At 37.1% G+C, this 259,982-nt stretch overlaps 32 protein-coding genes, 3 long non-coding RNA genes, 1 other non-coding gene and 4 pseudogenes across 59 annotated transcripts; 23 read left to right on the top strand and 17 right to left on the bottom strand.

Annotated features, from left to right (window-relative positions):
* The first annotated feature begins 6,767 nt into the window (after positions 1-6,767).
* On the top strand, positions 6,768-8,244 carry LOC103322123 (putative F-box protein At4g17565). The gene has a single exon (XM_089046755.1). It carries the CDS (start codon positions 6,807-6,809, stop codon positions 8,034-8,036), a length of 1,230 nt encoding a protein of 409 aa, XP_088902881.1. The 5' UTR covers positions 6,768-6,806; the 3' UTR covers positions 8,037-8,244.
* Positions 8,245-9,905: 1,661 nt separating this feature from the next.
* On the bottom strand, positions 9,906-11,261 carry LOC148919877 (protein FAR1-RELATED SEQUENCE 5-like; annotated as a pseudogene).
* A 12,603-nt stretch (positions 11,262-23,864) lies between these two features.
* Positions 23,865-31,918, bottom strand: LOC103322061 (Zn-dependent exopeptidases superfamily protein). Its single transcript, XM_008223926.2, has 21 exons — positions 31,542-31,918; positions 31,257-31,342; positions 31,048-31,149; positions 30,652-30,758; positions 30,454-30,554; positions 30,218-30,305; positions 30,008-30,096; positions 29,525-29,664; positions 29,258-29,423; positions 29,002-29,137; positions 28,710-28,806; positions 28,103-28,232; positions 27,567-27,626; positions 27,311-27,429; positions 27,037-27,161; positions 26,544-26,768; positions 25,608-25,768; positions 24,673-24,836; positions 24,459-24,541; positions 24,270-24,355; positions 23,865-24,149 (listed from the first exon to the last, which is right to left on the bottom strand). Exons 1-21 carry the CDS (start codon positions 31,752-31,754, stop codon positions 24,006-24,008), a joined length of 2,622 nt encoding a protein of 873 aa, XP_008222148.2. The 5' UTR covers positions 31,755-31,918; the 3' UTR covers positions 23,865-24,005.
* Positions 31,919-32,923: 1,005 nt separating this feature from the next.
* Positions 32,924-36,040, top strand: LOC103322060 (Exostosin family protein). The gene is made up of 4 exons (XM_089045742.1): positions 32,924-33,513; positions 34,215-34,511; positions 34,612-34,707; positions 35,280-36,040. Exons 1-4 carry the CDS (start codon positions 33,010-33,012, stop codon positions 35,703-35,705), a joined length of 1,323 nt encoding a protein of 440 aa, XP_088901868.1. The 5' UTR covers positions 32,924-33,009; the 3' UTR covers positions 35,706-36,040.
* A 144-nt stretch (positions 36,041-36,184) lies between these two features.
* LOC103322059 (sulfite oxidase-like) lies at positions 36,185-38,461 on the bottom strand (annotated as a pseudogene). Its single transcript, XR_016124047.1, has 10 exons — positions 38,372-38,461; positions 38,082-38,190; positions 37,698-37,760; positions 37,583-37,619; positions 37,372-37,453; positions 37,153-37,271; positions 36,981-37,076; positions 36,757-36,867; positions 36,555-36,656; positions 36,185-36,428 (listed from the first exon to the last, which is right to left on the bottom strand). The product of XR_016124047.1 is annotated as a sulfite oxidase-like (transcript).
* Positions 38,462-40,866: 2,405 nt separating this feature from the next.
* On the top strand, positions 40,867-44,026 carry LOC103322058 (flavonoid 3',5'-methyltransferase-like). 2 transcript variants are annotated; one of them, XM_089045745.1, is made up of 6 exons: positions 40,867-40,960; positions 41,105-41,156; positions 42,813-42,898; positions 43,053-43,197; positions 43,295-43,426; positions 43,641-44,026. In XM_089045745.1, exons 2-6 carry the CDS (start codon positions 41,106-41,108, stop codon positions 43,932-43,934), a joined length of 708 nt encoding a protein of 235 aa, XP_088901871.1. In that variant the 5' UTR covers positions 40,867-40,960; position 41,105; the 3' UTR covers positions 43,935-44,026. The 2 variants fall into 2 exon arrangements, with proteins under 2 accessions (XP_088901871.1, XP_008222145.2); XM_008223923.2 differs by lacking the exon at positions 40,867-40,960 and having other exon boundaries at positions 40,979-41,156; positions 43,644-44,026.
* Positions 44,027-44,772: 746 nt separating this feature from the next.
* On the bottom strand, positions 44,773-46,368 carry LOC148919878 (uncharacterized). Its single transcript, XR_016124048.1, has 2 exons — positions 46,244-46,368; positions 44,773-46,036 (listed from the first exon to the last, which is right to left on the bottom strand). It is a non-coding gene; the product is annotated as an uncharacterized LOC148919878 (long non-coding RNA).
* Positions 46,369-48,465: 2,097 nt separating this feature from the next.
* On the top strand, positions 48,466-51,358 carry LOC103322063 (ELMO/CED-12 family protein). Of its 2 annotated transcripts, none has more exons than XM_089045743.1 (9): positions 48,466-49,248; positions 49,434-49,511; positions 49,723-49,787; positions 49,927-50,042; positions 50,149-50,203; positions 50,317-50,437; positions 50,591-50,638; positions 50,751-50,845; positions 51,020-51,358. In XM_089045743.1, the coding sequence occupies exons 1-9, from the start codon at positions 49,212-49,214 to the stop codon at positions 51,116-51,118; spliced, it is 714 nt and encodes a 237-aa protein (XP_088901869.1). In that variant the 5' UTR covers positions 48,466-49,211; the 3' UTR covers positions 51,119-51,358. The 2 variants fall into 2 exon arrangements, with proteins under 2 accessions (XP_088901869.1, XP_088901870.1); XM_089045744.1 differs by having other exon boundaries at positions 48,495-49,248; positions 49,327-49,511.
* A 954-nt stretch (positions 51,359-52,312) lies between these two features.
* Positions 52,313-56,219, top strand: MAP65-8 (microtubule-associated protein 65-8). Its single transcript, XM_008223928.3, has 11 exons — positions 52,313-52,705; positions 52,816-53,019; positions 53,259-53,522; positions 53,632-53,844; positions 54,007-54,162; positions 54,236-54,395; positions 54,492-54,643; positions 54,745-54,832; positions 55,102-55,175; positions 55,285-55,359; positions 55,557-56,219. The coding sequence occupies exons 1-11, from the start codon at positions 52,622-52,624 to the stop codon at positions 55,878-55,880; spliced, it is 1,794 nt and encodes a 597-aa protein (XP_008222150.2). The 5' UTR covers positions 52,313-52,621; the 3' UTR covers positions 55,881-56,219.
* On the bottom strand, positions 53,186-54,874 carry LOC148919879 (uncharacterized). Its single transcript, XR_016124216.1, has 2 exons — positions 54,736-54,874; positions 53,186-53,918 (listed from the first exon to the last, which is right to left on the bottom strand). It is a non-coding gene; the product is annotated as an uncharacterized LOC148919879 (long non-coding RNA).
* A 1,145-nt stretch (positions 56,220-57,364) lies between the features above and the next one.
* NF-YC13 (nuclear factor Y, subunit C13) lies at positions 57,365-58,518 on the bottom strand. The gene is given in 3 exon segments (XM_008224006.3): positions 57,365-57,721; positions 57,724-58,262; positions 58,264-58,518. Coding segments are annotated over 3 exon segments (885 nt in total). The 5' UTR covers positions 58,383-58,518; the 3' UTR covers positions 57,365-57,494.
* Positions 58,519-66,893: 8,375 nt separating this feature from the next.
* On the top strand, positions 66,894-70,781 carry LOC103322065 (mitochondrial import receptor subunit TOM20). Its single transcript, XM_008223929.2, has 6 exons — positions 66,894-67,129; positions 67,249-67,327; positions 67,458-67,627; positions 67,719-67,766; positions 69,431-69,520; positions 70,463-70,781. Exons 1-6 carry the CDS (start codon positions 67,031-67,033, stop codon positions 70,583-70,585), a joined length of 609 nt encoding a protein of 202 aa, XP_008222151.1. The 5' UTR covers positions 66,894-67,030; the 3' UTR covers positions 70,586-70,781.
* A 7,121-nt stretch (positions 70,782-77,902) lies between these two features.
* LOC103322126 (cytochrome P450 78A5-like) lies at positions 77,903-80,783 on the top strand (annotated as a pseudogene). The gene is made up of 2 exons (XR_016124787.1): positions 77,903-78,939; positions 79,850-80,783. The product of XR_016124787.1 is annotated as a cytochrome P450 78A5-like (transcript).
* Positions 80,784-86,677: 5,894 nt separating this feature from the next.
* On the top strand, positions 86,678-91,138 carry LOC103322066 (uncharacterized). 4 transcript variants are annotated; one of them, XM_016792131.2, is made up of 8 exons: positions 86,678-86,935; positions 87,572-87,734; positions 88,093-88,226; positions 88,421-88,517; positions 88,681-88,860; positions 88,962-89,237; positions 89,902-90,239; positions 90,690-91,138. In XM_016792131.2, exons 1-8 carry the CDS (start codon positions 86,816-86,818, stop codon positions 90,903-90,905), a joined length of 1,524 nt encoding a protein of 507 aa, XP_016647617.2. In that variant the 5' UTR covers positions 86,678-86,815; the 3' UTR covers positions 90,906-91,138. The 4 variants fall into 4 exon arrangements, with proteins under 4 accessions (XP_016647617.2, XP_016647618.2, XP_008222154.2 ...); XM_008223932.3 differs by having other exon boundaries at positions 86,695-86,935; positions 87,542-87,734; XM_008223931.3 differs by having other exon boundaries at positions 86,793-86,935; positions 87,524-87,734.
* A 346-nt stretch (positions 91,139-91,484) lies between these two features.
* Positions 91,485-92,203, top strand: LOC107880291 (ferredoxin, root R-B2 pseudogene; annotated as a pseudogene).
* A 1,197-nt stretch (positions 92,204-93,400) lies between these two features.
* ASY1 (DNA-binding HORMA family protein) lies at positions 93,401-98,701 on the top strand. The gene is given in 23 exon segments (XM_089045550.1): positions 93,401-93,618; positions 93,732-93,788; positions 94,281-94,377; positions 94,467-94,535; positions 94,664-94,756; positions 94,955-95,081; positions 95,175-95,244; positions 95,343-95,384; positions 95,486-95,614; positions 95,707-95,820; positions 95,957-96,002; positions 96,105-96,167; positions 96,336-96,364; positions 96,366-96,461; positions 96,635-96,647; positions 96,753-96,829; positions 96,927-97,028; positions 97,205-97,355; positions 97,461-97,537; positions 97,650-97,704; positions 97,810-97,976; positions 98,084-98,224; positions 98,355-98,701. Coding segments are annotated over 23 exon segments (1,929 nt in total). The 5' UTR covers positions 93,401-93,615; the 3' UTR covers positions 98,466-98,701.
* Positions 98,702-99,804: 1,103 nt separating this feature from the next.
* Positions 99,805-101,748, top strand: LOC103322067 (Rubber elongation factor protein (REF)). Its single transcript, XM_008223935.2, has 3 exons — positions 99,805-99,963; positions 100,080-100,313; positions 101,098-101,748. Exons 1-3 carry the CDS (start codon positions 99,943-99,945, stop codon positions 101,542-101,544), a joined length of 702 nt encoding a protein of 233 aa, XP_008222157.1. The 5' UTR covers positions 99,805-99,942; the 3' UTR covers positions 101,545-101,748.
* A 711-nt stretch (positions 101,749-102,459) lies between these two features.
* LOC103322068 (NADH-ubiquinone oxidoreductase) lies at positions 102,460-104,087 on the bottom strand. 2 transcript variants are annotated; one of them, XM_008223936.2, is made up of 3 exons: positions 103,949-104,087; positions 103,325-103,636; positions 102,460-102,722 (listed from the first exon to the last, which is right to left on the bottom strand). In XM_008223936.2, the coding sequence occupies exon 2, from the start codon at positions 103,621-103,623 to the stop codon at positions 103,336-103,338; it is 288 nt and encodes a 95-aa protein (XP_008222158.1). In that variant the 5' UTR covers positions 103,624-103,636; positions 103,949-104,087; the 3' UTR covers positions 102,460-102,722; positions 103,325-103,335. The 2 variants fall into 2 exon arrangements, with proteins under 2 accessions (XP_008222158.1, XP_088901678.1); XM_089045552.1 differs by having other exon boundaries at positions 103,325-103,651; positions 103,949-104,032.
* A 2,283-nt stretch (positions 104,088-106,370) lies between these two features.
* On the bottom strand, positions 106,371-108,398 carry LOC103322069 (HCP-like superfamily protein with MYND-type zinc finger). The gene is made up of 3 exons (XM_008223937.3): positions 107,935-108,398; positions 107,571-107,733; positions 106,371-107,445 (listed from the first exon to the last, which is right to left on the bottom strand). Exons 1-3 carry the CDS (start codon positions 108,222-108,224, stop codon positions 106,681-106,683), a joined length of 1,218 nt encoding a protein of 405 aa, XP_008222159.2. The 5' UTR covers positions 108,225-108,398; the 3' UTR covers positions 106,371-106,680.
* Positions 108,399-109,046: 648 nt separating this feature from the next.
* On the top strand, positions 109,047-109,596 carry LOC148919880 (uncharacterized). Its single transcript, XR_016123920.1, has 2 exons — positions 109,047-109,188; positions 109,388-109,596. It is a non-coding gene; the product is annotated as an uncharacterized LOC148919880 (long non-coding RNA).
* A 14,487-nt stretch (positions 109,597-124,083) lies between these two features.
* On the top strand, positions 124,084-125,813 carry LHCA2 (photosystem I light harvesting complex protein). The gene is made up of 5 exons (XM_008223938.3): positions 124,084-124,247; positions 124,374-124,562; positions 124,810-124,847; positions 124,928-125,442; positions 125,540-125,813. The coding sequence occupies exons 1-5, from the start codon at positions 124,189-124,191 to the stop codon at positions 125,555-125,557; spliced, it is 819 nt and encodes a 272-aa protein (XP_008222160.1). The 5' UTR covers positions 124,084-124,188; the 3' UTR covers positions 125,558-125,813.
* Positions 125,814-126,898: 1,085 nt separating this feature from the next.
* On the bottom strand, positions 126,899-127,570 carry LOC103322072 (chaperone protein dnaJ-like protein). The gene has a single exon (XM_008223939.3). It carries the CDS (start codon positions 127,427-127,429, stop codon positions 127,133-127,135), a length of 297 nt encoding a protein of 98 aa, XP_008222161.1. The 5' UTR covers positions 127,430-127,570; the 3' UTR covers positions 126,899-127,132.
* Positions 127,571-128,453: 883 nt separating this feature from the next.
* TRNAL-AAG (transfer RNA leucine (anticodon AAG)) lies at positions 128,454-128,534 on the top strand. Its single transcript has one exon. It is a non-coding gene; the product is annotated as a tRNA-Leu (tRNA).
* A 2,329-nt stretch (positions 128,535-130,863) lies between these two features.
* LOC103322073 (oxidoreductase, 2OG-Fe(II) oxygenase family protein) lies at positions 130,864-133,770 on the bottom strand. The gene is given in 8 exon segments (XM_008223940.3): positions 130,864-131,519; positions 131,944-132,065; positions 132,185-132,251; positions 132,382-132,520; positions 132,772-133,118; positions 133,274-133,367; positions 133,369-133,426; positions 133,518-133,770. Coding segments are annotated over 8 exon segments (1,080 nt in total). The 5' UTR covers positions 133,631-133,770; the 3' UTR covers positions 130,864-131,379.
* Positions 133,771-134,782: 1,012 nt separating this feature from the next.
* LOC103322074 (phosphoribosylformylglycinamidine synthase) lies at positions 134,783-137,878 on the top strand. 3 transcript variants are annotated; one of them, XM_089045555.1, is made up of 5 exons: positions 134,783-135,125; positions 135,210-135,313; positions 135,456-135,569; positions 137,292-137,357; positions 137,534-137,708. In XM_089045555.1, the coding sequence occupies exons 1-5, from the start codon at positions 134,870-134,872 to the stop codon at positions 137,606-137,608; spliced, it is 615 nt and encodes a 204-aa protein (XP_088901681.1). In that variant the 5' UTR covers positions 134,783-134,869; the 3' UTR covers positions 137,609-137,708. The 3 variants fall into 3 exon arrangements, 2 of the variants coding, with proteins under 2 accessions (XP_088901681.1, XP_008222163.2); XR_016123921.1 differs by having other exon boundaries at positions 134,784-135,125; positions 137,292-137,470; positions 137,552-137,708; XM_008223941.3 differs by having other exon boundaries at positions 134,785-135,125; positions 137,292-137,376; positions 137,552-137,878.
* A 1,208-nt stretch (positions 137,879-139,086) lies between these two features.
* Positions 139,087-141,137, top strand: LOC103322075 (uncharacterized). Of its 2 annotated transcripts, none has more exons than XM_008223944.2 (4): positions 139,087-139,227; positions 139,658-139,759; positions 139,870-139,980; positions 140,078-141,137. In XM_008223944.2, exons 2-4 carry the CDS (start codon positions 139,712-139,714, stop codon positions 140,987-140,989), a joined length of 1,071 nt encoding a protein of 356 aa, XP_008222166.2. In that variant the 5' UTR covers positions 139,087-139,227; positions 139,658-139,711; the 3' UTR covers positions 140,990-141,137. The 2 variants fall into 2 exon arrangements, with proteins under 2 accessions (XP_008222166.2, XP_088901679.1); XM_089045553.1 differs by lacking the exon at positions 139,087-139,227 and adding an exon at positions 139,373-139,513.
* Positions 141,138-143,839: 2,702 nt separating this feature from the next.
* Positions 143,840-145,319, bottom strand: LOC103322076 (glucuronoxylan 4-O-methyltransferase-like protein (DUF579)). The gene has a single exon (XM_008223945.3). It carries the CDS (start codon positions 145,066-145,068, stop codon positions 144,214-144,216), a length of 855 nt encoding a protein of 284 aa, XP_008222167.1. The 5' UTR covers positions 145,069-145,319; the 3' UTR covers positions 143,840-144,213.
* An 8,751-nt stretch (positions 145,320-154,070) lies between these two features.
* On the top strand, positions 154,071-156,057 carry LTPG1 (glycosylphosphatidylinositol-anchored lipid protein transfer 1). Its single transcript, XM_008223946.2, has 2 exons — positions 154,071-154,545; positions 155,594-156,057. The coding sequence occupies exons 1-2, from the start codon at positions 154,209-154,211 to the stop codon at positions 155,821-155,823; spliced, it is 567 nt and encodes a 188-aa protein (XP_008222168.2). The 5' UTR covers positions 154,071-154,208; the 3' UTR covers positions 155,824-156,057.
* A 2,528-nt stretch (positions 156,058-158,585) lies between these two features.
* Positions 158,586-162,804, top strand: LOC103322078 (Ran BP2/NZF zinc finger-like superfamily protein). 5 transcript variants are annotated; one of them, XM_089045559.1, is made up of 10 exons: positions 158,586-158,717; positions 158,886-158,931; positions 159,178-159,293; positions 159,515-159,788; positions 160,002-160,072; positions 160,373-160,424; positions 160,525-160,634; positions 160,852-160,879; positions 160,996-161,147; positions 162,610-162,804. In XM_089045559.1, exons 1-10 carry the CDS (start codon positions 158,709-158,711, stop codon positions 162,652-162,654), a joined length of 903 nt encoding a protein of 300 aa, XP_088901685.1. In that variant the 5' UTR covers positions 158,586-158,708; the 3' UTR covers positions 162,655-162,804. The 5 variants fall into 5 exon arrangements, with proteins under 5 accessions (XP_088901685.1, XP_088901686.1, XP_008222175.1 ...); XM_089045560.1 differs by having other exon boundaries at positions 160,855-160,879; positions 162,610-162,802; XM_008223953.3 differs by lacking the exon at positions 162,610-162,804 and adding an exon at positions 161,396-161,730.
* A 489-nt stretch (positions 162,805-163,293) lies between these two features.
* Positions 163,294-168,034, bottom strand: LOC103322080 (squamosa promoter-binding-like protein 2). Of its 6 annotated transcripts, none has more exons than XR_016123922.1 (7): positions 167,834-168,027; positions 166,486-167,386; positions 165,638-166,386; positions 165,263-165,402; positions 164,461-164,724; positions 163,739-164,137; positions 163,294-163,457 (listed from the first exon to the last, which is right to left on the bottom strand). XR_016123922.1 is itself a non-coding variant. In XM_089045557.1 (6 exons), the coding sequence occupies exons 3-6, from the start codon at positions 166,327-166,329 to the stop codon at positions 163,791-163,793; spliced, it is 1,443 nt and encodes a 480-aa protein (XP_088901683.1). In that variant the 5' UTR covers positions 166,330-166,386; positions 166,486-167,386; positions 167,834-168,027; the 3' UTR covers positions 163,294-163,790. The 6 variants fall into 6 exon arrangements, 3 of the variants coding, with proteins under 3 accessions (XP_088901683.1, XP_088901682.1, XP_016647615.1); XR_513433.2 differs by having other exon boundaries at positions 166,603-167,386; positions 167,834-167,974; XR_513432.2 differs by lacking the exon at positions 166,486-167,386 and having other exon boundaries at positions 167,834-168,032.
* A 2,522-nt stretch (positions 168,035-170,556) lies between these two features.
* ACOS5 (acyl-CoA synthetase 5) lies at positions 170,557-173,047 on the bottom strand. 2 transcript variants are annotated; one of them, XM_089044323.1, is made up of 6 exons: positions 172,560-173,047; positions 171,849-172,430; positions 171,561-171,750; positions 171,224-171,369; positions 171,012-171,079; positions 170,557-170,915 (listed from the first exon to the last, which is right to left on the bottom strand). In XM_089044323.1, exons 1-6 carry the CDS (start codon positions 172,980-172,982, stop codon positions 170,678-170,680), a joined length of 1,647 nt encoding a protein of 548 aa, XP_088900449.1. In that variant the 5' UTR covers positions 172,983-173,047; the 3' UTR covers positions 170,557-170,677. The 2 variants fall into 2 exon arrangements, with proteins under 2 accessions (XP_088900449.1, XP_088900450.1); XM_089044324.1 differs by lacking the exon at positions 170,557-170,915 and having other exon boundaries at positions 171,008-171,079.
* A 971-nt stretch (positions 173,048-174,018) lies between these two features.
* Positions 174,019-176,030, top strand: LOC103322129 (EPD1-interacting receptor-like cytoplasmic serine/threonine-protein kinase 5A). Its single transcript, XM_008224011.3, has 5 exons — positions 174,019-174,468; positions 174,696-174,840; positions 174,953-175,080; positions 175,222-175,345; positions 175,435-176,030. The coding sequence occupies exons 1-5, from the start codon at positions 174,235-174,237 to the stop codon at positions 175,830-175,832; spliced, it is 1,029 nt and encodes a 342-aa protein (XP_008222233.2). The 5' UTR covers positions 174,019-174,234; the 3' UTR covers positions 175,833-176,030.
* A 4,139-nt stretch (positions 176,031-180,169) lies between these two features.
* On the top strand, positions 180,170-184,099 carry LCR (Galactose oxidase/kelch repeat superfamily protein). The gene is given in 3 exon segments (XM_008223957.2): positions 180,170-180,547; positions 182,445-182,926; positions 182,929-184,099. Coding segments are annotated over 3 exon segments (1,431 nt in total). The 5' UTR covers positions 180,170-180,359; the 3' UTR covers positions 183,690-184,099.
* Positions 184,100-184,562: 463 nt separating this feature from the next.
* LOC103322082 (Ribosome associated membrane protein RAMP4) lies at positions 184,563-185,773 on the bottom strand. Its single transcript, XM_008223958.2, has 3 exons — positions 185,612-185,773; positions 185,252-185,408; positions 184,563-184,818 (listed from the first exon to the last, which is right to left on the bottom strand). Exons 1-3 carry the CDS (start codon positions 185,612-185,614, stop codon positions 184,772-184,774), a joined length of 207 nt encoding a protein of 68 aa, XP_008222180.1. The 5' UTR covers positions 185,615-185,773; the 3' UTR covers positions 184,563-184,771.
* Positions 185,774-205,456: 19,683 nt separating this feature from the next.
* On the bottom strand, positions 205,457-209,216 carry LOC103322083 (DNAJ heat shock N-terminal domain-containing protein). The gene is made up of 2 exons (XM_008223959.2): positions 209,017-209,216; positions 205,457-208,477 (listed from the first exon to the last, which is right to left on the bottom strand). The coding sequence occupies exon 2, from the start codon at positions 208,398-208,400 to the stop codon at positions 206,211-206,213; it is 2,190 nt and encodes a 729-aa protein (XP_008222181.2). The 5' UTR covers positions 208,401-208,477; positions 209,017-209,216; the 3' UTR covers positions 205,457-206,210.
* A 9,162-nt stretch (positions 209,217-218,378) lies between these two features.
* Positions 218,379-225,363, top strand: HK3 (histidine kinase 3). 2 transcript variants are annotated; one of them, XR_016124074.1, is made up of 11 exons: positions 218,379-219,725; positions 220,159-220,440; positions 220,811-220,980; positions 221,168-221,380; positions 221,521-221,707; positions 221,794-221,845; positions 221,974-222,203; positions 222,344-222,442; positions 222,760-223,892; positions 224,286-224,640; positions 224,769-225,363. XR_016124074.1 is itself a non-coding variant. In XM_089045812.1 (10 exons), exons 1-10 carry the CDS (start codon positions 219,240-219,242, stop codon positions 224,560-224,562), a joined length of 3,129 nt encoding a protein of 1,042 aa, XP_088901938.1. In that variant the 5' UTR covers positions 218,386-219,239; the 3' UTR covers positions 224,563-224,641. The 2 variants fall into 2 exon arrangements, 1 of the variants encoding a protein (XP_088901938.1); XM_089045812.1 differs by lacking the exon at positions 224,769-225,363 and having other exon boundaries at positions 218,386-219,725; positions 224,286-224,641.
* Positions 225,364-228,994: 3,631 nt separating this feature from the next.
* NTF2A (nuclear transport factor 2A) lies at positions 228,995-231,635 on the top strand. The gene is made up of 2 exons (XM_008223961.2): positions 228,995-229,413; positions 231,304-231,635. Exons 1-2 carry the CDS (start codon positions 229,117-229,119, stop codon positions 231,376-231,378), a joined length of 372 nt encoding a protein of 123 aa, XP_008222183.1. The 5' UTR covers positions 228,995-229,116; the 3' UTR covers positions 231,379-231,635.
* A 281-nt stretch (positions 231,636-231,916) lies between these two features.
* LOC103322086 (uncharacterized) lies at positions 231,917-233,139 on the bottom strand. The gene is given in 3 exon segments (XM_008223962.3): positions 231,917-232,218; positions 232,221-232,584; positions 232,897-233,139. Coding segments are annotated over 3 exon segments (591 nt in total). The 5' UTR covers positions 233,029-233,139; the 3' UTR covers positions 231,917-232,123.
* Positions 233,140-233,543: 404 nt separating this feature from the next.
* LOC103322088 (Calmodulin-binding transcription activator protein with CG-1 and Ankyrin domain) lies at positions 233,544-240,440 on the bottom strand. 2 transcript variants are annotated; one of them, XM_008223964.2, is made up of 13 exons: positions 240,045-240,440; positions 239,859-239,971; positions 239,209-239,334; positions 238,981-239,096; positions 238,605-238,693; positions 238,292-238,337; positions 237,487-238,143; positions 237,213-237,303; positions 236,904-237,115; positions 235,347-236,017; positions 234,497-235,070; positions 233,919-234,212; positions 233,544-233,827 (listed from the first exon to the last, which is right to left on the bottom strand). In XM_008223964.2, the coding sequence occupies exons 2-13, from the start codon at positions 239,869-239,871 to the stop codon at positions 233,732-233,734; spliced, it is 2,985 nt and encodes a 994-aa protein (XP_008222186.2). In that variant the 5' UTR covers positions 239,872-239,971; positions 240,045-240,440; the 3' UTR covers positions 233,544-233,731. The 2 variants fall into 2 exon arrangements, with proteins under 2 accessions (XP_008222186.2, XP_088900771.1); XM_089044645.1 differs by lacking the exons at positions 239,859-239,971; positions 240,045-240,440 and having other exon boundaries at positions 239,209-239,365.
* Positions 240,441-242,951: 2,511 nt separating this feature from the next.
* Positions 242,952-243,780, top strand: LOC103322089 (uncharacterized). Its single transcript, XM_008223965.3, has one exon. The coding sequence runs from the start codon at positions 243,339-243,341 to the stop codon at positions 243,546-243,548; it is 210 nt and encodes a 69-aa protein (XP_008222187.1). The 5' UTR covers positions 242,952-243,338; the 3' UTR covers positions 243,549-243,780.
* Positions 243,781-259,982: the final 16,202 nt, after the last annotated feature.

Genomic DNA, 259,982 nt, shown 5'->3' on the forward strand with positions numbered 1-259,982 from the left:
TGTACTGAATCAATATTTTACTCGAGGAAAAACATAATGAATAATAAGAAGCTGGAAATGGCAAGCTTAGGGCCCGTCTGGTAATGTTTTCAGAGAGCATTTTCAGAGAATATTTTCATAGAATGAAAACGAGAAAATGAAAACGCATTTTCAGAGAACAAAAACGCGTCTGGTAGCTTAGTTGAAAACTGTTTTTAGATAACAAAAATAGTGAAAACACGTCCCAGTAATATGTGAAAATAACAAAAACAGTGAAGATGTATGTAACTTTAATTAAAATGCATTATTTTTTTTTAATACAACATTAGGTAATCAATATGTGAGTTTCAAAAAAAAAAAAGTACGTATATTATTTCTAAACAATATTTTTTAAGCATATTAAAGAATATCATTTAAAAAATATAATAAAATTCTATAGTATAAAACTAGAATTATCTTTATAAAAAAATAAATTGAAACCTCAACCTGACCTTCGCTTTCACTCTCTGCAAACCCACCTCAATTCTATCATTCCCCTCTCTCTTTCTTTCTCTCTCTCTCTCTCTCTCTCCCTCCCTCCAGATTCCTCTCTCTCTCACCAAAATTGAAGAATCAGACCAACCCCTATCTTTTTCACTTTCTCTTGATGCTGCTGCACCCTCTCTCTGTCTCTCTCTCATTGCAACCTCACCTTCCAATAGCTTCCTAGCTCCCTTTCCTTTTCTTGGACTTAAAATTGATTCGGCAATTAGTTGTTCAACGATGGTGGTTCAATTCAATTGTGTAGAGATTTTGTTGGGTTTGATTGAGTGGAGGTGACAATTTGGTTCGATGGGGCAGTGGTGATTTTGATTGGGTGATGTTGGTGGTTCAAGCTCTGCGTGTGATTCTCTGTTGGCAGCGTTTGACGATGGTTTTGGTCTGATGGGGAGAGAAGCAACATGTTTTCAGTGTTGTTTCCTGTGAGAATGAAAACAGTTTTTTTCTATTTTCTACAAGTAGACGTGAAATTGTTTTTGTTTTCATAAAATGTTTTCTGTGTTTTCTGTTTTTGCCCACTGAACAGGTTTTCTGTCTGTTTTTGTTCTCTCAAAATGAAAATGGGCTCTGAAAACATAAACGAATGGGCCTTAGTTTTGCAACCACCATATAAGATTTTGCATTTTTGCTTCTTTTAAAATTTTTTTCTCTCCTTTTGCTTTTTCCAAAATGTCCCTATTCCATCCCAGCAGGATCTATTATAAATATTGCATTTAATGCTTATGGCCGTCAAGTCAAGGAAAGGGTTAAAACGGTAAACTGAGACTGGTGTATTTCAATTTTCTTTTGATCCCACAAAAGACACGTGGAGTAATTCAAAGTGAGAGACTCTAGCTAGCTACAGTCACCTGTGGTTAATTAGCATTCCTCATTAGGAGGGGAAAAGATCTCTTTATACTCTATATCCTAATTCAAATAGGATTTATATCATAAGCGCCACATATAAATACGTGTAAATACTTGGGAATCATATCTCAATATCATCATCAGCAGCAGCAACCGCTATGGCTTATACTTATTCCACCAAAATGAGGCTAAAATATTCAAGCACAACACCAAATAAGTGGGCTGATGAGCTCCCAACTGAGCTGTTATGGTTGATCGTGAAAAAGCTCGCTTCTAATTTCATGGACATCAGTCGCTTCAAAGCGGTCTGTTCTTCTTGGAACGGCGCTGCAAGATCGTATACCTCCGCCCCGTTGCCTCAATATCCAGGGCTCATGTACCCTTCCACGCGATGGGGTTGGAATAGGAATGGCATATGCTTCTTCAGCCTTGCAGAGAAGAAGGTTTACAAGACGGAAGCATCTCAAGGCTTTCTTAGAGTCGATTCCTTTTTGGGTTCATCACATGGGTGGCTGGTGATGGGGAAGGGGGCTTGGACATTGGGCGAAATTCGTCTTTTCAATCCAATTTCTAGAAAAAGCAGGACGCTTCCTCCCTTGCCGCGTGGGTCTCCAATCCGTAAAGTTGTGCTTTCCTCGACCCCTCTTGCAACAACAACTTTGTCGTTGTGGTAATTCATGAGACCTTGAACATACCGAAAAGGCTAGCATTCTATCAACACGGCAGAGGAGGAGAATACGCTATTGCATGGACTGAATTAGAGGGTTCACATGATCATTATTTTGATATCCTACTCCGCAACAATGGTCATTTATTTGCACTGTCCAGAGACCACTCAATTCAAGTTTGGGACTTCGGGGACACCTATAATAATAATAATCCCACGAAGATCATGCATTTTCGACCTTCCATGGCTCGGAATGGTATTCATGGAACCATGATGGGGGATAAAAAATGGTTGGTGGAGTCAATGGGTGAGCTTTTGCTTGTAGAGCGGGAATGGTTGGGGGACAATATCAGAGGAACAGAGAAATTTGAGGTCTACAAGTTAAACATTGCTGCTAAAAGGTGGGAGAAGGTGGAATGCTTGCGTGATTGTGCTTTATTTTTGGCCAAAAATCAACCGGCAATGTCATTATCCACGCAGAAATTGCCAAGATTGAAAGAAAACTCAATTTATTTCGCAGAAGAGTATCACGAGTATTCACATGGTGGTGATATTATTGATATTCATGTTCGAGGAGTGTTCAACTTTGAAACTAAAGTTGTTAAGCAATACTGTATAACTGGAGCGCATAACTTTAGTTATTCACCAGCCGTTTGGATTGTGCCTAGTCCTTGGTGATGTTGGCATCAATCATATTTTTGTTTCTGTTGAACATGTAAGCCAAAAAGCATTGAATGAATGTTATGAGAACTTCCGTCAATAATCTTCAGTTTTATCCATTGCTCTTATGTTCCAAGAGCATATAATATATATTGAAATGGAAATTAAATACAAGTCTCAACAATCTTAGTGTGTGGTTGGAGTTTTTATGCATATATATAAAAACTGAAGCTCAACGCAAGCAAAAAGGGAAACGAAATAAATCCAAATTTGGGTTCAACACAAGCAAAAATTGGTAATGAAAAAATAAGTTCAAAAACCTAACAGTAACACCTTTTTTTTTTTTTTTGGCCAAGACAAAAACCTAACACCTTTATTATTCCCGAATATTGAAATTGTTTCTTGACCTAAGACTCATTTTCTAAAATTATTAAGTGCCCATTTGGTTATTTGAGCAAAAATCACTTATTTTGAAAGTTTTCTTCCATCTGCATGTTTGGTAAATAAAAAATAAATCGGCTTTCAAGCATAATTGATGTCGCTGACAGCTATTTGGATAAGCAAGTAAAGGGTTGATTATATTTCCGCTTATCCGTAAAGTGGGTGAGGAATCGGTGGTATTTCAATAAATTTTCCTGAAATCCCAAAATTATCCTCTTCAATTTTTAGATATTACTTCTATTTTGCTCTTCACTTTTTCCCATGCGTTTTTTGAATCTCTCCTCCTTCCTCATTTTCTTCTTCTTCTTCTTCTTCTTATCTTCTTTAACAGAACCCATATTTACTTTTCTATAATTTTCAAAAAAACACAAATTTACTTTTCTTCTATAATTTTAGCGAGACCTAGATTTAAGGACGAACAACATAATTTTTCTCTAGGATTCACACTTTATTTTTTGGGTTGTTTCTAGGTGATATTTATGTCATTCTATTTTGGTTTTTATAACTTTTTTTTAGTTTGTATCAGGGTGATATCTTTGTCATATGTTTTGGTTATGATGTTTCTATTTTATTTATTTATTTATTGGTATACAAAATGAAACCTTCATTATAACTCCCACAAGGTTCGAGAAAATTGCTATCCGATTCTAGTAAACCACTCGGATAACTGGGTAGCGAATACCGTAACGTGAAACTACCCAACTGCAAACCCCTAAACCTTAGACACAAAGTCTTCGAAACATCAACCATGGATGACTTTGATGAACTGAAAAGATAATGGTTTTCGACTTATATGTGCACTTGGCTATGATACAAAAAACAGAAAACAATTCAAATCAGTAAATAATGTAGATGAGCAGTTTCTAGTCAAAAACTGAAATAAACGAAAACAACAATGTACAATGACAAAACATATCCTCAAATTTGAATAGAAACCGAAAGAAAGCCATGTTCAAAGTACTAAAACCAATATCAAAACACATTTGACTCCATGAGCAGTTGTAACATTGCCATACACTTCCAATGAAGTTTATGAAACCATAAACTGCAATGCAACTTATGCTAAAAACTGAAACAAACAGATTATGACAGAAAATCTAAACAAATTCAAGTCCATCAGCACTTGTAACATTGCCAAACACTTCCAATGAAGTTTATGAAACCAAAAATTGCAATGTAGTTTTTGCTAAAAAACTGAAACAAACATATGCCATTTATGACAGAAAATTAAAAAACTAATAGAAACCAAAAGGAAACTAGATAAAAGTACTAAAACTAAATTCTAAAAACATATAAGTCGATATAAACGAAAACAAGTTTTAAAGTACTCATACCTTAACACCTAGGACTGCCAAAAATCTCCACAACCAAACAGCAGCTCAAAATCAAATCTGATCACAAAACAAAGAAGATAGGGTTTAGTATTGAACGCCACAAGATCGCGCCACAAAATCGTGCAACAAAACTGAGCTTGAAATACTCGAACTAAGGAGAACAGAAATCACCCAAAACTGACCCTCATTCCGCATGCAAATTGAACGAAAGCGTAGAAAAAAAGAAAAAAGAAGAAAAATGAACGCAAACCTACCAGCAAATTGAAGCTCTAATGGCAGAACGAGAACAAGAGCTCCAAAACCTCAATGCCGAAGGAAAACGAAAGAGAAACCAAGACCAAATCGCGCATAGTTTAAACAGCCAGGGGTAAAAGAGTCATTTAGTTTGTTAGGTTTAAGCCGAAGGGTAGAATTGTCTTTTCAGTTTTTATTTTTAAGCTGGCCCAACGAATTTGGGCCTCCTCTTTGACCTAATTTAAAATAGCAATTCTTTCCTAGGTATTAAAACCCAAACCAAAATACTCAATGTTTCACATACTAATTAGTAAAGTTAATGATGTCTAATACCTAATTTTTCTAATTTTTTATTTGTTTTATTTTATATTTCTTCTGAAAACTGACCTTATCTCCTTTTTAATTTCTAGAAGAAACAATCAGCAGCCTTAAAGATCAACCTTAACGTCTTGGGCTTTTATCCTGAGCCCCTTTCCTTGTCATGTAATTTTTTGTGTTCAACAATTGTATACTCATATACCTATGGCTACGTACTCTTATGTTAATATGCTTATGTTCTAAAAACTTTTACCGTATGTTCTATGTCTTGGGAAATGATACCAAATGGTCATATAGTTCCCATACTTAAAATAGTGATTTTTTTTTAAGGAAGTTTGGGAAGTTAAGCTGTGGGCTCAAGCCCTTCAGCTTCAGATAGTGAACTACTATACTTAGAGCATCTACAATGATGCTCTCTATTTCTTAGCTAAAATTTGACTAAGAATATAAGAAAACTATTTTAGGAGCTCTCTAAAAAATTTCAACTCCTACCATACTCCCTAATTTGGAGAGTCTTAAATGTTTTAACTCTTTTTTAATTGGTCAATCTCTATTATAAAATAAAATAAAAAATAGTTAGCATTAAATAAAGGTTTGAAATACTCATTAAATAAAGCAGCATTAAATTATAGGGAGCCACTAGAAGTCATTTAGGTTTTTTAGGTTTTAGACATAAAAATTTCACTTTGGAAAAAGCCAAAGCTTTTTCAAAAAGACAAAAACCACTCAACTTTCAAATCAAAGACATGCAAATGTATTGGATTCCTTAGGAAATCTAAAAATAAATAAGGGCATTTTTGTCCATTTTTGATTCTTTTAAAATTTTTCTCTCTCTTTTGCTTTTTCCAAAATGTCCCAAGTCATTTCTCTTTCCTCAGATTTAGGAGCTCCTAGAGGACTCTTTATTTTAGGAGGTGGATATGGAGTGTGGTTAAAGAATTAGATAACAAAATGTATGAATTAATATTTGAGGATTTAAAATTGATTAATACAAAGAATCCAACTCCCGTTAATCCACAATGGGCACTGTACTGATTAACACTGGGACTGTCTGGAATTCTTGTATTATTATACCATGAATTTTCAATCTTTTATAACGATTGTTTTGTCTTGTTTGGTGGAGTCAATGGGTGAGCTTTGTTTGTGGAAGAAATTATGACCTATGCCCAGCCAGATAAAAATTATAATTGACTTGAGTTGAGATTAATTTTCTAAAATTATTAAGCCTTTTAGTAAATTGGTCAATACAGAAATCCATTTTGGAGTGGGAAGTTATTAAAACAACTCTCAACAGGAAAACTAGACTACCGCTCTATCCTAATCCAAATAGGAGTTTATACCCAAATATATACATGTAAAGCACTAAACTTTTTGCAACTCTCAACCTCTAATTGCAGTTGGGGGATTTGAATTTCTGCAGCATATTGTCCGAACAACAATAAATTATAATGGCTGAGAAAGCATATCCACTGTTTCATGTTCTACCATTTTTTCCATCTCAGCAGAAAACTATCTGTGAAAAATACTTTGGTCCTCGAATTACCTGCAAGCCCAAACCAAATTATTAACAGGCAACAAGGCCGCATGCCCAATCTCGCGAAAAGCCCAATTAATAAGTAAGTCCGGCTTTTTTATGGGACTCGTCGTGGGAAGGAAGGAAATAATTCATTAGGGTTCTGGGAAACCAAAAAAGGAAATAATTCATTAGGGTTTACATCACATCACCGCATATAAATACATGTAAAAACAATACTTGGGAACTCTGTAATCAAATCCGAATATCATCAATGGCAATGGCTTGCACCACCCAAAGAAAAACAACACCACCAAATAGAAATAGGTGGGCTGATGAGCTCCTTCCTGAACTGTTTGAGTTGATCTTGAAAAAGCTCGCTTCAAATGTCCTCGACATCATTCGGTTTAAAGCCGTCTGTTCTTCCTGGAACTGCGCTGCTGCAAGATCGTATACCTCTGCCCCCTTGCCTCAATATCCATGGCTCATGGCCCCCATGCCCAAGTTCCCTCCTATTGAGAGCAGGTGCTTCTTCAGCCTTGCAGAGAATAAGGTTTACAAGATGGACTGGAATCGGGAGAAAACGTTTCATGGCGATGGTGTTTCCTGTTTGGGTTCATCATATGGGTGGCTGGCGATTAAGGAGGTGTACACAGAAAAGAAAACCTACAACGAATATGAAGAAATCGTTCATCTTTTCAATCCAATTTCCAGAGAACGCTTGACGCTTCTCTTGGCCCCAAAACTGACTAGAACTGATAAAGTTGTGCTTTCCTCGGACCCCTCCCGCAACAACAACTTTGTAGTTGTGGTAATTCATAGTCGCTTCTTTGAAAGGACAGGGTTAGCATTCTATCAGCATGGCAGAGGAGGAGACAACGCTTCTGCTTGGAATAACTTATCACATGGGAGTACCTGTGCCGATATGGTATTCCACAATGGTCATTTATTTACACTGTCCATCGTCCACACAATTCAAGTTTGGGACTTCAGGGGCACCCATGATAATAATAATTATCCCACGAAGATCATGAATTTTCGACCTTCCATCGATGGGAATGTCAATAGCATGGCGGTTGATGAATGGTTGGTGGAGTCAATGGGTGAGCTTTTGCTTGTGGGGAAGGAACGGTTAGGGAATGATACCAGAGGAGCAGTGAAATTTTTTGTCTACAAGTTAAATATTGCTGCCAAAACGTTGGAGAAGGTGGAATCTTTGCGTGATTGTGCTTTATTTTTGGCCAGAAATCAATCTGCAATGTCATTCTCATTATCCACCAAAGAATTGCCAAGATTGAAAGAAAACTCTATTTACTTCACAGATTTGGATCATGTGCTTAAGCTGAATGAGAGTTGTGGTGATAATTTTCATGAAATTCATGTGGGAGGAGTATACAACTTAGAAACTAAAGTTGTTGAGACATATTATCCAACTCGAGCGCCTGTGAGCAATAAATATTGGAGTTCACCACCCGTTTGGATTGTGCCTAGTCCCTGGTACTAATGTTAGTCTCTCAGTCTCAACTGTTTTTGTTTGTGCTTATAAATATGTTGAGCACTTTGTCTCAACTGTTCATCAAATGCAGATTGAACTATTGAGAGTTAAAGGCTATGAAATTGAATACAAGCGCCAGTCTATGTCATCTTGTTCGCTTATATGTGATTGTCTTCTTTGACCAAATAAAAGATTTTCTTCTACTACTGTTTTTTTTTTGGGGCCATTGTGTAGGCATTCCTCAGGAATGCCCGATAAAGGCTTCGAATGGGTGCACTTGGGGGAGGGGGAGAGGTTTTGGCCCACTTTTCCACTGGCATGTGGTGCCACCCCATGTGCTTCTTCTACTACTGATTTTAGAGAGCACTTCGTAATGGAAGGGAATAATCCAATTAAAGCTTTTGTTTCGCCAAAAAAATCATTAAGCCTTTTAGTTAATGCAAGAATCCGATTTTAAGTGGGAAATTACTAAAACGACTATCAGTTGAATCCTAGGGAAGCTCTGTCATAATCCAAATAGGAGTTCATCTAAACAAAACAAATAAATACATGCAGAGCGCAACACTTTTTGAAACTCTCAATCTCCTAAATTATATAGGGTTTTAATTTTGTGCAGCATATATATAGTCCCAACAACAGTAATGGCTGAGAAAGGAGCTCCACTGCTCCACCATTGCACCAAAAGGAGGAGGAGGAGCATTGCTAGTACTTCAAGAGCATCAAATAAGTGGTCTGACCTCCAACCTGAGCTCTTAGATTTGATCTTTGAAAAGCTTGTTTATAATTTTGTCGACGTTCTTCGCTTTAACGCCTCTTCTGTCTTGTTTGGTGGAGTAGGTGAGCTTTGTTTGTGGAGCAGGTTATAATTAGGCCCAAATTCAGCTAAGCTCCCAGTTCATTGACATATCAACAGCTGAAATCAAATAAACACAGGACATTGCTTGGCTCCTGATACATCAGGAGCCATGGCTGGTTTTAGCTTAACTCAAGCCTCCTCAACAGCAAACTCCAACTACTTTAAACTCCCAGACCCTTGCTTATAATAATCTTATGTTGATAAATAAATAAAAGGTATTTAAGTTTTTATATAATTTTCTCCTCTCCTTGCAAGCTAACTGGTTTTCATATCTTTTGTTAAAGTAAATTGGTTGCATAGGTTGCATCCAACCTGTTCCGAGAGAAGAAAAAAAAAAAGCTTTTCATTAAGCCATTTCGTTGTCACCCATTAAGCAACAATAGTACATATACAACTTCTATCCTTCAAAGTCAATGATGTTGCACAATCAAAAAACAAAATGTGCAATCCCTATTAACCCAATTCTCATGTGCTGCACAAAATGTACAAGTATTATCTCCTTTGATATGTTGCACAACCCGACAAAAAACTTGTGCAATCTTCATCTGTTAAATATTTCATAGCTGCACTACCCAAAAAATATCCAGCAAAAAGATCTTGCTCAACTTCCCAATTCTTGGTCTTGTGAAAAAGCATCAATATGTACTTGTTCCTACAAAGTATCCAAGCTTCAAGTTAATAAGGTAAATTTAGCATAGAAATAGTAACATCATGAATATACCTACATGAAGTACTTGGGTGAAAGAAATTTTGTCTTGCCAACTTGTCATCATATTAGAGTTTTCCTGTGTTGAAAATGGCATGTAGGTTCCATTTTCCATACAAGGTTCCTATTAGAGGCATAAAGAAAAATAGAAGTTTAAATTAATTATTTATATGCAAACTGAAACTGAAAAGATAATTTCCTTGAAGAGGAAATGCTTGAACCTCATGTCCAACAATCTGTTGCACTTGTGAACCTCCACTTGTGAAATCAGTTTCCTACAAACAGGTTTTTGACAGTAAACTACGCACATATAGATTCACAGTGTCAGTATGTATGGAGTTACCTGCATTGTTATTTGTCGTCTTGCAGAAGCTTTTGTTGATGTTTTCTGTCTTTTTCGTTCAAGGGGGTCCTTCAATCGATTGCATGGGCGTCCAACTGTAGCCTTTCTTTTAACTCCAGTTACAATTGGTGTAGCAGAATTAGTTCTCTCAACCACTCTGTCAACATGTTGATTTCCACCAAAAAGATTTGTCTTTATTTCCTCTAAACCTTTGAGCATCTCAATGGAGCCTTGATCAACATATTCTGTTAGTTTCTCATGCTCTGCTGCAAAGGATGCAATCTCACGAAAATTGCGACATAAATGGTTGTAACACTTTCCCATAGACTCTTTGGGGTTGTCATGAATCCCAAATCCACCCTCCACCGATTCAATATGTATTGGGATGGAATCCTTTTCACATTGTTCTTATCAAGCACTTTGATTGCATGAACACATAAAATCCCAACAAACGTGAACTTCACGCAACTACAATTGACTTTTTCTGTTGAAGCTTCAAAACTTAACCAAGTGCTTTTGAGATTTACCAATATAAGACACTTTATACTCGGTTGTCATCTCCGATTTACCAACGTTATATATGTTATAATCAAGAATTCTCTTATATTCTGCCTGAAAGAGTTTAAATACTTCCAGAGTATAAACCTCAACTCCGTGCCGCAACATCTCTATACTTAGTAATAGTACAAGTGTTGTTTGCACTTTGCAGCATCTTGAAATCAGCAACTAGTTCTTCATATCTACAGTCTACCAAAATCCTCTCATAATGTTAAAAAAAGGCAAAAGATTATGCTTTGGCTTCAAATATTTTTTTAAGACATTGTTCATACATTCACTACGCTATGTGCTTTTCATATCAGCCGTGAAAGTATTTCTGCCATACACAAGGGCTCATTTTTCACGCAATTCAAATGTTTCTTTCAACCACTTGTTCCCCTTGAGGCTATACTTGTCAAGCATATGATTCCATGCCAATAACCACTCATTTACATCCTAATGATCATATACACATATGCTAAAATCATGAGCAAATTCTTTTGATCCATGGAAAACATGACTTAAATTCTTGGCAGCATTCTGATAAATATGCCAAACACAAAGTCGGTGAGAAGATTCTGGAAATACATCTAAGATTGCACTAGCCATTGCAGCAGATTGATCTGTTAGAATCGTCTTTGGTTGCTTTCCAAACATCGCTGAAAGGAAAATCTCAAATAACCACTTAAAAGATGTTGCAGTTTCATCGTACAACAAAGCTGCACCAAAAATAATTGTATGCTTATGATGGTTAACCCCAACAATGGTGCAAATTGTAACAACCCGATCCCAAATTATTATTTAATTATTAAATTATTCAAATAAAAGACAATTTTACTCTAGAATTTTTTAATGGGTTAAAAGTTGACTTTTTGTTCGGGAAAGAATTTGGGAATTTTAGTTATACCGTTGCGTAAAGCACGTTGAGATAAGTCCGTAAACACGTAGTGGGCTCAAATTGAAGTTATAATGAAGAAGTTATGATCTACGGAAGCCTAGTAGCATAACTGTAAATATTTCAAGTCAGTTTTTTAAAACCTAGAATTTCTTCTCTCTCTCTCTCTCTCTCTCTCTCTCTCTCTCTCTCTCCCAAAACAGCACCAATTGGATTTTTCATCACTACTGCCACCTCCGCCACCAAACTTGACGGGCTGGTACCAAAAGAACCAGCTCAACCTCCTCTTCCTACCCCACCCCACCCCACCTCCGACGGAAACGTTGCTTGTGATCGTCGGAAAAAGCAAAAATTAGGCAGTTTTGATCCAAACTTCCCAGAGCTCGTTTTGGCGTTTCCGGCCACCAATTTCTTCGATCTATGTATGCTTTTTCATCATTTCAATGTGTTCTAGTTGATGGTTGAGTTGTTTAGGATCAATTTATGCATTTTGAAACTGAAATTATCGCTTAAAGTTTGGCCGGTTTTCAACTCGTGACTTCGGCAAGTTCCGGTCACTCTTTGGCCATGGTCTAAGAACAAAAATTGCTTCGCTCATTATTTTGATCATGTAGCTATAGGTCTTGACCAGCTGTTTGTAGATTTTCCAATCGCCGGAATTACTATAGGTACCCACGCACTGTCGGCGCGTGCGGTGGAGGGTGGGCCACTTTGTGGTGGGCCTTTGGGTCCTAAAATGTTCCTCATGTTGTCCCGAGCACAAGATTATGCTCATATGTGAATTTGATTATTGTTTGGTTATTTATCGGATATTGCATATTAGGCGTTATTCGGGTTCGATACGTTCGGACCGTTGGATCGACTCCATTTTTATATATGTTGATCTGGGCATCCCTAGGATCGTGTAGGAATTCGCGGATCATGAATCGGAGTCTCGAATACTTCGATTCAATGATTCAAAGATTATATTAAATGACGACCGTCCGATCGTGAGCGATCCGACCCCTCGATCGAGACCAAACTTGCAGAACGTGTTTAGTAGACTTGGCTAAATCTATAGGAACTTTCGGATCCGAAATCGAAGTTCGTGGGCCCTGTGGGCCCCGTTGACCAATATGGGAAATTTGATCCCTCGGTCCGAGATAGTTTCATCCTTTGAGAAGTATTAGAACGATCTTGTAAACAAGGGTTGACTGTTAGGTGAAGTATTTTGATTATGTTTGGATTATGAGATTATATTTTAGTATTTTATGGTATTCTTGGGTTATTATTTGAAGGATATGCAATATTGGAAGTTATGGGATCTCTCAGGGTTATTATTTAACATTATTTATTATTATTATTTTGATTATTAATAAAGTATATGATTGAGTGATATTGGGTTTTTTTTTATGCAAGTCTATTGCTTCAATTGTGGACTATAGTATTTTATGGAAATTATATGTAAAAAAGTGTTGATTATTATTTGAATTACTTTGGGGTCTTGACGGGTTTACAAGATTATGCTATGAGATTATCGGACTTTAATTTAATATTGAGGTTTGTGAATATTTTTGGATCTTTATGAACTTTATGCTTAAGAAGGGATTTTGGCTACCCATGTAAGAACTGATTTTTTTGAGAAATTGAGAAAAGATTTGGAAAATGGATTTGTGGATTAAGGGAAAGTTTATGATAAGTTTCGGAATATGGTTTTCAAACCCACCACAGGAGTAACCACTGGATCATATTTAGAAATTAAAATCATATAAGAAAATAGAAACCACAAAAACAAAACAAACAAACAAAATCACAACTTGGTTTAGACATTTCTTCAAACAAGTTAGCTGCAACTTATAACCATTTATTTCACCCAAATTAAAATCTGGTTAGCTTACAAGGAGAAAAGAGAAGATTGTATTACAAATCAAATAGATGTTTTTATATATTTATCAACATAATTTCATTACAAGTATACTACTTTGATAAACCATATAAACATAAGAAACCTACTCATCGGAAGCAGTCAAGAAAAACAACCCCTAAATATGAAGAATCTGCCATGTATAGGAATTATGAAAACTAAAATTCCAAAATTAAGAAACGGAAACAATGTTGTTGAACTAACCATCCTAGAAGAATTAATCAAACAATGAGAGAAGTTCGCCTAAAATTTACATTGTCGATGATCGGAGATTTACGTGGTCGATGGTCGGAGGTTTATGTCACTGGTTATTAGAGTTAAGTTGTCAAAAGAAGAGGTCTCTCTAAGAGAAGAGCAGTTAAAAGGGCTTGGGTTAAAAGTGAAAGGACCCGACCCAAATTTCACTTTGGAATTCAGCCGAACCATGTGTGTGTCCGACACCTGGCGGATGCTGGGCACAAAAGACCTATTTGCCCTTCTAAACAAATACAGTTTATCTCAAATTTGACTCCAATTCGTGGCTACACCTTGTAACCTTAGGCTGTCTACGTACCCTTCTGAAGGATCAAGCTAGACGTAGTTCTTTCTTATAAGTACGTCATACACTGAACTTCCTTATTTCAATTTAAGAATATCTAGGCACTGAAATTCTCTCCACCTAAGTGTATCTCTAATCCTGATTCATCAACTTCATTAATACTGTCAATTCCTTCCTTGCAGGCCGGGCCGCAATCCTCGCAAGCCTCAGAGATACCGCTTCTATCCGGGCCGCAACCTATAACTATCTATCCTCGCAGGCCGAGCTGCAATCCTCGCAAACCTAGGAGATACCGCTTCTATCTGGGCTGCATCCTATAACTAACTATCTATCCTCACAGGCTGAGCCGCTATCCTCGCAGACCTCAGAGATATCGCTTCTATTCGGGCCGCAACCTATAAATAACTATTTATTCAACCCGTAACCTGATTTAGATAATTCATTCTGGTCAGGACTCGTTTATTATAAACCTAGCCATCGGGTTGGCGTTTCTGGAGTGTCCGGGACTCCATTTTACAATCCATCGAATCTTATACGATCTTGGCACTATCTAGATCAATATATCTGAAAATGACTACGATCCAACGGCTCAAACATGCTAAACCCAAAAATTACACACTAGGAGAGATCCGTTCAGGGTTCAAACGTTATCCGAATTAAGATCCGCAAAATCTTACGCTCTCGTGAGGACCAAGGGATCATTCTAGAACTGAATGTGGTCCCCATTCTACTGCCCACGCTCCGCCACATGCGTTGGTAGCACGTGGGTGGCTTGATCAATTTCGATGACCGAAAAACTCTGCAATCGTAAGCCCAACTTCCTCCCCTAGGTTCATAACATGATTTGGAGCCACTTTTGTTCTTGGACCTACCCCAAAAACTGGCCGGAAGTGACCGGAATTGCGATCCCAAAACCAACCAAGCCCTAACTCGAAAATCAATCTGTCAAACTAGAAATTACTCAATCCGTACCCAACCATTAGCTAGAGCACGAAAAATAGCTAGAAATCCATACTTGGATCGACGGATTCCGTCCGAGCTGCCGGAAATAGCGTGAATGTTTGCGAAGAACCGGTCTTCTCCGACTCATGACGGGCGTGGCAAAGGGCTCCGCCAGACGAGTTCGTCCGGTGGCGCTGGTCATTTTCCCGACGACCCGGCATGGCGGGCCCTAGACATCGGCCAAACGTGGCCGGTGGGTGAGAGGAGAGAGAGAGAGAGAGAGAGAGAGAGAGAGATTTTAAAATCGACCAAATCACCATTTTGCCCCTCAACGTATTTTGATTGTAGTTTCTTCGTTATAACACCGATTTGAGCCTACTATGTATCTACAGACTCATTTTGTCGCTCTACGCAATCAATCGAAATTTCCAAATTCCTCCATGGTCAAAAAGTCAACTTAAAACCGAATAAAATATTCTGGCGGTATTCTAGTCCTTTCCTTGAATAAAATAATAATTAAGAAATAATTCAAGATCGAGTTGTTACAAAAGAGTTTAAAAGAGTTGGGAAAAAACAGTGTCTTTTTGTAAAGGGGCCACGTCGCATGTGTAGGAGGAAAAACTCGATATATCAGAGCCAAGCAATGTAGATAAACACACGCTAAAAGCTTGCTTGTATACCTCCAACTAGAAGGTCCAATTCTCAGATGTTATGACCTTAAAACTTACAAAAGCCAAATCACCAGATACAAATTATACAAAAATAAAAACAAAGGCCAACATTAATTTTCTAAAATGATTAAGCCTTTCAGTTAATTGGTAGTTAATGCAAAAAATCCGTTTTGGAGTGAGAAGTATTAAAACGACTCTCAACTGGAATCTAAATTTGGAACTCTCGATCTCTAATTGCATTTGGGGGTTTGAATTTGTGCAGCATATAGTACAAACAACAATAACGGTGAGAAAGCATCCAAAAAATTTCAACCATTTTTTCCATCTCACTAAAAAGATTTTGGTCCTGTTGTTAGGCTTTAAGGTGAGATTAGTACCTAAAGGCTACAAGCAAAAACTAGGTATTGATTATTTTGAGGTTTTTGCTCCGGTTGCTAGGCTTGATACTTTTAAAATGATTATTTCTCTTAATACCCATAATTCTTGGAAGATATTCCGAATGAATGTTAAATATGTGTCTTTAAATGGAATATTGGATGAGGAAGTTTACCTTGAGCAGCCAGCAGGTTATGTGAAAAAAAAAAAAAAAAAGGGCAAACTGACAAAGTATATAAGCTGAAAAAGGCTTTTGTATGGCCTTTAACAAGCTTCAAGAGCATGGTACACCAAAATTGATTCCTACTTCATGGAGCATAAGTTTGAAAGATGCCCCTATGAACATACTTTGTATGCCAAACATAATCATCATGGTGATGTTGTTATTATTTGTCTGCATGTTGATGACTTGATAATTACATGCAACAACATGAGATTGATTGCAGAATTCAGGGAGGCTTTAACATTTCAATTTGAGATGACTGACATGGGGTTGATGTATTCTTAGTATTGAGGTGAAACAAACTTAGCAGGGGACTTTTATTTCACAAAGTATGTCGGTGACATCCTCAAGCATTTTAAAATGGAGTCATGCAAGCCAATCTTGACTCCAGTTCAAGAAAGACTGAAGCTGCAGAAAGATGGAGCTAGAAAGTTGGTTAATCCAACACTTTTCAAGTAGTTGGTTGGTAGCTTACATTATTTGACTGCTACTAGGCCTAATATCACATTTGGTGTTAGGCTTTTAGTAGATTTATGGAAGCTCCGAGACAATCACATATGCTGGCAACAAAAAGAATTTTGAGGTATGTCAAAGGTACTCAAGGTGATGGTATCTTTTATCCAATTAATTGTCAGGTTGAACTTGTTGGTTATGCAGATAGTGATTGGGGTGATGATGTTGAAATGGCAAAAAGTATTTCAGGCTATGCATTTCATATTGGTTCTGGAGTGATTTCTTGGTCATCAAAGAAACAACAAGCGATGGCCCTTCTATCTACTGAAGCAAAGTATAATGCAGCCACAAATTGTGCTACTCAGGCAATATGGTTGCGCCAATTACTTGGTGTTCTCCATCATGAACAGAAAAGCCCCACAACAATTTATTATGACAATAATTCAGCAATTGCACTGGCAAAGAATCCTATTTTTCATGGGATGACTAAACATATACATGTGAAATTCGACTACATCTGTGATCTGGTGAATGACAAGGTGGTTGAAGTTCAATATTGTCCAATTGGAGAACAAATTGCACAAATATTTACAAAGGGTCTCAAGGCAGATTTGTTTGTGAAGTTGAAGAAGATGATGGGGATCGAGAGCCATGATGAGTTTGGTTTAAGGGAGGCTATTGGAAGTTAAACCAAGCCCACTTGAAGCCCAATCCCACTTTAATAATTTTTATTATTATTGTAAAACATATAGGCTTAATCAGCTATTTTTGGGTTTTCAAGGAGATAAACTGTCGATTGAAATTATGAAGCTTCTAGGCTTCTTTCTCGTCTTTTGCTGCATAGCCTGTAACACCCCGACCCAATTAAGTAGTTTATTTAATTATTTAAATTGTGAAATTACATTTTTGCCCTTAGGGGTAGAGACCCTTTAGTTACTTTTCGTTTTGGAATGAATTTGGAGAATTGAGTAACACTGTTACGTGGAGCTCGTCGATATGAGTTCGTAGACTAGCAGCAGGCCCAATTCTGATTTGAAACGAAGAAGTTATAATCTATGAAAGTGTAGAAGCACAATCGTAATTTTGGAGAAGTCAAAATTTAAATACACAGGGTTAGTTTTTGCACATCAATTTCTCTCTCTTCCTCGTGACTTGTCTCTCTTCTCTCTCTCCGCTATGTGAACTTTGACCTGTGATTTTGTCATTGTCTGATGGCCATTTTAAGCGAGATTGGTCCCAAAAGTTTCGTATCGACGTCCTCTACCTAACCCAGGCGATTTCCCAGCTTGAAAACCCAAGGATTGGCAGCTAGACCCACTATAAGTGTTGGCGGCTTAGAACCTTTTTTTGGCGACTCCGACCACCATTTTAGTCGATCGAGGTATGAAACTTCATCTACTCTTCATATTTTATCTGTTTATGTTTATGGTTAGGATCACTTTTTGGCTGAGGTCTGTGAAAAAAACATTCCCCTTGTTAGTCTGATCGTGTTGGTATAAGGCTTGACTAGAGTTTTGAGAATTTTCATTGCCAGGAATTTTCTCAAGACACCTACCTCTACCGATGGTAGGTGACGGAACGTGGGACCCATTGTGGCAGCCCATTATGTTCTAAAATACTACTCACGTTGTCCCGAGCACGACGGTATGCTCGGATTTGAAGTTGGTTACCATTTGTATATTGTATTTTTGCAAGGGTATAGTTGCGAGAAAAATGATTTTAGGTTTTGATGATTATATTTTATATTAACGGGTTTACTTTGGTGGTGTTGAATTTACGGTTTTACAATGAGGATTAAATTAACAAGTTTACATTGTTTTCCAAGAATTTGATAAGTATTAATTAAATGGTTTTCCTTATTGTATGTTATGATATGAAATTTTACTGAACTGAAATATTTTATAGTATTGGATGATATTTCCGCACGTTTATCAAAGAAATCTATTGCATGGTGTTTTGGGCATTATTTTCTAAAACAGAGGAGGTTATTTATGTTGAATATAAATTAGGTTTAACGCTTTGTTTTCATCCACTCACGTTTTTTGTTTTGCACCCCCTAGGTTCTAGGCATCCGAGGTCGAGACGACCACATCAAGGCATCATCGTCTGCTCCGTAGGAGTGTGCTACTATCACTCTCTACCTTTTATTTTTCTCGGGTTGAAAACTAAATCTTTTGTTACTCTTAGCTGCTCGTTTTTAGGTTTGGGTAGAGAGCCTAAGGCCCATTTAAATAGTTTTAATTGTTGTGTGTGCCTTTACCTTGTGCATACTAGAAGTTGGGTTTGTTCTAGCTCTTGTTTGCAGGTGCTGTAAATTGGGAAATGTTCCAATTACAAGAGACTTTGCCAAAATTTCGGTAGAAATCGAATTGTTTATCAGTTCAAATTAGGGCTAAAGGGCTTTTTAGTAAAGTGGGCCCGACATCAGCCAGATGTTGAACTGGCAACATGGTTCTTCATGAATTTCAAGGAGAAATTCAGTGCGGGTCCTATCACAACCATCCTCATATAGGTGCTGCTGCCTCTTTGTATTTTGACCCCCCAAAAAAACAATTAATGATGTCGGTGATGTTGGTATATCAACTATAATTTTGTTTCTGTTTAACATGTAACAAGTAGGCTAATGATAAATTAAAAATTAAAAAAATTCTTTTTTGGAGTAAGTGTATTCATAACTTAGGCACCAAGATTATCAGCCACAAGAGCATAAACTATCCAAAAAGGGTTGATACAAATGCGGAACCACATTAACCACGCATGGTTATTCCAGACACAGAAATACACCACAAGGTGTATCTCCACTAAACATTTCCACCTGGAGCCTTGCAGCAGTGAGCCTAGAGGCAGTATATTCGGAATAGTGGCTTGCTCCTAGCTCCAACAAATGTAAGGGCATCACGGTTCGATAACCGGTGTCTTGGAGGAGTTGCCGCCAGAGCCGGAGGTCATCAGCGCACCTATATTTGGAGCACGCCGCCGTGCCGGGATGCAAGGCCGAGCTACACAATGTCACGCTGAGAAAGTCGGTCTCGGTTTAGTTTGGTTCGAGCATCCATATCGATGGCAAGGGGTTGGCTGTGAGGATTAAGGACCACTTCTGTAGTTGAGGGTATGGGGAGGAAGAAGAAGAAAAGAAGAAGAAGATGGAGAGAAGAGGGAAAGAAGAAGAAGAAAATGCAGCTATTTATCCAAAAAAAAATCAAGAAGAAAATCAGCTTATTTATCCAAAAAAAAAAATCAAGAAGAATCAGTGTCGGAGGAAGAGAAAGAAGAAAAAGATGGAAGAGCAGAAGAAAGAAGGGATGTCATTTGGGGTGGGAAAGAAAAAGAAAAGGAGAGATGGCGGTGAACCTAACTTTAAAAAAATGTTTAGGTTGTACATAATACAATTATACACACATTACACAAGAAGGCACATCGCCCAGTTGGTATTTGGGCTTTATATATTAGCTTGAAGTATCGTTCCCATCATGGCATTTGTCTAAATTTTAGGCAATTTAATGAAATCGGTCGGTTCGGGTTGCCGGTTTAAAAAAATTAATACTGTTCAAAGCAGTTCACCTTGTCGGGTCGTGAGGTTTTCCTACGATTTCAATAATTTGAATAAAAGCGGACCAACGCCAAGCCGGTCCGGTTCTCGATTGCCGGTCGGGTTTTCGGTAATAATGTGCACCTAAGCAAATGTGTGTTTCAGTGATTATTACCCCTTGCCATGGCAAATCATTCATTTTTTGTTTTTTTCACAACTTTGTTTATTTAAACAATTAATTTGGATAATATTTTGGATCAAGATTTTGGGTTCCTCACGTGTCAATCTATTCATATAGATAAGATTTTGGTTTAATTTGAGATAAATTTGAGATAAATTTCAATTTGAGATACATTTCAAAATTCAAATTTGAGATAAATTCAAAATTTGAATTTGAATACATTCGAAATCAAATTCGGATAAATTACCAATTCCAATTTCATTTGAGATTTCAAATTTCAGAATAAGATTTTCATCCTACTAAAATTTGTGCCAAGTGTATCTCTATCTGTCTAAATTTTTCTATAAAACCAGGCTCAGACTCATACCTCCACCATATCCTTGCGCATCTGTCATTTCTCATATTTTAGATTTCATTCTCAGTTTTAGATTTCATTCTCCATTCTCAATGTCAGGACATGGAAGATGTTTTGGATGAATGCGTAAAGCAGCAAGAATGCGTGAAAAAAAGCAAAGCAAAAGAAGCGCGCAGAGAGAACTAGATGAGCAACTTGGTGTGCTGCTTTGATGGAGGAAGAAAACCAGAGCCGTCGTTGGTTCACGAAGGCCGGGCATCGAATGTGGACAGACATAGACATTCTGGGGTAAGAAATCTTCTCGGAAGATTATTTTATCCCACAATCTACGTAGACTCTGATGTTCATTTTCGAGCAAGATATAGAATGCAACCCCATTTGTTCAATAAACTAATTTAATGGTACAATGAAATGAAAGGCAAGCAAACTAACTTAATTGTTTTGATCATTTAACCAATCCGTGTTGCTAGGTCCATAAATCACGAAAAGTCTTAAATCTCTCATAACATCCCTTCCCGTTCTAGCTTCATATTGTTTTGTGTCAGAGGAGACATATGGGTATCCATGGCCATTGTTTCCCGATCCTTATTTTCAATCTTTCTGCTTGCCGTGCATATGCTCCCTTTCTGGAGGCATACTCCTTTTGTTGGCGTACATACTCCTTTCTTTTGCATATTCTACATCAATTGCCCTATCGCGCTCTTGTTGTTTCATATCCATTTCAATTTCATGGCTTGCATCCTTGAAAGTTCCTCCAAAAATTTAGATGATGACTTGGTAGCAATTACTCCCTCTCTTCGCCTTTCGACACGCCCTTCTTCCCAATAGGCCCGGCTCCTTTTCGATAGGTGAGTCTTGACTCATCAGTGAATCCATAGGTGAATCCGCATGCCGGTGTCTCAGAGTAGGCGGCTCTCGTGCTCCAAGACTACCGTCGGACCCGTTGGAATAATTTGGAATTTCTTACAATTCTTCACCACCTCCCAACAATGGGTATGGTTGAAGCTTTTTTTTCCTTGCCCAGTAGCACCAAAAAACATTTGTGTTTGTATAGTCTATAAAAAAAAATAGGAATGCAAGAAACTTTAAAATTATTGTGCAATTCAACATGTATAAAAAAATAATAATGGAAATACAAGAAACCTTAACAATTTATTAGAAATGAAAACAAAATTTAAATATTGCAACAAACATTCATATTAATATTGGAAATACAAGAAATATTAACAAAATATATAAATTGCAAGAAATATTTAAATTAACTTTAATATGACATAGAAATTAATAAAACAAAAATTACAAATAATTTACCTCACTGTAAGGTTTAAGTCCCCGCTGCTTATGGTTGTCCATCGCCTTTGCCAAGGCATCCCTCCATTCGTAACTCTTTGTTAAGAATTTCCACCTACTAGAGATAGTTGCTTGATTCATGCAGGTCGTTACCACTAATTCACGCCTTTCAAAAAATCCTGATGAATTTTTTTCATATGATATTTCATCCATCATTGCCCGAGTCTGGGACAACTAATGTGGAGCCAAGACTACACAGCTAACATCTTCCATGACACTCCATGCCCCTCGGTTTAGCACTAGAAGAACCCATAAATTTTCTAGAAAAATTCAACTAAAGTGAAACAAATTTAGACTAGAAGAATAATGGTAGAATGAGAAGAAAATGTATGAAGAGGTGGTGTTAAAAGTGAAGAGTATTTGTTAGTATTTATAGGAAAAAACATGATATTTTTGGGTATTTTACAAATTTTTTCCGATTTCATTTTTTCATTGTTTTTGTAGATTGAGCACAATTGCGTTGGATTATCTTTGGAAGGACTTCATCGGGCGCGAGAGATCGCCAACGTGGAAGAAACCGTATGCAACTAACCGGTTTTTTCATTTTATTAGAAAAATGAGAAGCGCTTGGATTTGTTCAACCCGTCGACGCTTCGGTCCTGGCCACGTAATAGTCAGTTAGGCAGAGCGGCGCGCCACGTTTGTAACAGTAATAGCAACGTCAAATTTTTTGATATATGTTACGCACGCGCCAATGCGCAAAAAATTTAAACACTTGGCGCACGACCGTTGCCGCCGTCGTATCATTGGATCGAAGCCCCAGCGCGCTTTTTTTGCCTCATCAGCATTGGGCCTGCTCGCCCGAGAATGTGGGCAGCCCAGCCCAGACAACATTTTTTTCTGGGGCCTACACCTTGCCTGGCAGCTTTGGGTTGCTGGAAACAGGCTTTCCCCCAGCCCAGCCCCCGCAGCCTGCTTGCTGGAAATGCTCTAATAGTGGCATAAAGCTAAAGAAATTTTGGCATGAATCCCGTACGCCTAAACAAACCAGACATGGACCGCAGCATCCAAAACTATCAATACAACTACAATTTTTAAACTTTCACAAGTAAAAATACAAGTAGAGACTTGACTACAAACAAAACACCCAACTCACAAAAGAGTTTATGTAATTATTACAACCCAAAAAAATTGCAAAATCAACCAAGATGATAGAAAGTAAAGTCACCGCTGTCACAACCACGAAAACAATATCACCATCGTCAAGCCCAGGTTGAAGATCGGCAAGACAACTCAACAACAACTTTGTCGTCGTGGTGATTTATCATAGCCTCAAAGGAACAAGGGTAGCATTCTATCAGCGAGGCAGGGCAATGGCAGTATCCACTTTAGATTTTCAAGAATTCAAAGAAAACTCAATTTACTTCACAAGAGAATGTAGCGCGAGACGAAAAAACCAAATCGTTTGGGTAGAGTTGTCTACAACTTAGAAGACAAAGATGTTAGACCATGTCTGAAATCCGGAAAGAATTGGGGCAAAGCTTGTTCACCATTCTTTTGGGTTGTTCTTAATCCATGGCGATGCGCGATATCGGAATGCCTGCTATCCATCTAATGTGTGCTTGTCATATGTTATCTTTTACTAACTTGTAGCACTAATTTGTGGTTTAAATTTATCTTCTTGTACATGCGAAACTTCCTTCTCGTTTCTTTTTGCTTTTTCTCTGTGGTTTTGAGCACATCGTAAAAAGAATTATATTTCAAAATGTATGAAAGAATGTTTGAGGGATTGGAATTTATTACTACAAACAAAGAAAGAATCCAACTCCCATTGATTTGGACTGCTTTATATATACATTCAATTTCACTACCACAAAGTACATGAGAAGGAGAACGAGGAGGAAGAGGGAGAGAGTGGGGTGGTGGGTTGGTTGAAATTAGTAAGACCTTGAATTCTGGTCCGGAGAGTATAAAATTCTTTGAACCCCAAAAAAAAAAACAAAACAAAAGCAAAAGCAAAAGCAAAATGAAAGATGAATATAAAAACTAAAACTATTACTTTTATTAAATAAGTTCAAATAGAATTCTTCCTAAATCGATGCATGCTGGTTCCCACAATTTTGTTATAATTCTTTGCTGTCACAGATGCAAAACCACCTCTGCCGGCGGGTCAAAGAAAACCTAGAAGATATAACTAGACAAAAAGCCAGAATAAGCAACGACATCCACCCACTCCGGGAAAAGGCCTTTCAGCTGTTTCGCTTCATCAACCATATATTGGTCTATGACAGCAACTTCCACCTTCAAATCTTCAGAACTGCTAGCCTGCAATATTCACAGAAACAGAATTAAGCCATGAAGAGAGAGAGAGAGAGAGAGAGAGAGAGCTTTGACACATGAACAGCTGAAACCAAATAAACACAGGCTAAGTCAAGAGCTCTATACCTCTAACCAGAAGGTCCAATTCTCAGGGCTGGCTCCGCTAAGTCGGCATATGTACGATGGTGGACCTCCATCAGCTGTCTCAGTAGCTGTACCAATTTCTCAAGCATAAGAGTACCATGTGACAAAGTAAAACCAAAATGTATTTAGAGCATCTATCAAAAAACACGAACCAATCATTTCTCATAATACCTGGAAGTGTATTGTCTGCAAATGACCAACTAGATAAAGGACCGGTTATGTTGAGGACCGAAACCCAAACCTCCTCTAAGGAACTGACAGGAAGGCAGCACAAAAAGCTTCAGAACTTACAACTGAATTTAAACAATTAATCTAGAAAACCATATAGATAGCCTTTTTCTGTATCCAATTTGCAGGTCATGTGCCGGCGTTTTGTTCTACTCACCCTAAAGACAGTTCCAAGTATATTCTCCTCGATCCCCCACTAAAAACTGTATGTGGCTCATAAGTGGACAGATGGGGAAACTGCCTGTACTGCTTCAATATACCATCACTTCTGGCAGGGAACTTCAAACTTCTTGAGAACAAAAAAGACACAGGAAAAAGTCCCTGCATATACACACAAAAGGCCCTCACATAATTTTTCATCCATGGTTCCCATGTTTCAATTTAATGTTGAACAATTAATGCAAACAACTTATCCGTGTTGAACATATAAACAGCATCTTCCACTCAAACTAACAAGCTCGAGTATTACTTAGCCAACATAACTCAAGTGATAAGGACTAAAGAGAAGGGTTGTTCTTCAATCTTGATTATATCCAGGGTCTGTTTTGAATTTTTGGTGTAAATTGCTTAATTGAACTTTAGAAGTACTAATTTCTTATCTTATTAAAATATGATGAAAAAGGGTAGATTTGAAATGACAATTTTTTCTTGAGTATTTGAAATCCTTCATTTTTCCTAAATAATCAAATGCATATGAACATAAGAAATTAATATACGACCAAAAAAGAAAGAAATCAATATTTCAAAGTAGGACTAAGCAATTTACATTAAAAAGCCAAAGCCAAATCCCTCTTTAAACTCTCCTTCCAAATGAACCCTTAGATTTAGAACACAAGTGTTAGTTTTTGGAGAGAAGCCCACCAATGCAGGAGAAACAATATAGACACAGCTTTGGTGAGATTTACATAAGTGAAGAAGATCATTCATGTAATTATAGACAGAGTGAAAATGATTAACTAGGACACAAGGATCATGTCTAATATCCTAGGATGAGTGATCCAATCTCAAGGACAAGCACGTTAGAGTTTGAAAGAGTCGCAGAAGGGCATGTTTAATCATAAATTGGCATAAAATGATTACAAACTAACATACCATCCAATTCTCTCGGTGAGATGTCTTTGCAGTTTCAAAAGATGACTCCGAATTAATGTGCAATTCCTTTGCCACGTCAGGTGCATGTTTGAAAAGAAAAAGTAAAGAATTGGAATCCAACACCGAAAAATCATAGCTGGAGTCCACAACCTGATTTGCATCTGTCATACAGAAGAAAAACTATTGACAAACTAGGAAAACCCCAATAAAAAGAAATGCATAAAGAAATATAAAGAAACAGTATTGGAAGACAGAATTTCTGGATGTCTATTCTTCTCACCTAGAGGAAATTATGTACAGCCCAAGGAAACAATAGGAAAGCACAAAAGGATTCCTAGTCTTAAAGTAAATAAAGTACATGCAAGAGACCTTTTCTATGGTTATCTCAACACACCCTTCAAACGTGTTCTGAAATTCTACTCATATGCATTGTTTGGCAATATCTATTTACAATAGAATATGTATCTCAATATACTACTGTATTTGTAATTTAAAGATTAGGTAAGACTGTAAATATTGAAATACAAAATGAAGATTAATTTAGAGTTGGAACCAAAGGCCACACATGCTCCCACGTCGCCCCATATATGCTGTCCACGTGTTTGGCTTGAGTAACGCCACACGTGAGGGGATGTGGTGAGAGTGTGAATCCCACATCAGGGAGTTAAAGCCTTGCAAAATAGTTTAAATGATTACAGGTCTCTTCATCCATTGCCAATTGGTTTTGGGTTGGATGCTCAAATTCTAACAAATACGATGGCAAAATATTAGTTGAACGGATTTGCAATCATTTTAAAAACAATAGCCTGCTTGATCTATTTTAACCATCAGATTTTAGAAGGATTTTGGAATTATACTTGAACAAAAGACCAAAAAAAAGAAGATTTGGAAAGCATGCCTGTCATTTCAAAGATTTACTTTTGCTAGCTTGAATACCTGCAGTAAGAAATGAATGCTGGAAAACAACCCTCTTAGGTGCGTCCGCACTATATGGAAAGAACTGAGATGACAGAGCCAAGCCTAGCACACTAAGATGCAGCAAAACTTGCAAAATGGACGACCTAGCTAACCAATGACCACAAATAGGTATCAGAGGGCCTACACACCAACCAGTCACAACTCCAATTATTGCTGCCATTACAACGTCAGGAATAAAAAAACCTGCAAGAAAATTTCTGATGATTAAACAATGCTTTTCTGAATTTATGAATAATGGGAATTCAAAATATTTTACAGCATATTAAGCTTTAGAAAATCTTGTTCTATTGCAAGCACATAACATTCATAGAAAACTGAATTTCCCAATTATGAGAAAAAATGAAGACCTTATATTAATTCCAGCACAGAAAACAGACTTGAATGATATAATTACTTTAGATGCAAAGGTAACACATACCAGCTGTAAAGATAGAAAGTTCAAAGCACTAACCATATGGAGGTGGCAAAGCACCCATCATACCCATCTTTTCAACCATAAATTGTATAAGAAATCCACCAAAATATACAGAGTATGCAAGGCATGGAAGTATAGGTAACATGTAAAACAATGGTGACCTGAGAGAAATTTTAAAAATTATGTTAAAGAACTGTAATTCCTTCTCAGAAACTGTGAGAACAGGACTAAAAGTGACAACTATAAGAAAGGAAACACAAACATACCAATTACATTATAACTTTATAAGCAAAACAGTTTAAACCAGTACCTGAGTGACTGGCGACCAAATGATTTGATGGATAAGCAGTACGAAACCCATCCAGGAAGCATAGAAGCGGACAGCAAAAAAGTCAAGAAGCCTCCACTGAGCCCAGCAAAAAGGTAAGCCTGCGTTCACTAAAGTAGTTTTAGAGATCTCAAATTTAATTAAACAAATATAAGTTACGCAACTTAAGTTCATGATTCATATCATGACAATTGTTAAGTGAAAACTATCTGATGAAAAAAGTAACCATGCCGCTTACCAAAGTTAACATAGCGTATAATCCAAATGCTCCCCAAAACCTCGCTTCATCAGATAAAGCCTGCAAGATTCACGCATACGATAATCTATTTGCTAACTAAACAACTGGGATTATTGAAATATCTATAGACATTAGACAATATAGGTCTGCAAACTAAAACAGAAACATGATGCCACCAAAAGGAATTTTTAAGGCGGAATAAGTGCATGCAAAATACTTATAGGTCATAGTTGCAAAATCTTTTTTGGCATACATGAATACTATACAACCAATGAGATTTTTTACATAACAGAGAATGCAACCAATGCGATTGAAAGACATCTGTAATTTTTCAACCAATACATGAAAAAATGTATATTTCTCCATACTTGTCTCTCTTGAGTCTTCTATTGGCAAATGGTGCTTTCATGTTCATCTATAAAAGTAACTTGTAAACATATATTGAAGCCACTTCTATGTTAAAACTTCAAACTAAGGCCATGTATATTTTGGGGAAAAAAAAAGATAACGTGTTCTCGTCTGGTGCGTAACTGTACCTCCTTTAAAGACTTGAGACCTGCTGCATCTTGAGAGAGGGGAAAGCTACTCCAAATAATTCTGGGAATCAACATACCAACAAGAGAGCAGGGAATGAACATCAAGTAAGCCAAATATGGATGAGCAAACCTGCATTTTAATCCAAAATTTCAGTGACAGTTGTCAAGGTATAAAGCTCCAACTTAAAATGATACTTTTCAAGAGCTTGCATACATTTTTGTTTTGTAAGAGCTAGAATTATATCTTGTTGACTAGAAATTTTACATTTCAACTTCATTTATGAATAAATATGATCTAGAACTTCAATAAAGCATGACATACTAATTCAATAGAGATGGGCATGACTTTATCCATAGCATTATTAGCCACTATAAACCATAGAAACTAAAAGCGGCAGCTCTTTCATCAACTATAAGAGGCTTAACTGCTGAAATAAAGTGTCTGGTCAATGAACGTAATGAAATACTACTGAAAATATTTTTGAAAAAAATCTCTAATTCATATCAGCTAGACTCATAAGAATATCCTTATTAAAAAGCACAACGCTATTTCTACAGATAATAGGATTATAATTTATAAGAATACAACTCAACAAAATGAACCCACCAGTGCATTGCATGACTAGTGAACAGCAATCTCAGGATAGAAAAGATTATTGGAAAAACAATTGCCAGAAAAATCCCAGTAGCATGGAATATCAGTCCTGAAAAATTGACAAATCGGACAACAATGTTGAAAATTCTTGACAAATACCAAATTTTTTTATAAGAAGTGTCAAAGTAAAATAATTAACTCTACCCGTGAGTAGAGAACCAGAACTTTCGGGTGCAGAAAATGGGACCCCGATCACAGCAACAAGGTTGCATGAATGCATTTACATAAGAAGCAGCTGATTTACCTTTCGCAAAATCACAGAAAGTAGAAAACCAAGAAAGGAGACCAGGAGTCTGCTTTTTTGAGAAAACTGGCGCAGCTAGGAAGATGGCAATAGGAATACTGTGAAGTAGCATAGCTACCTTCCGTGTATAGTATATCTGCAATATTCATCAAGAGAGAGAAAGAGAGGACAAGCAATATCATACATCAGCCAAGAGTATATATATGTCAAATCAACAGTGTCATGAAAGACACAAATCATGAGCTTTGTAGCATACCATAAACAATGTTAAATAATCAAAGAAAACAGCATGTCCTTCCTCATACTGATTGGCAGTAGATATATTGGACTCTCTTTCATGTGTTATTTGTAGCTTAGAAGACTTGGTGAAGGCCTTAATTATGCTAAACAAATTCTCTCCGCGTGCTTGCATACTTCCAGGTCTGGAGGCATTGGAATGTATCAGAGGAAGTGCTTAGGGACGAAGTGATTTGAAAATTCAAATTAAGTAAATCTGTACCAAAATAGCAGATGTAATGCATACAATAGTCTCTCCATTGTATCATAGGATGTATGGTAAAAATAACCACCAAGGAGAAAGATAATATCCAAGCCAGGAATGTCACCGTAATCTTGAGAAAATATCCGAAAATCTGTATCTCCAGGAATAATAGGAAAAACATCCTGCAGATGGCACATAAGTCATTCAGAAGTAAGTCAGCTTATGAAATGCGAAGGCAAGCAAAATAAAAAAGACTACATACTATCTTGAATTAGTGTTATCATTTAAAAATTCTAAAGCTAATAGAAAATCATAACATAATTACAAGTAGAATCAAGAGTGTAAAAGCATATATGAAATTTCAGTTAAAAAGAAATTTAACTGATGTATTTACCAGCTGCAAAATAGTAAATGTATATGAAACATAAGATCGTAAGATATCAAATGAAAGAGCAAGCCCAAATGAGCTACCCTCATCGAAATGAAATTAATATTTAGTACTCTAAGAAAAGGAAAACCATTAACCTGAGCTGCACTATGTGCCATGGGATATATTGCTGATTGAGCATAGACCTGAGAGGGCCAAGAACCGGGTCCTGATTGACAAACTAAATCTGAAAAATAAATAAATACAAATTATCAAGAGTACATAAATCAACAAAGGATACTACAAACTAAAGATGAAAATTTCAAATGTATTCCCGAAAATAATATTAATGGGCGATGATATCCTACCAGGACCGCCTGTCCCTGATGCTTCCACGTTTATAAAAGCCCCAATAGTGTCACGCCATTTATGTGTCTTCATGAAGCCGTGAGAACCCTAAGTAGCATACAAAAACACCTCTAATGAGCTTAAATGCATCAGAAGGTCCATACTATATGAATTATCAAACAACTAAATTTTGAATAGTAACAGATGATGCAATATTTTGCTCCCAGACAAAAAAACCATTGTTAAGACAAATTACCAACATAAAAAGCTCTTCTGCCCCATTAAAAAGAAAAAGCACAGGCCGAGGAGGTATCCATCCAGAATCCACAATAAGTCTTGCTATTTCCAGCATTGAAGCTGCAAAGGAATAGGAAAAAAAATAAAAAAATTATATGAACATGCAAGACATGGTGATTATAGTATCTCCAATCAGGTAAGATTTCTATCTACCCACCTACACATGAACCACAATCACCAGCACCTGGGGAACCAAGTGGACTGTCAAAATGACCATTTACCAAAACTGACGGGTCAGAGTCTTGTGAATCTTCAGATGATATCCTGCCATTAAATAAAACTTAATGTGGCGTGACATTCTCTAAACTGCAGCATGATGAAAACATCAATGCTACATTCTTTTCTTTTTTGTAACAAAACATCACTTCTACATTACTCATAAGATACATATAAACTATAACTATGGCAATGAGTAATACCAAAAATAGGACCAGCAGTGTACTCAAATATAACTAGATAGTAAGTACAGAAAATAAAGGCAACAAAAGAAAAGTTTAATTGATTGGTACAACCAAAATTTCAATAAATAAGCTATCAGAAATGTGTATAGTACCTCATCACAATATTTGTGTGGTTTCGGTACCCAAGAGATATGCTATGGCCCAAAAACATCATATTAAAGGTGCCATTAACAACGGTCTCTTCTATCTCAATTCTGCAAATATCAAAATTTAGGCATCATTGTCAGTTTTAAAAAACAGATAAATAATAAATTCCTAGAAATTAATCATTACGTCAGACAAGAAAAATTCACATAAAGACCTAAAATTGGACCCAGCTCGCTCCTTTATCATTTCCAATTGAGCTGTAATATACTGAGCAGCTTCTCTTAAACCAGGGCGCCCTTCCTATCAAAAACCGTACGAAATTGCTAATAAGTAACTCGACCCAGAAACAAAAATAGTAATCAATCTCCCAGTATAAATTACACTAGCGAATTCAAATCAAACACAGAAAAATCCTAAATAAAGGTTTTTTATTTGGACTCCAAAAACAAAAAAAAGAAAGAAAAAAATAGTGAGGCTATTGAACAGCGAGCGAGCTCACTTGGCGACCATCGATTTCTTGGGCCAAGACTCGAACATGCTCGACGGCTCTAGCTTCCGAGAAGCGATCGAGAGGAGCGTCGATCTCGAGCGGCTTAATGAAGCGCATGTGGATAATAGAGTCGACCAGCATCGCAATGAGACCGTACGTCACCGCCAGGATGAGCAATAACTTGAACCCGGAAACGTCGCCGGAGCTGAACCTCAACGCCATTTTCTCGATCCCTCTCAAAACCTAAAGACAAGGAACGAGGCCAATAAAGGTGGGTTCGCGAATATGGTGAAGAAGAGGCTGTGGGTTTTGTTTTGTGAGAGAGAGTGAGGTCGGTAAGTGGAGAAATGCGTAAGAAATTTCCAAACCACCTCCCGCTACGGGACGTTTGTGATCGTTGTGATTCGTTTTGTCTTTGGCTCCTTAGCGTGCGAAGCATGTGATGTAAATTTGGTAAATTGGGCTGGTCGGTCGGTCAAAGTGGTTGGCCTTTTAATATGAGCTCGGTTAGACTAGGGTTTATTTATCATGCGTTTTGGGCTTATTTCGATTGTATCATATTATTTGGCTAATTTGAGAATGGTTTAATAGGAAAATTTTCCAGTTATAAGCGTTTTTATTAGAAACAATTTTATTCTCAATATGTCGTAGTCTGAATTTATAAAGGGTTGGGTATTGTTGATTGGTTTTGAAATGGAATTTCAACTTTCTTCATGATATTAGAGCAAAACTTCACGTGTTGAACTCAACGGCCATACATGCTTTCATATCACCCAATATGTGTTATTCACATGTTAGGCTTGAAAGTTGAGGAGACCGATACCACTATCTCTATTTCTACTTTTCTACTTTTCTACTTTTCTTCTTTTCTTCTTTTCTTTTTGTGTGTGTAACTACTAACTATCAATTGTTCATTCACATGATAAATGATTTCATATCTTGTTTGGAACATATGCATTATCTGCTTTCCTTTTCCAAACTATGTCAAATCTACAAAACAAAGTTAGAGGTGATGGTTACCAGTGGATGCACCATGCGTGTTTGAAGCATGTTGATTTACACATTCATTTTCTCACTTCTTTTATCATTAAAAGCATGTCAACTTGACTCATTTTGCTGCTCATTACTTTTATTTATGGAACTTGTCACAACACTACAATTGATGTGTGATGCGCATTATTATTTTTAAGCTAAAGTTGATTGGTCGAGTGTTGATCACAAATAAGTATACTTTACCTTTTTCTGTTTTTTTTTTTTTTGGTTCCACCAAAGATGAAGATAAAAATTATTTATAAATTAACAAATAAAAATAAAGAACTAAAGACGATAAGGCTTTTGTGGATGACGAATCCTTGAAGCAAGGCCCAAAGCCTTTTTTATTCTCCCATTTGTTTTTTTGCCTCCTTAACCAAATCTAACGGATAGTTAAGTTTTAGTCTCTCTCTCTCTACACTCGGCACCAAATGGCCGGTCAGTAATGTCAAACAGATCTCAGAAAATGTACGGAAAAGCCGCATTCGCTCTCGTCTTCGCTATCCTCATACTCCTCATCACCTACTCAATCTTCATCGGCACTGTCGATATACGATCCTACTTCCTCCCGCTTCTGCCGTCGCCACCGCCAGGTGCACAGCCCCTCTGTGCAACCGGCCCGCCTCTCAAAGTCTACATGTACGATCTCCCGCGCCGGTTCAACGTCGGCATGCTGAACCGGAAGAGCACGGAGCAGGCTCCGGTCACGGCCCGGACCTGGCCCACGTGGCCCAGGAACTCTGGGCTCAAAAGGCAGCACAGTGTTGAGTACTGGATGATGGGCTCGCTTCTGTTCGACGGCGATGGCGGTGATGGGAGAGCGGCCGTTAGGGTTTCTGATCCGGAATTGGCCGATGCGTTCTTCGTGCCGTTTTTCTCTTCCTTGAGTTTCAATACTCACGGGCACCACATGACCGACCCGGCTACTGAGATTGATCACCAATTGCAGGTAATTAATTAGGTTTCGATTGCTGGCGTTCTTTATCTGTGAATATTGGTCGCTTGTTATGGAGAACTTTGATAATTTTGTGTCGAATTGGGTCGTCGAAAGCAGTGAATTGGATGCCTTCGATTGAGTTTGCCTGTCTCATTTTCCCTTCTGTATACATATTTGGAAATGACAGTTTCGATTCTGTGTTTTATCTTTATAGGAAATTAAACAGAGTCTTCTGCTGAAATATGAGAATTATGTGGTTTTCTGAATACAGATGAGATATGAAAAACTGGGATTTTCTTCTGTGGCTGGCATATTGAATTCGAGGCTTGGGACTTGTATGTTAATTGAAACTTAAACACCTTTCGCTGTCATTCAGTTTGATTCGTGACACACTTTTCAAGAAAATGTAGAACGGTTTTTGCAAAGTTAGGTGGTATTTAGAGAGGAATTGGATGATGGTTTCACTAATTGCAGTGCTGCTTTGTTCATTCTTGAGCCTTTCCGTAGATTGATACTTTGTTTTACCATCAACTGTTTTTATCTTTACTTGGTTTTTGTCAACCAGCTGTCCAAGTTATAATTCATACCTCCAATGTTTTCCAATTTTCAAAATCACTGTCGTGCAGGTCATAGTATTGTTTCCAAATGTCCTTTTTTCTTTTGGACTTTCATATTTTTGTTATGACTAAACTTTGAGTTTCTTCTGATTTCAGATAGATGTATTGAAAATCTTGGGGGAATCCAAGTATTGGCAAAGATCCGGAGGCAGAGACCATGTTATCCCTTTGACACATCCCAATGCTTTCAGATTTCTTAGACCACAGATCAATGCATCAATTCAGATTGTTGTAGATTTTGGCCGGTACCCTCATGTCATGTCAAATCTGAGCAAAGATGTGGTCTCCCCATATGTACATGTTGTGGATTCATTTACAGATGATAATCATTCAAATCCATATGAGTCCCGCACTACACTTCTTTTCTTCCAGGGCAGGACATTCAGGAAAGATGTATGTTAGTTTAAGAGTTGTTTGAAATAAAAGATGCATCCTGTCTTAAAACCTTCTACTCTGAGCTATAATTGATTACCTTTGGTCTTGTTATATGCAGGAAGGCATTGTCCGTGTTAAACTGGCAAAAATTTTAGCTGGTTATGATGATGTTCACTATGAGCGAAGTGTTGCTACAGGAGATAACATAAAAGCGGTATGTATGGAGTCTTTAGTGGTCCATAAATTTTATTGTTGTGTGCATATCTTGGTCCTGGAAAGTATGGATTTTACACATTAGTCACTGGAAATGATTATAGTCATCCTCAGTGTCATTTTAATTTCTTAATGATCTTTAGCATCTTCTCAAAACTTTTATGGTGTCTCAGAATCATCCATGAGTGCCACTTCTAATTTTCTCTACTTGTAATTTCTATCTAAATATATGCATGCATCTTTTTCGTGAGTGAACTCAAATTACATACAATGCGGCAACCCACAGCATCTTAGTTTCATTCTATTAAAGAAAAAATGTCGGGGAGACTAATCATTTGAGGGACACCAAGCAGATAGATTTCTAATATATGCTCTTAGTTGGTATGTTTACTCTCAATTGAAGAAGACAGGCAAGTTTCTGTCATCTGGATTTTCCTTCAGAAGGATAATTTTCCCCTTGCATAGGACGTTTTTGTAGTCAGCTGTCTCAAGTTTGAGTAATAAATCAGATATTATTAAGTACAACTTTTTGTGTATCTCTCTTTTTTTTTTTTTTTCCTTCTGTTATACCAGTCTTCGCAACGGATGCGTTCATCAAAGTTCTGTCTGCATCCTGCTGGAGACACTCCTTCGTCTTGTCGCCTATTTGATGCTATTGTGAGCCACTGCGTTCCTGTCATTGTGAGTGATGAAATTGAGCTCCCGTTTGAGGATGAAATTGACTACACCAAATTCTCACTATTCTTCTCATTCAAAGAGGCTTTGGAACCTGGTTACATGGTTGATCAGCTCCGGAAATTTCCAAAGGACAGATGGATTGAAATGTGGAGGCAACTTAATGCTATTTCCCACCATTTTGAATTTCATTACCCCCCAGAGAAAGAGGATGCCGTCAATATGCTATGGAGACAGGTGAAGCACAAGCTTCCTGCAGTCAAACTTGCTGTACATAGAAACCGGAGGTTGAAAATCCCAGACTGGTGGCGGAGAAGAAAGTGATTTCAGGAGCATACGTCTGTTGTATATTCATGATCTTTTTTTTTTCCCATCATAGTGACAACCCTTAAGGGGTAAAGAAATACCATAGGTATCACAACACCCAGATTTTGCAGGGTAATGTTTTAGAGGTTCAATAGCGCTTTTTGCAGCTTACAGCTTGTCTATTCTTTGACTCTCTCACTTTTTTAGTGTCAATTGAGTATAGTTTCCCCCTTGTTCAGTGTCGTATCAAATGACATACTGTAAGGGGTAATTTCTTGTGTTGATGATCCGATTACCCATTTGTCCTACAATTCCTGAGTTCGTAATAATGCAATACCATACGGCTTTTCACATTGGAATTTGGTGGTTTCTCGTTTTCATTGTAATTACGTTGTGGGATATTTTGAGGTTGCCCATGTAAAAGAATATAAGCTTGTATAGTCACTAAGGCTAATCCAATTGATGGCCCCTTCCCAAGAATGTGCCTGCTAATTAGGTTATTCAAATTGATGTTTATGTATAGTTGTAGCCAGCAGCATATGGTGGCAGATAGAAAATTTTCTATACAAACTCGAATTGCTTATTCTAGACAACACTCTGACTGATACATCAGTCTAAATCTTACATATCCTTACAAAGTTGGCCCTATTCCCATTGTGCTTAATGAAAACTGTGCTTAAACAGATGACATACCTTTCCAGGCTTCACTGTATTTTCTTCCTCCAAAGAACAAATAACAGACTGCAAAATCCATCAAAGACAATGTTCATGAGTTCATTGAAAATCATGTCAGTGAAGGCACATATATCTACATAAACAAGAACTATGCGCAAGGAGCTTAAAGCTATTGATTATCGATAGAAATACCTGAACAGGAAAATCCATTTGAGGCCTCCGGGTTGACCAATCAATATTTTCCCAGTTCACAGTAGGAGGAAACATTTTGTAGTCCCTTTGCATAAAGAATCCCTGTTCCACTATAATAACTCAATTATTCTGTCCATTGTAAGAGTCATATAATACAAGAACAGATAATGCGACACGATTAGTAAGATCAGTAAAAACCAACCTGACACTCATTTTCAATTATATTGATAGAACTCAGCCATTTAACAGAACGAGCACCTATAACACCAGGAACAATTACGCGCAGCGGATACCCGTGATCCCTGTTTAGAGGCTTTGGCACAGTAAAATAGGTCAGCGAGAACGTGGACACATACTTAGACCTCACAACTATAAGAAGCAATTAGAAGAAATCTGATCTGAAAACTACACCAGCTGTTTATTTACCTCTCCATTCATCTCAGATGCAAGTAAAACCTCAGCATCTGAGTTTGTTGCCTGAATTAACGGAATTGATCCCTTGTACGGTCCTCCTTTTTCCTCCTAAAAGACAGTCATCATACAATATAAAGCATTCCCAAGTAAAGAGAAGAACGTGTGGTACAAAACTGAAGCTCACCTTGCACTTGTCAACACTTACGAACTCAACATGCTTTCCTCCTAATGGGGACACTGATGTTAACTTAGAGATCCCCACAAGTTCGAGAACATCAGCAAGTTTAGCCCCACCCCAAATGGCTGAAAGGAAACGTAAAACAAAAATGATAAAAGTTTAATTTTACTTTTCTACGTGCAATTTATCTGTGACGGAAATTAATAAGCGTAGTAGCAAATTAACCATTTCCAATAGCAGAAACATCCCAGCCAACTCCTTTCACTGCTTTTACTTTGCTCATTGCAGTCCTTCTATTACCTGCACACTGGTTAGCTTGAAACGAACCGAATCAAATTATGATGGAGCTGTAACTAAAATATACCGTCTTCCCCACAATAATGCATTAATCTGAGGAGGTGGGCAAAGCTGGAAATGCCTTGTCTAACCAACTTACTTGTAAAGTGGCTGTCACAATGTGCCTTCGTAGCTTCCTGTTTCAAGTTACCAAAAAGTTTTACTCTCTTAATTGATTAAGATGAACCAACTACAAAAGACATTATAGTAGTTACCTAATATCAGCCATTGATAGTTCCAGGGGCTTTTCCACCAAACCACATATAGACACTCGATATCTGCTCACACAAAGAAGTAAAGTGTTATAACCTTGGATTTGGACAAAGTAATTGCAAAATGAGGAAATTGGAAAAAGAATAAAACATTGCTTAGAATTCGTAAACTTTCCTGTGAATTTTTCATTTATGGATGCAATAATAGCAAGAGATTAAATTTCAACATAGTTCTCAAGTTTTCCCAACAGACACAACTCTTTCTAACTTTAAATTCATCTACTCCGTCGGCTAAAACCTTACCACCTACCTCAACATATGCTAACAATTTGGCATATATAGTATAGCTACAAAAAGAAGAAGAAAAAATGGCAAACTGCTGTTAACCTTTCAATGTCATCAATGACAGGGATTGGCCCATGGTTTCGCTTGTAGAACAAATCTACTGGCGTCACATAGGATGCGATGAACGTGGTGGTTCTGCGTTGAAAGGTTCCTGTTTCACACGAACACAGTGCAACCATACACATTCATTTCAAGCTACCAAGCATGAAAACGAAAACAGCTACAATTTTAAGAACCGCTTGTCCGTCTCTCTGAAAAGTAACAGAATTTACCTAAAAAGGGAAAATAAAATTGAATAATTATGATTTAAGAATATATGATGAAAACCCAACCTGGGAATTTACAATGAGACTTGGATGACGTTGTGGTTCTTCAGTATAATTAGATGGAGCTCTTAGGCCTGACATTTTACAAACGTTAACTGCATCAATGAGAAATAGAGACAACAGAGGAACCAGAGGCTGAGAATAAAAGCAACCAAATTCATGTGTGATATACATATATAGTGGTACATACTACATTATTTGTCACCAAATTGCTTTATCAGCTTTTCTATGTTCAAATTCTTTTATACCACGTATCATATGCTGGTGGGAATTTCTTTCATATTAGGGATTTTTTTTGTAACATTTTTTATTTTCATTATCCGACAATGATGTGCCTAGAAGTTTTCTGGGATAATCTTAGTGGGTGTTTAGGTGTACCACTAACACTAAAGTTCTAGAACTAAATTATACAAAATTTTTGTCTAAACTTAACATATAATAATGAACTAGTTTAATGCATTAAAAGGGAAAAAAAACATAGAAGTGAGTTAACGCCATTGATAATGACAATAAGTTCGTTATTCTGCACTCAAATTTGAGGTTCTAGCATAAATTAGATTGGATTGATTTAGATTGTATCAATTGACAGTGAATTCGTCATTTTGCACTCAAATTTGAGGCTCCCAACATAAATTAGATTAGATTAATTTAGATTGTCTTGTATTGTAAAGAAAAAAAACCAAAGTTAATGAACTAGTTTAACTCAATTCGACAAAAAAACATATAAGTGGTATACATATATAGTGGTACATACTACATTATTTGTCACCAAATTGCCTTATCAGCTTTTTTATGTTCATATATATCTATATATATAAAGCAAAAGGCAGAGAATGGTGAAACATTCAAAATACCAGAAAATGCCCTTAGTTAATGCAAACATTAAGAATTGGAATTATTAATTAAATGAGGATAGTACAGTAAATTCACACTTTTTCATATTAAAAAAATTAAAATTAAAAGAAAAAGAAGATAATGGATCCTATTTTTATAGAACACAACTACCTAATTATCTTTTTTAATTCTAAAATAAAAAAAATTTATAAAAAAAAATCTCTCGCGAAGCACGTGAAGAGAGGCTAGTATTCTTTTATGCCACGTATCATATGCTGGTGGGAACTTCTTTCATATTAGGGATTTTTTTTTGGTGACATTTTTTATCTATATATATATAAATAAAGCAAAAGGCAAAGAATGGTGAAACATTCAAAATACTAGAAAATGTCATTGGTTAATTCAAACATTAAGAATTGAAATTATTAATTAAATGAGGATAATATAGTAAATTCACATTTTTTCATATTAAAAAATTAAAACTAAAAACAAAATCAGATAATATGTCCTACTTTTATGGAACATAACTACCCATGTTATCTTTTCTCAATTCTAAAAATAAAAGAAAAAGGAAAAAAGAAAACCAATTGGCACATCTAGTATATATAAATTAAAAGGCAAAGAATGGTAAAACATTCAAAATACCAGAAAATGCTCTTGGTTAATGCAAACATTAAGAATTGAAATTATTAATTAAATGATGATAATATGGTAAATTCACACTTTTTCATATTTAAAAAATTAAAATTAAAAGAAAATTCAGATAATATATCCTATTTTTATGGATCCTATTTCATTATCGGACAAAGATGTACCTAGACGTTTTATGGGATAATCTTAGTGGGTGTTTAGGTGTACCACTAACACTTAAGTTCCAAACTGAATTATACAAAATTCTTGTCCAAACCAAACACATAATGAACTAGCATAATGCATGAACGGGAAAAAACATATAAGTGGGTTACGTCAATTGATAATGGCAGTGAATTCGTCATTTTGCACTCAAGTTTGAGGCTCCTAGCATAAATTAGATTGGATTGATTTAAACTGTCTCAATTGACAGTGAATTCATCATTTTGCACTCAAGTTTGAAACTCCCAACATAAATTTAATTGGATCTTGCCTCTTGTACTATAAAGAAAAAAAAAACAAAGTTTATGAACTAGTTTAACTCAGTTCGACAAATAAAGTAATTCCATAATAGAATTTTTTTATTTTTTTTTGGTAATTAATAGAAAAAAAAAAAGGTTGGATGGATGAAATAGGCAATGATGATGGTCCGGGATTCTCCTACCGCATGTAAATGTAAGCGGTGGATAAGCATGTGGTGGATGAGTGTGACCACTGAACCAGTATTTTCCTAGAATGTACATAGGATTAGCAGCCATCGGCTAAAGCTTTACATTTGCATGTCTTTGATTTGAAAGTTGAGAGATTTTTCTGTCTTTTTTGAAAAAGTTTTAGCTTTTTCAAAAGTGAAAATTTTTTTTTTTTATAACTAAAACCTAAATTTACTTATATTAATTTGTGCAATTGCCGTACATTTAACAGCCCACTAGCCACACCTATCAAAAACAAAGTCTGGCCCAGTCTACATAAAAGTTGGCCACAACGTTTATCCTTAGTCCTGCTTATGTATATATATTAAAAAAATTGTTAAAGAAGCCTCCCAAATTCACAATATAAAAAATCTATCAAAGTTCTGATATTTTGCCTGTAGAGAATTAAGAATTGGCTCTTCTGTTCAGCATGGGAGACAAGGTAGCCGACCTTTATCCTTTTAGTCCTGCTTATATATATATTAAAAAAATTGTTAAAGAAGCCTCCCAAATTCACAATATAAAAAATCTATCAAAGTTCTGATATTTTGCCAGTAGAGAATTAAGAATTGTCTCTTCTGTTCAGCATGGGAGACAAGGCAGAGAAGATCATCCTCAAAAGCCCGGCACTTTTAAAGGTACCCATTTTCCTTCATTTCTTCCTTCCCTCAATGCCATCAACTCATCTCTCTCTCTCTCTCTCTCTCTCTCTCAGCGTTTCTTGTAATGAAGCATCGATCCTGGAGATCCCTTTGAGCTTAGTGTCAACTTTAAAAAAAATTCTTGCTAGGAATGATCCTCAAATTTTTTTTTCTTGTTTCCCTGGTTTTTAAAAAAAATTATTTAATTTTATATAAATTCATCTTTGGGGGAATTTTCAATCTTTAACAAGAATGCAGATACTTGTTTTTATCAATATTATTTTTTTTCTTGTCTTTTTTTAGTATACATGAGGTGGATGCATGATGCACAAGTGCCATATATCAGTTTTTTTTATGGGATAATTGTCAAAATGTCAACTGAACTTATACATCAGTTTCAATTTGTCACCTTAAAGAAAAATTTAAGAGAAATGTTACCTTAATTTTTCAAAATCTATGATTTGTCATTTGACTTTAATACCATTCAATTTTCTATCCATTTTTAAGGGTATTTTAGTCTTTCCATTTTCGAAAGGAAAAAAAATAGAGAAAAAAGATACCTCTCTCCATTTCTCCCCTAAAATGCCCAACCCCACCACCCCCAAAACACATCACACAGGACCCCTCCCCCTATTCTCTCTCTCTCTCTCTCTCACCATGTATAATTTTTTTGTATAATGATTTTTTCATTTTAAAATACCCTTGAAAATTAAAAAATTAAAATACCCTTAAAATTGATGGAAAATTGAATGGTGTTAAAGTCATGGCAAATCATGGATTTTGAAAAATTAAGGTAATATTTTTCTTAATTTTTTCTTTAAGGTGACAAATTGAAATTGAGGTATCAATTCAGGTGATATGTCTACAAAAATACCTTTTTTTATTACTATCACTAGCCCCTTGGCACATGCTCACGCATGTGTCAATTGGTTTTCTTTTTTCTTTTTTCTTTTATTTTTAGAATTAAAAAAAAATAATATGGGTAGTTATGTTCCATAAAAGTATGACATATTATTTGATTTTGTTTTTATTTTTATTTTTTTAATATAAAAAATGTGAATTTACCATATTATCCTCATATAATTAATAATTTCAATTCTTAATATTTGAATTAACCAATGGTATTTTTTGGTATTTTGAATGTTTCACCATTCTCTGTCTTTTACTTTATATATATAGATATATCATGCATGATGCACAAGTGTCATATATTATGCATGGATGATGTACAAATGTCATATATCATGCATGGATGATGTACAAGTGTCATATATCGTGCATGATGCACCTGTATTAGAAGCTTTCAATCCAAAAAGACAGAAGCTTGTGGGATTTCCCGCTATATTATACTAATTAGGGCTTTGAAGATCTTATTAATTTCAGCAAGTTAGTATTTCCTTTCTTTAGTTGTTGATCACCAAGTTGAAAATAGGAGACAAATTTTGCAACCCCGGTTATATACACCCATTCTTCCTTGTCTCATCTCTCATTACTTGTCACGTATCACGTGATGAGACAAACCCGTATATGCAACCGATACAAGTGAGACGCTATTGGAGATGTTCTAATTATATTTTATGGATATACAATGTGTCCCTAACCCTAACAAAAATAGTAAATTAATGGTCTTAATTTTTCTTGTGCATATTACAGTACATCCTCGAAACAAGCTGCTTCCCAAGAGAACACGAGCAATTGAAGCAACTAAGGGAAGCCACTATCGAGAAATACCAATTTTGGTAGGTTTAATTAACATTTGTATTTAACTATTATTAGAAGCAAGTGGTACTATTGATTAAGGATGTAATAGTAATTAAAATAAAATTAATTTGAAATATATGAAGTTACTTGACTGACCCTGATGATGAATAATTAAATTTTGAACACGTATAGGAGTCTTATGAATGTGCCTGTAGATGAAGGCCTGCTTCTCTCGATGCTTCTAAAGCTCATAAATGCAAACAAGACACTGGAACTTGGTGTGTTCACTGGTTACTCTCTTCTTACCACTGCTCTTGCACTACCTCATGACGGCAAAGTATAATTTTTAAATTTCATTAAAATAATATTAATTAGTTAGATTATGTGGTAATTAACGATAGCACAACATTATGAGTTTCATTAATTCTTTTCAGATAACGGCAATCGATCCAGATAAAGAAGCATATGAGTTTGGATTGCCATACATTCAGAGGGCTGGGGTGGACCATAAGATTAATTTCTGTCACTCAGATGCCCTCACTGTCCTAAATGATCTCATTGCCAATGTAAGTTAAAAATCTGTGATTTCACAAAAATCAATTACCCAACATACCTAAGTTCGAAAAAGGAAATGTTATTCGTACTTCCAAATTGCCGTCCTATCTAGTGAGTAATGGATGACAAACTGGGAGCGTGAATAACAATTTTCTTTAGTTTAACTTGTTTATTTATTTGCACTGGAGATTTTAATTTTAAACATATGTAAATAATTAAATAAAGCAGGGGAAGGAAGAAGGGAGCTTTGATTTTGCATTTGTGGACGCGAACAAGGACGCATACATCAAATATCACGAGCTGCTGCTAAAGCTTGTGAAGGTTGGAGGAATAATAGCTTATGACAACACATTGTGGTTTGGGACAGTGGTAGAAGCTGAGGAGAATGTGGAGGAATTTGCAAAGAAAGGCAGAAAGCATCTGCTGCAACTCAACAGCTTTCTTGCTGCCGACGATCGCATCGAGTTAGCTCTTGTTTCCATCGGAGATGGACTCACCCTCTGCAGGCGTCTCTATTAGGATAGTAGTGTTAGCTACCATGAAACAAACTCCAATCATGTTGTTGTTGTTGTTTATCTAATAAATAAAATAAAATAAGACAGTTTGATTTACCCATCTATGGTAATTAAAATGGTGAACATCATCTTATCTTCAAAACTAGTTTTTCCTTATTTATGATGTGTTGGTGTGGAGGAGATCTATGTGGTATCCAAAATGAATTTCTCAGAAATGAAACTCCTATGTCTAATATTTGAAAGTTGTTTAAAGAGCTGAAGTATGATGAAACTCCTATGTCTAATATTCGAAAGTTATTTAAAGTATGATTAACCTCTACATAGAAAGTTCATGTCTAAGCGCCAGACTAATAATGCACTTGTCAACACATGAGAAAGCATAAGAATGTGCTTGTTGAACATGAGCCTGCGTTCTCGTATACATTTCTAAGTTTCTAAACTTCAAAACAATTAAGAAAAATAATAAGATGATGGGTGTCCAAAGAAACGAGTTGGGTGTTACTAGAATTACTAAATATCTCGTTTAGAAGAGATTAAGCCTTTTTGACATGAGCCCGATGAACCTATTTGAATCCAAAGTGGGTAATAGCTTAGTAATTTGGGCCAATGTCCTTTGGGTTGCATTTTTATACCCAAAAGAAAAACATTAAAGAAAAAGTGGGTTCAATGCTTGCTAACTTCCAAAGACATCAAATCAAAGTTCAGCTTAGCATTTGTCATGTCCGCCTTTTATAGCCAGCATATGGGCAGAGCTCTCATTAAGCCGCATATTCTCATTTAGTGCATGATATTGGATTGGATAAGTTACCAAATCTAAAATATGTTGGAGAAGAAAATGAAAGTAGAGGTGAATCTGGTGGTTCTGCATTGAAAGGTTTCTTTCTGTTTCACACAAACACAGTGCAACCATACACATTCATTTCAAGCTACCGAACATGAAAACGAAAATAGCTACAATTTTAAGAACAAAAACGGAAGTGAACCGCTTGTCTATCTCTCTGAAAGATAACAGAATTTACCTAAAAAAGGAAAATAAAATTGGGTAATTATGATTTAAGAATATAATGAAACAACCTGGGAATTTACAATGAAACTTGGATGACGTAGTGGTTCCTCAGTATACTTAGATGGAGCTCTTAGGCCTGACATTTTACAAACGTTAACTGCAGCAATGTGAAACAGAGACAACAGAGGAACCAGAGGCTGAGAATAAAAGCAACCAAATTCATGTGTGGTATACATATAGAGATATATAGTGGTACATACTACATTATTTGTCACCAATTTGCTTTATCAGCTTTTCTATGTTCAAATTCTTTTCATACCACGTATCATATGCTGGTGGGAACTTCTTTCATATTAGGGATTTTTTTTGTAACATTTTTTATTTTCATTATCCGACAATGATGTACCTAGAAGTTTTCTGGGATAATCTTAGTGGGTGTTTAGGTGTACCACTAACACTAAAGCTCCATACCTAAATTATACAAAATTCTTGTCTAAACCAAACATATAATAATGAACTAGTTTAATGCATTAAAAGGGAAAAAAAAAACATAGAAGTTGGTTAACGCCATTGATAATGACAATAAGTTCGTCATTCTGCACTCAAATTTGAGGTTCTGGCATAAAATAGATTGGATTGATTTAGATTGTCTCAATTGACAGTGAATTCGTCATTTTGCACTCAAATTTGAGGCTCCCAACATAAATTAGATTAGATTAATTTAGACTATGTCTTATATTGTAAAGAGAAAAAACAAAATTAATGAACTAGTTTAACTCAATTCGACAAATAAAGTAATTCCATAATAGAAATACCTTCTTCTTCTTTTTTGGTGGTAATTAATAGAAAGAAAAAAAGAAGTTGGATGGAAGAAATAGGCAATGATAATGGTCCGGGATTCTCCTACCACATGTAAATGTAAATGTAAGTGGTGGATGAGTATGACCACTGACCAATATTTTCGTAGAGGGTACCTAGGATTAGCAGCAGCGCTGACACGGCAGCCATCGGCCAGAGCCTAAGTATGTTTAATTTGTGTCAATTGCCATATATGTAACAGCCCACCAGCCACACCTATAAAAATTAAAGTCGGGCCCAGTCTGCATAAAAGTCGACCACACCCTTTATCTTTTTAGTCCTGATTATATATTGTTGTAAAATGAATTATATATGCAGGAATATTGAGCTGCATGTAAAGTAAATGAGACATAATATTTAACGATATTCGGCCATGCGTACATCCTCGGAGGCAGCAACAGTAACTTTTCCACTATATAGAATAATAGGGCTACAACTTTAGTACTTACAATATATGTGGCTCACTGATTTTTCTCTCTTTGGAGAATTTCTTTCTGCTCTCTTTTTCCTCTCCTCTCACTCTCCCTTTTCTATCCTTCTCTTATTTCCTTCCTCTCTGCTTGACTCTCTTTCTTCTCCCAGTTAGGGGTATAATGCAAGGGAAGGATGAAGCCTTTTTATAGGCAAAGTTGATTGCTTCCCGTGAATGAGCAGGGAAGGAGTTGGCAGACAATGCATCTCCAAAGTCTTCATTGGTGGGCTCCACTTCTTTTTTTTATAACACTCCCCCTTGGAGACCACCATGTAACATATTGTTACCTCAGTAAAATCTTGCTAGGAGAAAAACCCAGTGACGTAGAAAACCCATTTAGCTTTCCTATATAAGAATGTACTTGTTGAACGTGAGCCTGCATTCTCGTACACATTTCTAAGTTTCTAAACTTCAAACCAATTAAGAAAAATAATAAGATGATGGGTGTCCAAAGAGACGAGTTAGGTGTTAATGGAATTACTCAATATCTCATTTAGTAGAGATTAGGCCTATCTGACATGAGCCCAATGAACCTATTTGAATCCAAGGGGGGTAATAGCTTATTAATTTGGGCCAATGTCCTTTGGGTTGCATTTTTATACCCAAAAGAAAAACGTTAAAGAAAAAGTGGGTTCAATGCTTGCTACCTTCCAAAGACGTCAAATCAAAGTTCATATTAGCATTTGTCATGTCCGCCTTTTATAGCCAACATATTACATACGAGCAGAGTTCTTATTAAGCCGCATATTCTCGTTTGGTGTATAAAATTGAATTGGATAAGTCACCAAATTTAAAGTATGTTGAAAGAGAAAATGAAAGTATAGGTAAATGATTTCTGTTTTGGGGGATTATGATAAATAAGTTATAAGGTGTTGCTATCCTACTATTTTGTGAGGATTCGGTGAGTAAGTTTTCTTCATGAATAATTCATCTTCTACTTGCAACTTGGACAAAAAAATTTCAATTCTTCCTTTAACATGCTTTAAATATAAAAAATTATCCAATCTAACCTAATACTATACCAAAAGAAACTAATTCATTGTGAAAAAAATTCCCACAATGTTTCCCATTAGAGCATCTCCAGCGTAGGACCTTTAGCCTTGCAGGAGGCCCTTTTTGAAGGGTTTGGACCTCCAGCAAACCAACAGCCCGGTAAGGCCTGGTTCCACTAACTGGCAAGCCCAAGGGCAGATACCAAAAAATTATGGATGTTTTTCCTATAAATACATAACAATTTTATTCACTTTCCCTATAAAATACATAACAAGTTTATATTTTGTTGCATATTCTTTTTTTTCTTGCCCTTTCCCTAGTCTTTTGGGATGGAACCACAAATGGCAAGGCTGCTACTATTTACGTGAATAGTGGCACTTACTTGCCTTAGCCCTTAGAGCAACTCCAACGGCAAGCCCGACCAGAGGCTAGGGAGAAAAAACTCATTCTAGCGAGGAGCCCAAGTCCGGGTTGGAAGTGGGACCCACGAAGTCGGTGGCCCTCGAGCGATTCAACGAACTCAAGCCCGAGGGTGGTGATGTCATTCTTGACGCCAGGTTGGCGTCGGCCCACTCATTGATTTTTTTCATTGCCACGTGGCGTCTTCGGCTCTTCGATCGATTTTTTCCTCCAATCAATGGCGTAATTTTTTCCAATAAAATACTAGAAAAAATTTGGAATTTTTTTTTAAAAAACTCAAAAATTAATGAATTTTTTTCTATAAATACTAGCCAATTTTTTAAAAAAATTTATCTGAAATTTGAAATTGCAAATTTTATCCGATTATGAGATATGAATAGTATTGACACATAGGAACCCGAAAATATTATCCAAATTAATTATTGAGGTAAAAAAAATTGTGAAAAAAATAAAAAAATGAATAGTAATTGCCCTTTGCCATGGCAATAGGTGAAAACACAAAATACTATTTGTAAGGGCAACTACTATTCACGTAAATAGTGGCTGCTCTAACTCCCCCCTTGCCACGGTTAAGGACAAATGAATAGAGTTGCTCTTATGGGTAAAGATGTTCTTAGACAAGTAATTTCATTAGTCATGGAAGAAATCATTGGCCATCCAACTCAGGTGAGTCCACATTGTGTAGGGCCCATCTCTTGTGATCCACTGGCACGAAGTAAAATACGTGGAAGTAGTAGGTACACGGAACCAAAGCAAATAGTATAATATGCGTAATACTTTGATACTAGTAAGTATACTACAAATTGTGTTTCTTATTTGTGTTATATATGTTGGGCCTATGGCTCTCTATCCACCTCTATAGGTTTCCGACCACATTGATGTCGGATCACATGAACACCATATGTCGCCCACGTGGCCCGATGCGGGTTCATGTCCCATCTCAGCGCCTGTTAGTATATTTGTCGGCCGTCAAACGACACCGCACACACTCTTCTACACATGCGCACTCCCTGACTATCATAGATGTGTGCAGATGTGGGTTATGCTAGTTAGTATTTCAGTCTCTTTGTACGAATTCGATCTTTTAATTTTAAAGATTAGAATAATTTGAATTAGTTCAAACTATCTTTCTGAAGAAGATAAGGGCCCGTTTGATAAAGTTTTTGGAGAATGTTTTCAGAGAATGAAAACAAAAAAACGAATTTGTATTTTTAGAAAATAAAAATGCGTCTAGTAAATTAATTATAAAACATCTTCAGGGAAGGAAATGAAAATGAAGATGTGCATGCATGTACAGACAAATATTATAACTATATTATTATACTACTAAGTTGGACATTTATTCGGACTGTCAGTTTTTGGTAGATGGGGTCTGTCAGAGTTTGAAAAGAAACTAGTGTTTTTAATACCTGGTTATTATAATAATAATCAAGGAGTTATTTTCACGAAATCCCAGACATTAAACTGGTCTTAATCATTGAAACTGGAATTCACTGGAACAAGGAAAACTGGTGGAAGAGCACATTGCTGTTATGAAATGCTTTCTTGTGGATCGTGTGCTACTGCCAGGTAGGTTGCTAAGATTTTGTCCGCCCTGCTCTGCTCTGTTTGTGTCAATCTTTTGATTTGTGTAATTTCTGGTGTTAGAGAGATTAGAACGAGTACACATGGTGATCAATCAATTTACTGTGAAATCAATTGATTGAAAGTTAAAGTTTAAACAAGCTAGGAACTCTGCTGGTTGTTTTATGCAGCTGATGCAACTTGTGTTTGCTTCAAGCGAAAGGGAAATTATCAACGGATCTGCATGAACTTGACACCCCTTCAGGCAAGTATTACATGTTCTTTTTGCTGTCTCCGTTGTGCATAATCTGTATCACCTCAAATTGTAGCAATAGGCCAATTAGAATTATTTTCTTGGTGGTAATTCAGTAGAGTTTGTATTTTGCTGGTTTGAGATCCTTCTGTTTCTCTAGTTCTTTCCATGATGTTATTTCATTTCACCCTATAATATTACTGATGTATTTGGAAACTTGCAGGAAGAAAGAATGCGACGGTTGAAGCGCCGAATGAAGGTTTACTTTGATGCTGCTAGGGCAGATCACCAGGTGCAATGTTCATTTGAAATATTTGTATGCTTGAGCATTTACAAATAAAATGTTCTCAAATGACATGTTCAAATGGTTCTTTGGTAATTGTTTTCTTAAACTTAGTTGTTAAGGAAATTTTTTTTTTTGATGAGGACAGGAAGCATTGAGAGCTCTTTGGTATGCTACATATCCTGGTCAAGAGCTTCAAGGCTTGATATCGGATCAATGGAAAGAGATGGGATGGCAGGGAAGAGATCCATCTACTGATTTCAGGTTGTCTTCTTTAAAACTCATCTGTTGTCCCAGATTTTGTGGTCAAACTTGTTCTGTCAATTTGTGCTGGCTCTTACTTGGTTAGTTCGGATTCTCTACCTGACAGAGGTGCTGGTTTCATTTCTTTGGAGAACCTGTTGTTCTTTGCAAAGACGTTTTCGGTAAGACATTACTTAGATGTCTAAATAGAAAGTTATGAACATTAAGAAGTAGCTTTTCTCCTCTTCCCATATAATGAAAAAATGGAGAGATTGATACATATGTATTGTTGCAGACATCTTTCCAGTGCCTATTGAAAAAGCAGGGAGGAAAGCCGGCTGCTTGTGAATATCCGTTTGCTGTTGCTGGTGTAAATATCACATTCATGATCATGCAAATGCTTGACCTTGAAGCCAGTAAGTTACAACTTAGGATATTAGATCAAATCTTGTCCATTTTACAAATGACAACTTAAAGCTTTTCTGTTTCTCTAGAATCGGCCAATCTGCAAGCTCTAAAGTTGTTTTCTTCTTTGGAGAGATAGCTCATCATGCTTGTTTGTTTGGCAGCAAAACCCAGAACTTTCATCAGAGCAGTTTTCTTACAAATGTTGTTAGGTAAGAGCCCGAAATCGCATCCAATTAAGCTACTGATTTGAATTGAAGCATATAAATTAATTGTACCATAAGTTTTTTATGGCTTTCTTGTTATTTTTTGATGTCATTTCAGAAAATGAGTGGTCCTTTGACTTGCTTTACTGCGTGGCTTTCATGGTTATGGACAAGCAGTGGATTGAGAGAAATGCTACATACATGGAGTTCAATGTGAGAAGAATCCTTCATCTTTATAAATTATGTCTGTTGAGAATTTCTAGGATCTTCATGTAGTTTTGGTTAAAGCTTTATGATGCTTGAGGCCGAGGCCTCGTCTGCTGCTGAATGATCAATTCCAAAGGGTTTTGAGTCAATCTGATTGAACTGAGCATGTGTGTGTTACAGGATGTTTTGAAATCCACTCGAGCTCAGTTGGAGAGGGAACTGCTGATGGATGGTGTCTTCCGGATCGAAGACATGCCATCTTACAGCCTTCTTTGTTGACGACAGTAACCAAAGCTAGAAGCACACAGAAATGACTGACCTAAAAATTGTACCATCATTTTCACTTTGAGGAGCTTATGAGAATTGTGTTCAAGGGTTGAGGAAAGGAAATTAATTAATTGATTATTTCATTATATTATTCACGATTGAAAGCTTATATGAATTCATTCTAAGTTAATCCCATATAAATTTGATTTCTTCTTCCCATTGGGGCTTTGCATTTTGCCCTATTTTTTATGATCCTTTTCTCCTTGCATAGCCATCTTAGGATATCAAAATGAATATGACGTCTTCAAAAAATTGTCATTCATTGGTTAGATCTGTCTGGGACAGATACCTATTTGAGTTTTTCTTTAAGAGATCCATTTGACCCATGTCTGCAATTTGTAGGTTTTTTCCTGTAATTTTTCTACCATTGAAAAAAAAAACCATTTTCAAAATTTCATGTGGAGTAGAACAAAATACTCCTCAATTTGATTTCCCAAATTCTTGACTGACAGATGAATGAGAGAGAGAGAGAGAGAGAGAGAGATTGGGTTGCTCACTTTATGCCACCTTTGGCCTTTGGGTCACAGCCACTCTTGGTATCTTATCCTCTTTGCAAGACAAAGATTTGGCAGACTATGATAAGATAGGCTTTATAATGCCTGTTGCAAACGTGAACAAGGTAGAACCCTTTATTGTAGATGATTTTGCAATTAAGCTCTAAGTCAGATGGTAATGATCCTATTAAGAATTTAATCCCATACCTAATGCAGGTTAGTAAAGTTCAATTTTCTCATCCATACGGACAGAGAGAAAAATGTTACCTGCTAATTTGTCTCTAGTTATACCGACTCTCAACCATAAACTCAGAGTTAATCAAAATTAGTATAATTAAATAATTTACCAATCAAAAGGTTAATGGGCCACCCCAACAAGTGAAAGATTAGATTAACACATCAGATGATCCAAGTTTTAATAAAATATTATTAATTACTATCCAAGTTTGAAGCCAAAATCAAGCACGAAATCCGCATTCTAAAAATGAAGGCAGAACCGTATTCTTATTCGCCAAGGCACATATGATATATTGCTTAAGAATGAAGTCAAAGGGTGGTCAGTGTGGTGCAAAATAGGTGTACACAAATCTCTGAATACGAGACCCTAACTAAAAGAATTCCATGTTTAAATTCAAATAATGGGAGAGGGAGAGGGAAAGGGAAAGGGAAAGGGAAAGTCACAAAAAGCTCAAGGTTCTAAAAGAACTGCTGATCCTTGAACCGAAAGCTTGGGCATTACCTACCTTTGCCACCCTTGTCTTTTAAGCAAAACTCACACCCAGAGGTCCACCAGAACACTACACACACTCTGCCCCCCTCTCTCAGCCATTGGGTGCTTAACAAGGAACTTCCCACTCTCTCTCTTTCCACTCTTTCAACACTGCCCTCTTAACTTAGCTGCTGCATGTCAAGGAACTAACCTTATCTGCAGCCTGAGTTTCTCTGAAGGAACCATATTCAGATGGGTTCATTTCAAACACCGATGGGAATGCGAAGCTCCAATCTTCTCGAAACTTCATGTGGATACCTGCTTCAAGAACTGCAGGCATGATTTTCTTCTAGTTTTATCAGATAACTAATGGCTTTGAATTGTTCTCATTCTGGATTTTTGTTTTTTTTGTTTTTGCTTTTCTGTTCTTCAATGTGAATGGACAGATGATTTGGAATGAAGTTGGACAAGATCACTTTGAAAGGGAGAAAGTACTGCTGGACCTAGAACAGGAATGCCTAGAGGTTTATCGGAAGAAGGTTGACGCTGCAAATACATCCAGAGCTCGCCTGCACCAGGAGTTGGCAGAAGCTGAGGCTCAATTTACCCATCTTCTTTTGTCCCTTGGTGAACGATCTCTCCCAGGACGGGTAGGTTGCTTATTTATCAATCCCGGTAAACTCAGTAAATTAGAATGGCCATAAACATAGCATGCATGTTAAAGCAGAAGCCAAATTCATACGTTAATAGTGAGGATTTACTTGTAGAATCATTTGGCAGTCTTCTAGTTAGATTTGAAGCGCATATATATTCGAATTTTCATGCGAGGTCTTAACTATAAATATAAAAAATTCTTACTCGCATGAACTGATTCTTGTATTAACATCAGCCAGAAAAAATGGCGGGAACACTGAAAGAGCAGTTAGATTCAATCACGCCGGCTTTGAGGGAAATGAGATTGAGGAAAGAAGAAAGGGTGAATCAGTTCCGAACTGTACAAGGGCAAATTCAGAAAATTTCTGCAGAAATAGCAGGTCAATCAGAATCAGAATATGATGACTTATCATCAGATATCATGGTGAATGAGAATGATCTATCCTTGAAGAAACTAGAAGAGTATCAGACAGAGCTACAAAGACTCCGCAACGAGAAGGTACCATAACTGTACTTCAGAAATTGTCTTGTGGATAATCAATCAATAGTCTGTCCTTCTAAATGATGATCATCCAAATCCCTTTTTAAGTTATTTTTTGGTCTTGTAGAATGAAAGGCTCATGAGGGTGGAACAATATATAGATGCAGTCCACAAACTGTCTTCAATATTAGGAACAGACTCCTCCATGGTCATCACCAAGGTTCATCCAAGCTTAAATGACTTATGTGGGATAACCAAAAACATAAGCAACAGTATTTTGGCTAAGCTTAACAGCACGGTGGAATCTCTTGACGAAGAAAAGCAAAAACGACTTGATAAGGTGATAATTAGCTATGCAGTTGTATCAGTATTCATTTGAGCAAAATTAATTGTCAAGGCCTGCCACCTAGGTTTCTGCAAAACAGATATACTCACCATGTCATAGTTATACTTGGGTTAGATAAAGCATCAGTATGATATATTTCTGCATATACTTTTTCAGCTTCACCATCTTGGCAAAGCATTGACAAACTTATGGAATCTCATGGACACACCCTATAAAGATCGTCAATCGTTTTCCCATGTTACTGGCTTATTATCACTCTCATCAGCAGAAGTATCAGATCCAGGAAGCCTAACCCTAAACATAATCCAGCAGGTAAGTATAAAATTTTGATGGCACTTCATTTTATCAGAAGAGAGAAATAACAATTTTCAAAGTCTTTTTATAGGCTGAAGCTGAAGTCAGGAGATTGGATCACTTAAAAGCAAGCAAGATGAAAGAACTATTTTTCAAGAAACAGAATGAGCTCAAGGAGATATGCAATAAATCACACATGGAGATTCCTTTGCAGTCAGAGATTGATAATCTAATTAACCTCATTAACTCTGGTGTGGTTCAGTGATTTGCGTTTATTTGTAATAAGTGAGATGATTTTCCTTGTTTAAAGATAGAGTAGCCCGTAAATTGACCTAAATGTACAACAGGGGAGATTGACCATGCAGATCTTCTCATGAGCATGGATCAACAGATATCAAGAGCAAAAGAAGAAGCTTCTAGCAGAATGACTATCATGGAAAAGGTGGAAAAGTGGATGCTAGCACGTGATGAGGAGCGTTGGTTGGAAGAATACAGCAGAGTCAGTATTTCACACGCATGGATCTACATTTGTACTAGGCTCCTACATTTATAATTACACACATACACTTCACAGTTACTAATCAAAAATACCTTTTTTAGGATGAGAACCGGTACTCGGTCAGCAGAGGTGCACACAAGAACCTGAGACGTGCAGAACGCGCCCGAGTATTAGTCAACAAAATCCCAGGTAAAATTAAGAACTGTTTCTTAGCTATATGCATTCACACCCAACATGAAGCAGGATTGTCATACATAAGAGGTACACAACTCAAAGATTACAAACACTATGTAATGCTAATAAAGAATATCATTGGCTGGATGAGTAGCAGTATTCTCCTTAAACTCAAACAAAGAAAAAAGAAAAATGTAAATGCATGTGCAATGTTTTCACATCATATGGTTTAATAACAACCAACAAAGATAAGTAAGTTTGCTCACAATGCCACAAAAATGCAGCTTTGGTGGATTTGCTAATAGCAAATACTAAGAGTTGGGAAGACGAAAGAAAGAAAACTTTCTTGTATGATGAGGTACATAACTTATTGTTCTGTGATACTGTAAAACAATCTTCTCTCATTTGATTCCTAATTGCTGATTTGTGTAGAGCATCTGATGAAGGCATTAATATAATACATGCAGGTACCTCTCCTAGCAATGTTGGAAGAGTATAATGTGCTAAGGCAGGAAAAGGAGGAGGATAAGCAAAGACAAAGGGTTAGTTTTATTTGACAATGAAATGAAAGGTTCACAATTCATCAGAATATGAAAGTGTTGCTTTTTTTTTTTTTTGTCTGTTTCTGGTAAGACATCCCAGATATTTGCAACAAACTCAATTGAATCACACCTCATTCCACAATGGCCCATTGGCCTGTGTATTTTTACCAACATGATGAGGCAAGTTTTCCTTCCAGGAAATGAAGAAGGTCCAAAGCCAAGTAGCAGTTGAGCAAGAAAACTTGTTTATTACCAGGCCAAGCACCAGTGCAAGGCGAACTTCAACCAGAAGTGTGAATGGAGGTTTTAGCAATGCCATACCTCTAAACAGAAGGCTTTCCCTGGGCCTTCAGCAATTGGGACCAAACAGCATAAACTCAGGCACTCAAGGCATATCCTTTATAAAGGAAGGTAAGAAGGCACAGGGACAAAAGATGTTTGCTCGACCTGGCCTTGTTTCTCACCTTAGAGATGAAACAGCTTCAGTGGTATCAACATTTTCCGGCCCACAATCTCCCTGAATGTTCTCCGATTCGTCACCCTTCATGTGCTGTGGGGAAACATGGGGCAGAAAGTGTGTGCAGAAAGACATAATAGATCATGCAGAAGAATAAGTTCAGCTACCATATCAGCTAAAGGGCCTATGTATTTATGAATTACCCCTGTACCAGCAGAAGTGTCTAGAATTTTAGGCAATTGTAATTGCAAAGGCGAATAAATAAGTTCTAGGATTGTTGTTTGATATTAAGCATGTTAGCTTTTGTCCAAATCATGGATTGGACACTGTAATATTGCAAGGAATGTTATAAGTGATATACAGACTGATCAGACGTCCAAAACATAGGATGTGTTTATCTCAACGGGGTTTGAAAAACATTGCATCAGAAAACAAATCTAAAAGGAAAATGAGAAAGAAAAGGTAAAGAGATGGCCGAGAAAAGGCAAGGGGTGATTACAAATTTAGAGCACTATAAAACAACATTTGATTTGGGATATGAACACAAGCCAGAAAGAAAGTACACAAATTCTGCATTAAATTAAACAACACACAAACATACATGGGAGCAGAATGCATTAGGAGTTGATACTACAAATGACTCATCTAGTTTTCAGGTTTAGTGCATATAATATCAGTGAAATGTAAGCAATGCAAGACCATGCCCTTCTACTTTTCTCGTCTCTTCAATAGTCTTCCAAAAAGGTTCATTCCTGCTGCTCATGTAATCTCCTTGTGACCAATCGTCCGTTCCTAGGAGTAAAACAGTAATTAAGCCTATAATAAAAATAAATAAAATAAAACAAAAAACTGTAAAAAGTCTTTTTAATATAAATACAAAAGATAAGAAGAAGAAAAAAAAGGCCAATTGGCACACGCTCTGCGTGCCAAGAGGCAAGTTCATATAAACAGGACTCCCTCATTCATATTAATTAATATGGTATGCTATCACTTTTGGTTTTTGATTTCATAATCCTTTCAGCTAATAGATCAATGCAGAAGAATAAGTTCAGCTATCATTTCAGCTAAAGAGCCTATGTATTTATGAATTACCCCTGTGCCGGCAGAAGTGTCTAGAGCTTTTAGACAATTGTAATTGCAAACGCAAATAAATAAGTTCTAGGATTGTTGTTTCCTTATTACTACCAAACACTGCAGTTAGCAAAAGAAAAAATATATTAAGCATGTTAATCATGGATTGAACAATGTAATATTGCAAGGAATGTTATAAGTGATATATTTTTCATTTATGCTAAACGGAAAATACAGAGAAAAGGAAAAGAGAAATCAGGGCAGGGATTAAAAATTTAGAGCCCTAGAAAGAAAGCAACATTTGATATATTAACAGAAGCCAGAAAGAAAGTAAACAACTTTTGCATTAAATTAAACAACACATAAACATACATGGGCTGGGAGCAGAACGGTAGAGATTTTCCCCCATTGCCGTGGAGCTTCACTGCAGTGTTTAGGTCAATCATAAATATCAAATCCATAGGAAAAATAGAAAATGGATTATAAAGAAAATTTGGAATTAATCTCCTTGTGTCCATCAGATATTTTCCATTGGTTTCTCACAATTACAACCTGACCAAACAAAATGATTTTGCTTCTTTAAGACAGGCAAAGAACGAACGAAGATCTAGGACTCGTTGGTCTCAATTGGCCCTTCACCGGTCTCAATTGGACCTTCGTCGGTCACAATTGGGGCTTCGTCGATCTCAATTGAAGCTTCCTCGGTCTCTATTGAAGCTTCATCAGTCTCAATTGGACTTTCGTCGGTCTCAATGGGGGCTTCCTCGGTCTCAATTGGGGCTTCCTCGGTCTCAATTAGGGATTGTTCGGTCTGAATCGGATTTCTTTTGTCAGAAAGAAGTGATCGATCCGGCGAGTGCCAGCTGGAGCTGGTTTATCGGAAACGGCGCGAGAGCGGCTCCGATCTCGTCTAGCCGGAGCTGGAGCATGGGAAACGGTGCGCGAGCTGCTTCGATCAGTAGGCTGATGATCGGACGGCTGAGAGGGCACGGGAAGCTCATCCCAAAGGAAATCGCTGGTCGGGCGATGCCTCTTGACGGCGACTCGCATGTGTTCGAGCTTCACGATCTTGCGCTTCTTCTCCGTCGCAACCTCAGCCGATCTCTCAGCCAGGAACTCCAGGAAGAGCTGGGCGGAGCACGATACAAGGAGTAAGGCTTCTGAATTTACCTTGTTGATGTCCCTGTCCAGCTTCATTATCCTCTTCACCCGAGTATTCGGAAATTCGGGTCGGATCTGTGAATTTTCGGATCGGATCGGTTCTGCGTTCTCTTCTTCTTGTGCTACCTTCGCTTTTTCCTTTACTGTTGCGTTCTCGACTGCGTTTTCTGGGTTATCTTCTTCTTGTTCTGCGTTGTCTTCTTCTTGCTCTGCGTTCGTCTTCTGCTTGCTCTGCGTTCTCTTCTTCTTGCTCTGCGTTTTCTTCTTCTTGCTCTGCGTTCTCTTCTCCTGCTATGTTATCTGCTTCTCGTGCTGCGTTCTGCTCTTCTGCCATTGATGGTTGCGACGCTCTCTGGTCAGGAATGAGTAATCGAAAAACGAAAATGTTGTGTTAGGGTTTTGAAATGGCGGGAAATATTCCCTGCTTATCATGTTTTCGACGGACGACATTGCACTTGCTTTGGAGGTTTTATTACTTTGTTTGCCATATCAAGTTCAGAGGTGTTTGGAATTTTAATCGAGGGTGCTTTCGGCATAACGTTTGTACACCCGCCAGGTGAAATATCATTCCCGCCAAGAAGATAATTTTATTTTCTATTTTATTTTCTGAAATAGTAATGGCTAAAGAAAGTAAATGGCCCATCAAATCGAAGTAGTGCAAGCCCGAATCTAATTATTGGTTGGTTTAGTCTGATTCCACTCCAAATTTGCCAACCCAACAACAGTTGCCTCAATGAATATGATAGTGTTAATTGAACAAACTCACACTTATACATTGGACAAACGGTTCAAGTCGTTGGTTTCTTCTAATTTTGAAAATGGTGGCGGGGGCGAGTACTTTTTTTGGGTTTTGAGGTGGGGGGAGCAAGAGCCCAAATGCAAGTTCCAGCAACAAAGGCTGGTCCGAGCAGGGTGGGGTCCACGAGCTTGAGCTGGCCTGAAGGCGCTGACGTCAGCAAGCACAATTCAAATTTTTTCTCTCCGCTGCCACGTGGCCCAAATCTGGTCCTTCGATTTCGATTTTTCATCCAATCCAACGGCCTGGAATTTTTCAAGGCAAAAAATTATGAAAAAAAATCGTAAACATTTTTAAAAATCCCAAAAAATACTGAATTTTTTTCTATAAATACCAATCCATACTCTTCACTTTTAACAACAAATTCACTTTCTACTCAATAATTTTTTCACTTTCAACTCTAAATTTTTTTCACTTTCAAGTTTAATTTTTCTCTATCAAAGAAACTATTATCCGAATATTTTATCATAAAATCTCATCCGAAAATATTGTCCAAATTAATTGTTTAGGTAAACAAATTTGTGAAAAAAACAAAAAATTGAATAGTACCCCCTTGCCATGGCAAGCTGGAAGTACAACTTACTTTTTGAAAGGGCAAACACTATTCCTATAAATAGTGTCAACCCTAGCCCCCTTGCCATGGCAAGATTCCCACTGCTGGAAGTGCCCTTACAGTAATATTGCGTTGGGAAGAGACATGATATGACAAAAAAGAGTGTGTTGTGAATAGGTGTGAGCAAAAGGAAGAATGTGACAAAAATGAGAGGGTGAGAGGAAGGAGATGCAAGAAATGGCAAAAATTGAGTTTCTTAGGCTATCTACAACCATATTGGGGCTAAACTCAAATTTTCACTCTCTAAAATACAACTATTCATGTATTTTCAGGACTCAAAAAAAATTTCCTCTAACCTTGCAGACTCATAATTTGAGTCCGCAACTATTAAATTGTTTAAGAATGATTAACCCCTAAGTTTTTTTTTCTCGTTAATTTTTGTTTCAAATTGATTTAATTTTTAAAAAAATTTAACCTAAAAAAATTAAAATTTTAAAACATAATAGAATTTCACTTAAAAATAAAAACAAGTACAACAACATTTTATTTCATGGACTTTGAAAGTAAAAATAAGTAGCATACGATTTATATTAAAAACAATGGAACCACACAATTTTTTTTAAAAGCGGTAGCAATTCCTGGAGCTACTACTTTTGCGTATGCCCGGAATAATTCGAACTCTTCATTGAAGTCATTGCCATAATTGTCTCCATTTTTACTTTTACTTTTACTTCATTAGATTCCTTTATCCTCATTCAATAATGTTCTGAACTTTTGCCCACCTTCACTTGTGTTCTTCAATTATCCCTTATTGTCTTGTTTCAATCATGTTTAGAACCATTGCTCAGCTTTGTCCATCTCACTTTATTGGATTCCCTTATCTTTTCATATCTTTTCCTATCTTCATTCAATTATTTTCTGAACTATTTTCCATATCTTCTCGTCTTGTTTCAATCATGTTTTGAACCATTGCTCATCTTTGTTCATCTCACTTTATTGGATTCCCTTATCTTTCCCTATTTTTTCCTATCCTTCATTCAATTATTTTCAAACATGTAGGTCATCTCATTCTCTTGTCTATTTAAGAAGTGTTATTCTATCGAATTGACCACACAATCTCCTTCAATTTCATTCTCCTTCTTACAATGAATTCATGTGGGAAGGCTATACAAAATTTCTTCAATGATGATTCTGATGATGATGACCTTCATCAACAAAGGGTTGCAATGGCCATTCAACACCATATGTTTTTGTTGGAGCAATATGCTCAACAATCCAAACATGGTGGTTCTATTGTAGGTCGTGAATACAAGAATCGGAAGAGAGAAAAACATCATAAGAGTCTCATGGAGGACTACTTCTATGAAAGACCACTTTATCCCTCAGTGGACTTTCGCAAGTGGTTCCGCATGAGAAGAGAGTTTTTCTATCGCATTTTGAATGATGTTGTTGCACATGAGCCATACTTTACCCAGAAGATAGATGATTGTGGACGACAAAGTCTATCCCCAGAGCAGAAGCTAACGACCGTTTTTCGAATGCTCTTATATGGATGCTCGGCAAACTCCACCAACAAGTACTGTAGATTGGGTGAATCTACAGCCTTTGAATGTTTATGAAAGTTTTGTTCCGTTATTGAAGTTGTGTATGGCCAGTGGTACCTCCGTTCCCAAAATCCGGCCGACCTTTACATGCTCTTACACAAGGCTAGTCGCAAAGGATTCCTAGGCATGTTAGGCAGTCTTGACTGTATGCATTAGGAATGGAAGAACTACCTCACTGCTTGGGCAAATCAATTTAATGGCTATAAGCATAAGCTAACTGTCGTTCTAGAGGCAGTGGCCTCGTATAACACTTGGATATGGCATGCCTTTTTGGAACCGCCGGATTGAACAACAATATCAACATTAGCTCATTCCTTGTTGTTCAATGATGTAGTCAATGGAGTGTCTCCCCATATCCAATATGTTGTTAATGAAAATGAATACAATATGGGTTATTACTTGACTGATGGTATCTACACTCGTTATGCTACATTGGTTAAGACGATTTCCCAACTGGATACTCCAAAAAAAGAATATTTGCCCAAAAATAAGAGGCTTATAGGAAGGATGTCGAAAAAGCCTTCGGAAGGTACATGTAGTTCTTCTCAGGTTTGGTAGAGTGTGCGGCGGTTGGTTGTTGAAAACTTTTCATTTTCATTTTTTAATTTTTTCGGACTCAATTAATAGGGCTAAAAGTATTAAGTGAATAGGGAAGGTGTCAATAATTAAAGGGTATTTTAGAAATAATGGTGAGTTTGGGAAGATAAGATGGGTGAGAAAATAGAACAATGGTGAAAATAGCAACACTCTTTTGTAAATGAAACGAAGTCAAATTGACCAATTTGGTATGGTATGTTGATTTGCTGATTAATCCTACATTAATGACGATTATAATTGTCATATAAAATGTTAGTTTTTAAAAATTTGGAGAGTTTACTCTTTATCATATAAAATGTTAGTTTTCATGTTGATAATAGTTTCTAAAAAATTATTGCAAACTTTTTTTTAATTTTATATTCATGGCATGTTTACTAATCTGTAATTGAATTAGTGGCATGTTTACTAATCCATAATCAGATTATGAGGAATTGAATTGAGGAGGAGTTGGATTGAGAGAATTAGACTCCGAATTCCTATTGAAGTTGTTTGCTAAACCATATGGATTGAAGAGAGTTAGATTCTTATTCATATTGAAGTTGTTTACTCATATGGAATTGAGGTGTGAGTGGTGCTAATTACTAAAATGTCCTAGTTGTTAGGTTAAAGTAGATGACAAATTTGAAATTTTAAAAATTGTGTGAGGATATAATGGGTAAAAATATGATTTCCTAATGGGTTAGTTCTTCATGAATTAGAATACCACATCCCACCCAAGAATTCAATTCCTAATTTTGTGTGACTCCACTTACTTTTTTATTCCTTGATATGAAATAAAGGCAAGAATCCTCTATAGGTAAAATTCAATTCATGATTCGAATTTCAATTTCTGATTAGTAAACACACCATATGAAGAATTGAATTAAGGAGAAGTTGGATTGAGGAGAATGAGATTCCAAATTTATATTGAAGTTATTTACTAAACCATATGGAATGAGGAGAGTTAGATTTTGGATTCCTATTGAAGTTATTTAGAGCACCTCTACCGCTAGACCCAAACCCTGACAACAGCCCCACCAAGCCCCCAAGCCCAGGTTAGGCCCTTCAATGCACAACTTGAAGCTCGGGCAAGCCCAGGGCCCACCACTGGGCAAGCCCAAGGGTAATTCTCGATGGGCTCTAGCCCAAAGTGAAATCTTTTTTTTTTTTTTACCTTTGGCGCGGTCGTGAATTTCACGCGCCAAAGGTAAAAATTCAATTTCACTGATGTCAACCCCGACTCCCAACGAAGAAGCCACGTGGGGCTTCGGGGCCTTCCGATTGATTTTTGTCCAATCCGACGATTTTGAGTTTTTAGCTAAAAAATTGCAAAAAAATTCTGGATTTTTTTCCCTATAAATACCTAAATATTTTATTCACTTTCCACACCAAATCTTCATACAACTCTTCTCCTTCCAATATTTTTTACTTTCTACTCATATTTTTCTACTACTTTCCATTTGTATCAAAAACAAATGGTCACTTTTGTCGAAGCTAGAGGCGCGTGGACAACTCAGGAAGATATTGTGTTGTGTGAGTGTTAGGTGAAAATTAGTCGTTGCCCGGTCATTGGCAATAAGATGAAGTTCTGTCATATGTGAAGAAAAATTCATGGAGAATTTGCTGAAAGATTGGGTTCGCCTCAAACGGAAATGGCCTTCGCCAATAGGTGAATTTTTTAAATAAAGAGTTGGGAAAATGGAGAGATTCTTTGGCAAAAGTAAGGGACAACATTCGAAGCAATTAAAATCTTGCCGATGAGGTAAAATATTTATAATTGCCATTTTATTCAATTTAATGTATTTTTTTCTTGCATTTCCAATTTATTTATATTTTGTTGCATACTCTCTCTTTTTTCTTGCATTTCCAATTTTTTTTATATTTTCTTGTATAAGTTGTCACGCCCCGATTCGAAAATAAGGAATATTCCCGAATCATGGTGTGAGTCATACCATAGTCATAAGAATAAAACCCTACAACCATGATGTGATGAGAAAAAGAGTTAGAAATAAATACAATTTTACTTAACAACACAGAATCAGAGTCGTAGTAGCTCGTAGTTAATTACACACTAAGATCTTTGTCAACTCATTGACTACGTACAAAAGTTAATTACACAAATCGATAACAAAAACCTAGTAGCTTGGTTAAAACCCGCATTCTCAAACTTCGCCTTGAATCCTGCACAATCTATTAGGGTATGAGCATTCTAATGCCCAGTAGAGTACCGTCAAACCCCTCAAGGTCAATTATCACAGTTAATCAAAGTGTCATGCATCAAACAACACAAGATACATAAATTATGCAATCATACAAGATAAATAAATTTGCATATGTGGTGATGCCATGAACTCACTCCCTTCTAATCCCAATAATTCATACTTTAGGGCAACAAGCTTGCATGTCCCATACCATGCGTTTTACAACTGTGGCACCGAATACCCTAAAATATGAACTAGCGCACATCCGTCCCTTAACCCATTTTTCTTTTGCTTATGAATTTCTCAACTTCCACTTTTCATTAGAATGAGAAAATTAGTTTGAGCACTCTACTTTCTCTCTCGTTCTGTTTTGCTTATTCTCTCTCTCTCTCTCTCTCTCTCTCTCTCTCTCTCTCTGAGAAGCTTGATTAGGTTCATCCATGGCCTCCATGAAGAAAGCTTTCATGGTATCAGAGCATTACCTCTGCATATCTGATTGATTTCTCTATTCCGCTGCTCATTTCTTTGCTCGTATCTCTCTAGCTCGTCTTTGTGAGGTTCTGCTTTCTTCTCAATTTCTTCATATCTTTGTCAATTTTCTTCATCTCCATTCTCGATTCTTGTATGTTCGAATTGGTCTGACAATACACTATCTTGCTTCGTTTCTCTTTGAACACAGTCTGAATTTCAGAATTTCTGCACTAGTTGATTGTGTGCCTAAACCCTAGCTTTTGTTGAAAATGGGGAAAAGCTCTGTTACACTAATTGATTTGCTTCATAATGCCTCCAATTATATTACTTTGAAATTGGATGATACAAATTACATGCAATTGAGCTATCAGGTTGCGAAATTTCTCAAAGTTTATCGACTTTCTGATTTTCTTGATGGCACGATTACGGTGCCTACTGATCTTGATGGAGATGATTACCTAGACTGGGAAGCAATGGATACTGCTATTTTGAACTTAATTGCTGCGAGCCTCTCAGATGATGCTTTTTCTAAGATGATGAATTGTAAGTCTACTACAGAGGCCTGGAAAACACTGCGAGTTCGTTATTCTTTGATCTCTGAGCTTTAGATCATGCATCTTAAGAATAATTTGCATGGAATGCAGAAAGGAACTGATTTATAGATGTCTATTGGAAGAAGGTTCGTACAGCTCGACAACAATTGTCAACTACTGGTTATTCTATTTCTGATCAGGATATGATTTTTCTTATTCTCAAAGGCTTACCTGTGGAATACAATCCCTTCAAATCTCATATCCGTGCTCGACCAATTCGAGTTACTCTTCCAGAGCTGCGTGATTTACTGCTAGAAGAAGAATGTGATTTGGATGCTGCTGCTAAGTCCTTTAATTCTCCGATCATGACTGCTATGGTTGCGCAGAAAGGCACCGTATCCTCATCACCACATGTTGCTCATGGTGATAATTTTCACTCTGGTTTGGTTGATCGTGGAGGTGCTAATCCAAATTGGCAATCTAACTGGAATTGACGCTCGAATTATCGTGGTTGTGGCTCTTGGTCTCGAGGCAGATCATGGAATAATGGTGGCAGAGGCAATACTTGGAATAATAATGGTCCTAACTGGAATGGTGGTAATAATGGTCAGTGGAATCATGGTGGTCAGTTTGGAAATTCCTATGGTTACTGGAACCAAGGATCTGCAGTTTGTGGAATAACAATGCTAGTTTCAATGGTTTCAACAATACTGGTTCATGGCATTCTCCTGGTGGTCCATGGCATCCGGGGGGCAACTTAGGTTCTTCTACTCAGTATTTTGTCTCTCCTAACTCCAGCCATGGTGTTTTGTTACCCTCACCCACGGCTCTACCAATTTCACCTGCTGCATCTTCTCCAGCTACTGAAACATGTCAAATTTGTCTCCAGTTTGGTCACACAGCTCCTAATTACCCACATCACACCAATTTCTCATATCAAGGCACGCCTCCATCTCCAGCCCTTACAGCTCTTACTGCAATGCTAATGGCTCATTCTCAGATCCCAACATATGGCTGACAGATAGTGGTGCTACTAACCATATGACATCCGATCTTCAGCTGCACTCCAACGTCACTCCTTCCACTTCCACGGATAATGTTACTATAGGTAATGGTACTGGACTTAGGATTGCTAATGTTGGTAGTTCCTCTCTTGTCTCTGGTCATCAAGTCTTTCATCTCCCTGAGGTCTTGCATGTTCCTACTCTTGCCACTAATCTGTTGTCAGTTCATCGGTTTTGTCTTGATAACAACTGCCAGATTTTATATAATGCTTTGTGGTTCCAAATCTAGGATCTGCAGGGGCGAATTCTGTATCAAGGACAGTGCCATAATGGTCTTTATCCACTTCCAACAATGACACCTTCTCTTTTTCCTAGCCTAGCTGCTTTTCATGGTCACAAAGTGTGCCATACTCTGTGGCACTATAGATTAGGTCATCCTTCTCATGATATTACTAGTTCTATGTTAGTCAAAGCTCATATTCACATGAATAGTGTCAAACCTTGTCTTGCCTTTGCCTTTTGGGGTAGAGGTACTCTTACAAAACTATATGGACTTAGGATAGGAATTGTATTAATTACTAAAATATCCTCGTTGTTAAGTTAAAGTATATGACAAATTTGGAATTTTAAAAATTGTGTGAAGATAAAAAAAAAATGAATTCCTAATGAGTTAGTTATCAATGAATTAAAATATCAACTCCCACCCAAGAATTGAATTTCTCCAAAATAAAGAATTCAATTCCTAATTTTGTATGAATCCCATTTATTTTTTAATTCTTTGATGTAAAATAAAAGTAGGAATCCTCCATAGGTATAATCCAATTCTTGATGAGAATTTTAATTTCTAATTAGTAAACACGCCATAAGTTTAATGATATTTTTTTTAAAATCCTGAAAAACATCATGGGTTGGATGTAAATAAAAAAATAATCCTTACAAGAAAAAAAAAAAAAAAAAAAGCAAAAGATTTCATAAATCTCCGAAAGTTTCTAAACAAGGAAGAAAATCGGACTCGGGACCCGCGTGGGCGAGTGACAGATTGCACACGTGTGAACCACGAAATCCTAAGAAGGCGGTTCTAGGCATGGCCGTGGTGTGTCGCGCAAGGTGAAGTTTTCTACTTGTTTGTCTGCCCCTACCAAAAAAAAAACAAAAACAAAAACTGCAAACCCTAATAAGTTCCAGACAGTGAGCCACAAACCCTTTGGCCCCAAAATCGCCGTCACTCACCTGAATCCAAAACCATGCAATTCTCTCAGGACGACTTCGATCGCCTTTTGCTCTTCGAGCACACTCGCAAAACTGCCGAAGTTAACTACGCCAAGAACCCTCTCGATGCCGATGTTCGTGCCTCTCTCTCTCTCTCTCTCTCTCTCTCTGTTCTTATCTGCTTTCGTTTTTCAGTGATTTTCAATTTACATCTGCTTAATGGTAAACTCACCCGTTTGTTATTTTGGTGCAGAATTTAACCAAATGGGGAGGAGCGTTGCTTGAACTATCGCAGTTTCAAAGCCTTGCAGATTCGAAGGGCATGATTAATGGTAATTTTGATCAAATTTTTTTGTTGCTTCTTTAAACCCTAATTAGAAGCTGTGTTAGTGTTTTTTTTTTAATTTTAATTGGAATTTAATTTCTGTAATAAGAATGCAATTGAACACGATATTTGTTTAGATTCGATTTCGAAGTTGGAGGAGGCTTTGCAAATAAACCCGGCGAAGCATGATGCACTATGGTGCCTAGGAAATGCCCACACCTCTTTCGCATTTCTGACCCCTGACCTCGACGAGGCAAGGCCTTATTTTGATAAGGCGTCTGAATTTTTCCAAAAGGCTGCGGATGAGGTTATTTATTGCCTCTCTGAATTCTCAATATTTGTTGTATTTGAATATCCTAGAATTGAAGAGAGGATTTACATTGGGTTTGATTTTGCAGGATCCTGGTAACGAGCTTTATCAGAAGTCCTTAGAAGTCACATCTAAGGTATTTCTAATGTTATTTCCCTTGGAAAGCTATTCTGTTAGTGATATGGTATTGTATTATGAATTTTTTTGTAGATTCGACCCAGGAGTTCTCTTGGCAATCTTAGCTATTGACTAGAACTGAGTGTTTTTAATGTGGTTGATTGGAATGTTCGAATTAACTTAAGTTCAGAGGCCTAGGATGTAATACAGTGGGATGAGGAAGTTCATAAGTAATAAAGTTAAAAGGTGAAGCAAATTCAGAACTGGTATTGCCTGGGTTATGGCAACCTTCATATCGAAGGGTACAGATCCTAAATTGCTGCCATACATTATTATATAGTTGGGTATAGGTATTGGTGGGCTCAAGAGGTTTTCTTTTATATCATGATTTTTGGTACCATGGGGACAAAGGCTTAAAGAACCAAACAAAGCAGGGGTGGGCATCTCATCCGAATTATCCGCGTACTGACCATACCGTACCAACGGTTTGGTTTGATTTGTTTGGTTAAATAATTATTTTTTAATTTTAATTATTCTGATCCGATCCATACCGAAATGTTTGGTTTGGTTAACGGAAACAAAATTTCTAACCCAACGGAAACCCGTACCGATCTGATATTTATACTTATTTTATTATTTAAATACAAAACAAGAAACCAAAGGTAAATACAATCAACATTTTGTATCACTACTATATCACTTCTTTCTCACCATTGTATCACTGCTTTATCGCCACCACTGTATCACTTCTTTATCACTTATCCTACTGTAGCACTCTTTGGTCATAGAGGAATTTATGAACTTCCTATGTTTTTCAGTTTCGACCTTTGTCCCGTTTTTTACCTGTAACTTTCCAACTGTTGATCCAAATTTTATGTTCTTTATGTGGTTGGATTCAGCATGAAAAACTAAGGAACCCAACACGGAACAAATGTCAAAATCATTTACATAAATGTAGAGAATTCAATAAAAAGAACACTCAAAAGTTCAAACAACAAACACAAGTGGCTCCTAGTACATCTTGAGTACATATTGAATGATATAGTGACTAAGTTATTTGATTTCATATTTAGATGAATTGGACTATTGGATTTTTATATTTTACAAGGATAATTTGGTGTATTTGTTCAAGAACTTATGTTATGTGAAAGTATTATAAATTGTATTTTTATTAGTATGTTTTTATTACGGTACTACCGGTGTATCGGCCAATCCGAACCGAATATTAGGTTAACCGATCCGAAGTCTACCGAAGTCTTTGGTTTGGTTAACAGAAGAGAAAATGGTCTACCGAAGTCTTTGGTTTGGTTAACGGAAGAGCCTTCTACCATTCCAAACCGGTTCGTGCCCAGGCCTACAAAGCACAAAGAGCCTTGGGTCTGTGGACCCAAGTTACCTCATCCCATATGAGGTGGATAATAGGTTGGGAAGGATTGAAGTCCTAACTGTGGTGAAGGTAAGAGGGCGATTGTTGAGGGACATTATCATTTATAGGACCATGGCATGTGGCTGTTGTTTGTAATAAGAAGCAATCTTATACTGTAAAGGCTAGGCCTTCCTACTGTCCAGCTTAGGACCGAAAAATTTGCTAACTTTGGAGTTGGTTTAATACCTGTGTAATTATATTAGTTTGATTCTACGTTACAAGTGCAACATAGGTAATTGTTGTTCCTGTCTTCCTAGGCACCAGAATTACATATGGAGATCCATAAGCAAGGGATGGGTCAGCAAATTCTGGGTGGGGGACCTGCTGCTCCATCATCCAGTACAAAGGTTAGGCACTCAAATTATTACTTTATTCTAAGTGCATCCTGTTCCAGTGTGTTTCTTTGTTGTTTCCTTGGCCACAAATGTTCCTGTATTGGTTGTCAGCTGGCTGTTTGTAATTGTTATCGACATTAAATTACATTGTATTGGATTGAGATGTTTAACAACTCTCTCGTATATTATCCATTCAACTTATTATTTGGTTATATAATTAAGTAGGGACCCGCATGCTCAGTTACCTTTCCAATTCTATTTAAAGGTTAAAACATGTACCTGATTGTATATGATATGGAATTGTTGAAGTCTACATCCTTGGCACAAATTAATGATTGAAGTAATAGTTATCTGATAATTTTGTAAATCATAAGGACCTAACGATGCTGATGCAATAATGCTTATGGGCTAACACTGCTGGCCCATTTTATAAGTGTGATTTGATAAGTATATTGCTTTTTTGTAGTATCAAATTACAACTTGATTTGCCTTGTCACCATTGGTTGAAAAGTCATACATATCCAAAACTGTAGTCGGAAGTTTTATTTTTTGGTTAATTCAGTGGTGTTGTTTGGTTACAGCTAAAATAAAAGAAGGATAAGAATTGTGGATCATGGAATATTGCTTTCAAATTTGACTAAGATGTGGCGGTTAGGATCTAAAGTAACAGGTTGTCCAAAGTGTCCCCACCCCCACCTCCACAAAGGGAATATATAGATAAATGTACGAGTGCACTAGATTACAATAAATAATAGTTTCTTTACTCACCTTCGATTACTTGTATAATCTTTTCCATATTTTGAAACTAGCTTGAAGTCCTGTTTATGTGCAAATATGGGTACATAAGTATATGTTTCTTTAGGATATTTTAAGCTTTTCATTGTCTAGATGATAGAAAGCTTCATTTTGTATTCGTAGGAGGAACTTCTGATTAAATTGTTTGTTTGATTCCAGACCAAGACCAAGAAGAGCAGTGATCTGAAGTATGACATATTTGGATGGGTTATCCTTGCAGTTGGCATTGTTGCATGGGTTGGAATGGCGAAATCCAACATGCCACCACCACCCCCAAGATAAGCTTTATATATCTTATGACTGAAGTAACCCTTCCAGTGCATTTGGTTGAAGGTTAATATTTTCTTTTAAGATACTCATCTGGTTGAGTTGTAGTAATTCAAGTAAATCATGTGGTATGCTAACTACATGTTGATTTTGACCATAACTTTTTCTGTGTTGCTATTCTAATTAGGAATATCATTTTTATATGAGTTAATTGCTTGTTCTCTTACAAAATAATGGATAGTGATCTGTGTTGGTTGGTTTTTTTTGGTTCCCATCGAGCTACTTATTGCCTTGCTCTTCGGTACTCTTTAGAGGCTTTACACAGAATTTATCATTTTTTGGTGGTATAATATGTCTTGGGGTTCGGTCTAGAATGTTTTCTCTTATTATCATTTTTTAAACCACTTTCTAAGTGGCATAATGGAAACTAGCCAGCTTTCTAAAAAGATATAATTGTAGCCAACTTTCTGAAAGGATTTAATTGTGGCCAACTTCACTGAAAGATACCAAAATACAATCTCATAACCTACACGCGAAAGACAAAAGAAGAAAAGTATTCCTCAATCTTTGGAATGTGCGCCCAAAAACCTCAACTCACAATCTGTGTCTAAAAATTTGAGTCGAGGTTGTATGAAAAAAATGGGTCTTTCAAATATAATGAATTTTCCTCTATCAGCTGCCTTCTCTTCCCTCCATCTCTCTGTGTTTTGGTCATTATTGTAGTGGTGACAGTACTAGTGGAAACATCACCAGAGTGAACGGTGTTGTTGGAGTTTCCTCTGGTCTCTACTCTCTCTGGCAATCTGTCCAGCAAAAAGCTCTGAAGCAGTGTGGGAATGATGTCAATGTAATTTTTTTATTCCCCCTTCTGTTTTGAAGACCAGAGATGAACGTGGAGATAACTTGGGTTTTGGTTTGTTCCTTTAAGAGATGGTGGAATTCTTACTCTTTGGTAATCAGGGTTGTTTTAGTTTGAGACTGCTAAAAGTTGGTTGTTCAAACTTTAACAAACGTGGCTATTTTGTCTTTAGATTAGTTGGATTCAGGCCATTTTTCAGGAAGATCTCTTTGGTTTATCTTGTGTTAATGTTTCACTCCAGAGTTAATAAGGGAAGAAGAGATCTATATTAGTCAAGTTATTGTTTGGAGCTACAAATCCTGTTTTTAGGTTCACGCACACAGAAAAGTGGAGGGAAAATGGGAATGCTGAGTAGTCTCTCTCATAGAGAAATTCATTTCATAATGATCTGAGCATTTATAATATAAACAACTGCAATTGAATTTTCTGGAGCTAACAAAATGTTTTGATATTTTGGATTTCCATTAATTGATCAATTATTAGCCTGAAACTAATAATTATAATAACAGCTTTATTAAGTACCTATAGCATTCTTATGATGAGCTTATCATACTCGTGCTAGATCTAAGTGGATTCCAAGTATACGACTGTAGTTGAAATTTGAAAATAATGGAGTTCATTATTCTTCTTCTTCCCTTTTTTTTTTATTCCCCCGATTAATGGAGGTGGGAGGGTTTCAAACTTGCTACCTCTTCCAACATTTAGAACATACGTACTACTAGACTAAGAGAGCTGTATTCTTGTATTTATGTCAGATAAAACTATAATAGACTTTTCCATATTCATAGTAACCTTTCAAAATGAAATTTTCATTTGCGTGTATGATTTCTGAAGTGTTTATCAGAAAAAATTTCCTATAAGAAAATAAACATGTAGAAAAGATCTCTTATGATTCTTTTAGAAGGTACTTAGGACTGCACAGATGAACATGTTCTTATCCATGTTTGTGTTTGTGAGTAATTTTTCGGTGCGAGGATCACACAGCCGTGTGATGCTATACCCTATGTTCATAAAATATCAACATTGTCATCCACCATATTGTGGATTAGTAACACTACTATGTAGTGTGACCATCACACCAAGTCAAGTATTTCTCCATGATTGGGAGCACACACACAGAAGTTTCCACTCACAAGTGGTGAATTTTTAATGTGTATGTTAGTTGTTAAAAATCTTTAATGTGGTAACAGTAGAGTATTGGTCAAATATGTTATCTGAAGGCCATTATTTAGTCTGAAACTCCTTCAAGAGGGTATGTGTGTCATGTTTTACACCGGCACATGGAGATACTGGCATGTTCCCTTTGACCATTTTGCCTATAGATCTCATACTTCCATGGAAATATGTAGTATAAGGTCCTTGTTGTTTTCTTACCATTTATTTCTCAACCTCCTTCATTATTTAGAAGACCAACCCCTGTAAGCTAAATTGTAGGTAGAATATCAATTTCTGATTTGTGAAAATGTTAAGTTGACTACATTGGGACAGAGCTAATAATATCTCCTACTTAGCCTAAGATTTATCATAGTGTATTTAGTACAGGAGACCGTGTCTTGAGAAGTAGTGAGAAGTAGTGATGCACAATCCTTGGAAAGAAACAAAGCAGTGGATAAACTGTTGAGGCTTACTTTATTCTGGTGCTCCCTTTCTTTCTTTTGGCTCTTGGTCTGGTCAGTGCTAGAACGATTTTTTAGGCAATGCAGATTATTTCCTCTTTTAGTAATGATCAGATTTTCATGCATCAACATTGACCCTCAAATTAATGACAATCATCAATGTAATGATTTTTCTTAGTTGAAACTTTGATGGTGTTTGTCTTCATAAGTTTGCAGTTCTCCTGCAATGTTTTAGACTTGGAAAATTTTTACTTTTTGTTAGACTAATTATAAAACCCTTTGTCTTCCTAACACCACTCTTTAGACTTGGTGAGTGAGCTTTATTTTCCTTGTCAAAGCAAGTGATCCAAGCATTCATTTTTCATTTTTTCTGGTTTGTTTCCCTTCTTTGGAATGTATTTTGTTGCCTTGAAGTTGTTAGAATGGTTTAACTCAGCATAAGTCATTATTGATGGAGATGAACAAACATCTGAACCAAGCATATTAACCAAACTATAGTTTGCTGTCGCCAAGCCTGGTAGATTGATTGATTGGTAAAAAAAAATTTGTTGAAAGAGAGCTCTCTGTTCAGTAATTGATAGGGCGGTGCTAAGTTGCCCACAGGAATGATATGTAGAGAATCTTAGAATGCCTCATCATGTTTAATTATTGAACAACTTCCTCTTCTATTATTGGTATGAAGTAATGGGAAATGTGGCATATTCTTTTTGGAGACCTTGCCATTAGTGGAATGAAAAAAAAAGATGCTCTCTACACCATAATAACTAATTAAGGGTGTGTAGGTGGAGGCTAGGAAATAGTTAGGATATTGTTAAAGCATCAATAGTTAGAAAAGCATTCCACTTTGGTTGCTTTTTTGGGTTTTATTCTAAGTGTAAGAGATCCTCCTTCAAGGGTGAAGGGTGAAGGGTGGTCTGCAAGTTGTGCTAGAAGAGCCTTAGAAGAAACTGGAACATGGAATATATATTTAATATTTATTTTGCCGCAAAGACTGCCTACTTTCTGTGGTTTTTTTTTTCTCTTTTGAAAGAAGAGGTCCTCTTTGATGGATCCCTGTTGGCCAGACTACCAATTGGTGGTCTTTTTCCCAGATTAATTTTTTAACACTTCCTCATAGGCCATTATAATGGCTCTCCTTCACCAGTGGGGAGCTATTAGGTTGGCCAAGTAATGCAGAGCTTATTGTTTGTTTAGTGTCACTCTCCCTTTCATACTTTGAGCAAAGCAGAGAGCCCTCATGATCTTTAATAATTTCTTGTGTGCTGTGAGACTTTGCTGGGGGAGGAGGCATCCACGTGTCTTCCTTTGCTGTTGTGGGGTTTAATTTATTTCATCTTTGGTCACTCTCTTGCTTGCTCCTGCTTTAGTGTGTGTGTTGGTATGCAGCATTGGCTATAGGCCCCAATTATATTGGGTGCTTTTGGATGAGAGCAACTTGTATATTGCTTGATAGATGAACTATTGGATGCTAGCGTCGGCTCAATCTGCTCTTGAAAATAAGGTAAATGCATAAATATGTTTTATATGTTTTGTTAGCAAATGGTTTATGGGTTGTGTTTATTTGGTTGGCAAAGGAAGGAGACTTTCTGTCTTTGCAGATTAAAGACTTAGAAAGAGGTTTTAATTTGTTAAATTAGTTTTTTTTTAAGTATGTGGTGGTGGGGTCCGGTAAATATGACGAAATCAAAGTGTCAGAGTCTCACAGTTGTTATTAGTTGCCAGTGGATCTTTGCACAGTAGACATCTTGCTGGATAGGTTATGCTTTTGCAAGTTCTGATTTATTTATATATAAAAATAAAAAAACTTTGGAAGCCTTTATATCGCGCATCGATGAATTTTTGAATTAAATTAAGGGAAGGGTCCTTTTTTATGTACTCTCTGAATCTCTCGACAAAATGATCAATGAACACTGGTCCTTTCCCACGCGTAGTTTATAGGAATATCTTGCTTTTAGTAAATGTTTGAAGGACCAGAGGGCGATTGAATTGAATTGATGGCTTGCTCTGCACTTGAATTGAAACTTTATCGACATGTTTATCGTCTCATAGAGAACACAATGGAAATCATGTCACCGCCGACAGGTGTGTGATATCCCAGATCTAAAATATCGAGGGTTTTGGAAATATCATGGGTCCAAAAACACATAAATATTGGGAAATTATCGATACTGATCAAAATTGAATAAAAATTATGAAAATTGTAATAAAACCTTGGAAATTTTGATTGAAATTTTAGAGAATGTTTATCCTGATATTTTTCAGGATAATTATATGTTTGTGTTCCAAAATATCCCTTTCCTCAAAAAACGATAATATCTTTGATATTTCAGTCCTTAGTGATATGATATCTTGTTTTCCTTGCTAAATGCATGCATTAGCAATGAGTTTTAAGTTCCCACAATTATATACAAAGTTGTGAGATTTTAATGTACAGAGTACTATGTTCTTGTGTCAATTACACATATGTTGTATTGTCATTTGTCAATCTGAATCATTAAGTGGTGAATTCTTGTTTCGATATGTGAGTTAGATTTTTGTCCTTTGGGAATTAGAGAGGTATAAATGGATAAAGTGGAAGAGAGAAAACTTATGGAGTTAAGTGTGAAAACCGTCTACCTGTTGATTAGTCTAAACAAAATAACATACCAACAAGATACATATATGCTACGGTTGGATTACTTGCATTGCATCGATCGCCATACTATTTTAATCCCTCCTTATGGCATTTCCGCCAAATGTGACCTCAAGTCACCACTTGCATAAGGCGTACATATCAGGTGAGGTTAAATGGGGTTAAATGCTGGGCCAAGATGATGAAGGGTCAAAGCCATCTTCAATATCCAATCAGCCGCCCCCAACATGTTTCCTTGCCCAATTTAGATTCGGCCCAACTTGTAATTTTCAATTCAACCCTGCCTTTAAGAGTTGGGGACGGAGGATGTCACTTTCCAAGTAAAACATCAAAAGAGCTCATCTCTAAGGGAGGAGAAAAACTTAGTTGCAAAATATCACTTTTTTGTTATCTCTAGCCAATAATGTTATACCACGTGGAAGTGTTATCATGCTTATCATAGCATAATTGACTAGGAATATCGAAATAGTGTTATCTCCATTTCATAGAAGTCTTTCTCCCAAGGGAGATATTAAATCCAACGTAGCACTTTTAGTAGGTAGAAAAAATAGTTGAGACTCACTCCAACCGAAATGTTAAATCCTACTTGGAATAACATTTATCTCCTTTGCTTTTATTTTTGGTTGTTTGACTTTGTTATATTATTTCATTATTTTATTATTATTTTTCAATTAATGTGACTATATTGTAGTAAATTAATAAACAATATGTAATAAAATAATATTTTAATTTGACACATCATGTGGATTGTAAACTATATTATATGTCAAATTGCCACGTAATTCATTAATTTTAAATTTAATGTTTAATATTTGACATTTTCCTTTGGAGCAAAAAAATTTAAATGAAACAGAGATAACACTATTTTGCTATTCTCGCCAATCATAATTTGTCAAAAAATTATCACACGTATATGTGATTGATCGAGAATGACAAAATAGTGTTATTTCCGTTTCATATAAGTGTTTTTCCCTCTGGAGATGCTGAGGCTAAAAACAATAATAGAGGCATTAAAATGAGCTGCTGTTGGTGACACGTGGACTGCATAACCAAAGCACGCAGAGTCAGTGGGTGGGGCAATCTTGAGTCCAAGTGTAGGATTTGCAGATTTGGTCCCAGAGAAGAAGCATCCGTAAACAGAAAGGCTCTTCGAGATTTTCTAATATTTCTATGCTCAATGAATCGCAGTGCTGCAGTGCCCAATCCATCTAATTAACTTAATTACGAAAAAAGCTAGTCAGCAGCTCGACAACATTAAACAAACCCAAATTATCATAAAAGTTTGTACGGCCAACAAAAGAAGCAGAAGAAGATGAATCTGTGTGTAGTGGCCGATCTCCCACCACACAACAAACACATTTCTATCCAAGCTTTGAATTGACTATTTTGGCTCTGCTTAAACAAAGCAGAAAATTGTTACCCACCCACCAGAGTGTGTGTGTGTGTATAATGCGGGTTAATGAACATCTTGGAGTTATTGCCTTCCAGCTGTTTTTATTTTTATTTTTATCCTTTTTCTTTTGTGGTAAGTAAATGAATCTAATGAACCCAAAAACAGGACAAATATTATGATACATATCTTCAAAACACATGCTATGTTACATGTGCATACATGCTCGTAGGGGAAAATACATTGAACAGGCCACCGTCGTTGATGGTCTTCTTTGATTCATGATTCTGATCTTGATTTTGAGGTGGGGTGCTTCCAAAAATGTTGTTTCGACGTGAACCCCATGTGGAATTTATGCCCTCATGCAGACAACAAAATATACTAGATGTTCTCTCCTCCCCCATCATTTTCAAATATAAGTTCTTTGAACTCAATCTTTGGCGGGCGTGTAGCTCTAATTGTTAAGGATATTTATCTATGCATTCAAAGTTCTAAATTTGATTCTTACTTTCCTGATATCGCTTGTATAAACAAATAAAAAATATCGTGTTCAACAGCCATATGCCACACAAACAAGAACAACCAAGCCATGCAAATAATACAGTATTATACACAAAATTCTGCAAGAGCAACACCAAAATTCTGAAGAGTGACAATTTTGAAAATTGAATAATATAAATTTAACATTTTGCACAATAAAAATCTTCAAAAGGATCACAAGGGGTGCTGGGCTTGCGTAAGCCTTAACCATGGTTAACAAACCCTTAACCCACATAACTTTACACGGTAGTATATATACTAATGAACCCACATGCCATCCCCACGGCAAATTTCCATTTCTAGGCAATTCCACTAGCTATTGTTTCCTACCTTAGTCCCCCATCACTTCAAATAATGAAACTCTTCATGCTCGCCAACCTTTCCATCTTAGTCTTTTGGTTTGGAGCCAATACAATTTTACACCAAACCCTATTCTCAACTGCTCTCACTCTCCCTCTCTTCTTCTTCCTCAACTACTGGCTTGTCCCTGGAGGCTTTGCATGGTCAAATTACCAAAACTCCCCAAAAGGGCCAAAGCTCAGAGGCCCTGTTGGGTGGCCTGTGCTGGGGTTCTTGCCCCATCAAATGGGTTCTCTTGCCCATCAGAAACTGTCCACTATGGCAACTTCTCTCAAGGCAACCAGGCTCATGGCATTCAGCCTAGGCACAACACGTGTCATCATCAGCAGCCATCCGGACACTGCTAGGGAAATCCTAGGAGGGTCTTCTTTTTCTGACCGTCCGATTAAGCAGTCGGCTAAGTTGCTAATGTTTGAGCGTGCCATTGGGTTTGCTCCTTCTGGGACATATTGGCGCCATCTGCGCAGGATAGCAGCGGTCCATATGTTCTCACCAAGGAGAATCGGAGGCCTAGAAGCCCTGAGGCAGAAAGTGGCCAATGAAATGATAGTGGAAATTTGGGACGAGATGAAAGAAAATAGGGTTGTGGGATTGAAAGAAATATTGCAAAAGGGTTCTTTGAGTAACATAATTGAGAGTGTTTTTGGCACTAATTATTTTGGTTTAGAAGAAAAGGAGGGTAGTTCAACTTCTAATCTAACGTTAATGTTGCATGATATGGTGAAACAAGGTTATGAGTTGATTTCTAGGTCTAATTTGGAGGATTATTTTCCTCTGAGGTTTTTAGACTTTTATGGTGTGAGGAGAAAGTGTCACAAATTGGCAGCTGAGGTTAGCTGTGTCGTGGGCCAAATTGTGAGGGAGAGAAAAAGAGCAGGAGATTTCAGTGCTGGCAATGACTTTCTGAGTGCCATGCTTGCTTTGCCCCAAGAGGATAAATTAACTGATTCAGACATGGCTGCTGTTTTGTGGGTGAGCAATCTCTCTCTCTCTCTCTCTCTCTTAATTCTTTATTTCTTTCTCAGATTTTGAACCTTTTTATTCTTTATATATACTGTTACATGTATTCTAAAAGGGTTAGGGTTACAAATGATAATGTGATACAATACAAATAAGTTATTATATATAAGTTTTCTCTTTGGGAATCCACATACATATACATATAAATATTATTATTCTCTTCTTTTTTTATTCATTTATAGTTTTATAGTTTGACAGATGTTGTTTGACAGATGCCTCTGTAATCTTCTACCTTTAGGTGGGATATTTTTCCCAATAGTTCATATGATTTTTTGACAACCCAAAACATGTCGACTCATTCAGTCACTCTCAGCAACAGGGAAAAGGAGTTTAATAAAACTTTCCAAGATTTTGATGTATAGAATCCTCATGACATAACACCATAGCTATTATAGCTAAGCTTGTCTGTAAGACTGTAACTTGGTATTTGACCACAAGATTCTCAATTATTTTCTAGTAATTAACTTCAACTTAGACGTGACCACAGTAATATCATGGAGACCTGCTCAGGCTAGCTAATGTTATTCTTTTGGGATTATTTAATTAATATTGATTATCCACTTTCAGAAAATCATATCCCGTACGAGTTTCTGGGAATCCATGATCCAGACACTTTGGATCACTAACACCATATTATATTTTCTCCTTTGTGCTCTCCACGTTGATCTCCTTTCTATTTACCATTTTTTCATGGAACTTCAGATTCTTGGTGGACTGGACATGCACAGTATAATAATGTTTTAATTAAATTAACATTTATTATATATATATATATATATATATATACACTAAGATTTGTTTGCACTTAGGTTTTTGATATCTTCATTGTCTTTACCTTTGTTTTTTATTTGACATTATCCAGGAAATGATATTTCGAGGAACAGACACGGTTGCTCTACTTCTGGAGTGGATTATGGCGAGGATAGTCTTGCACCCAGACATACAAGCCAAAGCACAGCAGGAGCTGGACACGCACGTGGGGAATAACAGGCACGTGCAAGACTCCGACCTCCGAACCTGCCTTATCTACAGGCCATAGTCAAGGAAGTTCTCCGAATGCACCCTCCAGGCCCTTTGCTATCATGGGCCCGCCTCGCGGTCCATGATGTCCACGTAGACAAGGTCTTCATCCCAGCTGGCACAACCGCAATGGTTAACATGTGGGCCATAACCCACGATCCGTCCATCTGGAAGGATCCCTCGGAGTTCAGGCCCGAGAGGTTCATCGAGGAGGACGTGTCTATAATGGGCTCGGATCTTAGGCTTGCCCCATTCGGGTCTGGCCGGAGAGTGTGCCCGGGCAAAGCGTTGGGCTTAGCCACCGTCCACTTGTGGCTTGCTAGGCTTTTGCACCAATTCAAGTGGTTTCCAGCAGAGGCGGTGGACCTTTCGGAGTGTTTGAGGCTGTCTCTGGAGATGAAGAAGCCACTCGCATGTCGTGTCGTACCTCGTGGCATGATGAGCCAATGATGCGAAGCTAGCTAAGCTAGTCTAGATCTGCCTATGATCAATAAGGGTGATATAATATAATATAATATGCATGCAGTGATTAATTAAGATTTGCTAAAATTGTACATTAATATGGTGTGACTAGTAAGGAGGATGTAGGGCTTGGTTTGCATAATGTATTTGTGGGCAGTAAGTGGGGTTAGGAAAAGTACTCTCTCGAGTGATCTCAAACCTCATCAGAAACTACTCTCTCATCTCATGTACGTAATCTTTGGCTCATGAAAACTGCAAGATATATATAATGTTTTGACTATTTATAAAAGCTATAGCGGGTTGAATTTCTGTAATTCCATCCATCAAAGTTTCAACTTCACCCCTGTATATTCATAAAGCTTCATGTCATATTTTCTTTCTAGTTTGGAAAAAGATGAGATTGGAGCAAATTCAAATATCGATCTATTATGCCGAACCTAGCAGCAGCAAGGGTTTGTAACTAAGCAGGACATTAAAATAATTGATTGCTATGAAAACCTTCCTAAGGTGAGGCATACAGTGGTCTTTGGCTGTTCACTTTGACATTGGTGGGTGAAGTCGCATAAAGCACACCCCCTACCATCGGGGTTGGTAGGGTCTCCCAACCACAAAGGTTGGGTAGCAACCAAAAACCAGAAATATCCATATCCATTATTAGTTCCCAGACACATGAATATCAACGTTGGTGCTATGTTGTTAAAAATATTACTATGAAACTTTTAATTATTATTTAAGTCGATGATCAAGTAAATTGGTGCTTCAAACTTATTGTAATCGAAATTAACACAAGTGTCAGACAATATGCTATGCTATGCTATACTATTTGACAAAAGAAAGATGATATCCACCTTTTGGTTTTATAATATTAACACTACTTGTAGGGATGGATTTAGAATTTTAAAATAGACTGGGCTAGATTTACAATACAAATAAACTTGACAGTTCGAGTGAATTTCATTGAGAACGAAATATAATAGACCTAATCACAGAAAAATAATGAACGGTACCCCTCAAAATGCATCTAGTATATTATATTTTATAGGTATTCATAAACAAAAGAAAATACAAGGAGGAAGTTATATGGTTAAGACGATTATATTACATGAAAATCGTTTTCCAAAATATAGTTATAGTGGAGTGAAGAAAGAGTCTTTAAAATCCATCAAAAACTAAAGAAAGCACCTAGTCATTACATAGAAAAGCAGCACCTAGTATATATATTGAGTTGAGTTAACGTTGTGCTGCTATAAGAATTAATTTGCCCCACCACCACCATTAAGCCAAAGCCTAAGTTAGTGAACAATTATAATTAATGCACAACAATAACATCACCATAATACTGAACGTGCTCATTTTGATTGTCCTTGTCAATGAATTTGCAATTGGAAGCAAGCACAATACAAGCATGCCACCTTCTGATATCGACCCTTCTCATCATCATTAATTACATACTTTAACCTGCAATAATATTGTTAAAGTTAGTTTATTTATTTTATTAATATGACATTATATTTAATTATGACTAATGGTGCAGCTTGTTTGTGCAAGGAAATATAATGATGAATTATTATTAGTACAGTTTCCAAAAACAGAAAGAAAATTATGGGTTTGTGTCACTATCTCCAAGCTTAACCCCAAAGGCATTCTATTTTTGCTAATTCATCAAAGCGTTTTGAGGTTTTGCATCATTGGTACGGATCGATGACGAACCAAAAATGACTCTTCTTCTCGTTGATATGATGAAAGAAATATTGGAAACCCCACGATACATAATGGCAAAGATATTTTAAGGCATATCCTAAAGTTTTGGCTTTTTTAGATCCCAATCTTTAGCTTTTGTTCAAAGGCAAATCGCTTTAACCCACCTTTCATTCGCACACATATTTACATATTGTATGTATATACTTATAATTGGCATGTTGATGCTCCACAATTTGAACTGGCCCCCCATCCCCATGTATAGCATTTTTATTAATTAAGCTTGCTTTGTGTAGACGGTAAAGTTGGATGTTTTGAGTTGTCTCTATGATTTGATGTTAATTAAAAGGATTCACTATCGTGCAAGTCACGTAATTTAAGATGAAAACAAAAGGTGAGATTGTTGTAAAGTATTTGGTACGTACGGTGCTAATTGAAATTTCTGATCAAGTCGATTTATTGTCAATCCATCATCACGATCGACAAAAAAGAGAGTGTTTGCCAGATAAGAAATACAAAAAGAAAAAGAGAAATCGAACCACAACCGACATATATCTCCCCCTACTTACCACTATCCACCCTCTTAGTTCAATATCCTATCAGCATAGGACATGACCTAGCTCAAGACAAAGCCTATCCTAGACCGTCTTTATAATGAATCATGTCCAAGATAGCTCTAAGATTCTAAACAGTCATATGATTGAGAGATGAGTGTTTCTGCTCATGAATAGATATGCTTTTACTGATCCATCCATAAAATGTAGAAGAATGTTGAACTCGGATACACTTTTCTGTAGCATATGTTTTCTCAACAAATTATATTTGTCGAGTTGAGTTGATTTCCAATTCGTATGGGAATAAATTAATCAAGGGTGAAAACAAACCATGCATGCATGCGCGCATGGCACCAGCCGGAACATAAAGGCTAAGCAAGTGGCCAATATGCGCTTCAATAATGACTTCCTGTACAATATTATATTCATTCATCCTATAAACGGAGGAGAGAAAGAGAAACTTATCTGGTACATTTTATCGAACAGATTGCAGGCATGCTGATCCATCCATTAAACATGAAAATTTGTTTAACTTATTTTTTGACAAATCTTCTGAGAAATTACTAGCAGTATCTGAGTGCGTACGTGGGTGTTTTTTTTTTTTATCCATTGAGAGAAAGACAAAAATAATTGAAGAAAAAAGTTCATCACTATATGTCTGCATGCACGAGTTTGTTTGTGGTCCAACACTAAAATGGGAAAGAATACTATATATATATATATATCTTAGGGTAGTGCTATTTATACAGTCACTTACAGTAATTTACGTACTCTTTCAATATATATATATATATATCTTAGAATATACTATATTATATTTCTATGTTTGATCACTTCAAGGCCTGCCAAAGTACAATGTGCGGGGACAGTAGTAATGTCTATGCTTCAAGCGGTAACGGACCATGCACTGGTTTAAATATCGAAACTACCTACTAGTTTAACGTACAGCGTACTTGAACGATGTGAAAGTACAACATTGTGCTCAAGAAAAACCATTGATGAAGAAGTGAGGTGAGCTTCGGGTCCGAATTCGAAAATACTTGCCTTTAATGGCGGATCGGGATTTAAAAATTAATTATGTGAAACTTACTTTAAAAATTAGACAATACAAATGAATTTTATTTATAAAAATAAAAAGATACACCTATTTAGAGGAGACATAATGAGCCTTATTCTCAAATATGTATCTCTATACATAAATAAAAACTTAACAAACAAAAAAGAGAGGAGAGAAGTTACAGCCAAAGCTGCCAAGGAATGCCCGTGCTGCTATGCATAGCCAAAAGGGCTCAGTGCTTATATTTCTTCTATTATTTTCCTTTTTTTTAAAAAAGTTTGAGTAGTGCTGGGCTTTGATTTGTGGTTGCTTTTAATTGTTTTTTAGGGTTTGGGTAGGCACGAGCGTATGTTCACATTATCACATGGGTTGAGTAGGAATACGTATGATTACATATAAGTTTTTTTTTTTCTTTTTTTTTTGTAAAAAAAAAAAGGAGTAGGCGGCTGCCGACCTTGCCCTTGTTATAGGACCGCTCCTACTTGCCTTCTTCCCTAGAAGTAGGAACTCTTACTCTTTTGCCAATCACAGTTTGAGATATGTTTAGAGAATTTATCTTTGCGTGTTGTTTATGAATTATTTTTGTATATGTATCAGACTGTGATTTCCAGAAAGTAGGAATGCCGAAAGCAGTATCCGTGTGAATTTTATCTGAAAATCCTTGTAATTTTGTTATAACAAACATTCATTTTACTGATATGGAATGAGGTGGGCTGCAGCATAGGTCAGCGCCTCTTTGGTCCATCCTTGTTACCGAAGCCTTAATGGACTGGCCCATTACTTGAGCAGAACAATTAATCTGGTATTTGAATTCTTTTATATTACCGAACCCAGCCCAAATTAACTTTGGGCCTCAATTCGTTGGCCCAAAGATGAAAATAAGTCGCTGTTGCATGGGCCACTTTAATTGCATGCCGTGGCAGACACGTGGAATGCTTCATTGCAATTTGAGGGGTAGGTGGAGCATCCGTGCTCCTCGCGATATGAGGTCAAACTTTCAAAATTTCAAAAAGATTCTCTCCACGAGGAAACTTTATAATTTTTTTTTCCAACAGTCCTCTAACTTTTGAAATTTATACAAGCCACCTAAAAGTTACTGCTGAATTTTGTTATAGCTTTAGTTATTGTTCTTTCTTCTCCTTTTGGCCAACTGGCCTAATCAGACAGTCTTTCTCTTAATTTAGTTGTGATATTTTCTATAAATTTTTTTATAAAATGAAAAAAAATGTTTATAATAAATATAAAATACATCCGATATGTTTGATTAAGAAATAATACGTGATATTTGTTACATTTGCAATAATAATATTATTATATTGTAATTAAAATTAAGAAAATTTTGCATATATACCACTTGAACTTTTAGACATATGCATTATTATAACCTGAATTTTGTAAATTTTTATTTTTATTTTTATGTCTAACTCCTTTAAAGTTTCCGTTAAATTTAAAAATAATTACTTTTATTAAAAAAACATAATTTAAAAAAGAGAAAGAAAAAAAATGTTAACCTAATTATACCACACTTTCTCCTACCTTCATTTAATATCAACATATGTAGAACCTTAATCTCCCCTCTTTTTCTTATATCTCACCACTTAGAACCCTCTCTACAACCATTCTCTCACCCAATTTGCAAGTGTGTTGAAATTGTAGCTATTCATAGAGTGTCAAAATTGAAAGGCAAATTCACCGCATACATTATCACCAAATTCTGCAATTCATATTTATAGAATCATATCATGACTTAATATTGAGGATTTGAAGTAGGCTACTTCACAATATCAAGGGCCCCAAAGTAGCTAAATTGAGACATAATCAAATACCAATTTTTGGGGTTGTGCAATTTGATACGACCAAGAACATTCTTGGTTAGTGATGAGTTTCAAATTAAATTCTTGATAATTAGGTTAACTTTCTTTTTGTTTTTACTTTTTTAAATTATGTTTTTTTTTTAAATAATTATTTGTTAGTTATAGTGAATGAACGAAAATACCCTTATACTTAATAGAAATTTTAATAGAGTTAGACGTAGGTGGTGAATTGTAACATTCAAGAAAGTTCATGTAGTTAAAAATAAATTTTAAAAATTCAGATTTGGTAATGAAGTACATACTTAAAAGGTTCGGGTGATATTTCTACAAATTTCTCTAAAATTAATGAGAAAAAGTGTTCCTTGGTTGATAGCTATGACTAATCTGGTTGCCTCTCAATATGAGCCTCTAGCCACATACTCTTCACCAATGAAATTATACTACTATTAACTTATATGAAAAGTCATATTATTTCTTTTTTGGGAATGAGTTTGGTAAATAATAAAAAACAAAAATTCGTATATTCTAAAGGCAATTAAAGATTATCCAAATTGGCATATGTGTCAGGCTAATTGGTCATGTTAATAAATTCGTCCAATTTGCATTTAAGTTTTGATCCCCTATTTTGTAAATTATATGATTTTAGAATAATTTAGACTATTGTTTGTATTTAAAAATAAAATAAAAATTAAATTATTTGTGGGAATGATAGGGCCACAATTGAATATCCAAAGACTGTGGGTCAAGTTTAGAAATTCCGGAACAAGATGTGTCTCTGTAAATGAAATTAAGACAAATATATCTGGAAAGAAAATGGCTCCCTCTTCAAAATTTCAGCAAGAAAGCAAAAAATACACTTTCCCTACCTTCACATCCATCTTTACGAAACAAAGTGAACCAAGAAGCTCGATCTTCACCGTTCAGAACAAAAAATACCACGTGTCAATGATCTTGGAGCGAGTATGACCCAACACCCGCATCGACGAGTCCAGAAGTCTTTATTAGACACCCTCGTAAGAAAGTCATCGAAAGATCAAAAAAATTCAAAAATTCAGAGAAAATTTGGGGATAGTTATTTATCTTCTCATCCTTCTGTTCAGACAAAATAAAATTTTCGATCCCTCCGAATTTTCCCTCTCTTTTCAGTACGCCCTTGGAGGGAAAACCTTCCAAATCCAAAAGCTCCTGTTTCAGCCGGTAAAACAAACTTAGGGTTTTCATATATGCTCAAGCTTCAATCACCACGATCTTTTTCATTTTTGTCTTTCCCGACTCACTGTTTGGGTTCGGGAATAGTGATTTCCGCTGCTGGTTTCTCATCTTCCAGCTTGATTTTAACTCAGGTATGGATAGTTGAGTTCAACTATGCTTTTGTTTTAGCTTGAGTTGTAGCTTTTGGTTGTTAAGGTGTATTTTTGGAGCTAAATTTTAGGGTTTGGTTGGTTATTTTGGCGAGCGTGGGTGTAATTTATGGACTTGATGTTTTGCATGGTCGAATTGTGGCCAAAGTTGTGTTATGTGCTTGATAATTGAAGTGGGTTAATTGATTTGATGTAGTTATGGGTGGTTTTATGCTTCAGTTGGTGATTTTGATAATGCGTTTCTAGGGTTTAAGTTTTACTTGGAGTTGGAACTGATAATTAATAGCTTTTTTCCCCTATGTAATTGAGCTTAGTTTGGGGGCACTCTGGCTGCTGATTAATTATTCGGTTTCTCCGAGTGTTGTCCAACACCGTTGAAGTTTTCTTTTAATAATGTATGTATGTATGTTGCATTAGATGTAGAGACTTTGGAAGACTACTGTTTTCATTTGTCCCAAGTTTGCAAATGTGATCTATCAAAATTATAAATAGAAGTTGATTGGCCTATACACTATAGGAAGATTCATTCTTCAGCTGATTTCTGAATTTAAATTGTTTTTCTTTAAAAAGCCAAATCGGTACTTGCAGCCTTCTCAAAATTAAGTAGTTTAATCCAAGGTCAAAATGCAAACAAAGAAGAAAAGTTCTGGAAGAACTGCTGCTAGAGACCATGCTAGTCCCAGGGTTACAAGAGCTCAGAAGAAAGCCTATGAAAATGTGCAACTTGTGGAAAAGAAGGTTGCAGATCTAATTACATCTTCAACAAGAAAGCAGAGAGTTGGTATGGTACCTTCTTACTGGTTTAAACAAGAAAAGTTCCTCATGCTTGTATAGAGTACCTTACTGTAGTATTGACTTCTTGTGTTTTTCATGTCTGGTTCTATTAGTATCATAACGGCAAGTCTGAAATTCTTTCTTGTCTTTATATTTTTGTTTTTAAGATTCTACCTGTATGATTATTTTCTTTTATCATGTGTGATTTACTTAGTTATGCTTCTAATATTATTGAATTTTGCATCAACACTTACCAGGTGATATACTAAACATTAAGAAATTTTTGTTTAAAACTTCTAACCTTATATTTTTAGAACATGTCCAGTCACTGACTTTAACTGTCATCTTCCTATCACAACTTTCAGGTGGCAATCATAAAAAGAATGGGGAGCCTGTTACCGCAACCATTTCAACTATGAATTATGACTTGATGCGTGATGAGACTGCTGAGACTTGTTTGGAGCATGATGCTTTAAGTGATGATTGCATAGAGAATAAGGTAATTAACTAGCTATGCCATGCTCAGCTTAGTTATGTTGTCTATAAAACCAATAACGTGTTATATGCAATATGTTATACCTCGCCCTCCTCCTAGAATAAAAATTAAGAAGAAAAAAAAACAGAAAAGAAACAGAACGTTGCCTGAGCATTTAGTGTTGAAAGATTTCTCAAGTTGTACAAATCCTACTGCAGGGTTGTAAAGAGGAAACTGCTGATTGCATGCTGGGAACTATATTTTCTCCTTCCTTTCACATATCTAAGCACACCAATGGGGAACCTGCTAATGAAGGTAGATGAACAAAATAATATTTTTTATTTATTTATTTTGCATTGATGGTGATGTAATTGTGTTTCTTTCCTTCTCCTCTATTAATGGTTAGAAATATGTCATCTAGTAGTGTTTTGGATTTTTCAAGATTGTCTATGATCTTTACCGTTTTTCTTTTTCCTAGTTGATTTTGTTAAATTCTTTAGAAATGAAGACCACAATTTCCATCAAGAATGTGAAATAAAGTACTCGAGAGTTGATGTGCTGAATGGTCATGTTGTTCAAGAGACTTCCGAATCCTTGGTTAGAGATGAGAAGAGTTACTATGAGAACATATTATCTTCAGTAAATATAACATATCCTGGTAATACAAATGAAATCAAACACAAATCTATGTAGCAAAATAGAATGCACAAACCCTTGTGATATGTGGCATAAATAACGTGTACTCTTGTTGTAATGCAGTTGTGGAAGCAGGCAGTATTTCTTCTGAAGTCTCAGCCATATATCTTGCTATGAAAAATTCTAAGTTGGAATGTGTAGATGAGCATGGTCAAGAGCCCATGTCAACTGATTTATACACAGATGATGACGAGTTTGACGAGATTGATGACTTTGATCCGTACTTATTCATCAAGAACTTACCTGATTTGTCATCTGTTGTCCCAACTTTTCGGCCAATGCTTCTGCCTAAACAGACACGGAGTTGCCCTCCTACCAGTCTTGTTTTGGACTTGGATGGTGAGAGTAATGGAAACTTGTAGTATCAGGTTTTCTGTATAATTATTTGCATAACTCTCGACATAGGAAAGCTTTTGAACTACACCTCTCATTATTCATGGAACTAACTGTTGATATGTGATAGGATGTGCATTAAGCTAGTTCTTTGTTCCTTTTGTTTTGCCAAAATAGCCTAGGTGTGTCCGGAGACAGTAATTTCCTTGTAGCATGTTTTGCTTTGGTCATCATTATGATGAGAATCAAAATTGAACATATGTCAATAATATTTCAGTCATTTTCCATTTTTCACCTGTCGTTTTAATAAATTTACTAATGGAGTGAACTTGAGCCATTAGTCTTCTCCATTTGAACTGTCATTGCGTAATAATTGTAGCTATATTTGGTAGGAATTAGCATCAGTGCAGGAGCATCTTCTCCTAGCTTTTTGTATTCTGACAAAATATCTAATTAAACTGTCGTCAAATATTTTTCTTTTCAATTTTTTCCTTGTAAAGGGTGCCAAATGTGCATGTTTTTTTGGAGATTTGCATGCATTGGTTTTATCTCATTAAATTCTTTATATGATACAACATTCAGTCCTTTATTACTATCTGCTCTTGTTTTCTGAAGTATTAACTGAACTATTGGTTAGACTTGCATGCTGAGACTGGTTTTGATCTGGCAGAAACTTTGGTACACTCCACACTAGAACCTTGTGATGATGCAGACTTCACTTTTCCTGTAAATTTTAATCTCCAGCAGCACACAGTATATGTCCGATGCCGTCCTCATCTCAGAGATTTTCTGGACAGAGTTTCCACTCTTTTTGAGATCATAATATTTACAGCTAGTCAAAGTATTTATGCAGAGCAGCTTCTAAATGTGCTGGACCCAAAAAGGAAGATATTTCGCCATCGTGTTTTTCGTGATTCCTGTGTTTTTGTGGAGGGGAATTACCTCAAAGATTTGTCAGTTCTTGGTCGTGATTTGTCACGTGTTATCATAGTTGACAACTCTCCACAGGTATACTATTCCCAACTTTCCCGCACTCCCCAAATAGCTGTCATGACTTGTGTGCACTAACCCTTACCCTTGAAGGTGATCAATTTAATATAATGTGTCTAAATGGATATTTTTGGCATTTGGCATAGTTCTTAGAGTATATTTGGTTGTCCTTAGATCAGTGAGCTTCTGGATAAAAGTGAGTTGAAGGAAGCTCTTTATAGTGTTATGTTGAAATTCATAGGTCCAAGATTTTTCGAGTCAATGGCTTATCTTTCAACCATTCACGTGTATCATTAATATGTTCCTTTGCCTGCTTTGGAATTGAAGTACAGTCAGTCCTTTCCAAGATCTTGATTAAGGCATGCTTAGACCAGTGTTAATGAGATAGCTGAGAGTTTGTCCTTTCTACAGAAGTATTGACTCCGTTCTCTTTAGATATAACAATTTTGTACACTGGCTTTCTTTCAGGCATTTGGATTCCAAGTAGACAATGGAATACCAATTGAGAGCTGGTTTGATGATCGTTCTGATAAAGAATTACTTTTATTACTTCCTTTTTTGGAGAGCTTGGTTGGAGTAGAAGATGTTCGGCCACTAATTGCAAACAAATTCAACCTTAGGGAGAGAGTAGCTGCTGCTGTTTATCCTCTGAACTCATGTAGAGGTGATCCTTTTGAAAGGTGAGCCTTCAATGTGAATGACCGGTTTTACAGTGTGAAAGCTATTCTGAGTGTTTTCCTGTATTTTTAGATTTGCTACTGGAAACAATGTTCTGTTGCGAATTATGTGCTTTCATTGAGAAAGACGATCTGATATTGGTGTAACATGGGTCAAATACAAGGAAGACACATAAACTCTTGATAAAAAAAATTAGCCTACAAATAAAGATTCCGGATAATTTAAAAGTTATATACAAATTTGAAGTGTTAGGAGGTGGAATATTGTTCTTTGTTGAAGAAATCTCATTTTGTCGAAAGAATTGAAGGCTTTGTTGTTATCAGTATCTTTTGTTAGTATTCATTGTTGAATGTTAATAGATGAAGCCAAGCTTCCCTAGCAACATAAAAACGTGTGTTTTTGTTGTGTTGAGATATTTAATTAAACCCAAAAAAAGAGAGGATTTGCGAGAAGTGTTATTCAGTTGATGGTCCAGTCAGTTGATGGAAATTAATAGCCGTAGTGACATTAGATCATGAACGTTTCACGATGCTGCCATGTTCCCGATTTCGAGTGCCACAACACTGGCCTCCAACAACTTCAGTTTCCTTTACAGTTTATATACAACATTCGCGCGCGCATACACCCAAAGAGAAGAGCAACATTTCTCTTCTAACTTTGCTCGGAAAAGCCACCCTATACCGGAGTTAAAATGACGACGTTGAATGTCTTAACAGCAAGACTTTCAACCATATGTTCCATGAGAACTGCAAAACCGTGTAGATCCTCGTCCTTCGTTATGGGTCCTCATTCGCATGGCTCTCTATCGAGGAACAGTTATAAAGCATTAGGGCTGAAAGCTTCTTACTCCTTCTGTGTATCAGCAATGGCAGTTTACAAAGTGAAGCTGTTGGGGCCAAATGGTGAGGAGGCTGAATTTGATGCCCCTAAAGATGTTCACATTCTGGACTCAGCTGAAAGCGCAGGGCTGAAGTTGCCTCACTTGTGCAGGTCAGGGGCATGCTCTACTTGTACCGGGCTCATGGTTTCGGGGTCGGTGGATCAATCGGAGGGAGTGTTCCTAGATGAGATGCAGATGGAGAAAGGGTACGTGGCCACCTGCGTCTCATACCCAACATCAGACTGTGTTATTCACACCCACAAAGAAAGCGATCTCCACTGACTGAACTACAATGAGCAGAGGAAGAAGAGTAGTATATTTTTCTCTCTGCATATTTCAAAATGATTATAGCAACAACAAAAATGATTGTAATTACCATTAAAAAAAATGGTAAGTTTAATTTGACACAAAGTTGAAGCTCTCTCCTCTTTATGTGTTTTGATTTTAAGTCATTGAACGACAGGGGCGGTTCTGTGCACAGGGCAGGTTGGGTGTTCGCCTAGCCCAAATAAAATAAAAAATAATCCAACATATGTTTATAAGTCCAGTCCAAAATTAAAAAAATTAAAAGCAAATTCTACACACATGCTGGCCATCCAAGTGGTCCCGTATCTTCTTTCTCATCTTTTGGCTATGTGACATCAGCTTGTTTCTCTCTCTCTTAGTTACCCAACATCAGTAGCTTCTTTCTCCCTCTATTTTTTTTATATATCTTTAATATAGTTTTAATTTAAAATTGAGTATTATAGGGTTTATTTAGGGAAAAGAGAGTTTGCTAATGCATCTATAATTGAGGAATTTAAGAGTTTTAATCCTCGCATGGTTAAATTTTAGATTTCAAATAGTGTTGTTTTCTTTTGTATTGCATTTACTTTTGGTTTAGTTTGAGTTTTTGCATTTGTTAAATTTTTATTTATGGATAGAGATGCATTTGAGGGTAAGGCTTCATTATGTCTTCACTGACTATGTGTATCTTTTTATGTTTATTAATGAAATTCATTCGTACTGTCGAATTTAGTATGTAAGTTTTGTCTAACTAGTTTTCGAATCCTGAAACCAACATTGTTGAATGAAAACCTAGTTAGTAGGCTCGCTTATCATACACTAAGTACATATTTTTGAAAAATACTCCTCCATACCCTTCTGAATTTTCCATATATATATATATATATGTCACGAGTAATACACATTTTTTCCGAATATTTTGAAATCATACACATTATTCGTGTATTTTATTTGTATTTCCATGTATGATTTTTTTTTTTTTTTAAAAAAAAAAAAAGACTACAAATAAGGTAAAAGAGAGAGCTTTGTAATTAAAGTAAAAGAGACGATTTTTTATTATTTTTTTATTTTTATCAAACTAGAAAAAATTGCAACATGCAAATTATTTTCAATTAAAATGAACTTATTTATTTCATTAAAATTCGAATCCGACAAGGAAAAAATGCGAGGCCCAGTTAAGATGGAGTTAAATTAATTAACGTGTGATTACGGAGGCAACTAAACAGGTGTTACCGTTGGCATTGGCGCCCTAATTGTCAGATTGCAACTGATTAGTGACGAACGTGACAACTCCGATTTTCGTTTTGGGGCACATGTATGTACTGCTCCAACCGACTCTCTCAAGCTCAACGCATTTCGCATGCTCTCTGTAAACCCCTATCGCAAGTAACTTGTAAATTTTCACAGCCTCCCGCCTCTTTCCTCATTTGTTTCATTTCAAATTTTCGTCAAGCAAGCCCCTTATATAAGCAAACGCATAGCTCTCATTCTCTCATTCTCTCATTCTCTCATTCTCTCAGATTTTCAATTTTCTCTGAGAACGCTGAAACAATGGTGAGAGAAATATCTCTGAGCTATACATTTCTACTTGATGGTCTTCGTCAATATGCTCCTACCGACTGTTACAATCACTCTTAATCTCACTGCAACATCTTCGTTTTCCTCAGGTTGTCGCACAGAAAGTGAAGGAAGCGGAGATTACCGAGCAGGACTCGCTTCTTCTGGTAACCTTCGATCGCTCATCAATTAGGAAATAGATCGCAGTGATAGAAATCTGAATGGTTTGAAATTCTTCTGAAGTTTCGAGCTGATACTACATTTATGCAAATCTGATCTGTTTTCGTTCAATTTTCGTTTACCTTCGTTTAAATCTCTCTCTCTCCCTGTTGAAGTTTGATATGAATTTTTGCTAAATTTTGAAAAATTTCAGTTCGAATCGTTCAAATATAAATCGTATCTGAAACAGACTGTGATGATATAAGCTTTGACGAATACTTGATGATTCACAAATGGATCTGAAGCTAACTGTTATCGTTCCAGAAATTTTAAGCACATAGTCTTATGTCGTAGCATAAGCATATTTTTGGAAGCGCGTTAAAATTATATAATCTTAATCGTTTTACTATGAATTAAATTTTCTGCTACTGTGATGACGAAATTCTCAATAGTTATATGAATTGATTCTGATTATTCTATTTCATTTGATTTGAGCTCAGACGAGGAACCTGCTTCGGATTGCTATATTCAATATTAGTTACATCAGAGGCCTCTTCCCGGAGAAGTATTTCAATGATAAGTCTGTTCCAGCTTTAGGTAAATTTTGTTTGATAATCAGAATTTATTTTGCTATAATTTTAATTGTCGGTTGGTGATTTTCTTTGAAATCTTGACATCTTCATCAGAGATGAAGATCAAAAAGCTAATGCCAATGGATGCAGAGTCTCGCAGACTTATTGATTGGATGGAGAAAGGTACAGATTCTTGAACTCACTGATTATTAATTTCTTAATTTTTATCTTAGCTCACTGGTTTGAAATTTTGAATGAGGTTTCGGTTTTAATTTTCTTGTTTGGTTATGAATTTATGTTTCTTTTTGTAGGTGTATACGATGCATTGCAGAAGAAGTACCTGAAAACGCTTTTGTTCTGCGTGTGCGAAACAATTGAAGGGCCAATGATTGAGGAATATACGTGTAAGGCTATAGCAAATGTTAATCATCAAAGTCACTTGATAAAATCTGATGAATTAAACCTAAGCCAGAAACGTAGATTGGTAAAATTTGATAATGTTCAATGCTGTTTGAATTTAGAGTTGGAATTTTTGCGCCTATACATTTTTTTTGGCCTCATTTTCAAAGAATTGATTTATTCTATATGGCATTGACCTGCAGTTTCTTTCAGTTATTCAAATTCTGAAAGTCAGGAGGTTTCGATGAATATCAGTCGCTCTGGGAACAAGAAAGAGGGTGGAACATTCAAGTGTAACTCCACTGCAGAAATTACTCCCAACCAGATGAGGTGACTTTGATGAAAACTAGTTCCAGATTTTATTCTCATCCTGTTCTTGTTTGGCCAATTTCTGAATTTGTGGACTATGTTAATAATGTCCAGGAGTTCTGCTTGTAAAATGGTCCGCACACTGGTTCAACTGATGAGAACTCTGGATAGGATGCCCGAAGAGGTAAAGATAAAATTGGTTTTTTAGCCATTATGCAATGTTCTAGAGACTTCATCTGTATTGGTTTCACAACAAACTGTTTGATTTTGTTTCTGTTCCAGCGGACCATACTGATGAAACTCCTGTACTATGATGATGTGACGGTACACCCTTTCAAATTGCTTTCTCCTAATTCAGTTTCATCTGTTGTTTATTACTTTCTTTTTATTTGTGAAAAGATTACCACAATTATCTGGCATTGCAGCCAGCAGAGTATGAGCCTCCATTCTTCAGAACCTGCTCAGAGGAAGAAGCTCGTAATTCGTGGACTAAAAATCCTTTGAAAATGGAGGTTGGGAATGTAAACAGTAAGCATCTTGTATTAGCTTTGAAGGTAAGGAATTGTGATTTTCTTTGCAATTGCTGGATATTCAAATGTACGATTCATATGGCAGAGTAAGTTAGTGTTACTTGTTATTTATACAGGTAAAGAGCGTCCTTGATCCTTGTGAGGATGAAAATGATGATATTCAAGATGATGAAGTGAGTTTAGGAGCTGATTCCATGCAAAGGGATGATTACTCTGAATCTGACAGTGAGGTAACCTGATCTTATTAACACATTTTATATCTTCTTTGGATTTAGAGCTTCAAATGAGCTTAAAGATGGTATTTGATTTCAGTATTTTCTTCAGAAAATAATTTGCACAGGAAACATGATATATATTGTCTTTCAGGTTAACCAGTCACAAGAGGATCGATATATAGTTGCGCCTGTTGGTGGTGAGGGTTCTGCATCTTTTGTGTAGTATAGCTTTTTACTGTAATTCCACTTGCTTAGCTGTTGGTCTGAGTTAGTGGAAGTAACAATGGTTCTTTTGTCAGATAAGCAACAACCACAGGAAGATAGCAGTGCACCACAAGAAGATAACAGCATGGTTGATGAAGGTAATAAGACAATGACACATTTCCAAGTTAGCAGACCAATTTTCACATAACAATGAGAGTGAGAGTTGAATTTGAACTTGAAAACTGAGCTGACTGATTAGCTATTTCTGGCTGAGGCTATTTCCTGCACAGCTATATTAGGCTAATCATGTTTTTTATGCTTTGTAGATGACACTCAGGATTCAGTGGAAGATGAACCAACAATTGTCCCGGATAAAGGACTGGATCAGTAGCCGCCACACTGACACTGTTGAACTTACTGATGTTCTCTCGAATTTTCCGGACATTTCAGTGGTAAGTATTTCAACAGTTCAATTATCTGCTCGAAGAACAACTGTGCCAAAAATGATTGTTGGTAAAATTGGAAAGACAGCAGAAGAGTTACTTTCGCATGCTCTTTACCCTCTTAGTATTATTGTTAGCATATAATCCACTGACTCAATCTCTGCATTATTAATATGCTGCAGGTTCTGACTGAAGGTAAACTCAAGAATACACTTAGAGCTGCCGGTTTGCGTTCTCACTGATTTTAGGAGGTTTATAACAATATTAACTACTTTTCAATCCTTTTTGGCTGGATTACAGAAATTATGTACAATCTTGTTAAGGAAGGTGTTCTATCAAAAACTGGAGGGGACACTTACACTATTAACGGGCAGAAGGTTGCTTTAGTTTTTTCTCCTTTTATTTCAGTTTTGAGTCCATATTTTCTTGCTTTTAAGTCAAAGTCTTTTTCCTGGTGGCAATTTTACATTGCAGAAGTCTGATTATGAGTTCACTCTGGTGAAAGAAGAAATGGATGGTCAAATAGTCCCAGTTGCTGACAAGACACCAAAGGTTAATGATCTCATGTACATGAAGGTAATTCCAATTCCTGTCTTGACATGACGTATTAGGATTTTGAAAAACTGCTGCTAATTCATAAAATTATTTGTAACACTCAACAACTTTCCTGTGGTCCTAAGCTCATTAAACCAAGATTGTGCAGGGTTCTCAATTTTATCTTACCTGACTCTATTGTCATTTGTCTATCTCAGGCGCTGTATCATGCTCTTCCGATGCAGTACGTGACAGTTGCAAAGCTTCAGAACAAGCTTGGAGGGGAAGCAAATCAGACTACTGTCCGCAAGTTCATTGATAAAATGACACGGGAAGGTTTTGTTGAAGCCAAAGGCAACCGAAGGCTAGGTGTGTGTAGTAGTTGCTGCCAGCTTAAAAGCTTTGTACATAGCATATACTTATGCATGATAAAATTATGTCCAGCTTACTATTGTCATTTGTTTTCTAAACCAGGAAAGCGTGTGATCCATTCTGATACTACCCAGAAAAAGCTGACTGAAGTCAAGAAAGCTCTGAATATTGATGCAATGGTATATTTGAAAACATGTTTACGCTTCATTTTTCAGATAGTACATTTATTTCGGTGACAATTATTTTTTTGTTTTCTGTTTACATTATTTCTTTGATTCTTTACATTGACAGGATGTGGACAATTTTGAACCAAATAACAAGTCCAAACATCTAGACCATACTATGGGTAAAAGAACATTAGATTTTTTTCCATGCATAAAAATGAATTTAAGGCTCTAGTTTCTTTCTTGGGATTTAGCTCGTTGCACCTTGAAACTGCTTTTGTTATCAGGAAGCACTTACCGGGACACGTCCACATGCGGTGCCCTCCATTCCATTGGATCAGATCTCACACGCATGAGAATAAGATCTAACGGTCATCAAAATAGTCCCATGAGGAGTGAGCAGACTACTTCAAAGACAAAGGACCATGCAAACACTCCAACAAGCAGGGCTCAGGTTAGTCTAGTAGTGTAGCTTTCCACCCTTTCAAATTTCCAATTCATGTTATTTTTCTCTTGAAATTTTAACTGTTTAAAATTGAATTTTGTTTCTGAACTTTGCAGCCTGTGACATCAAGAGAGAGCTTTGTGCCAGGCAATGAGAACGTCAGAGCAAATGGCAACTCCGATCACTGTGATGAAGGGGAGAGAGTGATATGCAGTAGCAGGTCCACCCAAGACAAGCGTTCCAGGAAAACAAGCACGGTGCGTATGATTCGAACACCCCTAACCGTAGAATGCAGTTTGCTGTAAATTTCATCATCAGCACAATGGCTAGTAAAATCAATGCCATGTTTCTAGTATCTTGTACTTATCTTTGCCCTCTTCTGCGCAGGTCAAGGAGCCTATTCTCCAGTACACGAAGCGCCAGAAATCCAAGCCGTCTGAAAATTTGCAGCATTTGCTGTCTGCTGGACTGGATTTTCCCATACTTGTGGAATTTTAAGATGTAAATTTTAATGGGGACAACTGTTAGAAGTGTCTAATGTGGCATACTGGGGAATGCTTTTGCCCATATACTAAGCATTTTCTATCAACCAAGGCTTAAGGATGATGATGATGATTGAGTAGATGGGAGATGGCATCATAGTGGTGCTGTGCGTTTTGGCGTTGGTCTTTTTTATTATTATGTTATCGTCAACAGCAAAAAGTATAGGATATGATTTTAGGAAGGGCAGCATTGTATGGATGCACTTGCTTTATGCTTTAAAGTTTAAACAACGGCTACCGACGGTGCGTGGTTGAACAACACACTTCTTTTCTTTTATTCTATCTCCATCAGCTGAAAGAAAGTAACGAAGTTGATGGGGAATTTAAGATAAGTTGACGTTCAATATACTAATTTTTATAATGGGTTACTACTATCACAGCCGCCTCTGCCACTAAGGCGATGATAACACATAAGACAAACATATATAGATCCAAAACAAAAAAGTTAATATAATAAGCGATGATTTTCTTCATAGTACAAAAAATATTCATGCATGTCCACGTGTATGACAAATAGATCAATTGTGGCCTTGATGGTTATGTTGGGTTAGTGCGGTTTATTTGGATTTATATGAAGCAAAAAATAAAAAATTGTGAAATATTCAAAATATTAAAAAAATGTCATTTTTAAATTCAAATATTAAAAATTAAAATTATTATTAAATAAAAATAATATGATAAATTTACATTTTTTTCATATTAAAAAAAATTAATATTAAAAGAAAAATCAAATAATGAATCCTATTTTTATAGAACACAATTATCCATTATCTTTTTTAATTTTAAAATAAATTTAAATTTTTTTGAAAAAAGTCTCTTACATACACGGAAGCTCGTGTAGAGAGGCTTATAATTATATAGCATAACTTTTGTTTATTTTATTTTTATTTTTAAAATATTAATTTATTACCTTTTTGAAATTGATACTTTAGATATTGATGTTGTTAATCGTACTGCTGCTGAGGCTTATCTAATTTTCTTTCATTAAAAAATAGATCAATTGGCGCGGGCGAGGAGAACAGAGTTAAAGCAAAGCCCATTCGAGCCCGGAATCTATCCGAAACGGAGATCGGGGCCCACATGCGTTATCGTGGGCCCCACAGAAGCATTTCACGCCTCACACTGACTGAATGGCACGAAGCTACGGTGCTGGTGTCGACAAACCCGTATCGAGTCGTCAGGTCTTTTCCCGAAACTTCCACAAACCTCGCTGTTTTTGATTCTGAGCTGATCAAATATGAGGGCCCAGTTAAGCAAAGCAGATTCCATATCCACCGTCGATCGCACGAACGTATAAGATCATTTCGTAACTCTGCCGCTATAAATAATTCCTCGCACCGAAAACCACTTCTTATCTCGGATTGAACCAAACAAAAAGCTTCCCGATCTTGAAAGCCCTTGTTATTCGTGATCTCACTTGCAAAGAGAAAACAATGGCCACCGCCAGCAGCGAGGTAATTGAGTTTCGAGTCTCCTACTTCATTTTTGAATTTCTTGTTTGGCACAACTCTCTGTTTGTTTGCTTGGATCTTAAGCAACTTTTTGTTTTTCTGAATTTTTGTTGTTGCAGAAAGGGATAGAGAACAACAAGGAGAAAGAGTTGAAGCATCTAGGGATTTTTAGGGTTGCGGCGATTCACACTCTGGTGTGCGTGTCGAATCTGTACGATTACGCGAAGCAGAACTCCGGGCCTCTGAGATCGACGGTTGGGACTGTGGAGGGTGCTGTCACCGCCGTTGTTGGTCCTGTTTACCGGAAATTCAAGGGCGTCCCTGACGATGTCCTTGCTTTTCTCGACACCAAGGTACTCTGTCATTTTCCTTTCTAATTACAATGAAATGTAATAAAATTGTTGAGATTTGAATTAATTTGATGGAAACGAGCAATTGATTTGTTTTGTTTTAGTTTACCTGAATGACATATTCATGATGATGATAATCAGTAATTGTTTACAAAATTTTTGGGTTTTTTTCCTGATGCGGTGAATTGATAAGTTAAGTTGTCAAGGTTGCTTTCAAATTCTTCTACTTGTTGCCCTCGGATTAGATTAAAAAGATGATGTGTTTTTGGGAAATAGATGTTTGTGTCGGATCAAAGTAAAAGTTATGGTCCTGCTGATATCCTTTGTGAATCGATGTTAAGAGTGATATCTGGCTGGTTTAAACACATGTTTGTGCTTTTGCTTGTGCCCGCGGTTTTTACTTGTGGTGTAGTGTTTTGTGTCTGGATTTGTGCCCTGATTCTTACTGGCCCCGTGGTATCTATTGTAATGAGACTGATAGAGTAGATCATTCAAGGACCATTGCCGAACTTTCGTGGATAATTGATGCTTCTGACCCATTATCTTTTTGGTAACAAACACTTAATGATTCTAGTACCTTTGGTTAAGGAGTCATAGGTTACATGTTCTACAGTTTCTTTTATGGTAGCTCGTGTGTTCTGTGCCCTTGTGCTGTCTTACATTCATAAATAATCGATTTTGATGAAGGGTTCATAGATGTCCATAGGTATGGGTAAGTTTTTATTTTTTTTAAAAGCAATTGACATATTCTGAAAATATTAATCGTTTTGTTTATTTATTTTCACAGGTAGATCAAGCCGCAGGCAAGTTTGATAAGCATGCTCCTCCATTGGCTAAGCAGGTTGCGAGCCAAGCACATGTTTTGATCCAAAAAACAGTGGAAAAAGGCCAGAAGTTCGTAAAAGAGGCTCAAACTGGGGGTCCGCGCTCAGCAATTCATTATGCAGCTACAGAATATAAGCAGTTTGTCCTAAACCAATCTGTGAAGTTGTGGGTTGGACTGAACCAGTATCCTTCCATCCACAAAGTGGCAGAGAAGGCTGCACCAACTGCTGCCCACTGGTCTGACAAATACAACCACACGGTAAAGGACTTCACTCGGAAGGGTTATGCCATCTTCGGCTATTTACCCTTGGTTCCGATTGATGAGATATCCAAAGCAGTCGAGAAGGGTGAGGCAAAGAAGAAAGAAGATGCGGCTGTGCATGTTGAGCATTCCTCTGATTCAGATTGAATGAGTCTCTGCCTCAGGTTGTTACAATCTTTTGTTGGCTTCTACAAGTCGTTTGGTATTTAAGAAATTTAATATAGGGTTCGTGGGTGAAGAAATGTTGATCTACTTAGCTTAGCTAGCAACTATGTAAATGATTTCTAGACCCTCTAAACTTTTTTCGAGTTATGAAATGGTTTAGCCAACAGTGGCATGCACGTGTCTGGATATCGGCTCTCTAGTTCCGGTGCATATTAAGACCTTCTTGGATAGCTTCTTCAATGTCTGTTGGAAGTTTCTTTAACAAAGTAGATTGCCCTGTTGCATACTAGGTTTAATATGATGAAAAATGAGTGCGTTTGCATGTGCGGATGAGTGGCCTGTGGAACTAAAAATGAAAAGCAGTATTTTTTGACGTAATAGCTTTAAGTTCTTCAGTATTTTTATAGGACACTGATTTTTCTCGACTCTTCTTTTGTTTACTTACACTACTACGTATGTTATAGTAAAATGTATTGAAAAATAAATGGACGTGTAAGTGTAGGAAAATCAGCTTTCTTTTTAATTTTAAAGAAATTACTGATCTCGATCCTGAGCAAAATCATATTCTTCACTGTTGATAATCTGGTCTCAATAGTAATATTTTTGCACTACGAAGAAATCAAGAATGTCAAAATGTTCTTAATCAAAAATTTGGGTCTAGACGAAAAATCATGACAAATGTGATCAACCGAGTTATAATAATACCCCACAGGGAAATTACAATCTGCATTGATTTTGAATGCGTTACTAACAATTTTTCTTTTGAGCTCGATCCATGGATTGAAGTCCAAACTATACAATTACAAGAAGAACGTTGGTAGAAACTCAATTGTTAGGTTAGTCGGGAAGTTGGGAAAAAATCAGTTGTTAGGTAAGTTGGGAAGGCTGCACTTGACATTGCTCCTAATTAAACTTCTTTTATTTCGTATTGTCTGCATAAGCCCGAACCAAAGCCAATGGCATCCCTAGATTGGTACCAAATATATAAAAAAAATTGAGAGGATCCACATGAAGTGAAAAGGAGTTCATCCACAACACAACAGTTACACGGACTCTTATTCAAACAGAGACCTGTCTTGAGGAAAGCAATAAAACCAAACAACACTTTAGCAGCAACACTGAATTCCAACTGCAACAGAAACCTCCAAGTGATTATGCAACTGCAACAAGGAAAGAAAACCAATGAGCATCATTCATCCCATAACATATCAAACACAACTTGAGATCTCAAACACTAATATTTTCAAGGTTGGGAAAGCCTGAAGAAATCACATTACAGTGATTAGAACGCAAATGCAAGGAAATGTAATCTTCTACTCTCTTTTACATAATGTATATAGTGCATAAAAATGATTATAATGCAAACGAAACCGACAGTTTCTCGAATTATGCAAAAAAACAGATAGGGAAAATGGTGGTTCCTAACCTATGGTGGAAAGTTTCCATCCAAAAGAACCAGATCCTTAACTAGGAGAAGGGTCATATCAATAAAAAATAAGATTTTTGAAATGGGAAAATTTAGAACCAACAACAACAAAACAATCATATAGCGCATGCTTCAATGACAAGTGCAATGCCAAAATGCACTCTCCTAAGCACAAGCTTTTGAGCATTTAGCATTGCCTTTGGATGAAGAAACCTCCAAAGACAAAATTGGGCTAAATTCTCTCAGAGGCCACAACAACATTCCAAAGAGCTTCAACACAATCCCAATCATGAAATAGAAACCCACAATGTCCTTGAAACTGTCAAAGAAACAAACCTTATATGCACTCATTTAGTTCTGGAGGTGACAGGGTCAGTGCTGTGTTGAAGGAGATCATCGTAGGGGTCCCTCCGGCCGGCAACCTGGCTAATTTGGGCATCCCAACGAAGCTGCGAATTGTGGCGCTCGAAAGTCCAAAAGCCATAGGGACGGAGAGGTAGGGCCCACATCTCCTTGGTCTTGTTGCACTGGTCCTTCACCGCATACACGTGCTCTCTGAATTTCCTATCCCTCTCCTTAGGGTCCTCCATTAGCTTCAGTATCAGATTCTCAGCAAACTCCATTACAAAACCCATCTTCTCACTCTCCCTGAAAAACGTTAACCTAAAAAAACTTAGCTCTGCTCAGTGTTTCCACAAACCCTGATTTTATACAATTTAAACTATTCGCAGGAAAGCCGATTCAGCTATTAGATTCTATTAGGGTTCTGGTACTTTCTTTTCTTCTCTAACATTTTCTAGGCAACCAAACTGATCGAAAACTCGCGAAATGGAAATTTCCAGATGTGTACCGTAAGAAACTGATTCAGAAACCGATCTGAGCTGTGATTAAACTAAATAAAATGAAATTCAAGCAAAAATTATAACAGAATTGAAGATAAGAATCGATTGGGGAGCTTACCTGGTGCTTGATTTACAAATTTCCTACGCAGCTCACTCACCGTGTTTGGCAACGATTTTTTGGGGGTCAAATCAAAGCAGCAGAAATAAAACTTTTTCTTTTTTCCTTTTAGACTATTTTATTTACGGGTTGTATTTTCTTGGGCCAAGGCTTACCCGCTTCTTTTATTTTTTCTTTGGGCCGATGCAAAAACTTCAATTGGCCCAAGAACTTTGGGTGAATTTAGAATTTGAGCATAGTATCCATGTATTTTTGTGATTTATTTTCTTCTTTAATCAGCAAGAAGCCATCATCCGATCTTAAATTGAAAACTTGTTAATCTTCTTTAAGACTGATAACCTAATCAACTAATATCTCTTTCTTTTGCACTACAAGTGTTAGAGCTCAAATTATGAACCCTTTTCTTTCTTTCTTTTTTACCGGTACAAACAGAGAGTGAAAGTAAAATTCTTGGCATAAGTGAGTAAGTAAATTTACTATTGAAATCATCCGTCACATAGCGATTGTTATAATACTCACCAATGATTACATTGTCCACAGCTTAGTGATTAAGGTAAGATCGGTCCACAGCTTATGATTTTCTTTTATTTCTTTTGGTATTGTTGATACAGCTGGCCATTCCCATTTCTAACCAAACACATTCAAGAATTTGAGCAGAGCTTCCCAGACTATACCCACAAGTTTTTAGCTACCACCCCACCGCTACAATAAAAGAAGCACTGATTTAGCCAACAAGAAGCCCTCAAAAACAGTGTCTGTTTTTGCTTATTTAGGTAGTCGAAACTCAAAAAGAGGAGTTCAGTTCGAGTAGGCAGAAGGGCATTGAATGAGCATCATCTTTTGAAGAAACTGTTAGCCTTTGCATCAGAAAACTTCCATGTCAAATGGCTAAAAAAAGCATACAATTAACTCCAACCAACAAAAATAAATTTGAAGTCCTTAACAACAGATCAAAGAGAAGCAAACAGCAACAGCAAAAACAGAGTGACGTTCATGTATCATCCAGTTGAGACAAATATACTTTCAAGGCTGACATCCACTACATACATGGAAATAAAAGTTTCAGTTACATCACACTTTGTTTTCTTTTTCTTTTGTTTTTTTGTTTTTGGCTTTTAAATTTCCAATGCTCCTAAGAGTGGTAATAAGATTCTATATATTCAAATAAGATCTGTTTCGTCTTTGGAAACTCTCAGACAATCAGACAAAAGGGTTTTGAGAGCAGTGAACGTCAATTTGTACTCGCCTTTAGACCAAAATTCAGACTTTGCAAAGCAGCAAAGCTGGGTCACCTGCTCAGCTCTGTAGTCTACACCCTTTGGTTTTTCACCTGCTATTCTTAAAAACCTAGCAAACACTTAACTTTGCCATGTGACCATGACTTACAATTAAAGGTTTTATATCTGCAATCTAATTGCTTGATATAAATTTGAAACCCATCTGATTTCAATAAGGGCTTGGAGTTGGACCACCCACTCAATATCAAAGGTTTTATTTTAGCCTAAAGAAAAAGGAAAAAAGATGACCTTGATTAGGTCAGTTGACCAAAATAGTGTGTATACCGCACTCAAGTTTGATCATTTTTCCGTACATTAGAGTAGTTAAAAATATTGTATTGTAAAAAGAAAGAATGAAAAAGAAGCATACCAAGTGCGCTCCCACAAGGAGGAGTTGATGCTGTTTTAATTTTTCCCCCACTTGAATTGGTTTTGTGAACCCAAATGACTCACACCAAAAACAGCCATACACCCACCACTAGCAAATTGCATATCTTTTTCCCCACTGCCACTAACTTCAATTCCCCTTCCTTTTTCATTTGGATTTTTTAAATTTAAAATTCGTTTCTTTTTTAACTTTTTTCTTTATTGTTCTTGGTCAATCACTTAAATGTTTCTGACTCCTTTTGACCACCTAAAAGCAAGTGAAAAAGCCAAAGCAGGACAGCAGAAGAAGAAGGCGATAATTAAACTTTGCTCATTTGGTGTCTGCCTCACAAGCACAACAACAACTTGCTCATTGGCATTGCTGCTCTCTCTCTCTCTCTCTCTCTCTCTCTCTTCCTTTCATGCACTCATGCAAAGTAATTACTCCATGAGCTGTAAATCCGAATTTCGAATCTAATTTTCCTTTCTTTTGCATCCAATATAACACACCATAACTTTACCCCAAAGTTAACCTAATTTCTCAGATTTACATTTGCATCCAAATACAAATAACATTTTTGAAATGGGAAAGTTTAGCTATGGTAGCTTCGGTGTGTCATGCATCCAAATCAAATATTTTTGGAAAACTTTTTAAACCTTGGAAATTTCCCATTCCCAAGACCCAGCGACCAAACTCACAACTACCAAAATTACAGTTGAGCAATTTTTGTAAAAACAAATGTAACCCCAAAAGAACAAGAGAAGAAAGAACATTTGAATTTTCATGAATTTTGGATATTTGTTTAACCGAAATTAAGGCTAGAGTTGCTCTATAGTACCCCAAAAAAAACAGAGAAAAAGGAAAAAAAATCACAGGAAAAAGAAAAAAGCCCCTTGCTTCCCCTCAAAGATCCCCCTCTGTACAACAAAGGGTGAACAAAATTTCCAACGGCCATAATTAACTTGACATATATATTTCCACAAAAACGGCCTCGTTCCCTTTTTCCTTTTTTCCGCTTGGTCTTAATTCACATTTTCCTGCCGTTACCGTTACCGTTATCGTTACGGTCGTCGATTTTTTTTTTTTTTTTAACTCTCAGCCATTTCGTCATCACCCCCATTGACAGGTCCGTCGTCAGCACCATCACCCTCCTCATCCACCCACCTCTCCACGGCGGCGCACTCAGCCTTGTGGCGCAGCTTCCAATCCAGCGCCTGACAGGCACGTGAGCAGTAGTTCACGGCCCCACACACCGAACACCGACGAAACTCGTGCCTCCTAGTCTCCGGCCTCCCACACCCCACGTGCGAGCAAAGCCTCAAACCCGGTCCAGGCGAACCGTCCCGAGCAGCAAACCACTCTCCCAAAAACCGGTTCGCCGGGTGCACCTCCGGAGCGGGCACGTTGCACCCGAAGTCGCTAAGCAGCGGGCAGCCCGACCCGGTCAGGTGCCCCAGCTGAGGATGAGGGTGAGGATGTGGGTGCGGGAGTGGGGTCCACGTCAGCAGCTGCCGCATGGGCACTCCCGAGGCTGCCGCGGACGACAAAACCGCTGCCAGCTCACGCGCGTTGGCCTGGACCAGAAACCGTCTCCCTTCCGTTATGTTCTGACGGACTCCGTAACCGTCCTGCAGGCAGTGGCCGAGCTCGCGCAGCGCGTCGATGTGTCCAAGAAACGCTGCACGCGCGCACAACGCTACCCCAGCCCGGAGGTCCTTGTCGTTTTTGGAGCCGCCGCTGCCGTTGAACTGAATAACAGCGAGCGAGTAGAGTGCCGGCGCGTGAGAGCCAATCGCCGCCTTGGCCATGAGCGAGGCTCCGCTCCCTCGGTTTTGCAAACAATAGAAGCGAATCTGCAGAGATGAGGAATATTAATAAATTAATAACAAATAATAATGTGAAGGAATGTTCATAAAACTGGATTTAATTAAAATTAATGAGAATTTTTTTGGTGGGGTGTTTCTGAGAGTGAACTGACCATGCCGAGAGTGTAGCAGGCCTCGACGTTGCCGGCATCGGCGCAGAGCTTTAAGAATCGGTGAGCCGACTCGGACCAATTCTTGGCTTTGAGGACGAACGTCTTCGGTGAAGCTTTGGAGACCACCAGAGAATGGAGAGCTAAACCGTTTAATCTCTTGCATCTGTTGACAACAATTCACACCATCCAATCCAATTATCAGTTACTTCCGTTAGATTTTTTGAAAAAGAAAAAAAGAAAAAAAGAAATTAAAAGACACACTCCACACCACACACCACGTATCTCTAACCTCCCAACTGAAAAATAATTCCTCCAAATACAAAACAAAAAGGAAATTAGGAAAATTCAAGGATTGAAAACATACGTTATCGAGGCGCTGATGAAATCGGAAGGGGAATTGGCGGTGGAGCTGAGTTTGGAGAGAATTAGAATGAGGAGGTCGTCGGGTAAAGAGTCGAACAAATCGACCGACGCCGTCGACGAAGAGGAAGAGGAGGAGGCGCGTTCTCTGCCGGTAGTTGTCTCCGGCGAGATTTTATTCCGTTTCCGACAGACACAGCGTTCTCCGGCGAAGTCCTTCTTCCTCTTCTTCTGAAAGCACACATCTCCTGCTCCTCCGACTCTAGGATAGCAAACCCCACCCCTTGTTCTCATGTTTATGGCTTAGAGAGAGATTACAAAATGGAGAAAGCCAAGTGAGGGCCTTATATACGAAAAGCCAAGAACAAAACCAAAAGCAGCAACGACACACAGCCGAATGCGCTCTCTCTCTCTCTCTCTCTCTCTCTCTCCTCTTTCCTTTCTTAACAAATAAATATAAATATATTTGAAGCGACTACTAAAACACACATTTAATAAACATAACGTCCCTATTCACAACTTCGGCCCCTGGAGTTGTTCGTATTTACGGTCAAACGGAGTTGACCCAGATCCGTTCGTCTGTCTCTCGTCGGTTTGTTTTGGCTTTTCACTCTCCCCTGTACTTAAAGAAAATAAATAAATTTAAAGAGAGGGAGAGAGAAAGAAATAAAAATCCTTCTCCCTTGTCTGCACGCTTTTGAAGTTTGAACCCAAACCCAAACCCACCCCCACACACACACACACTCTTTTTCTTTTTTCTTTTTTCTTTTTTCAGAAATAAAAATTTATTTATGAAGAGAAGATGAAGATGAAGATGAAGATGAAGAGAGAGAGGGAGAGAGCGAGAGCCTTTTTCCCCTGTATCTGCTCTGATTCCTTTTTAAATGTTTGCTGTTGTTGGTACAGGTCAGGTGGCTGTCTTTTTTTTCACTCTTTTTCTCTTCTTTCTTCCCCTAAAAATATATCTCAATAATTTTATCTCTAATTCGTGTCCAAGGCAGTTACTTTTGTTACCGGTAAAAAACCTAAACTTGGGGGTTACTCCCCTGTTATTTACAAATTTCACACACGGTAAAAACACATGAACTCGCGTGTCAATCCACTGGCGCACTTCGTCTGATGGAGCGTGGGTAATACGCGTTCGGTGTGAGGACGGGGAAATCGCTGTCTTTTTAACAAACTTCAGGTAGCAAAATCTGCGCACTCGTAGAAGACCCAGCCAAATGGAGGTCAAACGTATGAATCAGCACTTACACAGGTTCAGTTACTCTTCTTTGTTTTACTTGTCTTTTGCCCTTTTTCTTTTTTTGCAGGATTTATCTCTTTGTCTTTGTTTTTCTTTTTTCTGTTGACGTGTGTGTTTTTTTTCTTTTTTTCCTCATTCTTGTTGGGATTATATCATATTTTAAATTTTTTTGCCAAGGCAGACTTGCTGACATGGTGCTAAATTTTACCAGCTTATTACGGTGAATTTTGGGCGTTGGAATTATCCATTTGAACAAGACCCAAGGATTGTCGTATGTGAGTTTTACCACTCTTCAAGTTGAAACCAATTGTTTCTTTAACGTCTTATTAACTTTACTTTTCTTTTTAATTTTTTTTATGAGTATAAAACTCAATTGTATACACATTTATATCATGCATATAAGGAATAAATATTACGAAATCTGAAATGGAATCGAATGCTTTAACAAAGCATGAAATCTTCATTATTTAGTAAAGTATCCCAACTTAATCGTTAAGATCAGATATTCAAATTAACCAACCTCTATCTCTTGGACTACAGGGGTTCAAGAGATTGTGGTCACCTACCGTTGGATGTTAATCTAACAGTTCAAAAAAGTTTCTTAAAATGAGTGCAAGAGTGAGTGAACCGTTGAATTTACATCCAACGGTGAGTGATCACAAATCTCTTGGATCTTTGTAGACTGTCAAATTAACCTACTTATAAAAGTTTCACCCCCCAAAAAAATAATAATAATACATAATTAGGCCATAATTTATTTTCGTAATGTCCTTTGTATACCATGAAGATAAATGACTAGTAAATATAATTGTAGATGAGAAATTACAGGTAATTGATCTACAAATTGGATCCATTATTTCTTTTTATTTTCAAGATGATTTTTTTAAACTATTTTGGGTCAGCCTGTAAAATTGTAGCCAGACCAGTAAAGGTGTGAATAGAAGGAAATCTTTGATCGCAAGCTACGTAACAGTAACGGCGCCGTAAAACTGTGAAAAAGCTAAACCCTTACGGCAACAATCAGAGACACGATCCCTGTTCCTCCGTGAACAGTAGCCATAGCCATAATGACAAGCAAAATTAACCCAACTCAATTGCTCTTTTCACGCTTTCACTTTTACCCTAGTTTTCACAACAATGTTACTTTGTCTTACCTTATTTTATTTATTTATTTGGGGTTTAAAATTGGAGTCGTAATTTTACTCAGTGGCTTATTATCATTAATTTTGTTTAATACATGCAATATTTCAAGGAGAGTTGACGAGAGGATATCATGTCCAAAATAATACTTTAAACCACTTACACGACAAATCCCTTACTTTGTTTAGTGATTTATAGTAGTAGAAAAAGCAATAATCACATAACACGTAACTTAATTAGATAAATAAAGCCAGCTTTGGCAACTTGTTAATTATCAGCAGGCAGGCAGGCGGGCTGCTAAGAGTGTGGTGTGGTGGAGTTCTCGTTTCCAAAGTCAAAAATTTGGCACTCTCTTTTGGACATTTAGGTTTTGACCAAATCATTAGACGCCCTCTCCTTAAAAACTGATTAAAACCCCCTGAACTTAATCATAACTCTTTAGAAAAAACCACTATGGAAAGAATCTTGAGAAGAAACGGAGATTTGTGGTCAGCACAAGGAACGTAGAAACGTCTAGATCAAAACAGAAAAAAATAAAACGTAAGAACCTCGGCAAGGTCCCCCATTGCTGTTTCATCGCACTATAATTAAGTATTAATTATTTCTCTTAATCTCGATTAGTGACGTTGATAAGTAGTTTTCTCAGCTTTGCCCCAGTTTTAATTCGTATCAATTAAGTTATTAAAATAATGGGAGAACATGAATCATGCCCTAATTGAATTTTATCAAATCTTTTTTTATTTTATAATTAACTAGGCTGATTTTTACTCTATCAAAAAGGACCGACTTTTTAATTTTAATTTTTTTTAAGAAATGAAAATGAAAATGCGAGAAAGTCTTGGCAGGCGTGACATTTTCCTGAAGTTGACTCTTCAAACAGGCAATAGTTTGTAGCAATTAATACAAAATAAATAGGATCTGTAGTTGTAGTTGTAAGACTTCGTATGTGGCGTGATGGTGTAAAAAAAATTTATTTGTAATGGAAATATCGTTGTTTTGCTATTTCCGTTGTAAGACTCACGTTGCATAAGAGTTTCTCTCATTGTGTGTTTGTGATGGCACCAATAAACCTTTCTTTCTAGATTTCTAAACGAGAGCGGGTGTCCGTCTAATCTTAATTAATAAACTTCTAATGACAGATTCACAGGAAGAAGAATGGCAGTTTAAGCAAAGAGGGGTTATCATGCAACTAATTAAAATTTTTAAAGGTGGATTAAGTTGGGAAATGACGTGGATCTCAAGAAGTGATGTCGACCACTCATGTCATGCTACGGGGCCCACGTGTCTCTCCCTTCCTGCCCTAGCTAGGTGGGACGTGGGGCCCTATCTATAAAGCATAGTGAGGGGGAGGGGGAGGGGGAGGGGAGTGGGGTCCGTACATCGTAGGGACAAAGAATGGGCCGTGTTGTTGTTGCCAACCTCCTCTGCTCCTGCTCTTCCTTCCTAAGCCATCATCCATCATCCATCATCCATCATGTCAAAATGGCACCCGCGATCAACGAAGCCGATTTGGTTCCAAAAAGACCAAAAATATATGCGTGTGGTTAGGTTAACTTGGAATATTGGTCAAGACTCAAAGACCAATTGAGTTCAATTTATCCATCTTTAGTCTTACACTCCATGCCCCACATTGTAAGTTCCCATCTATATCCAACTATAGAGCTACATATGTCGATCAAAAGTAGAAATAAAAAAACTACATGAAATGGAATGATTAAAGAAACCGAGTGACTTTTACTTATTATCCTCTCTCTCTCTCTCTCTGCTCTTTCACTTTCCCCAATTATTGCGTGAATTCGGATCCATAATTATCCCCTCTTATTTTCTCAAATATATATAAATTGATTCTCATTCCGGCAATCCCTTAGGAGTTTAATAACTTAAGAAAGTAACCCAATTTGGCTGAGAGTGTTTAGGGTTTTATAATTTGTGATTAATATTACACCTTAAAGTGCAGTTACCTCTCCTTAGTTATAATGAAAGTTGGCATTAATTTGGAGCACTCACTTGATTGTAAGGATTCAATTTCATTGGTGTTACGATTACGTAAGTACTTCAAATTGGTGAGAGCAGCCTCAGAAGTTGTTACCGAATAATTTGTCCTAAGTTTCAACTCAAGGTTGTGACCAATAAATTATAAAAGTGGATCAATCGGGCAGTGTTGTTAAAACGTAATAACAAAAAATCTAGAACTACGGGAGTAAATAACAATATTTTTCCTTGGAGGAGATTGGGTTGAGGCTCATGTATTATAAAAATCAGTAGGAGAGAGGAATAGACGACTTAAACAACAGAAAACATCCAAAACAAACAAACAATTAGCGACTATTCTCCCACTATATTATTTGAATTCAAAATTCCAAGACATCCAATCCGAGATAATTATACAATTCTATTTAGGCCAGCATGGTGTTTTTTAATATCTGTTGATTTGTATAAAATATTAATTCCAGGGAAATTAATGAGTTTGTAGTTGGCCGGCTTGATAGATAGGATTATTAGCAAAATGATTTGACGTTAATTATTGGAGTTTAGTTAATAGTTATGTGGGCGGGCAGGCAGTAATGTGTTTTAGTGGTTGACCAAGTTGTAGGCTTGTAGCCCTGTAGATGATAAGCATGACCTCCAAATTTATGTTGGGAATGGGATTAGTTGGTTCCTTAACTTACAAGAAGGGGAGTTGTGGTACGCTAAATTATTTAACTCCATAAAAATTCAATGTCTTCAACTTGAAGGAGTCAAAGACACGAGCCACTTGTGTTTCCAATTTTTCTCGTGGAGTCCTTTTCTGTGAGTCCTTAAACAAGATTTAGCTGCGGATTTTGTTCTTGTTTTTTGTCTCTTCGATGGGATAGCTCAGGACCTTGTTCGATGATTTCTCCAATTATTTTCCATCTCGTATCTTACTTTGCCACCTCTCTCCCCCTCTCTCTCTCATACATAATTGGCAAGTGTTAGATTGCTAATCAATCATTTTAAATGAAGAAGCGGCTTGACTAACAGAGTTTTCTAGACTTATTTATTTAGAGAAACAGTGAGTCGGATTTTACAAGGCATTTCAGCTTTACCTTTACAATTTGCTAACCCTTTTGTTAGGAGAGGTTTTAGTCATTGTTTAACTAAACAAAGTCACAAGGTACCCTTTAATTGAGAAGTAAGACAAATTAAATTTGAGAATATAAAAAGTTATCACGCCAAAAAACTAACGCAACTTATACGAGCTTATAACGAGTCGAGTTGCTCTCTTACCAGTCAAAATGTCTACAATACTAATTAAACAGGGCACCAATCAAACCGAATGAAAATGTTGGTATTGGAATTTGAAGGATTGATGTATATCCAAGAGGTACGCATACATGTTTAATTTAATAGTGTTAAATTTTAGAAACATTGGTATATGCGATAAGAATATGGCCGTATGCATGTAATTGTGTCATTGTTGTTCAATTTGAATACTAGGATCGTATTGCGACATTATCCTTTTACAAATTGCTCACTTGTCTTAATCCTTTACGCTGCCTGATTTAGTGATGTGTCATGATCGGCTGGGAGTACTTAGGATCTTAAAATATATTACCACAGGACACGTCAGGGTAATATTAATATTTATATATAGTTGCAAAATATTTGGTTGCATGCAAGTTGTTTGACGCTGACACCTCATGTGGCATAATTTGAGATATTTTCATTCCTACACTCTGGATTTGGATTTGGATTAGGGTTTTTGGGCAAGCGACACGTGGTGGGCTCGCTGTGAGAAATTCCTCTCGCTTTAGCTAAGATAACACGAAGTAATTTGGATTTGGAAGCAAAGGTGGAGAGCTGGCCTCCTTGCTCCTCCATGCTTTCTGATACCTTTTCCACTATAGGGATAAAGAGCGAATGAATATGAATATTTCTTCTTCTTTTTTTTAAATTTCGTGTCAGAAAATATATACAAAAGGCTAACCCACTTTTTTAAAATTTTAAAAAAATTATTATTATTATTATTATTTAAAATTATTATTAGTTAATTAAACCCGTTGTGGGTATGTATTGAGGTGATTTGAGAAGCAAGTAAATAAAAAGATTTGTAGCAGTAAAATAAAATTTACAACAAGACATGCAAAAGGCAAAAGCAAAGGGTCACGTGATAGCTTTGTCTCGCAGTATGATGAAGTAAGTAAACCAACGCAAAGCACACTTAGCTGCCGTGTAAATTAATTTAATCACACAACAAATTAGCACTCAATCCGGTGATTTAGTTTTCACTCCTAATTCACGTTCACGTGTTCATGTTACTTTATCTTGGAGTGCATTTCAAGTGTAACTCCACGTGGCGCCACAGTGATCCTAGATTTTACTGAATAAGCCGATCATCCATCACCTAGCTATAAATATCTTGGTCATGGTAATCCAAATCATATTATATTAAGAGTAAGTATACCTTCTTCACTCATGTAATGTCCCAATGCTTCCAACATTTAAGCTTTTTGCATAAAACCTCCCCACTTGTCGGACTAATGCATGTAGTTACGTTTAGGACAATATCGATATTAGTAATAAAGAGTCTTACATTCAGGTAGTTTCGCGATCTTCATGGGATCCTAGTTTGATTCATTTTCCAGTTGTATGTATACGATATTATATTAAATTGAAGGTAAGATGATGATGGTGTTGAGTGTGCATGCATGCCACATAAGCCAATATGATATGTAGCAAGACGAACGGTGAAGCTAGAGTTTCATAAGGTAGGGTCCAAGAAAGGCCAAGGAGAAGAGCATACCTTTCTGTTAAATTTGGACAGAATCTGTTAAAGGGAAGGGGAGCTGTTACGGCGGGACCCACTATGGTTGGGGGTTATGAGACAGGTGAGTAGTTCCCTCTAGCCGATGCACGCCTCTTTTCTCCAATCGACACGTGGCAGCGCTTTTGGGTATCGGTGGCAAAGTGGTGGCACATAGTTCACTTGCCACGGAAGACAAAATTTGAAGCTCAAACCGCATAAGTGTCGCAATTCGATCCCTACAGTAGTACACTAAAAAAAGAAAAACTCTCAAAATAAAAGTCTACAAGTCAACGCGTTTAACGGCACGTTATGTAACAGCCGTTTGTATTGGGCTGTGACGTTGAATCTTTGTCAAGGCACGGCGTGGAGGCCGCCCAGTCCCTTGGGGTATCTCGCCACCTCGGCTCCCGTGATACGTCTCCCACTTTCCACTTCTTCACTCAAAAACAGGTTGTGATGATTATTAATACTCAAAAACTCAAATATTTAAAAATAAATTTGGATTTTTCAAAACTATAAGCATCTAGCTTTTATATTTGTATTTTCAATTAGAGATGAAATGGTAGGGAGCTTAATTAATTCGACAATGATATTTAACAACTTTCTGATTCCCCACCGGCAAGGTTCAAGTACTGTAGACAAATACTGATTCATAATTCATTCATTCATTAAAATGAATGCATTGTTTTATGCCAATGTTTTTTCTTTTGTATGGACCACGTACAAAAAGGTCATGGTTAGTTAACAGGTCTAGTCCAATGAAAAACGACCTTAATTTACAAGTTAATTGTCTAAAATTCGAACTCCCATGACATCTTGGTATGTGTGTGTGTGAAACCCGGCCTCCTCCTTATCATTTAGACCAACTTCAAGAATATATGAGAGAAACCAATAAGTACACTTGGTGGCTCGTAATACACCACACTCTTATGGAAGAATATATGTGGTTTAAACAAACCCACTGTAGAGATAGAAGCATTAACTTTTAGGTGCAAAATAAAATTGGAGGATTTCCATGTTATCCATTTGTGTGTGATCCTCCTTTTCTAATTTCTCCTCCCCTTCAAGTATATATATTGTACTGCGCGCCATATGTTTTGCCAATTGTGCGCCACTTAGGTACCACCAAAAACGTGTTGTGGCAAAGTTTTGTACACGTAGAGGGAAAGTGGGTTGTGGATGTTGGTGTACAAAAGAGACAACAAATTCTAAATTGGCTGGACTAAGAAAAGAATATATGTATACATAGCTAGAGACAAACTAGAAAGAAATCTACAATGAACTATACATGCTATGATGATGATGAGAGAATATCTACATGAACTTGTTTACTTGGCGATATTTTGGACAAGGGTTTGACGTAGAGAAATGTCAATCTTATTCATCGTTCTGTACATTGGAAAATAAAAAGAAAGACATCTTATTTTATTTATTTATATAAACAGAGGAATTTGAAGGAGACAGAGCAGAGGATGTTGCTTAACGCATTTGCCAGTTCTTTAGGGACCCTCGTAATCGTAAATGGTGTAGAAAATCAAATGAATTGCAACGCATGCGCACGTGACTTGTTGTGCCATGGTTGAGTATGGATCAAGCCAACCCATATTTTTATTTTTACTTGCTTGCTTGCTTGCTTGTTTAACATGTGTACGTGGTGGTGGCCTTGAAAAACTTCCTAACAAAAAAAGTAAAATAAAATCTTTATAGCTAGGAGCGACGACTATGATTGAGGAGACTAATAAGATATATTAGTTTTGAACCAGAGTCACATTGTGGTGATCAAGTCCTTTATCGTGGGTCTTGAATATCCCAAGCTTATGATTACTTTACTCCTAATGGAAAAAGTCTCTCTCTTGCTAGTTAGAAAGACTAAAACACTTCTATAAGATGGATTGGCCGAATTCACTATCCTGATCAATTGACTTAACCCATGTCGACTAACTCAGCGTTTTTATGCGTCTTGAATTTGCATGTCGACAGAAACCTATCCTAATAATGGCTATTGGATTTGCCATGCACGTGTAATCTGAGCCGTAGATGCAGATGCTACAGTTGATCACACGTCAGTGGATATACCATATATTTTCCACAAAAGTCAAGGCTGACAGGCTTTGACTGGGACTTTTAGACCATGTGATGAGTAGAGGACGTAGATTTGCATAGTCTTTTGCCTTTTATTCTTCTTCCCCCACAAGTGGAGCTAGAAAATAAATAATTATATGAATTCACACGCCACCTCACTCACGCTTCTTCTGTCCCTCTGAGAGAGAGGTGAGGTGGAAGTCTTTTTACGTTGCTTCCTCCTCCTGCCACTTCGTGTGACAATTCATCACGACTAGGCTGAGTCTCCATTTTAGGAACTTTGTGTGACAGAAAATGGATGAGATTGAAATGACAGAAACATCCCTCGAATGGATATTTGATCTCTGCAGTTGAGGGACCAGGGGTATAACTGGAATTTTCATTCTTCCATATCCATCCATCCATCCGTTTCATACACTGCTTCGCCGTGCAAGCAAGGCGTACTGGGGTTGCTTTATGCTTCCTAGTCCCGGGACAAGTACAATTTCGCCTTTACGTGCATGGTAAGTGAACTTCAAAAACCCAACAAAAAAGAAAAAAAGAAAAAGATGGGAAACTATGCAGTCATAATGTTCCCCAACACATCCATTTTATGGCTATTCTTATTTCTTAAGTATAGTAATTATATTACTGTCTCCTGGCCTCACCCTAGCCATATCTATAAGCGACCTTTTGATTCTTAGATCAGCCAATCGGAGAACCCCGCGTGGTGCTCAGAAATTAGAATTAGCTACAAAGCTTTTCACCCTTACACTTCAAGAGTTTTCTATACTGTTTCTATCTGGTTTCATTGTAGATCAGATAAGGTTGAGGAGCATGTGTGGAGTGGGTGGAACAAAATATCTATCCATTTCTCATCGTTGGCACACAAGGGTTTCTTTACTTTTACATATTTTTATCTTGAGGCTTTTAACTTCAATGATCCTAGAATTTATACTTGAATTTCAATTGAGTCGTCGATTTTTAGTTGGAATCAATTTGATCACCCAACTCTCTCAATTGTGCTAATTGATAAGTCGTTCCATCACATTTCGTTAATTTGGCCTTCTATTTGAGGGTTAAAAGTTTTACTACTTTTTTACATTGCTTTTACAGCTTACATATGTGGAGGGTTGCTAACCCAAACAGAACCACCACAAGGGAAAGCATCAACGTTATGTCAATAAGACCAAGATGACATGCCACCCTCCTCACAAGTGTTATCTGATTGTTCACGTTTTTACTCTCTTGAGCTCTAAGTACATTTCCAACTAAGAAACTTGCCAAAATAACCAAACAAAAAAATTGAAATTCAAGTTTTCCATTATAACCCTTGACGAGAGGCTTTAACAACCCTTATAATCAAATTAAAAGAGACCCAAAAAAAAGAAAAAAGAGAAAAAAGAAAAGGATTAAAGTGGAGAGGGTTAGCTGCGTGCATGTGACCGCAACGATAAAAATCCCATGCATGCAATTATAATTTAGGATTATGAATATAAAAAAGGGATTTGATAAATTAAAAAAACAAGATGGCAGCTCAAGGTAGCGTAAAATTCCATCATTCTCATTCCTAAGTTAATTAAAACATAGGGATTTGTGAGAATTTAGCGTAACGAACTATAAATGGGATTAGTGAGAGGAAACTAAGGATGTTGCTTGACGCATTTGGCGTCTACCTCTCTTCTTCTCCTTCATATCTCTCTCTCTCTCTCTCTCTCTCTCTCTCTCTCTCTCTCTCTCTCTCTCTATTTGGGGTCCCTTAATTCCTTTCCTTCCATGATTCCATCCACCCTCCCTCCCTCGTGCCTCGTTTGCTGCGCGATATCTCACTGAGAGACCACACGTGCTGCATGCCCTAATTTATTTATTTTTTGAGTCTTTTTTAAGGCATGTAACATTCTCTGTTCCTTGGAGTTAAAAAAGATTAAATACTTTTTTAGTATCAATAACACTCTTGTTTGGTCAAACTGAAGCAGACAAAACTAGATTGTGGGGCTTTTTGGCCAACAACACCCACTAATTTAAGCCAACGCCATTAACTTTTCAAACCGGCCCCTTTCAAGTTTAAATTTTTAGGTCGCTAAAATTTCCTCAGTTTCTACATAACAACGACTCAATAATCTTAGTTCAAATCTTTCACATGGGGGGCTGCAACAATTATTGGTACATTAACCCTTTTTCTTTCTTTTTCTTTTCTTTTTTCTTATTTCTTGACCTTGTTTTGTGAAAAAATGTATCGGACTGCCACGTATTTATGATTCAATACGAGAAGGAAACAATGCCGTTTGGGATGTGACATTATATGGTACTAGTGAAGAATTTTTCTAAGGAACATGCCCCACTTTTCTCATTTTTTTTTTGGCATGATTGCTTCCCACGTAACATGAGGAACCAGAAATTAAAATTTCAAAGTTTGGAATGTGAAAAACATGGGGTTAAGGTGATGATGTGGTAACGTTGCTTGTTGTTGGCCATTCCTTGGACATCCTTTATGTGAATGAAAATTAAAGAAGTTGACCTCCACTCAAGTCATCGGATTCAAAGAGGTTAATCTTTCGTTGAATTAGAGTTTACGACAGCTAACTATTCTAGGATTGCTACAACCATTTATATGTCGATGATGAAAAATATTTAGGCCCTTACCAGCCACAATGCCCTCTAAATTATAGGTCGTGTTATATTTTAAACTCTAAAATAAAGGAAGTTGAGGTTTCACCCCAAAATTTTAGAAGTCCTTGTTAGCTTTCTTAACTTTTCAATGTGGGACATTTTCACATTTACATGATCATACGCCCCCATTCAATGATGGAAAATGGCGGACAATTGTGACATAATTGATTGTCTGGAGGTCTCAAAACTAAATTGAAGATTCATAATGCAAAGTGAAATATGGTCCAAAATTCAAGAGCGTTACTAAAATTTTCCCAACTTGATCATTTGTAGTTATGATATGGGTAATCCTAATTCATTTTTCAATTCCAACATTTTGTTGGAAATACATCAAGTACTCTTGTCTTCCCTCTTTTCATACGTACTAGTCATGTATCAATCATTATACTTACTATGTATTCCCTTAGCTTCTTCTACAAACCAGGAAATCTTTAATAACTTGAAGAAGAAGAAAAAAACATAATTAGAAAGAAGTTATCATATGCACAGCAATTTCTCAAAACCTTTTGTTGTTGTTGTTCAATCGATCGTACCGAAAAGTTGGTCATTATTAAATTACCATTCTATAGCAGCTGAGGAATGAATGGGATTGCACCAATATCTCTTCTCCAATCCAATGCATGCTTCAACCCTTTCTCTATTTTTCCCCTCAAACTAGAACGTTTGGGACAGATCAAATATATGTTAACTTGTTGGAGGATTTAGCTAAGGTTGTTGTGATTTTGATGTAACAGCTTCTAGAAGTGAATTAATTAGCATGTAACATTCCTTCCAAATTGTGACTCGATAAAAATATATATGCACGTCTCTTTCTGACTTTGTTTATGCAGTAGCATAAAACCCCACGTCATTTCAGAAAAAAAATCAATTAAAAACGCAGACTTTCATATCCAAACTCGAAAGCAAAGTTAAAGAATTAATAGAAAATAGTTAAACCTCCAACTTCCAAGCCCAAACATATGGCATGCACCTAAAATACACAAATCCCATATAAAAAATTCAGAAGAAAATTGTGTTAAGCCAACATGATAATGCTGCTATATAGCTTCCCTTTGGCTCTTAACATATGCATGCATCTTCACGGATTTCAGGTTGTTCGTCATGCTTGAGAGCTCCATTTTATCTAACCAATTTGTTGGCTTCAATTTTTCTATAATTGACTTACAAACTCATGCCGATTCGCTATCGGCAATAATTAATCCGTATTATTACTCGCTAATGGTTTTTAATTTGTTATAATATAAGGTTGACTCTTGACTAATGGGAACAACATACATGTAACATGATGAAAGTAACCAGCCGTCCAAAGAGCCGACAAGGGATCGTATGTTGTTCTCATCCAAATGGAGATAGAAAGAGGGGGAGATTAGGTGGTACAAGAAGCAATGGTTGCATCATTACAGATAAAGCATACAAAACCCTGATGTTTGGTCGGCATCTAATCTTAACTTAAGTAAACATCACCATGTTGCAATAACCAAAGATTATGACCTTACCAAATAGTCCTTTCGTTCATCCTCCACATATTTTCTTTTCAATTCATCGACCCGATTGACAAGTCACACTTCTCTCTCAGTCCTTGTAGTTTGTAAGCTTATGGGAGGGTACGTAGCTAGGGTTAAAATGAACTACCTACTTGACATGAACCCTAAATGGTAGTACTTGGAAAACAAACAATTGGGTAATAAATGTGATGGTGCCACATCATATCATTTCCCTTCTTTGTATCGTTTGCTTGCACTTAGGAGAAAGTGGTAAGCAAACTGTTGCACTTACAAACCAATTCTAAGTCAATTTCGATTGTATAGTATAATTTTCAATCAATTATATAATTAGAATGTCAAGGGTACTAAATAAATCTATGGCTTAAAAATAATTAATATATATATATGTATATAGATATGTGATGATGGGGTCAACCATACAATTTCAGGCTCTTACAAGTTTTTAAAGTAAACAAAGTATATGCATTTGGTTCACAAGAATAGACTTCTTGGTTATATACAATCGGTTACACGTAAGATTTTCTCATATAACTTTTCCATTTTGTGTTTCGGCTAGGGGAAAAGGTGACCCTAGAGTAGGTTTTTGATCTGCCAAAACACTGATTACCAGTTTAGCACCATGAATTATACTACCTTGCAATGTATAGTATCCAGCTACAAAACAGTGTCATTATTGGCATAGGATTTGCCCCCACCATTAATCACAATCCTTGAAACAAAATTCATCACCGATAGCAAATGCATGTGACTGCATGATGACTGGTGTGAACATAAATTGTGAAGCAGCATGATATTATTTGGGTCCAATTCAGAAATAAAATCCGACACAATAATATAATTAGCTTTTTACAGGTGCATCATTTTAGTACTTTCAGAACAATAACTCTCTCTGGGACTTGGTTTCTTTTTATTATTTACTTTCTAATTCACACTCGTCAACCAAATACAATGATTCATAGGACTGCGTCTTCGCTTGTTGACCCCGCAATTAACAAGCAATTTGAAAAAAAAAAAGGATGAGAGAGAGAGAGAGAGAGATATATATATATATATATATATATATGTAGAATTGTATGCCAATCAAAGTTTATAATTATTTGTGGTTTTGTAATGTTATATAATTATTCTACGGACATAATTACGACACCGTTTTTATATGCTATAATTTCTTGAGAGACATAATTGCATTGGTAATAGCCAGCACATGGTTGCATGAAGGAATCCAAAGTGAAGGAGAACATAAAGATTTGGCTTAAGCTCTTAAACTGGATTGGACGATAAATCCTTTTTTATATCACACAGGTTTTGATGTTGTTGGCAGACCTCAAAACAATCACTAATTACGTTAACCCAAATCTGCTAACCACCATTTGCTTCCTTAAAAGGTTTATTTTCCACCAAACTAGATTTCCTGGTCGGTTGCTTTATCTGATAGGGTGAATTTTTGGATAATTATGTCCCAGTAAACCTTGATTGCTACATGGTTTTTTTGATTTTTTTTTACTTTTTATCCTTGCATGATTGAAAAGTTTTCATCATTGTGGGTGGAGAAGCCATTTACAGATTTACTCTTCCATTGCATATCAGGGTCTGAGTTGCCATATGCTGTCAAAAGTCAAAACTTTTGTGCTTTAATCCACATAATTTGACTTCTCCACTGAAATTATTGAATGTTTTGGGTTTGATCTGGCTGCAGTTGGATCATTTGGGTTCTTTCCCTTTCTTCCCTAATGATTTTTTACAGTTGGTTTGTGTTGATTACTTGAGTAACCAACACTCTTTCCCCAAAGTGCCAAGAGGACAGGGAATAAAAGTGATTCATTTTAAAGCGGCTTTTAGCCTTTTTGCTTGGGCTCAGCTGTTTGCATTATTCTTGAATTCCATTTTAAAGCTACTTCAACTTCAGGTCCTACCATCCATTTGTTTGATTTTGTATGCTTGGTTGAACACTTGGTCCTCCTGACCCAATGAATCTCAACTGGGCTTCTTGTGATGGAAGGTCTGAAATCCATCTGAGAAGTTTTGTTTTCTTAAACAAGCCCACACAGCACCATCATGTTCTTTTTCTTCTTTTTGGTTAAGGCCTATATGAAAGTGAAACCTACATGTAACGTAACCATCACATGTCCTACGTGAAAAAAATGTTAAAATTCAAATCTAAAACTCCATACGTCAAATTCTGAACTCCAAAAATGTAAATCTACTAAAAAGCATTACAAACTATGTACATTACAATAAAAGTGAATTCGTTTTAAGACAACTAAAAGTCGGTCTAGTACGGTCCAATATGATTACCAAAGGAGTTCTAAAAGTTAATAATGTGACATCTATACGGAACTTTGATTAAAAGAAAGAATAGAAAAGTGTATGATTAAGAACATATTTAGGCTTTTAGGTTTGGGTGAGAATAATATGAAACTTGAAGAAGATGCTGTTCTCGTACATTTTGTGTTAATAATATTGTGTTACATTTATATGATATAATAGTATTCACACATATTACATTGGATAAAAAATCCTTACCTTGTATATCAGAAATCTATAGGGTCCCCTTATACCATGGCGTCATTGGTTGCAATCAGTTGTTAGATATATCGGTCATTCTGACTTGTAATGTGAGCCACCAGTCGGTGATTATTCCAGGTAAGCTCAACAACTGGAGGAGAAGGGTTCACCGGGGCCCCGTATCAGATTCCACATGCCACATGGCAGCCCAAAAGCCAATCGGATACCTCTCTCCTATCCTTTAAGATAAGCCCCTTCAATTCTTACATTAGCAACACATTCACATCTCTAGGCCATTGCCACATACAATTTCTCACTGATCAAACAAACAAAGCAAATTTGGTTACAAGCCTCAAGCTCCGAATGGCTTCCGCTTGGGCTTCTTCTTCTGCCATTGCAGCCGTTGCCATATCTTCTCCCAGGCAAGTTCTCAAAGCAGTGCTACGTGCAAACTTTAATAATATAATATTAGGGTTTAGTGGAATTTGGACTGTTTTAGTTGCATTGTTTAATTAATTAATACAAGAAAGACATAAATCATACCGCAGCTCCCAGAAGGCTGGGTCTACTTTGGCAGCAACAAGGGCTTCTTTCTTTGGTGGGAGGAAGCTCAGAGTGAGGAATTTGTCAGCATCCTCTGGATCATCAACATCTTTCACAGTACGTGCTGCTGCAGCTGACCCTGATAGACCCTTGTGGTTCCCAGGCAGCACCCCTCCTCCATGGCTCGATGGAAGGTCGGTTCGAAATATTTAGTAATATCCATGTTGTCTTATTAAATTGTCAGTCAACATAACATGTTTATGTTGCGAGTATGTGAATCTAGACCATCAATCAGGTTGACGTTTGTCTAAATATGTGGTCTAGATTCACAATCGCGCAACATAAGTATGTGTTTGTTACTCCATATATACTCTTCTCCATGTAGTTTATATCCCTTGCTTTGCTAGTTTCTGATCAAGTGTTTATACTATGATAATGCAGCCTCCCAGGAGACTTTGGCTTTGATCCCCTTGGTCTTTGTAAGTCAAACATCAAATATTAATAAACCTTATGAACACATAATCTTCAATTGTGACTAATCTTTGTTCTATTGTAACAGCATCTGACCCTGACAGCTTGAGATGGAACCAGCAAGCAGAACTTGTACACTGCAGATGGGCTATGTTAGGTGCAGCTGGCATCTTCATCCCAGAATTCTTGACCAAAATTGGCATTCTAAACACCCCTTCTTGGTACACAGCTGGAGAACTAGAGTACTTCACAGACAAAACCACTCTGTTTGTTGTTGAGCTGATTTTGATTGGGTGGGCCGAGGGCAGGAGATGGGCCGACATCCTCAAGCCCGGGTCCGTTAACACCGACCCGATCTTCCCCAACAACAAGCTCACCGGGACGGATGTTGGGTACCCAGGCGGGCTTTGGTTCGACCCACTTGGATGGGGAAGTGGTTCACCTGAAAAGATCAAGGAGCTGAGGACAAAGGAGATTAAGAATGGGAGGCTGGCTATGTTGGCTGTGATGGGAGCTTGGTTCCAACACATTTACACTGGCACTGGCCCAATTGACAACCTCTTTGCTCACCTTGCTGATCCTGGCCATGCCACCATCTTTGCTGTAAGTGCAATTAGTACAACTCAATTAGAGTTAAACCTAATTACGGCTGCTTAATTAGAGGCTAACATTTGAATTGTTTTGGTTGTGTTTGCAACAGGCTTTTACTCCCAAGTGAGAGGAAAGTGATGGATTTCTAATTGGGATTTGAGTGTGGGAGAAGGGGCAACATTGGTGATCTCATACTCTTTTATTAATCCGTCTTAGAGAGATGTGTGTTCTTCCAAGGAAAATATGTAGGACTAAAACTTGTAATGTCAGAGTCTCGATGTGTTTTACTTTTTCAAAGAATGATCATCTGTGTGTACAAAAATTTCTTCGGACTCTGATTCCATATGTATCAAATCAGCTGGTGACGCATCCATATTATATTATTGTGATAGAAAATCTCCAATGATTAACATGGAGCTGCAGAGCATGTCAATGTACAATTTCGTGATCACTGACACACGAGAAACGCTAACATGAAACGAAAATAGCATTATTTTATGGCAAAACAGCGATATTTTTGTTTCATACAAGTTTTTCTACATTGAAACACAAAAATCAAATTTTAAAACATGAAAAATAGAGAAAAATGCCAACATGAATAAACATCAAAAGGCCCAAATCCTCCCTTGCGTAAAAGCAGAGAGCAATCTTACTTTATAAACTGGTGTTCTTATCAAACTAGCTTTCATTTTATTTTAACTTTTCTAATGTTTTGACCAAATCTTTTGCTCTTTTATATGAGAGTTGTAAGGTCACTGGATCATCCACTTGGATTCCAGCTGACATGCACAAGATTAAGCTCCAAAAATAATTTAATCAGGAAGGTGAGATGAAGGCGTTCACATATTTTATCATATGATATTGCATATTATATTCCAACATCATTCAGAATATAATTTATCATTCTCCATGTTGAAAACTAAAGGACAAAACAGAGCAAGATAAAAAAAAAAACTACCTTATCATTTGCATGTCAAAGCAATAAGCTTTTATGAGGCTTATGTTAATGGAAGCCAAGTAGATATTAGTTGGATTGCAAGACAATGAAAAAGGGTAAACTACTTATCCGTTGCCATTTACAATTTTAAAGACTAAAATTTAACAAGTACCATGAATTCCAAATGAAAGAGATGAACTCTTTGAACATAAAATCCTAAAATTTCAACACCAGATTCATGGATTAATTAAACGTATGATTTAACGGTCTGCAAGTTAAGATACTTTTTCACCGGATGGTACCGATTGGCGATTTCAATTTCTAAGTATTTGCTTTGTACCAAGGTTTGCTGCTTGAGCCAAAAAAAATCATGTTAAGTTAAATTGAGAAACTAATTGGCAGCAACAAGCAAAGATTGAAGCAACTACTAATCATATCATACACTTAATAAACTAAGAAATATTATGAACCAAATACAATTTACAAACAAATTACAATTAAAAGTAAGAAATTTGTGAATAAGCAGACAAATTTAGTTATAAAAAATATATTCCATTTCATCAGGATCCTAGGAAAGTCACCTCATTACAGCCTAATGATGAACTCTCTCTCACCTCCTCTCTCTCCTTCTCTCAAAGTATCAGCAGCTTACTATATAATACAGGATGTAATTTTTTCAATTTTTAATATTTTTGGAAAAAAGAATTGAGAGGAAGGAGAGAAACGCTATAACTTTCTAATAACAAGCAAAACCGGAACCACCGACTACGAGGGAGGGGTGGGAGGCCGTACGGAGATTTGAACCGGAAGGGGTCGACCAGTACCAGAACCACCACAGCTTCTGCAGAACGTGCGACCCGACCCGGCACAGCTCCGGCACCCGACATCGCCATCGGACCAGCGCGAGCAGAAGCAGGAGACCCGACCCGTGCCATTGCAACTGGGGCACCTGGGAAACGGGCCGGCCATGGGCTTCTGGTCCATGACCGATTTGACGAGGACCGCCCCGGCCAAGACGCCGAGACCCGTAGCCAGCTGGGTCAACACAATCGGACCACCCATTGTTGATAAGGAACGAGGAGAGAGCAGAGAGAGGGAAGAAAAGAAGCGAAAGGCGCAGAGAGAAGGGAGATTTTGTAATTTTTTTGTTGGTGGGTTTTATTGTGAAGTTCTGAGAAATATAAAATGTTTATGGGCTTGAAGTTGAACACGTAGACGCGTGTGTGTGTTGGGGGCTTGGGTTGGGGATTTTGGAATTTTGCGGACGTGTTGGTTTTTTATTTTGATTTTTCTTGCTTCTACGCTACTTCTACACTTGCTTGTTTCTATTTCATTTTTTGTCACATGTAGCATGTTTGTGACTTGTGGGTGATGCTAAATGGTTTTTGAATTTCTTTGAAGTGGATAACCCACAAAGAATATTCTCTTTTATTATTATTATTTTAAAATTATTAACAAATGTTTGACACAAGTCTCATTTTTATAAATGTTAAGTTTACTGAATCGGACAGACAAATTTCATACGGTATTAAAGTTAGAAGATAATTCAATGCATTCACAAGACGTGGCTCGTGCTTCAAAGTTTCAAACTATTTTAACTAACTTGATTAATATTAATATAAATAAACTAAGTCTTTCAAGTTTTATACCTAGTTTTTGAAGTAGGTATTAGGTTGAGTTTGATGTTAGAAGAAAGATACAAGTTTAGTGGAGGGAAAATCATACAGCTATAAGTTAAGTCAAGATACAATTTTTCTAATTTGGAATAAACCTCGTTGGTATATAATTTTGAAGTTGTTGAAAACTCTCTCTGAAGCGGTCAAAGTCAACTATTTTTATATTATTAATCTTTCAATACCGAGTCTACCGAGTACCGACTGATCTCCTAGCAAAGACAAATTTGCGGCGCCGCCTAAGTGCTCTCTCTTGTCAGTATTCTTATTGGAAACCACCACCGCAATTCTCAACAATCTCTGGTCCAACTACTAATGGCCTGACAAAATGTTAAGGTTCGTGCATTTGCCCAGCGTGTATTTTCGCGACCGATTAGAATTATTTATAAAAAAATTGTGAAACTTAACAACACGTTGAGATGGCCGAGTTGGTCTAAGGCGCCAGATTAAGGTTCTGGTCCGAAAGGGCGTGGGTTCAAATCCCACTCTCAACACAAATCAAATTTTTTTTTCCTCTTTTTTATTTTTGGGAGAAGGGGTGGGGGTTGTGTGGAATTTTCCTCTGCCTAACATTGCTCTCTCTCCTCTCTACGATTGATACCTTTACAATATTTCTTAGCTAAAATTTGGCTAAAAATATAATAAAGTTATTTTAGAAGCTCTCTAAAAAATTTCAACTCCAACCATACTCCATAATTTGGAGAAGTCATATTAATGCTTATAACTCTTTTTTGATTGGTCCATCTCTATTAAAAAATAAAATAAAAAATAGTTAACATTAAATAAAAGTTTGAAATACTCATTAAATAAAGCAACATTAAATTATAGGGAGTCACTATGAGTCATTTCTCTCTCCTCAAATTTAGGGGGTTGTATTCAATTTAGATTTTAATTGATTGTTTTGAAGCTTAAAAATCATGTGGTATTCAATTAGGATTTGTAATTAATCAATAAAAATCTAGTGGTATTCAATTAGGATTTTTAAATCATAAATATAAGTCTGGTGGTATTCGATTATGACTTTTAAAAGATAAGACAAAATACCGTGGTATTCAAAAAACTTATTGATTTTGAAGTATTTTATTAAATGATGTATTGTGTGGGACTTTTGAGTGGGTGATATAAATACCAAACCCCATAAAAAATCTCACCCTCCTATGCTTGATTCTCATGTTCTTTGTTTTTCTTTTGGAATAAGATGAACAGACACATCTGAAAAGAGCTCCCATTTCATGGTTGTTCTCTATACTAGTGATGTTCGTATACATTTTGCATATGTTCATGGTTATTCTCTATCTATTAACTAGCGCTGGTTGTATGCATTTTGCGTCTTCATGGTTGTTCTCTATTAGCGCTGTTCTCCCAGCCACTCACTCCATTAACACTTCAGTTTTTAAATCCTATCAAAACAAGATTATTTTGCTGAAAGACATGTAAAGTATTGTATAATTTATTTGCTTACTTTAAACGAAAAGCATGTTATCCAACCAAGATTATATCAAAAGGCAGAGAGAATTATGGCAAAGATGAATGAGAGGCAAACAGAAAAAATTCAAAAACACACAACACCTCAAGCATCAACACCTGGACTAGACCAGGAGAGATAATTATGTATGATTTATGATATAGTAGTAAACTTCTTTGGTTGTGGTGTTTTGGTTGAACTTTGTCTATTAAATAACCTCAATTGAATTTTATTTTTGGTATTTTTGTTGAACTATGTATTTTGGTTGTGGCATTTGAGTTGAATTATGTATTTTGGTAGTGGCATTTTAATTGAATTATGTATTAGGTTTAGTTCACTGAGTGATAAATCCGTTGATGTATGGAATAGCATTGTTAGTGAAATAATGGGTGGGATGAATATGTGTTTTGAGTAATTTGTGCACAAGTGATTTTCTAATGAAGTTAGGTAATAATTGTATTATCAATTCATGAAGGTTTATAAGTCGCATGCATGAATTCGATAAGCTTGTATGGTTTAAGCCTCCTTAGTTAGATAATGCACACAAGATTATTATGTAATATTATTATGGCAGAGAGGAATTACTTTTGATTACAGAAAGGAAGAACTAATTTTATGTTGTATTATTTGCTTCAATTCATTTGAGTGTGTTACATACGATTCTCTCCTTATATTTTGCTTGTGAGAGTTAATGGTAGTTTTGCATTTGTAGTTGAGTGCTCAGGTGAGTGGTGTTCTTGCATGTTATGACTAGGCTCTCGGTATCTTTAACGTATTCATTCTGCCCATGTGTGGCTATGTTGAGGAGTTACATTGTTGATGTCGGTGTACTCTCCCTAGACTAACCTTTGATCGTTATTGTGCCTCCATCTTTGTATTAACCCTAAAAATTGGGTATATTCCTTCAAGTTATGTATTTAGGTGAATGATGATGGGTGATAGAGTTCAAGCTTGTATAGAAATATAAATAAAATCATAATTGCAATATATTAAAATCATAAGTAAAATCCTAAGCGAATTAAAATCAATAAGTGAAATCATGTAATTGCAATCTATTAAAATTATGAGTAAAATCATATAATTACAAATCCGGTTGAAATCCATTACATTAAAATCATGTAATTACAATATATTAAAATCTCAATTGAATACACCCCCCTTAGGAGCTACTAGAGGACTCCCTATTTTAGGAGGTGGATAGAGAGCGTGGTTGGAGTTGCATTTTTACGATTCCTCCCTAAAATTTGTCTAAAAATGTGGTTTAGGGAGCCCATTGTGGATACTCTAAAGCCTGGAACTCTGTTTAGGGGCTGTCTTAATTTAATGAGTTTCTCTTCTCACGCAAAGGGAGAATGATGTAAATTTAAATACAATTTGCTATTTAATAGATAATTAACCGCGGCCAAAGCATCCATTTAACTACTCATACCCTAAAACAAAAGTACAATTTTTTCCTTGGGCCTGGAAACAGACTACAAAATTGATTTGCGAGAAAACTACAAAGTTGCACCGCAGGGGCATCAGCTATGAATTTTACAAAAATATCATCCCCAGTTAAATCAGACTATCAAGAAAATCTATTGGCACTAGATAGATTCAATTCCTCAACAAAATCACAGGCTATCTAACCAATGCTACTTGCATAATTGCATTGCCCTGTTTTTTTTCTTGCATTCATATTTCTTTTCTTATGGTTTTTTGTTATTTGTTGCTGCATCCAACTTGTAACAAGCCGCACATTCATGGGTGCCGCACCATTGTAGTTACTACATAGCTCTCCCACATGTCCTTGTGTAGCAATTATCTAACAACTCTTTATTGCCAAAATATCCTTTCAAATGAATCCAAAATTTCGATGAAAAAGAATATCAATCTCAGTATACTTGTCTGATGTTGATGTTGATTCTTGAACTTCGGATGTATTCTAAAACACTAAAATCCTCCTCCTGTGAGAACTGCCTCTGAAGAGTCACAATTTCATCATTTTCTCCGTCTGTGAATATCCGAGGCACACCTGCAATTTAAGAAAGCAAAGCTGATCTATTTATGAAGATGTTAAAACAAGACTCTAGGAATTAATTATGATATAGCATGCAATTACAACATGTTTCTGGCAAATGGGAAAGTCAAACTGCTCTATTTATCACAAGAAAGCACATGGGATTAAGGCTGAGTAGAGTTACTTAAGTTGAGGTGTTGAGGCAAAGTAACACTGTTAGTTTGACATAAAGGCAGCCCAAGCAACAGATATGCCAAAGCAAAAATTAGAAACCAAACTAAAATTCCAGCATCACTTTTCTCACTTGTAGATTGGTCTTACCATTTCACTGACGATTTACACGATTGGAAAAACATAGAGATTATCCACTAAGTACCAATTTATTATCTTAGGCACTCAATACCAAATAAAAGAAAGATAGCTGAAGATTTGCAATTACCATGAAAGCATTCCCTTGCTTCCCCAGCCATAAGTACAACATCACCGCTTCGAAGGAACATTGCTATTGGAGGATCTTCCCTATGCTTTCCTCCCAAAAGGAATATTGCTTTGCAGCCTAAACTGAGGGAAGTGAAAGATATTTCAGCTCCTACGGAGATGTATACTCTCAAATTTCTATTTTTCTTTTTTGACAAACATCCAGAATCAAAAAACAAAAATGAAATGGCATGGCAAGATACCTCATGCTTACAATAGGCTTACTCCAATCAGCTTCCATGTCATCAAGGTGGCCCCCAAGCATATCACCTAAACAAAAGAACAGAACACAGAACAAATGTAAATTCTAACTTGTATACACTTTCAAACTGAAAAAGGGAAAACAAATAGACCGATGGTTAAAAACCTGCTAATATAAGCAATTTTTTCTTAGTAATACCTGGGCCAAAGTAGTTCACTATTGCACCTTCAGGCTGGAATTCTTCACCCAGAGGCATTGCAGGTGTTGCCAGTCTTTTAGCCAGTTGACAGAGTGTATCAGGGATCTTCTTATGCGGGAGAGAGACATCATAGTTTCGCTACATCATGAACATGACATTAGTTAGATACATGGTTGTAACGTAACTTTAATGCATGGACATGCTATTTTCTGTTTATTGAATAAAACACTCAAATGCACAAGAAAATACATTCAATGTAATGTCAGTGGAGCAACCTTAAATTGTTTCCCACCCAAATCAGTTAATATCCAAGTGACAATGCAATTTTTATTTAGTGAAACTGCTTAATATGCTTTCAAAATTGGAAAAATGAATCAGCTCAGCACAACCTTGGACCAGTCAAATTGCAGGCCAAGGGTGCTCCAACGCAATTTCCGCAATAGAACTGAAGCTGAAACTGATTTGCACGTGCTCCCTTTCAAAGACACTTCATGTTCCTCAAAGAACTTCCAACCGTGAACACCTCCATTGCTGACAGAAGGATCACATTCAGAATTTGAACCCCCATCTGCAACCAAAACTTTCCTCTCATTCGCTGCAATAAACAAGTCATTTATAGGCCCGTAAAATGCATTGTGATTTGTTCTGTTAGGAGGCTGCGGGAAGCTGGTTAAACTCTCCTTTATCCACTGGCATTGTTCCTTCACACTCAGTGCTCCAGGAATGAAATAAAACCCTGTGTTGTGTGAAAAAAGGAAATATTTGTATAAACTAACATATTCTGCAATCAACAAAGAAAACAAACAATAACAACAGTAACTAATATTCCAATTCAAAACCGTAGGATCTTCAAATTCATATATTTCAATTACAATGAGAATAGGTTGATACCTAGGCGATTTTCTAAGGAGAACACGGGCCTATCGAAACCACATCGAAGAGGAACGACACCGTGTGGAAGCTCAACGTTCTGATAGTACGATTCTTAGAATGGAATTGAAATCCAATACCTCTGATAAATCCACGGGTTTGGGTTTCCGTTTCCTGAGAGATGGTCAAATTACATGTTTGGTTAACAGAAGAGATTGGAAGCAAAATCGTGAAATAGTTGGGAAAACGAAGAACAAGTTTTTACTTTTTGGATGATTTGTAGGTGTCTTCGTAATACAGCTTGTACTTCTTCTCCGCTCTTCTGAACGCGGTTCGTTCCAAATCCTCCGGGACTGAACCGGATTCAGATCCGTACATTTCAGCGAGTCGCCTCGGTCGGTGAGTTAACTCCGAGTCACGAAAGACAGTGACGTAATTATCGGAGGCGTTTCACTAGGGTTTTATCGCGCGTTTTCAGTTCACAGCTGAGGTGGGGGCTGGGCTCGCTCTTCTGGGTTTCGCGTCGCCGCAGTGGTTTTCTTTTTCCTCTTTTGCCCCTTCGCGGCAATAATTTTCTCTGTAATTAATTTTTTTGTATCGAAATTTTTTCTGTAATTTAGTTTACAAATAATTTACATTTTTAATAAAACTATATCTTGCCGCCAAATTATACAAAATCCCAATACCAACATAAGTCTATTATTTTTGGTACACTACACAATTCTTTTGTAAAAACAAAAGAAAAAGTTCCCCTAAAAAAAAAAGTTTTATGCAATATCTTTTGGTGACTTATAAAAGTAAAAGTGGATGTCAGCCCGACTGAAATTAATGAAATTGCTTGATCCTAATAATGACTGGTTTGATTTGATTTTGACCATAAAAATGGTCAAATGATTTCAAATCGAATCGTATCGTAATAATTTTGGTTCGATCATGATTTTAAGCATTTGACCTAAACTGAATTAGACCAATTACTTACTTATATATTCATTTCGTTATATTTTGTTTTACATGTATAGTCTCTTATTATATATTTGGAGAGAGTTGTAATTAATAACCAGATGAAAATGTTTAAATTGAAGTTTGATAGAACTTTATAGTTATTTATTTAGGTTGTAACTATATTAGTTATTGGCAAATTGAGTTCTAGAATGGTTTGATGTGTTCGAAAATGGAAAATATGTAGGAATATTTGTGTTAAAACCGAACCGACGTTCTGTACCAAAAAGAATAGACTAATAAAATAAAAGGAATAATAAAACAAAATACTGCTTCCTCAAGTAAAATGAAATTATGTTTGAAGGAGTCAAATTGCCTAAAAACCCCATAGAAGGTTTTCTCCCTCGTAATAAACGGTAAACCGAACATGGTGGGAAGAGGAAATAAGCGCTCCACGGTCCAAATACCAATTTCCACCTAAAATACGATTAAGTCCTTACTGATGAGCCTGACTAATGGCACTGAAAAAGGGTACTTTTGTCCTTATAATTTAAAAAATCTCCTGTATCCTTTATCTTTTGGGAAGAAAAGAAACGAATTTAGAGAAAGGAGAGTAGACGACAGAAGAAAAAGAAACACAACAATCTTCTTCTCGGAATCAAAAAAGAGGGACCAGAAATGGCGTGCAGGACTGCGTTGCGTTCCGCTCTGTTAATAGAAGCGTGTCGACCCGTTCATCTCACTCGGAGCTCCGCCTCCGCTTCATTCAGGACCCGCGGGTTCTCCTCTCCCAGGCTGAGTGGGCAGTTCAGGACCCGGGGTTTCCACTTCGCCAAACGGACGCACCTCAACTGCTCCCACAACGAAAACGCGTCGTCTTTGTCTGAGGACGAACAAGGCCCGCCCCAAGAGGCCGTTTTGAAAGCAATTTCAGGTTTCGTCTCTGAAACTTTTTTGTTTAATTTTTACTTTTTAAAAAAAATAATATTTTTTCACTCGTTATTGGTATTGGATGTAGAGGTGTCTAAAACGGAAGGGAGAGTTGGGCAAACCACGAATGTGGTGATTGGAGGTACGGTGACAGATGATTCTACGAATGAATGGCTCGCCTTGGATCAGAAGGTATAATAATATCATTTATTTGTTTTGCTTTCCTTAGGTTTGATTTAATTGCCCATTTTATATTTTTAAGTTTAAGGATTAAGTTATTTAATATTTTTGAGGAGCTTGTGTTTATAAATGGTGTAAATTTTGTATTTTTAAGGTAAATTCGTACCCAACTGTTAGAGGGTTTACAGCGATTGGAACTGGAGGGGATGATTTTGTGCAAGCTATGGTTGTTGCTGTTGAATCCGTAATTCAACAACCTGTTCCTGAGGTATACATACTTACATACAATGTGTGTGTGTTTATCCCTTGTTGTGGCTGCCCATCATTTTCAATTTCTTCGATAAATAAATATATTTATGAATTGCTCTAGTGCATTTTTTTGCAAGCATTATGTTTTACATGATCTGTTTTGCTTCATATTGATCAGTGGCTGAGCCTTGCCGAAAGCATACCATCAAATCCCATACTCTTGTGTGGCCTTTGTTTTCATTCTAGGTCGGATTTTTGTAGATAGAATTTCATTGAATGTGTCGATGCTCACAAACGCAGCGTAGTTTAATAGGAGGTGAACAGAAATTGGCAACCGCCATTTAATTTCAGGGTTGAATTCTCAAGTATGTGAATTTACAGACTGATAGAAGCGAATTATGATAGCCATCCAGAGGTGTAGGGACAAATCATTACAATGTTAAATTCATACCTTATAAACAAAATTATGGTGCATTTGAGTTGTTTCTTAAACCTCTGTGTAAGTCCTTGAAACTACGTGGTAGGTTTAAGATAATTTGTTATTCATTGGGGGCAAGGGGAGATCTTCATAGTGATGTCTTCTACCATGGCCCTCCTGCCCTTTGTTCTTGTACAACACATTATATTTCCAACCAAAGTAGTTATCACTGTTGGCTGGGGACATAATATTTGAGATATAGATGGATAGGCTGAGGAATAGGGTATCCTGAACATGTGAAGCAGTTATGAAACTAGGAGTAGCTTTGACCAGTAATCATGAAGGAAAACTAATGGTTTATGGAGTTGCCACTCAGAAGTATCCTGCAAGTTCAAACCTCCTGAAGAGGAGTGAGAAGGTGCATAAGAGCATGAAACATGTAGGAAAAATCTTCAACTAATTCTAGGTTTGAATTTGAATTGGCACTGCAGGGAGTTGGGTAGGCTGCATATGTGATAAAAGGAACTAGTGAACTTCTATATTGAGTGTGGTAGATACTTGTCAATGCTCTATTAAGTATTAAGTGAGGTGGATAGAACTGTTGGCCAGAAAAATGGGGTTTAAGTCTCGTCCTTGGTGCTAATAACTGAAATTGGCTCTTGATGCGAACTTATTAGGGTTACATGGAACCAACCATATGGAAACGACTAATAGTTGAGTTTGACCATAGTTCAGTGTTCCCACTGGTTGAATATGATTCAGAAACAGGAATAGCTACTCTAGGCTACAGCAAAATGCTGACCTATGGGAATGCACTTTGAAGTTTAGACTGTTGAGCCTAATTTGAAAGCGGCAAATTGAGATCAATTAATGCCAAATTATTGTCTTTTCTGTAATGCCCCATCATACGGGTATTTTCACCGTTAACATAATTTTCGATCTAAGAAACATTTTTGACATTGAACACTAAGTACTGGGAATCTTTGCTTCTGGGCTTGGTCATGAATCATAATTCCAGTAGTAATCAAGAGTTGATATTTGTTTTAAATCTAGACCTACCATATGATGAAATTCATTTACTCCCAAAGGTTGCTGTAGAAAGTGGCAGGATGATGCAACATCTAACGGCAATCTTTGACGGCAATCTTTGTGCTTCCATCTTTTTTGTTGCCCCTTTTGAATTATAATCATTTTTGAAATTGTGATTGTTGATATATTTGCTGATGACGTCTAATCTTTCAAGTGGATGAGTTCAATCAACTCACGAATAATAAATGCAAAAGTTTGATGGAGTTTGCTATTTGTTATTGTGCTTTATGACAGGGTCACGTGAGGCAGAAGGTATCATCAAGGGGCAAATATGTATCTGTAAACATTGGACCTGTTCAAGTCAATTTCTAGTGAACAGGTCTTCCTCTTCCCTCCTCGCACTCTCCCGCAATGAATTTGCTAATATTATTTCTCTATAACTATGATGGAAAAAAATCTCCATGTAGTTGATGGTAAAATTTACAATTTGTTTTTCAATCCAGTGACACTGGAAGAAAATATTTGTTAACATGGAGTTTTGTTGTGACTTCCAGGTCCAAGCTGTGTACAATGCCATGAGAAGAGATGATCGGATGAAATACTTTTTGTAGCTTGATACTCCCATTTTGTTTGTACTTTTGTACAGAGTGCCAATTTTCTAGGGCCATCCCTAGTCCCACTGTTGCCATCCAATTTAGTCTGGTTTGTGCTCATTTGGATTTCGGCTAATTCATGATGTTAGTGGGCTGAGCAGTCTCTGGCAATGCTGGTTCAAAGTCTATCCATCTGCTTGCTCAGAATGTATGTAGGTATAATTCAGAAAGTAGGCAGACATTTATCAGTCCTTATTATTCCAATGTCAATTTTATGCTTTTACTATATGTTACTGATTTTTATGGAAGGCCGAGTTACAAATGCTTTTGGGTATTGTTAGCGTGGGCTTGTAACCAATCAGGGCATTAAAGTGATTGATAGTTTCATGGCCAAAAAAAATATTACAATAACCTTCTTTTGCTGGCTATTAGAGACCCTTGCAGGACATTTTAGGTGTTTTCTAATTATAGAATCTTTAAACTCTAGTCGTAATTTTCTTTTCTATGATATTTGTTTAGGAAATCTGGTTTGCCGCTTGTCTTTTCCCGAATGTTCACATAATTATGACTTTGCTCCAACTTAAATGGATTGAGGATCCTAATCTTAGGTTAACCTTACTTTGAAAGGGGTTTATCTTTTAAGAGAAGCAGCTAAGACAAGTCTTGGATACTAAGCATCTGATTTAGTTACTAATCTTTGTACTAATCAAGTGCTAATGTTTTACTTATAAATGCCTCTGAGATGCCATTTGAGAAAATCTCAATAATGCAAGGCCGACCATTATTTCGTCATGCTCATCACGTCTGTCCAAAAAAAGAAAATCATATTCATAGAGCAATAATGTTTTAGTTGGAGATGCTGCCGACATCCCATTTGAGCAAAATTCCAATTAGGTTAATGCAAACAAATGAAGCCTTTGCTTCAAAAGTAGGCTCAAAGGAGAAATGGCATGGATTATACATAATACATGAACTTTTACTTGAATAATTATGATTATCAAACTAATCGAACACGGTTACCGTTCTTAAAACGATCAACTAATTTACAGAATGAAGCATATGCTTGTAATGGTTCTTGGATGTGGACGTCAAGGACATTTTATTTTTAATTTTTCTTGACAGTGGTTTGGAATAAATTAAAGTATTATACTAATAATCATACTTAAACCCACATCATTAAGACATAAACTAATCCTGCTTAGGAAAACTGTTACATGATTTCCCGCCCCTCCTCCCCATAAAAGAAAACAAACCCTAAACTACTTGCCCTCTACGTGTGAAATTTCCAAAGGCCCTCACATAATTTTATTTCACAAATCCCACCTTACCATTTATTTATTTTTGGTTAAAAACCAGTCCCTATCAGTTTGAAAAGATTCCAACTCCCTCACCTTGTAATGCATTATGTATGTCTGAATGCATGCCAAGCCCTCCATAAGTCACCATCTTCTCCATATATAATAACCCTTGATGACCTAAGACATGGCATGGCAGCATCTTTTTCTTTTTGAAAATAATAATATATACGCTAGTTGTTGCCATTTCGCAGTCTCCAACTTTTTATTGTCTTTATTTGCTACAACTCAGATTGATAGATGCAGTCACGCAGGCATTTCGGTGAATGCAAATCTTTAAAGGTCAGTTTTTCACTGACAGACAAGTTTAAAATCCAAAACCCCAACCATCATTTGGATGCCTACTTTGTTAATTCTAGTTTGACTGAAAAAACTAGACTTTTTGTTACCCAGAAAGGAGTCAATTTTGAATCTTGATGGAGTTCTAGACGTGTGTATAATTTAACCATAATAATTACAGTTTGCTGAGCTAACCATGGTGATTATAATCCAATAAACTACACCATTGCTGTGTGTGGGTGTTGCTTTCATCACTTGGTGGCATTTCTCTGTGTCTTGAATATATATGGTATACTTTAATATTCAATTTGATCCCAACCCTGCAGCATATAGACTTGTCTTCACAACTACGCTTGTGGTTCTCAATTTCTATTTCCTCTGCCCTCTTGCTTTTTCTCTTGCTTCTGATTTCTTTGCTAGTTGTGGTTTGCAGTATATTTGGCCCTAGTTTAGTCCTTCTGGTTTCAAAGGAAGGACAAGCGGCAGCATGGGCAGAAACATACAAGAAAAGGACATCATGAATGGCAAACTTAAGGTACATGATCTTCTGTTTGTGATCCCAGAAAGCAAAAGTTTCCTCTGTAACTTACTTTAAATTTACTGCTGAAATTTTGATCTGTAAATTTCCACTTTGCTACTGTTTAGGACATAGTAAATGGTGAAATCCAAGAACTGGCTTCTGGTTCTTTACCAAAATCACCAACTCAAGATGGAAGTCCAAAGAAAGATGGAAGGCCAAGCAGCATGGTGATCAAGGTCAGTCAATCCAATTCTAAGACTAATTGGTATAATATCTTTGATGGGTTTCCACCATATTGATTTAGTTTTCTGTTAAAACTTGTTTGATTTACAGAAGGCACATACTATGTTTCCTGCTCACTTGATAGCAGAAGCCATATCCTCACTCAGAGGCCTTGATCTAAGATGGTCAGGTCCAATAACACCAAGTGAGATGCTTTATGTTCAGCAATACATCTTTGCAAAGTACCCACAATACTGCAATGGTCTAGTGGAAGAGGTGGAAAAACTAGAAATTGATAATCTTTCCATCAATGAAGAATCTTCGGCAACAACACCCCAAGATAAGCTCAAGTCACCCAAGAGTGTGACACCAAAAGAACTTTCCCCATTTAGCCCTACTCACTCTGATCTTGACAGGACCCAAATGGAGCCTTCAAGACTGCTTGATATCCTGACCAAGAAATCTTCATTCCAAGGCAATTTTGTCTCCATTCCTGAGGTCCAAGCTAGCAACAGAGCCTTGAAGCAATGTGGGTTGCAAGAGGAGGACTATTTAGTCCTGTTCATGGCCAATTACAAAGATGCTATGGTGATGATTGGTGAGAGTTACCCTTTCTTCAGAGGAAATTACTATATGACCATTGTCAGTGAAGAGACTGATGCCATAAGGGAATTTGCCTCCAACAAAGAATCAAGGATTATATCAGCACCAGAAACTTGGTTGGATTTGAGGATCAAAGGATCACAACTTAGCCAGTACTTCAGAAGAAAGTGCAAGCACAGTCCGAAGGGACTGTTTTCCTATCCAGCCACTGTGAATGGGACTACATACTCCATGCATTGGATCTCAGAAGCACACAGAAACTTATGGCATGTTTTGCTTGATGCAACTGGTTTGGTTTTGGGGGAGGATCGGTTGACGCTTGCTCTGTACCGCCCTGATTTTGTTCTATGCACCCTTAACAATACACACACCCAGCCATCCAGCATCACTTGCCTCTTGGTTAGGAGAAAAACATCTTGATACTATGGCACATGCAGCCTAGCTTGGCTTCCTCATATTGCTTCTACTTTACTGATAATAAATGTGTAACTTTTTTTTCTTCTTCTTATTATTTATGTCAACTCTATTTGCCTCCTGGTTATGGGATTGTATTTGTTCCTGTTCTAAATGGAGCATGTTTGTGCAAATATTCTCACGAGAGAATATCCACTTAAAGATCCTTCGTTCTTCACCCTTTGAACTACTTTTTCTCTCTTCCTCAATCCATGTAAAATCAAACTTGAGTAAAAGACCACACCTGAGGGGTGTTGGCCAAAGGCCCTCTGATGTATAAGTTAGTTTGATTGTATATAGGAGAAATAATAGCTAAAAAGGTATGGAGTTTTCTCTAGGGTGAGAACCGGGTGGCTAGAGTCGTATGTGATGGCCGGAGCCGTGACGGGAAAATATGGAGAGAGGTGCCGTGGCGAGAGAGAGAGAGAGAGTGTAGGGTTTTTCAGGTTGAAATTGGATTTCGAATTACCTTGTGTGTTGAATATAGTCATGTATTTATAAGGCTCTAGTCATCTAGAGTTTCCGATTTGTCTAATTTTTTGTAACGATGACCTATGAAACTTAAAAAATAGATTGTTTGAATCTTTTAAAAAAATTTAGTAAGGGACCCTAAATGGTATCCTTCAAATAAAATTATTAGATGAATTCTCAATAGAAAGGGACTATATATAAGGGGCGGATCCATGACACTATGTTTTTGACACAAGTTTTGACACAATTTTATAATCCTTTGGATGCAAGCACTTTCAACGGCTAAGATTACATGTGATTTCACTATTTAACTTACAATTAATGAATAATAAAATATTAAAGTCCCCACTTTTCTAATTTTTTGTTGTTGTCAAACTCCCCACTTTTCTAGGTAACTTTTATGTGCCAATAGAAATCACTCTCTCTCCTCAATAAAATTCGCAACAATCTACGCCATGGAAAGTCTTGGAGCACCGACAACTGGTTATAAGCCTTGTCATGTTTCTATTTTCAATTGCTTGAGAACAAGCAATATAAAGTCTAAAGACATATGCGTGGCCATGAATGGGTTTATGAGGTTCCCTTTTTCTTCAGCTTTTTCCTTAGATTTCTTTGGCTGGGGCTCTAATAGTTTGTTCAATTATCCTCGGTTTGGACTGGTAAAAATATAAAAATCATCATCTTTGTTTTGTTTTTGCAATGATTTCCTCTTTATGTTGTATCTACTCGCCAAAATCTCATCCCCAATCGCAGTGATCACTAATGGAAAACCTATAATCTAAGATGTACATATTAAAAAGATTCACATAGCATTTTAGTTTTGTAAAAATGGGCTTCTCTAAATCATTTCTCAAGATTCAACGTAATCATCATTTTAATTTGGAAGCATTTGAAGACAAATCGTATACATGCATTCATGATGCATGTGAAGATTCACGTAAAGTCTGATAAAATTTTACCTATAAAAACTTTGTCCTACTTTCCTTTTGTTTCAAGTTTGAGTATTTTTTGGTGGATAGTTTCAAGTTTAGGTTGCAGATGAAAGAGGAGGATAAGGAGAATGTGAAAAGGAAAAAATTACCCCATAAAGGCACAGTGGGAAATAAATGATTTTTCATCTCACAGTTGCAATTTTCTTATGGGAGAATGTGAAAATATAAATGAAGAGAGAGAAAATAGAGTGGTGAATTTAATTAAAATTAATTTTAGTTTATAATAATTTAAAAAAGAAAGAATTAGTTTAGATTTAATCTCATCCATTGATAGTGGGTTAATCTAAAGATGTGAAATTTGTGTTAAAAACATAGTGCCACGAATCCCCATATATATATATATATATATCTTCTTCTTGAAGAAATAAAATATCAATCACAATTATTCAATCATGTGTTTAAGTCATCTTATATGAAAACAAACACCAAATTCTTCTTCGTTTAGGCTTCTATGATGTTCCACAACACTGTGCACCCACGACTTTTTAGCTCTCATATTCAAAAAGACTTACATGAAGCCCAAAAAAACACTATCTTGTTGTACCCCGACCAATAATACTTATGACACACGTGATAACACTTCCATGTGACATATTATTATTAGTTGGGATACTACAACTAAGTTTTTTTTTATCCCCCTAAGTAGTAAAGATTTTTAATTTTGTATCAGTTAAAAAGCACTATGGCCCCGTTTGGTTCATGGGAAATGAGGCTTGGGGACGAGAAATCAATTATTTTCTCATGTTTGGTAAGTCTAGGCATGAGAAATGTTATGGAAAGTAAAGGGAAAGCCCTCCTCTCAACTTGGGTTTTGTTTTCCCTCATCATGAGAAAATTTGGGAAAATGAGCAAACATTCAATGCACATTTTTCATGACCATTTTGTCCCCATTAACTATTTAGAATTATAATGTATCATTAAATGCATTTTTTTAATATTTGATTTAATATGAGTATAACTAGAAAATTATACAAACTTTGTTATCCATTCATACTCAAAACAAATATGGGAGAGGAAATAAAGTGAAATCTCCTAGTTACTTTCTCAGCATTACCAAATGTAGGAAAAGATTCTTTCATTTCCCATCTCTTGATAAATGACATAAGAAGTAATTTCTCCTTAAATTTGTTTCGTGAACCAAACGGGACTACAATTCGTATTCCTATTCCTAGTGGTGTAATGAGAATAATTAGTTTTGATGAGATCATTAAAAGTAACAACGAATGTCAAATTACACCACCCCACTAGATCATTAAAAAAATAAATTCCTAGTGGGGTAATGAGAATAAATTTTGCACATGGCACATATATTTATCAACTCTTTTGTATCTCTTAAAAAAAATAAAAAATAAACTATTTTGTAATGTTTTATCAACTTTATTATAACGTAAAAATTAATAATACTGCGTGATTGGTGTAACAAGAGGATAATGCACGTTCCAATTCAACCCCTAAAGCCTTAAGAGCATCCTACAAAAGTCCAACTCACTAATGACTCTGTTCACAAGTCAATTATTCTCCAGTGTCATAATTAAAATTATCTTCCTTTTCGCCGAATCTTTACCCTTACACCCCGCTACGAATCATTTCATTCGGAGTAGTACGGTGTTGAATGAAATGTCCATTATCATACTGTAAACCGCTTTATAATTTTTATAATAAAAAAGGTCAAATAAAAAAAAAAATTTGAGCACCCAATGCTGTAAACAGTTTTGCCCGCGCCGCGTGTTAGCAAAAGCGTTCGCCGTCAATTTCCGTCGCGTTAGCGGCGGAGGGAATCTCAAAGTGCCAGAGCCTCCCCACGGCCTTAACCAAGTACTTCCTGCACAGGAACTCCTCCGCATACACCTTCTCCACCCTCCGATTCACATCGTGCAGGAACACGTGCGTCACACCAGATCCCTGCCTCCTCCTCGCCATCACAGCTGCCGAGAATATAGCAGCCATCCGCCCCGGCGCCTCCGGGAAATACCCGCGTGGCGCGTCGATCATGATCAGGTCCCACTCCCTCTCGTACACCTCGTCCGGCAGGTTGTTCAGCGCCAGCCTGCACTGCGCGTTGCCACGCAGGACCGCCTCGGACGGAGAACACGACGGTTCGGATCGGTACGAGGATAGGAGACCGTCCGCTTCCTTGAGGTGCGTGCGGTAGCGCACCGTCTGCGCCCGGAGATGCGGCGCGTCCTTGAGGACGGTCTGGACCCACTTGGGGTCCTCCTCCAGGAACAGCGTGGTGCCGCGTGGATTGAACGACGCCCACATTTGCGAGTCGAAGCCGAGACCGAACACGAGGAAGTTGCACGGCGCGCGAGCCTTGAGGACCTCGAAGGAGACGCCGATCTCGCCGCGCGATTGCTGCGGGGTCTGGCGCGACGTGGCGTAGTGGAGAATGGCTTGGAGCTGGATCCCCGTAGGCGAGTAGTTCTCGTCTACGGCTCGGAGAAATGTGGGGCCCGCCAGCGAGCAAAGCATCGAGGTCCCCATTCGGCTGAAACTGGAGATGACGAGCCCGACGCCGATGAGGATAAGCAAAACCACGGCGAGGAACCCGGGCCTGTCCAACAAAGAACTGCGAACCTTCATGTTATCAATAACTTTGATAATTTATTTATTTATTTTTTAAAAAAAAGGAAAGGAAAATGTGTCGAATAATGTAAATAAACTGGAATTTAGGATTTGGCGATTGAGGAGGGGGTTTGGGTTATGAACTCATGATATATAAAGTTGGAGAATGGGAATGAGAGACTCGTAGAGAGGAGGCAAAGGTTAATTTTGACAAAGATTTTGAAAGTAACGACACCTCTGCACTACATTAGTTAAATATTAGCGAGGGAGTGGGTAATACGATATGCACGTTTTCGCCGTAAATCATGTTTTGTCTGGTCTGGCATTGGATTGGGTGCGCAAAAGTTAACGAAGCTTTGATATTTTTCCATCATCAGTTTTGAAATGGCAACTCAGAAATGGGCACGTGGACTTGCCTTATCCCCACCCCATACTGTGCTGCTATTACTGCAAGTACAGTTCAAATTCAGGCGAAGGCGTACGGATTTTTCCTTAAATAGTGGAAGGGATTTAATTTTAGATACTGGGGCTTGGTATTGCCCATTCAATTCATGATGTTGCTTCAATTTCAAATTTTATTGTGTTGTTTGAGGCCAAATATCAATTTGCAGGTGAAAAGAGATGAGTGTGGCAGAGGATAAGGATTTCATACCCTTATGGAAAGGAATATATATATATATATGCATTTACCAAATAAAGTAGAAAAGGAAGCTGGTTTTCAGACCCAAAAGAATGGAAGGTGGTTTTCAGACAATTTGATAAGTAATTTTCATTAGGATTAAGGGTGTAAATGATGCTTTCAAATGTAACAAGACGCGACCCAAGTTCTATTCCGAAGTCAGAAGTCCAATTCAATATTTTCATGGCTGGCCCATAAAACGACCACAGTACTTATAAGCCCTCCAATTGCGTATTGTGAAATCAAATTGTCGCTATCCACTAAGGCCATGTTTGGTGGGCTAGACTGGATTGAATATATCCAATTAAAATGGATATGAGTCCAATCTATTGTTTGGTGAGTTTAAAATACATTATGGACTGGATATTGTTTGTTGATTTTTTTCTTTTGTTTCAATTTAATTTTTTTTGTTTTGGGTCATCCTAATCGCCAATTTTGATTTTCTTCATAGCTTCATATCCATCCTAATCACCAGTTTTTATTCTTTTCTTGTTTGGTCTTCAGATTGTATTGTTAGGTTTCGATTCATAGTTCTATTGGGAATAGATTTCAAGTGAAGATCAAATTTTGAAGATCTGGTTCGAATCACTTTTACTGATTTCATATTGGTTTTCTTTGACTTTTGCTATTTTTGGATTTGAATTTGAAGAGTGAGAGGAGATAGCAAAGGGACTACCTTTAAGAAAATTGCAGAATCATTTGAAACTTCAATGGCTTCAAGAGTGGAGATTGGTGAAGATGGTGATACCAACAAAGGCAGTATATTTGAATGTATTTTTGTGAATTTTAGGACTATTTTTATGATATCTTCATGTGATCTTATTGTTAAATTTGTGTACATTTTTTTACATATTAAATTTAATTATTTCTGATATTAAATAATTTTAATGTTATTAAAATAAATTTTAAAAATAAATTTTGTTTGAAGTCCAACGTAGTCCAATCCATATTTGTACCAAACAACGGACTGGACTTTAGTCCAGTGCAGTCTAGCCCAACTTAATGTACCAAACAAGTTATTAAAATCTAATCTAATCCAAGCCAAACCAATCCAACACTCCAAGCCCAATCCTAATCAGTCTAGTCCAGCCCACCAAACAAGGCTTAAGCGATGAAATGGTAGTGTCCTACAAAAATCTAACACCAACATTGTACCTCTAAAAACAACTGTCGGTGTTTGTTATTGTTAGGTTATTAGTGTTGGAAATTTAATATTAATATTAACTAATATTAATTTTCTGATTTGAATGGAAATTAATAAAATTCATTGGGTTAAAGACATGACTCTTGGGTTAAAGACATCTTCACATAGGGGGTGACAACTTTTCAAACCAAAGGATGCATTGTTTGGGGTGACAACTCTTCATACCAATGGATGCATTGTTTGCCTTTTCAAATTGGGATACCTTTTTGGAAATGATATTTCATCATCTATAAATAGAGCAATTCTCATGCAGTTTTATTAAAACTTCAGTTTAATTCTCTACATACAAACTTTCATATATAGAGAGCATTAGAGTTTTCTTAAAGAGAGATTCCTACATAATTTGGTTCAAAGTTCCTTGTGAATTGCAGTGCTTTTTTTACAAGGAGGGGAGTCGTTGTATCCTGGGAGACGAACGCTAGTGAACCATAAGCACCAGTGTGGGGCGTAATTCATCTTAAGGTCAAAATGTCCAACACTTGTCTCGACTCAATTAAAGTTCTTCTAATTCAATTCTCTTTTTGTAAAAATTTGTTTTATGTGTAGTATGTTTATTTTGTACAAAATTCGTAGCACTTGGCATTTCCTAGACCTTAGTATAGGGTGAAAATTAGTTTGTGAGGAATTGTTGATGAACGCTTTGTCACTACTCTTTCAACCCCACACTTCCGAGGCATGCCCTGACCATATGAGAATCTTGAGCTCAGGTAAATCATGACATAATCATGCATTCATTATAGGATTCCTAATTGGAGTTATTTTTCACTTAAAGTATTTTTATCTTGATCTTATTTTTAATAGGATTAGATTTTATCTCTTGAGATTATTTTCCTAGTTAGACTCTATTTCGGTTTAAGTTAAATTATTAAGTTTTCATCATCTTGGACTTGAAAAGGATGTTTGAATGAATATCCTATTTGGCTTCGTTGTTTACATATTGATATACACTGTTTTGTTGGATATCAATTGATGATTGAAAATCATCCTTTATAGTACAAAAGATGACGAAATAGAATAGGATTTTATTTCAATCAAATCTGATTTGCACGATTGTGATACCTTAGTTTTTGAATCATCTCTTGGAAGATAACAACACAGTTGTATAAAGCCAAGGCGTGCATCTCCTTCTTGAATTACAACTTTTGAGATATTTGTTTTGAGCATATAGAATTCTAAGAAAAGCTGCTATGCGTATATTTGAGATAAATCATCAAGTGTTCAATGTTTACTTGGTGATTTATCAAACACTTTAATCATTCATATTGCATTCATATGCATGTCGGTGACTCATACGGTTGAAGGCATCAAGACCGTGGTGGCGTTTTTCCTCCGGTGAGCTTGAAGCAATCGTGGCGATATTGCGTTCAACATAAGGAGTGTCAAAGATCATCCATGTGAAGAAGTTGAGTTACGAAGAAGTCGGTAAACATTATCTAGAATGTGTCTAGGATAAGTGTGCGAGTACTTCTTGTAATCATCGTTCTATAGTGGATTTGTGTTGGTGAAGAGTCAGTGGATTTTCCCAGAGGTGGGGTTTTACCACGTAAAATAATTCTCTGCGTATTCTTTTATTTTATGCCCAGCGCGTACAGGATTGATAAGCCATATCAATCCTGCTACAGTTTATTTTTATTTATTTGATTAGAATCTTAAATTGGCCTATTCACCCTCCTATAGGCATATTGAGTCATCCTGCAGGTATTTTCAATTGACATCAGAGCAGGTTGCTGGACATACTCGGCAAGATCTAACATACCTCGGGATGGATCGTGCCTCGGCTCAATTGCACATCCACCATATTTCGATGGCAACAACTATGGCGCTTGGAAGGCCAAAATGAAGTCGTTTCTTTGGTCCTTAGATGAACGTGTATGGAGCACAGTGGTTGATGGATTTCCTAAACCCACAAAGACGATCGGAAAAGGAGATGAAGAAACCACAGTCCTCAAAACTAGAGAGGTGGACCATGCAAGTCACACAGCACTAATAATCAAAGGGTTAAATGCTTTATTTACTGCTGTCTCTTCCGATCAATTTGAATATATATCTGCTTGTGATACTTCTAAGGAAGTTTGGGATATTTTGCAGGTTACTCATGAAGGAACAAATCTTGTCAAGGGAGCCAAGCTTCAAATGCACACTTTACTGTTTGAGACACTTATGATGGATGAGAATGAAACTTTTTCTGAATTTTATGCTAAACTTTGTGTAATTGTGAATGCTTGTTCAGGTTTAGGTGAAAAATTCAGAAGATAGAGTTGTGAAAAGATTTTGAGATCCTTGCCTCAACGGTTTCAACCAAAGATCACGGCTATTGAAGAGATCCGTGACTTGAACACCTTGAAAGTTCAAGAACTCATAGGGTCCATACAAACCTATGAGATGAAACATCTACCTCTTAAAAAGAGCAAAAATGTTATGCGTTCAAGGTTGTGAATGAAGAAGATGATGGGCATTCAAATGAAGATTGCAGTGATGAGGAATTAACGATTCTCACAAGACGATTCATGAACTTTCTCAAGAATCGAGGATCCAAGGAGTCGAGATTCAAAAGGTATAAATTCTAAAAATAGGTTTGTTAACTACTGATGGTGGATCTAAATTTATGAGTTAAATGAACGAAAGAATCCAAGAGAAAAGGTCAAATGTTTGAATGTGAAGGCTATGGACACATATCTTGAATGTGCCAACACCTTAAAGAAACAAAAGGATGGCAAGAATAAGGCAATGCATACTACTCGGAGTGATAGTGAATCGGAATGCGAGAATGATGAAAAGCGATTGCACTTATAACCACGAGTTAGCTTGGATGAATCACGTGAGGATGATGATTGTAAAGGTATAAATATTGAGTTTATCATGAACAAATATGATGATTTGTTGGCTGCATCTCAGAAGCTCGATAAACAAAATAGTGAGCTCGTCAAAGAAGTTCTTGTCTTGAAGCTGAAAAATTGCAGGATTGCAAACGAGTTTCAATCCTGATGCAGATTCCGAAAAGGTAAGTGCAGGTATGAACGAAAAATTGATGTTTTTGCAAAAAAATTGACTGATCAGAATAAATTAATTGCTTCTCTAACTTCCGACAACAAAGCCCTTGAACTTGAACTTAAAATTCAAAAGAAAGGATTGTTTCTTTAACCATTGGTGCAGAAAAAATTGACAAGATGATTAGCATGGGACGAAGAGATGGTGACAAACGAGGCTTGAGATTTGAACCAAGTAATAAGTCTTCATGTGTCTAAAACAAAGTTTGTCAAATCCACTTCACCTATTGAACCTTCGCCTCTCATGAAGTCAAGAAATTTATTCCAATTTGTCACTTTTGTGGAACTCGTGAGCACATAAGACCGAGATGCAATAAGCTTCGAAGCGAATTTGTTCGTTCAAATTCTCATGGCATGGGTGGAAAAGTAAGTATCCAACATAAGATTTCAAATCTTATGAAAGAGGTAAACCGCTTATCCAAACTATCTTCTTTTCATTGTTTGCCGTCAACTAAGACAAAGTTAGTTTGGAGGAAAAGGAAAATCATAATTGTATGTCTTCCTCCACTAATGTTGTGCATGAACCCGTTGCTTTAGAAAGTTTGGATCTTAAATGTATTGCTGCAAAACCCTTGGATAATCTTCGATTTGACACTCTTAGAAAGTCTTTAGGTATATGTGCTCTAGATTAATTTGAAGTCTATTGCATGCCAAAGCCTCTTTCATGTTTTATGACATTTCAATTAATTTCTGTGTTTATAAATCTGTCTCGTGCAAGGATTGTTAAGGTGTATCAATCCAGATGTCTGAACGTATTTGTTGATCTTAGATTGGGCTCGACATTGCACTATATTAAGAACTTACACTCTCAGCTTCACACAAAGGTTTCCATTGTCTTGGTGCATTATAAACTTCATTAAATGATCTATCCATCTATTTATTTTTATTTTGCACACCACACTCTTTTCCTTGAAGTCCTTTGAATATATTTTATCATGCGCTTGTCTCTCTTTGGATTGCCATAACACTACTGTGCGTAAGTACTTGATCTGTTTATAAAAATAAATTTAAAAATTTAAAAAGAAAAAAAGAAAAAAAAAAGGTGTTAACCACTCATTGCTCAGTAACCGGGCCTCTTGTCTAACCAGCGTCGAGGTTCGAGTCAGCAGGTTGTGATGGTTTGCTATCCTTGCTTATCTTTGGAGCCTTCATGATTCGGATCAGTATTTCCCAGGGTGCTTCATCACCCGATTGCCTCCAGATCATCTGACGTAAGCACACTGATTGACCATCCGTTACATGGATCATGTCGAAAGCTAGATAAAGTGAGCCACAAAATTCGTATTAAAATATATATATATATATATATATAAATTGATCTTCTTATACTTACTATGCACTTAGTGTTTGTGCAATCTTTGGTGGGATTCGTTTTGTGTGGACATATTTTTGTGCTTAATTGAAAAAGAGTTCATTTAACACATTTGCTCCTTGATGGTAGACTCATTTGATGCCTTTTTATCTTTCACCATGACTGTGGTATGCCTCTACTGTTCTCTATGAGTTTGTGAGTCTTGTGTGCGATCGTGTGTTTGTCCACTGACATGCTTTGCTTCACATGCGTTCAAGACAGCAAAGGGTTTGTTGCTTCTTTCATTCTTTACCCACAAACTTGGCATGTTTATGAATGGAAAATAATTATATCTTCAAGAGAACTTTGGGTCTGCATCTACAGTATGTTTTATGTCTTGATTGTTTTGAGCTTTCTGTCTTGAGTGTATTGCTTTTGTTTTTGTATGTTTTGGTTCTTCACAACTTCTCATTATTCTTTTTAGTTCTCTATTTTCTTGTCGCTTATCCAAAAAAAAAAAAAAAAGAATTTTCTGTTTGTTTTCAAGATAAAGCCTCTTACATGCTTTATTGGTTATTCTCTATGTCTTTATATGTTGGGAATGCAATCTGATTTTTTTATTATTATTATTTTTTTCTTTTTCTTTCCCTCTTATATATGCTCCCTTATGTTCATTCTTTGCCCTTTGGATTTCCTGACAAAAAGGGGGAGAGATTGTGTTGTGGAATTAAAGGGGAGAGATTGTGTTATGAAATTAAGGGGGAGTTGTGTTGTAATTCTGCTTTGAATTACATTTCTCCCACATGCTTCACTGGTTTTGTTGTTTCATAATGTGCGGGATTGAGGGCTTCAAGCTTAGAATAAAATTCATTTGTTAAATCCCATGTAATTTCTTTTGAGTTGTAATAGGTGTTTTGTCTAGGAAATGCCAAAGGGGGAGATTGTTAGTACAAAATTCGTATTGGCATTTCCTAGACCTTAGTATAGGGTGAAAATTAGTTTGTGAGGAATTGTTGATGAACGCTTTGTCACTACTCTTTCAACCCCACACTTAGGCATGCCCGACCATATGAGAATCTTGAGCTCAGGTAAATCATGACATAATCATGCATTCATTATAGGATTCCTAATTGGAGTTATTTTTCACTTAAAGTATTTTTATCTTGATCTTATTTTTAATAGGATTAGATTTTATCTCTTAAGATTATTTTCCTAGTTAGACTCTATTTCGGTTTAAGTTAAATTATTAAGTTTTCATCATCTTGGACTTGAAAAGGATGTTTGAATGAATATCCTATTTGGCTTCGTTGTTTACATATTGATATACACTGTTTTGTTGGATATCAATTGATGATTGGAAAATCATCCTTTATAGTACAAAAGATGACGAAATAGAATAGGACTTTATTTCAATCAAATCTGATTTGGCACGATTGTGATACCTTAGTTTTTTGAATCATCTCTTGGAAGATAACAACACAGTTGTATAAAGCCAAGGCGTGCATCTCCTTCTTGGTTACAGCTTTTGAGATATTTGTTTTGAGCATATAGAATTCTAAGAAAAGCTGCTATGCGTATATTTGAGATAAATCATCAAGTGTTCAATGTTTACTTGGTGATTTATCAAACACTTTAATCATTCATATTGCATTCATATGCATGTCGGTGACTCATACGGTTGAAGGCATCAAGACCGTGGTGACGGTTTTCCTCGGTGAGCTTGAAGCAATCGTGGCGATATTGCGTTCAACATAAGGAGTGTCAAAGATCATCCATGTGAAGTTGAGTTCTGAAGAGTCGATAAACATTATCTAGAATGTGTCTAGGATAAGTGTGCGGTACTTCTTGTAATCATCGTTCTATAGTGGATTTGTGTTGGGTGAAGAGTCCGTGGATTTTCCCAGGAGGTGGGGTTTTACCACGTAAAATAATTCTCTGCGTATTCTTTTATTTTATGCTCAAGACGTTACAGGATTGATAAGCCATATCAATCCTGCTACCGAAGTTTATTTTTATTTATTTGATTAGAATCTTAAATTGGTCTATTCACCCTCCTATAGGCATATTGAGTCATCCTGCAGGTATTTTCATAGTATTTATTTTGTTTATTTTGTAGCAATTTAGCACTTTTATTTCCAACCATTAGTATATGGTGACTCATTCATTATTGAAACTAGTTTTTAATTATTATTACTTTCCATTTGGGGACAAACAGTCAACAAATTAAATCAAGTATTTAGTTTACCATGGGTTATGATTTTTTCCCTTAAAGACGGTAAACGACTTTTCCATGATACAAATAAATATTCGACTTTCTAATGTGAAAATGCCCAAATTTAGGTTGAGTTTTGATGGGGGTCTGCGCCCATGAATTACAATCAATAGTTGTTGTCGTATGGCCTTATTCACATGACCAGGTCACAATCTGAGCCGTTGATTGCGAAAACTAACTCCTGATAAGGAGAAAACTCCAACCATCTTATCTTCCTAAATCTCGCACATCACGGAGCCGCCACGTGGCCAATGTGCACGACACCTGTGTGCGCTACAGCTCAACTTTGTTTTTGTTTTTGATGAAACAGCTCAACTTCCTTCATTAAAAGCAAAGCTCATCTCTTCCGTCTCTCTTTTTCCCTCATTTATACAAATACAATTACACAAATCCAACAACAACATCAGCTGCATGCATTGCAGAGGCTTTAATTGCTACCCCAACCACCCCGACGGGCCTCCATTTAAATCCCCATAAAAACAGCCTCCTTCCATGATGCTGACTTGTACGTCCCAAATTAAAAGCGCAGAACACCCATTTCTCCTCCTTCAATAAATTAAAGGCTAAATAGAGTCGAAGTCTGTCCAAACCCTCCATACATTTTCGTTTTCCCTTCTTTATATCATACCTTCTAAATTTCATATCAAGCTTGCTAGTTGAAGAAGATGATGAGGAAGATGTTGGTGGTGGCGTTGCTTTTGATCGTTGGTTCGGTGAGTGAGGCGAGTGCGGCCGCGACTGTGGCGCAGAAGTGCAGCAACCAGTTTCAGAAGGTGGCGGTGTGCCTGAACTACGCTACGGGGAAGGCGGAGACGCCGACGAAGGAGTGCTGCGAGTCGGTGAAGGGTATAAGGGACAGCGAGCCGGAGTGCTTGTGCTACGTCATGCAGCAGGCCAACAGCGGCAGCGACGAGATCAAGAAGATGGGGATCCAGGTGGCCAAGTTGCTTCAGCTCCCCACTGCATGCAGCTTGAAAAACGCCAGCGCCAGCGACTGTCCTAGTGAGTACACGTCCCCTCTCTCTCTCTCTCTCTCTCTCTCTCTCTCTCTCTCTCTCATTTGTGACTGAAGACGGTGTCGTTTTTCGTTTTAAGGTTAAAATAATTAATGTTCTAGTTCTAGTTTAGAGACCATAACTAAGGACAGAAGAAGTGCTTAATTATAGTTTTAAGATGCATGCAACCCTAACTAATTGGAAGTTAATTTATACTTAGTAATTAATGTGTTTATTTAGATTATTTGTGTTGAGTTTTAATATGCTGATGTGGATAGATTAGTTGGTGTGAAAGGGTTTCGGTTTCGGCCACCATTTTAAGTGTAGGTAGGAAAGTGCGAAAATGCACATAAATGTCTTACGAGAAGAGAGAGAAGAAAATTTTAGAAAAAAAGAAAAAAAGAAAAGGAAAAAGACAAAGACCTCATCAAGGTAACAAAACCAAGTGACATGATAATTAATAGTAAAATTGGGTAGTAATAAAATATTTTGTATATTATTATATGCTCAACAGTCCTTTCAAAATTTTGGACAAAATATATTTTTGCAGATCACCCGGGTTAAAAATATAGCCTTCACTTTTCCTTTGAGGTCATTGTCAAGTATTGAGTTTCTTTTTCCTTTTCTTTATATTTTTTTGGGTCAGACAAAAATTGCGACCAAAGTATAGAATCTTAAAACATGTTTCATTTCTGTCTAGCCGAGCTGCATGGGCAGGCAATTGACACCTGCGGCTCAGATTAACTCACATCACACCCCAACGTGTTCTAAATTGCCCCACCTAGCCACTGCTCCCAACCCCCAACCCCCCCAACCCCCAACCAAAAAGATGGATCACATTGACACCTAGCTAGCATGTGCCGTTATTAAAGAGAGATTTGAAAATGCCGACCTAAAGTTAAAAGAATCCTCGAAGGTCGCATGGTCTCTGGTGCATTAGTGTTCTACAATTCAATGTGCTATATATTTTGATAGATGCATCTTTAATTGAAGTTCCACATGCTAAGCACAGCTAATTGACTTTGCATTGTGCTTTTGTTTTTTTAAATCACCAGAGCTTCTAGGCATACCTGCTGGCTCACCAGAGGCTGCTATCTTCAATAATAATGCTTCATCAACGGCCACTCCTTCTGCACCCGCCGGAAAATCAGCACCAGTGAAGACCGGCGACTCTAATGGAATTACCAAGCCCGGACCCCACCATGCCGGTCTGATGGCCGCGGCTGTGGCCATCATTTTCTTTACATTCCCTGTTGTTGGATCAATCTCTAATCTCTTTGTTTAAGCATATGAGAGTGTGAAGGTCCTCTGCTGAGGGGTAGTGGAGTATTCCAAGTCCTTTAATTCTTGGTTGTTTTTGCGCAATCTTAGGACTCGTTTTAACATTTGATTGCCTTTGAGGCAATGTGTGTTGTTTCCTTGACTTGGTCTCTGTGTTTCATCTTGGTCAGCTTCATGCCAAGCGTTTCGTGTTCGAATTTTAGCTTCATAGTTCTTGAGAATGTTCAGTATTTCAGTATTCCCTGCTCATATTCTTCCTAAAGTTCGAACAAGTACAACAAAAACTTTGTAAGAACCCATATTGATTGAAGTTCTCATTTCTAATTCGACGTGAAAAGTCAATAATTGAAACCATTAACAACTCAAAACTTCATTCAAAACTATTACTCACGAGCCGGGCCCGGGGGTTAGATTTCATGGATATTAAATTAAAAGTCAGAAGAGTAAATGGTGAAAGGGTTTTTTGCAAATCCAAAAAATTGAATCGTTTCCTCGAGTTTCTCTCCCGGGCTCCTGTTACCATTGCACTAGTGCCATTAATCCGCACCCATGCAGTCAAAGTTAACAGTCAACAGGGCTGCTACCATATCAGCCAGTACACACAACCGAGCACTAGCATTTATTGGTTGGTTGCGCTGGGCGTTCGGGGCAAGGGTTGCGATCATGCCACCCTTAATTATACAACATGTGAATTATGTCACTTGGCTAAGAGCATCTTCAAATGAAATATCAAATACAAAGTGCATCTCCAAATGAAATATTAAATACAAAGTGTTAAATTTGAATTTGATGACTTATGTGGCAATTTGACACTTAGGCCTCGTTTGATTCGCATAAAAGTTTTGATGTGAAATAATTTCATATGTATTTTCTTAATACCATTTCACTGCACCCCCAGTTTGGGCAAGAGGGGGCCTAGGCCCGTGAAGCAGTTTTCAGCTATACAAAACAACCCAGGCAAGGCGTGGACTCCACTAAGCCTTGGTAGGCCCGAAGCCAAGAACAACCCAAGCTATTGCATGATGGCTATGACGTCAGCAACGAAAAAAATTCTGAAAAAAATACAAAAAATTTCAATTATTTATAAATACCTAGCCATATTCTTAACTTCTCACATCAAAACTCTATACAAATTCCTCTTCCTCATATCTCATGTGAATAGTAGTTGTCATTGGATTGTTATGGCAATGGGTGGAAAACTAACAAAAGAATTACTAGGGCAAACACTATTCATGTAAATAGTAAACAACCCTTGCTTTTTGCCACGACAAATGGATGGAAATAGGGCAAGTAAGGGCATACATTATTCATGTGAATAGTGAATGCCCTACTGTTTTTTATTTTGCTTTTTCACCCATTGCCATAACAAGTAAATGCAAATACTATTCACATGAGATATGAATTGAGAAATTTGTATGAAGTTTTGATGTGGGAAATGAAGAACATAGCTATGGTATTTATTTATAAAAAAAAATCTAAATTTTTGGTATTTTTTAAAAATTTTGTTGGTATTTAATTTAATTTTTTTTTGTGTATTTAAATTGATCGCTGATGTCATGCTAACATTAGCAACCCCAGGCTGATGGAGCCCACTCATTGCAGTGGCCTTCGGAGTTGGTTGTTGGGGGCCTTTCTTCTGTGTTGGATTACAAGAGTGGAAGTGCTCTAAGAGATGGAAAATGGAAGATTCATTTCATAGGTTTGGAAATACTGGGAAAGTAACCAGAAAATACCGCTTTATTTCATTTTTCATGTTTAGTTTGTATAAGAATGTAAAACAAAGTTTGTTTAATTTTTCAATTATACTCATATGAAATAAAAAAAAGAATACATTTAATGCTATATTGGAATTTTAAATTGTTAATGGCACAAATGGTCATGAAAAATATGCATTTAATGCTGGCTCATTTTCCCCAAGTTTCCCATGTGAAGGGAAAATGAAACCCAAAGGGGGAGGAAGGTTACGTTCTCCTCCTCACCCCTTATTATTCCCTTGTTATAGGTATAGGGTCTAGGCAATCATTTCCTATGCCTCGACTTACAATACATGAGAAAACAATTGATTTATCATCCCCAAGCCTTTTTTCTCATGAACTAAACCCAATTTTAGTAAAAAAAATTTAACTCAACCCGAAATGCCAAATATTATATTATTTTATTATATTTTTTAAAGCAAATGGAGCCCATAAAATGCATAATGTTTTTAAATATAGTAAATGATAGTAGGATCTGTCCATGACTAAAAAAATATTAAAAGAATATTTGACATCAAGTTTTTTGATATGTTATTTTTTACATATATTTTCCAACCTTCAAATCTTACATAAATTTGACTACTTGGTTAAATTAACTTTATATATATATATATTATTATTTCATGTCCACGTGGCAATTTAACATTTCCTTTAAAAATACTCTAAAGTGGTAAGTTTGCCTTTTTGTACAAAAGTTCGGTTGGCGCATATATATAATATAATGCTTCTAATAGAAAGTAGCTATTTATATTTACATGTGATTAGAGATAGATATCTTTTAATTTTTTTTTATAATGATTTTTTGTTTTCTTTTCATATATGTATTGTGATTTGGAGGAATGAAAAGTGGCTCCAAAAGATGCTACATGTTTATGACAAAAAAAAAAAATAAAAAAAAAAGCTACATGTTTAAATGGACGCGTTGCTCTTTTTCAATGGTCATCCTAGTCAGTTTCATCTGGACCGTCCATCATAGCGGGACCCACAATCCAACACGTAATAACGCGAAACGGTGCGCGTAGAGAAACCCTCACAATATCTCTGTCGAGAGTACCCAACGCCACCGTCGTTTCTGTTGTAGGGTAAACTGCATTCTCCTGGCACTCGAATCCGAATCAAATATCTCGCCGCCGATATGTCTCAGGTAATCATCTTCCATTTCGTTCAATTTATCGAGCTTCTCCTCTCCTCTCAACCCCTCTCTTTTTTACATTGGAGATTTCCCCAAATCACTGCGACGAAGCCATAGTTAGGGTTTTCAGTGCGCCGGACGAAGTTGGTTTCTTTAAGCTTCGTATTTCTTGGTGTTCAGGTTGACAACAGAAATTCTTCAGCAGCCAAGCGTGCTAGAACCGATGGTATGCATTTTTATAATTTTAATTTTAATTTTTCGTCCATTGAGGTCCCTTTGATTCGGCTTTGCTGTTGGTATTATAATTTTTGCCTGTGAGCCTCAAAGTTTATGTAAGTAGAAGATCTGGAATGTATATATGCGTGTATTGCTTCCTTATGCTTTGAATGTGTATTTTAGGGATTTAGTCCATGTGTATAATTTTCGATGTTATGATTTTGGAGTTCATTATTCTTATATGTGGTGTTTGTAGGTAGTAGAAGGGAAGATGATTGGACCTGCCCTAGCTGTGGAAATGTTAATTTTTCCTTTAGAACTACTTGCAATATGCGTAATTGCACTCAGCCAAGGCCAGCGGATCATAACTCAGTAAGAGTCCGACCACAACTGTCCTAAACACGGATGTTACTTTGCTGAGTGTGATGGTTACAATACATTTTTTTGTTAATTTTGGTTGACATGTTAGTATCCCCTTTTTATTTCGAGGGTTATGAATGTGATGGTTTCAAGATTTGTATATTATGTTTAGAGGAATTCTATTATATATAGATATCAAGATCAAGTTTTGATCAAGTTTTGTACTTCTTCAGAAATCTGCTGCTAAGCCTTTCCAAGCCCCACAAGGTTACTCATCTGCTGCTCCCTATGTGGGTTCTGCTGCACCCTCTTCAATGTATCTTGGTGTCCCACCATATGGTTCCTCTCTCTTCAATGGATCATCTATTCCACCCTATGATGTTCCATTTTCTGGGGGATCAGCATATCATTACAACTACGGCAGCCGCCTGTCTACGGGCAGCCCCTACAGACCTCTGCATTTGTCTGGACCAACACCTTATTCTAGCGGATCCATGATTGGAAATGGTATGCTTTGTTCATTTATCCCTGTGTGATGATTCTGATTTTTTTTTCCTTGCTGGGGTTATGGATATATTAGTACATTGAATATTTTCTTATTAATTTTTTCCCATTTACAGTGCTGTGATATTCCCATGTTGCTGTAACCTTGCTTGTGTTGGTTCCATTTAGGTTTTTAGTTTCTTATGGTTCTTCATTCGTTATTCTCTAATCTTGCAGGTGGAATGTATGGTATGCCCCCTATGATGGAACGGTATGGCCTAGGTCTGCCCATGGGCCCTGGTCCTATGGTATGTACAAAAGTCTACTGTTATTGTTAGAATTGGGTACTAGCTCGTATGCATTTGCTTTTGGATTTCCATGCTCCATATTTAGGCATCGTCAAGCCCTGGAACAATTTGTTGACGTATAGTTTCTATTGCTATTTTATAATGCCATCCATCCTTTTACTATATTTGGTATTCTCTGGGATCCGAAAATTTTCCTATATCATCCTTCCGGAGTCCACAGGATCCATAATTTTTAGTGAACTTGCTAAAGAATTCGTGCTCTTGGATGTTGTACAATTTATGTATAATTTTCTTGTGCAGGGGCCAAGGCCAGGATTCTATCCAGATGATAAATCTCAAAAGAAGGGCGCAGGTTAGTAATTTAGTCTTCCTGTGAACATCAAATCATTTTGGACATCATGGAAAACTTAAGTTAAATGATCATTGATTGTTCAATTTTATTGCACATTTAGATGCTACACGTGATAATGATTGGACATGCCCAAAATGTGGAAACATCAACTTCTCATTTAGAACTGTTTGCAACATGAGGAAGTGCAATACCCCAAAGCCTGGATCTCAGGTCTCACACTCTCTCTCTCTCTCTCTCTCTCTCTCTCTCTCTCTCTCTATACATATGCATATGTGTAAGTCTTCCTTTCTTTCTGTATGTTTTATTTATATGTCTTTCTTGCGAGTCTTCCTTTCTTTTCTGTATGTTTTATTTATATGTCTTTCTTGTGGATGAAATTTTCTATATTTTATGATTTTTCTGACATGCGATCTATTCTCTTGTAAAGCAGGCTGCAAAGAATGACAAAAATTCTAGTAAGTTGATCCCATGCCTCATTTTCACCTAATTGATGGCTTTTTCCTCGTTTGTTCTTCAATCTTTGAACTTTTTTTTCCTCGTGTTTAACTTCAATAACAATTTTGGTTTCCAGAGCAAAAAATGCCAGAAGGTAGCTGGAAGTGTGAGAAATGTAATAACATAAACTATCCATTCAGAACAAAGTGTAACAGACAGAACTGTGGAGCAGACAAACCAGCCGAGTCAAAGAAGTCCCCTTCACCTGCCCCGGATGAAAATGATCAGGTTTGTTGTATTAGACATTTGCTCTGGATCTCTATTGGTTGTTTGGAATCATCATTGTTTTTGGTGATTTGTGTACACGCTACAACCTTGATATGCATAATATTTTCTGAAATGTGTTAATGGATCAATTTCAAAGGTTTCCTTCTATGCTTGATTTGTTTTTTCACTGTAGATGGATTTTGATTCTAGCTCTTTAATTTTCTTTATTTCCAGTGCACCGGTTAATTTATAATTGTCTACTGTTCCAGTGAGTACTAGGACATATTTGAGGGTTGAGAAGGTCCAGAGTTGTCATCCAGCATTGCTCAATATGGGTGTCTGAAAGTCAGTCTTGTCGTCGTCATGTTGCAGCGGTTATCGAGTTACTCTACCTTTTCATGATCTGTGTCAAGTTGTATTAACTGGTATGGTATTTGTGGTCTTTGTGGATCATACAATGCATTTTGTGTCAGCCAGTACCTTCTGGCAAAGATTTTACAGGTTGGTTCTGGTTTCTATGAGTTAGACCCTTTACTTTTGGAATCAACTCATCTATTCTGGTGGGTATGTTACCGCGTAAGATATGTTACCAGTTGGCTAAAAAGGTTACTGTAGTCTGCTTTTTTTTTCTTTTTTTCTTTCTGGTTTTCATATGATGTCAAATTGTCTCTATGTCATTGAAGTATCTATGATTTAACAGATGCTTCTGTTAGAAGCATATGAAGCCCCCAGGTTTGGTTGATTAGGTCTCATGGTGTTAGAACTGGGGATAGAAGGTTTGTTGATTGTAAGGGGTGAGCAGGTAGTTCTTTTTTGAGTTGCCCATTCCTCGTCCTGGTAGTTTCACATCATTAGTCGTCATTAGTCTTGTGGCCTTCAAATTAACGTGACCCGAAAGAAGTCAACAGGAGGCATTTTGCTTGTCTTTCTGGAGAGGTAGCATTAGATTTCATGCCCTACTTGTCAGGCTGTTGATTGCCCTATTATACATCTTTCCCTGTGTTTGTTGCCTCGACAAAATATAGATTTCTCATATACAACAAAGAAATTGGTCCTTATTGCGTATGGGTTGGTCCTTATTGCGTATGGGTCTTCCTTTTGGTGCAAGTCTGAAGATTCTGAGTGAAATTTGATTAATTTGAGCATACCAGATCATTTTCAAAAAAGAAGAGATAAATTTCCTGGTTTTGGTTTATTTAAATATGTTGCATCTTTGTGCTATGGAGGCATTGGTTCTTGCTACATATACTTGAAGTTTCTGGCCACGCAATATTAGGGATTAGGTGATTCTATTCACAGTTAATAACACCTAGTTATTCCTCACATTCGGATTTCAGATCTAGTTCTTCCCCACTTAACATACTCTAATGACATTGTTATTATATCTTTTTGAACTTAAAATGAACCAAGCCGATTTCTTCGCAATTTTTTATAGTTACTTTTACAAAAGAATTTGAGGTATTTTTTCCTTTTAACAATATAGGATAGCGCTGGGCACAATATTCTCTCTTTCTTTTTGTGGGTTTAATAGCATAATGGCCGGTAGGAGAAATTACATGTAACGGAGATATAGAGACATACTGGGATATATTCCAGTGACAGGTAAGCGTTTTCTCATGGCGGTGAGCTCATTTTTACAATTTACATTTACTATTTTCCACACAAGGAGTTGTTGGAGTTGGTTCTTGGAAGACGAAGTTGCAGACTAGACAGAAGGTGTGGGCAGACGCTGGTGGCTGCCTTAGCATGAGTCGGCGCCACATAGAGAACAGCTCGGCTGTGCACTGCTAATAAGAACCTTGTGGCCAGAAATCAGTTTTGTTTTAGTATTGCATTAGCTTAGCTTCCTGGTTTTCTATGTTGGATACCCATTTTGTAAAGTATTTGTCAAAACCGCTGTTTCTCAGAAGAATAAATAATACATGCACATTCAAATGGTCTTCTTGGCAAGAGATTTATGTATATGCATGGTCCCCGCTCTATGATCGGAAAAATAAATGTCGGCACGGATTCTTTCCCTTTGATGTTAAACTCGCAAGCAATCTTAAGCTCAGGGAGGGCCATATGGGTCATCCATTGCCCATCAATTTGACGTACCAGTAGTCAGAAGAAATCAAAACGAGGAAGGTCTAATGTTCCTCCATATAACATTCTGGGTCAGGCGGAGTATAAAAAAAAAATTCCACATAATGTAAAGCAAAGCAGTGCTGAGTTCCAAATTATTTATGACATAACATGGTACATCTAAATTACACAGCTCCGTGAATTCGCAACCACACAACGCAGGATCTGAAACCTTGTCGGTTGTAAAACCAAAGCAGTGCTGAGTTCCTGGGAGACAATGACCGCACAATAACAACATTGTTATCAGTGGCTCCACTATCAGTGTACTTGTTTCTTTTTCTTAGACAAAATGTATATAGGCTATAGCTACGGGTCATAACTTGCAAAATCATCAATCAACGTATAGGTGTCGAAAAAACCCAATGGCCATGGAAACTATTAGATATTTTGGTTTGAATGTGGACGTGCAAATCTTAGTTATTAACATAATAGGTACAACCGGTGATCAGATGGGCAATGCAGAAACAAACTCTGGTGAAGGAACTAACCTTGATAAGGGTGACATTTATATGGAAAAAAGAAGAGTCTTTTGGGTCGAATTTAATTGAATTGGTTGGGTTGATAACCAAACTCATAGGGCCCTTTGAACTGATGAAGATCCTGATGGAAGTGGTTGCTGCCATTACTGTGTGAGTGGGAGACATGTGCTTCTTGGGTATTAAGGGATAGATGTTGAGTTTGCCAGTACTCTGATGAGACAGGCAAACCTTGGGTCATTGCTTGAGTCCCAGGTTGAGGCATGTTCTGATAATTTTGGTTGGTATTATTATCAAGTGCAACAGGTTTCGCCTCGCCTGAAACCCAAGAACTTGTTGACAGAAGAGAGAGAGCACGATGAAAATCCTGTGTCGCACCTAGGTTGAAAGAGATCATAGATTCTTCAGCACCTGCAAACATCACCAAATAAAAGTTACATGAACTGTTAATAGATACGAACGATCTACGAACTATGAATCTACAATTATCTGTGATCCACTTAAATTGGGATTAGCAAACAGGAGCACTGGTTTGCAATTCAAGCAATGTTTTCATTTGGCTTTTTGGTGACCGTGGAGAATCCAGACATTTCTTATGTTGAAAAACAAACAAACGTTAAGACAGGATTGAGGGTAAAAATTACTGGTTCATGTCAGGCAGTTGAACTAACAAATAGCAAATGATAAAAATTTGATTTATCATGATTAATAAGACACTCTGAAGTATAACAGACCTCGGTTGAGAACCTCAGCGGCAGTGCCCTTCGAAGGTGACAGCCTACTGGAATCATGATACAGCATTGTTATTGAACTTGGAATTCCATTGTTGGCCAAATTCAGCTGCCCGCCAGTGCCTCCTCCTTTTGCAGGCTTTGGAAAATATTCTTTCGTTTGTCCAAACTTGAAGCTGCATGCGCCATCCCATGTTAAATTTGAGGGATGCCTTGTGTAAACACTTGGGGCTTGGTCCAAAACAAGGCTCATCTGTTGCCTCTCATCTGCATAGTAAGCAAAATCAGCACAAATTTAACAGATAACTATGGTATAACAACAATATGATTAATGACCCTAACAGTATTTGGTCTCTTGAATGATGCTTCATATGGATCTGTACTAAATAACTCAATTACAAATTAAAGAATATACAATAGAAACACAACATGTGACCGGTCAAGAAGTTGAATCTCCATATGAGGCCTGTCACTTTCATTCATTTTCACAGGAAAAAGAATAAACCTTTGGCATTATTTCCACAAAGGTTTCACTTATTCATATTTTGATTTGGTCAAAGCTCAAGCTCAAGAAGTGCGAGATAAATTAGGTAAGCCTCATTTTCATTCCTAACTTGAACTAAACCCAAATTAATTATTAGCTGGGAGAATTAACCCTGGTATGCTTATTTGCATTCTTGAATACTCTAAAGCAATTATCAAAACATGCTGTTTAAATCAAAAGCAGTTAGCTCCATCCTATATCATGATTTGATTTATGTCAGTAAGAAGCATGAAGAACAAGAATTTCAGTATGAGTTAAAACCTTTACTGAACAGTGATGAGGACAGCCCTGTTGGATTTCTCAGTGCTTCTGTCTGTGGCTTGCGGCGCCTTGCATTGTGATCAGAAAGTCGCCTGCGACAGCTTCGCTTCTTTTCATCAAATTCAGAAAGGCCATGGAACCTTTAACATACAAAGATTCATGCATATTAAGATCTATGTTTGAAGCCAAGAAGGAACTGAAGCTCATTCTAATTGAACATTAAAGAACAGAACATTGTTGCAATTAAGACACATAGATAAGCAAGATAATCTAGACGATCTTTAGGCTAGAGTAGGAGGAACAAACCAGAAAATATCAGAAAACAAGTAATTGCTGGGTTTCATTATCGTAAAAGAAGTCTCTAACAAGGTTTACCTGCTACACTGCTGGCAAAACCGACGTTCCACCCCTTCTACAACGACCTTCGGAGATTTGGAATGATTAGAACAAATCCTATGTTTACGGTGGTAATCTTTGGCTGATGACAGATCAATATTGCAGCCTTCAACTTGGCAGTGTGGTGGAAATGCACTCTGACCAGTGGACTTACTCCTCTTTGTCTTTGCCATTGACGAGGAAATAACAGAAAGGGAAGAGGATTTAGGATTATTTCCTGCACAAACATCTTCAAAGTACATCCGCTTACCAAGCTTTAGACTGAGCAGTGGCTCACCCGACCCAGCTGAAACCTCATGAGTTGGAGAAGATCCAAGGGCCTCAGCTTTAGCTGATTCATTTTTATGAATGAAATCATTCGGGAAACCTTCAAAAGCGTCAAGGTTGAAATTGGGTTTCTTACTTTCCCCAACTGAAGAACTGACGGAAGCTGATTTTGAACTTTTTGATGAACCATCTCCTAAATCAGAGCCAGAAACACCACTGCCCCCATCACCCCCAGTTGAATAGAAAGATTCAGAGTTCATTCCTCGTTCCCCTTCAATACCCCAGTCTGCTGGTTGTAACTTCTTGGAATTGTCAGTTACTTTTGCACCAAACATGAAAAGGTTCTCCAAATCCCATAGTGAAGGAGGTTTTTCATTCCACTCCATCAGCAACACAGAATTCATAAAACTACTTCAAAACCGTTTTTGGATAATGCAAATTAAGTAACTGATCACCAGATGCTGCAAACATATAACCACAACATAAGAATGTATATACACAAGCATATATGAAGCAAGAAAATGGGAGGAAATACACTACAATATTAATTAACTAATAACCTTGCATTATACTTTGTCAATAAGAATACAAAGTTCCTTAAACTTTGTAAAAGAACAAGAACATGAATATTGCAGTGGTGGAGAATGAAGCTGTAAAAGAAGGCGAATCCTAAATACCCTTGCAAGAAACAGTGCTGAATTCTTTGAGTATGTATGAGTTGAAGAAGCAAGGCTGCTCAGATCTGCCCAACTATGCACACCAAGGAATTAAATATAAAACCGCCTGATGCATCTCACGGCAGAGAAACCACTTTCCAACCGTAAACCTTCTGCAGCTAAATCCCCATCTACTTCATTCGACCAAAACAAAGAAATTGATTACATAAATCCAAACCTTACCTACTGTATTCCACATTTCCAAGTCATTACTTCTCAATCTAGTACTTTTAGCAAGCCCCACCTATTCAGAAACTACAACTAACCAGAACCATAGTAAGGATGGGCAAGGGTTCCCCATTTTTCCGCAAACTTTGAGCTGAAATTTTCCACCTTTATACATGTATGTATATATTACCTCTGTCTCTCTCCCCCTCTCTCTTCAATTATTTCTAATAATGTTTTTTTCTTTTACTTATTACCGCCACCTTTTCTCATATACCTTGCTTGTACTTTACAAACCTTTTAGCTCCAATAATTCACATTCAATAACATCGCAATCTCTGAAAGTCGGTCATTGAATAAGCCCCACTCACTACACTACAGTCGGTCATTGTTAGTCTGCTAACGTTAACACTTTAACCTCAATTGCTCTCAAATTCATCCATTTCTCCAACAAACCCCTCCAAGCCTCTTCCTTCTTTAGTCACCAAGAAACCATATTGATTGACCCCATAAACTCGAATAACAGTTTTGGGGTTTTTCATATCTGGAACCAGACCCCTCAAAGAAATTGCATTTAGGCCTGTCCAGAAAAGTTCAATAATTTTCATGTACAAGATGAAAGAAAATAAAACAAAAATAAAAAAAATCCCCCAATAAAGTCGAAACCTCTAAATATGGAAATAAAGAGAGAGGCGTTCCAAAAAATTTAAAAATTGCTTCCCCAAATTAAGAAACTTCGGCAGCTTCGATAGTGATTCGTTATAATTACTCTCTTGTTTCCCTAAAAAACATGTAAATCTGAAATTAGCAGAACCAGAACCACAGCTACTCGTCGTTTTCCGAAAATTCCAAATCCCCTTATGCAGATAAGTAATATTCTTCGATTTCATTCAGCTTAAAGGGTGAAGAAAAAATCCAACTTTTGTAATGGAATATCAAGCAACAGAGAGATACAGATGAAAAAAGAGAAAGTCAAAAGGGAAAAATGATTGCGAGCTGAGCTGAGCTCAATATTAGTAACACTTACTTGGTGGATTGTGGAAGGTTGCAGAGAAGCTTTTGGGATATTAAAAAAAGAAGGGAAAAGCATTTCCTGGCATTCCCATTCGTTTTCCTTTTCCAAGTTTCAATCTTTCATCGTAGAAAAAGACCACAGAGACGTACCGCCATTTGCTCCCACACTCATATTGTGTTTGTTTCTGTAAAATTCAACTTTTGCTTTGCTTTTGGGGCTTTGGCAGCTTTGTTTTATAGCCCCCTTTACTTCTCGGTAAACGCAAAGCAGCCACCAAAACCGACAAAAGAGCGAACAGGGCCTAATTGGAAAATGACATTAATTTACACATCATTGGTGTTATGTTTGAACTCTCATAATATCATTGGTAGTATTTGCATTTAGACTATCGTTTGTATTAAGGGAATGTTAGCAACCTTCTCTCTAATCTTATCTTTTGGACATTCTCTCTCCTCTTCATGATATGTGTCATTTTCTTTACACTTAAAACAATGACATTATACAATATATCTTTTGTCTCCGAATTTAGCCTTATTAAATGTATTAACTTTATATTTCCTTCACTTTACAACTTAACTTAAACAATTAAATTTAAAAAATAAACATTAAAAGTTCAATTAAATAAATATTTGAAAATAAAAACGAAGTGTACTTCCCTAAAAAAACCTTTTTTTGGTTTCAAAAATAAGTATTGCAATAAAACCGTTCAAAATTATGGAATTTTAAAAAATACAAATAAATATTTTTTAAAATTAATGAACATTCTAATTGATTAAAAAAGTTAAAAGATAAAAAGAAACAGAAAAAAAAACCCTTCCCTCACCAAAAAAAATTAGTAAACATAATTTTTTTTATTAATTAAAAAAAAACTGACGTTAATTTTGTGGAAGATTTTAAAATTCTCTTTTAATTTTTTAACAAGGTGAAAATAAAAGTTAGTTTGTCCAATGCATTTAACAAGGGTAAATTAGGAAAACAAAACATACATTGTTTAATGTATTAATGACATTATTTTAAGTGTAGAGAAAGTGACACGTGTCATGAATAGAAGGGAGAAGGTCCAAAAGAAAAGATTAAAGAGAAGATTGCTAGCATTCCTCTTGTATTAAAAGAAAAAAACTAATTGAAAAATATAGAGAGAGTCCAGTTCATCAATTATAAAAAACACGTTGTATCACATTATCGTAATCATCTGATAAATTATTATACGAGTGAGTTACTATTGATCATAATATTGGTTGACATCTCTTTATACTACGTAAATATGATGATTATGTGGTATGATTGTCTTAGAGAAAATTTTCCTTTTTCATAAAGTTGACTGTAATCTATCTTGGTCAACCTAATTGCCAATTGCAAGTTTCATTCCATTTTATTATGGTTATTATTTAAATGGTAGAGAAAACAAAAAATTTACCTTACCAAACATATTTGCATGACTGCAGTCAGTGTAATATAAAAATTAGGTTAAAGTTTAAAAGGTAAAAGACGTTAACAATGTCATGTTGTGGGTTTTTTTAATTGGGAATTTTTGTTTGTTTAAGGAAAGTAAACTTAGGAATGTGTCTTGTATCAACAAGTTGGACTAGTTAAGACGATGATGCTAAACATAAAAGAAATGGGCGGATTGTCCTCATGTTATGACTAATTATAAAAAAAAAGTGTAAACGGATAAAATTCGAGTGAGGAAATCACCACTTATTATAATTATACAAATTTATAAATAATGATATATAACATCAACATGGGATGAGATTGAAAGAATAAAAATAAGTTATTCGTTGGACAAAGCGAGCCGAGTTGGGTTTTGTTTTTGTTTACACAAATATATTGAATTTAGCATCGGATATAATTAACTAATTTTGGCAAACCAACTTGTGTCTATTAAACTATTAGTTCGTGTGGATTGAGGTTGGCAAATGGAAACAATTACTTAACTAATCAGATCAATTAATTAAATCGAATTTCAAGATCTCATGCTGAGAAGGGTCCAAGTGGGCACGTTCACTGTTGTTCATTGCTACCATTGGTGTTCATTGTTTTTAGAATACAGATATAATTAACTAATCTTGGCATAATTAACAACTCTGTATGTAGAGGAGAAATTCCGCCACATAGTGTTATTAACTCACGGTACTTTGTGTTATATTATTACTCAAAAAATTATTTGAGATGACGAAGTGAGTTTATACTTTAGTTTAAAGTAAGGTATCAATAAATATAACGTATGTGAATTTTTCACACTGCAACTCTATTGATGGTGGAGGCTATTTCTAGGGAGGAAAGAATTTGATTTGATTTGATTTGATTTTGGTATATGAATATGTGTGATTCTGCATCAAGGTACGTGGGCAAGTGCGCACCAAGTGACCTTATTCGCTTTAGGATTCTACATAGATTGGAGTTGGACTCTATCATGAGGCCTCATGATATTTATATCCCTAGCATGGACAAGGTACCAGGCTGGTAGTATGGTCGCTGGTGCAAAGTCAATTCTCCAAGAATTACTGAGAACTTAATTCCATTCGAGATTAGCAGTCAATAATCATTGTTACACACTTGCTATCAGTCATAATCTTCACATTCAAAAATTTAAGATCCCATCAACCAACCAGCCCACCTACCCATCTCCCAACCTTTCTTTTGGTTTTTTTATGCATAGTTTGCTGGTAAGATGATGCTTTCATTAATTATTAATTATGGTAGAGCTTAATTTGATAATCACAGATGAAGAATCAAGTGAATTGGTGATGCTGGTTAGATTGGATAGTTGGATGGGATACATATATTGTTGTTCAAATTCAATGATATATGCTTAAAACCATGTTATTAATTTTAAACTGGATTTAATTAGGTTTAGGTGTGGAGCTTGCATGCCTTGATCTTCTCTATCATGGCCTCTTTGACCAACCTTCTCATAATTTTGCCTGAGGGTGATTTTGGGATGCTGTCCACAAAGTGCACCACTCTCACTTTCTTGTATTGAGCAACATTTGAGGCCACAAATTTAATAATGTCTTCTTCACTCTCTTTTGCACCAGCTGCTAAAACAACACTTGCTGCTGGAATCTCCCCTGCCTCCTCATCTGGCAATCTGCAAATTAACCCCAAAACACCTTAATCTAAACACAAACTGCAGTAATTTTCTTGCTGAACAACAAAGTATGATCGAACGAATTTCGATACTTACGGGACTACTGCAACGTCTTCAACCGAGGGATGGCTCAGAAGGATGGCCTCAAGTTCAGCAGGAGCCACCTTCAGATTTTGCATAACATAATTAATTTAGAAACTATCTTGGGAATGTGAATTAGTCTAGTTAATCAGTAGCGCAACTAAATCCATGACATTGAGTTAGTGAACTTTCATTAATCTAGGGTTATAATTAGTGGTCCATCTTACTTGGAAACCTTTGTACTTGATTAATTCCTTGATGCGATCCACAATAAAGACATTTTCATCATCATCTATGTAGCCAATGTCACCAGTGTGAAGCCATCCATTCTTGTCGATGATCCGGGCAGTCTCCTCTTCATTATTGTAGTAACCTGAAAAGTAAGTTATTATGACATGAGATATGCATGTTTTCAGTACACTATTTATTATCGATACATTATCGACAATATCAATACAAATTATGTTGCTTAACAAAGGACAGACATATTGGACTTCTGTATGACAAAGGTGAATCACATCAACATGTGATTAACATGTGATGCAATCAATCTCTCTCCTTTACCTTTCATTACACATTGACTCAAGACACAAAGTTCACCAGGGGTGTTTCTGGGGAGGGATCGGCCGGTGTCAGGGTCAATGAATTTGACTTGCAAATTTGGAAGAATGAACCCAACTGAGTTTTTCTTTGCCATAACACCCGGTGCGGCATGAGTGAGTGTGATGCAGCTATGTTCAGTCAATCCATATGCCTACAATTAAAAATAAGCACAATTGAATCAGCCAAAAAACACACAATTGTCTGTTAAAATCAGCACTTACAAATTGAAGGGCATTGTTTTTGTGTCACCTCTTGGACTTGGACACCAGGGAACTTGTTTTCGAAATTTTTGAGGACATCTGGTGCAAGTGGAGCTGCTGCAGTCATAATGGCCTGGAGTTTTAGCTTGCTCAGATCAAACTCATCAACTATTGGATTCTTAACCAAGTTCAAAATGATTGGTGGCACAATGGGCGCATATGTGACCTCTTGTGAGACCAATGCATTAAGAAAAGTCCGAAGTTCGAATCTTCCCATCACCACCACTTTCCCCTTGTTTCGAAGCGTCGCGCAACATATTCCAGTGATCCCATAGATGTGAAAGAATGGAATTAGGCCTAGGACAGTGACTTTGCCAATCATTTCCGGCGTTACTCCAAAGAGTGTGGAGCTGAGGTTGGCTACTAGGTTTCGATGAGTCAGCATTACACCCTTGGACAGTCCTGTTGTGCCTGATGAGAATGGAAGGGCACATAGATCAGACTGCTTCAATTCCTCCTTATTGATTTTGTTCCCGGCACGGTCTGCTGCTTCAAGCAGGTTGTTCCAGTTCATAGCACCTTCAATAACTTCTTCTCCAAGCACAATTACTGGTACCCCAAAGCCTTTTACCTACACATCTCAAATTCTCAACACAAAGGCTTAGAATTAAAATTGCACTATAAATTATCATTTCATATACTCACAGCTGCCTGCATTATTATTAACAGAATTACTGGGCCTATGATCTGATAACATTACCTTTTCATAGCTTGCACCATTTGTTACAATGATCTTGGCATCAGCTACCTCCACCTGCTTCTTAATTTCAGATGCATGCCCTGATGGATTTGCTCCCGAAAACACCCCACCAGCCGCCATTATTCCCAAAGCAACTATGGCATACTCTGCAACATTTGGGAGAACAACCACCACCACATGCCCCTTTCTAAGGCCAAGAGACCTTAAGGCCTTGGAAAATCTCCTAGTGTCTCTCACCACCTCCCCATAAGTAATTTCCTTTCCGGTCACCGCCTCCACGAATGCAACATTATCAGCATATAACTCTGCATTCTGAAGCACAAATTCTGGCAATGTGACATTATCAGGTACTTGGACAGCCGGTGCTCGGCTTCGGAAAATATGTTCCTCATCTTGGGGTGAGTTGTGCACAAAAGTTCCCATGGTGGATATGTAATGGAGAGTTGACCTGTGTTTTAAAGGAAGACAAAGTGAGGGTGAGAATTTCCATGGGATTAGTATCAGGTTTTAAAGGAAAATGAAGATGGGATTAGTACGTTAAAGAAGAAGATGTTGTTAAGAAACAAGTGAGGGTGAGATATTCCATGGGCTTTGGTTGGTGAGAATTTGTTAAATCATGTATCTGTCACAAGCTAACATCACTCATTCTAAAATGAGCTTCTCAAGCTATTCAACTTCAGGGCAATGCTGTTATGCTTATGTTCCATATTTTGGGATTTTTCTACTGCGACATATCACATTAAATTTTATGGAATATTATTTGGGCTTATAATTGACCAGTTACCCCTTTTTATTGTTATTGTACTTTTAGCTATACAGAATATACATTATATGATTAGCGGCTTTAGATTTTTAGTTTTTGTTTTGTTTATACAGCGATATTAGGGGAAAATGAATTAAACTTAGAACCTCGAGTGCAGCAGTAAATACTTTTAACAACTTGAGTTACAAGCCCCTTGCTAAAGACTTTAGATTTTATATGAGCCGAATTAGGTAAATTTGTTATGAGTTAGGATTTACATTAAATCAATTGGGATATGGTTGTTGTAGCCTTAGCTATACATAATTGTATAGGACATGGTGGTTGTTGTAGCCTCCACCATTAGGCTTGCTCTGTGACATAGAGCAACAGAGCATAAACCTTATCTAGCTTTGGTGTGATGTGATGGAATCAGGTACCATTCGAAGTTCGATGTCTATGCATTCTCTGTCTTATGATCATGATTATTTTATAGCTCTGTTTCCATTTTCCAACTTGTAAGTGGTGTCAAACCAAAAGAATTTTTATTTATTTTTTGTTTACAAAGTATGAGTTGCAATTCTTGAATATTATAATGAACCTAAAAATCCTGCAAATAGATTCAAGAACTGGATCGTAGAATTAGTATTAGTCAACCATAGGATACATCACAATGAAAGCGACACCGTTTAATGACAAACAAAATAGAAAATTCATACATAAATCACAAGTGACATCTTGTTGAATAAGTCTAATACTAATTTGGGATGATATGTTGTGAACTTGATCTTCAAATTTGAAGTTGGATGTACAGAGGAGAAGATAAGGAGCTAGTTCTATTATAATTAGCCCACCAGCTTCCTTGCCATATATTTTGGTGCTGAATTTATCATTTAAAATTTGGTTTATGGCTGAGCTGAGGAGCTACTTAGCAACATGATGGATTGTGCAGCAAAGCTTATAGAGTTTACAGCAGAAGACTTGAAAGCATGCACCAATGGTTTTCACCAGAACAACCTGATTGGAGCTACTCAGTATGGCAAATTATATAGAGGACAGATTAAGCTAGGGTTTATTGGAACAGATCAAGCTCGAGCCGTCACAGTCAAAATATGGGATGAGAAGTCAAGGTGCATAACATCCATACATGATGAGTTTCTGATGGTTAAGGTAAGTTTTAGGACTTAAAACTATCTTGTAGACATGGACTTAGCCAAGTTGGCTAGAATGGATCTGCTCCCCACTCTGCACCCGAGTTTGAATCTCTCCCCATAGTTTAGATTAGTTCAAAGTATAATATCGATTGGATCAAAACTTAAAACTCTCTCTCTCTCTTGCAAATCTTTTTTAGTTTCGGAAGGTTTAGGCTATTATTATTGGGTTGGTTTGTATTGCAGGAAGAAGTTCAATTTTTAACACATCCAAGTATAAATGGTCATCCAAACTTGGTGAAATTGATTGGTTATTGCTGTGAAAAGGAAGTCAAGGCTGTTGTCTATGACCTCAATCCATGGGATACTCTGCATAATTTGACAGTGAAAGGTGCCTTCAGTTTATGTTTTAAAGCTTCAATTTCTTATGGGTTTTATTTATTTTAAGCAACATGTTGAAATTCAAAAGAAACTTGTGCAAAGTTTTTTGTTACCCCATACAGATTATCTCAACTGGGTTCAGAGGCTCAATGTGCTTCTCCAATTTGCACGCCTCCTTGAATTTCTACACCTCCAGGACAAGCCATATTTGGTGTTGAACATCAATGCATCTCATATAATGCTGGATTGGGTTTGGACCTACTGCCTTTCATTTTCATTCAGACGTGAAAGCTCTTGAACCTTTCTATCCTTTTAGCTTTTGTCTTTTGTTTTAGTCTTCTAGCAATCTGCTGGCTTCATCTTAATCATCTTTTTCAACTTTGATTTTCAGGATTGCAGGCCAAAATTATTTGATTTTGGACACATTACTGGAGGAATCATTGGTGAAATGACCACACTAAAAAAGCAGATACCAATCTCCATTGGCTTTGTTGATCCATTTTTCATTGCAAAAGGTGCTTTTTTCAAAAGCCAAAACTATATGTCACTATTTTGCATGCATACTTTCGGTTTTGCAAAAAGTAAAATCCATTTTGTTCTTCAGGTGGTAGTTTTTGGCACACAAGCTGTGATGTGTTTTCATTTGGTGTGATTCTCTTAGGCCTAATAGCCAAGAGAGGCCTTGAGCCAGTCTGTGTGGAAAAGCCCCACTTGGGACTGGACTGTTTAGTACAGTACTGGGCCAAAAAGGAATATAAGCCCAATGGGTCACTTGTCCACAGGAGCTTGCAGGAAGACTGGGGTTACGTTGATGAAGATGGCCTTGCAATTACAGAGCTGGGAATGCGCTGTGTTGAATTCTTCCCAATAAACCGCCCTACAATTAAGAAAGCTGTTGAGCTTCTTGAGGGTTTACTGGTTTTTCAACGCTTTGGTGATGCCAGGCCTAACAAAAGAGAAAAGACATTTCACGGCATTGGCAACCATGCAGGAGGCACATGAAATGAAACTATGTGGCACTTAGCATTGTGTTTTCCATGGGGTGGACAAAACTTTGATTAGCTTGTAACCTAATTCTCTTTTGATTTTCTTCATTCAATTTCAACATATGATGTAGAACTCTTAGTCGTGTAGACTTTGTAGCTGTAAAATTTATCTCATATTCAATGTCAATGATTGCAAATTCTCCTCTTAACGTAAGCAGATGTCTCAAATTCAAATTCCTCTCTTCCTTCACTAAAAACACAAAATCGTTCGCTCCTAAACTTAGGTCTCATTTAGAACCCAATTCCAATTGTTGGATCGTCCACAGAGCGAAATTCTATAGTGAGGGTGCCATATATGGATTCCTCATGTGGACCTTAACATTAGCTATGAGATCATTTCATTAAACTTAAGTAAAGTTATTATTTAGATGAATCTTGTAGCTAATATGAAGGTCTATATCTATGATCCATATATAACACCCTCGCCATAGAACAAACCCCAACTTAAACTTTGCATTTATAAGCCCAAGTAGCCCAACGTGTAAGATGGAAATGAGCTTAGGACAAATTAGAAATATAATAGGTTAGGTCATCATCAAGCCACCAGGCCAACCCAAAAAACTCTAAATTTCAGCCAAATTTCTCTCTTAACCCAAGAAAAATAAGGAGCTAAAATTTAGAAAAACCCAAATCTGGAATGAAATACCAATCCAGCTATTGTTTGGGGTTTTTTTTGTTTTTGTGTGGAGCCCACTTAACCAGAAGCAATTCACGTGCAAGGAGGAAAAATTGGGGGTCGCGTCTACTGTGATGCATAGGGGTATCACGCTCTGGTGTCACATCTCTTTTTTATCTTTTTGTTTTTATTCCAACAGTAACCCAAATTAAAGATCCAGATTAAATCCAAGCTATTTTAAAGATAAATAAAAAGATCAGATTGCTGAAATTTAAATCCAATAGTCAAAATAATATTTTAAATTAATCTAAATCATATCCAACCCCAAACCTCACTCCAAACTCTATAAATATCCACTTATTTCTCAAATAAAATTATTTTTATGGAATTTCAATTTGTATAGGTCAAATTGTTTTAAAAAAATTAAATTACGAAGTTATTTTAAAAAATTAAATAAAAAAAAGTTATCTATGAAAAAAAAAATTAAACTTAAGTCATTCTTAAACAATTTAATAAAATTGCAGACTTAAAATTTAAGTCTAAAGAGTTGAGGAAAAAAACGATTTGAGTTCAAGCAAAATCCAAATAATTACTTTTTGGACAAGGGGGAATTTGGATTTAAGGCCTAATGGATTAGAGAAGATCTTAAAGTTGAATGAGTGAGTGAAGGTTCAAAAAAGCAACCACACTGGAAAAGGGGGGCAAAGGAATGGAATGGAATGCACTTATGCACACGTAAAAGAAGGGAATCGATGATGATGATTATGATGAGCAATTATACCATTAAACCCACCACCAAAAATGACTTAAAACTTCTCTTCCCTAGACCATGTGAAATCATTACCCACCGCATCCCCCCCCTTGGTTTTGACAAACCTAATCATTCATTTCAAAACCTTCCCTCTTACCTTAACTTTAGCCTAGAGAACTCATCATGACCTCCCACTCTTTACCAAATTCTCCACCTCCACATCTCAAATTACCTCCCATACCATTGCCCACTTTTTATTTATTCTTCTTCTTTTGTTACTTTATTTAGTTGAATTGCATTTTATTAGAGCATCTCTAACCGATATGTCAAACGTGCTACATAGATATTTAATAGCTATAAATAACATCTCACATCACTCCAATCGATGTGTCAAAGCTGATGTGAAATGAAAGCTGGAGGTTGAGATATTATTTTTGACATCCGAAAAGCAAGATGTCAAATGAATATATATATATTTTTAATTAAAAATAAATCAACACTAAAATGTAATAAAATAATAATTTCATTTGACATATTGGGTGGGGTGTAAAGCTATGTAATATATCAAATTGTCACATCCATCAAATTTAAATTTAATGTTTGATATTTAACATCTCTCTTGGAGATGCTTTAGAAATTGAGTCCAATTTAAATCATCAAAAATGCTAAATTCAATCATTAGCGTGCATAAAATAAATGTGAATCGTTAACTCTACAATATATCAACGACTCAGAATCAGTTATGACATAATTTTCTGTTGTTTATACTGGAGAGGGTTCAAATTGCGGCCTTGAAGCAACAATTTAGCTCAGATATGCTGTGGCTGTAAGCAATTGTTACTTACTGCATCATTTTGGGGAATGACTTTAGGGATGGGGGTTGTGGGAAGTAAGTAATGGTGTGGCAATCAAAATGGCGTACGACAGTCCATCTTGTAACAAATCTATTAGGTAAAGGAAAGTGCCACAAGTCCAGAAGAGAGAAACTTTCAAATAACTGCATCCATATATGGTCACCAAACTATCCCCATATGCTCAATTCTCAAGGAACATGTGGTTAATAACGCTAAACCAATTTTATCAATCTTTCTAAGCTAGATTAGATTCTCGTAATTTGCACTTTATTACACGATTTTAATATTTAATTTGGGAAAGTTTTGACAAAAGAAAAAAACCCACTCGCTTATTAGTCACTTCATGATCATCATTTCGTGTATGGTTGAATGAGTATATTGGCCATTTTGCTTACAAAATGAATTGTATGATTGCTTAAGACAAGGTTGCTGCTATCACTCATTTCAGTTAGTTGTAGGGGGGAATGTATGCGATTCTTTTCTTTCTTTATATTCTTTATCAAGTTTTTAGTGGTGGGTATCATCAATGTTATTTTTTGTTTTTATTTACACATGAAGGCAATGCATTTCAAGTTTGCTCATTGGCATTTTCTATTTTAAAATGCTTTTGCTTTCTAAATCAATGTCATCTTTTTTATTCAAGCTGTAATAAAGTATTCATAAAGCTTAATACTTTGTCATCAAATTTAGTAGGCCAAAAAACAAAACAATATTTAGCAATAATAGTGAATTGTAATGGCATGTTTACCTTATTTGGAATTGAGTAAGTCATAAATCGAAGAAGTGCGAAAGAATAAATGATAGAAGAAATGAGTACGAGATCAATTATTCCCTTACTCAATCTAGTTCTTGATTTTTCATGGTATTGTGGATTGTAATGAGAAAATCGCATATTTTTATTCCTTATGCGTTAATGATTTCAACACCCATTTTAGATAAGTAAACATGTCATAGTTTTGAAAACTTAAAATAAAAGAAAAGGGAAGGAATAAGAAAAAGAAGTAGGGGAACAACAAGATCAATAATAACAAGTACTCGGGGCACTTACGGGAAATGAATAGAAAGACCAGTAAAAAGGCATCAAGTAGGTACTTCCGTAATTCTAACAAAATTATATCATAAAATGGAAAAAGTGTTGGGACAATCATGCCGTGTGCGCGGAACAAGGACAAGAAAGAAAGAGCCTCGAGAGATCTAACCACAGCCGTTGATTTTCTAAAAGTTAATGCAATTGCTGCTTCAAAAGTTCTCTCTCCTCCGTGGTCTCCTTGACCATCATCAACTTATAACCTTCCGTTCACACACGTGGATTGCAAAAAACACTCAATATTCCGCCTTTTTTCTCCAATAATATTCCGGCTTTTAAATGCCAAGGAAAAACTTCATGACTTTTGAATTTACCTTTATACCCTACTACTTCAAAATATAGTATGCCGTTAGGAGGGGGCAAGTTTTATAATTACAGATTGAAATCATATTCTAATTGTAGGATTATGTTTTCTTGGTTTTATCATTACCAAGATGAAAGTGAATTTTATCTTATATGTAGTCACTCAGTCATAAGTTTTGTTTTAGAATGCCTCTGATATACTGGAATTGAAGTGATTATATAAATAGCGTCCCAATAACTATAATTTTCTTAAATTCTCAAAATCTTCATTATTTTATCTATAATAACAAAGACTTGGCTCCAAGTTTTTAGTTTATAATATATGCGAGTCATCCCGATGACTAAACGGGTCATATTCAAAGCAATTGGTATTAGAATACGAAGGGTGTAGACTTGAACACGACCTACTAACACCTATAAATTGTCACCCTAAAAATATGCCATGCCTAGTTGGAGAAAAAAAACATCGTGCAAGGGTAAAGTTGGAAAAGAAGAGGATTTTGATATGCTGTAATATCAAAATTTTACAAGAAAGGGGTTTTATAATAATGAGCGATAGTACAAGTTAATGGTATGGGCGTGCATACGTGGTAAAAGAAGAGTAGCTATTGCAATCACAGAGAGAGAGAGAAGAGAGAGAAGCAAAGAAAGAAAAGAAAGAAAGAAAGAGAGAGAGAGAGAGTGGAGGTTGGGTTGGGTTGGGGGGCTGGGGATGGGGATAGGAGCCTTTGGAGAGGAAGGGGCTCTCTGGTTACTGGAGGTCTTCTGGTCTTATTTAATTTTTTGAGTAAATAACAAAAGGAAAATAAAAAGACTGGTTTTTGTTTGGAAGTTTGGGTCGTTAATTGCGAGAGGTAGAGCCTCAGAGGGGCATGGAAGGGCTGGCCATGCTGAGGCAGCTCATCGGTCAGCTTCAGGAGCTCGTTGAAGTCTACGGCTCTCACCCTCATTACCATCTTCAACAACATCATCATCTTCATCTTCAACCTTCTCTTCAGTTTCAGCTTCCTCTGCTCAATCATCACTCTCAACAGCAGCACCAACAGCACCAACACCCAAGGTCTCTCACTCTTTTCTAGTTGTGGATCTCTCTCACCTTCTCAAATTCCCTTTCTTTCCCACCATCTCTTCAATTTCTCCTTCCTCTTTCATTTCCTGCTTGATAGGTATTCATAGTTTTATTCTGCTTGCTTGCTTTTATTTTAGTTTTCTTATCTGAAGTGTAAATTACATGGCTTTCTTTTCTTTTCTTGCTGAAGTTGGTTGCTTTTCTCTGTTTGCTTTCTTGACATTTAGGATTGAGAAATTGGTTCTGATTGTTCTTGATGAATAGCTTGCCATTGTTGGAGTTGGGTTTTTTTTTTTTTTTTTGTTTTTGAGACTTTTCTTTAAAGAATCTGCCTTTTTCATCAATTTACTCGCATATATGTCTTCCTTTCATGTTTAGCTCAATTCCCTGGCACAAAATTGATGGGCTTAACCGCACTATTTAGTATTTGATTTTAGTTTCTCGTTTTCCTCTTTGGTTTTGTTTTTATGACTGTCCAGCTGGGGTTGGGGTTCGATGTTGTTATTGGGAAGGTTCATGGTCAACTCGAAACTATTCTCGGTTGCCATTTCTATTTTAGAACCATTTGATAGCGTCTATCATAGAAAACCAGAAAAGGAAAGGAGCAAAAGAACAGCTAGGTCCCAGAACTTGAATAATCTGATAAACGCATGATTGAAAATATGGACCACCAACTGAACTATCTTCCTTGCATTGATCATGCCACGTTGGGTTAATTGATATGTGATATTCATTTTACATTGGGTAACGAATGAAAACAATTAGTTTTGGTTAAATATGACCCATAACTTCAGCTTTTGGTTTCCTGTGCTGTCCGTTTGCATATAATGCATTGACCTGTAACACCTCCTCATATTTAGTGTTCAATAAACTGCCAGCATATTATCTTTATAGAATTTGATGTAGAACCGTGGCTCACCTGTGTACTCCACAGGAAATGAGCTTCTTTTTCCCTTTCTATTTGGGATAGGTTGTTTTGCATTATACATATTCCTTGGTTATCTTCACTTCTTGACTGTTAAACTGGCTAACTTGGATTCCTGCATTTAACAATATGTTGCTTGACACTCATTCCCGTACACAAAGACAATTTCAGACTTTATAAATCTTAGCTTATAGTACAAGAGAATCTTGCAGGGACAGTTGGGAGGAGCATCATTTCTTAAAGTTGAATATTTCAACGCACAAAATGTTATCTTGATATGTTCATGTGGTCTCCCAGTTTGTTCACTTCATGTCTGTTGAACTTATGCTTGCTGTTTGATTTCAATTTTCTTGTGGTGGAACCTTCAAAATTTGATGTCATAGGTCTTGCCTACTACTGCATCCATGACCCTTCCTGTCTCTTTAAGTTAGGCTCTTAAATTCAATCTATTTCATTTCTCATCAACTTCTTGCTCTAGTGTTAGCTTCAATATTTTCAGAAGTTACTGAAATTTTCTTGAACTAATATTTAAGACCAAGTGAAGTTCTGTTCCCAGGGACCCTGTAGCCCTGATGAAAATTCGATAAATATGTTCCACATCATGGCTAACTGGGGACCTGCAGCAGGTAAATTAATTAGAATGTCAGTCAATTTTTTCGCCTGTTTGTCAGAAAGTAAACTGGAATCAATTCTCTGAGAAAAGAAATTAAACCAAAAATAAAACCTTGTAGTAATGATATCCCATTTTGGCGTATTTTATAGTTTTGATAGCAACCATTTGTTTGACATGTTTTTAACTCAATGGTTCAGAACTTGTTATAGTTTCTCGCGGGTTTATGTTTATGGACTTTGCTGGCCTTTATGTGTGTACGTTTCACCATTTTGCTTCTTCTTTCACTTCAAGTGCGGTAAAGTTCCTCAAGTAGGGAGTGTAGGATTAATTTATTGTTGCATTTTACACAGGTGGTGCCCAATTAACGTTGATGAAGGTTCTCCAGATGATTACTACAGTTTTATGATGGCAGCTGGAAAATCTGGAAGTTTGAAGATGTTGGAACCTTGCAAGCCTCCTCCTACTAAGAGATCTCGTAAGGAGAGAACCCGGGGTAAATCATCTGGAACTACCAATACCACTGAGCCTATGGAACAGCATATTTGGAAAGATTTCCCGGAAGACCTTTATGAAGCTGTCATTGCAAGGCTTCCCATTGCCACATTTTTCCGATTTCGTACTGTTTGCAGGAAATGGAATTCCTTGCTTGATTCTGAAAGTTTCTCTCAACATTGTGCGGAGGTCCCACAAGCTACTCCATGGTTTTACACCATCACTCATGAAAATGTGAATTCTGGGGCCATGTATGACCCATCCTTGAAGAAGTGGCACCATCCCACCATTTCTTCTCTGCCAACAAAGCTGATTGTTTTGCCAGTGGCTTCAGCAGGGGGCTGGTGTGTTTTCTTGATATTGGTAATAGGAACTTCTATGTGTGCAACCCTCTGAATCAATCTTTTAAAGAGTTGCCAGCCAGGTCAGTCAAGGTCTGGTCTCGTGTTGCTGTGGGGATGACTCTGAATGGGAGTTCAACTAGTGAGGGATACAAGATCCTTTGGGTGGGTTGTGATGGTGAGTATGAAGTCTATGATTCCGTGAGGAATTCTTGGATCCGTCCCGGAATCATGCCGTCGAGTGTTAAGCTGCCCCTGTCGCTGAATTTTCGGTCGCAGGCTGTTTCAATTGATGACACACTCTACTTCATGCGTTCAGACCCTGAAGGGATTGTGTCATATGATATGGTCACTGGGATTTGGAAGCAGTTTATAATTCCCACCCCGCTGCATCTGACTGACCACACACTTGCTGAATGTGGAGGCCGGATCATGCTAGTGGGGTTGTTGACAAAGAATGCGGCCACGTGCGTGTGCATTTGGGAGCTGCAGAAAATGACACTTCTATGGAAGGAGGTTGACAGAATGCCAAATATATGGTGCTTGGAGTTCTATGGAAAGCACGTAAGGATGACTTGCCTGGGTAACAAAGGCTTGCTCATGTTGTCCTTGAGGTCAAGACAGATGAACCGATTGGTTACATATAATGTGTCAAGCAGGGAATGGCTGAAGGTCCCTGGTTGCGTGGTGCCACATGGGAGGAAGCGGCAATGGATTGCATGTGGCACTGCATTTTATCCATGCCTGACTGCTGTGGCTTGAAACAGGTTTCTCTGTTTCTGGTGGGCTTCGGCATGGTCAAGAATGGAGTTTTCCTTAACTATCCGTTTCATCACAGTTGGTTGCAAGCTTTCACGGCCAACTTGTTTCTAGCCAATTTTCGTTATTTGTTTTAATGAACTAGACAATTCCATGGGTCTTATGACATCCAGAGATTTCCTCGTTTGTGTGCAAACTGACAAATTGCTTTGAATCCTGAAGACAGGTTAGAATGCCTATTTTTCAGTCACCTGGATGAGTGTACTATAATATGCGTTTGTTGTTGGTTGAACTGAAATAAACCATATCCTCTACTATATAATGTTTGCAGGTGTTTTCTTTTAGAATATATTATGTATATATTTGTAACTGCTGTATTAAACAATGCCAGTTGATGTTGTTGGGTAAACAAATGCAATACATGCTCGTCTGTGTGTTGAGTTTTGCATTTTATGAATTACCATCGAATTACATACGCAGACATGTTTGAAGTAAGATTCTTCAACTTGGTAAGCTTCATTTGTCTCGAAAAATAGCTAGACCTGTGATCCAATCTCGTCTGTATGGTAATTGTAAACCGAAATTCACTCGGAATGAATAATTTTACTACGAATAAAATCCAAAATTGGGCATTCAGAGCCTTAAGCTTAACTATCGAATTACCTTTTCCTATATTGTCAGGGAAAGAAAGACAATTTGATTGTGCAAGTTCTTGTGAAAAATGGACCAACCGATTTATACGAATACAAAACTTATTCTGGAAAAACCTCAAACCATCAGACATAAGAATGGCCTAAACTGCCCAATTGGGGTTAAATTGGGTATAGCCCGGATAAGTTATGTGTAATGCAAAAATCAAAAACCAAAAAACAAAAATTAAGTGAAGCAGAGGAAGGGGTTCCTTTATTCAAACTTCTTTTAACTTCACAGATAGAAACACCACTGTTTTTAGTACTACATCACATTGTATATCATCAGTTTCCTACTGGCTAACAAAACAACGGTAAATAACACGACTGGTTGGTTGATGCAGTCTGATGCCATCTCTCACAACTTAGAGGCATCAGCAGCAGGCTAATCTTCAATTAGGCCATGCCTCCGCTTGTAGCAGTCCTGATTATCTGAAACAGAGCTGTTTCACACAAACAAATAAAACTCAGATCACAAAACCATTCATGCGATGCAATGCACATAAACCATGCAAGGGAGAGAAAATGAACCAAAACAACAGAACCCCTCTTGATCCCATACAGATCAAGGCAATGGCACAAATTCAAACATTTCCTTCAGGCTTTAACCCACATGAGCATTTCTGAATGGGTGCTCAAAGGTTTCAGCTTTGGTATTATTTTATCCCCAATGTTTCACAAATGTCAGTGCATGCAGACACAAACATAATGTAGATCAACCAAAATAAACATTAAAATGGCAGCTAAAATCCAGATATAATTTACCAATTATGGGGATTGTTAGAATGATTTCAATTAGGAAATTCTAGCTATCATTGAATTGAATCATATCAGATTTAATTTGCCATTTGTAAAATTGAATAATGAGAGGCATACATGAGCCAATGACAACAAAGACGAAGAATCCAAGGAGAATAGGGCCAACAGGATAATCCTTGCCCTTCTTGGCGGTTGTCTCAGGAACCGCCCCTCTCTTCGTTATGTTCTTCTCAAACTTCTCCACCTTCCTATCAGCCAAACGCCTTGAAGTCGTCTGCAGCACCACAAACCCAATTAAAATTCATCATGATCATTATAATCCCAATTTCACATCCATCAAAACCCTAATTCCATTCAATTCAATTAAATAGCCGACCACATTAATCTTGTAATACAATTACAGATCTAGATCAAATCATAAGCGCGTAACATTACACAGATCGGATGAAAGGGACGAAGAGAGCACGGGAGAGTTACCATGGTTACGGGCAGATCCGATCCGGTAGTTAAGTGCGTCGCAGGTGATTAATTCTCCTTGCAGGCTTTTCCCCTTCCTTCTCACAATTCTCTCAGCCAAGGCGAGTTGCAAGTTCAAACTCTCGCCCTTAGTTCTCTTTCACAAAAAGAGCCATGTGTTTTTGACGTTTATATATTTGGCAAATTCATGATAAGGTCCCGGACCACGACGTCACGGACTCACAGCCTCCACGGCCATTGGCTAAACCACGTAGAATGGGACACGCGTCGCTTGGTGATTTGGGGTAATTACCAACGTAGCACCGTGTGCGTTAGAGTTTGAGTCCACATGGAACAGCTGGAACTGGGAAGAGAGGAAGCAGCGCGTAGAGGGACCAGGTCGGGTCTCCGTATCTGGAGAGAATTCAAAATTGTCCTTGTGAATGTGAATCCAGGACGTATCCAATATCCATGTGGCGTTATTATCTTTAAAATGAATAACTTATATATTTGTCTTAATTTAACAAAAGACAGAGAATAGTAAAACATTCAAAATGTCAGAAATTGTATTTGGTTAATGCAAATATTAAGAATATATGTATATATAAAGCAAAGGCAGAAAATGATGAAACATTCAAAATACCAGAAAATATCATTAATTAAGTCAAATATTAAAAATTGAAATTATTAATTAAATGAGGATAATATGGTAGATTCATATTTTTTTCATATTAAAAAAAATTAAAGTTAAAAACAAAATAAGATAATAAGTCCTACTTTTATGGAACACTAGCTTCTTTGTATACGCTTCCGCTGCAAGAGGTTTTTTTTTTTAAATTTTTTTAAATTTTAAATTTATAAAAAAAATTTAATTTATTTTAGAATTAAAAAAGATAATGGGTAGTTGTGTTCCATAAAAATAAGATTCATTATCTGATTTTTATAAATAAATAAAAATTAATATGAAAAAGTGTGAATTTACCATATTATCCTCATTTGATTAATAATTTTAATTTTTAATGTTTACATTAACCAAGGGCATTTTCTGGTATTTCAAATGTTTCACCATTCTCTGCATTTTACTTTATATATATAGGTAACTACCCATGTTATCTTTTTTTAATTATAAAAATAAAATAAAAAATAAAACCAATTGGCACATGCGTGAGCATGTGCCAATGGGCTAGTTAAAATTATTAATTAAATATGGATAATATGGTAAATTCACACTTTTTCATATTTAAAAAAATAAAATTAAAAGAAAAATCGGATAATTGATCTTATTTTTATGAAACACAACTACCAATTATCTTTTTTAATTCTTAAATAATTTAATTTTTTTTTATAAAAAAAGCCTCTCGCATGTGTTGAATCGCGTGCGTAGGCTAGTCCAAATAAAGAAAAAAAAAACTGGACAAAGAAAACGAGAAAATCAGGTCCAATGTATTTTTAAGGGGGATGGAATTCTTTTATGGTAGGGATTCAATTAAAAGTACAAGTAGAAAAAGAAATGAGATACATAATATTTTTTACTATATAGCACGATACATTACTTAATTTGCATAAAAAATTTTACTATATAGTGTCACGTCGCTTAATTTACATAACATTTTTATTATATAGTGTCACATCTGAATTACAAGATTTTATAAATAAAAATCAATTTAGATATATTTTTTTCTTTATGGGAAACTTGCCAAACTTGCAAATCATCTATTGTTCATGAACTAAAATCAGCATGCTTCAATCTTTATGTTTTTCATCTTGATTTGTTTTCTGGCTCTGCATTTTCATCATTTTGCACCTTCTGTTTATCTTGAACAACAGTTATGAGTCTATGACCTGAAGAAGTTGGAGCGGAGTAGCTGCTGGATCCAACTCCCCAAAACCATCTCGAGTATTTGGAGCCTCGCCTCATTTTTTAAGAACTCCATCTTCCTAGATATATAACAATCTTCTTGTTACGTAAATTGTATTGTTACAGCAATGCTGCCTGCCACTTGGTCTAACAATTTGAGGCCACCTTTAGTGTTCAACTTCAAACAAAACAATGAATAAAAATCGGTTGGAAAATTGCATGAAGGTTGCAAGGAAACATACATATTCAGCGCAAAATGTATAGCAAAATAAATCAAATGGAATTATCAACGGTATTATTAAATGTCGCAACCGGCTTTTGTGTCAGTACCATTATTTTTTCTAACCCAAATCCAAAAAGCTTTCAAATTGGGCCCTGGCTCATGTCAAAAAATGTCGCAAAAGGCCTGTTAGATGCCGATGGTAATGGAAATATCAACGGTATTATTAAATAAATAAATAAATAAATAAATAAATATATATATATATATATATATCAATGATCAGAAATGGTGATGAGAATCAATATTGAGAGAAATTAAAACTATATATAATGGTCACATTCAAGTGATTTTTTATAAAGATGATCTTTGAATACTCAAAATAGACCCAATCCAGAAAAGTTAAGTTTCATATGCAATACTCACCCAAAGAAAAGTTAAGTTTCTACTATCACACTTTTTTATTATTATAAATATATGTGATAGTTTAAATTATAAGAAGAGGGGATTTCTTAAACCAGGGTGCTATAAGAACAACTCCACCCATTTGCCTTAACCATGACAAGGGGGAGCTAGTGCAGCCATTATTCACGTGAATAGTAGTTGTCCTTGCAAATAATATTTTGTGTTTCCACCCATTGCCATAGCTAAGGGCAATTACTATTCATTTTTTTGTTTTATTCACAAATTTTTTTACCTCAATAATTAATTTGGATAATATTTTCGGATAAGATTTCCGGGTTCCTATGTGTCAAGACTATTCATAATTGGATAAAATTTCCGGATAAGAATTTTGGGTTCAAATTTCGGATGAATTTCAAAATTCAAAATTCAAAATTCAAATAAATTTGGGTTCAAATTTCTGATGAATTTCAAATTTCAGATAAGTTTTCATCCAATCAAATCAAGCAACGTGACATTTCTATCTTGCCAAAATTTTCTATAAAACCAGAGGCTCAGCTCATACCTCTCACACCACATCTTTCTATATTTTCATTTCTTAGAATTTAGAATTCATACTCCATTCATTCTCAATGGAAGAATAGGAGATGCTTGGAGAGGTAAGAGCGAGAAAGAAATAAGAGAAACCGTAGAGTCGATGAAATCAATGAGTTGCAAAGACAAGTCGATGAACAAGTTCTCATAGCAGTGGCTTTACAAGAGGAAGAGAACCAAGGTCGCCGCCTTGGTTCACAAGTCGGCCGTCGCCGGAATGTGGACAGACATAGGCATTCTTAGGGTAAAAATCTTTTGGAAGATTATTTTATCCCAACTGCTTTGTACTCTGATATTGATTTTCGAAGGCAATTTAGAATGCAACCCCATTTGTTCAATAAAGTCATGCATGATATATGTAATTATGATGCATACTTTGTTCAAAAGTGTGATGCTGCTGGGGTTTTAGGGCTTCTTACGGAGCAAAAACTTACAGCTGTTATACGAATGTTGGCGTATAAAGCATCTGCTGATCAGGTGGATGAGATTGACCGAATGAGGAAGTCTACTACGTTAGAGGCTTTGGTAAGACTTTGTGATGTAGTTGAAAATCTGTACACTAGGGAATACCTGCGTAGACCTACTCCTAGGGACCTCCAATGGCTTCTACAAAAAGTCGAAGTTCGAGGATTTTCAGAATGATTGGTAACATCGACTGCATGCACTGGCAATGGAAGAATTGCCCAATTACCTTGCAAGATGATTACGGAAATAAAAAAAGGCCAAAAAAGTATCATCCTGGAAGCCGTTGCTAGCTTCGACACATGGGTTTGACATGTCTTCTTCGAAGTTGCCGAATCCCAAAATGACCTCAATAGCTGGGTCAATCTCCGGTCTTCAACGATGTTTTGAAAGGCCAAGGCTCCAATATCATATATCAAGTCAACAATACAGTCTACCAGATGGGGTATTATCTAACTGACGGCATCTACCCAAGGTGGACCACATTTGTCAAATCCATTCTGAATCCCTGATCCTATAAGCAAAAATTATTTGCTACCTATCAAGAATGATACAGGAAAGATGTTGAAAGGTATTTTGGCATCCTTCAAGCTCGGTGGTTGATTATTCGAGGTGCGGCCGTATGTTTGATGAGGAGATCCTCAGAAGCATTATGATGACTTGCATCATCCTCCATAATATGGTTGTGGAGGATGAGTACGATTATGATGCTGTAGAGGTCTACGAACCGGATCCAATGAACACAGCCGTGACCCGGATTTATAAAAGGCCCATGAGGCCAAATGAAAAACCGTTTGAACCGGAACCGTTAGGTGAGGGACGGTCGTTTCATGACCCAGATGATAGATTGATATACAGAGATGCAATCTTCGTATATTCAAGAAAGACATCAACTTGACTTGATGGAGCATCTATGGGCGGTGAAAGGCAATAAAGATGAATGATGGAGTATAGATGCTTTGGTTATGTTTTATTTAGTTATGGTTTGGTTGTGTTGTTTTTTATTTATTATGGTTTGGTTGTGGTTTTTTTTTAATTTTAATTATATTTTGTTTGATGTATGGAATATGTTGAATAAAAAGGTCTTTTATTGAATGCTTTGTTTATTAAATAAAAAATCCAATACAAGTCATTAAGAATTACTACTACTAAAATAAAATACATGAAGTACAACAATTTCAATAGAAAACATGAAAAATAAAAATAAATAAAAGGTATGCCAACTAATTTAATGGTTTTGATCATTTAACCAATCCGTGTTGCTAGGCCCATCATTCTGGAAAAGTCTTTTTCTCATAACATCCCTTCGTTCTAGCTTCCAATATTATTTTGTTTCAGGGAACATATGACTTGTATCCATCGCCATGGTTTTCCGATCCGTCTTCTCCATATCTTTTTTGCTCAAATACTACTTTTCTCGTGCACACTCGGCTTGAATTGCCACCTCCATATCTTGGCGTTTCTGCTCCATTTCAATTCTTATGGCGTTCTGCCTTGAAATTTTCTCCAAAAACTTTGAATTATTATTGCTTGAATTACCCGCTTTCTTTGTCTTCGCAGCCTTTCGGCCAATGGGCCTGGGCTCATTTTCGATGGATGAGTCTTCACTCATAAGGGAATCGAGAGGTGAATCCAATGTCGTGAATCACGGAGTGTCGTCTCATTTAACACAACGGCGGGACCCGTGGGAATAATTATGAAGTGTTTAGAATATTTTACCACCTCCTAACATTCATGATGGTTGAAACTTTTTTTGCCACCTCCGGTTGCACCGAACCACATCTGTGCTTGAATCATCTATTTAACAAAAAAATGGAAATGCAATAAATATTTAAAATATATTGGATATGCAAGTAACAAAAAAAAAATGGAAATGCAATTAACCTTACAAATAAATTGGAAGTGCAAGAAATATGAAGAAACAATTGGAAATGCAAGAAATATTATGAAACAATTGAAAATGCAAGAAATATTAACAACATATTGAAAATGCAAGAAATATTAACAAAATATTTAAAATGTAAGAAATATTAACAAAATATTTAAAATGCAATAAATATTAACAATATATATATATATAGATTAGGACATTAAACTTAATAAAACGAAAATTACAAAATACTTACCTCGTTAGTACGATTTTCCCCGCTTCTATAGTTGTTCATCGCTTTTACCAAGGCATCTCTCCATTTTCCCAACTCTTTGTTGAGAATTTTCCACCTACTCGATAATGTCATTTCCGTACGAGCTGATGCCAGAATTTTTTCACAAAATTCGGCATGAATTTTTTTCCACATATGGAAAAATTTCATCTCATTGCCTGTCACGGGACAATGACAAACTTGGAGCCAAGCCTCACACAAAGAAACATCTTCTATGGTGCTCCACACCCTTCTGGTTTCGATAGAAGAAGTCATAAAAATAAGAAATAAAAATACAAGGTGAAAGAGAGGAAAATGTTGAGGGAATAGTGAATAAAATGTTGAGTAATAGTAGAAGTAGAATAAAATGTATGAGAATTTGTATTGAAAGTGAAGGGGTATTGATAGGTATTTATAGGAAAAAAAAATCAAAATTTTTTAGTATTTTTTTTATAAAAATTTTGATTTTTTTTTTCTTCATAATTTTATTGTTGGAAAATGTCAGCCGTTGGATGAGGATTGGAGAAGCAAATCGGAGCGTTGGGGCGTGACACGTGGCTTCCAACCGTTGGAGCTGCGTCACGCGTCGGCACATCTTTGGTTTAAATTTTTTACCGTTGGCGCGTGCGCGCACGCGCCAACGTAAAAATTCAACCCGCGTGCTCAACGTCGACTGACGTCACCCCGCGTTTTGGACCTCGGCTGAATCGGCCTTCGGCCCGGACAAAGTTCGTGAGGCCTCACCCCACCGGGCTGGGCTCACCACTGAAACACTTTTTCCCCCTCACCTTGGGCTCAGCTCCTTCTGGGGTTACTCTAAGAGTTCGAACCTAAGACCATTGGTCTACAAGTTAAGGTTATTTTCCACTGGATTAGACCACATTTATGGTGATACTATCAAACTTTAGACCATGCTCAATTTAAACATGAATCAATAAATGTCTATAGCCCAGTAAAAAATGACATTCACTTGTAGATCAATGATTTTAAGTTCGAATCCGCATGCAAAACAAACCTTTGTCTAAGGCCCAAAACTATGGGAAGGGCACAAAAATATGATTTTTTAGCCCCAACCTGTTAATGTCCTAATAGCAAGTAGTCGTAATCATTAAATCATGGCAGCACAAACCTCTTCGAGATTCTCTAAGAAACTAAATATTAATTATATAATATAATATTCTAAAAAATAAAAATTAATGAAACTAAATATAAGGAAACTAAGAGTCCTTAACCAAAAAAAAAAAACACAAACAAACGTTCTTATCTTAGCCAAAAAAAGACCTAGTAGTGGCAGCAACACACAAAGGAAGCATTAGCAATTTTAAGGTTTTTTTATATGTGTCATACTTTTTTATAAGGGTTTTTCGCAACAATGGTCCCTCAACTATACCCGTAGTGGCATTTGGGTCACTGAACTCAATTATTAGTTGCAGAAGTCACTCAACTGTGTGTTTCATTGCACCAGTAGTACTTCCGTCAAATCTGGCTAACGTGGTGTCAATTTCATGGGAAAATTTATCTTTTGAAGTCTGGCATGTCCAACCTCCCATCTACAGTAACTTCCCTCTGAAAAATGTCAAATCTAGCGCCAAATAAATCCCTAATTCCCATTTATATTCGAAGAAAGCCACATAAAAACAGTAGATGTGCTGAAATTTTAGAAATTCGAAGGAAATCTGTGAAGCCCACAGAGTGCATGCGCAAAAATGTCGCAGATTTCTTCTTCATTAACAAATCCGAGCCCTAGTGCGAGGAAGCTATGCAGGTGCGGTGGATATATCAAAACCTGGACTTCATGGATTGATTTAAATCATGGGAGAAGATTTGAGGCTTGTGAGATGAGTCGAGTAAGTTAATCTGTGAAATTTTATTTTGTTGCTTGATGGGTTTAGCTTTGATGTTATGAAACGTACTTTGCAGAGAAACAGAGGAAATGGGCATCATTGGGAGTGGCTGGATGCACCAACCTGTGCAAGAGGAAAAAAACTAATTCCTGGGTTGTTGAGAAGAATGAGAGCAATGGAAGCGGACCTAAAGTTAATAGAAGAACATAAGAAAGAAGTAGGAAGATAATTGACCCAAAAAAAAAAAAAGTGGAAGATAAGCTGAAAATGGTAGAGAGAGAAAATAAGGAATTGGAGTATGAAGTTGGAGAACTAGGCAAGCAGAAGACTGTTGGAAGAGAAAATAACATGGCCAACGACCAAGAGAGAATCAAATTTGGGGGGTTTCATTTTTGTCATTGGGTCTTGGTTTTTTGGTGAGTATGATGATGCTCTGTGTCTTGAGTAATTGGTTGACATTTCCGGGTGGAAACTATGAAAAGCTTATGATCAATTAGGTCGAAATGTAACCGATATGTAGTTCATTTTGCAATGAAATTTGAGTTCAAGTTTGGTGGACATATTGGTGTTAGTGTATTGAAATTTTGCAATGAAATTTGAGTTCATTTTGCAATGAAATTTGATGATGCTATGTACCAGTTCCAAAATGTACCAAATGAACATGTATAACACCCAATTCCAAAATGTACCAAATTAGTATATATAACATACAGTTACAGCTTCCAAAATGTACCAAATCAGGTTCCAAGTGGAACAGAAGCATAATGTACCAAATGTACCAAATCAGGTTCCAAGTTATAGTTTCCAAAATGTACCCAAATGTACCAATTCAAGTTCCAAAATGTACCAAATACAAAACAATGAAAATAAGTTCCAGTCCAGAGACTCAAAAAACACATCTAACAAACCATTCATAAAACATATCTAACTACTTCAAAAAAGACATCCAACAGACATCCTCCTAGTTAGCCTTCAAAACATCCATGGTTTAAGCTTCTTGGCAGGAGACTTGGGTGGTTATGATGATGATGATATAGCTCCAGTGTAAAAGACTGGCTGTGATGATGATGAGAGTGGTTGTGATGATGATGAGAAATTGTTTGGCATTTCTGTTGTCCTATTTCCAACCTAAAATAAAATGGAACCACATTAACTAACTAAAGTAAATTAACCAACCAAAGTAGCATGACAAAGTTTTCACTTACATTTCCTCTTCCCGTTGGCATTTCTCCTCTCCCTCTTCTTGTAGTCGTTCCTCTACCTCTCCCTCTGCCTCTAGTTGGGTTGGGCTGATTAGGGTAGGCCTAGAACACAAAAATAAACATGATATAAACTAAACATTAACAACAACAAAAATGTCATATGAACTGGTTGGGCCTAAAGACAAAAAAAAAAATTAAACTAAAGAGATTTTAACTAAAATACAGTTGCCCCTTCGATCGTAGAAGAGGCAACTGATTCTTGGTTGGGCTGGTTAGGAACGGCCTACAATAACAAAAACAAAAAACCAATTAAAGTTGTCAACAACAAAAGTAAATTAAACTACATAATGCATTACCCAAATACCTGAAGTTGCCCCTTGGACTGTAGAAGAGCCAACTGCTCCTTAGTTGGGCTGATTAGGAACGGCCTACAATAACAAAAACAAAAAACTAATTTAAGTAAATAATAACAAAAGTAAATTAAACTACAAAAAATATAACCCAAATACCTGTGCTGTCCCTTGGTTGGCATGCCGTGTCTTATTATGTCCCTCCTGGCCACAAATTGAGCATCTTATCTTGACATAAATCCTTCTCAACTTAGTAGGTGGTGGATTGTAAAATGGGGGCAAAGGATTTGGAGGAACTGGAGCAGGTACTTCAACATCAGTTGTTTCTTTGTTCCTTGATTTCTTAGGTCTTCCAGGCTGCTTCTTATATGGAGGAGGTTTAATTGGAGGCCAATTAGTTCTCTTCCACTGGTCCATGGATGGTATTGGGTGTACCATAAGTTCATATGAACTCAGGTAGGCTTCTTTCTTATAGCAGTCATGTGCATAGTCAAACACATTTGCATCATTTTGAAAGATATAAGAAATAACATGAGAACATGGGATCCCACACAAATCCCATCTTCTATAAGAGCAAGTGTTGGCTTTTAGATCCACTACATACTCTCCCTTATACATATGGCTCACTTGGTATTTGCCCTCACCTGCTAATCTAGGAATGCATTGACTAGCTCCCAACTTGTTCTTCTCAATGATCTTGACAATCCTAGGCCCAATTGGATGTCTCCAAACCGTACCAGCAATCCTTCTATTAGCCATCCTTAACATGATATAAACTCTAATCCTTTCTAGACATGTTAAGATAGACTTGTCTCTTAAATCTAAAATGCAAGAGTTAAAGGATTCACAGAGGTTGTTCAATAACATATCACACTTAAAATGTGGCTCAAAATGAGATCTACTCCAATTTTTGGCTGGTCTTTTCTTAACCCACTTCCATGCCTCTTCATCTTGCTTTTTCATCTTGTCCATTTCTGCTTCATACCAGAGAATGGTAGTTGCTCTTGCCGCAGCCCAGAGAATGTTTTTCAATGCAAGGCCAGCATGCTCTGTCCTGAAGTTACTGTAGAGATGCCTAACATACATTATGTGCTCAGCTGTTGGAAGCAATGTGTCAATTGCAAGTATTAGACATTTTTGTTTGTTACTCATAAACACCCAAGCTTCCCCATTCTTAACTTTTAAGTCTTCAATCAAAAGTTCAAGGAACCAAATCCAACTACATTTTGATTCCACATCTACAACAGCATAAGCAACTGGGTACATTCCATTATTCTCATCAACACCAACTGTTAAAACTTGCCTGTGTAAGGTTCCTTTAAATGGCAGCCATCTATACCAATCAAAGGTCTACATCCTGCCAAAAATCCCCTTTTAGGCCAAGTCCATCCATCAGCCCAGCCCAAGGGTGGGAGAAAAAAATTGAGTTCGGTAGGAGCCCGGGCCGGGGTGTGGGACCCACCAACTCGGTGGCGAGCGGCTCACCGAGGTCCAAAACTCGGCTGGCGTCGGCGATCTGATACACTTCTGATCCGCTACAGTACCCCACGATTTATTTTTTCCTGTTGCCACGTGGCGTCGTTTGGGCTCTCCGATCCGATTTTTCCTTCAATCCAACGACCAATTTTTTTGCAATAAAATACTTGGAAAAAATTCAAATTTTTTTAAAAATACCCAAAAATTAATGAATTTTTTTCTATAAATACCAGCCAATTTTTTTTTAATTTATTTGAAATTTGAAATTGAAAATTTTATCCGATTATGAGATATGAATAGTATTGACATGTAGGAACCCTAAAATCTAATCCTAAAATATTATCCAAATTAATTATTGAGGTAAAAAAAATTATGAATAAAACAAAAAAATGAATAGTAACTGCCCTTAGCAAGGGCAACGGGTGGAAACACAAAATTTTGATTTGCAAGGGCAACCACTATTCACGTGAATAATAGCTGCCCTAACTCCCCCCCTTGCCATGGCTAAGGGCAAATGGGTGGAGTTGCTCTTACAAGCTTCCAAACATACATAAATTCTTTCAAACACAGGTACATTACCTTTCATCTTATTCTTTATAATCACAGTGCTGCCCTTGTTAGCCTTTTTCAATTCTTCTGCATAGTCCCATAGCCTCGCATATTGCTCCACATAGTTGCCTTCAATGATCACATTGGACAAGTTCTTTGCTCTATAAATCTGATGCTTTGAAACATTCATATGGTACTTTTCTAAAACCTCAGCCTTGAATGCCCCTATATCCCACTAAGGATTTTTCCTAATCTTGTTAGCAAACCTTTTGGACAGCCACCTTGAATTAGTATATTTCAATTTGTCCACTCTAGTACACTCATGCTCTAAGGACAAAGTCTTTATGGCAAATGTCTGCTCATCTTTATCTATCTTGGAAGCAAACAGAATAAAAGGGCATTTCGTGTGACCTGCACACTTTGCTTGAATCCTTTTATTATCATTCTTCACCAATTTAACATTCCTCCCTTGCACAATTGCATACTCCCTAATAGCTTCCTTGAGTTCATCCTTATTGGCAAATTGCATTCCAATTCTAAACTCTAGATTTCTCAAATCAATTTCTTTCCTAAACTGTTTAAAATTTGTTTTCTTCCATTTCCTCTTGCTTGTCTTTTCTTGGCCATCTTCCTCATCACTAGAGCTATCACCATCATAAGGAAGTCAATCACTATCTTCATCATCATCTGATATCTCTCATGTAGCTTCATTAAGAGGCATTTCATTCATCTATTCAAAACATTGTGCATATTCAACATTTGGTGCATCGTTCCTTGGTTGTGCTCTTGATGCAACCTCTTTATTACCATTTTCTTCTTCTTCACTTAATTCATAATCAATGTCAACAATGACATCCTTTTTTTCCTCATCTTCCTCCTCTTCCTCTTCATATTCATCTTCATTGCCAACATCTTCATTGTGCTGTTGTTGCCCTTTTTCTTCACTCTCTAGCTCGTTGTTATGAGTAAGATCATGGTAATACAACACCAATACCTGATCTGATGAAATGCTCCCAACCAATCCTGGAATACAACTATCATTTACAACCTCATTCACAACATGCTGACCACTTTTTGCAGGCCCCTTATAGTAAACTTTTAAGCTTGTAACCCTTTGTGTTATATCAACTTTGTATCCAAGATCTATCCCAATTTTCTTTAAATCCAATAATGACAAATAGTCATGAATACAGTTGTCAACATAGCATACTTTGCCTCCCTTATACATATCATTCTCCAACATACCAAAGTTATGAAGTTCAAGAGTACACAACTTTTCTTTATCTACTACATTACACAAAGGTATGCTTACAAACAATTTCAATGACAATGAGGACAAAGTAAACAAGGAAGACAAAGTAAGTGCAGGCATGTGTAAGTGTGAAATCACTTCCATGACAAACCGATAGAAATGGGACCACAGACAATAGTAAAGACTCCAACTACATTTTTTTCCACCTTAAAGCCAAAACTTCATTGTCAACAACAAGACCACACATTTGCAAACATACTATATTGCAATATAAAATGAAAAATGAATATTTAGGTTATAGTAACTTACCATACTTGGTGGGTTCTCCAGACCACCGAAAAATTGTCTCCATTTGAAGAAGCCAAACACACTGTAGACCCAACACTTTTCTTTGTGATTTCCACGAAATTGAAATCATATATCTATACTTTATCACTTTTTTAACTCAAAATACTTCGCTACTTAGTCCATTAACGCATAATGCTGAGATAATGTTCCAAAATCCCCCAAAAATCGAAGTCCAATGCCTCTCGATTTGAAAACCCTAGACGCGATTTTTCCCTTTTGCTCAGACTGCCATTTACTGTGCAACTGTCGTTCTCTTCAAAACCAAAAGATTCATTTTAATTAACTGAAAAGTCAGATTTGCCCTTCACGAATCTATGAGATTCTCACAGATGCTTGCCACGTCATCATTTTAAACGAAAAAAACTAACGAACTTGACGAAAGGACTACTGGTGCAACGAAACACACAATTGAGTGACCTCTGCAACTAATAATTGAGTTCAATGACCTAAATGCAACTACGGGTATAATTGAGGGACCATTGCTGCAAAAAACCCTTTTTATAAATAGAATGACACAAAGACATCTTTGTTAACTTATTTTTCTTTTTTATTTGATTTGGCAAAAAAATAAGCAGAGATTCTTGTTATTTATAATTTGAAGTTTCGAGTTGAAGAATAGATGCTCAAAATTCATATTTTACTATTCTTTGTTCATTAGTTTTATTGTTATTGTTTGTGTGTTTTTATAACAAAATAAAAAATGTTACCTAATAAAATTAATTTGTTGATAATTTTTTTGTTGTTGTAATTTTAGTTTTTAATTTGTCTAAAGGGGCGCACTCTAGAAATTTGCCCTGGGACTTAGAAAATACAAGACCAGCCATGCCCCCTAACAACTTGGTTGTGTGTGTGTGTGTGTAAGAACTAAGAAACCCTTATCCCCTCTAATTCAGGACTATCGCTTTTATTATAAAAAAATAAAAAAATGAATCAACAAATAGCACAAGTACATGGATTTAGGCAATCAATTGCAATTTAACTTCATAAACGAAAACAAAATTTAATATGAAAATCATTGATCCGTGAGATTAATACTTATCCAATTCTAACTTTTAAATAATTTTTTTAAGTGAATGACTTTTCTAGAGTAGACAAATTCTTAATGACTTTTACATACTTTATAAAGTAGTGACAAACTTTCATATACTTTTTGTCATAGAGTTTTATAGACTTTTAAATACTTATTTTTATATTTATTTTACAAATAGCATTTATCTTTTATGTTGAATGAACTAGTCGGCATATATTGAACAAAAAATTAGGGAAAAAAACAATTGGATACAATTACATAAAAGCAAAGAATAGTTCTCCTTAACATTAGAAAATGATAAAAATGACAAAATACATTTGAAAATGTACCATAAGGAAATAATTGGCATTCAACTAGCCATGATTCAGTTTTTAAAAAAGCTTAGCCGTGCAAACATAGCATATGAGAGTCGAGACAATCAATATAATAAAATATTTATATGCAAACATAGTGAAGGAAGTGGATGAGAAGAGATATTCATCAACAGAAACGTGTGGATGAGAAGAGAAGAAAACATTCAATATTTTTTTACTAACCTGAAGGAAGTGGGTGACAATGGGATACCAAAGTGGAGCCCTAACCATGAAGAAAAAGATCCATCTGCATGATGCTTGATATAACAAAGGAAAAGGAATTGGAGCGAGACGTTTTGGTTCTATCTTCTCACTTCCCAATATTTTTATAAAGAAATTAGCAAGACTTTTGGTAGTAAGAATTACCTTTAAAAGTATTGAAAAGTCATTTATTTTACAAAGTTTTTAAAAGTCATTAGCATTTTGGATACCTCAAAACTTTTAAATACTCTTTAAAACTCACAATTGAATACAACTAAACTTTTAAAGACTATTTAAAAGTCACAATTGAATACCTTCAGACTTTTAAACTCATTAAAAGTCATTAAAAGTTAGAATTGAATACACAGAATTCGGAAATGAATTTCTAGAGTCAACTATCAATACAAGAATAGCACTAAATGTGGGTAAAATGGAGATTTAAAATGTATTTAATTACCGTATTATACGAGTTGTGTCAGCCAAGGAATTTGAATCACAAAGAGTTACCACGGGTAGACCTCCACCACTAGTTTTTTTCTCACCCTTTTTTCTTACCCTAAATCCCAAAACTTAAATGAGTGTATTCAATTTAGATTTTAAATGTAACATCCTACATCGACCGACAGATAGAGGGTGATGTGTCTTATATGTACATGCTCATCTTCATCTAGCACGATGCCTTTTAGGAGCTCACTGGTTTTGGAGTCATAGGAACTTCGAAGTTAAGCGAGTTGGGGCTAGAGTAATCCCAGGATGGGTGACCCACTGGGAAGTTGCTCGTGAGTTCCTAGAAACAAAATCTTGAGGGCAGATAGAGGGCTCAAAGCAGACAATATCATGCTACGGTGGAACGGATCCTGATGTGACAATTTGGTATCAGAGCCACTATGTCATGTGGTGCTAGTGTGCCTACGAGGACATCGGGCCCCTAAGGAGGGTGGATTGTAACATCCCACATCGACCAACAGAGAAGGGGTGATATGTTTTATATGTACATGCCCGCCTCCATCTAGCACGAGGCCTTTTGGGAGCTCACTAGCTTCGGAGTCATGAGAACTTTCGAAGTTAAGCGAGTTGGGCTAGAGAAATCATAGGATGGATGGCCCACTGGGAAGTTGCTTGTGAATTCCCAGAAACAAAACCGTGAGGGCAGAAAGGGGGCCCAAAGCGGACAATATCATGCTACGGCGGAGCAGATCCGGGATGTGACATTAAAAGATTTTAAAGAAGTTTAAAAGTTTTGATGTATTCAATCACGATTTTAAATAAGTCTATTCAATTCTGTGTTTATTCAATTCAGACTTTTTAAACTTCATTCAAATTTGGATATATTCAATCACGACTTTAAAATACTTCATAAAAGTTTGGGTGTATTTAAAAACTCATTGATTTTAAATGAAATACAAAAAGTTGTGGATTTCATTTGATAATAGACTAATTTTAGGCCATAACAAATCTTTGCTTTTCCCCCAGAGATTTTGATAATTATATTATTTTTATTCTCAAGATATGATTTCACCACTTCTACTACCACTATCTTATCATGACTATCACCATAGCCACCGCCACCTCCTCCACCACCACCCAACGCCGCCACTACCAACCCCACCGACACCACCACCACCACCACCATCACCTCACTCCCATCGCCACCACCCTTACTCCCATCTCTACCACCACTACCACTCCCACTATCAGCCCCATCGTCACCACTACCACAGCCACTGCCAACATCACCACCATCATTGCCACTGCCACCGCCACCACCTCCATCACCTCACTCCCACCGGCACCACCACTACCTCCCCCACAAACCACCATCATCATCACTACCACCGCCATCATTATAAACTCCATTAAAATCAATAATAAAATTCTAACGAACTTAGATTAAATCTATACACGAATTTAGTCAAAATCTATGTGGAGTTTGTAGAATTCAATCAAACTCAATTATATTCAATTAAACTCCTTCAACTTTATAACTCTTTTAAAATCATTTAAAATCTAAATTAAATACACCCTCCTTAGTCTCTTTCTCAGATAAGTTCTCACATACAATGTATTAAATATTGATGCTGGCGAAGATATCGAGGGTATACAAATAAGGAAATATCAACAAAAATATGGGTAAAATATATGTACCGAGATAAATTACTGAAAACGAAAATATTTATGAAATTTCTATGCTTTTTGCGCAATTTCCAAACATGTTCACAACTTAAACATGTATCCCAAATATGACATCCAAAGCAATATTCAAGTATTAGCCCTAACCCAACAATTATCTCTGATCTTAACCATGGTTAACTTATTAGTCTTCTAAATGTGTTTGAAATTTTGTATATTAATTTTTCTAATTGAGTTTGAAATTTGTGATTATAACAACTTTATAGTGGCACTATTCTCATCCAAAACTACTTGGTCCATCTACTTTTTAAATTATTTTATTACAAAGTCTTATATATTTATGGTCGGCCGAAGCTTAATGAAGCACTAACATCAGGCGCCTAAATACTCACAAAAAGAGTGTAAAATGACAAATCGGGAGTGCGAATAATATTCCCTTAAACTTTTATACACCCAAATCTTATTAATATTTTTCTCAAAACACTTCCCCAAATTCTTTCTCTTACTCTCTGAGTCTACCTCCATCCACCCCTTTACATTTGCTTCTTCATGGAAAATTCAAAATCACTACTTCTTTCTTCTTCAATTGAAAGACAAAAACCTTTTTTTCCTTATTCACCGGAAAAATTGCAAGTGAGAGAATAAATGGAAAGAAAATGGAAGTCGTGATCCTCCTTGCTCAACCCTAGACACTCTAGGATCCTTTTTTAAACATGCTCATATTTCGATTTAAGAGATAGATAAATATACACATCCCAATGCATTGATCGGGGACGTCGGTAGTGGTTGAGGACACTTCTCGGAAGATCTGAAGATTGAGGTATATTTAATTTGCTCTTATGATTTTCAATTTTTTTTCATATATTTAGAAGAGTAACTAATGTGTTTACAATTTTCTAACATTATTAAAACCAGTGTTGAGAGAATTGGAGAAACATTGTTTTAACACTTAACTTCAAAATTAATTGTTGAAGACAAGTGAGTTTTTATTTGTAGGAGAAAACTATTTAGTGTAAGTGCTCCATTTATTTTTTAAGTTGAGGGAGGGTTTAGATACTCAACTTCAAAATAATTAATCATTTTGACATCATGATTTAAGATAATTACGGGTCTGTTTGATAACCATTTCAATTTTAGGAGGGTGTATTCAATTGCGATTTTAATAGATTGTAATTTCAGGATTTTAATATAATGAATTTAAGCACGATTTGTGTAATTACAAGATTTTACTTATGATTTTAATAGATTGTAATTACATGATTTTACTTAACTTAGGACTTTTTGTATTCTCCAAAGAATCAAAATATTTGCTGTAGAATTTTACTTATGATCTTAATGGCTTCATAAAATTCTTCATCCAAATCTTCTTCCTCTCTGTCATGATCTTCATACATGCTCGGGTAAATATTAAAATATGTATTATGTGTTTGCTTGTTATGGCCTTTTGAATGAACATCCCATTTCAACCAAAAAAAAAAACTAAGGGAGGTTGGGTGGCTTTTAAAATGAAAAAATTTAGGATACAAAGGTTGCATTTAGATACTAACATCTCTCAGTGGCTAAAGGGATACAACATCTCACTTTAATCAATTTTAATCATGATTTTCCATTGAATATTATGCTTAATCAAGTTTCCTACAGGATGTGGAAAATCTTCTTGATTAACTTGGTTGGATTTTGACTGCCAGGTTCAACATAAAAAATAACATTGTTAAAGCTCATACCACACTTTAGATGCTTTTTTATAGTTATAAAAAATAAAAATAAAAATAAAAATAAAAAAGATTTACTGATATCAAAGAAGTCGGCAAATAATCTTTTTTTGGTAGGATTTAAAAACCAAAGTGTGGATGTGCTTGGTTGCTTTCGAGTGAGTGGCATATGCATGTGTTACTATCATGTGGCATATGTATGTGTGGTTGATAGTTCAGCAAATCAATCAAAACAACTATGCAAAGCCAAAAACATATATCAGAAAGCACGAAGAGATTCCACCTATAAGGCAACATATATAATAAATGAAAATAAAAGTGAGAATAGGAGGAAGGAGTAACAAAAATGAAAGTAAAAAGTGAAAATGATAATAATTTCAAATAGATTTCAGTTTTTAGTTTTTGTTTTCACTTTTGTTACTTCTCCCTCCCATTCTCTCATCTCGTCTTATCTCTTAATTCTATCTCCACTCTCATTCTCACTTCTATTATCCCTCTTTTTTCTCTATACATGGTTATTAAACAGGCTCTGCATCTCCAAGAGAGTCTCCAAATTTTAGTCAAATTATAGCTAAAATAGCTAGAAAGCTATTATAGCAAACCACAAAAAGTGTTTCCTCCAACAATATTCTCTATTTTGGCTAATCTGAAATATTTTATTATTATTTTCTCTTTCTCTTTCTCCCTCTTTCTCTTGCAAATCAAATATATTAAAAAGTAAAGTAAAACTCAACCCCACCAACCTCCCAAATGTCTCTATCTCTCTCCCATTTTTTCTCTCCCTCTTCAATTTGGCGAACCTCCATTTCTCTCTCCTCCTTACTAGATGTAGTAGAGAGCCAAAAGTTGGTTCTCCAAAATAGAAAGCCAAGTAGGGGGTCTGCAGGAAGAAGGAGTTTCCTTCTTTTTAGCCAAAGTAGCTAGGGATGAGAGGATAGGGAGTCTGCTGGAGATGCTTTAAGTAAACAAGTCTCATCTTCACTTTTCACTTTATGGACCGTATTTGCTTTGACGAATTAGATACTCTACTACCATTCCCAGATTCAATTTCTAACAAGGTTCACAATCATGCCCAAATGTGAAGATTATAAAGTTTTTGTTGATTTATATTTTGTTTGGTAATGTTTTTGTTCTCTTATTAAGAGAGTGTTTAGGGAGAGACATCATTTTTGCTACATGTAGAAGGGAGAGATCTTCTAGTTTGTCTTATGTCTTAATGTTCTTGGATAGGGCCATGACTCTATTCAAACACCCTCCGCTGACCCAGAGGTTAGTGTTAATTAGTAATTAGTAATTAGAACATAGCACAAATTAGCGCCCCCTTGCCTTGACCAAAATTTCTCCCCCAGCCAAACAAGTCATTTTGACAAAAACTTGGTCTGCTATTTAAACGTCCGAGTTGGATAGGATGCGATTGGGGAAATTGAACTTTCAATTTCAAGTCATCATTAATTAACATATAGCTGCTTGCTACCAACCAAAAAAAATACATACATGCGTGTGTGTATATATAACACTAAAACAAAAGAAAGTATAGACAAAAGAAAAAGAAGATTAGCAAACCATAACAGTAAAACAAGACTGAGATGCAGGTAGCTGGAAGAAGGCATAACCTTCATTAGTTTTCAACTGGAGTGTCATCTAACCTCCAAGATGTAAGATCAAAGTAAGACACAGCACAGCAGGAAGAGAAATGATAATAATGGAAACTTGAAGTAGTCTTAAGGTTAGGGAGGAGAAGATTTTCCACAAAAATAATGTCATGAACTAATATCAAATGGGTATCAGTAGCACTACTGTTTGATCATTAATCAGAAGAACTAACAAAAGTACCTGTTTTACAGAATATGTAAGATCATGCAATTTCATAAGACATGAAAATTGGGCAGGTAAGAACTACAACTACATCAAGGAAATGGAGCATCAGCTCATGGACAACCAATAAGGAGATATTTTTCAAAAAACAAAACATGGCTGTTTGAAGAGGGTATGTAAATCATTCTATTTCCTTCAACGAAACCTTCGATGGAGCTGCCGTAAAGGGACCTTCAATCTTTTAGCTGCTTCTTCAAGTTCCAGGAAACAAGGGATGTTTACCTATCAAACTAAATCTGTGCTGCAGATAACGGCAAGGTAAGGATTATCATTAGGAACTTCCCACAAAACTTCAGCTGATATTGCATAGCCCCAACATTACATGGTTGGTAAAAGATAATGAAACACTTTTGATCCAATCTTAAACCAAGTCAATAAATTCCAACTGCATCAAATCAAGTCATCCAATACTCAACCAATTTGGTTTCTGAAGCATGCTCCACTCTTTCATCTTGATGTGTTTTCTAGATATCCTGCACAGTTTCTATTATAAATCACTCCCTTTGTCTTCTTCCCTCTCTGACAGTACTGGAATACACTGCCATCTCTATGTCATTAGCATTTCATCGTCATCCACTACATCTACTTCAACTTTGCATCATTCTACTTTTGTCTTCAGCTTTAACCTTTAGTTACCTCAAGAAGTTCCGAAGGAGTAGCTGCTGGATCCAGCTCTCGACAACCCTTTGGAGCATTTGGAGCCTCGTGACCCGTAAGCAAGTATGAAGGGACATGATGAGAGAACCGAAACATCTCTTCTCTGGGGATTCTCCTGGCTTCTTCAGGATCTAAATGCCGGTGAAATACTGTCTTAAACCCAGCCACTTTCACAAGGGGAGCTACCAGTACACCTAGGTCTTCATTGTAGTCTTCAACAACTTCGACCATGTCATACTTGTGTATAACTTCATCTGCAGTGAGTTCATTCCAGTCAGGGGACCAATTCCTATATAGGGCCCAAACATCGCCCTTCCTGGGGTATATGCAGATGGCGCCCCGTGGACCTTTTGTCCACCGAACTTTGTGCGAAAAAGAATTGAGTGATTTATTCACTTCATATTTCCCTACTCGGAAATCCCCACATGTTTTTGAGAAGCCAGAAGACACCCAGCTTAGAGGCCCTAATTCACTATTTGTTTTTGAGTTCAGCCAGCTGATCCGCATTGTGAACGGATCCAAAGAAATCACATTATGAACTAAGGCATAATATCTGGGCATCCCATCATCGCCATCATAAGCAGCCCAGACCTGACTTTCTTCAAAACACTTCTCCGATCGATCCTTGTCAAAGTCATGAAAATCAGGATCAGGAACATTTATTGACATTGTTTCTAAGGTTTCTGCATCTGAGCGGACACCAGAAATTCCGGAAGGTTTCCTGTCACTAGCACCATTTTTTGTATCAACTGGCTCACGACACCTGTTTTGGTCGCGTCGCGCATCAATGTTTCCCAAAGGTTTTTCTCTCTCATTCCCATTCCCCACCTCTTTGACTGCATTTTTTGCTACAGTAGATGTATTCAGTCTCTTTAGAATTTCTTTCCTTGCCTTCTCCCTTTGTAGTTTCTGAATTTCAAGCAGGGATATATCCTTTGTGATACTGGTCCTGGAGTTTCCATTCACCCTACCTGATTCAAAATTAGCCTGTTTCAATCCAGAAAAATTAACCGATCCAGCTCCTCCAGCACCCACACCCATTTGATTTGTAACATCCTTTCCATAGCTGCTCTCACTAACCTCCTCCATGCCTCTTCTTCTCTTTGCAGCATTAGGGTGTCCTGTAGATGAAGCACCACTCACCTTCTTGGAGGCTTGATCCTTCCTCCGCAAGGCCTCCTCCCTTTTTGTTGCTGCTTGAGCCTCCTCACGCTCTCTCTTTGCTTTCTCATAGGCCTGCTGAACCACGCTTGCAGCTTGGGCAGCCGTAGAAGCAACGGATGCTTTTGAGAATGGACCCCACTGAAAGCTGTTTTGGTTATATGAATCAGGTGCGTTGAAACCTGCAGAGGTGGCATTACTCCTCCCTGTATTAAATGTGTTTTTATTAGCTGTTTCATGCTTCGGAGTTTGCCGCTGCTGTGAGGTATTCCATGCAGTGGCTGACTTGGAACCATTCATAGGTGGTGGAACTATTTCTACAGCAAGAAATGGTTCATGGCAATTGGGGCAAAGAAGATTATGATTAAGATAAATTCTGAGATACTCATATTGCATTTTGCATTTATGACACACAGTCCAAAAGGTACTAGGCCTTGCTTTATGAGAAGAAGCAGGAGCTGAAGAGCGGCTAGCCCGTGTGGTACCCTTCTGAGTCTTCGTGCCGGACGTTGTACTTTTTGTGAAATTGTAGAAACCATTGGCTCCTGAAGAAGCCTGTGAAGCCCCACTTGCAGTCGCAACTTTTTGGTGTACTTTTGCATTCCTTTTCTGGTCGTAGGCTACTCTCTTAGCTTTGTCAGACAACAAACTCCATGCTTCTGAAAGTAGCTTAAATGCTCCATCAGCTCCTATAGACTTGTTCTTGTCAGGGTGAAGCATAAGAGCTAGTTTCCTATACTGTCTCCTTACCGTCTCATCATCTGCTTTTGGATCCGCACCCAGTATTCCATACCAATCAGGTTCCCCATTCATTTTGTTCTCTGCAGCAACATAGACATCAAGGGTCGCCAACATTTGGGGAATACCCTCTAGCCCTGGAAACAAATTCTGAGCCTTCAACGCAAATTTCTTTGCCCCCATAATATCCTTTGCAGTGAACTTCTTCTCCGCAATCTCTTTTGCCCTGGTAGCCTCATCTCTGTTGCACTCCATATTCCTAGACTATCTTCCAGTGTGATGTTCGCTGACTGCTGAAATAATGCTCCCACTTGCTCTAACAATTCAGCCACCTTATGGTTCATTCAGAAAAATAAATTCAGTTAGAAAATTGTCATGAAAGTTCCATGGAAGCATAAGATTCCAACAACAAATGCATACCAACAAGATGTCTATCAAAACGAATTGATAAGACGAAATGGGTCAAATAAAATTTATAAAGCAATGCTTTTCTAGACCCTCATTTCCACCACGCAACCACAATATAACCAAAATATTCATTCAGATACATTTCTCAAAATCATATCTCTTCTAGCTGTCGAACTTAAAGTTGACCACTCAACTGGTTAGCTGAAGCAGAGATGCGGCACAAACTAACAGAGAAGCAAAATTAATGAGAGTAAAAAGCATATCCAAAATCAGAGAAATGAAATTCATCCATGGATCTAGGGCAATCAGTTACAATTCAGCTCCAAAAGACGAAATTTTTTTCTTAATGAAAGACCCGGATTTTGATAATTTTAAGTCGGAAATGAATCCCTAGATTCAGTGATCAATACATGAATAGCACCAAATTTAAGTAAAACCTAGATTCAGAGATAAGTTTCTTCACCTTATTATATGAGCTGTGTTGGCTGAGGAATTTGAATCGCAGAGAGCCACCATGGACAGACCTCCTTCACCAGTTTTTTTCTTTTTTTTGCCCCTCTTTCTAACCCAAATCTAAAAAATCCCCAAAACCGGTCCCTTTCTCAAAAAAACTTCTCACAACCTAGACAGGTATCCCAAATAGCAAATTATAAAATAGCACAAGGGCATGTGCCTTCCTCTCCAAAGTATTTATTCTTAATTCTTAACCTAACCCAACATTTATTCTCATCCTAACCATGGTTAAATTTTAACTCTTGAATTGCAGTGAGTAAAAAAAAAATTTGGTGTGTGTATTTGTGTGTTTATTCAGCAAATGATGTGGCAGTGTTTGATTGGTTCATGTTTGGGTCCCACTTACGAAGTAAGGTATTGATACGTGTACTGACACATCATTTGATGTACGGATTCGATGATTCTAGAATCTCTAATAAAATACAAAAAAAAGTATGTACAAAACCATCTTGAACCGATGTGTCAAATTACTATGTGAACAATTAGATGACAACAATTAAAGGAAAATTTTATTTTGATTGAGTAGTCAAATTGTATATGGATTTAAGGCTGTAAAATTAATGTCAAATTGACATCACTTCAAGCTTTAGCTTAATATTATTTAGATATTTACTTGTGGTGGACCTCACCATTATTTACTTTTTTTAAAGCTTTAATCATCATATTGGCCCGTCTATTTTTAAAAATATAATATAGCATGCGTGAGTTAAGCAAGTTAGTTAAGGGAGTGTGCCCGCCCCCCTTCACTCAAGTTTGAGTTCTTCTTCTTGTAGATTAATTAAGTTAGAATAATTTAGACTATCGCTCATAGTAAAAAAATAATTTATTTTTACATTCTAGGTTGAGTTAAAAATTTTACAAAGTGTCAAATTACCGAATATGTACAAAAAAAACTTTTGCTTGACTGTTTCCAAACAACATATGCTTAGAATATTCTATATTTCTTGATTTTTCACAATAATATTCCAACTTTCAGTTTTCTCTTTTAATTGTATAAAAACTAACACACAATCGCCCACTTGATTTCTTATTTTTCACTTGACATTGATCAATTTTCAACAGTGAACTTTGAGGTCAATGACTATTTGATTTAGTGTCACTAAGTCTTCGCTTTATTGAAAACGTTACGAGTTCAAATGACGATGATTATTGTTTAATCACATATAAAAGAAAATGAATTTTCTAGTTGACCCATTTCATATATCATCATCCTCAGCCTCTCCATATTTTATTAAAAGATATTTTTAATTGTTAAGTTTTCTTTAAGAGAATTACTGCTAGACTAAGAGTTAATTATTAATTCTTTAAATTTTCATAAGGAATTTTTTTAAAATTTTGACAAAATAAAATAATAACAATAATACCTAGTTGAAATGTAAAGAAAAAATAATGAAACATTTTTTTTTTACAAGCGATAATTAACAACTCTAAATTAATATAATATAATTTAACTTTAAAATTGTTCAGAGTTAAACAAAATGGGCAATATGGGAAATTATAGGCAAATAAATTTTTGACTTATTATTGTATTGAGAAACACTTACATGATATGGGAATAACACTATTTTGTTATCTCTAACTAATCACGATATGTAACGCGTGATAACTTTTTTAAGTGACAATTTGTAATTGATCGAAAATAACAAAATAGTATTATCTTGTTTCATATAAGTTTTTCTGCTATTATGGAGCGCAGATGGAGATGGAAATTTCGTACCCTTCAAAATAATAACTTTATAAGACGATAATTGAAGCAAGTCAAAATGAGTACTTTAGTTGGCGGTCGTAGCGTTGCTTTGGGTTTAGCCACTCCAAAACTTCTGTTCTTAATGCAACTCTAATCTAACGGGATACGGAGATATGGTCCAATGTCTTAAAAATGAAAAACCAAGACCCAAAATAATAAAAATACAAGAGGCATGGCAACCACGTGGCCCATGGTAGCAGCCCCTCCTTTTTGTGATAGTTGTAACGGACGTTAGGGGGCAACATGCCAAAATCCAAAAGCAACCAAACTTGTGAGACGACGTCCACGTTATAGTGAAACGGACGGTGCTAGGAGAGTGCTTATCTATATATATAAAGTAAAAGGTAAAGAATGGTGAAACATTCAAAATATCAGAAAATATCTTTAGTTAATTCAAATATTAATAATTAAAATTATTAATTAAATGAGGATAACATGGTAAATTCGCATTTTTTATATTAAAAAAATTAAAATTAAAAACAAAATTAGATAATATGTCATACTTTTATGGAACATAACTACTCATATTATCTTTTCTTCATTCTAAAGAGAAAATAAAAAAGAAATGCATGTGCCAATGGGCTAGTTAGTTTAATATGTAAAACCATGAGATGTTTGATTTTCTACGAAATGACATTATGTTTTATGAAATTGACATATAATTTTTGAGTTTAGCACAAACACCAAAAATTAAAGTGTGCTCAACTTAATATAAAACAACCCTATACTTGCATAACCTCTATTAGTATTAGTATTTAGGGATAAAATTTTTATTTTTTTATTTTTTTATACAAGTGATATTTTACTTTAATCTAATATAAATTACAGAAAGGGTTTATGACAAAAAACAAAAACGAAACTACATGTGCAGAATAATGAGCACATTTGCTCTAGCCAACTAGGCTAAAGCCCGTGTTTTTTTTTTTTTTCAATTAAACAATAAAAGTAGCTAAAAACAAGATTGCCTACTCCTTAACCCATAACCCAAAACTTTGATTATGATCCATAACTCAAAACTTTGATTATGATGTTTCGACGCCTCAACCCAGAAGTAGTTTATAATTTATTGGGTCGTGTAAAGCTATGAGATTAATAATAGGCCCAACTTGATGGCCAAATTTTTGTTTGGGGGAAAAGCGGACCCTTTAATGAGGACACAAATCATAAGTTATGGGCTTTAGGGTCTTGCACCCAAGAAATCCAAGTTTCAAGGGCAAAAAATTAAAAATTTATTAATGTTTTGTTTTCAAGGAAAGAAAGAAGAAGAAGAAAAGTTACAACAAAGTTGATGATTGTGAAGTTTATCTAACATAAAGTTATAAAAATCTGGAGGAAGCTTGTGCGATATTTGGACCCTCAAATAATGTTGAAAATGAGTCAAATTAACTTTATCCTATTTCCAAAATTGCGACAGGCAGTTGCATATTGGCCTTCCAAATTTGAGGATTTTTACTGCAGATGATTGCCACTGTGGTCAATGATGAGACTCGGCTATTTGGGCGATGAGATGGAAAGTTTTGCTCTCGCCGCTTTTGCTGATACAGAGAACTTACTAGGATAGGATCCATCAAGACCCATCAAGCTGCCGAACTGATACCTCAACAAACTTGAACTCTTGGTGAATCCTCTGCCGTTGGATTTTGACATTAATTCCACGTATCCACGGTTGGTAGGTTTTCATCATATTCCATATACTGCACCTGCATTTTGCAGAATTTTTTTACCTTAAGAATGCCTTATTATAAAGAATAATAATAGCCAATTCAATTGGTGAAAAATGGTCTTAATTTGCAAACTAAGGGTCTCGATAGTTGAACACCCATGACATTTTAGTTGTGTGCACGAGTGTGAGAAACTCCCTCCCATATGATTTAGACTATTACTTATACTCAAAAAATAAAATGCGCAAGCAAATCATTTCTATAGATAAAACTGAAATGAAAATATGATCGTTTAAACTGGTGGGTGATGATGCATATAAGTTATCTTTTGTGCTAAAACTACAATGATTGAAGCAACCATTTTGCAAGCCTGCTGGTGATTGTGACCAGCTTCTGCTGGTTGGACCCCCATACCCACTGCCACTACATGCATCTCCAAACACTCCATTCTAAAAGTTAAAGGATTTTGTTTTTTACTAAATTAATTCCCAATGCAAATTGAAGACACATATTGCTGGAGCCTGGAAAAAGTTCTCTTTTTTTTTTTTTTTGCTTCTTGTATTTTAGGGAAATATACAATTAAATTATTTGCAACTGAAGTACTTGCCTGGCCTGCCTGAGTTGAAATTGATGGCGGGGAGCTGCATAAATTTTCCTTTTTTGGTTCGAAATGTAGCAGCATAATTTGTGATGTACCAGTTAGGACAAAAACTTTTCTTTTCTTTCAAAAATGTTTCTGAATATTCCAGAGAATTATTGGAACATTAATAAGTGCCAAGCCATCGATTCCTCCAACAATGTTTCGGCACTACTCACCAAAGTAATAAATTTAATCAGCAATAATCCACATTGTCCCTAAATGTGCTTTTTATTGTTCTGAAATAGTTTTGTTTCTGAGATCATAATTAATGCTATAATCAATACTACTACTTGCTTTCTCCAGTTTAATTAAGGGTTACAATCATCTAGTGCTCCAATTCTCAAACTCAAATAATTTTGGAATCCAATTCCTTTTTATTCTTAGATTAACTCTAGCCTATAACTAGGTAGGAGGTTATTGCATTCGCTCGTCATCAAAGAATAAGGATGAACAACTATACCACATCATTGCTCATTGTTTTAATATGTTTGAGTTTGCAGATATGGATTAAGTAAGTTGATTATGGTAGTAAGTCTAGAATTGTCTTTATAAAGAAACTTGAAACAAATTAAAACCAAATTGTCCGTTACCTTGTACCTAAATTAAAACAATTGCATATTAAATTAATTTAAAATAATAATTTAGACTGTTACTTTTACAATATATTAAAAAACTGATCGAGTTTCAGTACCCCACAATAATAATCTCTTCATGTAATACGCACTTAATTTTTGCATGCATATCCTCATTTTGTCAATTCGAGGATGAACCGGAAGTATGGGTCAACAGACTCCCATCCTCTCTAATGCATATCCTAAACAAGGATGGTTTATCATACCCCCCAAGAAGTGCTTAATGGTGGCAGTTGTGTGGGCTTCTCGACGTATCCGTTTGTCTTATAACTACGTCTTTTATATTGGTCCTCCTTCCTTGTAGCAGTGCTGTGTTTATTTCTGTTTGCTCGATGTGCCTTGCTGTTGTATGAGCTGTGTACTTCCTTTGGCTGTTTGCCTGCTGTTATGAAATTCCTTATTTCAGACCAAAAATAAAAATAAAAATTAAACCTATAGCTTTTCAGTTCCAATTTATTCTTGGTGTGATGAGATGTTAGGTTGGGAAGCAATAAAATTTGGCAAATTCCCACCGTCGAGCGAGCATGTGGACACATCCCAATCACACACAGACACACTAAATGGACTGGTTGGTCCACCTCCAACAATAATCTCAATTAATTATTCTAATCAATTTGATTAGTGCAGTGTTTTAAAACACTTAAACCAAACACATGCCAAATTTCCTTGGATCAGTCTTCTAGGTCCACACAATGACAATCGAACCGTCCATAACATGCCGCGTGGGATAGTCCTCGGCGGTGGCCGCCAGCAGGCAGCATCCTAACATGGCTTGCAAGAACGAAACAGCTATATAATATTAATAATATTATAACGTAATTCACACAAATTACTTTCTCTTGATCATTAGATTAATAATTAAGTAGGGTTTAGAGATGCTTCATAGACAGCTTTAACCCTTTATTCTCTCTCTTTGTAACAAGCTGATTCTTTTCTGGGCGGGTGGGATGCCGTAATCTCTGACACCTAGTTTGTTTGTTAATGAATTGATGAAAGGGAGCTTTGTTGAGAGTGACCTAAGTATGTTTTATTATTACTTAATTAATTTTGTTTTTGTAAATTAGGTGGGTATCGATATTGAAACTTGTCCTGTCTTTCACCTTTCACCTTTCAATTTTATTATGTTATTCGGTTTGGACATACCCTTGTCCAAGCTCTATATTTTATTTTAAACTCCTCCTCAATTTGGTCGTTTGCTGATCGAATCGAAGCTTCCAAATATGTACTATCAAAGTAATTTTTGATGGATTACATTATATAAATAACACAATTCTTTTTGTATATTTGGATGCAGAGCGACAGCCAATGTGAATAATTGTCACGTGCACGTGACCGATTGATAGTTATATTAATCATATACAATGGACTTATTATGAAATTCATATTAATTAGCAATTATTATAACTCAGGCGTGCATGAGAGAATGAGTATCAAAATTCTTCAACCTTTGATGAGGTGGGTAATTATGTCCTTTGCTATGACGGTGATGTCGATCTTATGTTCTAAGCATTTGGACTTTATAAGTTGAACAATACCTAACCTAACCAGACCAAAAATGAAAAAGCAAAATAGGAAAGGGGTTAAGGGTCTTCGACAGCCACCATTTTTATCGGAAGCAGGTTTTTGCAGATGAAGAAATAAGCTGGCTACCTTGTTTCCTTGTCTCCATAATTTATATATGTATATTTGTTTTATTCTATTAATAAAAATAAAAAAAATAAAAATAAAAACCAGTCGAAAGGATTAAATTCAATTAGGCCCTGCATGTTACTTCAATGAGCTGGCATACAAATAAATTTTTCCTCTGAGAGGACAAAACTGTATCCAACCTTACAAACCAAGTACAATTTGTGGATCCAATGGAAAAAGAACTACGAAATCTACCTGTTGAGGCAATTTATTTACACCATTTAACACAAAGACAAAATAATATAATCTTATTAATTCACAGTTGGTACGGTACAATTAATAATGCCTGAAAAGCCTTATATTGCTCGCACGCATCATATTTACTACAATTAAACTCCCCAGTAATTAAGTATTCATTTAGTATGCGTGGTGCTGGTGTGGCTACTATTTCTACTTTTAGGTGTGGCTGCTATCTAACTCTGTCCATCTGATTCTGGTTTAGTGAATGCCTCAATTTGGGAAACAGTCATAGGTTTTCAGTGTTCTTTCTTGGCTAAGGTAAAGAACACCATACCTTCCTCATCTAACCACTACCCATTGTAGATCATCATACCCTGATTTCATTCCTTAGAATATATACATATAAAGTAACATTACATGTGATTGATACTCTAAGAATGACACTTAAATTAAATCAATGTTTTTTTTTGTTGGTTGTAATTTAAGGGTCCTCTCAATCTCATCCCTACTCTCATTCTCACTCTCATTTTCCTCTATACTCTAACACAATAAATGAAAACTAAAAACTAAAATAAAATTGAAATGGTTATCAAACAGACTCTAAACTTTTGGAACGTAATTAGTAATTATCTAGCATGGTATAAGAGCTATGATTCCAAAGAATTCTTGAATTCAAAACCTCCTCGTCTCACCTATCATACACAACCACTTGTTCTATGAGTGATGCTTTACAACTCTAAGTAGTAGATTATATCAATTTTCCACAATGAATCATGGGGAAAAAATGTTTCTAAATTATATCGTCATTTTTTTATATGATTACATGTTTCGACCAGAAAAAAAAGATTAAAGGTTGAACCACAATAAAATACTTTTTCTTAGTGGGTGTGATTCATTGGACATAAAATCCACATTTGAAAACTCTTTTTTTAACTATTTCCGATGATATCAAGATGATATTGTATCGAATATGTACGGATGAGATATCCAACAACAAGAAAAAGGAAAATGATGGAATAGACATTTGATGCAATGTGGTCGATACAGAAATAAGTAATGCAAATCATGCATAAGAAATAGCGCAAAATAAAATCAAGAAATGATCCAAATATTTTATATGAAGGAAGAAATTAAAAAACTATTATTGCTCACCAAAAGCTGTGGTGAAGTGAAGAAGCAATTTTTATAGTTACAAAAGTTGATCGAACCCGAACCTGAACACGATGCTGAACAGCAGGCCCCGACAAGGTTTGTCGAAGCGGAGCAGAGAGAGAGGCTTTTAGTACACGTGGGAGAGAGATGCTCTCATTTTCCATCCTCTCCCCCACAATTGACACGTAGGAAGAAAGGGTCATTATGGACATTAGACATTGGACATTCTGATTGGCCGGCGCTGGAGAACCGGTGGGCTGACGTGGGATGAGAGGGTCGCTTTCAGAAAGAGCTCACCCAGGGAGGAGGACCCAAAAAAAGGAAGTGGGTAGTAGTAGTGATGGCCTAATCACTTCGTGACAAGCCTTGATTAAAGTGCCCTTGCGTTCTTACCCCTGCTTTATCACAAATTTACTCTTCTGCCACTGTTGTCGTCTAACCACTTCTCTCTGTAGCTGCTTATCTTCTTGTTGACAAACTTTGCCCATGCATTTGGGTTCTATTTGCTTCCATGCCTTGTTCCTTGTCCAACTTTTGTTTCTTTGTTTGCTTCCTATATGGTAAACAAGTTTTGGAAAAATAAAAATAAAAGCTATAAAGATGCCTACCCTATTGCGCTTAGGTTGAAGGAAGATTGCTTACAACTACATATGTATTAACAAAACTCCTTTATCATTGGTGGGGTTGGTTTTAACTTTGTTTTTAACCATTATTTTATTACATAAAATTCTTATCTATGATGTTTCTTGTATAAAAAAATAATTTACAAAGAGGGATTTTCGAACTCAAATGTAAAATGACGTTCACACCATCCTTATCAACTGGCCTAATCCACAATTCCGAGCTCGAGTCTTTGAAATGAGGCATCATATTAACAGTGATGGAATCTTGCATCATATTTAACATATTTAGCACTTGACTTTTGTGTTAGAAAAATGAACCAGTTAACTAAAGATGACATTTTTCTCATGCCCAATGGTAAGTTGTGAACATCATTATAAAAATGTAAGATAGAACAAAAGTTACCCTATCAACCCAATCTAAAATCCAAAAAACAAGAGAATAAAAAAAACACTGAGCCTGCAACCAAACAGTGGGTTTAGATTCGAGAACAAAACAGGGGATGAGGAGGAGGATGATAGCAGCATAATGGCACCTCTTAGAAGTTCCTATCATTGGGGCCTTCTCTCTTTACCTACTCTTTTGACTATTGGTCCTCTCATGGCAATTTCGGAAAAGTACGGGGTATCTAATGCCATTTGGTAGAAAGGACCAAAGGCAAGAGATGGGCATCAGTGAAATTTGATTTCCATGCAGAGGGTACTTTTGTCAATCAAAGTACAGCCATACAAACACATAGAGTTAACGACTTGGCGCCTTCCTTTAGCGTGTAGAATTTGTCTACTGGGCATTGGATGGATAGGGATGTGAACGCAAGGGAAAGTTGGAAAAAAAAGCAGGGATTTCTGCTGAGTGGGAAGGGAAGTATACCTTACTGCCCTTAATTTCTAAATATTTTTATGACATTATTTGTAAGTAATTCTATAAACAAATTATTTAATCATTTTAATTTTTAATTTTTAATTGTTCGCCTTGGTGGATGTTTTTGGATAGAGATAATGGCCCTGTGAAGCTAGCAGACATTTCTACCATCATATTCTTCTAAATTATCTCTCACAGTCACAGATTCTTCTTCATTCTTAGTGTCCATGAATCCACACTTGTTAGCTTCTTCCTTCTCTCCAAAAACTGCTTCTTCCACCATTATCTGTATTCCTCATAGTGTTGGTGTTGCTCCACTGCATAATAATACATCTCTTCAGCTTGCCTTACTCAATAGTCAAACCTTAACAACACCCACATGCTTCAACTTGCTCTGCTTTGATTTCAGGAATTTAAGGAGTCTCCTAGACTAGATTTACTTCCAGATTCTTTGTTGGGTAGCTGTTTGTTTCTGATTTGATAACTTAATTTGGAATCTTTGTTGCCCAGTTTGGCCCCATTGCTTGTTTTGGGCTTTGGTTGGTAGCTCAAGAGGATAATCAAATTCTTCTTATAATAGAAACCAGAATCTTGGGATTCTTTGGTTCTTCTTGGGATTGGGAGTGCTGTAAATTTGTTGTCTTTCCTAATTTTGGGACCTGGTTTTGCTTGCACTCTCCAATTGGAAGTTATTTGGTGCGTGGATAAGGTAACATTTTCAACATCTTCCCACACCCACACATCCTTTGCAATCTATCTGCCTGGTTTAGTGAATTGGAGGTCGGTGGATTTGTTTTTCCAAGTTTGGATTTTTCTTTCTAATGTTGGGTTTAGCTTGACAGTTCCTGTAGATTTGATTGGCTCTCTCTCTCTCTCTCTCTCTCTCTCTCTCTCTCTCTCGCATTTCGTTTCCACCTGGAATCAACAAGAAGTCAGAGTCACTTCATCTTGGCACTATTGTTAGTTAACTTCCCTTGTTTACTGCTGTGGATGAGTTTTTTCCATGTCTTTGGGTTTGGTTTAAAGGTGGGGCATCTACTTTGGATGCTATGTTGCTGGATTATATCAGTGATTTCCATGAACTGGTACCTTACTGGTGGGATTATGGACACCAAGGCTGGTTTGCTTGGTGATGGTGGAAAGATGTGCCTCAAATGGTGGGAGAAGATCCCAATGAATATTAGTAAGATCCGTCATCATTACTACCAGTATATTGGGTCCAAGAGAGTCCGCAAAACTTGGTGGAAAAGGCTTTTGGTTTCATGGGTGGTTGGTTGGACGATTGGGAGCCTATGGATCTTCTGGTACATGAGCTCACAAGCTAATGAGAAGAGGAAAGAAACTCTTGCAAGTATGTGTGATGAGAGGGCAAGGATGCTGCAGGATCAATTTAATGTGAGCATGAACCATATTCAGGCCATGTCCATGCTGATCTCGACTTTCCACCATGCCAAGTACCCATCTGCTATTGACCAGGTAACTAGATCATCTTTCATCTCTGAGCAATTTCAGGATGCCAAATCTGTTGAAATTTATATTCATCCACCAACCAGTCAGTGCTTCACTGCTTCACTGCTTTCTGTGTCCTTGTTTTGTCATTGGTCCTCAGCCTAGAATGGTATATATGGCTTGATTCACTACCAGACTTGAGTGTATGTTTACTCAAATTGCAAGTAATTGATCAAGTACCCGTCTGTCAATTAACTATATTGTTTTATAGTTGGTCTTAGACTCTTAGTTGATGCATTTTTTGTCATGTGAGGATTTACTTGAGGACATGAAATTCGAAGAATTTAGTCGCGGTTTCTTGACCAAATGTTAATTTGATATGTTAGTCAGATATGAGTTTTCTTTAGCTATGGTAACTAGCATCTAGTCAGCAGAACATCCTAACCTTCTGAACCTATAGGAAACTTTTGCGAAGTACACTGAAAGAACTGCTTTTGAGAGGCCCCTCACGAGTGGTGTGGCATATGCTGTAAGGGTGCTCCACTCGGAAAAGGAACAATTTGAGAAGCAGCAGGGCTGGACCATCAAGAGAATGGATACCCTCGAACAAAACCCAGATCATAAGAATGACTATTCCCCAGAAGCCTTGGAACCATCTCCAGTTCAGGAAGAATATGCTCCTGTCATCTTTGCACAGGATACCGTCTCACACATCATCTCTTTTGATATGCTGTCGGGGAAGGTATTTCCTTATCTAGATTCTGTGTTTTGTTGTCAACTTGTGGTAATTCATTCTTCAACTTTATTGGTAGATCTGACTGAAAACTGTGTCATCTTGATTAAAATAGCATGTCATCTGGTAGTTATTCAAGAATTTTTATTTTTATTTTGTAGGGGTGATCTATCCCAAACATGGATGGTAGAACCTTTATCTTTCTTAATAGCCTGATAATTTTTTAGCTGAACTGGCCTTTCAACTCATAGATTACAGTATAGAAAGCTCTTCAACATTTCCAACATTTCAAACATTGTTTCATGCTATATAGGAAAAAAATCGATTTCCTGATTTGTGATCCTCAATCGTGAAGTTTAATTCCTTTGTGTTCCAACAGGAAGATCGAGAAAATGTGCTGCGCGCAAGAGAATCGGGAAAGGGGGTTCTAACTGCTCCTTTTCGGCTGCTCAAAACAAAGCGCCTTGGAGTAATATTGACGTTTGCTGTCTACAAAAGAGATCTGCCTTCAAATGCAACTCCAAATGAAAGAATTCAAGCTACTGATGGGTATGTTTTTTTTGAATGAGAACATGCTATTAAGAAAAGTATATTGTAATTTTCTGTAGATAAGTAGCATATTCACATTCCCTTGTTTTATCCACAAGGCTTGCTATTACATGCTAGAAAAGTAGAAGATTCACCCTGGTTATAATTCAGAAGAAGCTTTATTAAGGTGGTTGTTTCTGCCAACCAGGTATCTTGGTGGAGTCTTTCATATCGAGTCACTTGTGGAGAAGTTACTTCAACAACTCGCAAGCAAGCAAACCATCCTAGTGAATGTGTATGACATTACCAATCATTCGCATCCAATCAGCATGTACGGTTCAAATGTTTCAGATGATGGACTGCAGCATATTAGCACCTTAAGTTTTGGAGATCCCTTAAGGATCCATGAGATGCGCTGCAGGTAATACATAAGTCTTGTGCTTTATACTTTTAGTGAATTTCCATATTCTATGGTCCTCTCCCTGGTTGTTTCTGAGGCACCTAAGCATCTAGAAAGTCTTTTAAAACTGTATTCAGAAGCCAAATTTCGTCTTTACACAGGTTCAAGCACAGGCCACCATGGCCGTGGTTAGCCATTACAACTTCAATTGGGATCCTCATTATTGCGTTGCTTGTTGGGCATATATTTCATGCAACTGTAAATAGAATTGCCAAAGTGGAGGATGATTTCCATAAGATGATGGAGCTCAAGAAACAGGCTGAGGCAGCTGATGTTGCCAAATCTCAGGTACTTCATGATTTTGGTTAATGCAGTTAAAAGTTTATTTAGGATTCTACTATGCTTGTGCCTAATCAGATCTCAATCATCTGTAGTTCCTTGCAACTGTTTCCCATGAGATCAGAACGCCAATGAATGGTGTCCTAGGTGAGTTTGTGAGACTGCCCCCTTTATTTGTTCAAGTCGTGTCTCTGCATTGCTCAAATATTTAGAAAAAAAAAAGTACAGGCCAAAAAGAAGCTTGTTGAAGCTTGACAATTCTGTTCATTTTTCAGGAATGTTACACATGCTAATGGACACAGACCTGGATGTAACCCAACAAGATTATGTTAAAACTGCCCAGGCCAGCGGAAAAGCACTAGTCGCACTTATAAATGAGGTCTTGGACCAAGCAAAGATTGAGTCTGGTAAGCTGGAGCTCGAGGCAGTGCGTTTTGATCTGCGGGCAATTCTGGATGATGTTTTATCACTCTTTTCTGGGAAGTCTCAAGAAAAAGGAGTAGAGGTAAATGATGTTTCCACCATCCTCCCCCACAAGAAGAAAAAAAAATATTCCGCTTTTTTACCTCTGCTTTTCTACTCAAGGTTTTCAATGTCTAATAACTAAATTTCTGGAATTTGCATGATCAAATTTGTGGAGAGCAGTTGGCAGTATACATCTCAGATCAGGTTCCTGAAATGCTTATCGGCGATCCCGGAAGGTTTCGGCAGATTATCACCAACCTCATGGGGAACTCAATCAAAGTAAGTTTCTAGTGGGTTCTCAAGTCTAGTTAAACACAGTGGAAAAAAAAGGAGGACTCCAAAAGATCATCTTCCTTTTGCCTCAAAATATATTTAAATGACGTGCCTTCTGGATGAAATTTTCTTCCCTTAATAAGAGAAAAAGACTGACATGGTGAGAATGAACGTATTCATTGCCCTGGAAATCACCTTGTGATTTTTGTTCAAGTCATACTGTATTTTAGCAGCTAAAAAAACTTAAGGGAAGAAAAAAAACTTAGCTTTGTTGTCCGATTCCTGCATATAAATAGTAGCTGAATTGATTATTTAATTTACAGTTCACAGAGAAAGGACACATCTTTGTGACGGTTCATCTTGTCAACGAGCTGATCGGCTCAATAGATGTTGAGACTGAATCATCATCGAAGAACACTTTGAGTGGTTTCCCTGTTGCAGATAGACGCCGTAGCTGGGGAGGATTTAGGTGTTTCAGTCAAGAGGGATCTGCAAGCCATTTCGCATCGTCCTCTGATCTCATTAATGTTATTGTATCTGTTGAGGACACAGGAGTAGGAATCCCTCTAGAAGCCCAATCTCGCGTTTTCACTCCTTTTATGCAGGTTGGACCATCCATTTCACGTACACATGGAGGAACAGGAATTGGGCTAAGCATAAGCAAGTGTTTGGTTGGCCTCATGAAAGGGGAAATTGGATTTGTGAGCATTCCAAAGATTGGTTCCACATTTACATTTACTGCTGTTTTCACCAAGGCCTTCTGTAATTCAGATGATTTTAAGATCCAGCAAATCAACAGCCAATCAAATGCTCCATCCTCAGAATTTCATGGCATGACAGCATTAGTTGTGGACCAAAGACCTGTTAGGGCCAAGATGTCAAGATATCATATCCAACGGCTTGGAATTCGTGTTGAAGTAGTTTCTGATTTGGATCAGGGTTTATCCAGTTTGTACTGTGCGAATACAACTGTCAATATGGTCCTTGTTGAACAGGAAGTTTGGGATAAAGATTCGGGCACTTCAGCTCTCTTCATCTATAATTTAAAGAAAATTGATTGCCGGGTTCCACCGAAGCTGTTCATTCTTACTAATTCTAGTAGCTCTTGCAGAATAAACTCTGCAACTTCAGTTGTCTCTAGTCCAATTGTCATCATGAAGCCTCTCAGGGCAAGTATGCTTGCTGCCTCACTACAAAGAGCCATGGGAGTTGGCAACAAGGGTAATCCTCGAAATGGGGAGCTCCCAAGTTTGACTCTCCGCAAACTTCTACTTGGGAGAAAAATTCTTATTATAGATGATAATAATGTCAATCTAAGAGTAGCTGCTGGTGCTTTGAAAAAGTATGGGGCTGAAGTGGTCTGTGCAGACAGTGGTAGAAAGGCAATCTCGCTGCTTACACCGCCCCACCATTTTGATGCCTGCTTCATGGATATCCAAATGCCAGAGATGGATGGGTATGTGGTGCTTCTAACTTTAAAAGCTTTTGATGTGAGGAATCATTTTTATGAGATTAAATTTGAAAATCTTGCTGAAATGTCAGAAAACTTCTTTTTCCCCTCATTCCCCATTTTCTTATTAAGATCTGAATACCATTAAATGCATGAGGCTTACTGCTTTGCAAGATCCCTGCTTGTTTACTTCAACAAAAATAGAAAAGAACACTGTTGGGCTGTCCTACAAGTCACTTTATATGTAATGACAGCCGTTTTCATCTAATTAGCTGTCATAGATAATTCATAAATGTGGCATACTAGGCTATTTGTTGGTAATTTTGTTCCAGTTTAGTTATCATGGGTTAATATTTGGTCACTGGTACTACACCTATAACATCAATCTTCCCCCTGCAGGTTTGAAGCTACAAGACGAATACGCAATATGGAACGCAATATCAGCAACAGTATTCAAAATGGCAAAGTTTATGCGGAGGATTATGGAAATATTTTAACATGGCATGTCCCAATTCTGGCCATGACTGCGGATGTAATTCAGGCCACCCATGAAGAATGCACAAAGTGTGGAATGGATGGATATGTTTCCAAACCATTTGAAGCTGAACAGCTCTATCGTGAAGTTTCACGTTTTTTTCCAATCAATTTCAAAGGGGAATTTGTAGAGAGGACTTGAATTGAAGACTTGCAGCTGACATAAGCACAGGCGCTCTTTCTCCGGGACGCTTTAAATGGATTCAGAGTTTTCCCAGTAGTAAGTTCTTTATTGACGAAGATTTAGTTCGTGTTCTATACTTGTTCATTATGAAAAATTAGATGAAAAAACATCTTGTGTGCCATCAAGAACTGACAATACACTGCCCATTGGTTGACCTTTTTCAGGAGAACAATTCTTTTTGTTGCAGAGAGTGTATATAGGAGCCCTGCTTGATTACATGGGATATTCATATTTGAGTGTTAGTTTTTCCTTTTTTCTCCGAGCCAGACATCAAAGCTGGTTCATTCTTCCTTGTAAAGTTGATCCATCTGCAAGCCCTTTTCACTGAAGTTGGTAACCTGGAATGTTAAGTTCCAGCAAGAGCTACTTCAGAGTGAGAGAAATACAATGCCTTCATGGAAGCCCTGGGTTTGCATTGCCATCCCAAATGTACTAATAAAAGTTGCAATCATTGAAGAGATAGGTCAACCATTTCTCAGTATCAGTCAGTGGTAGTATCATAGAGACGGATTTGATTTGGCAGAAAGAAGGAATTCTAACTTACTTGGAAACTGGTGGAGAATGGCCCTTGTATATTACAACAAAGTTAATAAAGATTTGTAGCCAGCCTTTTCTTTTTCATTTTGGTTTGCTCCCTAACAGTTCAAGTTTGATTCAACTTAGGTTTGATGTAAAGTTTGATTCAGTGTAGCAGTGATGTAACTGTACAACAATGTTGATAATTTGAGAAAATCTCATGATTCTTGTCTGGTTTGTACATTTCGAAGAGTCATTATGACTTCTTATATGCAACTTACTAATCACCAAGGTGTTGGGAGTATTTCTTTTGGAAAATAATATGTATCGAGTCAAGTGACTTTATTTTTAAAAAGTGATTCCAGTCCTCCGAGAATCACTCCCAAATAAGCCCCAAGTGATTTGGTGAAGTTCAAGCTGGAAGAATTTTTACTAATCACCAAATGTTACCAAATTGTGTCTAATTTGATGACATTTCTCTTTCTTATATTGGAAAAGGTTTCCCTTCCGATTAATTAAAAAATAAAAACTTCAAAATGTTGAAATAATGACTCTACGTTATCCTAATTCACAAAAAAGTATTTTCCTAATAAACTATAGGAATCTATATTCTTCCTCTTGGGATGTTATTAGTGTCTTTGGATATAAATCCAAAAATATGAAATTATAATAAAGTATTTTCTTCATTTGTAAGTATGTAAGTGTCAAAACATAAATATTCTCTTATTAGACTGTGAAGTGATTATTGATGTTATATGAACTTGTATTTTTTTTAAATTATCTTTTTCTCCCTCTTCAATACTTCTTTTTTAAAAATCGCATCAAATGGTGGAATTCATAATTTCAAAAACTACCCCTAATTAACAAGGAGGAATGAAAACTATTTATTAAATTAGCATGGAATAGTAAATTAATATTTTTTCATATAAAAATAAAATGGATCTCCTATTGCACATGAAATATTTTACATACAATTTCTTAATATATATATATATATATATATATATATATATCACTCTGATCTCTTTGACCGCAGGGGTCCAAGAGATTGTGGTCACCCACCGTTGGATGTTAATCTAACGGTTCAAAAAAGTTTCTTAAAAGGAGTGCAAGAGTAAATGAACCGTCGAATTTACATCAAACAGTGAGTAACCACAAATTTCTTGGACCCTTGTAGTCCAAGAGATCAGGACTGATATATATATATAAAGCAAAATGCAGAGAATTGTGAAACATTTAAAATACCAGAAAATGCTCTTGATTAATCCAAACATTAAGAATTAAAATTATTAATTAAACGAGGATAATATGATAAATTCACACTTTTTCATATTAAAAAAAATTAAAATGAAAGAAAAATCAGATAATAAATCCTATTTTTATGGAACACAACTACCCATCATCTTTTTTAATTCTAAAATAAATTTCATTAAAAAAAAAAAAAGCATCTTGCAGGCTCGAAAGCGCATACGGAGAGGCTAGTATTTATAAATTTAAATTTAAATTGTTATATAAAAGGCAATTGACATGCTCAAAGGTGTGCTAAGAGGAGAAATTATAAAATACTATGGTAGTTAAAAGAAAAATAAAATTTCATGCGTTCGGGCATGCCAAGTGGCTAGTTAAGAGGAAAATAAAATCTCATGCATAAGATAAAGAAAACTTGCTTTAAAAGAAAATACTCAGGCTGGCCGTGAAATCCTTATAAAAGCTGTGGCACAAGCTATCCCCACCTATCCCATGTCTGTGTTCCTCTTTCCAGGGGGTCTTTGTAGAGAGCTGGATGGGATGCTAGCAAAATTCTGGTTGTGGGGGGACTGAAGAAAAAGATAAAATTCATTGGATTAGTTGGGCGGAGCTGGGCATGCCAAAAATGGAGGGAGGTATGGGATTTAGGAATATTCATGATTTCAACCAGGCTTTACTTGCTAAACAAGGCTGGAGACTACTGACAGATCAAAATTCTTGTTGGGCTTTGATGATGAAAAGCAGATACTTTCCTTCTTGTAACTTTCTTCAAGCTAGCAAAGGTGCTCGAGCATCGTGGGCGTGGGCTAGCTTGCTGGAGGGCAGGAAAGTGATCATAAGGGGGTCTCAATGGCAGATCTTAAATGGAACCAGGGTAAGGCTATGGGTTGATAAATGGATTCCTGTGTCGCCAGATGGCTTACTACATCCTATAAATGATGAGATAGTGGACGAATATGCTTTAGTGTCTGAAATCATTAACCCCGTCACCAAAAGTTGGGATTTATCTTCTCTCAATGGGAGAATCTCGGTTCAAGATGCTCGAAGGATAAAAGCCTTGCCTGTTGGAGGAGGTAGTGAATCTGATCGTTTGATTTGGCCTTTTAGTGTGTCTGGCTGCTACTCTGTTAAATCTGGATATAACTTGATTCATCCTTGCCACAGTCCTTCTCAAAAGCTTTTGAAAGCCTCGGGATCTCACTTTGTTTCTAAGAAGGTGTGGAAGCTCATTTGGTGTTCCCCTCTAACCCCAAAAATCAAAAACTTTTTGTGGCGTGCAGTCAAAGGGTGTCTTCCTACAAGGGCTCTCCTTTTTCGTAGGCATTTGGGCTTATCCCCATTGTGCCCGGTTTGTGAAAAAGAGCTGGAAACAATTGAGCATTTACTGTTTTTCTGTAATTGGACCGCAAGTGTCTGGTTTGGAAGTGTGCTATGCTATCGGGTTGATAGGCAAAGTATCACCACTATCGATGAGTGGCTGCTTGGAGTGATTACTAAGTTGGACAAGGAAAATTTTAATTGGGTGTGGTTTCACATCAGCTTTTTATGCTGGAGTCTATGGAGAAGCAGGTGTGCCTTTGTATTTGAAGGAAAAAATGTGTGCCCAAAACAAACAATTGCTTGGGGCAGAACTCTAGCAGTAGAACTACTGGAGCTTGTCAAGCTACATAGGCATGGTGCGGAGGAACCTAGCTCGCGGGGGTCCGAATCTATTCAGAGGTGGCTCCCTCCCCACCAAGCTACTTTTAAGCTAAATGTGGATGCGTCCTGGGACAAGAAGACTTTATTCACAGGTCTTGGAGCGGTCATTCGTGATGAGCATGGTGCTTTTATTAGGGGAGCGGGAAAGTTTAGACTAGCCTATTCTCCTATTGAAGCAGAAGCTTTTGCAGCTTTACATGGTTTGGAGGTCGCCTCAGATTTGGGTTGTATCCACCTTGAGTGTGAGTCTGATTCAAAGGAGCTGGTTCAAAGTGTTAGTGGTTGTTTTCAAAAAGGTAATTGGACAATCTACCCAATCCTTGTTGCTTTAAGGGAGAAGAGTAGACTGTTTGGCTCTTGCAGCTGGAAGTGGATTCCAAGGAAAGCAAACAGAGCAGCGGATGCTGCAGCTTTAGAAGCGAAGTGGAAGATGTGCGATGAGGTCTGGATCAGTCGACCCCCATCCTCCCTGGTTTTCGTGCTCCATAACGATGGTCTTCCTTGTCCTCCACAAGTGTAGTGTTTTTTTGTCTAGTTAGGATCTGACGCTTGCCTTCTGGGGTGGCGTCCTAGTGTGTTTTGTCCTAACTGGAACTTAGTGTCTCTTTTTCTGGTTTGGCTGGTTTGGCCTGGTACTTTGCTTTGCTGTTGTTCTTTGGGTCGTTTGTTTGGCTGCTGTGTATGGTTTGTCCTTTCCCTTTCAATGAAAGTGTGTTTCGACCCAAAAAAAAAAAATAAAAAAAAATAAATAATAATAATAACCAGCGTCGGACCCACGCAAATAGGAGCGATACGGTGGGCCGATCCGGTAAATCTCATGGCGATATCTTCCTCTAAATATCGGTTAAAACTTGGAAAATTACAATTAAAAAATAAAATAAAATAAAAAAACAGAACATATATAAAAACCTAGTCACTCGGTCGCAGACTCTCAGCTCTCCTCTTCTCTTCGTGCCTACCGTTTCTTCTTTGTTTGCAGTAAGTCCCTTCTCTGTTTCAGAGTCTTTTGAGTCTCTTTCGCGGGGGCAGTGATCAGGTGCGGCGGAGATGGATCCAGATTCGTTGGCGAAAGCATTCGTGGAGCATTACTATACGTTGTTCGACGCGAATCGCGGGGCCTTGGCGAACTTGTACCAGGAAGGTTCGATGTTGACCTTCGAAGGTCAGAAGATCCAAGGGTCACAAAACATCGTGGCCAAGCTCACAAGCCTCCCTTTCCAGCAGTGCCAGCACAGCATCACCACCGTCGATTGCCAGCCCTCTGGCCCTGCCGGCGGCATGCTCGTCTTCGTCAGCGGCAATCTCCAGCTCGCCGGTGAGCAGCATGCTCTCAAGTTCAGCCAGGTATATACTTGATTTTCCGATTTCATGTCTTCTATTTACCTGCGGCGGTTTTAGGGTTTAAGTTGTGGCTGTTTAGCTGATCTGCTGCTAATCTGTTGTGCGATCGTTGGTTCTGCTGGCTAGAATTAGAATTATGAATCTTTTAGGGTAAGATTGGAGGGGTTTTGGTGGAGGTTGGCCTCGATCTATTTAAAACTTTAGTGTGCATATACGATAGTGGAATTGCTATATTCGATTGACTGGTTTTGTTAGATTTATGAGGTATTTTTCTGTATCGGATTTGATTTTTGTCGTGATTGGATCTATTTTTATTATTTCGCGCTTCTGTAAATTTTAGTTTCAGTCCGATTTGGCCGCGTGTGCTTATATGCAGGCTGTACTTGCCGCGATACGGCATTTCTTATGCTGACAACTACCAAAGAAGGATACATGTGTGGATTTGAATATTTCTTACTTTGTTTCTTTTAAATTTTGTTCGATTTCTGCTGCTGACATGTCAATTGTCAATATTATGCTTATTTTCGATACTTCAATAGAAGATTGAATTGCTTTAATAATCCTGTTTGCTATTAAATCAACCAGCGGAACGATGCGGTCCACTTCTCTAGAAAGGAGAAACAAATTGAGGTTTTAGTGGATAATGTATGAATGTCTGCATAAAACTGCTGTTTTCTCTCTGTTGTGAAGGAATCCGCTATTGAAACCGTAGTTTTGACTAAATCATAGTTTCAATTTAATTGGGCCTAAATTATGGCAATTAAGTCCACGAAATCTGGATGTTCTAATTTCACGTTATAGAAACCTTCATTCTTGTTATATAACTTTGTTTCATTGATTGTTAATCATTGGTCGGATCGATTTATGCCTATCCGTTCTCTCTTGCCTTTAATTGCTTTGTAGGTTGTATAACGATCCTGTAGAAGATAACAATTCAAAACTGATTGATTTGCTATTCGTTTCAACAGTGTTTGTTGTAAATCAGCTCAAAACTTGGGATGGTTTTACTTTACCCAAGGATGCTACTCAGCTGGATTCCTTTTGTTTTCTGCTTCGGTCGTGATGTGTGATTAACTAGCTGTTCATGATTGTGTTGGTATATATGGTTGTTTAAAGTTGATTTGGCATGTTAATTTGGCTACTTTTACTTCCACTCATATCAGGACTGACACGCTGCAAGAGAATTCTAGCATTAAGCATCTCTCTCCGGAAAATTTCATTATTGTAAAAAAGAAAATAGCCTTCTTGCCCTGCGCTATTGGGGAAAAACCTTATTGCTGACCCGAAGTGAAGTGATGAGATTCTTCATCTTCTCTCTCTCTCTTTGCCTCTCTCCCTCCCTCCTCCTTTGGCAAATGTAGTGTGTGTGTGCTTGTGCCCCAAAAGGACAAGAGCTCCATTCTTATTCTTCTTCTTGGCTTGCATGCCAATTATAGCCATGGAGTTTCTATGAGTTCCATATTTTACTAATTTAAGCTATCTGTCTCTTGAATTAATAATATAAGCTGTGCCGAGGCGCATATCATTAGTCATTGCCTCATCAGGAGCTCAACAGTTTTTCACTTTTAGAAATCAGTACACGTGTACTGGTGCATTTTTTCAAAATTTTAGTAGGCTGTATATATCCCAGATAACTAATTAAACATCCAATTTCTCAAAATTGTTTTCAAATTTTTTTTATGTTTAGGTGTATATAATCAACTCCATCAACTCCTTCGTTAACTCATTCTAGATTCTGAGTGTTGACCGTCTTCCTTTGTTGAATCGAATTTATTCATGATTTACCAATTATGTAGGCATTTGAGCATCATGATCTTTATTATTGTAATTTTTTGTTTCGTTATGCAGTTGCTTTTACCTAATCATAGTTCTTTTTATGGTTTTCGTTTTCAGATGTTCCATTTGATGCCTACTCCACAGGGAAGCTTCTATGTGTTCAATGACATTTTCCGGTTGAACTATGCATGAAGACAAGATCATCACTCACATTCAACAATGGGTGGGAATATGTGTGCTCTCTTCCCTGCCTATTACTGTTTAGTTGTAGGGATCTCAAATGGAAAGTATGAACTTTCTTTTGGTTGGATGTTTAGTGTTCGTTGTGTTTTTTTGTGTCGCCAGAATTTAGAGATTCTTATGATTGTTATTGGTTGAATTGGAAATTTACATTGCTCTGGGTAATTATCTAAAATGAATACGGTATTGGAGGTTTGAAGATTGAAGAATGTTTCCTTGATCCAATTACTCTTTTGCCCCTTATGTTCTGTGTGTGACGTGGCATTTAAACTAATCAGATGATTTGTCTTGTGATCGGGCTGGTAATTACATCTGATGGAGATTTGGGATCATAAATACCTTCATAATGGATGAATCGATATGAATCGAATCGATTGGTCAGTGAGTGATGGTGAAGCTGTGGATGGAGTAAAACAATCTTTTGTGTTCGTTTCCATAACTTTCAATCTTGCATTGAATCAAAAATCACAAGTACGGTTCAAAGACAATATTCATCAGAAGAGGCTTGGGCAAATACGGCCACTCCTATTCTGCTTATTGACTATTTGCTGAATAAACTTTTCACAGCTCTCCTCTTCAGAATCCCATGATTAAATCCAAGGGTTTCAAAAATGTCAACCCATAAAATCGAAAGTCTCTTCTTTACTCTTTAATATTGAATCTTTGAGCCAGGGCAGATGAAAAGCAAGCAATTTGCTCAATGCTGTTCACCAGTTAGGCTCATATCTGGCAACTCCACGTGAGGGAGATCAGGAATTTGGAGACGAGGGAGAGGAGGAACCTCTTTTTGTGTTCTTCTGAGTCCTTGCCTGTCCCTTTCCCTGTGAACATGTCTCCAATGTATTTAAACGGGTGGCTCAACCCATCTTTAAATTTCCAGAGAAGGGTCACCTCAGAGGCTTGCCAAGCAACAGTGAGCACAATCATGACGGAAAGAAGCCAGTGGGTGATCGTGTTCTGTCTCTTCACCTTGTTAAGTTCTTCGATTATCTCTTCTCTATCAATTTCATCGGAGCCACCGTCGTCTCCGTCTGCTTTGTCACCACCACTCTCGCTTTTCGGCTTCGATTGATCCCCATCTGCAGAGGAAGTTAACTCTCCCGGTTTCGTTAAAGCTTCGGGTTTCTGAAGCCGCTCGTTGCCTTTTAATGACTCTACCTGTCAATAATAGTATCCAACCAGTGGGCAAAAATATTAACAGGATTCATGAATTTTATTGCCAACCCTGCAGTATATATATACTGCACAAGAAATGAAGAAATATATCGAAACAAGGCAAATAGAGTAGGTCAGAGCCGATTGTAAAAGGTCCGTGTTTGAATCCCTCCTGCCTCTCTCGTTCATAAAAAGGAAAAAGAAATCGGAAGTATGGTTCTTTTGTTTACATACATGCATAGCTTAATTAGAGAGAGAGAGAGAGAGAGAGAGAGAGAGAGAGAGAGAGAGAGTTGAGATGGGTGATTAACTAACCTGAGAGAGCAATCGGGAGAGGAGGAGGCGGTCGTCATCATCATCAACTGAGGCATCTCTGTTTTTCCTCTCCTCTAAGAGCCTCTTGATGGCCTCCTTAATCAGCTCCACGTTTTCATCTTTCGAATCCATCGCTGAGTTGTTGTTGTTGGGTCACTCTGAGATCTCATACAACACAGAGAGAAGTTCAACTCAAAACAAAACAAAGCCCCTCTTTCATTCCAGATTCTACTAACAAGCAATCAAACACCGAGTGCCAAGCTTGTCATGTCATCTTGGCATGACACGTAGCACTTGCGCCTGACGTGGCGTAAAAGTATTGGCCTTTTGGCTATATGAATGGCTAATAGTTAGTGATACGATCAGCTCTCTTTATTTTTTTATTTTATTTATCTACGATCAGAATCCGATCGGTCGACTGTCTGATAAGAATCGGGTCGGTCTACTGACTGACTGATCAGAATCTGCATGCTAAACGAGGCCAATTATAATTAAATATCAACGATTACGACAAAAAGATTATTGTCGTGAGTTCATGGGTCGGCACTCGGGATGAGCCACCGCCGTCTACAATAATATCAGTGATATCCATGTGACCAATGGGCGATTGTAGTAGAACAAACGAAAAACGACATTGACAACAACAATAACAGGAAGCAATAACAGCAACGATATAATATATATGAAAACTCATAAATCAACATCTCTTTACATCATTAACCAAGATCATTATGTACAAACCGAACCCATACTAACAACATACATCTACTATGTGATCAGTGAAATTTAGGTAAACCAATGAGCAACATAAGTTAGAAAAATTAGATGTTTGCTTCTAGGGAAACTGATACATATCAATGTCTTCTACATTGAATGTATCATCAAGGGAATTCGGTACATCTGCTTCACCACTAGTGCCACCTAGTTCAGCCTGCAAGATTAAATTGAATAGATGTTTTACATGAGTTAAATCTAAGTCCATGGAATGTTGTTTCATCAAAATCTGTGACTTGCTTGCTTACCTTAGCTTGATGGTACCTCTCCAGCATGCGATGATACTGCTGGCGTGCCTCTGGAGACTCAACCATGGACAGTACCCGCGAGACAGCCTCTTCAATGGCTCCATCCACTTTCTGTTTGCGGAACACCTTGAGAATATCTTCATCTTCACTTTCTTCACTGGACTGTGTTTCATGCCGAAAACCACGCAAACCAACTCCTTTCCTTCGCCATCTTAGTACAACTTTGTCCAGGATTCCAACAGCCCAGCAAATTACCTTGTAGTGCTTCCTGACCTGATACCCTCTCACATGCGCCTGTCAAGAAAGAAAAGTATATAATCCAATTTAGTATATAGTATTTTACTAAGTAGAATAATCTCAACATCCTGAATTTATATCCACGTGGTGCATTTGATTTAAAAAGAAAAAAAAGATGAGGGTTCCTTTTGACTCTCAATCAATCCATTATGCAACTTGATTCAACAATCGAGTAAGCTCTGCATATGGTAAATGCTAAAGCACACAGCAAATCCTAACTTCAAAATATGTGGTGCAGGATGAATTAATGGTAAATCGATTCTGCAAAAAAACTGAGGTACCTGTATCTTTACAACTTTCTGGCGAAAAGCCAGGAAATCCTTGCGACCTTTCCAGCCTCGATATTTCTTCTGAATAGATACTGCAGCTGAATTATAATCACGTGGGTTACGAAAGGCTAGCTTTGACATCGCTGAAAGCCCTTGAATGTCATCTGAACTGATACCATAATCATCTATACTAACACCAGCTTCTTTCTGTCTTCGTTTTCTGAAAGAATGTGCTCGGAAAGCAGATTGTATGCGTGCCGCAGCCTGAGCTGAATTCCGGACAGCGGCCAAGGTGTTTTTAAGTGAGGCCTGATCCTCATTGCCGTGAAGGCTTCTGTTTGAGATGCTGTTTACAGTTATTTCTGCTTCAACCTCAGCAGAGCCTTTAGAAAGCTCACTTTCTTCCAGTGTAAGGGATGACAGATGGCTAGTTAATGAGACCTCTGAAAGATAGCCTGCAAGTCCCTTATGCCCACTGATGGCTGCAATAGATGCCGGAGTTTTGCCAATTGGATCTTGGGAATTGGGATCCGTCACTGCTCCAGCTGATGCACCGGAAGCTATAAGTACAGCAACCATCTTTTCCCTGTTAAAATAAGGAAATTTGAATGATGCACCACAAGAGCTATAGCCTATATGAGATTTTTTTGTCTTCGCTATTTCCTTGCCTAATTTTGGATTGATGAAACAAGTATTTGAAATACGTAAGTGTAACCCTTTGTCCTAGTTTTGTTGAAATATTAACGTGTTATGCAAGTGAAATGAAACACATTCACTAAATATCCCAACAACCCATGTGTATCACTCCTTTGCTCTTTTGGACAAGGAATAACCCCAAAGAAAAAAAGGAAAGCTTTGTTACCTTCCAAAACGAGCGGCCCAATGCAGAGCAGTCCATCCATTTATGTCACGGAAATTAATATTGACTCCACAACTTAGTATTGAGTTTAAGGCCCACTCAAAGCCCAAACCAGCAACCATGTGTATTATCCCTTGCTCTTTCTTGGACAAGGAACAACCTGTCTGGTCAAGTCCATGGGATCTGGAAGAAAGCCATTGCTGCAACTTGTCTTTCAAAAGCTCTTCCAAAAGCCAATATATGTTACTAGATGCACTTCCATTGCCGAGTAATAAAGCCTCAATGATACTATCCCACGAATCATCGTCAGCTTTCAATCTCCTCAGGGTCTCAGGTTCAACACTATCTCTGTTCCGCATTGATGAATCAGACATGAGCATTTGAACAAACCTGACAAGTAATAACAGCTCTTCAGCACTCTTGGTAGTTTCTGTTGGAGGCAAGTTATTAGTACCACTACTGCTCTTAACTCGATACTCAAACTCTCTGACTTCACTGCAGGACACCCGGTTGCCTGAAGTAATGCAGATAGTCACCTTCCCAAAAAGGTGAGGAGGAGCTTCACAATGGAGTACACCGTCCTGAATGATCTGAGCAGGGACTTCAATGTCACCAAACATACAACTCCATGCAGATTCTGATGGATCACACAGAAAAGATCCAACAATTATGACCTGCATCAAGCAACGTGGGCTTTAAGTTTAATCTTAAACTACAAAAAACAAAAGCTCTACAAAGGAACCTTTTTTTTTTATAGGGAAAAACAAATCCAAGGGAGAATCTATCGAATTAGGACTTTGTTATAAGGTGGATACTCAACAGTTCTCTGCATTGTCACTTGGCCAATTTTTTAAATTTAAAAAAAGAAGTAAATATCACATTAAAAAAGAAAAAGGCTGCTTGGCCTAAAATGCACACAAGACAGTACCCATGAACATGACTGGTTTTAATTATAGTTTTTTATACTGATCAGATCATACGTTGATTGCAGCTTAAATCAAAATTACAGTATTAACTCATTATTTTCTTACAGACAATGTAAGATCAACATTCCAAGTTGATTTTTGTAGAGTTCATTTTGGTCCGAGGGACCAATAAAAAGTCAAGCATAGACAGGCTACCCTTACAAGACCAGGGTATTTGGTTTCTGAAACAGTTTAGATTAGACAGATTGTTGTACTGGATTATTGGTAATTCTGATATCCGGTCATCAAGATCTGGACTAATAACTCAAACTTTTAGTAGCATAAAAAGCACCTGGTGGAAAATATTCGCTAGGATCTGATAGTGACAGGCTTTATTCAGTGATTTAGTTCAGGTTAACATATCCAACTTTTCCTTACTGATTTGTAGTATAATGATCATATGAAAAAAGGTGAAGCAGAGAATGAACTGTTTAGATAAGGACTCCATTAAGGACCAGAGACATGAAGATTGATTCAGAAATGCTCCAGAAAATTATAAAACAAGCAAGGGGAACATTATGGGAGTACTACTTCCATTTTAGCCAAATGATTATTCTAAGGAGCATTACCAGACATAGTATGACGCGAAACATACCTTTGTAGCCTCAGTGGCATAACCCCATTCTGGAGAAATTTCCCGAATTGTAAACTTTTGCTTTTGTGCAACAGTCAAACTGATATCTGAATCAAGAGTTCCAGTCTGGCCTTGCTCAAACAACGATGTATAATAGTCTGAATGTGTTCCCATCGCAGAAGAACATGGAGAAAGCTTGAAACTGTCAACTTCTTCAGGCAGTGACAAAGAAACTGATAACACATGAAACTTGTCAGAGTCTGAAAAATATTTAGTAGGTGCTAAAAGACGTGTTAAACCAATTTTCCTAATGAGAAAAGGAAATCATACAGTTTTTAACATTAGTTCCGTCTGAATTTAACCACTGACAATGCTCCTGACCTTCAGTTGGTCCACTCCTGAAAGAAGATGGCAACTTTTCCTGTTGCAATTAACATAAAGAGGTTAATGCCATCTCAGACACATGGGACCAAGCCATTCATAAAAGACATACAAAATTTAAGCAGCCAAAATCCATTAACAATCTCTAGAAATATATCTGAGTAAAAGTGTAATAAATGGGGACAAAAACAAAGAACGGTATGTAATACTTGGTAATACTCACATTTGTGTCCAATTCATATAAGCATTTCTCCTTGGGCTCTACAACTGATGAAGGCTTACATGAATCCAGAACCTCTTTCCAAGGTGCAGATTCTTTGTTTCTATCTGCAAATTCCTGACCAATGAATTGACTATGTTCACCACTATTGTTTGCATTACCTTGCATCTGAGCACGTCCACCATAGAACTGATCATGTACAACATATTCTGGTCCATGGAAGGCAGTAAACTGATCCTGATTGGTCATATCACTATGGTCTTCCAGGATATCCGAACCATTTGTATCATCCAAAAATTCATTGAACCTGTCCATGATATCTGAATTTGGATTATCATCGACAAATTCATTGAAGCTGTCCTCATTCAAACTTAACTGCTCCTCGAGCCGTCGCAAAGCTTGACTAACATCAAACTTAGCTGAACTATCTGACTCCCCAGTTCCATATAACTTATCTGGGTTCTCCCTTCCATTTTTCTTGATGGCTACATCTGAATTAACTTCTACAGAACCTGGACTTGATAAATTCTGATAAGGTTCATGTAAATCACTAATCATGGAGATAGAGCCCCTATTTTGAGTAGTCTTATCACTCGGACTATTGCTGAAGGAAGAAGAGGATACTGGTGATTGTGCAAAAGTTCCAGTACTGGACTTTCCCTGAAATGCAGCATTGCAAGCAGGGATGTCAATTCAAAACTAAAGCGACAGACCAAAGACTGCTTGTGCATCTTTGCTTTAAAAAAATTCTACACACGGTGTGAAGTAGTGAGATATGCTTGTTTATAATCAGGTCCTAAAGACTCACCTCGCTAATTTCTCTATAATGCACAAGAACAATGTGCTCATATGCCCTGCCAAAAGGATGATAATAAATTGTCAAAAATCTTTTCCATATATGTTATTCCTAACATATGCTAAAGCCTAACCGATACGAATATAAATGGATGGAAACAGCATCGAGCCTGCGACATGTTATGACAAAACCATATTCCTACTTTTATCTCAATGGAAGTTAGATGTAAATTAAATACATGTGCATAATAATTATGTCAAAAGCAGACATTTTACAAAAAACTTAATTATATAAGGAAATCGATGATAATTATAAAGGTACTCACGGATCTAGCATCCAGTAGCTACGTCTCTGAAAATTTGGGTTGTCCTCTCCATGTGCGTAATAACAATTTAAAGTTTCAGCATTTCCGACCTAATCATGCATAAGAAATGTCATTACTCAAACTGATATATGGGAATAAATTGACCTCAGTACTAACCCCATTAGCTTAGTGCAAAAACATAAACAGAGCAAAATAAAGTAGGAACTTTTTCAGAATAGAAAAAAACTTCATCGAGCCACTGAACCATTCTAACAAATACCTTACTCATTTCATAACTACCCACACCAAAAAAAAAAATACTGTTCAGTGCAATAAGGAAGGACCTTTTTCACAAAAGAAAGCATTTAGGATAACAGAATAGACTGCTTCAACAAACCTTAAGTCGTTCATGTGCTTCACCAACGGTTCTTCCATCCTTCTTTTTACGCCAGTGGTGCCCGTCTCTACGGAAGAACCGAAGGACCCTCTTGTTAAATAGAAACAAAGATCCACCTGTTACAAAACCACAAAAAGGTAGGGCATATGAATTTATACGCAGTGGATGTAACAACAAGGATAGGGATACCAATATGCCACCCTAATACAATACCAAAAGGAGACTTACTACTAGGCTGTTGAGGGGGCTCTGGGGCGAGCTTGAACTTTTCATGGTTCTGTAATATGTAGAGCACTTCCGCAGGCTTCAGCCAACGGGTTTGAGCTTCTTGAAACAAATCATTAATATTATACCCTGAGAACATACGCATAATAGTACACATGTCAAACAGTTTCCAATTGACAACTTATAATGGCCGTTAACCATAGTTTACAAAGACACTGATTGCAACGTAGCACAGGCTTTATATAAGATCATAGAATCCCAGGAAAACAGAGCTATCAGACATTAAGACACAATTTAAAACAAAAATGAAATTATTTGCAGCAGGATAGACTTAAAACTGATGTTCCAAATTAGATTAACTACAAGATAAACCAAACACAGCCGAATCACATTTGAACCGTTACTTCATTTCATTCAGAAAGAAATGAACCAAGACAAAGTGCAAATTCTAATGGTTGTAAACAATCTTTAAATAAAAAAACCAGTCAACAGGCCCAAATGCCCTGATTATAAACATGAAAGGGGTCAGAAAATTTCCAAATCTATCTATATAAACAGTGCATTTTCAGACTCAAATTCAACCAAAAAACTAGTAATTTTGTAATTTTCTTTTCTTTCTGACTGTAAGTGAACAAGCTCGCGATCCTACGTACCTGATTGCATCATATTCAGTGATTGTCGAAAAATCAAAACTTGACCACGAACTGCAGAAAAAGCGTTTGACTTGTGCTCATTTGCGTCGACAAGGACGACACTTCACTCAAATCTACAAGAAGCAAATTAAAGAGTTGAGCTTCGGAAAGGGACGAAATCCGGGTCGGGCTGACGGTTAAATATACCTGAACCGGATCACAGGTGAGCCCGTTGTTCGCCGAGTGCAGTGCTGGAGCTTGGAGCTTCGGCTTCAAAAGCAAAATAATCGACAGAGACAGCGCGACCAAGACCAAGTGTATTGTAAACGAAACGACCACCAGGAAGTCGAGGACGAAGGAGGGGTAAGCAAAGAAGGAGCGAATTACTATCCTGTGCTACCTGCCTCTACGAAGCTTCGTGCTCCGATGACGTGGCAAAAACTAATTGGCCAGCTGAAAATCTTGCCATTGCTTCAAAGTTGGAAACTTCACGGTACGGGTCGTGAGTCGTGAGTGCCTATGTCTAGACCGCTGATGGTGTAATTACCTAGTATGATGGACAGATCAGAACAGCCGCGGCATATCCCACGAAGCAGAGGAATAGATGGGTAGGTGGGGACAACGTTCCTTCCAACTGCGGAAGGGAAGGTTGTTTTCGTCATTTAACATAGTAGTACTAAGATAGGTGACAGCAATTTCAGCTGCGTTAATAATTTTTTATTTTTTTGGTCACGAGATATTTTTAATTGATAAAATAGAAAACGTGGAAAAGGTGCCGTGCTCGCATATTCCTCTCCTGACTCCTGAGTTCCGTTCGTTGAGTGAGTGCATAAAATATCACCCACATTTTTCATTTGTTTTGTGTGTGCGGCGGCACATATTTTGACTGAGAATGAAAGAGCATAGGGAAGCAAGCAAGCAGCAGGTACATCCAAGAGACGGAGAAAGAGGTTATGGATATAAAGGAGCGGGGTTGTAACTTGTATGTGTGGTTGGGATTAAATTGTGAGGCGGCTGCTTTGGATGGTTTTGGATATTGGTTGAGATAGGAAAAGAGGATTGGGCCCTTGGCATACATGCATTTCATTCCATTTGTTTTGTATCGATGGAGACTTGTTTTAGTGGTAGAGTATTTACTTGACGTATTCGTCTTATTTATTGATGTACAAAATATTAGCCATGTAGGTTAGAGCTAGGGCTGGGCTCGCTTTGAGTTGGTTTGGTTTTGGGCTCAACCTGACACCGAATTGTAGGTTTCGGTTTGGCTATTTTGAAAACCGAAACCAAATCATAATTGATGAAAACCGACCACTTGCTAACCTGGACTTGTGGTTTGGTTTGGTTCGATTTCGGTTTTTTGGCTCTGTGAGAGAGAGAGAGAGAGAGAGAGAGAGAGAGAAGAAGAAGAAGAAGAAATAAAAGCGATAGAGAGGAGAAGAAGAAAAAAAAAGAGGGAGCGACGGAGAAGAAGAAGAAGAAGAAGAGGAGAAAAAGAAAAGAGAGAGAAGAAGAAGAAGAATGAAAAAAGAAGAGGGAGACGGGGAGAGAGAGTCAAGACAAATATAAGAAGAATGAGAAGAAAAAAAATAGAGAGAGATGAAGACAAGATAAACGGAGAGATTGAGAGAGAAGAAAAAGAAAAGATTGAAACTATGTATTATATATCTATATATACATATATTTTTTATAATAATATTATATATAATATTTTTTAATATCTTTGGTTTGGTTTGGTTAAACTGTGGTTTTGAATATTGCAAACCGTACATCGAACCATATATTTCGGTTTGGTTTAGGTTCAAACCGATGACCCAAAAAAAAAAAAAAATCGACCCAATCCAACCCATCGGTTTGGTTTGGGCGATTTGGCCAAGTTTCGAGTCCAAATGTCCAGCCCTAGTTAGAGCTCTTTCTAATGGGAGGAAAAGGAAAATACTTCCCTCCTTATCAGGTAAGTAAAAGGTCCCACATTTATGCTAACAGCGGTGAGATATGTTTGCAGAAGTTTTTCTTTTTGTGTTTTTGAAAAATTATTTTTGTATATATGTCAAATTGTAATTCACAGTAAAAATGAATATCTCCTTACAGGTAAAAAGACAAGTAATATCAAGAAGAAAACAGGGGTTAGTTTGCTGGGATTTTGACATTTGTAAAATGACGGACCAACAACCCAAGTGGTGGTCCAATTGAATCATGCTACAACACTTTTACCCAAAAGAAGAAAAAGAAAAGACATGATAACAAAATATTATTATAAGGTAGCATTATTTCGACCCAAAAAAAAAAAAAGAAGGTAGCATTATCATGGAGAGTTGAGAATCAGAAGAGGACAATTTGTTGCCGGTCACAAATTGACTTTCTGTGGTCGGGGCTATCCTGTGGAAATGAAAACCGTTGGCTTTGGTACTAGGTAGCATTTCCATGCTGACAATTGGTGAAATACAAGTGGTACTTATTAAAAGGAAGAAGAAAAAAAAAAAATCCCATAATTATGACCAGAAGCTGGTGTCCACTCCGTACAGAAACTATTGGGACACCATAGTCTATAATGTATTAGTTGGTGTTCAAAGTGGCTAGCTGCTAGCTCTAGGGTAGTTTCCATTATCAAATAATAAGCTCCTTTTTATTTATTTATCGCTTTTTGGTTAAGATAGAGTTAAGAGGGTTGTGTTGGCGTGACTTGTGGACAATTGACTTTCTTTCTTTACACACCAAGGATTCTCATTATAATTGTATTTAATTTACTTTAATTCTTGATTTTCTACTGTAAATAGAAATATGAATTTATTATTTATTTGGCTACTAAGACTTTGTTATAGTATAAATATGACCTCGTACAAGGAGGGGAATATACATAAAATTTCCAAACCACATTCAACACACACACTCCCTTATTATAGGAGCTCCCAATCCCCTATCAAAAGGCTAAACCAACAAAGGAAAAAAAGGGAAACCAAGCCCAATTAACCCATGATGAATATTATTGGACTGACATCTTCATTTCCTCAGTGTGAGCCCAACCCAATGGAAAAAGATAATAATAAACAAAAAATGGAAAGAAAAAAAACTGGAGGAGGAGGAGCTCTTGTATAATTGTGTTAGTGATGGCCCAGCAGCATTAAATGGGAAAGAAGCCTAACAAGCAACCAATACTTGACTCAGTGGCTCTTATTCCTTGTCACATGGCGAAAACAGAGAGACTAGAAAGAAACACACAAACACAAATGGGACGGCGGAGAGTGAATCCAAGTGACTTGTTTTCCCAAGCCTCCGCCCCACACACTCTCTTCTCTCTTTATCTCTTTTCCAATTCACTTCCAGTCAGCCAGTCAGTGTTTGTTTTCTTCCAATCAAAGTCTTCTTCTCTTCTGCATATATAAACTTACAACCCCCAAATCCAAACCTACCATTTCTCATTGCAGCAGTTTTGGTACCAACCTAACTTCCTCTGTTCCAGCAGAACATAGACTGAGAGAGAGAGAGAGAGAGAGAGTTTTAGGGATGTCTGATTGGGGCCCGGTGTTTGTGGCAGTGGTTCTGTTTGTGCTGTTGTCTCCAGGTCTGCTTTTCCAGTTGCCTGGGCGCCATGGCTGCGTGGAGTTTGGGAGCTTTCAAACTAGTGGTGCAGCCATCATGGTTCACTCCCTCCTCTACTTTGCTCTCATTTGCGTCTTCTTGTTGGCCATCAAGGTCCATTTTTACCTTGGTTAACTCTTTACCAGCTCCTCTGTTTTTGTGGTGAAAATGGGACACCAAGGAAACAAGAAGAAAATGTGGCCAACTTTGTTTTGAACAGAACAGAGTCCGAGGAATAATTATTCTGTTTGGCTTCCATTGTAACTTGTTAATTACAGTTAATGTTGTGTTTGTGAACTAAAGATTGTTTAGTACTAATATCTAAGTGAGGCTTTGATCAATTGAAAAATTTGTGTTCTTTGTGCCATGTTTTCACTGGCTTGTGGTTACTGCTTAAGGGCTATAGACTTCGTGATCACCAAGTTATGTTCTTGCTGAATGAAATTACATTTACTGGTTTTAGGTTGTGAAATTAAACTAGTGGTAACGTCTTGGATGATTGTAGTTTGGATTTTGGATCACTGGATATGCTTATTTCATTGCTGATTGGCTTAGCTCACTCATGGATAAAGCGCAGCCTCCAATGAGAGTGGAGGTGGTCCATGTATTATTGTAAACCTTAAGATTTCAACAACAACAACAACAACAAAACATATATATATATATATAAAGGATCTCTCAAATAAGATTATTTGAGAGATATCTTTGTAGGACCTACTCTATTGTATTTCACTAATCCAAAGTGTCTATTTTGTAGATATTTATTTAAAGATCATCTCTATAAAAAATCACATGAATCGATATTATTTGACCACTCAATTAAATTATTGAAATTTTAGATCTTTGTTGAAGAGTATTCATTTATATATATATATATATATATATATATATATATATAGGAGTTGAGATCACTTAAATAAAACATTTGAGGACACCCTGTTGAGCCTACTCGGATTGTATTTACTAATTCAAACCGTCTATTTTATAGATACTTTCGTTCAAAGATCATCTCTACAAAAATCACTTGAATCCGATATCGTTTATTTGATTAAATTGAGTTATTGAAATTTTAGTCTTTCTCTGTGTTCATTGATTTTGTAAGACACAATTGGATGTCGAAATGGTTTAGATTTGTCTAATTTTTGTAAGGATGATCTATGAATGAAGACCTAAAAATAGATGGTTTGGATCATTGAAAAAAATTGTAGTACCCTAAAGGCGTCCTCAAATAAAATTATTGAGGATCATAATAGAAGACTATATATATATATATATATAAGGAGGAACCAGAGATAGAAGAAGAACGAGGAAGAAATGCAAGCAAGTAAGTAATGCAATCAAAATAATGCTCAAAATAGAGATAACTGAAAATAATAATTTTTATTTATACTCACAAAGTACTCACAATAGCAACTGAGCAACTTCAGAGATACAAAAAACTCTCAGTGTTTACAAAGGGTGATTTCTCTAAAGTGTTTTTAGAGAGAATCTATAAAACTGAAATGTAAATTGTATTCTGCTTACAATCTGAGGCCGAGCCAGCTTATATAGAGGGAGGCAACTATGGTTACCTAGAAAGTAACTAGGGTAACCGAATACAACTCAGGTGGAGAGAGCAATGATGAAAGCATGGATGACTTGCTTTAACCTTTGCTTTGATAAATTTAACTTGGGTGAAGTGTCGGGCATCTTTTGCTTTTACTTTTACTTTCACTTGTTGGCAACTTTTGCTTTACTTGGGTGAACTGTCGGAGAATCTGGATCGAGGCGTCCACAGCAGGCGCCCTGCTTTGCAAGATGCTTCAATCAAATTCCAAAGAGGCAACTAAAGGTGTCGGCAATCGGCTTAGTCGGACCTAAGTCATAGGCATCATAGAGTGCTGACCGTCTTCGTATAAGGTGTCTTCATACCAAGATTTCTTCTTGGGCTTGGGCTTTTACAGTTCGGCTCTGCATGGTAAAAGGCAACTAGAAGACGAGGAGAATCATTGTCCTCATCATCATCCATTTGGGAGGCTGATGTAGCAACCAAGGGCCATTTCTACCGATATCGACCTTGGATTTTCCTTCGATCGAGAATCAGAGGTGATCGATGAGGAGAAGGATCGAGTCGTGGCAGGGTCAAGCTGGAAGGTCATTGTAGACATACTTGGCGGTCTGTCAACTTCAATTTGTCCCACCATTTGGTGAGAATTGGCGGGCAAGAACTCACAGTATCCATGGTGACTCTGTAAGACCACTTGAGGATCGGGAACCTTGTAGCGAGCAAGAAACATCTGCTTAGGAAAAAATAAGTCAACTTTGGAGAACTTGGCTTTACTAGTGTAATGGCGGATGAGCGCCAAAACTGCAACTGGGAGAATTTCTTCAAAGGGCGTGCTTTTCCCACCAATGGAGGAACCAAAAGGGAAAAGGACTTTTAAACTTATTGTCAAAATTGATGAACCAGGAATGGCTAAAATCCTCGGACTGGTGGAGGAAGATAGTGTACTTCAATATAATCAGAATAATTATATTGTAATTTTGAGTGTAGGGTTTTCAACTGGTAGGGATGACTACTAAAAGACTCTTGGCTTATAACTCTGTGTATGTAGAGGGAATGATAAAGGATGATCTCAGGGTGATCTCGATCCCTTATCGGTTTAATTTCAACTGATCGGGTCTCAAGCGATATCTCTATAATACTTGAGGACTTATATGGTGGGAGGCATATAGTGAAAACCAGGAGGAAAGTAATGTCTGGCAATGGCAACTGGGTCAGAATGGATATCATAATTTGGCTCAATGACAAATAGATGGGAATTACTTTTGGGCAGATAGGGGGACGACCTTTTGAAAGGAACTGAAGGGCCTGCAAAGGGTCATAATTGGAGACAAGTGTGGACTTATAACTGGGACCGACTTGGCCAACTGTTGAGCCCAAAGCGGAGAACTTATTGGCAACTGATATGGGCGAGGCAACTCGGAGTTGGGGTGCAACCAGAAAGGAACTAGTTCTTCAGGGGAGACTCGGCTTAAGTTGACTCATGGAGGCTGGGAGGATTCGAGCTGAGAGACGACTAGGATGGCTTTTATTTGGGCAACTAATGGCTTTTTGGAGGCTGACTCTTTTGCTTGTCTTTTTTGGGTGCCATTGTGTATCCTGCAAGAATTCTCTTGTAAGAAAATCAGGAATGAAGTTCTCACTCCCTCTTAAATACTCAATGTCAAAATCAAATATGCTCAAAATGCTTTGCCATCGTGCAAAAATCTGTTTAGATGCAATGTTTTGAACATCTTTTTCTAAAACATGTTTTGCAGACTTACAATCAACTCGGATTAAAAACTTTTGATTTAGTAAATCATCTTGAAATTTACTAATGCATAGTACTATAGCTAATATTTCTTTCTTAATAGTACTATAGTTATATTGCGACTGAGTCCAAACACCAGAATGGAAACGAACAATTTGTTCGGAGAATTTGGACTGGCTCTTTGCTTAAGAATGCCACCATAACCTATGTCAGAGGCATCAGTTTCAACTATTTTGAAGAAATCAACTGAGGGTATGCCAAGACAGGGAAGTGTCTTAACATGGGCTTTTATTTGCTTGACAATTTCTGTATGAGTGTTTGACCATGGCGGAAGACTACTCTGCAACCTATCAAACAAAGGCTTACATTGTTTTCTCAAATTCTGGTAGAAGTCAGAAACATAATTTAGAGATCCTAGAAACCTCTGAAGTTGACTCTTATCAAGAATTTGATCTGGGAACTTATCAGCAAATTGGATGACTCGATCAATTGGAGATATTTGAGACTGACAAATATTGAAACCAAGGAATCGAATGTTGGTTTGAAACAACTTGATTTTCTTGACAGAGACAACTAGGCCATTTTGTTTGACAATTTGGAGGAACCACTTGTATAAGTTCCTCCATATTGTGAGTACTTTGTGAGTATAAATAAAAATTGTTATTTTCAGTTATCTCTATTTTGAGCATTATTTTGATTGCATTACTTACTTGCTTGCATTTCTTCCTCGTTCTTCTTCTATCTCTGGTTCCTCTTTCATTTGGTTATATATATATATATATATATATATATATATATATATATATATACTGGAATTCACTAGGGGCATTTTTCAAACCAAATGACATTACATTCCATTCATAATAACCGAAAGGGGTGACAAATACAGTCTTATATCTATCTGACTCATCTATTTGGATTTGCCAGAAACCACCTTCATATCAAATTTGGAATAAACAACTGCTTTTTCTAATCTATTAATCAGGTCTCTTATTAGGTATGAGATACCTAATCCATTCTAAGACCGAATTAAGTGGCTTGTAATTGATAACTAATCTTGGGACTCTCTTTCTAACTCAAGCGTTTTTCTGGACATAGAAAGGTGACATGACCAAGAGGATTTACTTTAATTATTTTCTTCAAGTAACTCATTAATTTTTTTTTTTACAAAACTCCATTATTTCTCCACTCATCTGGATTGGCCTGGCTTTAGTAGGAATGTTTTTCTCACTAAAGGTTTTGATATAGGGAAGACAAACAATATGTTGTTTTCTATACAAAAAAGCATTAGGCAGGTCGGAGCAAATCTCATTTTTCAACTTATTTTCAAACTGCTGAATTTTGCAACTGTAAAGATTTATCACTAAGATGTTGTTCAACTCTTTTGAATTTAATTTCTCAACTGGTTATTTTTTCTAATAATCTGTACTGATTTGGACACGCTTTTGCAAAGCTTTCAGGTTATGCAACTCGGTTTAGACAGAAACTCAAATTTAACCTTTTCGCCTAAATACGTAGAAATGACACCATCATAGTCTAAGTGGAAGGGATACAATAAGGCAATAAAAGGTAACCCTAGAATGACTTCGTCAGTGGTATTCTTGACCAAAACAAATGAAGTTTTAAAGCAAATTTTATTTTGGCATACATGTGTTTTTGGTAACTCAAAATTTAACTGGAGTGATTTTCCTGAAGCAGTGCTTAAGGATTCTCTAGACTTGTAAAACTTAGTAGGGATTAGACCTTCCTGAATACAGTTAAGATCAGCTCCTGAGTCAAATAAGGCAACTGTGTTGAACTCAAAATTTTGGACAAATATTGTCACTTTCGAATACCATTTTCTAAAATTGACTTGTTTGATCAAATTCACAACTTGTTGACTACTAGAAGGTTCGTCATCAGAATTGTGAGGACTTTCTGACTGGCTTTTGGACTCAGAAGACTCTTTTTCCATAAGACGGACTAAATCTTGCTTGATTGCATAATTTTCATTTTGTAATTTATGACTTATCTGTTTTAATTCAACTATTTCTTTTTTAACCATTTTTACTTCTAATTGTAGATCTTGTAAGGTAATTTCTTTCTTTTTAGCAAATTTTTCTAAAGTGGTATTTAAACTAATCGGCTGAGGAACAGACTGACTTGGGCTTTCTTGGCTAATGACATTTCTTAACTTCTTTAAACACTCAGATTTCAATTCAGGATTCTCAACTTTGCTTATTAAATATATTAATAATTCTTCTTGTTCTTCTTGTTTAGTAAGAACATAAATGGATTTTAATATATTACAACATTTATCTTTACAACCAATTTGGATATTAGGTGAGCTGGACTGTGAGCTGGACTGTGAATATGAAGACTGGTCGATCTGACTGTGAGCCGCCACTATGGTTTTATCATTGCTTGTTTCAGAGTCTCGCAACTCTAAAACCTTTATCAACTTTTCTTTTTCTTCATCTGTAATTTTCAACTGTTTAATAGTATCCTTTACTTTGCATTCAGAGGCATAATGACCAAACTTTTGACATTTAAAACATTTGACTTTGGTTTTATCATTATTTCTCTTGGAATGATTATTCTTTTGACTTATTAGGGCTTTCGACCAATTTTTCTTGGGGGAAAATTTCTTTTTTCTATAGAACTCATGATTATCATCATTATGTCGGGAGAATTGTTTTCTACGTGAATAATGACGATGTTTTTGAATGTGACTGAGATAACTAGGCTTATTTTTCCTGGAAGGAGGGATCTTTAGCAAGACCATACATTCACGAAATTTCCTAATTCATATTTAGCTGATTTCTGTCGGACTGTATTTGTCTACCAATTTTAAAATCAATACATATTCTCATACCAACTTGGTTGATTGTACTTATGATATTTCCATATGTTAAGTTATCCCAATCTATATGGCCTTGTTCATTACTCAGGGTTGTGCGTATTTTGTGGGCAAACAAATTTGGAAGACCATTAACAAACTTTTCTTTCCAGAAAGGTTTATTACTTTCATCCCTAAGCATGACTCTAGAGATGAAGACATCTTTGTACCATCTGAAATCAAACAACTTAGGAAATTTAAGATTACTAAGCTGGTCATGGAACCTGGCAGTAGTATTACTAGGGGTTCCAATGAAATGCTCAATTGTTGTGTAAAACAAAGTGTTGACTCCGTCTTCTATACCTTGACCTATTAGTTCGTTAAATATAGGGAGACCATCTTCATTAAGTTTTACAGCATGAATAATCAGATTCTTGGACTCAGGGGTTAAGTGCTTATCCCACAAATACTTGAGAGTACCAATAAACCCAGTAACTAATAGGGGTACAATATCAGATTGTCAGAAATTATGATGGATGATGTAACTGTTGGCAACCATGGACATATGTTGTAACTTATTAAAGATTTCTTACTCGCATGCACCATCAATATTTCATTCGTACAATTTATCGAAGAAACCAAAACTGGTTTAAAGTTTCTTTCTTCAAACTGATATCTGGAGGAGTTGGTCTAGGGTACCAATTTTTGGTTAAGCTTAGTGGGGCTTATGTCTATTGTTTGGGCCAACAATTGACACATCCGTCCAAATAAAAGATGGAAGCCCAAAAAATCGAAGAGTCCACCAAGGCTCATCGAGCAAACAAGTGATTTGGGCCTCACAGGCCCAACATAATAGGAAGAGGAGTCCAGAAGAAGGAACAATCCCACGTGGCAACCTACGGGATAAAAAGTCAGCAATGGCAACCTCTGGGATGAAAAAGTCAGCAATGGCGGAAGTCAGCAATGGCAAGCGCCATAGAAGAAGTGATTGAAGGGTTCGTGACATCAAGTTGATTAAGAACGAAGATTAAATCCCCTTATATATGTATATTGAGATTTTTCTTCTGTCTTTACAGAGAGGTAATTCTCCCAAGAGATAAGCAAGTTACAATCTCGAGAGGGATAAGCAGAAAGCGGGAGCTGTCCAGAAAGGAATCAAACTAACCATCACGGGTAAAATATCACAGGGGGTGAAAACAGTGATTGCCTATCGAGCCTATCTGCCAAAAATGAAGAAGAAGAGAAAAGGGGGGAAAATATCTTTGCCGCCCAATAAAAAAACACAATCACCCTACTCCAGAGAAGAAACAGTTTACTATAAATACAAGAAGGAGTGAACAGGGAAAGGACACTCAAAAAACCAAAAAATCAATCAAAAACAAAAACTCAAAATGATCACTTGATCTAAAAAAACCTTCAAAACACTGAAGCAACCAAAGCTCATTGAGCCAAGACACCAACACAAACAACTCAAAATCAACCAGAAGCTCACTTGAATTCCAAGTGAAAACCAGCTTTAGATTAGAATTCCCAAGGTTCAGACTTAGAAAATAAGTCATTCAAAACGAAGTTTCTCTCGTTACAAATTTGGTTTAGCAAAAGACCAAGATAGGTAGAGCTTGAGCTTTTCCCAAGCGTGAAAACCTCAACAAATTTCACATGCGGTCTCTAGCCCATCAAGTCTCGAGAATGCCTACTGCCATACAGATCAAGAAGCCGCGCTTCGCCCGCCAGAAACTTCACAAAGCTTAAGTACATTGAAGCTCTGCGAATCAACCTTTGGTATCGATTTATAGTTGAAGCTTAGCAATCGTAGTCGCCAATATTCCATCCAGGCCGGACGTTCGATCCGCCGGGCGGTTCCCCAAACCCGAATTTAACAAAACCTTCCATCTCGATGCGTAAATGGAGTTCCAAGCTGTATCTTCATCTCTAGCATGAGTATTTCGTTATAGTTTTGTAAAAGGCGCTCGCTTAAAAACAGCGATTTAAATTCCATGTTACGCCTAAAAACAGTTTAAATTCCATCAACCATTACGCGAACAACCTCTTTATCTTGAGATAAATTGTTAAAGTCCTCACGATCGAGGCAAGAAAAGAATTTACTTGTGAGATATTCCTCACCCAAATTCACAATCGTTGTTTGCAGAAATCGATAACTTGGCGCAAGTTATCTATTCCAAACTAAGTCTGCTAGAATTTTATTACTAGCAGTGGCACGCAAGACACCAAAGAAAGCGACTTGTTGACTAGTCTATGGTTCTCAAAGCGTGGGAACTTTGCCCTTCCATAATAGAGTAAACGCAAACGGGCAAACAATTTGGCACGCCTAAATGGGACTTCTCGATACATTGTTCTTTACCACCCATGAATCACGGAGCTCTAGCGTAACCACACCACGACATGGAAATAAACCAAGTGGCCCTCGGAAAGGATGGAATCGGAAGAAAGTGATGCGGCATTTAGCACATGGCGACCGAGAAGCGGAGGTCCAGGCTCGAAGGATGAACGTCTGAGGACTACGTTACGACAAGAGGTCACAACACAAAGGAGCTAAGACCCTAAATAATATGATAGCCATGATGCAATGGCGGTCAACGAGCAATCGAAGGATCGGGAGGTCGCCATGGCCGAATTCCCAATCGATGAGGTGGTCCAAAGAACTAGACCTTCCCTATGGTCCCCACCGGATTGGCATGGCCATGTCAAGAGAATCCTCTCGGTGCAGTGTAGCCGGGATGCGAACGGGAGAAATCGAGTGGACGGAAGTGGTTGTTCCTGTCCAAGAGCGTGTGGCCCCAATACGAAGCTCCCGCGCCAGACAAGTCCCGCAGAATCAGCGAACCTCGGTTTGTTCGCGAAGGCGGCCCCACAAGATCTCCTATGGAAATTACCGAACAGCAGAATATTACCCTACAGGCCCGAAGGATGGACCCCAATCCATTCCTCCACCTGCAAGAGGAAAGAGAGGCAAAGGGGGAAACTATCCTTATGCCAATAACGATGTAAACAAAGTGTGGGGGCAAGCGGAGGAACCACCCAGACCGGAAGGCGGAGGAGCCGGGGAAGAGTTCTGCCTTATACCATATAGGCGGAACCACGATTTGCTCGGCGATTTGCTCAGGCAGGGACAAAACCTTCTCCCGTCAATGCTCTAAATGACGTGGGGCATTCTGAGGATGATCAGGAAATGATGGGCTGAAGCGGGGGGGAAAGGCCCACCTATAGGAAGCCATATCCACCTTACATCGATCGAGATACCCTTGTCCCCAGGTTTTAAAGTTCCAAACTTCACTTTATTCAACGGAGAGGATCCTCATGCTTCATCGATTGAGCACATATGCAGATTTTCCACAATGCATAGCCATATAGAGTAACCCACTGTTAAAACTAAGACTTTTGGGAATTCTCTCTCGGACAAGCTTTCACTTAGTACACTAACACGCCTGACAAATTCTATTGACTTGGGAGCAAATGGAGACGTCTTCCATGACTACTATTACGAGTTCGACCTAAGTCACCATCGGTGACCTTGCCGCCTCAAACAGTGAAGATGAACTGCCCAAGACTTTATAAACAGTTCAGAAGCTCAAAATGAAGTGCGAATCCCCATGAAGAAAGACACTTCATCCAAATGGCTTCAGCTGCCTCAAAATTTCTTTGAGAAAAGATTTGATGGGATGTTGTTTGGATCTGTGCGGCATAATGGCAGCAGGAATTGCTCGAGAGAAACAATGAAGAAATTCTTCCAAAGGCACGACATAATCCCCTTCTTCCTCAATACATATGATTGAAATGGAGTCGAAGAAGATGCGAGGAATCAGAGGAGAGAGAGGTTGCAGATTGGAAATGGCAAAATTAAAGCATCCCATCACCAGAAACCCTTACAAAGCCTCCAAGGGATCAAAAGCCGCCACCATTCACGGGAGGGTTCGCTCCAAACAAACCCATGCAGAACAAAGTATATTCTTTCGATCCACCAAAGTAGATGCTTTGTTTGATGAAATGTTGCTCTGAAAGCAATAGAGATGCCTCACTGAATGCCCAAACGAGAAGAACTCAAAGGCGACAGATTGCAGATGGCACAATTCTTGGAATCATTCTACCAATAGTTGTGTTGTTTCAGAGATGTTGTACAGAAGGATAACAGCAGAAAGCTAGCGTAAAGCCTCCATCCGTCACCACGATCCTTTTCCCGCCACAAGTTAATATGGTCAACCTAAATTGGCGAACGAAGAGGGACGTAATACCTGATGTCGACTCGGTAGAAGCGTAATAGTTTCAAAGGAGACTATGGAAAGACCAAAAGCAACCATTTCAATGAATAGTGCTCTACAAAGTGCAAGTGTGAGGTCGTGGAGGTAATCCCGAAAAACAAGATCTGCCCACTCCAAGTGTTTTGACCGGATTGGAACCACGCCTGAGATAAGGCCGACAGAGAAACTACCTAGACTGTCCAATCCAGGAAGAATGACTAAGCGACCAAGGAAGAAAAATCAATAAGAGTGCCTGTATGATAAACCTTTGGCAGCCATCATTGAAGGGTGGTATTCGGAAAAAGTGGCGGATCAACAATGGAGCCGATAAGAACCCAAAGGAGGAGGGTTCGAGACAAGATACATTCTCAATAACGAAAAAGCATGAGTGCTTCAGAGGCCAATTTGCCCAAAAAGGGAAAGAGCCGAAATATTTCCCAGACAGAACAAGCAATCTCTCAACCACGTTGAAAGAAGCAAAATCCTCAAAGAAACCTTCTATCCATTCGCCTCCGCCTCGGAAAATCTACTTAAAACTCCCCACTGCAGGAAAAAACCGATCCTATTCCAGAGAAGGGCAAGGAGACTGGGTTGAGGAATATGAAGAGGAGCAGCTGGATTATGAACCATCTACAGATGACCAGAATGCGCTCCTCGGAGCGTAAGAACTAGGAGAATGGATGAGGAGTATGATGGAGAACATATGGATTATGACGGAGAATTGGATGCGAAACCGAGGCCTTGATGCAGTAATTGAGGACTTGTTACGTCACCTAGGCATCAATATGGTGTTCATTGTGCGAAAAGTTTTAGGCGTAGAAGGACGAAGAGCACTGACTGAGACGATTTTCCCAAGAAAGTTTTGAATGCAAAGTTGGCGCGGAAGAAGGGCGAGCGACAAGCGAGGCAGTCCGGATGAAGGAACAACCCACAAGTTGGCTCTGATCGACTTTGCTTCTCCAAACCAACCAAAGAAATGGCAAACCACCTCACCCTTGTTTATAACAGAAACTTTGGGGGTGTTCCTATTCCCAAAACTATGGTAGATGGAGGTGCAGCTATCAATCTTCTGCCTCACAGAATGCCGAGCAAAATGGGCGAATTGAAAAGGATTTAATTCCAACCCGGCTGACCGTCACCAATTTCGCAGGAGGCATCACCAAAACCCTTGGGATCCTAGATGTGGATGTTTTAGTAGGAAGCAAGAAGCTGAAGGTTGCATTCTTCGTGGTGGAAACTACCTCTACCACTTACAATGCATTGCTTAAGTAGACTGGATTCACCAGAGTCTATGTGTTCCTTCCACTCTTCATCAACAGTTAGCTTTATGGAATGAAGAAGGCTACATGGAGATAATAGAGGCCGATCCACGGCCATTTCTACCTTCTGCCATGTGTTGTGAGGCAAGGTATTATCATGATGACCTTGGTCCTTTCACCTTCTTTGGAGTCAACGAACGGCCGCCCCCATGGTGTCACGGCCCAGAGGCTCATTGAAGAAGGTCTAACCAATTCCTTGGAGGATTGGAATGCAGACCTTTTGTTCTAAATTTCCATAGCACTAATGTCTAGTCCCAATCAACAAGAAAAGGATCGAGCTGCAACAATCCGGTCCATTACAAAAAGATTGTTGATATACTGGGAGGAAAGAAAGTTTAATAATTCACCATCAATATATGTAATTCACTCATGAAAGTACTGAAAGCCGTGGAGGAAGAGGAACTACAGGAGGAAGTGCTAGATTTTGCACCACGACCTTTGATGACTTCTGCCAGAGGTAGAAGATCCTTTGCAGGAAATAAACTTAGGAACAGGGGAGGATCCAAGGCCTACCTTTATCAGCGCACTATTGAAAGAGCCACTTAAGAATGAACTCGTTGCACTTCTACAAGAGTTCAAAGATTGTTTTGCTTGGCATTATCATGAGATGCCAGGATTAGACAGGGAATTGGTAGAACACAAGCTGCCAATCAAAGAGGGATACCTACCGGTCAAGCAGGCCAAAGAAAGATGTCCATGGACACAGAACTAAAAGTCAAAGAAGAAATAGAAAGGCTGCTCAAGGCAGGATTCATCGCCTGCCATCTATGCTGATTGGCTAGCTAACATTGTACCACCTAAAAAGGAAAATCGCTGGGAGTCCGCGGGATTACGTAAACTGAATGAAGCCTCTCCCAAGGATGAGTACCCTATGCCAATGGCAGACATGCTAGTAGATGGAGCTGCCCACAACCAGATGCTATCTTTTATGGATGGCAACGCAGGTTACAATCAGATCATGATGGCAGAAGAAGATATCCACAAGACAGCCTTCATGTGTCCAGGCATATAGGTGCTTTTGAATACACTGTAATGCCTTTTGGCTTGAGAAATGCAGGGGCTACCTATCAAAGGGCAATGAATTCTGTTTTCCACGATATGATTGGACATTCCCTGGAAGTTTATATTGATGATGTTGTGATTAAATCACCAGAGGAGGGAAACCACATGACAGATCTAAGAAGAGCATTCCTAAGAATGAGGCAACATAAACTGAAAATGAACCCAAAGAAGTGCGTTTTTGGAGTTCAAGCGGGAAATTTCCTAGGATTCTTGGTCCACCAAAGAGGCATAGAGATCGACAAAAACAAAGCAAGATCCATCATAGAAGCTTTGCCACCTAGGAACAAGAAGGAATTGCAAAGTCTCTTAGGAAAAATTAATTTTTTGAGGAGATTTATATCCAATTCTGCAGGAAAGATCCAGCCTTTCTCTTCTTTGTTAAGATTAAAACAGGAACAAACCTTTAAGTGGGAAGAACAGCACCAACAAGCTTTTGAGGAAATCAAACATTACTCTCAAATCCACCAGTTCTGTCCCCACCAAGGAGAGGCAGACCACTCAAGCTCTATATATCTGCATCAAGTATCCATTGGAAGTTTATTGGTTCAGGATAACAAGGAAGGAAAGGAACATGCGGTTTATTACCTAAGGTAACTCTGACAGAAATGGAAAGAAAATATTCTGCAATTGAAAGACTTTGCCTAGCCTTTGTACTTCATCTGTACAAAGCTCAGACATTACATGCTGCCATACACCATCTATATCATTGCCAAAACAGATCTGATCAAATACATGCTAACAAGACCAATGCTAAGAGGCAGATTGGAAAATGGACCTTGGCCTTGACAGAATTTGCCTTCGATATGTTCCTAAAGCCGTCCAAAGGACAAGCTGTGGCAGACTTCCTAGCAGATCATCCCGGAGAGGAGATTGAAAATATGGACTCTTTAGACATAGCAAATGCAGATCTATTGACCAGAGCTCACACCTGCCTCAACAATCCTATCTACTCAATTCATCTTGCACCTTGGAAGTTATACTTTGATGGATCAAAAACTGATATAACTTCAGGCGGCAAATTGTCTTGAAGAACCACTTGAATCGTGACATCACATTCTTTCCAATTGATTTCCAATGCACCAACAACAGGGTAATATGAGGCCTTAATCATTGGCTTAGAAATACTGTAGAACTAGGAATCCAATCAGGAAATTCGAGATTCCATGCTCGGTTTTGAAACAAATTGCTGGGGAATACAAGTGCCTAAGCCCTTCTTTGGTGTCTACTTGTGGCAGCTAGAATCTTCTGTAATTCAGAGAAGCCACTTGGGATAGGAAAGAAAAGCCTACCATCTGCTCCCGGTGTGGCAACAGTGTACAAATGCCCAAGATCGTGTACAAAGAATCATCAGATAGGAAAGAAAGCCTACCATCCGCTCGCCGGGATGGAGATAGATGTCAACTCCACACAATCATCAAGATGATTGAGAAATCCTATCATGACCTATCTACGATATCCAACTTTGCCCTCCGAGAAGAGAGTCGAATCATGGCTTTAAACTACCTTATGTGGAATGAAGATTTGGTCCGAAAGAACAAGGATGAGGTGCTTTTAAGGTGCCTCGAAAGAAAGAATACATGAAAGTTATGGGGAAACCCATGAAGGAATCTGTGGAGCACATCAAGATGGGAGAAAATGTCTGTTAATTAGAGATATGGCTACTCGCCAACCATGATGAAAGATTGCATTAACTATTCCAAGGTGTGAATCTTGTCAAAGACACGCCCATCCAAAGCAGGCTCCATCGGTTCCTCATGAATCCAGTGGTAAAACCATGGCCCTTAGAGGATGGGCAATGGATCTCATTGGTAAGATCTATCCACCAAAGCACACAAAGATTGCTTATCATTGTTGCCACTGACTATTTCACTAAGTGGGTGGAAGCCAAGGCTGTTAAATCTACTACATCTCAAGAGATCATCACTTTCATAGAAGAGCAGATTATCCAAAGATTTGGCATCCCAGAATCAATCACAACTGATAGAGGATCCTCCTTCATATCCGGAGAAATGCCGGACATGGCAGAGGCATTCAAATTCAGATTGCTCCAATCCACTCCTTATTATGCCCAAGCCAATGGACAGACGGAATCAAGCAACAAAGTGATCATCAACATTATCAGGAAAATGCTTGAGAAGAATCTGAAACAATGGCATGAGAAGCTGTCAGAAACTCTGTGGGCATATAGAACTTCAAAAAGAGAAGCTGACCGCATGACTCCTATGCGTTAACCTACGGTCATGATGCACCGCCTATGGAGATAGCTGTTCAGTCCCTCAAAATTGCTCACCAACATGACTTAGTAGGAGAGAACTACTCCGTGCCATGCCTGAACTGGAGGGATTGATGCAGCAAATTGACACTCTCAACAAACTCCCGGCAGAAAACAGGCAGTATCAAGGGCCTACAACAAGAGAGTCGTGACAAGAGTTTTGAAGAAGGGAGATAGTCCGAAGGCGCTCGCTCTGAACCCATGTGGCTGGTTATGGAAAATGGTCGCCTACATGGGAAGGCCCTTCATAATCAATCGATCCCGAATGGGGGCATGCAGGTTGCAGGATAGGGATGGAGAAGTTCATACGGCCCCAATCAATGGCAAATGGTTAAAAAAGTTTTATCCAACCATGTGAGATGCGCAGTCGCACAAACAGACCCTGAGATAGACACAAGATTACACTAAAAATCTTTTGATTCCTTTCAATATTACCCTTGTTTTAGATTTACTTTGAGTTTGTCCCTTTTGTTGTACTTCTACTTCTGCCTTTGAGTTTGTCCCTTTTGTTGTACTTCTACTGCCTTTGAGTTTGTCCTTTGTTGTACTTCTACTGCTTTTATTAATCGGAGAATTTACTACGCGCAATTTAATGCCCATGTATTTAAATCAAACCGCTCCAAAACGATTGACTTAGGGGCATTGTTTCCAACAATTGACACATCCAAATTTCAAATAAAAGATGGAAGCCCAAAACTGTAAGAATCAGCCCAAGACTCATCGAGCAAACATAGGCTGATTTGGGCCTCACATGCCCAACATAATAGGAAGAGGAGTCCAGAAGAAGGAACAATCCCACGTGGCAACCTCCGGAATAAAAAGTCAGCAATGGCAACCTCGGGATGAAAAAGTCAGCAATGGCGGAGTCAAAGAATGGCAATCGCCATAGAAGAAGTGATTGAAGGGTTCGTGACATCAAGTTGATTCAAGAATCAAGATTAAATCTTTATATATGTATATTCGAGATTTTTCTTCGCGCTTTACAGAGAAGGTAATTCTCCCAAGGAGATAAGCAAGTTACAATCTCGAGAGGATAAGCAGGAAAGCAGGGAGCTGTCTGTAAAAGGAATCAAACTAACCATCACGTAAAATATCACAAGGGGCAATGAAAACAGGGAAGTGATTGCCTATCTGAGAGCCTATCTGCCAAAACTGAAGAAGAAGAGGAAAAGGGGGAAAATATCTTTGCCGCCCAATAAAAAAACACAATCACCCTACTCCAGAGAAGAAACAGTTTACTATAAATACAAGAAGGAGTGAACAGGGTAAAGGACACTCAAAAACCAAAAAATCAATCAAAAACAAAACTCAAAATGATCACTTGATCTAAAAACCTTCAAAACACTGAAGCAACCAAAGCTCATTGAGCCAAGACACCAACACAAACAACTCAAAATCAACCAGAAGCTCATTTGAATTCCAAGTGAAAACCAGCTTTAGATTAGAATTCCCAAGGTTCAGACTTAGAAAATAAGTCATTCAAAACAAGTTTCTCTAATACAAATTTGGTTTAGCAAAAGAGCAAGACAGTAGAGCTTGAGCTTTTCCC

This window comes from Prunus mume, linkage group LG2 (assembly GCF_029339155.1).
Source record: "Prunus mume cultivar Tortuosa linkage group LG2, ASM2933915v1, whole genome shotgun sequence".
NCBI lineage: Eukaryota > Viridiplantae > Streptophyta > Magnoliopsida > Rosales > Rosaceae > Prunus > Prunus mume.

What these genes read in the sequence shown, in the direction of transcription:
- LOC103322068 (XM_008223936.2), bottom strand. Translation starts at nt 103,623, where the DNA reads ATGGGTTTTGTAATGGAGTTTGCTGAGAATCTGATACTGAAGCTAATG.
- LOC103322082 (XM_008223958.2), bottom strand. An exon ending in CTTTGTTGTCATTGGCTCAT is followed by an intron (nt 184,819 to 185,251) that starts GTATGCCTCTCA and finishes TGTGTGAAACAG; the next exon opens with CTCTGTTTCAGATAATCAGG.
- LOC103322060 (XM_089045742.1), top strand. Translation starts at nt 33,010, where the DNA reads ATGTCAAACAGATCTCAGAAAATGTACGGAAAAGCCGCATTCGCTCTC. An exon ending in AGATTGATCACCAATTGCAG is followed by an intron (nt 33,514 to 34,214) that starts GTAATTAATTAG and finishes TTCTGATTTCAG; the next exon opens with ATAGATGTATTGAAAATCTT. An exon ending in CAGGAGATAACATAAAAGCG is followed by an intron (nt 34,708 to 35,279) that starts GTATGTATGGAG and finishes CTGTTATACCAG; the next exon opens with TCTTCGCAACGGATGCGTTC.
- LOC103322063 (XM_089045743.1), top strand. Translation starts at nt 49,212, where the DNA reads ATGAAATGCTTTCTTGTGGATCGTGTGCTACTGCCAG. An exon ending in CTGCTAGGGCAGATCACCAG is followed by an intron (nt 49,788 to 49,926) that starts GTGCAATGTTCA and finishes TGATGAGGACAG; the next exon opens with GAAGCATTGAGAGCTCTTTG. An exon ending in AATGCTTGACCTTGAAGCCA is followed by an intron (nt 50,438 to 50,590) that starts GTAAGTTACAAC and finishes TTTGTTTGGCAG; the next exon opens with CAAAACCCAGAACTTTCATC.
- LOC103322089 (XM_008223965.3), top strand. Translation starts at nt 243,339, where the DNA reads ATGTCTGATTGGGGCCCGGTGTTTGTGGCAGTGGTTCTGTTTGTGCTG.
- LOC103322067 (XM_008223935.2), top strand. Translation starts at nt 99,943, where the DNA reads ATGGCCACCGCCAGCAGCGAG. An exon ending in TGGCCACCGCCAGCAGCGAG is followed by an intron (nt 99,964 to 100,079) that starts GTAATTGAGTTT and finishes TTGTTGTTGCAG; the next exon opens with AAAGGGATAGAGAACAACAA. An exon ending in TTGCTTTTCTCGACACCAAG is followed by an intron (nt 100,314 to 101,097) that starts GTACTCTGTCAT and finishes TTATTTTCACAG; the next exon opens with GTAGATCAAGCCGCAGGCAA.
- LOC103322058 (XM_089045745.1), top strand. Translation starts at nt 41,106, where the DNA reads ATGGGAGACAAGGCAGAGAAGATCATCCTCAAAAGCCCGGCACTTTTA. An exon ending in AAAGCCCGGCACTTTTAAAG is followed by an intron (nt 41,157 to 42,812) that starts GTACCCATTTTC and finishes TGCATATTACAG; the next exon opens with TACATCCTCGAAACAAGCTG. An exon ending in ATCGAGAAATACCAATTTTG is followed by an intron (nt 42,899 to 43,052) that starts GTAGGTTTAATT and finishes GAACACGTATAG; the next exon opens with GAGTCTTATGAATGTGCCTG.
- LTPG1 (XM_008223946.2), top strand. Translation starts at nt 154,209, where the DNA reads ATGATGAGGAAGATGTTGGTGGTGGCGTTGCTTTTGATCGTTGGTTCG. An exon ending in CAGCGCCAGCGACTGTCCTA is followed by an intron (nt 154,546 to 155,593) that starts GTGAGTACACGT and finishes TTAAATCACCAG; the next exon opens with AGCTTCTAGGCATACCTGCT.
- LOC103322078 (XM_089045559.1), top strand. An exon ending in CGGATCCATGATTGGAAATG is followed by an intron (nt 159,789 to 160,001) that starts GTATGCTTTGTT and finishes CTAATCTTGCAG; the next exon opens with GTGGAATGTATGGTATGCCC. An exon ending in ATCTCAAAAGAAGGGCGCAG is followed by an intron (nt 160,425 to 160,524) that starts GTTAGTAATTTA and finishes TTGCACATTTAG; the next exon opens with ATGCTACACGTGATAATGAT.
- LOC103322076 (XM_008223945.3), bottom strand. Translation starts at nt 145,068, where the DNA reads ATGAAGGTTCGCAGTTCTTTGTTGGACAGGCCCGGGTTCCTCGCCGTG.
- HK3 (XM_089045812.1), top strand. Translation starts at nt 219,240, where the DNA reads ATGAGTTTTTTCCATGTCTTTGGGTTTGGTTTAAAGGTGGGGCATCTA. An exon ending in ACCCATCTGCTATTGACCAG is followed by an intron (nt 219,726 to 220,158) that starts GTAACTAGATCA and finishes CTGAACCTATAG; the next exon opens with GAAACTTTTGCGAAGTACAC. An exon ending in CTGATGTTGCCAAATCTCAG is followed by an intron (nt 221,708 to 221,793) that starts GTACTTCATGAT and finishes AATCATCTGTAG; the next exon opens with TTCCTTGCAACTGTTTCCCA.
- LOC103322069 (XM_008223937.3), bottom strand. Translation starts at nt 108,224, where the DNA reads ATGAGAACAAGGGGTGGGGTTTGCTATCCTAGAGTCGGAGGAGCAGGA. An exon ending in TTCATCAGCGCCTCGATAAC is followed by an intron (nt 107,734 to 107,934) that starts GTATGTTTTCAA and finishes TGTTGTCAACAG; the next exon opens with ATGCAAGAGATTAAACGGTT. An exon ending in CCTGCTACACTCTCGGCATG is followed by an intron (nt 107,446 to 107,570) that starts GTCAGTTCACTC and finishes TCATCTCTGCAG; the next exon opens with ATTCGCTTCTATTGTTTGCA.
- LOC103322072 (XM_008223939.3), bottom strand. Translation starts at nt 127,429, where the DNA reads ATGGGTGGTCCGATTGTGTTGACCCAGCTGGCTACGGGTCTCGGCGTC.
- LHCA2 (XM_008223938.3), top strand. Translation starts at nt 124,189, where the DNA reads ATGGCTTCCGCTTGGGCTTCTTCTTCTGCCATTGCAGCCGTTGCCATA. An exon ending in GTTGCCATATCTTCTCCCAG is followed by an intron (nt 124,248 to 124,373) that starts GCAAGTTCTCAA and finishes ATCATACCGCAG; the next exon opens with CTCCCAGAAGGCTGGGTCTA. An exon ending in CTTTGATCCCCTTGGTCTTT is followed by an intron (nt 124,848 to 124,927) that starts GTAAGTCAAACA and finishes CTATTGTAACAG; the next exon opens with CATCTGACCCTGACAGCTTG.
- LOC103322061 (XM_008223926.2), bottom strand. Translation starts at nt 31,754, where the DNA reads ATGGCGTTGAGGTTCAGCTCCGGCGACGTTTCCGGGTTCAAGTTATTG. An exon ending in CACACAAATATTGTGATGAG is followed by an intron (nt 30,759 to 31,047) that starts GTACTATACACA and finishes ATTTAATGGCAG; the next exon opens with GATATCATCTGAAGATTCAC. An exon ending in GCATTCATTTCTTACTGCAG is followed by an intron (nt 25,769 to 26,543) that starts GTATTCAAGCTA and finishes TCTGTATGACAG; the next exon opens with ATGCAAATCAGGTTGTGGAC.
- LOC103322074 (XM_089045555.1), top strand. Translation starts at nt 134,870, where the DNA reads ATGGCGTGCAGGACTGCGTTGCGTTCCGCTCTGTTAATAGAAGCGTGT. An exon ending in GGCTCGCCTTGGATCAGAAG is followed by an intron (nt 135,314 to 135,455) that starts GTATAATAATAT and finishes TGTATTTTTAAG; the next exon opens with GTAAATTCGTACCCAACTGT. An exon ending in TTCAACAACCTGTTCCTGAG is followed by an intron (nt 135,570 to 137,291) that starts GTATACATACTT and finishes GCTTTATGACAG; the next exon opens with GGTCACGTGAGGCAGAAGGT.
- LOC103322088 (XM_089044645.1), bottom strand. Translation starts at nt 239,362, where the DNA reads ATGTGTACTATTATGCGTATGTTCTCAGGGTATAATATTAATGATTTG. An exon ending in AAGCACATGAACGACTTAAG is followed by an intron (nt 238,694 to 238,980) that starts GTTTGTTGAAGC and finishes ATGCATGATTAG; the next exon opens with GTCGGAAATGCTGAAACTTT. An exon ending in ATTATAGAGAAATTAGCGAG is followed by an intron (nt 238,144 to 238,291) that starts GTGAGTCTTTAG and finishes GCTGCATTTCAG; the next exon opens with GGAAAGTCCAGTACTGGAAC.
- LOC103322123 (XM_089046755.1), top strand. Translation starts at nt 6,807, where the DNA reads ATGGCAATGGCTTGCACCACCCAAAGAAAAACAACACCACCAAATAGA.
- LOC103322080 (XM_016792129.2), bottom strand. Translation starts at nt 166,329, where the DNA reads ATGAATTCTGTGTTGCTGATGGAGTGGAATGAAAAACCTCCTTCACTA. An exon ending in TTTTGCCAGCAGTGTAGCAG is followed by an intron (nt 165,403 to 165,637) that starts GTAAACCTTGTT and finishes TGTATGTTAAAG; the next exon opens with GTTCCATGGCCTTTCTGAAT. An exon ending in CGCTGAGGTTCTCAACCGAG is followed by an intron (nt 164,138 to 164,460) that starts GTCTGTTATACT and finishes TGATGTTTGCAG; the next exon opens with GTGCTGAAGAATCTATGATC.
- NTF2A (XM_008223961.2), top strand. Translation starts at nt 229,117, where the DNA reads ATGGATCCAGATTCGTTGGCGAAAGCATTCGTGGAGCATTACTATACG. An exon ending in ATGCTCTCAAGTTCAGCCAG is followed by an intron (nt 229,414 to 231,303) that starts GTATATACTTGA and finishes TTTCGTTTTCAG; the next exon opens with ATGTTCCATTTGATGCCTAC.
- ACOS5 (XM_089044323.1), bottom strand. Translation starts at nt 172,982, where the DNA reads ATGGGAACTTTTGTGCACAACTCACCCCAAGATGAGGAACATATTTTC. An exon ending in ATGGTGCAAGCTATGAAAAG is followed by an intron (nt 172,431 to 172,559) that starts GTAATGTTATCA and finishes TGAGATGTGTAG; the next exon opens with GTAAAAGGCTTTGGGGTACC. An exon ending in GAAGACGTTGCAGTAGTCCC is followed by an intron (nt 170,916 to 171,011) that starts GTAAGTATCGAA and finishes GTTAATTTGCAG; the next exon opens with ATTGCCAGATGAGGAGGCAG.
- LOC103322129 (XM_008224011.3), top strand. Translation starts at nt 174,235, where the DNA reads ATGATGGATTGTGCAGCAAAGCTTATAGAGTTTACAGCAGAAGACTTG. An exon ending in GCATAATTTGACAGTGAAAG is followed by an intron (nt 174,841 to 174,952) that starts GTGCCTTCAGTT and finishes TACCCCATACAG; the next exon opens with ATTATCTCAACTGGGTTCAG. An exon ending in CTCATATAATGCTGGATTGG is followed by an intron (nt 175,081 to 175,221) that starts GTTTGGACCTAC and finishes TTTGATTTTCAG; the next exon opens with GATTGCAGGCCAAAATTATT.
- MAP65-8 (XM_008223928.3), top strand. Translation starts at nt 52,622, where the DNA reads ATGGGTTCATTTCAAACACCGATGGGAATGCGAAGCTCCAATCTTCTC. An exon ending in AAACTTTCTTGTATGATGAG is followed by an intron (nt 55,176 to 55,284) that starts GTACATAACTTA and finishes TAATACATGCAG; the next exon opens with GTACCTCTCCTAGCAATGTT. An exon ending in AGGATAAGCAAAGACAAAGG is followed by an intron (nt 55,360 to 55,556) that starts GTTAGTTTTATT and finishes TTTTCCTTCCAG; the next exon opens with GAAATGAAGAAGGTCCAAAG.
- LOC103322066 (XM_016792131.2), top strand. Translation starts at nt 86,816, where the DNA reads ATGCTCAAGCTTCAATCACCACGATCTTTTTCATTTTTGTCTTTCCCG. An exon ending in CCAGCTTGATTTTAACTCAG is followed by an intron (nt 86,936 to 87,571) that starts GTATGGATAGTT and finishes GTTTAATCCAAG; the next exon opens with GTCAAAATGCAAACAAAGAA. An exon ending in ATGATTGCATAGAGAATAAG is followed by an intron (nt 88,227 to 88,420) that starts GTAATTAACTAG and finishes ATCCTACTGCAG; the next exon opens with GGTTGTAAAGAGGAAACTGC.
- LOC103322083 (XM_008223959.2), bottom strand. Translation starts at nt 208,400, where the DNA reads ATGGAGTGCAACAGAGATGAGGCTACCAGGGCAAAAGAGATTGCGGAG.
- LOC103322065 (XM_008223929.2), top strand. Translation starts at nt 67,031, where the DNA reads ATGCAATTCTCTCAGGACGACTTCGATCGCCTTTTGCTCTTCGAGCAC. An exon ending in AGAACCCTCTCGATGCCGAT is followed by an intron (nt 67,130 to 67,248) that starts GTTCGTGCCTCT and finishes ATTTTGGTGCAG; the next exon opens with AATTTAACCAAATGGGGAGG. An exon ending in TTCGAAGGGCATGATTAATG is followed by an intron (nt 67,328 to 67,457) that starts GTAATTTTGATC and finishes ATATTTGTTTAG; the next exon opens with ATTCGATTTCGAAGTTGGAG.
- LOC103322075 (XM_008223944.2), top strand. Translation starts at nt 139,712, where the DNA reads ATGGGCAGAAACATACAAGAAAAGGACATCATGAATGGCAAACTTAAG. An exon ending in TCATGAATGGCAAACTTAAG is followed by an intron (nt 139,760 to 139,869) that starts GTACATGATCTT and finishes GCTACTGTTTAG; the next exon opens with GACATAGTAAATGGTGAAAT. An exon ending in CAAGCAGCATGGTGATCAAG is followed by an intron (nt 139,981 to 140,077) that starts GTCAGTCAATCC and finishes TTTGATTTACAG; the next exon opens with AAGGCACATACTATGTTTCC.